This window comes from Sphaeramia orbicularis, chromosome 6, assembly GCF_902148855.1.
Source record: "Sphaeramia orbicularis chromosome 6, fSphaOr1.1, whole genome shotgun sequence".
NCBI classification, from domain to species: Eukaryota; Metazoa; Chordata; class Actinopteri; order Kurtiformes; family Apogonidae; genus Sphaeramia; species Sphaeramia orbicularis.
This window is the reverse complement of record NC_043962.1, coordinates 29,291,025-29,527,925: the sequence shown is the minus strand read 5'-3', so window position 1 is coordinate 29,527,925 and position 236,901 is coordinate 29,291,025. Positions and strand designations below refer to the sequence as shown.

General features: G+C 37.7%; 13 protein-coding genes and 1 non-coding gene across 23 annotated transcripts; 6 read left to right on the top strand and 8 right to left on the bottom strand.

The window, feature by feature from the left end:
• Window positions 1-4,773: 4,773 nt before the first annotated feature.
• tspan3a (tetraspanin 3a) lies at window positions 4,774-10,798 on the bottom strand. The gene is made up of 7 exons (XM_030136817.1): window positions 10,612-10,798; window positions 8,462-8,653; window positions 7,862-7,936; window positions 7,529-7,630; window positions 7,253-7,405; window positions 7,059-7,142; window positions 4,774-5,645 (listed from the first exon to the last, which is right to left on the bottom strand). Exons 1-7 carry the CDS (start codon window positions 10,672-10,674, stop codon window positions 5,553-5,555), a joined length of 762 nt encoding a protein of 253 aa, XP_029992677.1. The 5' UTR covers window positions 10,675-10,798; the 3' UTR covers window positions 4,774-5,552.
• A 2,588-nt stretch (window positions 10,799-13,386) lies between these two features.
• On the bottom strand, window positions 13,387-14,244 carry ch25hl1.2 (cholesterol 25-hydroxylase like 1, tandem duplicate 2). The gene has a single exon (XM_030136694.1). The coding sequence runs from the start codon at window positions 14,242-14,244 to the stop codon at window positions 13,387-13,389; it is 858 nt and encodes a 285-aa protein (XP_029992554.1).
• A 1,197-nt stretch (window positions 14,245-15,441) lies between these two features.
• LOC115421051 (uncharacterized) lies at window positions 15,442-20,954 on the top strand. 3 transcript variants are annotated; one of them, XM_030136713.1, is made up of 12 exons: window positions 15,442-15,590; window positions 16,728-17,315; window positions 17,949-18,008; window positions 18,094-18,146; window positions 18,220-18,364; window positions 18,453-18,832; window positions 19,427-19,655; window positions 19,833-19,947; window positions 20,121-20,238; window positions 20,327-20,438; window positions 20,641-20,753; window positions 20,837-20,954. In XM_030136713.1, the coding sequence occupies exons 2-12, from the start codon at window positions 16,740-16,742 to the stop codon at window positions 20,904-20,906; spliced, it is 1,971 nt and encodes a 656-aa protein (XP_029992573.1). In that variant the 5' UTR covers window positions 15,442-15,590; window positions 16,728-16,739; the 3' UTR covers window positions 20,907-20,954. The 3 variants fall into 3 exon arrangements, with proteins under 3 accessions (XP_029992573.1, XP_029992572.1, XP_029992574.1); XM_030136712.1 differs by lacking the exon at window positions 15,442-15,590 and adding an exon at window positions 15,698-16,012; XM_030136714.1 differs by lacking the exon at window positions 15,442-15,590 and adding an exon at window positions 16,006-16,016.
• A 132-nt stretch (window positions 20,955-21,086) lies between these two features.
• ch25hl1.1 (cholesterol 25-hydroxylase like 1, tandem duplicate 1) lies at window positions 21,087-22,662 on the top strand. Its single transcript, XM_030136715.1, has one exon. It carries the CDS (start codon window positions 21,624-21,626, stop codon window positions 22,458-22,460), a length of 837 nt encoding a protein of 278 aa, XP_029992575.1. The 5' UTR covers window positions 21,087-21,623; the 3' UTR covers window positions 22,461-22,662.
• A 680-nt stretch (window positions 22,663-23,342) lies between these two features.
• Window positions 23,343-27,920, bottom strand: kti12 (KTI12 chromatin associated homolog). The gene is made up of 9 exons (XM_030136716.1): window positions 27,710-27,920; window positions 27,255-27,306; window positions 26,633-26,685; window positions 26,492-26,547; window positions 26,318-26,397; window positions 26,038-26,197; window positions 25,881-25,943; window positions 24,143-24,211; window positions 23,343-23,546 (listed from the first exon to the last, which is right to left on the bottom strand). The coding sequence occupies exons 1-9, from the start codon at window positions 27,858-27,860 to the stop codon at window positions 23,403-23,405; spliced, it is 828 nt and encodes a 275-aa protein (XP_029992576.1). The 5' UTR covers window positions 27,861-27,920; the 3' UTR covers window positions 23,343-23,402.
• Window positions 27,921-29,506: 1,586 nt separating this feature from the next.
• Window positions 29,507-38,301, bottom strand: znf592 (zinc finger protein 592). The gene is made up of 9 exons (XM_030136867.1): window positions 38,162-38,301; window positions 35,425-37,649; window positions 35,157-35,335; window positions 33,376-33,549; window positions 33,131-33,290; window positions 32,746-33,000; window positions 31,973-32,085; window positions 31,698-31,839; window positions 29,507-31,594 (listed from the first exon to the last, which is right to left on the bottom strand). The coding sequence occupies exons 2-9, from the start codon at window positions 37,627-37,629 to the stop codon at window positions 31,181-31,183; spliced, it is 3,642 nt and encodes a 1,213-aa protein (XP_029992727.1). The 5' UTR covers window positions 37,630-37,649; window positions 38,162-38,301; the 3' UTR covers window positions 29,507-31,180.
• Window positions 38,302-41,392: 3,091 nt separating this feature from the next.
• slc28a1 (solute carrier family 28 member 1) lies at window positions 41,393-49,050 on the top strand. Its single transcript, XM_030136868.1, has 18 exons — window positions 41,393-41,451; window positions 41,711-41,790; window positions 41,869-41,945; window positions 42,276-42,367; window positions 42,490-42,679; window positions 42,760-42,901; window positions 43,133-43,246; window positions 44,556-44,630; window positions 44,729-44,809; window positions 44,909-44,989; window positions 45,158-45,283; window positions 46,802-46,932; window positions 47,022-47,190; window positions 47,875-48,072; window positions 48,181-48,262; window positions 48,342-48,440; window positions 48,526-48,631; window positions 48,722-49,050. The coding sequence occupies exons 1-18, from the start codon at window positions 41,448-41,450 to the stop codon at window positions 48,840-48,842; spliced, it is 1,968 nt and encodes a 655-aa protein (XP_029992728.1). The 5' UTR covers window positions 41,393-41,447; the 3' UTR covers window positions 48,843-49,050.
• A 103-nt stretch (window positions 49,051-49,153) lies between these two features.
• On the bottom strand, window positions 49,154-62,093 carry alpk3a (alpha-kinase 3a). Its single transcript, XM_030135566.1, is given in 15 exon segments — window positions 49,154-51,121; window positions 51,206-51,254; window positions 51,356-51,573; window positions 51,665-51,753; window positions 51,911-52,185; window positions 52,287-52,322; window positions 52,420-52,547; window positions 53,085-53,232; window positions 53,607-56,088; window positions 59,063-60,353; window positions 60,458-60,574; window positions 61,034-61,095; window positions 61,097-61,157; window positions 61,531-61,554; window positions 61,954-62,093. Coding segments are annotated over 15 exon segments (5,466 nt in total). The 3' UTR covers window positions 49,154-50,775.
• A 2,647-nt stretch (window positions 62,094-64,740) lies between these two features.
• Window positions 64,741-72,849, top strand: malt3 (MALT paracaspase 3). Its single transcript, XM_030137602.1, is given in 16 exon segments — window positions 64,741-64,759; window positions 65,135-65,197; window positions 65,306-65,430; window positions 65,706-65,844; window positions 66,007-66,182; window positions 66,392-66,488; window positions 66,937-66,972; window positions 67,090-67,293; window positions 68,567-68,744; window positions 68,888-68,895; window positions 68,898-68,961; window positions 69,187-69,314; window positions 70,584-70,733; window positions 71,247-71,401; window positions 71,997-72,113; window positions 72,215-72,849. Coding segments are annotated over 15 exon segments (1,953 nt in total). The 5' UTR covers window positions 64,741-64,759; window positions 65,135-65,160; the 3' UTR covers window positions 72,554-72,849.
• A 2,222-nt stretch (window positions 72,850-75,071) lies between these two features.
• On the top strand, window positions 75,072-75,143 carry trnah-gug (transfer RNA histidin (anticodon GUG)). Its single transcript has one exon. It is a non-coding gene; the product is annotated as a tRNA-His (tRNA).
• A 940-nt stretch (window positions 75,144-76,083) lies between these two features.
• On the top strand, window positions 76,084-147,981 carry frmd5a (FERM domain containing 5a). Of its 4 annotated transcripts, XM_030136831.1 has the most exons (15): window positions 76,084-76,427; window positions 127,944-128,048; window positions 130,838-130,880; window positions 131,490-131,568; window positions 133,320-133,417; window positions 134,202-134,325; window positions 135,153-135,240; window positions 135,392-135,480; window positions 136,133-136,196; window positions 136,315-136,406; window positions 137,829-137,903; window positions 138,738-138,806; window positions 139,009-139,115; window positions 144,528-144,880; window positions 145,060-147,981. In XM_030136831.1, exons 1-15 carry the CDS (start codon window positions 76,326-76,328, stop codon window positions 145,105-145,107), a joined length of 1,536 nt encoding a protein of 511 aa, XP_029992691.1. In that variant the 5' UTR covers window positions 76,084-76,325; the 3' UTR covers window positions 145,108-147,981. The 4 variants fall into 4 exon arrangements, with proteins under 4 accessions (XP_029992691.1, XP_029992689.1, XP_029992687.1 ...); XM_030136829.1 differs by having other exon boundaries at window positions 136,324-136,406; window positions 144,528-147,981; XM_030136827.1 differs by having other exon boundaries at window positions 144,528-147,981.
• Window positions 147,982-150,497: 2,516 nt separating this feature from the next.
• On the bottom strand, window positions 150,498-160,573 carry blm (BLM RecQ like helicase). Of its 5 annotated transcripts, XM_030136997.1 has the most exons (22): window positions 160,238-160,573; window positions 159,327-159,387; window positions 158,636-159,236; window positions 158,400-158,535; window positions 158,009-158,102; window positions 157,748-157,866; window positions 156,985-157,655; window positions 156,148-156,324; window positions 155,928-156,046; window positions 155,726-155,839; window positions 155,540-155,638; window positions 155,303-155,451; window positions 155,085-155,191; window positions 154,546-154,706; window positions 153,665-153,860; window positions 153,327-153,517; window positions 153,092-153,236; window positions 152,791-152,990; window positions 151,919-152,114; window positions 151,236-151,358; window positions 150,964-151,168; window positions 150,498-150,856 (listed from the first exon to the last, which is right to left on the bottom strand). In XM_030136997.1, the coding sequence occupies exons 1-22, from the start codon at window positions 160,330-160,332 to the stop codon at window positions 150,646-150,648; spliced, it is 4,170 nt and encodes a 1,389-aa protein (XP_029992857.1). In that variant the 5' UTR covers window positions 160,333-160,573; the 3' UTR covers window positions 150,498-150,645. The 5 variants fall into 5 exon arrangements, with proteins under 5 accessions (XP_029992857.1, XP_029992855.1, XP_029992854.1 ...); XM_030136995.1 differs by having other exon boundaries at window positions 157,748-157,862; window positions 158,008-158,102; window positions 158,636-159,387; XM_030136994.1 differs by having other exon boundaries at window positions 155,540-155,633; window positions 155,721-155,839; window positions 158,636-159,387.
• Window positions 160,574-167,995: 7,422 nt separating this feature from the next.
• Window positions 167,996-175,359, bottom strand: ctsh (cathepsin H). The gene is made up of 12 exons (XM_030135592.1): window positions 175,156-175,359; window positions 174,951-174,982; window positions 174,640-174,745; window positions 174,479-174,549; window positions 174,296-174,400; window positions 171,580-171,666; window positions 171,393-171,448; window positions 171,208-171,289; window positions 171,036-171,104; window positions 170,819-170,925; window positions 168,392-168,517; window positions 167,996-168,303 (listed from the first exon to the last, which is right to left on the bottom strand). The coding sequence occupies exons 1-12, from the start codon at window positions 175,220-175,222 to the stop codon at window positions 168,234-168,236; spliced, it is 978 nt and encodes a 325-aa protein (XP_029991452.1). The 5' UTR covers window positions 175,223-175,359; the 3' UTR covers window positions 167,996-168,233.
• Window positions 175,360-182,811: 7,452 nt separating this feature from the next.
• rasgrf1 (Ras protein specific guanine nucleotide releasing factor 1) lies at window positions 182,812-207,847 on the bottom strand. The gene is made up of 27 exons (XM_030136853.1): window positions 207,107-207,847; window positions 202,850-202,956; window positions 202,426-202,573; window positions 201,369-201,461; window positions 201,029-201,282; window positions 197,939-198,018; window positions 197,582-197,775; window positions 195,363-195,472; window positions 195,139-195,257; window positions 194,138-194,298; window positions 193,736-193,799; window positions 192,828-192,970; window positions 192,611-192,693; window positions 192,276-192,524; window positions 190,452-190,822; window positions 190,242-190,361; window positions 189,160-189,330; window positions 188,879-188,985; window positions 187,643-187,755; window positions 187,488-187,548; window positions 187,116-187,219; window positions 186,939-187,023; window positions 186,655-186,852; window positions 186,481-186,560; window positions 186,274-186,391; window positions 186,107-186,175; window positions 182,812-184,647 (listed from the first exon to the last, which is right to left on the bottom strand). The coding sequence occupies exons 1-27, from the start codon at window positions 207,380-207,382 to the stop codon at window positions 184,555-184,557; spliced, it is 3,771 nt and encodes a 1,256-aa protein (XP_029992713.1). The 5' UTR covers window positions 207,383-207,847; the 3' UTR covers window positions 182,812-184,554.
• Between the last annotated feature and the right edge of the window lie 29,054 nt (window positions 207,848-236,901).

Below are 236,901 nucleotides of genomic sequence, written 5' to 3'. Positions count from 1 at the left end.
GAAGCTGACAAGCCCCCACAGTTCATATAAATCAGTGGTTCCCAACCTTTTTTGAGTCGTGACCCCATTTTAACATCACAAATTTCAGGCGACCCCAGACATTCAAAACAGAGACTTTTTTTTTTGGCTGAAACTAATTTGCTTTTGATCATGTAATAGTTTGCTATACTATGTTGCAAATAAATGTTAATTTTAGACAACATTTAGACTATGTACTATATTTACCTCCGCCAAGGAGGTTATGTTTTTGCCAGGGTTTGTTTGTTTGTTTGTCTGTTTGTCTGTCCGTTAGTGTGCAACATAACTCAAAAAGTTATGGACAGATTTTGATGAAATTTTCAGGGTTTGTTGGAAATGGGATAAGGAAGAAATGATTAAATTTTGGTGGTGATCGGGGGGGGCAGACCAGAAAATTTCATCAAAATCTGTCCATAACTTTTTGAGTTATGTTGCACACTAACGGACAGACAAACAGACAGACAGACAAACAAACTCTGGCAAAAACATAACCTCCTTGGCGTGGGGGGGCCCACGGGGGGGGGGCCACTGATCAGCCTTGGCGGAGGTCTCTCTCTCCGAGTGCTTGTAGTTTATAAATTATTAGAAATTTCTGTCGACCCCAGACATTCAAAACGGAGACTTTTTTTTTTGGCTAAAATTAATTTGCTTTTGATCATGTAATAGTTTGCTATACTATGTTGCAAATAAATGCTAATTTTAGACAATATTTAGACTATATACTATATTTTATAAATTATTAGAAATTTCTGTCGACCCCAGACATTCAAAACAGAGACATTTTATTTGGCTAAAATTAATTTATTTTTGATCGTGTAATAGTTTGCATACTATGTTGCAAATAAATGTTAATTTTAGACAACATCTAGACTATATAATGTAAATTTTTATTAGTAAGTTGTAATTTTTTATGAATTACTAGAAATTTCAGGTGACCCCATTTAAATTCCAAACGACCCCACATGGGGTCCCGACCCCAAGATTGAAAATCACTGATATAAATTGTCAGGGGAGGAAAGAAGAAGATAAAAAAAATAAATAAAAAATGTAACTGGGCAGAATGATAAGTCAAATCCTCGTACCCAATATCCTTGGTACCAGTTGCTTCCAACACAAAGAGGACATTATGTTCAGATATATATACTTTTCTTCTATAATGTACCATAAGATGTTGGTGTTTCCATGTTCACTATGGTGCCTGTGAACATCCAAATGGCTCATGTCTGATACTGATAAAAAGCCGAGATACTACATTTTACCTGAGTTATTTAAATGTATTGATAGAATTAATGGCTCAAGATTTATCAGCATTTTAGATGAGTAGATGCTTTTTTTTTTTTTTTGCTGGTTTGTTTGTATGTTTCTGGAGGTGGGGCGGTGTGTTGGAGATAGACAATACCTAAGCTACATTCGATAAAGCACAAACATGGCTAAGGTTTGGATTCAGTAGATGTGATATCCTGTATTCTGGCTGAATTTGAGATGACCTCTGTACAATACCTAAGTCCATTCAGATTCATAGTCTACTTCCTGACTTCACAAGTAAACATGGGCTGAACATTCAGCTCAGACTGACCGACAAAGCTGCAAATTTGGGCTCAGCTGCACACCGGAAAACCACTGCTGAACCTAAATGACTGCTGATATACTATCAAAGCATAATTTCTAGACCCATGGAGCAGATTTAAAGGTAGATTCGTGGTTGGATGTATTTGGATTAGTATTACTGATTGAGCTGAAATGCTATGTTGTGGATAATTGTTGCATTACTTAGTCAAAAATGACACGGTATTAGTCAGTGAAGGACATTCATTGTGCATTCAGGGCCTTTTCCCACCACAGGGTCCATCAGAAAATTGACATGGGGAAAAATATAATCACTAGCACACAACAAATAAAGTTCCCAAACACTTGAGGCACAACAAATAACTTACAATATCCTTTTCCCCACTATCGTACAGTGCAATAGGACTAATACGCTGCTAAGGACTTGGACCAGTAACTGTGTAATATTCCCTGTGTGCTCCAGGACACACAACCACCATGACTGATCTGTGTGTCTGTTGGACCCATGTCGGTCTAAGACTTGATCCTAATAGTGTTGGGCTGCATCGCACTAATGCACCTTTTCTATCATAACCCCTTGTGTCAGATCCCCATGGACTTCATTCTCTCTATATATGGTCCCTGCTGTACATAGCTGTTAATGACAATAAAGATGAAGTTTTTTATTTTTTTACATTTATATTCTAAGATTTTTCACAGATATTTATTTCCTTTTAAATTTCTTGAGTTTCAGTGAAACTTCTGTTGAAGTTATACCACAAACTAAATATAAATAACCTCTTGGAAAAACTCACTTAACCTTTATAGTTTGTTTGTTTACACAAATGAGTCCAGTTTTCTGTTTTGTAAAACCATCAGTAATGAAATAGAACTCAGTTATCATACATAACTAATATAACTATGATGTATTCCAACCCATGAGGCTTATATGAATGAAAATTTACAAACAGTGTCATGTAAGGACACAATTTTTGTTAGAAGTTGGAAGAGGTTTTACAACTATTACAGAAGCACGGTAATAACGTAATAATGAATGAATTGAGTTTAGAGACAGGTATCATTATATATCCCATTATTATGTATTTTTGTTGATGATTGTGTATATTTTTTGAGTCACTTGTTAATTTTGTTCATAATTTCTGTACCAGATCAGAGGAGACCACAGGAACAGGACCAGTCCAGATGCAGACCAGCCACAGACCAGGACCTGACGACATGAACCAGGACCCATGACGATCCAGGTCATGTGTTCAGTTGGGTTTCATATTTTTTAGTATTGTCAAAGTTCAAAAGTACAATGTGATTTCATCTATGTGATACAAATGAAGAACTGAATCTGTCGTGTCACCTTTTATCGGTCACATGTAAAGAAATCCTGTATATGTGGATTAATTTGGACTTTGAATTCCCACAGAGAAAGGGTCAAGTTCTTCTTTTGTGTTTATATGATATTATCCATCAAAGCTCAAGTATAAGGGGATTTCATCTACAACTTTCTAGTTCTTTTTCTTTTCAGTGCCTGTGACCTGGACCCAGATAAAGTAGAAGAAGATGGGTGGAGGATGGGGAAATGCAATCATCTCTAAGTATAAGTTAATATGTTGATCTTTGAAGATGCATTTTTCTGCATCTCTGATCAGAACCGTCTACCAGTCGTACATGTGTCTTGTTGTGTGTCAGTGGGTGTCACAGTGGATACACTGGGTCTTATTTTAGCTGTGTTTCAGGGAAGACAACAGTGATGCAGATCCTCTGTGAAAGAGGAGGGCTGTCTGATGGATCCGTTTCATAAATGATAAACTGTCACTAATAACCTGTTTAAAATATCTTATTATTGATAAAGCAGCTGCTAAACAGTCTGTCACTCTCTTGCCTCTATTCCTGTCTTCTGATATGGTGGCATATGTTTCCTTCCGGTATTGATGACATCACTGGTAGCAGTCTATAGTGCCCCAATTTCTTTTATGCATGCTTCCTGTAGAGCACAGGTGTCAAACATGCAGCCCGGGGGCCAAATCCGGCCCGCCAAAGGGTCCAGTCCGGCCCTTGGGATGAATTTGTGAAATGCAAAAATTACACTAAGATATTCACAATCCTTTTAGTTCAGGTTCCACATTCAGAACAATTCAATCTCAAGTGGGCAGGACCAGTAAAATACTATTATTATAACATATAAATAATGACAACTCCAAATTTTTCTTTGTGAATGTAAATATTTTCATGTATTTACACTAAAAGTATAATATCGCAAAAAATGTGAATAACCTGAACAAATATGAATATGAAACCTGAAAGAGAAATACAATTTTTAACAATATTCTGCCTGTTATTAAACATCTTGTATGTTTGTAGATCCACTGTGATCTGTAAGTTATAATGCACACGTGGAAATGATAAACTGAGGCAGAATATTGTTAAAATTACACTTATTTTTTCAGTTTGTTCATGTTATTCACATCTTTTGAAAGGATAGTTTGCGGATGTAAACCTTTACATAATGTTTTTTTTTTACTTTTTTCGCTGTAAAAAATAGAACTTTGGAGTTGACCTTATTTATATATTATATTATTATTTTACTGGTCCGGCCCACTGCAAATCAAATTTAGCTGAATGTGGCCCCTGAACTAAAATGAGTTTAACACCTGTGCTGTAGAGGAAGTTACATGTATTCTATATACATTTGCATGCATTATATTTGTCACATAAGCTTTTACATCTATTCCCTGTCTTTGCCCAGACCACATTAGATTGGATGACTTTCTTTGTTGTTTATGGCACCTGTAAATTCCAAACCTTTTATGACCTTTCTTATCTGTTGTGTTTTAAGTCAAAGGCCAGTGTGACACTTGGGGGGGGGGGATAAAATTGAGATCTCACAGACTCTCAGAGAGCCCTTACTTCTGAGTTCTGGGTCTCTCTGGCTGGGGTATAAGACACAGAAACTCAGTTGATTCTTTGTACTCTCAGACAGCTTCAGCCTCTTTCTGATCTGTACCTCTTTTTTGGAGCTCCAATAAACTTCCTTCCTTGAAGACACTGGACGCTTGAACTGACCCTTCTTTATTGAAGACGAATTAGTAGAGTATTATTTTTTCCATAACATTCCTCAATGATCTTGAGATAGAAACACATGACATTTCACCTTTCTTCTTTGTCTTTATAACACATGAATCAGACAACACACCGATGTAAACGTTCCCTTATACTTTATTTACATTCTTGAGTCTTGTTGCTACATAAAGGAAAATCAAAGTCTAAAACTACCATCAGTAGATTATGGAAACAAAAACAACAAAAAAAACAGCTATGGAGTCTAATTTTCGGTAAAGAATGTTTTACTATGAGGTAAATGCCTCAAGGGGGTCATAGGTTAAATCTCTAAAAGGTCGTAAGATAAACCTGTTAAACCACATATTTAGACGCATAAATGTGCGGCGTCACTGACTTGGGCTTCAGTGTCTATTATTACTTGACAGAATACTGCTGGTGAAGGTGCTGTAATTATGAACAGTAGTAGAAGCAGTAGTAGTAGTAGTAGTAGAAGTAGTAGTAGTAGTAATAGTAGTCATAACAGAGGTACAGTGTAACATTATATAAAGTCTTTCTTTCAAGTACATGACAGATTTAAATATAAAATATCCAAAGCCAAACACATAGTGCAAATTAATATGAGGAAATTTACCCTGTCCACAATTTATTCCATACAATAAAGGACTAAGAAGTGTTGAGTTTGGGAAGAATGGGGTTTGACGTCCGCACGCTGTACACTCTCAAAAGGTAAAACTGAAAAAGCAGCCCTCATTGACCAGAGTATTTGGCCAGTAGCTTTTTGGAAAAACAGATCAGACATGTAACATACTGTGGTTAGTGTGTTAAGGTTAGTGTGTTTAAGGATTATTTTCATGCTCTCAGCAATAACACATGACAATTTCTCAGAGTATGTCTTATGGTGAGAAAGGTGTTCGTCTTTATGCGTAGGTGCCTCCTGTGATGAGAAGCTCATAGGCAGGATCTCTGGCTCTGCGGCACAGCACAACGCATGCACACAGCATCCCCAGCATCTACAGGAAAAGACAAAAAAAATGCATTATTTCAACAAAGGTAAAGGTTATATAGTTTCTCAACACCATGTGGATCATCAAAATGATGTAAGTGGTGTTACTTTACAAGTCATGTAGACCAGTGATTTCAAAACATTTTCAGGCCTCAAGGCCTCAAAGACTGTTTTGGTGTCTCCACTGGATGCTAACTTATAAAAAATACATCATGTACAGACATACATCTAGATCTTACTCACTCTACTGACAAATCAATCCCTCTGAAAGTCTGCTTTTTGTATCTTCTCCATGGTTTTATTCTTTCTCGTTATATCTTCTATGTCATTTTGTGTTGCACATCTCTTACATTGTTTGTCCTTTTACATCTTTAGTACATTTTTTTCTTGTTTCATCTCCTATCTTGCCATGCATTATTAATTTCTTTCAGAATTTTTGTATCATGTCTGTTGTATCATCTTTGTCTTGTTACACCTTTAACATCATTTTCATCGTTATATAAATATGTATCTATATTTTTACAACACAGACCCCTGCTCTGCACTTCAAATGGCTTCATTTAAGTCAGCAACTCTTTCACAGAACACTTCCGTCTTTTAAAACAAATTAATACACAAAGAACAGTGGCACAACCCAAGTCCTGGTCTTCAGATTGGGAAACACATTTAAGTACTACTTCTTGGAGAGCTACCAATAAAATACCACAATCCTAGTTATCATAGTTAACAGGAAAGTTTGTTGCTCAATATCCTGTACAATTATGCAAGATAGATAGATAGATAGATAGATAGATAGATAGATAGATACTTTATTAATGCAGAAATTCAAGTATTCAGCAGCTTTGCAAACAGCACAAGAAGATAAAACAGGCAGGTTAGTAACCAGATTAAAATTAAAGTTAGTATATACTCTTATAAAAAAAACACTTGCTATATAACTAGCTCTGAAAGTAGATTTATGGTTACTTATGTATCAAGATACTCTAAAAAAATCTATTGAATTAAACCAAATGAGTAAATTACTGACATTGTACAGCATGTTATGCAGGTTTTGTTTAGCTGATATAAACTGTAGGATAATGACTGATAAAGTTTTCACTCTTGAAGTTCTACTCTCAGTCAGTCCTGTTATGTACTTTACGCGACAGCCTTATTTTAAGTTAAATCAAAACTAGTAGAGAAACTATCAGAGATGTGTTTCAACAACCTGTTGTTTACAGTTGTACAAACTTCACTGCTTTTCATTTTTACACCAAACTTTCTTTGCTACTGAAAAGAAAAAAGGCTGTGGTTGTTTTATCTTGGAGGCTTTTCATGCTTAAATACAGAAATATGTTACAATAAAAAAAAAAATCAAAATAGAGCTCATGCAGCTTAAAACTTCAATAAGAAATGAGGTAACTTAATGAGGGATGAATACCTGGATTGCAGCAAATGTCAGTGCAGTCCAGATGACATACATCATGATCTCCTTCATCTTCTTCACAACCAGAGCTTCACAACCCTACAAACAGTTGCACACACAAACTAAATGAATAACCTTATATGTAAATCATACTTTAAAAAATAAACTGTCATTGCTGTGAAAGCTTGATATGTTAAAAATGTTTTTACTTCTTGGTAGAGATCTTCAGGGCGAGTGAGGGACCCTGTGCAGCCTACAATATCAGCTCTGCAACAGCTGATGGGTACGCTGTTGTTTTTGGATTCTTCATACCAGTGTGTGTGTTGCCAGTCTGAGTAATTGTGGATGCCACAGCACTGAAGCTGTAAAAAAAGAAAAAAATACAGGTTCCTGATAAGCAGTTGGTCAGTCAGAGCAATACTAACACAGAGGTGAAACTAAACCCCATCCCTTTTGTTTCATTAATAAAGAAACAAGATCCTCACCTGTCTCTGGACGTAGTCGATGGCGCGGCTCTGAGCGTTGCTGTTGGTGCCGTTGTACTCATCATAAACTTTCTTGATCGAATTATTGACTTCATCTTCAACCTGACAAAATTTATCAAGTGTGAGGCTAAACATTTGATAACCAGCTCCAGTAACTAATCTAATCAACATTAAAGTAAACACATGCTGAGTAGATTAGGTTTTCTGCTGTTGACATATTACTCATTGCTCTAGATGTAAGTGTCGTCTCCTTGAGCTACAGGGTTACAGGTTTAAGTATCAAATGAGGCCAAAGCAAACAAATTTGTATGCACTTGTACTTGTGTTTCTCACCTTTGCTCTGTAAACATATCCAAGAACCACCACAGCCACTTCCGTCATGAAAACCAGCAGAAGGACGATGACGAACTGTGGATTAAATTTCAAGAATCAGACCCCTCAGACTAAAGACACTGTACTACATTAAGAACACAACCAATCACCATTTTTAGAAAAGACTTCATGTGTATTGTGCAGTATCAGCTTCTGCATAAATAATGTAGCCAGTTTATCCGTCTACACATGAATTTATACTTTTTGTTATTACAACTAACTCTGGTTGCGTCAATCAAAAAAACATATGTGTTAACCAGGGTTTTCCATGGGTTATGTCAGATGGATTGCAAATTTTTGGAAGGTTTAGGGACATATATGGGGTGTTTGGGGGTCTTATTAAAAGAAAATGTTAAGTTTTTCAGTATAATTTCATACAATTTTGTACCATTATCACCATATATTTGTACAAAATTTGGAGCAGATGACAAATAGCAAAATCCAGAGAGACGATTTTACTTTTATACCCCTAATTTTAGGGGAAAACCCTGTTAACATACATTTGTTCTTCACATCAATAAAAAAGTAGTGAATGCATCAGTGTTAAAGCTCTTTACTGACCGTTACAAGCCCACAGTAACTCTCTCTGACTGTCGCACAGCATCCAATGAGACCAATAATAAACAGCAGACCTCCAACTGCGATGATCGTCACTGCTGGGATGAATGTGTACACATCCTCAAAGAAGTGATCGTAGTCGTCATATGTAATGAAGACATAGGCTCCAACATAGCATAAGATACCAGCAGCAGCCTGTAGGTGACAATTATAGCCATTTATTAAGGTTTATCAACAGTGATGTACACAGTATTGATATAAAGTCGAATATGAAAAGTCATAATTTTACAAGAATAAAGTCGTGATATATTGAGAATACAAGTCATAATATTGAGGGAATAAAGTCGTATCTAAAAAAAAAAAAAAATCTTAATTTAACAAAATTTCAGTTGAAAAAATGTCTGCTTCACTCAATCTCAAAAGTACTCATTTCAACAAAATATGGTCTATATTCATGAACAAATTTACCACTGCATTAGCATGACTCCCATTCCATAACCAACAAACAGATTTACTTCATGCCTGGCTTGAAAGTCTGTATAGTCGTATGATGCGCTAGCCATTGTAAACTGCTCTTTACCAATAGAATAGTGGCAGCGGTGCCACAGCCTCTGGAAATAAGCCACAGGCACTGAAAGTGAGCTACTGGGACCAGCAATAATGAGCCACCACAGGCATCCGGCACCTCTGGCAGCCATGCCACAGCCACCAGAAGTAAGCCACAGGCCACAGTGAGAGCTCGTTCTTACTGACTATACATGTAGAACTAAATCCCCCCCATAACCTTTATTTAATCGACACCAAGTGACAAGGAAACGCATGTACAATAATTTACAATATTTACATTAAGTCATCATAATGTGGGGGAAGGGAGGGGGTTGGGGGTTAGGATATAGGCTACAGCATGTAATGTACAAAAGAAACAAAATGTATGACTGACCAGGTCGTGTAAATCAATGTCCTGTCTTGGTTGTGTAAATGTTTTGTGTGTGGTGAAATGTTTAAGATGTGTATGTGGTGTGAATGTTGTGATATGGGCTTCTCAAAAAAAAAAAAAAAAAAAAAAAAAAAAAAAAAATCAGGGATATGACCAAAGATAATCATTAAGTAACTGAAACTAAGAGAGAAGAAGGGAAAGGAAAAAAAGAGAAAAAAGGAGGAAAACAAGGGGTAATAAAAATAATTAAGTAAATAAATAAATGATAATAACCAAATGAGATTACAAGCACAATTTATCTAAATATGATGCCATCAATGTTAATGCCATTGCCTCCCCTTGCCATCACAGCACTGTTGCCACTGTTTTTTTTAGATTTTTTTTTTTAATTTATTTATACTACTTCCTTTAAAGTAAATAAAAAATAAATAAAAACTTAAAAACTTAATATATGAAAAGTAAGGCAGTGTTTTACCATTAAATACAATGTTTTTGGACCCATATTACTGCAACATTAATATGTATGTAGCATTTTACTTCTGTCCATGTTAAAGGTGAAGCTCATTTGACCTATATTACATATTTGACTGTAAGATGTAGTAGCATAAAGATGCACAAAATGGAAATACTCAAAGTAAAAGTAGTTCAAATTAATACAGGACATGACTAAATGTACTTAATTCCCTTACACTGTTACTACTGATATTTAGCATGTTGCTCAGGTCTACTGAAGATCAATTCAGTGGTAAGAAATATAATTTATGGTATTTTATAATAGTTTTAACCACACGACCTTACTTTGCTGACTTAAGAAATTATTTAAATATGAGTAGATTTGAATTCGTAGATTTAAAACTATTTATAAAACTTGAAAGGACAAGCTAAAACAAGCTAAAGAGGTCATGTGTTTTATGAGTATGTCTTACGCACAGGTCAAAACACTGCCAGTGGGTCATCAAAACAAAGCAACACAGCTATTATGTTGAATCTAAAATGACAGATATTTTTACGCTTTGAACATGAGAAATACATCTAGAAGTGACAATTAAGACGTGCATATTCGTAAAACATATCTATTTAATACAGTGCCTTTTTGTTTATGAACTTAATCCCTCTCTAGTGAAACAAAGGTCGGTTGCTAGCATAGCCGACTGGACGCACAGCTAGCTAACTGCTGTGACGCACGTTGAAGTCTGTAATAAACCTCCAAACTCACCCAAAATATCAGGTTCAGAAAGACCAGCACGGTCTTCGAGGACGTGATGCCGCATTGTCCCATCTTCACCACGGGGTTTTAGTCCTGTACGTTTCCGTAAACTGCACAAGTTGCTACTCAGACATGTCCCAACCAGCTCCGCCACTTGTGCTCCATACTCTGAACTGTGGGTTGAGCTGCGCCGGACGGTGCGCAGCTGCAGCGCAACGGCAAGACAACAACAAACCACCCGAGACAACCTAAAAATCATAAAAAAATATATAATTCACTCAATAGCCTTTATGTTGTTTTTTATGATGCTAATACATGCCCTGTCTTTGTCAAACACCGTGAATTTTAATAGTAAAAAGTAGGCTTTTAATAAAAAAAGTATTATCTACTTTACTTTGGTGACCCCTAGTGGTGGAATATTTTAACCTATTTTTCTCCTGTAAATAAAACATTTTAAAGTATCAGTACCAGGCTAGAATGTCTGGTTACATGATCCTAGAATAAGCAGACAACTAGTGTAAAGAAGATACTCTAGTTAAATTTGTTGAGTGTTTTCTTGAGTATTTATTTTTCTAATGAGTCTTTACTCACTCCTGACATTTTTATCTCAGACACCTGTACTTTCTACCCCTTATACAATAGAGGAATTTTTTTTTCTTTTTCGGACACCCTTAAAATTTTACACAATCTCAAATATTAATATGAAATATTTGCAGAAAAATCAAAAGATGTTACTGCATCTGACAGACACAGACAAACACATTTTTTGTTTATTGATAACAAGAAAAAATAAACTAAATTCTTAACATTTTCAAACATGTCATGTCCTGAATGTGTTTCATTATCTTGCTGAAACATTCAGTTTTGACCTTGACAGATGGTGCACATGCAGAAAGTAGCATGTGGGCTCCAAAAATGGCATAATACAAGAGTGATTCTTAAGGCAATAGATCACAAATGGATGGGGTGTCCATAAACTTTTTCCTACCACTGTACAATGTTGCCCATAAAGTTGGAATAAAAATGTTTAACCTCTTCTCATGGGATGATTGTGACGATGTGATTTATTCTTAATAGATAAAGTATAACTGGAACTCAGTATGTAATCATTGCATATGGTCAAAGGTGATTACTGATGTGTATAAACAGAAATAAAAATATGAAAGTGTCTGAAAACAAATTTATTCCAACTTTATGGGGGGATTTTCAAAACAGGCTTGGAATTCTGTTTATAATGCATTACAGCAGATTATCTTTTTTTTTTTTTAATTTTTAATTTTTTTTATTTATTTATTTTTTTTCTTTAACATCATTGCACATTCTCCCATCATCAAGAATAATTTAAACCTACATGAATGGGACAGTATCACATACAAAAGGCAGTCCCCTAATGTACATGAGTGTGTATCATGCATGTCGAACATTGCAACGTAACAAACAAAACTTGAAGGAGGTTAAAAACTGCTGCATATTTAATGAGAGGTCAGACACCAGGAGACCTCATACCCACGTGGATGATATGAGGTTCTGTATCCGATAGAACAAAGAAATACTTCCTATTTTTCCTCTTTGAGTAAATTTTGATATTTTCCATAATAAGACTTTTATAAGACTTTTATATTTTTGAGCAAAGACCTTAACCCATAAAGACCCAATGCTACTTTGGTGGCAGTTCATAAATTAATCTTTCTCTCTATTTAACCTTTCTTAAGTGATTTATCACCATTTACATAATATTACCCTCTGTATTTTGTGTTGATTTTTTTTCTGTGAAAATCAGGTATTTTCCTACATTTAATTTGCTGATCATGTAGATGAAAGCTCAGATGAAATTTGAGGATTATTGTATCAGAAACAGAGGAAACTGAAGAAAAAGTGACTTTTTCAACAAAGATACTATTAACTGAACATAAACCCAGTGTGTCCATCCACTGTCACTGATCCAACTCCATGAGTTTTACTGGTGAATCAGTGTTGCAGATAATGACGGTGTTTCCATGTTCACTATGGGGTCTCTGAACGTCCAAATGGGTCATATCTGATGATAATTTAAAGCTGAGAAATTGCATTTTACCTCTGTTATTTACATGTATTAAAAGGATTAGTGGATCAACAGTTATTAAACATTTTACATCAGTAGATGCTTTTGGTTGCTGTTGGCTGTTTGGGTCTTTATCGGTTAAATCGGTGCTTCTACTTTTACCGGGGTATTTTTTACCCCAGTATCTGTACTTCCACTTGAATTACAAATGTGTGTACTTTTGCCAAATCTATTAAAATAACAGAGAAATCAGTTACTCCAGAGTCATGAAAGCGTGGAAGTGAATACATTTATTGAGAATTAAAATTCACCACTGACATCACTCTGAAAACCATGTATAATTTCAATAATTTTATCAGTGATTATGACACTAAATCAACTTAAACTGACAATAAAGTTAGAGTAAGTAAAAGTGGAGCATAATTAAGTGAAACAGGACACTGACAACAGAGAGTGTAAAAGTGTATTATTTATAAATGGAAGAGTGTAATGCATTCTGTGTCTGAGGATCAGGGTCACTTTCAACATAAGTAGGCCAGTCACATGGTGAAACAGATACATGTAGACATTATTTATGATGTGCACAGTTACCTCATTGTCATAAAACGTCTTGTATGAACATATTTAAATACCATATATAGTTCTGTAACATTTTCTGAGTATTTACAACTTTACTCCTGCACATTTTAAGACTTATACTGTATGGATACAAAACACATCTAGAGACATTTGAAGACATATCTCTATTCTATAAGCAGTGTAGTAGTTTTCTGTTTCGTGGCAGGAGGAAGGCTTAACTCAGCATGCGTGCCAAATATTATGTCCCAGTGTTTGAAGTGCGGTGCAAAGTTGGTGCTCGGTTTTTGATGGTGCACATCATGATGGTTTGGCCCTCCATAAAAGCCAAAAGGAATGAGACGCGCTGTGGACCAAGGGAAATCATAACCACAATGATCTTCTACAGAAACATAAACATGCAGCACCATGAAGATCCACGTGGTGAGAAGATGACTTCTCAGGATCACAGGGTTCAGAGTGGTCCAGAAGCCAACGGTGACCAGTTCCCATCCCCCAAGACACTGGGTGGCTAAAGCAAAAGGAGATGAGTAATTATGATGAATGGCATGGAAAGTGACATACAGCCAGCGGATCTTGTGATGGAGCAGGTGCCAGATGTAGTACTGGAAGTCAAATAGCAGGAGGTTGCCAATCACTCCAGCTACTATCTCTGGCACTGACGGAGCCCGATCTGGCAGGTCTATAGGGGGCCTCCAAGCCCACTGGGCAACTGATGCTGGAAACACGAGAAACAAATGGTTGTACGTGGTGACACCTGCACAGTGAAGTAGCGTAGTGGCTGTTGGTCGACGGTTGGGCTGGATTTTGTATTGCTGGATCCAGGCCCATTTGTCCCCGATGATGTCACAGACAAGAAAAGGGATGCATACAACAAAATAGGAAGAAACAGTTAGAACAACAGGAAAGAGCGGCGATCTCAAATAGTCTCTATAGTTGAACCTCAGGCTGTCCCACAGAGGCTGCAGCAAAGAATCATTTCTTATGCATCTTATCCAAATATCACTGATCTCTGCAAAATCCATCTTGTAGAAAAACGGAAAGACTTATGAGCAAGGAACGTAGACGTTGTTGGACTGATGGTGTCTGCTTGTGTTCTGTCTGCTCACTGAGAGGCATCAGATGACAGTCAACGGAAACAAATTATTCATACCTTTAGGGGAATAGGTTACCTAAACATCTCCAAAACAAAACATATAGTCTAACCCTGGTGGATATATTATTTCTTAATCTTTTTGTGATCTAATTTGTGTTTTGCACACAAACATAATGTGATGCACATTTCTTGCACAGTTTAGAACGTGATCTAAAGGAAGAAAATATGAATAAAAATGGGAAATAGAGGAGCTGGGTGTGTTAAATAAAATGGGCATACAAAATCCATACAATTTACAAAGTGAAAGTATACAAACAGCAAAAAAACAAAACAAAACGTGCTAAAAATAAATTTTACAAGCCACCATATTCTTAGTCATTGGGGTCTGAAGGGATGGAAACCTAGCCAGAAAAAAATAACATGATATTATATGAAAAATGTAAAGTTTTTGTTTTTTGTTTTTTTTTGGCATAATATATCAATATATTTGCAGTAAAACATATTGACTTCAACTTCAACTTTCAACTTTATTTATCCTTCGGAAAGGAAATTCGCTGTGAGTATCAGGGGTCATAAACACATACACACATACGCAAAAACACATACACAGAAACAGCACCCCCAGATGCCACCCCAATAAAATTACACAATACAGGACAGCACACAATGGAGCCACTCCCCTTCCCAACACAAGTAAAAAAAGGTCCAATAGGGCAGTACACAAGTTAATTGCCATAATGGCCATACGCCTTAAAAAATATATAATCACATAAAAAGATTTTAAAAATTGACTTATGAAGAAAAAGAGAGAAAAAAAAAGTGATTGATTTATACAGCATAAAAACTTAAAACTCTAAATTGCAAAATAAAAATAACTTGTAACAACATATAAATATGTTGTTATAATGTGAAAAATATTAGATGTATGCAAAAGTATATTACATATATAATTTTCAACTTTTTAAATCGTTTGATTAGTTTATCATTATTAGAAGTCATATATAAAACTTTGGAGTCTATGCTGTCACACCAGGACAAACATATTTCACACTCCGAAACAGTAGAGGGCGACAAAACCATTTCTATTCAGTGCACAGCAGAGGGAACATTTGCCTTTATCACATTTTTTCTCAACCTTTTCTCATGGCAGTATCATTTGGTACAGCACTGTTGTAATCGGCACCCCTACCAATTTGAAGTTCTGTGTCGCGTTTAATGACGTAATGTCATGTCATATGTAGCGCATAGTGGTGCTGTCACTATACACGGAAATCGGTAAGGCTACTTTTGATATAAGCTTTTCAATTTTGTTGAGCAAAGTTTTGGCTGTTGTGCTTCGATTTTTATTGTATTTTTTACACAGAATAAACCTTTACGTGAACACCGTTTGTTTTTGATAAAAGTCATTTTCCACCGATAACAATAATAAACTCATCAGAGTGAAATGAAAAACACAAACATTGGTTAACGTTAGCTCGTAGTGTTGCTCTTTTTCTGGTTTAGGGAACGTTTTATCACACAATTCTTATTATTTAGTCCACTGGTAGATTTGGATAAAGTAGGAGTAGATCTCTACTTTTCCTAATCGTAAATCCATGTTAATAAAGTTAATGTTTAACCCAGGCCTCATAGTGTCACATTCAGTGACCTGTGTAAATGTCACTTGTGTCACGTAGCGGACCTGTTAAAAACACGAAGTAAGTAAGGCTTCTTCAAATATTTATGCTTTTCTGTTTTCGAGATAAGAATTTACTGTTGTATTGATTTTTTTTTTTTTTTTTAACAGAGATTAGGTCTTGATAATGCACTCTGTATGTGTTAGACATTAGTCATTCTCCACTAATAAGCTAAAATCCACTCGATGATAATGAAAACACAAATAACACCTTCCTATAGTGGTTTTAACTAACTCTCATTGCTCCACTTTCTTAAGTTGTGCGGAATATTTTTTTTATCGTACATACCTGAAGTGTTTATTTATCCCACTGTTAAAGATTAATAAAGTAAGTAAGTATAAAGCAAGTCTGATAAAGAAGTGCTGTAGATCATTACATCCAGCAGAAATCATTCATTGTCATAAAATCATAAAATTGTTGATGCCAAAGTTCATGATTTCCCTACATCCTGTTCTATCACTAAGCTACTCTATTGGTATATATTTATAAATGTGTGTCGTTATAAACTTATATACAATTCTGGTATGTATTTTATATGTCACATTTAAAAAGTCAGAGGACAACACCAGGACTTAAACATGTCCATTCTTTTACTACAGAAGTAACAGAATAACTCTGCTCAGATGAGTCACAATTGGATATGATATTGAGCTGCCAACAAAAGCTGCTCTTTTAAAGTATAGAGGAATAAGCATGTCTCAGTGAATTGTGTTAATGCATTCATTCATTCATCTAGGGGGCAATAACGATGGAGAACGGTGAAGAAGAAAAGGCGGGAAATTTGGACCTGCCCCCACAGACACAACCTCTGTGCCGCTTCTTCTCCCAGGGACGTCACTGCAATTTTGGGAAGAAATGCAGATTTCTGCATGTCAGAGTTGATGCCCCAGCTCATGAGAAGAAGCACTCTGACACCCAAGTGCATGCAGGGAGCCATGGAGGAAATGTGGGTCAGATGCCTCCCCTCACTGACAACTCCAAGACTGGTCCAGGAGCTAACCGCCGTGTGTGCCGATACTTCATATCAGGCTTCTGTGCGATGGAGGACAGATGTCGCTTCTGGCATCCACCACAGTACCCTTCATTGGAGGATCCACTTGCTCCTCAGAGGCCTGCCCAGAGGATGCAACCAGTACCCCATCCCGGCATGGCCCGGGAGGTCAAACTCTGTGACCTCACGGAGGATGTTGCCAAAAAACTACGAGACACAGAGATCCAGCAGCTGAAGAAGCGTTTCCCAAAGGACCAGCTGATTATTCAGGAACGAAGTGATGGAAAACTTACTTATTACAGAGCTACTGTAGAAGCCACTGATCCAGACTGGGTAAACATTTCATCCCTCTTTAATTATAGTGAAATTCAGTTATATCATGCAACTCCATTTAAATGTGTGATATGTGTCCTCAGGTTTTCATAACATAGGTCCACTGGGACAATGGAACTAAAACAGCATTGACCCATTATTGATTTCATTATTTACACAATCAATACAGATTGCAGTGATGTAATGCAGAGAAGCGGCCTCTCGATAAACTATCAACAACAAATTCCTAGACCTCTACAACAACTCGGTTTTTACTTTAATTTTGGTAATTAGAACAGGATAGCATGGGTAACTGAATAAAATTCAGTTAAGCTGAACCACTAAGATTAAATTAAGCCTATTTGGATGAAGGGAAATGGGGTAAAATAGTGATTAAACTGGCAGATTGTGGCTAAATTGAGATGAAGTGATTTTAGAAAGCTGGTGTTACAGTACTCTCTGGTGACCCTAAACAAGCAACCCTCACTTCAGGATAAATCTAAACAGCTTTTTGACTAAATGCAAGCTTAATTTCAAATCTTCAAAGTATGAGCTTTTATTCTGCTAACACACTGTGATGAAAATGGAAAATAATTATGATTTCTACTTTTTGAAGAAATACAGTATATAAAATATCTACATATCTTCTTGCAGCCTTTTGATCTGAAAGAGGTTGACATCATGGTGAGCTTCCCAGACAGTTATCCTCAAGAGGTAAATACCACTGCTTCAGTCCATATTAATGCTTCTGTAATCTTTTCTTCATGAGGTTACAATCTGAAATCATCCTTTTGCTTAGATTTTTACTTTGGATATACCCCTGGACCAGGATCTGCCACCAGTAATGGCAAGGTAAGTGTTGTACTCTTCGCTTTGTGAGTGGTTTGTGTAGTAGCTATATCTTTGTTCATGTCTGGATATTTAGACATGTGCAGCAAGCATCAGTGGAGTGGCTTCAGGCTAAACACGCAACCAACCAACTTATGGGAAAAGTTGAGCTGCTCTTCCGACCTTTTCTGCGATGGCTAGATCGGAGTTTGGAGAGACTGTTTGTAGAAGGAGCCAGGCAGGTAAGACTCAAATCTGTATAAACAGGACATGATTGTGGATATAACAAATGCACTAACTGATAGTTTGTCTTATTTTACTGTTTTCTAGTTGAAGAAAGACAAAGATTTAGAAAAAGCTGGACTGCAGTTCATATCGTACCAGGAGCTCCAGGCAGCAGTATCTGAAAAATCTGGGAATGAGCCCCCATCTGAGCCTGCTTCTGACACTGCAGGTACAGATGCAGAAACACGTGAAGAAGGAAAGGCAGAAAAGACACAGGATGGGAAGACAGTCATGGAGGGGAAGGAGAGCCAAAGCTGTGGTGAAGGACAGCAGCAGGAGCTGGAGGAAGCCAGTCATCTGGTGGAAAACATCAAGTTAAGTGACCCACGCAGAGGCACGGAGGTGAAGCTGCTGGGACTGAGACTCGGAGAGAACACAGCCACCATAGCAGCCCAACAGATCACCGTTTGCCTTCAGTGTAACCGGTAGGGAAAAAAAGAGTCAAATATACAGCTATGGAAAAAATTCTGAGACAAAGTTTCAGACCTGCCCCCTTGAAATTGAAAATGTGAGCAATCAAACAAAGCTGAGGTACTTGTGATTTGCGTCAGGAGTTACATAAAGCAGCACCAATGTGGAAGACTGGCTGAGAGTTTGCTTAAATGCACACAATACTAACTAAAAATCAACTTTATTTTATCAAATCTAGATTATTATTATTTTTTCAATCTGATATTCATTTAAAATATTTCTATTGTGTATTTAAAAGGGATTCTAAAGTTTTTTTTTGCTGTTTTTAAAGTCTGAAAACACTGCATTTTTCTGAACAGTTGTCATTTTCTACAAATTAAGTACCCCAAATTGCAGTATTTTTTATTGTTTATTTTTTAGGAAGAAATGTTAGTTTCCATAATAATCAAACTCTCCTTTATACACAGACACATACCTATGAAGAGTGAAACCCGGAGTCTCTTACTTTTTTCCAGAGCTGTAATTTCCATGTCCCAAATCAAACTTAGTTTAGTCTAAATGACCTTGTTGTTGTTTACCAGAGTTGACTTTATGTGTTTCATCTGCAGGTGTAAGGTAACTGCAGACCTGACGCTGACTGGGAGGACGCCCTGCTCAGCTCAGTGTGAGAAGTGCAGTGCAAGCATCAATGCTGCATTCAGGCCCTGCTTGTTGCACCATTACAGTGATGTCCTAGGATACCTGGACCTCCACAACGCTACACCAGCTGACCTTGTACTACAGGACTGTGATCTTATTGTGGGCTGCCTCAACTGCTCCCAGGAGTTCCCTGTGCAGGTGATGAAACATGTTAAAGTTTATTCTACCTTGATATCACAAAATACACCTCAAAAGTGAACATTAGCAATAATAATGTCGAAATTAAAAAGAAAAACTCCATTATGAACAAAATATTCTTAATATTTAAAGATATTTATTAATGAGTACAACTCTGTTTTGTCTTTACTTTTCCAGAATATCTCCTATGGTCAAACAAAGGACTTCAATTGTGAAGAATGTCACAGCAAGCTCAGCATCCTGGCAGAGAGTGCAAGATTTCAGTATATTCCACCACGCGCCAACAAAACAGGTCAGAGCTCACCTAGTTTTGCTGACTGAGATTTTGTCACAGTAAGCTGCCACAGCTGGCTTTCTAACCAGCATTGCCTCATATTATTAGTTAAAAAGCCCCACAATGCATGAAAGTCATTCTTACATACTGTGCGCAAACAAATTATTCATGTTTTCTCTTTTTTTGTGAAGGCCCCAGTGATAAAGCTGTTAATTATAAGACAATAAGAGATCCTGCTGTGCAAAAAGGGAAGCCACTGCCAGAAAAGGGAACGTGCAAGCATTACAAACAGAGCCATCGCTGGCTTCGGTATCGTCCACACTTTGTCCTCCTTTATTTCACATGTGCAATAAAAAGCCTGTAAAGGTTGGTGAAAGCTTTGTGTGGCTGCCCTCAGGTTTCCCTGCTGTGGACGGGCTTACCCCTGTGATGTGTGTCATGATGAAGATCAGGACCATCCAATGGAACTCGCCAGCAGGATGATCTGTGGTTACTGCGCCAAAGAACAGGTGAGCAACAACTGCTTTGAGATATATGTCAAGTAAGTGCTATGCATAGAAATGTAATCTGATGAGATGAAAGCAGAGATGAAGTAAGTTATGTGTCATAATTGTCTCATTTTATTCAGATTATTTAATTATGCAACACATAGATGTATAACTCTACTCTGTTTTATTCTAAATCTGTTTTTTTTTTTTTTTTTTTTTTCAGCCTTACTCCAATGGAAAGCCTTGCACCAGCTGTGGAAGCATGATGACAAGAGGGGCACGAACCAGCCACTGGGAGGGAGGACTAGGATGCAGAAATAAAGTCAAAATGAGCAGGTAAACATCCCTAATGACAGGTGAACATTTCACACGGTTAATTTCTATTTCAGTGGTACAACATTCTTTTTCTTTCTCTTCAGAAATGATAAACAAAAATATGCCAACACTAACAAGACGGTTTCACGGAAGGCGGCAAGTGACAAGAAGTAATGATTGAAGAAAGAGATGAATTCAACTGATTAATTCCTGACAGAAAATGTATGATCAAGGTCAAACAATTTCAATGAAGTTTTTTCTATTTTAAAAAAAATCATGTTATGATGATTCGCCTCACTGTGACAGAGTTAGCATTCTAATCTCGCGGGAATTAAAAATGCTAAAATTCAGCATTGGGCTCTTTATTTACTCTACTTACTTTTGCAGTATTAGGGCAGTGAGCACAGAAGAAATCCATACAGTGCATGTTGTTCAGATTTCAGCCTGAAAGGATTTGGCCTTTAATAATCCTGTTGAAAAAAAGAGAATTTACATTGGAACAGAACATGTACAAAGTTATAAATGGGTTGACACAATTTGTTAAATCTGCTTTAATTTCATGCATCAGATCAGATGTTATCCTACTTAAAAAAGTGAAAAAAATCAGTTTTGCTGTCAATGTTCTCTCTACATTCAACTTGCATAAAAAATACACTAACGTCTGCTAAACTTAAGCCCATGAATGTATTATGTCAAATGCATGTTCTCGATTAGCTTGGTTAATCTTCTTGCAAGTCTTTCACATTGAGTTGTTGAGTGAAAAAAAGCTGAGTTGTTATGATTGCGAACAAAGCCCCTTCAGCTGATTGACAGTATATAAACCAAGAACTTAGCCTCAGTCATGAGACTTGCAGCAGCAGCAGTAGCAGCCCTCAGCAGCACCTCAACAACATGCTGAACATCAGTGAGCTGCCTCTGCAGCTCCTGCCCTTCAGGGCCTCAGACCGGCTGCTGCAGCCTCTTTGGGACTACATGCTGCTTCACCACCGGCCTCTCATCTCATCTCCTTTTTTCCCAGTACTACTTGCCTTCTCCAGCTACTTGTTCTTCAGCATACCTTTTGCTGTACTGGATATCTTGGGAGATAGGGTGCCTTTCTTCTATCAGTACAAGATCCAGCCAGACAGAAAGCCAACACTGGGTATGATGGCTAAGAGCTTCCTGACAGCACTGTATAACCACATATTCTTTGTTCTGCCAACTGTCATAATCGGTGTGTTTATACTGCCTTTACCAACACTACCACAGGATGCTCCCACTCTGTATGAGGTATTTGTTGATGGACTGGCTATGCTTCTGCTCTTTGACACTCAGTATTACATTTGGCATTTCATACATCACAAACACTCACAGCTTTACCGATGGATTCATGCAATCCACCATGAATACATGGCACCCTTCTCTTGGTCGACAGAGCAGCTCAGCATCCCTGAACTCATGACTGTGGGACTCTGGAGCAACCAGGACCCTATTATTTTGAAATGCCATCCTTTAACCACATGGTTCACCACCGTTTTCAGTCTCTGGATGTCTGTAGAGGATCACATAGGCTACGACCTGCCCTGGGCTCTCAACCACTTGGTGCCATTCGGTCTGTTTGGTGGTGCTCCGGCCCATGACATGCACCACCAGAAACCGAGCAGCAACTATGCTCCTTTCTTCAGCCACTGGGACCGAATCTTTGGCACTGCTGTCCCTCTGAAGAAGAAAACTTTGAAAAAATTCTAGAACGTGTAAAGTTTCACATTAGTGTAAATAAGTTGTGTTGTAGCACTGTTTACATGTATATACAGTATTTTTGCTGCTTTGCTTCAGTGTCAGTAGAGTTTACTTTGCTAAATCACGGTGAACAACACCAAACTGAAAGATGTATTTTTATGGCTTTTCATTTAATAAAAGATGTTTTAAAATATCAAACTGTTTCATTCAAGTGATGTATAGTATTAACTGTATATAAAAGGTTGGTCTATTAATTACATCAATGTGTTACATGTTCATAATCATACATTTAATTTGTTGCAAGGCAGTAAAACAATCAGTGGTTGTAACTGCAAGCAAAGCGACAAACTAATTACACAATCAATATGTGACTTCCTGTCTTGGGTTCTCCCCCAATCCATTTACATAACACAAAAATCTCAGAGCATTACTCAGCAATTTTTTACTTATAAATTCCACGAAGGAATAATGAGCTTTGGAGCAAGAACACTAAGTACGACTTGTTGGGCTGGCACTAACAGGTCAGGAAAAATAAGGGGAATTAAGAACACTGTACATGAAAAAGAGATCAGCTTTGACTGGACAGATTTCAAGAATTATTAGCAAGAACAACACCTCACATCAAAATGGAAAAAAATACACCCAAGAATGATACTTGACATTAGAAAATCTGTGTTTGTGGCATGTTTTTCCTTCAGTTCCATTCAGATTTTTACGACAAAAAAGTTGAGAAGACCAGCTGTTTTTGCTATATCTTAAATTTCTATTGTATGAATGAAACACTAGCAATGAAAAGTGCAGCAAGTGTAAGTATTCATGCACATATTTGATAAATCATCATGGAACTGAAATGAAACATTCTACAGTCGGTAATAACACACAAGTCACAAAAACTATTTAAACTGATTTATTTTGCCCAGAAAATACAAAAAAGAAACATATAATAAAACCTCAGTGAAGACTCTTATTTAAATATTGCACAAACATGTTGGCAAGTTGTCCTGTGTTCTCCGTTGGGTGCATCTTTGTGTAGCTGATGAATTGACGCCGTAATTTCCGCAGCTCTGCCATGTTGATGCTCCTGGTGAGCTCAATGTTTAGAACCATGTTAAGGATGTAGACTGAACACTATTTAATCAACTAACCAAAAGTATTCGAAGGTTACATCATTATGTCTCAACCTTTAAGGAGGACATAATAAATTAGTTGACAGTTCTGAATGTTTCTGATAATGTCATTTAAAACCAGTGCACAGTGTGATGCACTGTGGGTCAGCGTTACCTGGACCTCCACGTTCAAAGGAACAAATCAAAGTGTTTGCTTCTGAGAAGGTCTGACAGTGCAGGACCCAATAACATCCACCAGTCTCTTTACGGTTCATCTGCTGCTGTGCTTTTCATTTAACTTCTTTGATGGACATGCTTCCATCATGCTTTCATTCCAAGTCTGGCCATTTGATATGGAACTGTCTGCCTCCTCCCACTGTGGGAACATGATTTACTTTGGAAGGTAGATGATGGAAATGAGTCAGCAGTAAATTGTAAAAGTAATGCAAATATTACAGCTACTGGCCAATAGCTGTGAAAGATCACCGTTAACCACATCAAAACAGAACTACCAGCATCTGTTTAACATATTTAAGATGTTTCAAACCTGGGTTTCATCAGATACAGACATTAAAAAAAGGATATCTTCTCTGTTGCTCCAGGAACAGAAACAAGATCCCCAGGAACACTTGTTTTCTGTGCATTGAAAATTGCCTGAAAACAAGGAAAAAAAAAAAATCAGCGGTCTTTATCCAACACTATAATTTATTGTATAATATCGTCTTCTTTGCTCTTGGGGAGTTAATAAGTGGGAGCTGAATTAAGAAGTGGAATGAATAGATGAATCCTAAGTAAGTTGTTTTCTTTAACTTATAGAAAGTTTGTGTAATAATGACGCAAAAAGTGGTGAGAAAAACTAAAGTCAATGTGGCACAAATGATAGAAAGGTACTATAGCAGGGGTCACCAATCCTGGTCCTCGAGGGCTACTGTCCTGGATGTTATAGATGTTTCTCTCTTCCAGAACACCTGACGGTCGTTATCAGACTTCTGCAGAGCTTGATGATAGGCTTATCATTTGAATCAGGTGTGCTGGAAGAGAGAAACATCTATAACATCCAGGACAGTAGCCCTCGAGGACCAGGATTGGTGACCCCTGTACTATAGAAATCTCAGCTTCAATCCACTAACAGGTGGAGTGAATAGCAAATCAAGGACTGTGATTTTCTATTGGCTGAGAGTAATTAGGAACTCAACATATGACCCAGATGTCAACTGACAACTAAATGATTACAGAGCATGGCGACTAAATAAGACACATACGTACAGCAATAATGATGCAACCCTGATTTGACACGTGAGCCAAAATGTTTTAACAAATCGAGACTTAAAAGGCTAAGTGACAAAATGTTGAACATATTGACAGAACATCATTCTTCCTCCCTGCACCTTGTTAGTGTTTAACATTAATGACAAAATAGTACAAGGTGACACATTCAGAGGTATTAGTCGCTGTTGTGTTACTCATTTATAGGCTCACTGAATGTAAATATAATAATGATGTTGTAATAGTTGTTTCTTGCAACAGTGATTGCTTCCCATATATATTAATACAAACTGATAACACTTATAACAAGCAACATTCCTTTGTTACCTGCCCCCCGAAGAGGTGGCAAGGGGTATTGTTTTTGGTTCGGTTTCTTTGCTTGTTTGTTTGTTTGTTGGCACTGTAGCAGTAAAACTATTGGTTGAATTCATCCCAAATTGGGTTTATAGATTGCCAGTGACCCAGAATAGATGTGATTACATTTTGGGAAAAGCAGGTCAAAGTTAAAATTTTTTATGAATTTTTTAAATCTTTTTTGTTTCCCATCTACTTATAATGGGTGAAATTTCTATCTATCTATCTATCTATCTATCTATCTATCTATCTATCTATCTATCTATCTATCTATCTATCTATCTATCTATCTATCTATCTATCTATCTATCTATCTATTCTAATGTCTATAAAAACATCAATTTTGTTTCAATTTACTTCAGACTTGGCACATATATAGAGGCAATTGTTATGCTGACATCACCACATGTATAGACATGATGACATCAGCTGGATCGATGCCAAAATAAGCTACAATACATGCGAGGGGTGGGGTTTGTTGTGCCTGGAACCACTTGTTATTATTACAGTCACATTAGACATGAAATTCTGTGGAACTGATTACACATTTCACAACAAAAGCTGTTTATGGCTCTGTTCATTTTAAGTATTTCAGGAAATCATTGCACAAGAATGTACTATCAGCACAACATTAAAATATCTACTGTAAACGTTGTGGAGCAAAGTAGGCAAGAGGTGAAACAACAATAGCAAAAAGACACACCATTAAAACGTCTTGTGTTATCTTGTCCAACTCGTACAAGAAGTTTGCAGATGACAATGGTTGCTGCAAGAAAAAATATGCATCAGACCATTAGATATTAAAAAATGAAGAATAAATTAGCTTATAAACAACATACTGAATACTATCTTTCACTTACACTCTGAGTCGACTGATTAGGTGGAGGTGCTTTTCTTTTGAAAAGTGCATCAGAGATAGCGTCAAATGGAAGCGTGTCGTCTTGCAGGATGGTGAATAAAGGAGAGTCCCAGCGATTTCTAGAGTCTGGAGCCTCAAATCTTAGCACCAATGCATCAAAACTGCAAAATATTAAGACAAAACACAAAGATAGGAGGCTATGCTCTGTCTGAAGTGTGAAAGGCAAAGTTGGTACAAACTGACATAGGTCTACACTGTACATTCAGAGGTCTATAACTCACATTTCTTGTGTGTACTGCTCTGCAGCATCTCTGTCTGTATTCCATCTTGAACTTACTTGATCTGATGTCAAACAGTACACCTTCAGAAAGAGACAGGGTATGTTTAAAACCTCTGTGACAACCCTTCTCTATGTGCAGACACTGAAAATCCAACAGAACTTCTGAAATACTTACAAGACAGTGTGGTGTCTGTGTATGTTTGATGAGACAGAAGAGTTCATAGCGGTAACCTGTAAAATAATATAATTATTTATTTACAAATTGAAATGTTTTGATTCAGAATTTTTAAAGGATTCAATCAGTTATGGGATTTACCTTTTATGTAATTCAGTGAATCCAAGATTACAATATCATCCTTATTGACTTTCCTAGAGAGAAATAATGTTAAGAGTTGTAACAGTAAAGCACCACTGAAATATTATTCTGAACTAAATAAGCCACTTCTCTTTATGTGTATGTGAACTTGCAAATTTGTATGTGTACATATATGTCTGTGTGTGTGTGTGTATATGTATTTGAAGGGAGTTTATATATTTTTTTATGTACAGGGTGTCCCATAAGTCTCCACACATAGGAAAAATAAACGTTTCTTGACATAAACCATTTTTATTTATATAATATGCTCTATATGACTGCCATTTTGTCGGGAACACATTTCAATGCATGTCCTCCACTGCTGAAGAACTAGAAAGAAGAAATATAAAGAAATACATGTTAGAACCATATGTATTATGTCTCCTATGTATGGAGACTTACGGGACACCCTGTATATTATGTCTGGCTGTATATACACTTAATGAGGGTCCAGTTCTTGGGGTGGGTGGAGATGATAGATGGATATGAACTTGAACACTTTCATGTTTAAGTTGTATGTCAATTGTTATATATTTGAAAATAAAAAGACCTTGATAATAAATAAATAAATAAAATAACCCACCTCTCTACTTCAGCTTTCAGGGCTGCTCTGACATTCTTTTCCTTTTGGGAGTCTGCAATATATCCAACAAAATAAAGATAGTACTGTCATATGTCTGCAAAAATGTGTGAAATAGAGCCACATTTTGTTTTTGTTATGTTTTTTGTGTCACCGTATATTGACAAAGATTATAGACTGATGTCTTACTGTAACATTGAAAACTGTATTATATTACAGCTTATTTTGTATAGAAAAAGGGTAGGTTACAAATCCAGTATATGACAAATATATAGTATATGACAAACAGCATTTTAATTTTCAATAACTCATTCATTATCTAAGTGAGCCTCCAGAGACTAACGCTACAACATACTGCAGTTAAAAATAAAATATTAATTTGCGACATAACCTGCATTTTCAATCCTACTAAAGCCCTTCTGTGTAAGCATAAGTGAATAAGTTTGATGTTCACTTGCCTGCGTAAACAGTGTTTTTCTCAACACCCAGGGCTTCATCTCCCACTACATGAACCTTTCGTTCGGTGTTTTCCTCTAAATAAACCTTCAGCTCCTCTGCTCTTCGTGTTTTACCACTACACGGATAACCACACATTACTATTAGAGGCATAACTACTCAATGTTTTCACATTAACTAGCATAAAACATGTTAGCATGCTGTCACTTTAACCCGGATATGATAACTACATGTGTTTTTAAATCCGCCTACAGGGGGCGCCAGAAACATGGCGGAAATACACTAATTTTTTTTAAATTTATTTTTTATTAGAAAGTTTTATTAACAATTCTTAAACATACAATCTAAACACAAACACAATAAACAGATACATTCACCTGACACATTTATAGATTAGATAAATAATAAATAAATAATAAATGATAAATAAATATATAAATAAATAGTGATAAATAATAAATCAACAACACTCAGGGGTCTGCTATACATTAAATTTAAACTCATGTTATAATTTAATTGATTAATTTATTGTTTTTCTTTTTCAAATTTTCAGTGTTGTTCCAATAAGTTTTGAGATCTGTTATTCTGAATTTGCATTATACACTTGTTTACTGAGGGTGCGCTCTGTGATTTTAGGAAAAATATATTACTAATATTATTAAAAAGTAGATGCATATTTACTTTGCATTTGGTACTTTTATGAAGAAAATAAAAATATTACAAACAACAGAAATGTCAGCTTTAATTGGATGTTTATTAACATACATAAATATCAATTCCAGTTCCAGCAATTTGAAATAACATTGTTAAATCACAAATAAATAAATAAATATGCAGATATCTTATTTTTCATAAGAATGTTTCAAAGTCTCCTCTTCCCCAGCAGCAGGGTATAATATAGTTACACCACTGATGTAACAACAGTCGGTGGAAATGTTCCTCACACAGGATCCCCTTCTTGTCTAAATGAATGAAAAAACATCATCAGTTGTGCAGTTCTTGCATTAAAACAGAATAAAAATACTTAAGTAAACTGCACTAACATGTGAAGCGGCTGTTTCCTTTGTGCATCCTGGGTCATTTTCAGCATCTCAATGAGGAGTGATTGCAGATTTTCCACATTGTTCAGAGGACTGAGAACTCCAACTTCAGTGGGAATGTTTACATCCTCAAAAGCAGATTCCATAAAGGAACTGTCCAGAACACTTTTCTTGCCCATGAAATGCCCTTATCAAACAAAATACACCCTATTAATCTGCACTGTTAAAAAGAAAAAACAACCATGAAATATATTTGCCAGAATATTCATCACTTACCTGTTGCCCACAGTTTTCCTCTTGGATTCACTTTGATCTTAGAAACTTTATTTCTCAGCTCAGTTAAATCAAGAGTCATTGAAGATGTCATTGCAATGTATGAAAAAAGGATGAAGGAACAGAGGAGTCCAGCTCTGCAGATTTTTGTCAACATGTCTTTCATTCTTTAACGTGTTTCGCTCAGCCTGATGCCACTTAAATAAAAATCTCTCTGCTCGTCTATTTCTTGGGGGTCAGGCAGTTATACAGTGACAGGATGGGCTTAATATTATAATGGCTGAAGTCATCCATCCTGTTGGCTCCTTATTGGATGCCTGACGAACATAACTGTGTCTTTATGACTCGCTGTGACGACTGCTGAGTCTGACCTCAAACCCACTCCTCACCATTAAAGAAAACAAACAGAAAGAAGTCTTCCAGGTGTTAAATACTTTAAGCCCTGGTACCAAGTCTGTAATGTAAGAAAAGAATGATCCAGAAATGCAATTAAATGCACCAGTTTATTTTTATGTACCTCAGGTAAACATAACTGCAAGGCACACAGGCCACTGCATGCTGAATAGATGTAATGGCTTACAAAATGCCATGGATTCAGGGTTTGTTGGCTATTTTATGTACACATTACTTTTCATACAAGTCCTTATTATACACTGTATCAAAAGTACAAACATCTTTCAATAAGCATTACAAAAGAACAAGTTGTGAATAAGTAATACATTTCAGTCTGTGCAGGTTAACAGCTGCAGTTTAGTGATTTAAGGACTGATGTTTAAGATTACAGAGAAACTGAGTTCATATAGCATGTACATAGAAAAATTCACTTGCCATTCAGGTCAATATGACCACATGGCCTTAACATTGTTCCCAAATAATTTATAAAATTTTATAATGTGGGATAATACACATTTTTATAAACTTTTTTTTTTTTTTTACATTGCACTGAGATTATCTGCAACTCCTCGAAGCCCTTCAACATTTAACAATCACTGCCATTTCCTATGGAGGTAGGAACTGTCACGTTCAATACAAAACAAGAAGTACTGCTTTACAAATTGAGATCTGAATACAAGTAGTAGCCATAATATGATTAAAATAACACTTATTTCTCTAAAATCTCATTCAAAGATATTAGAAAGGGTTACTATCTTAACATTTATGAACGACTTGATGTTAACAGGTCAAAATCTATAAAACATGAACTCCGATACACTGGTGAGTGTCACTTCCACTCCTACTCAGGATTATCCACAACAATGTACCCTGATTGGACATAACATAGACCATTCATTTGCCTGAATAATACACTTTTGGCAAACTGAGGTATATTCAATACTGTTACACCACACATCCCATACCTCCCCACGTTTTCATTAAAAAAAAAAAAAACGCTTAAAAAAGCAACATTTGCAGCATGCAATCATACACATTTTCAGTAAACAAGGACAAAAGCATTCAGGATTCTTAAGTGGTCAAAAAGCAAATCTTGTTCTTTCTGTAGGAATAGCCAAACGTCTCGGCTTTGGTTAAAACAGAAACTCCACCTACTCTATAATATGAATATGTAAGTGCTGACTTTAAATGAATATTGATATTGAACTAAGCTATGTTTTGTACTAAATGATGGCTTAAGAGTCTACATATTTAAAACCCATTTAGGCAGTAGCATTTAGCTTTAAATAATATAACTACTGTTAATGACATAGATCATCCACCCTTTCACTCTGACTTAAATTAATATCAGACCTTAAACACACACACATTCCTGAGTCTCCTTTCTGGTTGGATGGAACATCTGAAGAAATAAGGTTAATTTGTAATACGAGTATAGTAGCTGTATGTGTAAAAGGCAAGATGAACATATTAAGACATGCAAAGTTAAATAAAAGTAACTGAATATCTGTATTTATGAAAATACTGTTCCGTCATTAAGGTTAAGGATTGGGTTCTTTCCATGATCATTGCAAGCTTCATAAAATAAATGAAAAAATATGCATATAAATTAAAGGCCCAGACATTTTGATGCAGAACCCCCATGCAGACTGAAATTCTGTTACTTTCAACAAAACAGAAAAATATTAAAGCAGCTTTAGAAGAAGGCTGGTCTCATTACTGGAGAGAGACTGCTTGTGTCTGAGTGCTCAGGTTTAGATTACAGTCTCAGGGCTTCTCACAGAGCAGACTCGCTGGCTCTTCTGCCTGTGGGGGCTCAGTTTTCTTTAGCTCCGGTAACAAGTCATTTACCTCCTTATTCTCTACTGATCTAACCGGCTCATTACCCTGCTCCTCCTCCTCTCCCTCAGGATCTCTGACTTTGTGTACAATGAAAAGATGTCTGTTGAGCGACAGTACAGATGTGAAACACAGGCCACAGTGAAGGCACTGATGACTGCTTTCATCTGTTTTATGTTGAGGTATATGCTGTTGAAACTCTGTACTGTTGTTTGTAAGAAAACCACACTTTGAGCAGCAGAACTGTGTTTTCAGACGTTTTGCTGAAGGCGCCTCCAGATGAGCTTCATGCTGCCCCCGTTCCTTCTTTTTGTTAACGGCAGGAGTTTCTGATACAGGCCCCTGCAAATCACAAATACCACACACTTAAATAATGAACTGTAACACTGTTGTATTTGTGTTTGCAGTTACTGTTCTGTAAATTCTATGGTGAATAAACTGATACCTTGCCCACAGCCTTTTTGGATTCCTGAATGAGTATTTTTGGCATTTGCCGCAAATCAGGATTTTTAATCCCATGCATAAGACTAATGTGATTCTTCAACATCACACTTGTTGTGAATGTAGTCTTGATATCTGTGCAATACCTGAAGTGTAAAAAAAAAAAAAAGCAAAAAAAATTGTTAAGCACAAAGCAGACAAAATAATTTGCAAGTTTAGCAAACACTCTGACAACAGGACTTTCTCCTTTAATGTATGGGTGTGAAATAAAAATCTTACCAACAAATGTAAATTTTCTTTTTTCCATCATGAACGTTGCGTACATGTCGTCTCAGACTTGTTGTAAAGTTGAAAGACTGCTCACAATGTCGACATGGATATCGCTTGACTGACTGTAAAACAAAGGAGTAAAGATGTGAGTAATATACCAAGCTATTTGTTTAGTAGATTTGAGTATTTCTGCCTCAGTAAAGACTTCCTTTAATACCACAAATAGAGGGTATGAAGCAGAATATAAACACTTTAGGAGACATTAAGCTCATCATGCCATTTAATCTTTATAATAGTTTGCATTTAACATACATTAGCAACCAAGGAGAAATGGTTCATCTATCTATTTCTCCAAAAATATTTGGGGACTTAACTATGAAACTGAAATCGTACAATAACTAAATCACTTTTTTTAAACATGGCCTGTATGTTTAGAATGTATAGAAAACAGAAACTGTGTGTGATGTGAACCACCACCTCACGTTGTTACATTATACGTACTTCATTAGGCATCACAGAGGAAAACAAAGTCAAATGGGAAATTAAGTATTGTCTTGGTAAATATTTAAATCTGAAATACAATTCACAACATTTACATTTGTACTATTTAAATTGATGGCAATAAATTCACCAGATCAGCCATTTCAGGGCGAGAGTCAATGTTAGTCTGTTGTATAACCTGGTTAAATATACAACAGAAAAAGCAGCTCTACATCTTTACTGGTGCATTGTATGTCAGCAGTAATATCTGTGCAAGTTTAGGTGACATTGTAAGCTCTCACCTTGCTATGGGTGGTCTTCACATGAGAAACGTAAGAGTCCCGTTCAGGGAACCACTGTAGACAGTCCCCACAGGTCCAGCCGGTGGGCTTTGCACGTGGCCTACTGTCCTGTTCCACCTTCTTTCTGGGATTATCTGTGTGTTTAACAAGGCTGGGACCCTTCTGCTTCTTCTCTTGGATGGAATTGGTATCCTGGTCTTGCTCATTCTTTTGTTTCTTGCTCTTCTCTACTGTAGCGTTTCCTACATGTACACCCTAAATAACAAAATAGAATTCCAAAAATCACAAAAAGCCACAAAAATGAGTGAGGTTTTTTTCCCCTACATTGTCAAACAACAAACACAGACTTGAGTGACATTTTTTGTAAATTAATTGCAGTGCTAACCTTGTAGTGCTGCATTAAAAGCTGCTTTTGTGGAAAGACTGAGTTGCATTTTGGACACTTGAACACACACGTAACACGCTTGCTGGCATCCTGATGAAAATGCTGATACAGTAACTGCTTTTTCTTGAATATTGTCTCACATGAACACTTAAAAATTAACCTGTAGACGAAAAAGAAAAATGTTAAAATGAGCCGTAAAAAGAAATGTACAACTTTAACAGTCATGTCATGAGATGCTAACTTACTGAGGGGTCATTTTGCTCGCACTGTGTTTGTTTTTTAAATGAACTTCGCAGCTGTCAGATGTCTTGAAGGCGAGTGGACAGGCGGAGCACTTGAAGAGGATTTCACAGTGTTTCTCTTCAATGTGTGCCTTTTGTCCTTGAAATGACTTGAACACCATGTCACAGTGAAGACATCTGTTGAAAAAAATGAAACGTACTGTAACAGCTGTTTCCAATTTCACTGAATATGAATGTCACACTGGTTAGTGAGATCTGTTTTGTTCATTCTTCCTAGTGATGGAAGGAGAAAGGGACTTTCAGACATGATTTTATTTTTAGTCATATATTTTATACAGCTATTTATGTACTTATTTTTATTGTTCAATATTAGACTCTACAACTTGCTCATATAACTTGCTTTTATTACCTCCGCCAAGGAGGTTATGTTTTTGCCAGGGTTTGTTTGTTTGTTTGTCTGTCCGTTAGTGTGCAACATAACTCAAAAAGTTATGGACAGATTTTGATGAAATTTTCAGGGTTTCTTGGAAATGGGATAAGGAAGAAATGACTAAATTTTGGTGGTGATCGGGGGTGGGGGGGCCCACGGGGGGGGCGCAGACCAGAAAATTTCATCAAAATCTGTCCATAACTTTTTGAGTTATGTTGCACACTAACGGACAGACAAACAGACAGACAGACAGACAGACAAACAAACAAACCCTGGCAAAAACATAACCTCCTTGGCGTGGGGGGGCCCACGGGGGGGGGCCACTGATCAGCCTTGGCGGAGGTCTGCGCTCTCCGAGTGCTTTTCTAGTTTAAAATTTGCTGGCCTTTTAAAAAAAATATTTTAATACATTTTTACAATGCATGCTCTTTTATATTTAAATTACTGTCGTTCATGTTTTAAAGTATTATATGTATCTTTTGTGGCTGTCATAACACCTGCCTAAGGATAGGCAATATAAGAAATTAATTTTATTAATCAAGATTTTGCTTCCATAAAATTGTGAAAAATGCCTACTTGGATACCTGCCTTACTTAACAAAAATCCAACAGGCAAATTTTTCTTTTTGTAATATACTATTTATAAATTTGACTTTCCAATTGTATGAGACGTTGTAGTTTATTCATTATTTAGTTATCCTTGAGTTTCTAGTATGTATGTGGATGTTACAGCCTAATCCAACATTGTCTCTGTAAAGTAGCGGTACATCACAATACTACTGACTCCTCCCACTATCCAACAACATGTACATCAGTAGGTTAACTGATCTAAATCAACCATGGGTGTGAATAGTTGTGAATGGTTGTTCTCTGTATATGTCAGCCCTGCAATGAACTGGCAATATATCCCGGGTGTACACTTCCTTCGCCAATTAGTACCTGGGAGCCTCCCAAAGATTAACCAGATTGGAAAACGAATGAATGCAATTATTCTGTTAGAGTGAATTGAGAAATGCTTTAAAATGACTAGAATTAGTTTAATCACATTTGATTATTTTCTTCATCTGTTTGGAACATCCACACAAACAATTCCTATACAGAATTGGCCTTGTCTGTCATATTCACTCTTCTTTGTATTTGTTTGTGTTACTGTCATGCTAATTTCAACCTGCACTTATGTGGAAGAGTGCAAAGTATTGTCCAAATGATGAAAAATTTTGTAGTAGTGCCTGTGACATAACAACATAAACAATGAAACTTTTTTTTATTGTTTAATGTTTAACAGCCTTCATTTTCCTTGTGACAAAGTATTTTACTACTGTACTTTCTATCCCTCTGTTTACAAGGTTACTTACTTGTACCAAGCTTTGCGTGTGTAGTGCAGGCAGTTTTCCTTTACATGCTTTTGAATGTCTGCAGAGCGACTCAGGGCACCACACTCAGGACAACAGTATGGGGACTTGTGTGCATGAATGCGTTGGTGAGCTCTGAAACTGCACTTGTTGGGTAGCCACATTGAGCACACCTTACACATCTGTGTTCAAAAAATTAGACAAATATTAATTCAACAAATATAATAAATGCCAAATGCACAAAATAGCTATTAATAACTCATCTACTCACTAGTCCGTCTGTATCTTCTGATTGCCTCTGGTAATGACCTGCAAGTGCTTTGAAGTCCGGTAATTGCTTGTTACACTCCAAGCAACAAAGTCGCTGGCGAATGACATTATCAGGGTAAAGGGGCATGACAGGTTGGCTTTTATGTGAGGATGTAGAAGTGTTAGAGTCCACATTCACAGGTTCCGTACTCAAAGGTACAAACATTTGCTCCTCAGCTATAGGTTTCATGTGGAGTTGTGTGCACTGCATCACTGTGCCATTGTTCTTGTGCTCCCGAGCATGTGCCAGCAATGCACATTTGTTGAAAAACACCATCGTCTTTCCACAGTGGGTGCATGCAACTTCAATATGTACACTCCTCCTGCTGTAATGATATGTAAGACTCCTCTCGACCCCAAAGGAGTCCCCGCATTCTAGGCAGCAATATCCACGTGGTGGAAGGCTGATATTGCTCTCAGGTGGGGGGTTCAGGTCGGGCATGTATGTAGGCACAGGGTTGGCGTTGTTCAACAGTCTGTTCAAGGTTCCTGCTGCAGTGTTGGGAATGGAGGCTCGCGGGTAAGGGTTGGCTGTCTTGACCTGATGCACCAGAGGAACAGTACTGTACACCATAGAGGGGAGTGTGGGCTGGCTCTGCTGATGAGAAGTAGACCGAGCTGTTACTGAGGCAGCAACACTGTGAGGAACCAGGTTCAAACTAGCTAAGTGCATTGCTTTGGGAAGGAAGTTGGTGCTAGCTGCATTGCCTGTTGTGGCTGATAGTCTCTTTGGTTTCTGCCCCTTTTGTGAAACAGGTCGTTTGATGGATCCACTGGAGTTATGGAAAACTGGTGTTGACTGCGATACTCCTGTCCTCCTTGAATTTATGTCTAATTTGCTGAGTAAAACTTTTGGTGAAGATGCACTCACTGAGATACCTTTCATCTGGAATCCAGCAATACTATCAACAGCTGTACTTTGGTGAGGGGACATGTTATAAGAATCTTCACTAATCATACTCTGTGAGGGAGAAGATTCATAAGCAGAATGAACTTCATCTGTTTCTGAATCAGGCAACACACTGGTTACTGTACGCTTGATCTGCCCAGATGTGGTTTTGATGGTCTTTATTCTTACCCTGGGTATGGCTGGGGGTGACGCAGACACTACTGCAGGGGAGGCTTTGCCACTACTATCACTGCAGATGCTCACAGGACTGTCTGAGGGTTTCATTAGCCGTTTCACGGCTTCAAGGGGGCTTCTAGGACTTCGTGGGGATATAGGCACCTTGGGGCTGGCTTTCAAACAGTCATTCTGAGACACTGCTGACTCTCTGGGATTTGTCTGCTCACTGGGATCTTTTCTAGCATTCAAAGCAACCAGGGCCTCTAGACAAGAGGATAGTTTTGTCTGAGATTTCATATAAGTGGAGGGAATATCATCTGTGATCCCGGACTTATAGTTGGTCTCAATAAAATTATGGTTATCATTAGGTGGGGGAAGTGCACTGTGTAATCTAGGAGTTTTACCTGTTTCTTTACTAATACAGATGTCAGACGTCTCCTCAATTCTACTACTTTCTGCTCTACTCTGACTGGTGTTCTTGGGAGATTCCTTTGTACATTCATCAAATGCGCTAATGTCTAGTTTTTTTGAAGCATCTGGGGTAGAATGTTCTAGCAAACCTGAAGCTCCCTGGAAACTATGTTTCTCTAGTTTTGAGTGCATTTCTTCTCTACCACACTGAGTATGTTCAGCCTCAGGACTGGATACTGGACTAAGATGAGAAAGTGACTGGGAGAATGTCCCATCAGGTTTATGCTGAATAGGTGACTCTCCATGAAGCTCCCCCGATCTCTCCCCATTCAGTGCAGAGACAAACGACTTGGAAAAGCAAGTGTCATTTGCCTCAGCCATGTCAATTGTGGTCCCTTGTCCACTGAATCCATTTTGCAATGCTGGTCCAGAGTGAAGCCTCTCAGCAAAGTTTTCCAATGACTCCTGGCGACTTGTGTTTTTCACAATTACACTAACAGCAGGAATGTCTGTTGTGACAGCCTGATCACTCAACAAGCTGTCATCTAAACACATCCCTGGGTGTTTCAGCTGACTTTCTGTCGCCTCATGACTGTCCTGGATAGGCTCTTTAGCGTCCAATCCTGTGGCGTCTGGGATGTCAAAGGCTGCCAGGAGGTCATCAAAATCTGGGGTTTTCATGTCACCCATGACTGCACAGTCTCATAAACCTGCAGAAACAGATACCATTATTAACTGAACCATTCCACATACGCAAAAGGCAATACAGTCTTAGTCTAAGAAACTGTCAGCAACATTAACCATTTGCTAGAAACTGATCTTCTCAGTGTTCCGCAGCTGTCTAATGTTACGTACTAAGTGCTTTAGCCAGTTAGCTTAACGTTGAAAACACTTGCTGTCTTCGTTCACGTATCTCATATTTTTTTAAGCAAACATGCGTTTAAACCGACCTCAAAAGCCAAATGATGTTTAATATAGCAGCGATGTTCCCTGTGTTACCAAATTTAAAATCCTTCAGCCCTTTACGTATATTTACCAATATGACGGTTGTTTTGATGTTAGCTTAGCTTACATAGATGCTAGCCATTTGCTAACCTCACCAAGACAAACACAACGAAGCGAAGCCTGCCAGTTTGCAACCTAGCTTAGCAAAGTGCTAACGCATCATTGCGTTAGCCAAGCTCTGTGGACTTGTCTCTTATTAAGGTATCAGTAGGCTTACCATTTGATCCGGATGTGTTAAACAAGAGTAATAAACCAATGTTATGTAGTGAAGAAGGTTAAGGCGCTAAGTAATGTCGAGCTTTAGCTGTTGCAGGGTTTCATACTAAGCTAGGTTACAAGCTACTAGCATTAACTTGGTTTTCCTTTTCCTGTGACAGCGTTGGTTTTTGCCCTCCATTACGTCTTACAGGCAAGAGGCGGTACCTATAGTTAGTTAAACTGAAATTACTTATATCCTAAATATATTTAATGGTAAATTCACTCTTTAGTTCCCGTCTGTTAAACAGATACATAAACTTCTTTTTCATTGCATTTGGTGAGTAGTCTGTGATATGTTATTTATGATGGTAATAGTACAGAGGTTATAAATACACTGGTATTTGTTGACTCCTCATGTTGTAGCCCATGGACCCCTGCCCACCCTGCTGTTGGGACTCTTCAACATGTGATAGGTTTTATCTCCATCACCATACAGTACAGTACACTGGTGTTGATTAAGGTGAAAGGACACATTTTAAACCCAGATTTTGTCAGCAGAACAGTAGCTTTAAAATAATACAGGCTACAAGACATTTCATTAAACCAGAAACAATTAAATGTTGATTAAAAAAAGCAATTTATGTATACTGACATTTTTTTCTTGTGTGACTGTTTATATTATAGGACATTACAAACAAAGAAAGGGTTCTTACAGCTGCTGGTTATTATTATTATTATTATTATTATTATTATTATTATTATTATTATTATTAATAATAATAATAATAATAATAATAATAATAATAGATTGGATTTCATATAGCGTTTTTCTAGACACCCAAAGCGCTTTACATTATTGATCCATTATTCATTTGCTCTCACATTCTCCGTCTGGTGGTGGTAAACTACATATGTAGCCACAGTTGCCCCTGGAGCAGAACAGTCGTGGTTGCCAATTCGCGCCTCCGACCACCACCAAACATTCATACACATTCATACACCAGTGTGAGTGGCACTGGAGGCAAGGAGGGGGAAGTGTCTTGCCCAAGGACACAACGGGCTGACTAGGATACAGCGGGATTCAAACTGCCAACCCTTCGGTTATTGGACGACCTGCTCTACCACCTGAGCCATGGCTGCCATGGGGCTCAGGTGGCTTTCATTAGTATGCATGAAATGGACATTTCCAGGCAAGCATCAATAATAATGATGACAATGGGGGATTTGTCCTGTAAAAATATGCTGCAGTCACATACATCCCTATTAAGTATGGACATATTATCAGTCGAAGTAACTGAATTATTAGGCTACATCTTTACCAGGATTGTACTGACTGGGCTAAGTTTAAAGAAATATCTCCATTTCCCAATACCCATATGTCAGGGTAATTTTTTCCAATCATATGGTCACAAATATCTGTCAGGGGAAAATGGTAATGCAGGGAGTCATGTAATTTCCTGTCTTTTCCAGTTTTTTGGTTAAAGGTCAAGTTTAGATATCCTGCAAGACATGACTGTGGGATATTAGTTACCATGTACAGTATATTTCCCGCTAGTCAGGCGGTGCAGTGACACCAATTCATGTGAAGTTTAATCATTTCCATTTTATCAGTGGAAAACACAGGAGATAATAACTACACTGTACCAATAGCTAAAACCTGTGTTTATTTAAAGAGACTGTACTTTACAGCTGCCTAAGTGAGTAAAATATAGAGTATAACCAGTTTCTGTAATTAAAGAGTTGAAAAAACAAGCTTGTTTGTTAGTTTTAACACTTATTTCATATTCTGCAGGAAATAGACCAGTCTTGCTTCAATGGGACCACTGAAAAAAACAAATATTAGGATATTCCATAAACTTTGAGAAACAGTCAATTGTGTTTTATACCATTATTGAGTTGTTTCTCAATAAGTGTTTTTCTGTCACAGAGTCTGAGTTTATATTGTGTGTAATAATGACAAAAACTCTAGGACTGCTAAACCAAGGTATTAAATGCTGTGCCACATATCTGTTAGTAGGTCATTAACCTCTTCTAATTAATTCCCAGGTAAGTCCTTCTGAAAACCATGAGTAGTTTTTCATTTAAAACAAGAAATTCTGTTTATGATCTTCATCCAGATGCTCCCATTGAGTGTTATGAACCATAAACCAGCCATGTTTTACAATGAGTTTTGTGTCTGGTAAAATGGAATTTGACTAATAGCAAGTGGAAGATTAACTGTCATTAAAACTAATCATGAATCATTACAAAATACTAAAGGCACTGCAGTATATTTAATGGACCAGATAAGAGCTGTTAACTGATTTGGGGTATAACTACTCCTGCAGGATAAAGTTATTCCTTATCACCCCTTTGAAGGCAGAGCAGTGGCAAATGTTCACATACAAGCATATTACTTTTGGGCTTTTTAAAATATGTAGGTTATCCTACAATTTGTGCAACTACAGGAGAAGAGATATTTATTTTCTTAGCAGAGGCCTTTACTTGTAATACTTGACAGCACTTTTTCTCTCAGTCTGTACAGTACTCACAGCTTGTCCATGTTTACTAGACTATGGACACGTACACACAGTTCATGATTAATTCTCTGCTCTTCACTTCCTTTTTTGCACTTTACAGATGAGGTAGATTAAAATTTCACAATGTAGCTAAGGAAAACATTTTTAGTGATATCAGGTAATGCACTTTGTCATTCAACCTAACTTTAACCTGAGCGCAAATCTAATCTGCCAGGGTAATTAAGAACATGTGGATTACTCAGTTATCCAAGGAAGAAACCAGTTTCTCTGTTGTATTTTTTCTTACTACATTGTAAAATACTGAGTATTATAAGCAAAATGAATTGTGATAATCTTAAACAAGTTTAAATCACAATTTCTACAGGAAAATCTTCAGCAAGGTGTAGACTGGCCTGCTTAACAGTGTTAATTTTCTCTTATAAATACAAATTCCTCTAGAGTTTTATGACTTCCTTGCAACATGGGTGGACTATACACTCAGATAAAGTCATTCATGAGTAATGCACTGAGTTTTCTCCTGTATTACCTCATATCAGCTTTTAAGCTCAAAGTCAGCTACGGTAAATTTATATCTGTCAACATATTACGTCTTATCGTCTGTTACTTCACTGATTTGGCGTAACTTGCTTTATAAGGCCTATTAAACCATTTTTGTCACGAACTCAGGGAGATCAGAGCAGCACGTTACGAGTCTGTTAATTAATGATAAGATCCTCGTGGGAAGTGTATATTTTCCTCCAGTGTTTTTAGCACAGCATTTCACAGCCGGATTTAGGAGGACACACAATGAGTAAGCTATTAGCTCTGTTTTTCTTTAAACTGAGCAGCTTTTGCAGTTTTAGACATCTGTTTTTGTGCACCACTCTTCATGAGATAAACCAAAAGGTCTCTGCAGATATTTTAAGTTGTTGTTTGTTTGTTTGTTTGTTTTATCTTGCAAAGGGTGCAGAAACACACAGTTTGTGACTTGTTTGGAATTCCTGTTTGTTAAAGCTGCTTTCCCAATGGCTTATGCAGAAAAGTGACCAGTGATTTATTTACTTTTACAGTGGAAACTAACAGCTACCAGCTCAAAAATGTACCTGATGCCAATGGAAAAGGCATACACAACCAAGCGTTTGAAATAGAGGTATGTATTAATCTTTCATTTTCAAACAAATGGCACTTCATGATACTTGTTTTTAAAAAGGCGTTTTTACTTTTTTAGGAGGATAACATTACTGAAACTAGCAGCGTGAAAAATCAGAATGAAAAGACTAAAAGGAGTGTGGGATCATATTTAAGGTGTGTCAGTTCATTTTTTTCCATTTATTTCTGTAAAACTAAACAAGAAATTATTTCAGTTCAGTAACTACAACAGGTACATTCTTCACCTCTGCGATATTCATTTTCTCTTTGTAGATTTATATGGAAGATTAACAAGCATCCAACAAAATCTGTACAAATGTTTTCTGTGATTTTTCAGCTGATATTTGAATTGTATCAAAAAGCAATTTATATAATTAAAGAAAACTGAGTTCTGGATATATTCATGTGAAAGTGTTGTCTTTTCCAAAAGAAGGATATACATTTATACACGTGGGGAACTCACTGTTAATTTGTTCTGTACTTCAGCAAAGTAACCAAGCCGCTTAATGCTATAGAGGATTATACCAAGACTCACTCGAAAACGTTCAAATACATAGTGCTGGGCATACTTGGAGCAGGTAATATGAACATTCTGCTTTATTTGTGCTGTGCATGTTTTACAGTTATGTTTGCAATGATGTTGTTTGCATATCCCTGAAGATAAAGCTAACTGGCTCAAACACTGTTTTCTGTTGTGCAGGTTATGTGGCATACTTCATTGCAGCCTGTGTACTGGATTTCCAGAGGGCTACTGCGCTTGTTGTCCTCACATGTTTGGCTTTAGTCATTAAAACTTATGAACTTTTGACGGTTTACAAAGGAGAGAGCATCAGCCGGTGTTTCAAGCCTGCAATAAGATGCTTTAAATCTAACTTTAAATGGATAAAATGGTAAGGTTATGTGCAGTATTTGGTATGTGAATGAGCTTTACACTCTAGAAACTGTTAATAAGTTAAGGTTTGTTTCACAGGGTTTTCATCTTGATTGCTGTGGTTCTGCTAGTGGTGTGGCTCGCCTTAGACACAAGCAAACGTCCTGAGCAGCTTGTTTCATTTGGAGGCGTGTGCATGTTCCTTGTGCTCATCTTCATCTTCTCTGCGCACAGAACTGCGGTGAGTTGCATCTGGAGCCAACATGTTGAAGGGTGAATGATTACTGTTTCAAATCATGCCTGGCTCTTATCTGTTACGTTATCTCTGGGCTGATTTGCTGACACTTTGGATGCCATTTGTCCTCGTGTCTCTGTCATCTTAAGGTTTAGCAGAAGTGTTTCCTTGCAATAACTTTAAGACTTCCTGATAAACTGACAGACACACTACTGTGTCCTTTAATGTCTTTCATAGGTGTCATGGAGGCCTGTGTTTTGGGGTCTCGGGATGCAGTTCTGTATCGGCCTGTTTGTCATAAGAACAGAGCCTGGACTTATAGCGTTCGAATGGCTTGGAAACCAAGTGAAGGTATTGTACTCAAATGTGTCCTTATCTAAGAATAAAAAAAAGTAATCTCTCAAAGAGATAAATCATTACTTGATTTGACACATAAGATATTTAATTAATTACCAGAATGACCAGAAGCTGGTGCTGATAATATCTACTTGCTATTATTAGGATTTTCATCTGGAAATACTGACCTGAAGGCGAAATAAATAGCTTAAAAATGTAAAAAAAAAAAAAAAGAAAAAAAAATCTTTCTGCTGTGGTTTTCTTCTTATTTTAATTCCCACATTTGTTAAGTAATGACTTTTGTTTTTGTTCAGTAGGTAGTGAGTTTCAGATAAAGTTCATTTCAGTTGATTTTATGTAAACTGTCATTATTACATTTGTGCCTTTAAAAATGTACTAGCCATCGATCCCTATGAGTAACAATCAAAAATAATTAAAAGATATTAGATTAGATAGAACTGTATTGACCCCTTGAGCAGAGTCCTCAGGAAATTGAAGATGTGGTGTTCTCTATATACAGGAATAGCCCACAGGTTAGTTTAAATATATGCATATCAGTAGACGGAACAATTGCATTTACTTTAGATATACGTGGATATCCCACTAATACATTTTTGTTCATTTTACTTAAATGTGTGATTCTGTGCTGTGTATCACATTGTCATGGCTATGAATGACAGGTCTTTATCTACACAAGCACCATATTTTTCCTGACTCAGTCATCCTTATCTTTAGAGCTACTTTATTAGGCTGTTCACCTTTGTTCTCAGGTCAACTAAGATTAGTGTGCACAGCTAAATGGTCTGATAATCACTTTTTAATTTATAGCTCAAAACTACAGTCGCCATTAAACTGATGCCCTAGTCTCGACTTTTTGACACCAGAGCCTTCAGGATTTGCTTAATAAAATTTACTCTTGACCCATTTCTGGTCCACTAAATATCATTTGGTTTTACAACTATAATAGCTGCTGTGCATGTCCAGTACAAGTCTGTCAAAAAGTACACTGAAAATTACTATCAGGTCATTCATAAATCTCTATCTCTTATCCACTGTACACTGTCAAGAAATTTTTTGACATGTCTTTCAGGTCACACACATATAAATGCTAAATTAAAATTCTGTAGGAAAGAATTATACCGGTCAAACAGTCAGAGTCTTCAATATTTTATTAAAAAACACTTATATACAGTTAAAAACAGCCTTTTTTGTTAAATGAAATATGTTTCTTGCTCTTCTGTTAAATGACCAGTACATGCGATACATACAAAATTATCATTTGAGTTAAAATAACACTTGTTTCTTTCTTTTCTTGCATCTTCAGATATTCCTGGACTATACTAAAAAAGGGTCAGAGTTTGTTTTTGGGGACCTGACCGAGAACATTTTTGCCTTTCAAGTGAGTGGATTTAAAAGTGGTTGCCTCATTAAGTTTTTTTGTACATATGAATGTGTGTCTGAGATGCTTTGTAACTCAAAATGCTTTTTTTTGGTCAGGCTTTGCCCATTGTTGTGTTCTTCAGCAGTGTCATGTCAATCCTTTACTTCATGGGAATAATGCAGTGGATCATTTTAAAGGTAAAGCAATGGTTAACACTACCCATGTATATCTGTGTATACTGTGTACACTTGCAGCGATATCCTATGACCAAGTGCCATGTGTTTTCGTCCACCTAGATCTCATGGGTTATGCAGATAACGATGGGAACCTCCCCCACAGAGACCTTGAGTGTGGCAGGCAATATATTTGTTGGGCAGGTACTGGAATTGTCTTCATAACACTGTCTTAAACATTAACTGAAGCTTTTAAATTTAATTAGCATGGCTGTAACTTTTTACCAGTTTTATGATAACATAAAATATGTGTCTCAAGTATCACAAATGACTGCAGCTTGTAAATGTTTATTCCATGTATTTGTTTATCAGACAGAGGCACCACTGGTGATTCGCCCCTATCTGAAGGACATGACCAAGTCTGAGATCCACGCTGTTATGGTTGGTGGGTTTGCCACGATTGCAGGAAGTGTCATGGGAGCTTTTATTTCATTTGGGGTGAGAAGAACCTGTTTTCATTCCAGCACATAACATGTAATGGTTTTAGGGTCATTTATGAATAGATAACTAAAACCATACAGACACACAAATAAAGGAGGCATTCTGAATATCCCATATGTTATTTTATCTTCCAACTGATCAAGGGATTACATCAAATAACTAGAAGCACTCGGAGAGCGCAGACCTCCGCCAAGGCTGATCAGTGCCCCCCCCCGTGGGCCCCCCCACGCCAAGGAGGTTATGTTTTTGCCAGGGTTTGTTTGTTTTTTTGTCTGTCTGTTTGTCTGTCCGTTTGTGTGCAACATAACTCAAAAAGTTATGGACAGATTTTGATGAAATTTTCAGGGTTTGTTGGAAATGCCCCCCCGTGGGCCCCCCCCACCCCCGATCACCACCAAAATTTAATCATTTCTTCCTTATCCCATTTCCAACAAACCCTGAAAATTTCATCAAAATCTGTCCATAACTTTTTGAGTTATGTTGCACACTAACGGACAGACAAACAGACAAACAAACAAACAAACCCTGGCAAAAACATAACCTCCTTGGCGGAGGTATTGAGCCATGTTTACATGAATTTTATTTTTCCACTTTTATTCCATATATAACAATATTCTGAATTTGGCAGATGTCATATAAACAGCATATTCCATTTGGATAGTCTGAATTAGGACATTTTACAGATGGAGCACTTTCCGACATATGGGATATGCTAGTATAATTCCCTATTCTTTGGACATGTATACAGCCCATTCTGAAAGTAAATCTAATTTGCACATTTTACACTCATCTGGAGTGAAGACAAAGATCCTCTATGGTAATGATGGATACACCAAAGAAAAATAAACATTTCTGATTGCAAAGAAAAACACCTACTGTTAAACATGATGAGTTCCTGACATCAAAGTGTCAAATTTCAAAATGTTTTTCAAACTCCACAATTTTAAATCTGACAAGAATTCCAAAAATTTAAATGATCAATTTCAAATGAATTCTAAATAGTAAAGTTCCAAATTTCAAGTAAATTCCAAACATCACAATTAAACATTTCAAATGACATCTAAACATCAGTTTTAAAGTGAATCAAATGAATTCCAATTTTTTAATTATGTTTACATGGAAAACAAAATTTGCTTGTAAACATTATTGAGAGTTTACCTTCATTTAATGACTTGGAATCAGTTTCAACACACAGACAATAAAACTGAAAAAACCGACAAAGAAACAAACAAAAAAAGATGATGATCACAGAAAATAGTAAAACTGCAACATAAAATAACATTAGATAAATGAATTATATACAACTACATAACTGTTAGATAAATTAAAGTGGTCCAGTAGTGGTGTTTGCTGAGCTGGTCATTACATTGCTGTGACCGAGTGAGACATTTAAGTGAAATAATTAGTGACTTTATGTAGCAGCCTGTTTTACTTTTCTATTATTTCACCTGTAAATCTTCACGACATGGAAACGTATCAGTTGTTAATCATTAGACTTTCCATCATATTTGTCAGATTGATGCGTCGTCCTTGATCTCGGCCTCTGTGATGGCTGCTCCTTGTGTCTTGGCCATGTCTAAGCTGTCCTACCCAGAGACAAAAGAAAGTCCTTTCAAATCTGACAAGAACATTACAGTGGCTTGTGGGTGTGTATACAGTCGCCTTTTTTTTTTTTTCTTCATTTCATCTATTTATTTCCTCATTTAGAAATTAAATACCTTTTTCCACTCCCTAGTGATGAACAGAATATCTTGGAGGCTGCTAGCAGTGGAGCCTCTGCCTCAATAGGTCTTGTTGCGAACATTGCAGCAAACCTGATTGCCTTTCTTGCCATTCTCGACTTCATAAATTCAGCTTTGAGTTGGCTTGGAGGTATGGTTGGATATCCTGGAATCAAATTTGAGGTATGTTTTAACGAAATAATTTTAACCCATAAAGACCCAGTGCTACTTTTGTGTCAGTTTCCAAATGAATTTTCTCTCTATGTAACCTTTCTTATTTGATTTATCACCATTCATTAGCATATTATCCTCTGCATTTTGCATTTTTCATTGTAAATCAGGTATTTTTCCCTATATTTAATTTACTTAGCATGTAGATGTTCATGAAAACTCAAATTAAACTCAACGGTTGTTATTTTACAATAGAGAAAACATGACTTTTTCAGCAAGGATATCAATTAAACATAAAAACAAGCATCAACTACAACTTCTATTATTTGGTAAACTCCATGGGTTTTACTGGTGAATCAATGTTGTGGAAGACGACGGTGTTTCTACGTTCACTACTGAGCCTCTGAACGTTCAAATGGGTCCTATCTGATGACCATGAAAAGATGACAAACTGCATTTTACACAATTATTTACATGTATTGATAGGATTAGTGGATCAACAGGGATTAAACATTTTAGATCAGTAGATGCTTTTGGTCTATTTGGGTCGATATGGGTTAATAAGGATGTTATTGGAAAATACAAAAGAAAAAAGGGTCATATAATATGAATATAAAAGCAAAAATAAGAGATTTCAACTAATAAATTTCAAGACAGTGAATTAATGAGTCTAATAAAGGTTGTTTTTCTGTTTAGATCATTTGCTCTTATGTGTTCATGCCTGTGGCCTTTATGATGGGAGTACCGTATGATGAGTCTTTTATTGTCGCTGAACTAATCGGCACAAAGCTCTTCCTCAATGAATTTGTGGCTTATCAGAAATTATCTTCACTGAAGAACAACAGACTCACTGGAGTTGAAGAAATCATTAATGGACAGAGACAATGGATTTCTGTACGTACATACTCTCATGTCTTGTGAATATTGTATGCCTAATAAACAAGTGTGAAATGACTCTACACAGCGTCAAATCATATTAAATGTTTCTGTTTTCTGTTAAAGATTCGATCGGAAATAATCAGCACTTATGCTCTGTGTGGGTTTGCCAACTTCAGCTCTCTGGGTATTGTTATTGGAGGCCTATGTGAGTATTTATCTGTCAAACATTTCACAATATACTGTCTCAGGTATGATTTCTGACAGAATATTTTCTTTTATTAAAGCCTCTATTTGCCCATCCAGAAGAGGTGATATCTCATCTTTAGTTTTGAGAGCTATGATCACTGGAACATGTGTGTCTCTTGTCAACGCTTGCATAGCAGGTAATAGTTTTGAGTAGCTTTGTTGTGATGCCTCTTGCACTTTTCTTCTTTGTTGTAACTGAACAGCTCTGACTTTGTTTCCCAGGGATCCTCTTTGTACCTCCACCTGACTGTGTGGGGCTGTTTGAGTTTTCTACTTTTGATGCCACAAATAAAACCATACAACTTTGCTGCACTGAGCTTTTTACAAGGTAAGCATGAGATTTTTGTTACAGAATATGCTTTCAGATCGGCAGCACCCAGCAACAGATTAATATCATCACAAATGCATTGTTTTTCAGCACGGTAAATAATGGGACCATCTCATTTGAAGGAATCTGGAGCACAGTAGTAAATGCCACCGTCTATTTGTCAAAATGTTGTGAGTGCTGTGGTCTTTCTCAACCAGACCTTTGTGTGTAGAAGAAAAGCACCAGTGTTTGTTTTTATATTTAATTTTCTTCTCTCTGTTTATATATTTATGTCACTGTCTATGACAAAATGTAAAGCTTGAATGAAACTATCTGTATGTTTATTCTTATATACAATATTCCATGTGCCTGTAATGTATTATAATGTAAATTACTATAGAAATTGTCATATATTTTAAGATTTAAGGACACGCCTTACTAAATACCTCAGGAAATATTTAAACAAATTTGAAGGATGTAAATATTTCAAATAAATGTCATAAATATAAATGAATGAAAAAATGTGACTTGTGCTTGAACACAGATGTTTTACACATTTATTAAAAAAAATATCAGCTGACATGTACCATACAGACATATTGTACCCACACAATCTCTTATTCACTCAGTCATTCACCCACATTTGCTATTTTCTGTTCTTCAGGTATTCAGTCTTTTGACTTTATGTACACAGACACACAGTACAGTTCTTTACTGAAATGACACCAAAACTAAACAGTACAGCATTTCGCTGTCATAGGATGGTCAGCATACATTTACTTCCTTTTCTTTTTGAAATATTTCTTCTTCTATTTCAGCCTGTCTTTCAGGATGCATGCAGTCAAAGTGAATTTATAAGAAAAAGTGGCTATAAATTCTTTAACATGTAGGTTTACTGACTCATTTGAAGAATTGCTTTAATCATCAACCAAGAATCCAATAAATTCCGTAACATTTCCTGACAGTAGTTGATTATTTCAATATGGGACCTGACTCCTGTTGAAATGTAACTACTGACTGTTGTCTAACCTCCTGAGGTAACCAGGCAGCTTTTTTTTTTTTTTTTTTAAATTAAGTCCATGTTGAGTTTGCACTTGCAGCTCTATTGTTACCTGTGACTGACTGACTGACTGAAATTTACATCAACACTTTGCAGATTTTGTTTCACAAGAAGCCTTACTCTGTGTTCAGCTGGTGTTTGAAAACCCTGAGTCTGCTCTTTTTTTTTTTTTTTTTTTTTTACCTAAAGTCCATAGGTCATGTGGGTGCAAACAACTTTGTAAAACCCATTCAGCAGCTTTTCTTTGTTGCAGTGAACATACCGTGCATTTGCATGTCAATGAGCATATGATAGTTAAAGAGTTTATGCATAATCCCCTTACTGCTCATTGCTTTGCTAGTTGCACTCCCTTACAGACATGTTAACCATGCATACACAAACTCCATGGCAAACAGATATAAAATTAAATCAACTAAAAAAATGCAAAAAAAAAAAAAGAAAAGAAAAACCTTCACACAAAACTCTTTGACCTAAAAATGGTGCAGTTACTCCACAGTGGTAGCTCAACTTTGCTGTGTAGTTTCTGAATAAAAAGAAATGCTGCTCAAGCAGTTGTAATACTACAGACAAAAAAATCCAAAATAATCTTTATGCCCTACACACATTCTGTACATCACAGATGAACATGCAGCATTTAAAGGCATATAGTACATTGCATTTTTTCTTATGCTGTTTAAAAAAAAATCACAACAGTAAAATGTTCACAGCAATTTTTGGACTGTAAATTAGTGTTGGTAATTCTTGAAAATTTACAGATATTGCATGAGCTGTTTATCTACTCAGTGAGCTAATAAGACAAGCCATTGAACAGTATATAACTCTTGTGCTACTTAATGTTCAAAAAGTGAGAGAGGATGTTGCTGGTTGTCAGATCAAAAACCTGTGCTCATTAATTCACATAAACTGCATTAACAAGTCAACTGACTAGGATGAACATATGACAGTTAACAAATTCACAGTAATTTTTCATAACTTAACAGGTCAAAAAATATTCTCTTATATTCCTCTTGTTCAAATTCTTGTTGGATTTGCTAACAAGATGAGTCATGGAAGTAAACCATAAAAAGTATACAGTTTTGCTGGGTGGATCAACAGGATTTTTTTCCTACCTCGTCTCAAGTGCAGCAGCAGTTTCTACAGCTTTGACTTGACCTGATTTAACGTCCTCTGTTTCTTGAACCTTTCTAGACACCTTTGGGCTAGAATTGGTCTTTTTGAGCATTTGAGGACTGTGTGATCCTTTCTTCTGCAGCTGTGGGCTGCCAGACCCTGAACTCAACTTACGGTTGAGGAGGGGGCTCCTGGAGCCCTTCATCTTGGTGGGTTGTTGAAGACTATCCATTATCTTCAGAGGGCGCAGTCCCAGAAGTCCACAGTAGTAGTTGCACTGATGGTGTGTAACGAACTGTTCAAATACCTCTGGAGAGCCATTCTCTGTTAGTCCTTGGTATCTGAAATACAGAGAAAAACCTTTTATTTGGCCAGTTTAAATTAATTGTAATGTCAAACATTCATGTGTTGATAGAGATACAAACCCTTGTGACTTGGTCACAACTTTAATATTGGTAAGCTTGGTTTCAACACCTGCAAAAATAAGTGATAGAGAATCTTTAATATTACTTACAAGTTCATACAGTGTAGACAGCCATCATCATTTTCTTGATAACCTTGTACATGTGACTTACCCTCCAGCCGGGTAACCAGTAAATTGCCATGTGTCCACTGATGAAGCCAGTGCTGGAAGGTGCAACATTTCTGCTCTATTTCAGAAACAGTTCTTGAAATCAGCTGACCTTTAGGATCTGTCATACAATACTGTTGGAAGACTCCCTCAAGATCAGCCTCAACTGTGGCGTACGGTACAGAGTTTGCAGGCCGGTACATCAGAAACTGAGGAACTACTCTGAGGAGTGACAAAAAAACAGAGTTAAAAGCAGTGGTATACAATATTAATATGCATCTATTATCAGAAGTCCTACATAATGTATACTTACTCTAGTGAAGAGCCAAAGTTTTCAATGACTCTTGCTTCAGCAGCAAAGATTTTACAGTATTCCCGAATCAGGTTTTGGACTTTGCACTCCTGACAACACAAAAAGTTTTACAGCTGATTAATGTGCTGTACTTATAATCAGAGGGAGAGGGAGTTTTTATCATCATGATGACAAGTTAATATAGGCACTCATCTGCAGGATTATATTTTACAGTTCCTTAATGTTTAGTAATCATCTTCTACTCACTTGTTTGGTAATCTCCAGATTTCTCTCGGCCAGGTTAAGCTCCATTTTGGTCCCATAAGCGATGGGGTTTTGGACTTTGATGATGCAGGTGCTTCCAGACTCAAACACAGGATCCAAGCCATAGATGACCTTCATTTTGCTGGATTTATGAGTGCAGCCCTCCCCAAGGTGCACCTCCGTGGTCATAACACGACCAAAGTACTTGTCACCCCAGCTGCCAGAGTCAGCCAGGCCTCTACTGAACAGCAGCGGGGTCATTTCTATCTCCTCTCCAACTAAAAGGAAACAAAAATGCAGATTTACAATTATTTTGTGTACATTTTTCTAGGTAATTTGCTGTAAAAATCTGATACATTAATTGTGATATAATGCATACCTTCCAGATCATCTTTTAATAATATTTCTGACAGAACTGTAAAACGGAAAATAGAAAAAAAAAAAAGTCATGAAAGTGTGTTTGAAATTCTTAGATCTAGATTCAAACTTCATTTCCCTGGGTGTACACTTACTGTCCACACTAAGCAGGAAGTCAGTGGTATCAGATCCGTATTCATTGTTTATTGTACAGCCATATACTCCACAGTCTTGACTGGTTGCAAGAACAATAGCCAGCGCCACTTGGCTTTCATCTCCACCACTGGGCCACAAAAACAGGAAAAAGGTGAAACATAATGACAAGTTCATGAGTTTGATTTGCCTGTGGCTGTTGCACTGAATTAAGATTCAATGAAGTCAACTAACCACAAGGTGTCACTATAAGACAGCTGGTTGCCCTGTGTGACAGTCTGCTGACTCAGCAACGAATAGCACATATATAGACTTTTAATGCCCCCTGGAGATGGGAAAAATATTGTATTGAGTTACAGCTTCTGTGTCTAGCCAGAGATTCACTTCTCTGTGTCAAGCTCATGGGTTTGCAGTCACATGAGCCGGTCGTCTCTGAAGTGGGAATATGAGAATAACACAAGGCTCTCTGTGACCCAAATTAATCCTGTTCATCCTTGTAGTATTATTATTCCACCTGCCCATTTTAACTAGGTTAACTGTTGAAGTAACAGCAACAGACAATGTAAATACCCTGTGCTAATAACCTGCAAAAAATTAAACATGTTGTAACCTTGATTCTCAGGCTACCACAGCAGTGTTGACATGGTGAAACATGAGGGAGATTTACCTTCTCTTCACCTCCAGTATTTCCTCTTCATCTCTGTACCACTTGATTGTGGAGTCACTCAGTACGTTGAAGAATTGGCACCAAAGCTTCAGGTGTCCGGAGGCATCTGGGAAAGGCTCTCCCCTGATTTTTCGGATGACCTGAGGAGCTGGTTGTGCGTGAGAGAGGGGGTACCCAGCAAGGAACCCAAGGTAAATATATACTATACTAGGAGGATGAGACTTTCTAATGTTTCCACTTCCTCAAGTCCCACTCTACTGATCAGGCTCATATGTCCACATACTTCAAAAACACACATAAATCATTCAACAAATAAGAGGTTGTGAGTCTACATGGCCTGGATATTTATTTATATTCTATATTTTCTGTTATGTTAGTGTGCAATCAAGGTATTGTACTGTGTAAGTCAGTCTAGATGATAGAATGTGCAGAGAAGGAAAAAAACTTGTTTGTAACATGTTACACTCAAGATAAAAGAAATATCAAATATCCAGTTTTGGCACAGAGACATGGCCTGTTTACCTTTCAATGGGTCTGGCTTTTTCTCAGCAGGTTTCTCTTCTTGCTTGGTGGTGACTACCTCTACTGTAGGAATCTGTTCCACAGCTTTTGGCACCTCCAAAGTGGCTTTTCTGCGGTTCAACAGTGGAGAGCGTCTCTCCATTGGTGGAGTGTTCTGTCCAGTAGAAGCCTGTAGGAAAGCAGCTCTGCGAGCCTGGCTGGGTGACATATAGGGGGTCTCCTTCTTGTTTTGATTGTCTAAAACACCTGTAACTGTTGCACCCTCTCCGTCTTCTTTAGGTTTTGGCATGAAGATCTTGCGACGAGCTCCAGAGGCCAGCTCCTCGGGTGTGGCGGAGCGTATAAGTGAGAGACTGTCTCTTCGTTTCAGCCTGGGACTGTTTTCACAAGAAAGGGATGATGTGGGGGTCGATCCTCCACTTAAATCTTCATCTGCCTTGTCGCTCTGACGGTCACCTCCAGCGTCTGAATCTGGAGCTGATTTGGACATAGATTTCCGAAGGCTGGCTGGACTCAGTGATGGATAAATTGGAGGCTTAAAGCTTAGTCTCTCAATAGATACTGAATTCTCTACCTTGGAATCTTTCAGAAGCTTTGTATTAACATCGTTTACAATGTTGTCTTCTCCTGTCTTATTAAATGATGGCACATTGGCACAAACCTTTGCTGTTAGATCATGTTTTACAGGTTTCGTGTTTAAGATTTCATCCACAGTGTTGTTCTCTGTTGTTTTACTTAATGATGGCACATTGTGAGAAACATTTGGTATTAGAGTTTCATCTACCATTGAGGGACTCCTTTCTATTATGCCCTTTTCTTCCATTTCTTCTGTTTTTTGAGATGAATCACTGTCAGTGTTTTGCTTTGTTCCCCTTTGCGTGCCCACTACAGTTTCTGTTTCAGTCCAGTCTCTCTGACTGGGCACTTTAAGTTCAGAATCACTTTCATGACAAGTTACAGAGATTGGTGGAACTACAAACAACGGCATCATCGAGGTTTCAGAAGTCTCTGTTGTACCTGTAACTTGGCCGTGGACAAATTTATCCTCCTCTTTGTCATCAGTACATGAAATATTTATAATTGGAATTGATGAGTAATCTGTTTGAAGGTGCTGTTCACTGCTTGTCATTCCTGCCAGATCCAACTCATATATTTTTGTCTTATCATCTAATTGCGCAACTTCCTTGACTTTTTCTGTAGGTGAGAGGTTAAAGTCATTTTGCAAACCTATCAGTGAGGGCAACATGGCTGAAGTATCTGCCACACTGTGGTCTTGAATTATTACCTCTGGCAGTCCTGTTGCATCACATTTTTGCAGAGAAGCACTGCTTGATTCTGTTTCATTAACTGCTAAAATAGTTAGCGGTAGAGTGCACTCTTTTTGCTCAGGCTTGATTACTTCAATTTTTGGGATTGTAATATGTGCATCGGGATTTATATCTGGCACAACTGGTTTAATTTCTTGGGTGTCTTCAAAGGTGGACGTTTGTATTTGTGGAATCATCTCTGAGTGTTTCTTATTGCCATCTTGTTCTGCAACATTAACTGGTTCCCACAAAATATTATCATTACTGTTTTGTGTTGTTAAAAAGCTCTTTGAATAATCTGACTCTTTCCTTTCCTTTTTAGGCTGAGAGCTTATCTCTGCTTCAGTGTTCTCACATTCTAAAACCACTGGCTCCTGTATTTTCACACCATCACATGAATTCACTTTTAAATCTGTCACCAAAGAAGAAACAGGTGTTTCTTTGAATTCACTTTTCCCCTCACTACTATTTGAACTCAACATTGAGCTAAGACTGAGGCTTTCTGTGCTTTCCTCTTCTACAGAAGGAGCACCGTTTAGCCCTATTTGTAGGTCATACGTGTCTGAACTCTGTGGGGCGGCAGTGGGTGGAAATCCTATGTTCATTTCCTGAATCACTGAGGTACATTCAGTCACTTTTGAATGTTCTTTCTCTGTACTATGTGCTGTTATAGCAGTCAAAGGTAGAAGCACCTGATGTGGTATTTTAGATTCACATGACTCTAGTCTCTCTTCCAGGGAAGAGGAGGCTAATTTAGTAGTCTCAGATCTGTTTATGTGTGAGCACGGCTGTTTGCTTGATTTCACTTCAGCTTTCTCTTCCTCCCATAGCTTATTAGATAGACGGTTCTCTGCTGTGTCTTCTTTACCCATTTTATCAATCATCATCTCCTCTTCTTGCCGTATGTCAGTCATGGATTCACCAGAGCCGTGGTGGTTTGTTGCTGAGATAACACTATTAGGGAGAGTCCAGCGATCCTCCAGACACGTGTGGGCGGATGTGGGGGTGTGCTCTTCTTCACAAGGGGCTTGGGTATGCGGCAACACAGAAATATGCTCTCTGGTTGAAGAATCATCTCTTGTGGTTTGGTGATTAGGCTGTGGTAAAACAGCCACCCTATCTTTCTGATGAAATGGAACCACTTTATTGAGTGTGTGACACGCTGTCTCTTCCACCTGAGGGAAAGTAAACACACACAGTGTATTAGTATTGCACTTATATTACTAAACAACTTATTGCAAAATAATTGTAGTTCATTTCCTCAGACATGTTGAGCAGTAAAATGTGTTTTTAAGAACCTTTTTACAGCTAATGGAGACTTTGCGCTGTGACCTTTGACAGTGAGACTGACATTTTTAGACTTAGACTAGCTTTTCTATCATAAGTTAAGAGAAGGAAGAACAACAACAGATTTGGACAATAAAGGGTTGTAATGCAGTCAGACAAAACAAGTGCTGTAGTCGGTGTGTGGATAAGGTTAATCAATAATTAACAAATAGGTAAACAGTTACTAGTTCAGAAAATATCACAAAATCAACATATACTTTTGTTTTATGACCCGTCAGCTTATTTATAGAACCTCTTCTTCTTGTGCCACGTGCAATGTGACGCAAACTGTTCACAGAGAACCATAAAACCATACATGTTCACATGTTTTAAACTAGGCCTCAACTGAAGAATTCACTTTAATATATTTATATGTCTGTCAATGTAATGATTCAATAGCTTTTCATCCTACCATGAACAAACATGCAGTACCACATAAACTGTCAGTTTAAAAACTAACATAGTTGTATATGAAACAAGGACAGGGGAAATTCCCTCATACTTGAAACATGTGCGCTGTTTACACAAAGAACCTGTTTGGCAGTAAATGAATGGTAGTTCATCTCTAAACAGAACAAGTCACAACACATTCATAATTCACATAAATCTGTGCCCCTTGAGTCAGCCAACAAGCATCCAGTAAATTTTATGGCATGTTGTAAAGTATAATAATAATAATAATAATAATAATGATAGTAATAATAATAATAATAATAATAATAATAATAATAATAATAATAATAATAATAATAATAATAATAATAATAATAATAATACATAGAGAAGCATGCTTCATGACTACTTCATCTAGTAAAGCTTTTGGTAAAGATGAAAGAGTTGTTGGGCTTTCCACCCTCACTGCCCCTGGTTCTGCTGTTTAGGCCTTTAAAGTTCATGCAGATGAGAGCACATGTCATTTCTCAATGATGAGTTTTGCCCGAAGCGACTACTCAGAAAAAAGAAGTTGTTGCTTTCAAAAGAAGGGAACTAGTGTCACGTTTCAACTAAACAAGAAGCTCTGGTCATTATCACACCTCTGTATGTAAATAGATATAGCACATGTGAAAAAGCGATCATATAAACTGTCTGACTTCCTCCAATTAGTCACAACATGAAGCCTGACACTATAAATCGCCACAACAGCAGCAGAGTTTTAGTTCTGCATTACAGACATACATTCTTTCTGCAGGTATATACCGTAGTTGCCATCCAGTTTCTTTCCTTCATGCACCCAACAATAATTTCTATTAATTTATGTCAGTGTATTGTTAGCTGCAGTACAAATATCTGCTGTGTTTGTGCAGCTTCATGTACAAATTCATATACTGGAGAAATGAGATAGCATTACGTGACATATTAGGAACTTTAGTCTGCCTGTAAAACAACTACCATGTAAAATAAAAAAAAGAATTGATCACATATCAGCACCAAAACCACTATAAAATCCTCTGAATTGTTTCCCTGGACAAACTAGCACACTAGAATAGCAACTGAAAAAACGCTGAAATAATATTATAATTGTTTAACTAAGGTAATTTTATTATCAAACTGTGGATAACATTAGTTGTCAGTCTTTAAATAAATAAATAGATGATAAAAATAAGCTTCAGCCAATCATTTTAAAGGAGTTCATACAAAATCATAGTAAGAAGAGTAAAGTAGACAGCGCTAAATAATAATAACAATATGTGAAATTATAGGCTACATATACTGTACTCAGCATATACTGTGAAGTGAATCAATCCTAACCAAGTAATCCTAATTCCACGCGCCCTCAGCTGACTACTGAGATTTCTAAGCATTGCCTTCCTCCCTTTACTCATGAGAAATCTGTTTATTTTAAGATTTTGGGGTGAGGAGGGGAGTGAGGAATGTGTCCAATGTGACGAGGTCTTCCTTTCATGCCGAGACCTGCAGCAGGACTCACTCTACTACCGCTCTCAAAGACCACACGGTCATGCAGGCCTCTGTTTGTAACATGAGATCCCCTTCTGACATTCAGGTTTCATCATGATCTCTGACGCACTGGTGTCTCACACATCACAGCTACCATCTAAGATATTCCCCATCCTATCTTACAGTGTGCCTTGTAGACACACAACATCCCCCACCCCCGCATTTATTTACTGCCACTTGCCCTGCTCCTATAGCTCTGTATTTCTTCCTCATTGTTTGGATTGTCACTCTAAATCCTTATCAGTGCAGTAAAACCACCACTCTGAGGCTGACTCACTCTACCAGGTTCTGCCTGATATTATACTGTATTTGGAATGGAAGATAACTGTGCCACACAGCCCCATGAATAATACACCCATTAGTAACTTGCCATTTGTGATCTTTAAACAGGTCTTGACTCATATCTGTCACATTTATAGAAAAAGAGCACTCAGAGAGCGCAGACCTCTGCCAAAGCCAGTAAGTCCACAATATTATAAAGCCAAAAGTAAACCACGAATTCTGACTTTATTGTTAGATTTCAAAGCTTTAAGTTAGTCTGGGGATCCCAATGCTAAAAAAAAACAAAACATTTTTTAATTTTCTGCCTCTTTTTCAAGGATCTTAAATATTTTCAGTGTTTGGCCCATACTCTACTGGTTCATGAAAATCTCTCTAACAGACAGATAGACATACAAAAAAATATACAAAGGCAATCCCATAGCCTTTTCAGCAAAGGTAGAAACCAAACCCAAACCTCTCATAGTCAACATAGTTTAGACTTTGGCCCTGAAGTAGCTCATCTTGTGCGCTATCTTGTCACACAAATGCAGTCTATATATAACACTCAAGTGGCAAGCAGCTGCCCTGGAAGTCCACAATACATACCTCAGGGAGAACTTGAAGGCTAGACAATGATATTGCTCCAGCTGGAGGGCTACTCTTATTGCTCCTTGCCCCCAGTGACACCTCCATCGGCTCAACAGCATCATCTGCCTCCTTGACACTGTGGCCTGGTGACTGCTCCATGATCTCAGGTGGTGGTTTGTGGGCAGGTGGCAGGTCTTTATATAGAACACTATCTTCCTGCAAAGACTCCTGTGAAACTGGCTGTTGTGATACTTCCACAATGGTTGAAAGTTGCTTTGGTTTTTCAATTTCCATGGACACAGTATCCTCTATGAGTGGCTTGTATGCCTCTGGGTTTTGTGCAGGTTGTAACCGCACTGATGGTGGTGTTTCTGGTTGTCCTGGGTGGTCAAACTCTGGCTCTGAACGATCATTAGAGTCCCTCTTATTCTTACCAAAGAAGAAATCTTTGACAGTATGAAGCATAGAGGAAATAGAAGTCTGGATGTTATGGTGGTCATGATCCTTATGAGCTTTGCTGTGACGCTTGACCTCTGGACTAGGTTTTGTGCGGGGCCCTGTGTGTGAAATCTCTAACTGTCTTTCTTTTTCTGTCTCTCTTTCTATGGCCAAACCGTGTTCTCTCACTTTCTCTCTCTCCTTCTCTTGTGTTTTTTCTTGTTCACTCAGCTCTTTTGTTTTCCTCTCCGTATCCTTACAGTTCTCCCCTCTGACTGAATTCTGTTTCTCTTCAACAGCCTGGGACTGAAGAGTCTCTGCTAGAAACTGTGCCAAACTGATTCCTCCATCATAATGGTTTTCACCTCCATTCCCCATCATATGGCTTCTATTACTGCTACTACTGCTACTATTAACTGCAGCATCTACTCCATTAGAGATCTTCATTTTCTTTTTGGCCAAGGCTTCAGCAGACCTCTCTTTCTCCACATTATTGTCTATAGATGCCACAGGTGGTGTTTCCTTGACTTCAGAGCTAACTCCATTTGTTTCTGCAGTGGCCCCCAGCTGCTCCACAGCCTCAGGCTCCTGCAGTGCTGGTCTCTGCTCTGGTTGCGGGATTGGACGCTTTCTTGGAGGCCGTTCAGGGCTACCCTGTGGTTTCTCTGCCTTAATGTTTTCTTTATCCTCTTTCTTTTGCCCCTCCAAATCTCTTTTCTTTTTCTCTGCTTTTTGCTTAAGTTTGGCAAAGAACCTCTGGTGGATCTTAAACTCATCCATGGTGCCAACCTCCAAAACCCCCGAGCAGGAAACAATACCTTTACTATTGCTGGCTGAGACCTGATAGATAGCTGCATCATCCAATGTGCAGCTGAAAGAAGAAAACACACTCCTTACTCACACTTCACTTTCTTACAGATACTATGACTTGATATAATACTTTAGGTGAATTATTCCTGCAAGGTTTTTACATACTTGTAAATATGGAGGGTGTGGGTTTTTCCATTACGATGGATTTCATATTTTGGAAGGCCACAGTACCGATCCATTTCCATATCATCTTTATACCATTTCAGCTCTGGAGCTGGGTAAACCTACAGACAGAGAAAATGACAGAAAATATGTAAATGGACTATACGCATTAAACCCTATAGTCTGATTAGCATTATACAGCAAATGTAAAGCTTTTATATCTCAGGAGACAGTCTGTGTTTGATATATTTCTTTATGGAATACCATTAAAAATTCCATAGTCAATTACAGTATTGTCTATTGTTTGTCGAATGGTATTGCATTATATTTGTGGTAAAGTGTTCGTCAGAGGAACAGCCTGCAGCTAAAAACTATCTTGAGCAAGCAGCTTTCAAATTTCTGTTCCAGCTTGACTGTCTTTCATGTTCACAAAGTGCTTTAGGTGCCCATAAAGTGAAATCTTTCCTTTGTTTTCAGATTAGTCACATCCTGTCACCTCCAGTCACATGCAAGCTGAAAAGTTTCAGTCACTCCAGAAATCAGGCCAGCAAATAAACACGGTCATTCATAGCAGACCAACCTGATACAACACAGGTGAACTTCACATTGCAGTTTTCTGAGACAGCTTTGGATTTTAAGGTTTGTGTCAAAGGACGGCTGTATGTCCTCGGTAAGCTGAGCCATGACAGTACACAGCGTGCTCCTGGGAGAAAGCAATAAGGCATGAGAGTCTTGTAGTTTTTGCCTCCATAGTTTCCTATCTGAGTATCATTTCAGTGACCTCTTCATCTTTGTGCAGTACATTCCAATGACTTGCTTAATCAGGAGGAAACGTTGTTAATGGAAAATTCAAGTAGTGAAGGGAATAAAGAGTGACAACAAGACTTGTGAGACATCAAGCAAAACAAAATTGTCAAGTCAAACTGAAAATGATTTTCATCACTAAAACTGAACTCAACACTGAACAAACTGGACATTTGCAATACAGTTAAAACGTGTAGGATTCATTCACTGGGTAAACTAGATTTTGTGGTTAAGATGTTAGTTGGGAGGAATGTTTTAAAAGTGTGGATTACCTCGAAGGCCTGTAGTGAGAATACCTTGAATAGCAGAGATGAGGCACATGAAGGGAAGTCATCAGTCACGCAAATGATTAATTGAGATGAACTGATATGTAACCGATCTAAATATTTTAAGCACTGCTCTACCCTTTAACAAAACCAATTTTATTTTGTGTTTTTCTTCTTCCCCCTCTCTTTGTACACTTGAAGACAGAAACACTCACACACCCAGTGTGAAGTGGAGAAAAATTATGCTAAAAAATTATCAATTTGTCTGCATAAACAATTTTTCCATTAGATTTTGGATAGTTTAACATTATCTGTTTGGCACAGACACTTTTTTCTTGGGCAACATGTAATATAAAACTGTCCCATAAAAATTAATATGTAGGCTGACATGCTCTGCGTATACATGCCTTAAAGATGAGGTTGCCTTACCTGTTTTCTGGCCTAACATTAGAGAGGTAAGTATTGCGGCTCTCTGAGCGGCCATTGGAAGAGCTGCCCTCCTCTTCACTGAAGCTGCTTGTCCTCCCATTACCGGAAAAAGTGCGAGTCATTGGCCTTCTGGAGGTCATTGTCCACTGAAGCAAAACTTATTATCCAAGGAAAATTAAAAATGTTCAACACGTTTTCAGTCCAGTGGTTCTGTGTCCAAGTTGGGCTACGCCTATAGTGCCCCTGGAAAAGAAAAAAAAAAGCACTCTTAAGTAATTCAAATGTAACTATAAGAAAAAAGTGAACGAAACATCAACGTAAGCAGTACTTATTTTGCTCACACAAACTCAGAAACAGGTCATAGTCAATCCTTGTCCTTTCTCAACAGGCACAGAACTTGCATTGGAGGACGTTATAAATAGGATCAGCTATCAGGTTGTGGAAGGGCTGTTAGTGGTCAAACACAGACTCACGACATGCTATAAACTTAGAAGAGCTCTGCATAAACCTCAGGTGTCTCTTGGTTAACATCAGACTTAGTGTAATATGTTTTCACTTACCATTAAGGTGTCCTCAGTGTTGCTTTGAGAGCCTGAGCCTGTGAAGAACATCTCTGTAACTGCCTATCATAGACAAGCATGTGTTGCCAGAAGGGGCCTATTTATAGCAGGTCTACAAATAGATGTCAGAGCACATCAGATTTTCCGAAACTAGACATTAGACTTGTAAAGAACATCAAAATTAAATTCATTACCAAGCAGAAATCAACATTTGATCTAAGTCATATTTGTAATAAATAAATAAATATTATATATATATAAAAAAAAACCACATAATCAAAAGTCATGCTCATAACCTCACTTTTTGATCCATCTTACAAAGCCGAAAATATCCCATCTTGGTAACCACACTGTTGTGGGTTTGATGTGAACATGCAAAATGAGCTTGTAGAAAGTGAACTAGCTGATGCTGGCCTATGGTCTACGGTCTGTGATTTGCTAAGAGTTGCTAGAGGACAGCCCCCTCAACTTTGGATTGCAACACATGGTCCAAAACACGGTGACCCACTTGCTGCTCACATTTCATGTCAAATAATCAAAAACAGGCTCAGCTGACAAAATCTGAGCTTTGGCTGAGTGATGTAGCTTCAACAAAATGAAAACATGGTCAAACTGCAACCATAGTTTTTTTTTTTGTTTATATGTAATGTAAAAAAAAAAAAATAATAAAAAGAGGAGAATATTAATACTGTAACAAAAAGTATACTTGTAAGACTTTGATACACATGTGTAATGCTTAATAAATAATGCAGGCTATTAAACAAAACTGTGCTCAGGATCCATAAATACTTCAAGTACATCTATATATGACTAAACTGAATTTGCATACAGCGCTTAACAAATTTATTAGACCGCCTTTTATCACGTGTCTCAGGGACCATCCGGTATCATGATGTACTTTAATGTGGGCTATTTCATTTCCAATGAGCTCTCAACATTTTTACCATTTTGAAACAGGAATGAGGAATTCAGACTGAATTCACCTTTTTATCCCCAAATTTGAGCCGACTCACTGGGCTTCTCTGAGAAGTCAGAAAATGAATCAACATTCAGCTTATAACATTCAACCAGTAAAAATACTTTTTCTGTTCAGGTAAATAAACAAGTCTAACTATAGTAAAGTAAATAGCAATAAATAACTATAATTTGATACCTTAATCAAGAAATAATGTTTTAAATTAAAAAAAAAAAAAGTTTCTAGTATAAAAGTACATTTGAACATAATAATAATAATAATAATAATAATAATATAATAATAATAATAATAATAATAATATTTTAGCATTAAAAATATCACTGTCTACAAGTAAAATGTCCCCAGAATAAAACAAGTGAAACTTTGAAACTTTACCAATTTGAGTCACTAATAATAAAATAAATTAAGTTAAAATGATGGCTGGCTGTAGTTTCCAAGATACAGTCTTGGGTCAAAAAGTGAATTCTGAGAAATAACAAGAAAATGGGTTTTACATAAAATAAATTTTCCTCTCAGAGCCACAGATCTACTTCAAAACATTGTCTGCACAGATTTATAAAGTTATGTATAAATGCACATAAAGCAATATATGTGTGTAATAACACTTAATCATATACATTGAAAACATCATTTGTTTTCCAATTCATCTGATTAAATATGTAAGATTTATCACATTTAACCTGAGGTAGATTATTTCTAAAGATAAATAAATAAATAAATAAATAAATAGCAGACCAGTGTATCATTTTGGTTAAAGAACTTCTGCACACTGGTGTTAACTATTACAGAAACATAAAATGAAATATGATTGTGGTAATCACCATAGCTGTTCTGTTAGGGCAGCTGTGGCATAAACCAGAATGTTTCAGCACCCTGATGGTGTAATAAGAGGCTACGGTGCTCATTACCGTAATGACTGAAAAATTGGTCAAGTTTGACCCTATTTTACATAAATGAAAAAGGCAAAGGTAAATTATTGTTTTATAACTTGGTTTATGTGTTTTGTTTAAATATGTTGCTAAAGTCAAAGTACACCTCCGTTCCTGAAATATTTATTAAATGTCACTGTGGTTCTGATGGACGCGATGCTCCTCTCATACAGACTTTACGGTGATGTGTGTGTGTGCGGGGTGTGTGTTCCGGGAAAGGGAAGTGCTGGGTCCATTAAATTATGAAGATTCAGAGAAGAAAAACATAATCTCACAGCTGCTCGACTAAGACGAAGCTGACGGCTGGTATGCACTAAAACTTGTGTTTGTGGTCATTCTAGGTAACAGTCGAGATTTTACAAGTTACTTAAATAGCGTACTTTTAGAGAACTATCCTGTAAATGTAACAGCTGCCTTCAGGGGAAATCAGAACTTAGTGTTGGCCACAGAGACACATTTTTGTGTCCGTAATAGCGTACTTTTAGAGAACTATCCTGTAAATGTAACAGCTGCCTTGAGGGGAAATCAGAACTTAGTGTTGGCCATAGAAACACATTTTTGTGTCCGTAATGTTTGATGGAAGTTTGAGCTTGATTTCAGATTTACACTGATTTCCTAACGTCATTAATGTCATAATGTTTTCTTTATGCAGGTGTAATAAGCGGGATGAGGTTTTAACTAAATTTGTTTCTGGTCATTGAATGTCTCACTCACAGATCACCAACAACTAGAAGATGTGCTTATGACTGGAACCAAACCTTTTCCAATGATGATCAGAGGTACTGTAATCTAATGAAATCTATTTATTAGCAACCACAAAATGTATTTCCAAATAGACACAATGCATTTTCACAGGTGACTGAGATTTTCATTTGATTGTGTTTCAGACATTGTCATCGTTCGCCATCCTGTGTCTGTGTGTGTACCTGTCAATCATCAGGTGACTCTCAGAGTCCGTGCTGAGGGCACAGGTGTATTAAATTACCAGTGGTTCACTGATGATGAAACAGAGGTATGTGGACTTTCTAATAACAACAAAACGTAAAGTTTGTTTAAAGATACATATATTTATTTGCTTTCACCTGTTCATAAATACTGTAGGGGTGTGCTTACTAGGTGTTGTGATTTGTTTTATTTTTGTGCATAGCTGTTTCTTGACAATATGTGAAATATATGTAAGAAATTAAAGAAAAAATAGGCTTAAAAGTCCAAACTTGTGGTGATGTAGAGCCTTATATTTGATCTTTTGCCTCATATGTATGTTTATGATTGTTTTATTTTTTGAAGGTACCTGGTGGCACCCAAGCAGACCTTACCATCACACCTCAAAGAACTCAGCTCTATGTGTGCAGAGTCAATGACCATTTTTGTAACTGTGTGTTCAGTGACTGGGTGAAAGTGAAGGTGTTGGACATTGATAAATCAGGTATTTGCACCATTGCTGTGTAAATTCATGCTGTTGTTGTGTTGTGATGTCCTGATTTTGTACTGATTTTTACAGCTATGTGTTACTAATGCTTGACTTAATAATTACTGTCACATTTTTGCTGTGTTTTAACACCACCTCTTTCTTTCCAAACACCATCAGGGTTGCCGTTACACTGGCAGGGTGAGCTCCACATTGCTATCAACCCTAAATCCCAAACGGTTCGTCCTGGTGCCAAACTTACTCTCTGCTGTTCTGCCTTTGGAATCCCTGCTCCTCGCTATCAGTGGTACAGAAATGGACAGGCACTGCATGACAAGACTAGTGACACACTGCAGGTGAGGGAAAAAAAATGACTGTTTACTTACCTCTGTGCTGACAGTGATTATTTACATTGTGCTATCAGTCTGTTTGCCATAATTTAAGTGCTTCACAATAACACACCCATCACCATTCATATAATTCAATCATCAATTTTAGTCATAAACATAGAAGTCCGTGACTAAAACAATAGCAGGAATGTGATATAGTGTGTGTTTATCTGCAGATTGACCATGCAGCAGCTGCACATAAAGGATCATACCTGTGCTCAGTTTCTAATGTGCTAGAAGAGAGATGGTCTGAACCGGCCGATGTTGACATTGGTAAGTCATGACTGAAACTCCTTTCATCAGCTCTGTAAAAATACATTTGTAAGTTTCACAAGTTTATTGTTCTTTGAGTTTATCACCTGCATTTCTGACCAAAAGGTAGTGTAGAGAGAAAAAAAAAGTCTAAAAAATTTTTTTTCTTCACACTCCTGTCATCCCACTGATTTAGTACTCAGGCTTTTTTTCCATTATGCTGACTGGAGGTACTTTCCCATTTCTACACACTAAAAGGAAGTTGTTAGGTTCCAAATAGTACTTGGTAGAGCCTTAAACACATAACACGAAAGAGATGTAAAGTGAAACTAGCTTACAGTGTTTCTCCGATTTGCCATTTATGTAACCAGTGTTGTAGTATGTACTGTGATTTAACAAAAAAAAAAAGGTGTTGAGATAGGATGTTTTAACACTGATGCTAACTGTGTACTGTTTTTTTATCTTCTAGTGCAAATTGTTCAACAGCCTCCTACAGCGCCCACAGGTACAGTTTAATGGAAAAAAATGTACTCAACTAGCTATTTTTAGTCAGCTGGAGAGGAAAACTATTAATAGAATTTCCCCACGCTATATTTACTCACCTACTTGGATTTTCTTTTAGCTTCTGATAAAGTTGCCTTACTCATTGGTAACTTGAATTACGCAAACCATCCTGGCTTGATGGCACCCGTTATGGATGTACATGAGCTGTCCAACCTCCTGCAGCAGCTTGGCTTCAGAGTGGTTTCCCTTCTGGATCTCACCAGGGATGAGATGCTGGCTGCTATTGACAAGTTCATTCAACTCCTTGACAGAGGGGTTTATGGTGAGTGTAATTTTCCTCTAGTCTTTGTGTGTTATAGCATTCAGTAATTGGGCATTTATGACATGTGTTATAAATGTCATATGTCATGCTTGTATGTAATATCTGCTTTTGTCCTCTGAGAAATGTTGATACAGACACATCTACAGGGTGGGGAAGCAAAATTTACAATATTTTGAGGCAGGGATTGAAAGACAATGTATGACCAATTAGTTTATTGAAAGTCATGAGAATTTATTTGCCACAAGAAAATGGACATAATAGAAAATGTTTTTATTCTATGTGTCCTCCTTCTTGCTCAATAACTGCCTTCACACGCTTCCTGAAACTTGCGCAAGTGTTCCTCAAATATTGGGGTGACAACTTCTCCCATTCTTCTTTAATAGTATCTTCCAGACTTTCTCGTAATAGTTTTGCTCATAGTCATTCTCTTCTTTACATTATAAACAGTCTTTATGGACACTCCAACTACTTTTGAAATCTCCTTTGGTGTGACGAGTGCATTCAGCAAATCACACACTCTTTGACATTTGCTTTCCTGATTACTCATATGGGCAAAAGTTTCTGAAAAGGTATGAATAGTGTTAGGTATGATTATGACATCAATATATGTTTGGTTTTAAAACAATTGACGTAGTGCCTGCTGAGAAAAAACAACTAAATGTTCATTGTAAATTTTGCTTCCCCACCCTGTATGTTCTGAAATATTACAATATAACTTCCTTTGTCACATTTTGTCACCCTTATCTGTCATTCTCATGGGTCACGAACCCACAGTTCCCTTATACATATCTTGGTTTACACGTAGGTGTTGCTGTGAGGAAAGATAAGTGGTAGAACAAATAGGCCCTCTCAGGTTTGACTATAATGCAATTTAGAGAATAGATTTGCATAAATTTGTACTCAGGCAAACTGTCAATTTACTTTCATTCTAAATTTGCAATACATTACACAGTGTTGTGCAATAATCGTATTGTGTATATGAATACAGTCAATGATTAATAACCAGAGCTATAAACTACTAAGTTAGTGGTATGTTCTGAAGAGGTGATATCATCAAACAATGACGAAACAATGATAACAAATATGTTGTACTGTATTATAAAGATAACATCTGGTTACTGTTCTCTGTTGTGAAATATTGACCTAAAACAGAAAACCGAGAATTCTTATGTGATGTTTTGAAACATTGTAATGCATGCACAAGGAACCAAATCTGTCACAATGTTTAATGGCTTTGCAGTTGATCTAAATGTATTTTCCTCGTCTTCGACAGGCCTTTTCTACTATGCAGGCCATGGGTATGAGCGTGCTGGGAGGAATTACTTGGTAGCTGTTGATGCTCCACAACCATATCGACCTGAAAACTGTGTCTGTGTGCAGAGGATTATGCACAGCATGCAGGAAAGACGAACAGCACTGAGTGTAATCCTCTTGGATACCTGTAGAAAATGGTAAATAGAGTTTGGAATTTTAGTGATATATAGTTACATCGATTTTTACCATTGTATAGGGATCATACATAGCAGAAAGTGTCATATCTGTTGATTTTTTAAATTTGTTTTAATGGTTTCATTCTTTTCAAAACTTACATAAGGTACAACCAGGATGCATACCTTCAGCCATCATGCCCTTGCAACCCAGTGGAAATAATGTTTATGGTTATGCCACGTATGTACATTACATTTTTCACTCACAAATACTTTATTATTCTTGTATATCTAGTACCTAACCTAACTATTGATTTTTGATTCATAATTTTGGCAATTAGCGTTAGATATTAAACTTACTAATATTTTCAAAGAGTAAATATATTATAAAATACTGTGAAATAAATACATACACGTAAAACAAAACAAAATGTATGCAATGTTTCCTTTCAATCTTTTAACACAGATGTGAAGATGCTGAGGCTTTTGAGGTCCAGGATGGTGGAAAAAGTACCGGAATTTTCACTAAGTACCTGAACAAGTACATCCTATTGCCTGAGAAAGTCACACATGTGTTGGAGAAGGTGTCTGAGGGTAAGTATGTCATAAAATGATTTGTTCTTTTAATTTGTTTTTTTGTTTGAGGTTAGACTGATGAATCTAGCATTACATATCAATCAAAAAAGTAATAGCAAAGGATGGTGTAACTTAAAGGATATTTATATATTTTTTTATACTGTACATGATATTTATTGTTGAGACGAAGTATTTATGACTAACAGCATCAGTGTTTGAGTCTTAAATAGAAACTGCCTTCAAATGCACTTAGTAAAAAAAAAACTCTCTAACATCTGTTTGTAATTTATAGTCAAATATTAAAGAGACAGTTCTTGGAGATCCAGGGTAAACAGATCTAAAGAGAACAGGTTGTTCTTTGGTTTGTCCGGGAGGTATGCAGACATGTTTTACTGGCAACTCATTTTAGTAGGTGTCGTTGTTTCTGAGCAGGGGTGGGGACTTATACAGTTGGCCTGTGATGAGAGTGTGTTTTTCTGTTGATGGGTCTCTGGTAGAATAATTTTTCACAGTTGCATTAGAATGTGACCTCATTCTTTGGAAATTCACACTGTTGGCTAGAGAACAGCAAGAAACCTGAGAGCTGCAGAGGGCGAGACAGCTGCTCCGCCGTTTGCACACCCCCTGCTAGTGCTCTCATGGGTTCACTCACAAATCAGCGCTGCCAGGACACGAAACCCTGCTGACAGCACAGTGTGTCTGTAGACATATTTTTAGATAAGAAATTAAGCACTGATTATGGAAATCTTAAAATATACCATGTATCTTTACTTTAAAGAGAACAGAGATACAACATTTGAAATCACCTTTTGTTTGTGTTATCTGGGTGAAATGGCAAAAGGAGATGAACTGCATCTTCCGTATCCCTAATACAATGAAGACAGCTTGTATAAACTCTGTTAAAAGACAAACATTAAAACAACAACAAAAACTACATCAAATTCTTATATTTTCCTGTGCTGTATTTACTGTGAAAATGGGTTTCCCCCAAATAATTCAATTACCATGAATATTATTAAATCATTTGTTAGATTTTCCTAAGTTCCTCAAATTCAATCATGTGAATCTGATTAATTATTGTTTGTATGTCACTCATTCCTAACACACAGCTATTGCAAAAGTCAGGCAGCTCCACAAACATAGACTGTGAGTGCATGAGTTATCGTGGTTGGTGGTTTTTGTAAAGATTTTAGAAATTCATGACCTACTAGCTTTCCTAGAATTTTCCTTCATGGACTTCAAGAGATCATACTCACCTTCACTTCTTGACCTTTGTCTTTGAAACAGATCTAGGCAGAGACCCTCTGGTCACAGGCAAGCAAGCAGTAGAGATCAAACACACCCTGAAGGAACCCCGTTCACTTGCAGATCCAGTCCCAACCGCCGGTCACACAAGGGAACTACACCTGCGAGACGTCTGTTGGAGGCAAGCAAATGGTGAGTTAAAAATACCACAAAAGTTGTGTTTGTGTATAACAGGTCAGTTCCTTTTTCCACACGCCTCCTACTCCTCAGCATGTGACAAACCAGGACAACGCATTGTCTTTTAATATATTTTCACCACCATTCAACACGCAATCATTATTTGCTGTCAATTAAAAAGGGAACTACACTTAATTATGTGTATATTCCTGTTTGATAAAAGGAAATCCTTTTTGACAGCTTCCTCAAATTGACTTTACACTTTTTTAAATGGAACCTTTTCACTGTGGGCTATTTCTCCATCAAGTGCGATTAAAGATAGAAGTCTGCTGCTTAAATTAACAGCGGGCCTGAAAGTCCCTAATGTGGTTTGTCACTTGAACTGTAAAATCAGTAGCTCTGTCTCCTTAACTTAATACTGCGTAATAATGCAATGTAAGAGTCAAAGTTAAACTACCTTGAATCACATTATTTTCGAGTATTTATTTATTTTTATTTTTAAAAAATTTGTGTAATATCTCCTTACAGAGCTACCAAGGCAAAAACGACTGAAGTTTCTTTGTGGAGTAGAAGTGGAAGTCAGCTTCTCAGCTTTATTTTCCAATGTCATGTTGGCTTTTGCATCTGTGAAGAAAACAGGCCCTCGAACCCAGGACTGCACCGTCACTCTGAGTAGCATACCTGTAAATATTTTTTTTTAATTTTTCACATTTTACAACCACACAAAGGTTTTATACTGTGAAATTTTACATCTCTCTCATTTTTGACGCATACACAACACAAAACATAAATAATTGTACTATTCACAGAAAAATAATGTTTACATTCGTGCATAACCCATTCACTCTTTCTGCATGTCTTGCAATCCTCACTAATTTCAGAGTATAAACTTTTAACACTGTTAAACACATCATAAATTCCATGTGGCTCACCACAGCATGCTGTTAGTTTCCATTAGCCAGCAGGAGTTTCTCAATGATGACCATTCACCCCCGTGTTTCATATGTTTGAGGAAGTTCTGCCCTTATATGGGCTTCCAGCCTGCTGCAACCACAGAAAAAAACAAAGCAGGAAGCAGTGATAGTAATCAGTTACATTCTTGTGTAAAGCGCTGATATTATCAATATCAGCCTGACAGACTACACTGACATCTAGTGGCTAATTTACTGAGAAACCTTTAGTGCCAACACATCGTAAATTCATGAGGTAATGGATTTATAATGTTTTGATACAGGAAACTAATTGTGCTAATAAAATTTCCTCTCTCTGAATCCTCAGCCAATGGAGGATATATTTTCAGGACCTGGAAGGTCAGAGGATATGGACAGTCTTCTGTTCAAGGAATCTGAAAACCCAGATTCTACTTTGCAACTCTGTGCTCTTCAGAAACTGAAGGTGTGTTTGTGTGTCTCATCACTGTTTCTGTGTAAAAGCAAGTAAACTAAGAACATGTATAAAAGAAAATATAAAACACATTTGTTTTTTTTTTTAATTAGGAATCACTAGTCATCAAGGTGGATCTACACTATACACATACGGACAATAAGATGCGCCAGACAGAAAGCCAACAGTTGGACATTGGAAAGCCTCTGGTGGCATCCTGTAAACTGTACAAGAGAAATCATGGAGCAGCTGCCAAGAAACAACAAAGCGCTTCTCCCCAAAGCATGGGTAACATCGCACGCAGCAAACCACCGTTACACCAGACCCAGGCTGGTCCAGGTCGGCCATTTACAAGAAAGGCAGAATGTGCTGCAAAAGCTGCAGTTTGGAGGCGCAATGAACCAGAGGAGAATGATGAAAATGAACTGCACAGCTTCACTCTTCAGCATTAGATTTTTCTGGTCCTATTACTGTATTTACCAGTACCTAATCATGCATCGACTTTGTTGCAATGGATGAATGAATGAAGAATGAGTGAATGATATTTGTGCTTTTGTGATTGGTTTGAGAAAGCAACTTAAAATTTTTAGCTCAACACTTATGAAACATTAACACTTACTTTTGCTAACCAGTGATTTTCAGAATAAATGTAATAATGAAAAGATGACACTTTTGTATCTGGCAAGCTGGCTGGCCTAGACAATTACTGTCAATAATTTATCAAATAAAGACTACTACTTTATCATTATTCAGTGTCTTTTTTCTGCAATGTTATCAAATACATTTATACAAATACTTACTAATACTACACTGTTGTCCATAAAATTGGAATAATTTTGTTTCCACATACATTCCTCTTTTAATACACATCAGTAATATACTTTGAACAGATGCAATTATTATATACTGAATCCCAGTTACATTTTATTAAGAATAAATCACAGTTTCACGATCATTTCATGAGGAGAATATCTCATTCTAACTTTATGAATAACAGTGTATTTTACTGTGGAAAATTGTTGCGTCTAATAGAAACATGATCCTACTTACAAACCCCCTCATTACACAAAGATGCCTGCATATATATATATATATATATATATATATATATATATATATATATATATATATATATATATGTATGTGTGTGTGTGTGTATATATATACGTATATATATATGTGTGTGTGTGTGTGTGTACTTTTTAGAGAAAGTAAATATTCAGTGTTTAGGAATGAAATGTTCGACTTGTAATTATTTCTAGTGATGGGACTTTTGGCTCTTTGAAGGGAGCCGTTCAATCAGGAGCCGTTCACTGAAAAGAGCCATTCAAAAGACTGGCTCTTTTATGTTTTTTGCGTTATTTTGAAACACCAGTGTTTTAATGACTAAACAGGCTACATGTGATGATTGACATTACATTTTAAAGGTGTTTAACCGGCGCGGCAGTAAATATTATCTTAACATAAAAAAGAATAGTTAGTCCAAATGTGTGGGCCAAATACATGACATGAGAGGTGACATTAGGCAAATGCTGAAATCGGACCAAAAACATCACAGTACATTATGTGGACTAGTCTGTAGCCTAAAAATGAAGAAGAAAATAAAACATTTTCTTATGAAATAACATTTTATTTATTTTGATTAATCACTAGTGATGTGACATTCACAAACAAATCGAATCTTTTGAACGGCTCTTTGAAATGAACGATGGGAACCGAGTCTTTGTAAAGAGCCATTCATTTTTTTTTTTTTTTTACTTTTTTTTTTTTTCTAAGGAGGGAGTGTCTGATTTCCTGTCAATTTACCAACATAATGTTCTTGTTCTGAGAATTGCACTGTAGTTCAGATATTTAAATAATTGCAGTGATTAATCACTGTTGTGTTTTGTGGATTTTTTTCCGTATGTTTACACACATTTATTGTTCTTGTTTTGAGGAGAATAAAATGTTATTTTATAAGAAAATGTTTTATTTTCTTCTTCATTTTTAGGCTACAGACTAGTCCACATAATGTACCGTGATGTTTTTGGTCCAATTCCAGCATTTGCCTTGTGTCACCTCTCATGTCATGTATTTAGCCCACACATTTTAACTAACTATTCTTTTTTATGGTAAGATAATATTTACTGCCGCGCCAATTAAACACTTTTAAAATGTAATGTCAATCATCACATGTAGCCTGTTTAGTCATTAAAACACTGGTGTTTCAAAATAATGCAAAAAACATGAAAAAGCCAGTCTTTTGAACAGCTCTTTTCAGTGAACGGCTCCTGATTGAACGGCTCCCTTCAAAGAGCCAAAAGTCCCATCACTATTAATCACTGCAATTTCTTAAATACCTGAACTATAGTGCAACTCTCAGAACAAGAACAGTATATCGGTAAATTGACAGGCAATCAGACACTCCCTCCTTAAAAAAAAAAAAAAAAAAAAAAAAAAAAAAAATGAACAGCTCTTTACAAAGACTCGGTTCCCATCGTTCATTTCAAAGAGCCGTTCAAAAGATTCGATTCGTTCATGAACGTCACATCACTAATTGTTTCTAGTTAGCTTCTTATCGTAAATGCGCAGTTAGCTACTTTTATGACAATCCCAACTAGTAACCGGAAAGCAGCGACAAAGGCAATAATTATTCTATTTAATAGCACTATGTTAACGTGGTATTTTCATCTCGAAAGTAAAATATACAATTTGCAAATTCTTGGGATAAGTGTAAAGCAGTAGCTAGCAAACGCAAACTCACGCGCTATACTGCCGTTGTCGACTTGTTATCTTGCTAACTTGCAAACTAGCTTAAAGTTATTCTGGTAGGCTTCTTTTTGGCACCGTCACTACATGCTCATTTCAGTGTAATGCAGACGAGACGATAACAACATTTAACAATATTTACAACAATAATATTGAGATCTACTGCTCAAACCTTTGTATACAGATAATTCAAAGGTGCAGAACCAGTTTCCCCGGTAGCTCGCCGTGATCGTATAGTGGTTAGTACTCTGCGTTGTGGCCGCAGCAACCCCGGTTCGAATCCGGGTCACGGCAAAGACACATGAGGGATAATGTTTTCAGTTTTAGCATATTCTTCTTTACATTTTTGTATCTAAAAACACCTGCATACTATAGGAAGCAAATGTTAAAATAAAATATTACAATGGCTGCTCCTTCTATTTAGTGTCACAATGTAAATGGCCTCCATATTATAGATTAGTGTGTCCTTATGATATAAGATTTAATACTTGCAGTTGAAGAACACTACTGGCGTGTTATTATTATTATTTTTTTAGTTTTAATCAAGTTCTAAATTTGTCCTACATTTGAAGAATAAACGTGTTTTGTATAATTGAATTGCATGGTACTAACGGTGTACTGCCTGCAGGTGGCAGCCGAGTATATTTAATCTGTATCTGACTAATGCATTGAATATTGTCGTCTTTACAGTGTGGTTTTCTTTAAGTTTGGCAAAACTGTTTACACATAAATAAGATTGTTACAGTAGTATGTCAAAGGAGGACACTGATTTTAGTTGAAATTTTGATGGTTTTGCTCATTCTGCTTCAAAAACAGCCACAAATCCTGTAGACAAGTAGCTAATATTATTCATTTTTAGAATCTTAATTAAAAGGGATTTCAGTATTTCATGTGTTTTATTCATGAGTGGGTTTCCACAGCTGCTGGCTGGTTACACTTGGTAAGAGACAGGAGTCCTTATTATCATGGGCATTTGCATCATAAATGTAAGTCTGTGAAGGATATATTAACAAAGTGTTAATATAATATTTTCTGCGTCTGTGTACCAGGTAAATTGCGGCGCAAAAACAACACATAAAGGCAGAGAAAACGCCACAGTCTCCCGTTGGTTGACTTTGACGTCAGTTTTCGTTGGGACCCGCCCGCCGCCTCAAGTGGCAGCGGTGAATGGTGAGAGATAATCCGCGGCTCGGCCAGACACACACACACACACACACACACACACACACATACACACACACAACACGGCTGAGCTGCTCCTGGATCTGGATGCGGGCATCCTTGGATTCTGCTCTCGGCACGGGCCTAACACACGGAAACTTAACGGGACAACAATGGTGCACGCCTCGGCGGCTCAATATGCGGCTGCTGGTCGTTTAGGGGACCGGGGATTGTGGTCAATGTGACATTCACTGACGTGCTGGTGCTGAGTTTATTGTTCTGGTCCTAGACGTGGAGCAGCGATTCTCGAAGAAGATGTTGAGCCGATTTATGAGTGGCAGCATCAGGAATCTTGAGCGGGAATACAGCTGTACCGTCAGACTGCTGGATGATACGGAATACACATGCACCATTCAGGTTAGTCACCTGTCGACCAGTTTATTCACTCTGCAGTTCTGTGGATAGCCTAGCAATTGTGTCTGACCTGGCAGACACAAGCGAGTGTTTCTGCAGAGGGACACCAAGTGCATACATGTCCGGCTGCTGGTGTGCACTAACAGATACTGAAGACCCTCACTACAAATGCATTGAATTTTTTGGCAATTTCTTCTTGCACAGGGCCCACTCCAGGTATCATGTTTGCTTCACTACTGCTAGAAGACATCTGTGAATGTGATGGCAGGCTTTAAGACTCAGGGTGCTCCGTAGGACTGACATGGCATTTCTCCTAACCTCAGGCTGATGGGATGCCAAAACATTGGCAATTTATGACTGAAGAAGCTGATATATCACTTAGACTTTTGGCTTGACATAATTGCTTACTGGTTTATTGCTTGTTGCTGCTGGTAGTCTTCATTTTGTTGTTGCTTGAGCAGTTTTCCTTGAACCCCTGCCATCAATAATGCACATAGTGTATCCCATTGCTATTCTGGAGAGCATGCTTATTAAGTTGTACAGTATAGCTTATGCCAGTTGAAGCTTATTGAAGATATATTCTTTGAGGTTGATTCATAGCTTAAATGTTATCACTGACCCCCTTTAGTGCATGTTTGATATATTAATTTGGGAAACTACTCATGTATTTCAGTAAGAAACTAATAGTTCTGATGAGAAACACAGATTACGTTGAAATAGAAAAAAAAAAAAAAGAAGAATGAGGCCTTGATATTTTCTCTCACTACTACAAGAATTCTTTGATGATTGTGCGGTTTTATCTTCACGCTGATTTAATCAAAGTAGGTGAGAAAGGCTGTCACATGAAATACAAGGCTATTCTTTCATGTTTCTTTTGAGACTATTGCACTGTTGTTGGAAAGGGATGTAAACAATCCCCAAGAGAATTCTGTGACTAGTCAGCAACATGTGGACATATTGAAGTCCTACTGCAATATACCAATACAACATGTGACCTCCAGTGTGGAACATTAAAACATTAATGAGACGTGCATAGGCTCTGTCAGTTTGATATCTGTTATTATCAGCAGGTTGGAGTGCAATCTCTTCTCTGTTCTCTCATGAGAAAACATGAAATAGATACTGCAATTGCTGTAGGATGGGGACTGTGTGCCCAGGTTGTAAACAGGCATGCATTTCTGCTTGGAGAGCGGAGCCAGAGATGGAGCTGAGCCAGATGGACTGTGAAGCCAGCAGGTGTGCTGTTTGCAGCAAAGTCGTGTGGTCTGGGTGGCTGACGTCAGCAGGCTGAAAGGAGGGGAGTAGCGTGAAAGAAAAAGCCAGAGCTGGGCTGTGACCGTCTGGAATCCTGACTATCTTTGTGTCTAACCTGGCCCACGGAGGGAGCAGCCTAAACCACCTGACCAGGCTCACCATTGGAACATGGTTCAGGATTAGGTCGAAGTTTGCCCTTCCCTCCAGATACGGGCTTGCCAAAAACCAAAATCACCCAGGATACCAGGGCACCTAGACTAGGAAATGCAAAGTAAGAGGCAGAACTAGGCCATATATTCTCAGTCTCTCACCATCTCTCTCTTCGTCTCCTTCTTTCTCACCTTCTTATCCTGTCTTCACTGTGCTGGGATTTTATTCCCAGAAGTTGTGTTTCCATTATATTCTAATCTCCTCCCTGAACCACTTTGACTCCAAATTATACTTTGCTCCTGGTTTTTATCCTGTCTTATATCTTTTATAGCAAAATATAACCTACACATTTGCTGTCAAGTACATCAAAAAGTACTCCACCATAGTGAATGTAGTTTCAGTGAATAGAGTATTGCAAAGAAAAGCAGGCAGTAGAGTCCACTCAAATCAGTGACAGCTGTTAATGCATGGCCTTAAGATTTGCTTTGATGAATTATGGATCTTTCTAGCATGTTTATGGTAAGAGAAAGTGAGCGCTCATCATTCACAGCTCTGTAGATTTAGCTCTTAGCCAGCTGCAGGTTGATGGAAGTGCCTGAAATCCTCTTTCACTCACATCCCTCTTCTGCTTTCTGTTTATAATGCAGTGTTGCACCAGCAGAGTCAGACTGAGACTTGAGTAGTGCCTCACATTTTGCCATGTTAATAATGAAACACATGCAAATGTATAGTTGTGAAATTTTAAATCATGCTAAATCAGGACATGACCAGGTGGAATGACTCATAATAAAATGTCTAGATACAGTACATGGCAAAACTCTGCAACTTTGCTTTAAACTAAACACAAATATTATTCTAATTCCATTCTATTAGATGCATTATTGATACATCTAAAATGTCTCAATGCATTATGTTTATCCTGAACTAGTTTTTAAGAGCCCTGCTTTCAGGCTGGTGCATGCAAAGAAGCCATGAATATAACGCTGTTGTACAGTTATTTGACAGAATTCCCCTGGATGCCTGTTCTTAGTAAATCATCTTGGAGTTTTGTGTGGGGAGAGCAGGCTGGATGAAAGAGTAGAGAATTATTCAGCTTTTTTAGCTGCGTTCTAAAACAGAAAGATTAGGGTAGGATTCTATTTAAAGCCTTTTTACCAATTGTATGTAAAAGTGATAAAGTAAGATGAAATATGAAGTGATGTTACTCTTGACAAATGAGAAGCATTCTTAAAACCAATCTGTTTAGTTAGTATTTTAATAATAACAGATTTCTATAATTGCTGTCAGCACAGTGGTCTAGCTCACCCTATTCCAGAAAAAAGGACTTAATTATAGCTTGCACCCTGTGAAACCTGTGATTTCCCCTGATTTCCTAATAGCTGTTTTGTTTGAATAAATCACAACCATCACACAGAGCTAAAAAGTTGTGTATCCTATAGCTAAATATGCTTTTAATTTGAATATCTTGCTGATTGGATGCTGCTATCCAAGTTCTCCTATACGGTCTGCTGATGTCTTAGTGAGGAAGCTGCTGGGGGATGGGAGCCTGTGATTGTGTGTATTGAGGGGTGTTTTACTTTGAAGCACGGTGCCGGGATCTCAGCTGTTGCTACGGTGACTCCACAGTTACTCTAACAAAATGTGAGATCACTCGCTGGTCAGGATTCCCCTTCCAAAGGCCTGACAAAGACTTGGCCGTGGGAGTTCACAGGGAGGTAATTTATGCCACAAACACCATTGGAGGGCACTGGTGGTGAGGTGACTGATGCCATGCCTCCACCGTCCAGGACTGTCCCACTGTTCCCCTGACACACATTCAGCACAAACTGTGATGTCATTATAATCTTCAGTATCCTGGACTGTCTGTTTTCTTGCAGACAATATAGTTGTCCTGTTGATTAAGGATCTAATGAATAACTACAGTAATATTGTAAAGTTGATAATCATTATTCTATACTATTGCAGGCCATATCTCAGTTTCAGTACTGTTACCCCAAACTAATTCCTTCATATCTTATCTTACTAAATATAAAAGTTAAATTATTCATTTAGTTTAGTTCTCAAATGCAATAAGCATGATCACAAGCATGTGTCAAAGAACTTAAATTAATTAATATTTTGACTACTTAGACTTTACTAGATAAGTTTACAGATCTGATTAGACATCCACTTGTGGTTTGGGTTTCTGTTTCTGTTGGGTTTCTGTAAATTGGCTTAGAGTCTGGTTTTGACCAACTCTATATGTAAAGTGTCATGAGATAACTTTTGTTGTGATTTGGCGCTATATAAATAAAATTTGATTGATTGATTGATTGATTTGATTGGTTTTCCCCTGTATGTTGCTTTGGAAAAAAGCATCTGCCAAAGGCATAAATGTAAATGTAATGACACCAATCCAAAGGATAACACGGTAAAGTAAAAGCATTCATTTCTATCGTGCACCTAGGATGTGTGCCAGACATTCAACACGAAACATAAAACAGCCACAATCCTGAAAACCACAATGTAAGTTATAAAAAAAAAAAGTACCTGGAAAACAAGGAGAACTGAAGTAATAATGTTGTAGATTCCATTCATAAGTCTGTTACTCTGTTTAATATAAAGCTTAGTTTTGTTCTCCCTTGTGACATTAAACAACTTGATTTGTTTTCCACTTTACATATATTCAAACTGTCCTTATATTATAGTAATACTGAATGTGAGTACTTTTACTTGGTGCCAGGTATGCTTAAAGATGAAATTCAACTGCCACCAAAAAGTATTTCAGGTTGGTTCTTAGCCTGTAGGGGAAGTGATTTTCTCTGGTTTTGTTGTCAGAGACTTGCTTGTGTTCTCTCATTACTAACTGCATTAGTGTATTTGTGGGTTTTCCTATCGGCAAATAACAATGAGCATGTTTGACAAGGTAATTCCGACTCAGGGTTGTCACCAGTGACTGGAGCAAGCTCGCTACAAAGGTGGTTTATTACTTTGCTACGTTATGACATTTTGAGTCATCTCGCGTTGCTGCTGTGTCCTGTGTGACAGTCAGACTCAGAACTTTCAGAAGTATCCTGCATCAATACTACTAGGCAGCTAATATTGAAAGATCACGTATTAGTGTGTGTCTTTGTGCAGGTGAACGTGTGCAGGGCTGACATACTGTTGCTATCCTCTATATGAATGATTAAAATGTGTGCTAGGTCTGAATGTTTCATGAGGAGTAACCTCAGTAGAACGTCACTTGTGTTTACCAGCATCACTGCACACCAGCATCACGATTGGCTGAACTCACGGCGTGTGGCTGGTAGCGATTAAGGATTACATCACTGCACTACTATCGTCGGAGCAGAGCAGGACCGGACGGCCCCGGAAAACAGCCCTCTCCAATCTGTTTCATGGGGATTTGATATGTGGGAGCAGTTACTTGCCAGTTACACTCTATCAGTCACGTCTTGTTGATAATGGAAGAGCTGATGCATTGTGTCAAGGTTGCATAGGTCCTTTGCTCTGTTGCTGCCTTTGGATGTAGTGCTCAATCTTTCTCTGCATGCGTGATTTGCTGTTTCACATACAGTACACTGAGTATTACAGGGAAATTAAACTCTGTCTGACCTGTACAAGTGTTCATGCTAAAGCTTAACAGAAGATGCTGTGCCAGTTTGATGTATTTGTACACTAATGAAAGTTTAGTTGACGATTAATTGTTGTAAGCATAAGACATTAACCCATAAAACCTAAACAGGCACCTGTGACCAAAAGCATCAGCTGATCTAAACTGTTTAATACCTGTTGATCCACTAATCCTATCAATCCATGTACGTAATTGGTGTAAAATACAGTTATTCATCTTTTCATTGTCATCAGATATGACCCATTTTGATGTTCAGAGGCTCCGTAGTTACCATGGAAACACTGTCCGTCATCTTCTACAACATTGATTCACCATAAAACCCTTGGAGGTGGATTAATGACAGTGGATGGACACTGGATTTATGTTCAGTTAATAAGAGACTGGACTGAAAACATCACTTTTTCTTCAGTTTTTTTTATATAATAACCCTTAACTTTAATCTGAGCTTTTATGAATATCTACATGATCAGTGAATTGAATGTAGGAAAATACCTGATTTTCACTAAAAAACCTCCACAAAATATAGAAGATAATATTACAATAAACGGTGATAAAGAACTTTAGAAAGGTTAAATATAGAGGAAAATCATTTGGGAAGTTCCACTAAAGTAACACTGGGTTTTTATAGATTAAAATGATATAATCCACCTTTACTTGACTTGTCATAAACCTAAAATAGAGTAATTTTTTTTTTTGGTTCCTCATAAAGCTTAACCTCCATACAGGGACACACTATTTAATTTTTATCACAGCCATGTAAACTGGTTTTTCACTAAATATTGGGTCTACTCCTTTCTTTTTATACTAAGTCTTTCTTTATAACTTTGCACTTCTGCATTAATTAGTAATTGCACAGGAAATTAGTTTTTTCTAAACCTGTCTCATACACATTATGAAATAATTATAATTTTTTTTTCCCTAAAACTATTTTTCTCGGCATGTTTTGTATATTTTTGTAAGGTCAATCACATGATGTAACTGTATATTTAACCTCTAACCTGGTAATGCTGTATCAACTCGACGACCAGTGGAGACACATAAACAGATACACACGTCAGATACTTTTTGGCTAAAATTTACTTAGGCGGTCAAATGAGTGGCCATTTTTGTCAAAAAAAAATAGTTGTAAGAAATGCATAGAACTGTGTTGAAATAATGCTAATACATTTGTGCACAGACTACTGATATTGTTTGACAGTGGAAGCTATATTTTCTGAAATATTGGATTTTGAATAGCACGTGTATGTGAAAACTTTTGCTGGTGGATGGACGTGACAGTGAACGGACGTGACATTACCCATGATGATCTGGTCAGTACCAGTACTTTATTAGTAATAAACTTACATAATTACTATTGCTAATTATCCTCTTATTCATAAATGTTTGTATTGTGGATCTAAAACAATAACAGCTGACACAAAAACACAAAATGTGGCAGTGGACGGATGTGACATGGTTGTTATGGATCCCATCATACTGATGCTCGGCAGCCATGTCACCGTTTCCAGAAATGATCCCTGTGCAAAAACTAGTATCATGATTATTTATTGTATAGTTTATCATCATACTAAAGAGTAAATAACAATATAGAATTGTTATTTCTTTATAAAAATGCTTATTATTAGAAAACTGTTGATTTAAAAAGTGCCCTGTGACATTCTTAATGTATGTATTGGCGTAACATAAGCAGGATGGATCAGCACCATACTCCATATTGAACCTGTAAAAATAAAACATGTGATATGTAGTATGTAATCTTGTAAGAAAAACTGGGGAATCTAAAAGAATAGAATATTTGTTTTTCAGGTAAATTCAGTTAAAATATAACTTGGCCATTTGTGACATGAAAATATAGCATTAATTGTGATGAGATTGGACATTTTTGACCTGAAAACATAGTTCATATGACCATCAACATGTTGCAACAGAACTGAAATCCTGTAAATTTGCATAACTTGCATTTACCAACTCAAAGTTCCTTTGGGGATTCACTTATATTGATTTCTTATGCACAAAGACATAAATAAGACCTCTAAGCAAATTTTAGCCGTTTTAAATCCACCATGGTGTCCTGCTAGAAGAGCGATCCAAACCCTGCATTCTTCTTTGGTTTTAGTGTATCCTGCAGCTCTGTTTGTGGTTGTGTACAGCGCCACATATAGGTGTGGCATATGTATTACACTGTTTTAACCCAGTTTTCCTGTTTCCATCTGGACACTGACATATCTTGAAACGATACGTGTATGGATGCGAAATTTTTAGAATCCCCAAAAGAAAAATACTAAGCGTTGTCGTCTGGATGTAGCCTAAGATGCCCTTTCTCTATATGTTTTCTCTAGAAGTCTTAAGCAGAGCCATGCTGCTCAAAATGTACAGCTGGAATAAACCTTTGCATGGGAGCTACACCGGTGTACGTATTTTACTTGTTCTACATTGTTATAAAAATAATTCATTGATTGATTCAGCCTTTTTTGATTCATTTTGTGCCTCTAGTGCAATGTAAGTCTGCCAGCAGTTTATTTACACACATATAGTACACCTAATGAAGAAAAGGAGACGCTTATTGGCAATGAGCACTGGAGCACATGAATAAGAAATATATTTCTGTTTGCCTTGTGGGCTCTGTTGCTGGAGTGTACAAAGAAACTACTGATAATGACAAGTATTAATAGAAACTACATGCAGATTACCAGCAGAAAGAGCTGAATGCTGGAAGATTATTTGGAAATAGAGATGACATTTGACATTCTTGGTAGTTTCATCCATTTGTTTTTATACAAATAACAATAGTAAAAAAAAAAAAAACAAATACAAATCTGCTCAAATTATTGCGATTAGTTGATTATGTTATTGTGACAGGCTTATGTGATCAAGCAGCTCTCTGTATATTTATGCAACTGTTGTATCAGGATGCTGAGGCTACTAAATGTGGTAGCAGTGCGTATTTGGATTTGCCTCACCAAATGGTCCTCTCATATTCCCCTGTGTCTCTTTGTGCATCTCTTTGTGTGTGTGGGTTGGTTAGAAAGCAGGCAGGCAGTCTGTCAGTGTGTCGGTGGCAGTCTGCTGGACCCTCCATTGTGCTGTCTGGGATGTATTGTGTGACAAAGAGAAACAGAGAGGTGTCTGAGGTTATGCTCCACCTGGAGGCATGAATATTAAACCACCAGCCGGAGCCATACATCTGTGTTGTAACTGGTCCGCTAATGAGGGAAGTGAGCGAGACCCTACCAGCATTCATGATCTTATGCCCCAATGAGGCCATCGTTCAGTGTAAAAAGCAATAGCCTACAGCCATTATAGAACAATCAGATTGCATAGCTTGTTGATGTTTATTATATATACCTCATTAGCCTCACAAATGAGTAAAACAAAAGTGCAATGCTAGGCAGAGAGGCCTGTTTAGCTTTACTGTTTTAGACTGAGAAAAAACAGTACAGAGGGAAGCTTTGATCAGTTCCAGATAATGAAGGGTGTTTGTGACCGGCAGTCATGATGCACAGGAGTGATGAACCACCTTAAACCAGACACTTAATCAGATAAAAGCTGTCTTCAAACACTGACCTCAAAAAGTTTGTGACCACAGTTTGGTATTTAACAGAATTTTAATTACAGAGTTATGTCAGAGTCAGCGTTTTACAGTAGTAGGGCAAGATTACAGCCTTGGTTAATATCGGGTTATGTTTTATAATGAGGCACATTTTCTGCACAGCCATTTTTTTTTGTTGTGTAACTGTGCTCATGTTGTTGTTCTGGGACCACAGCATGCTCGACTGCAGCTTTGCAGACGGTGTCTAATGGAAGGCTGAAAGTCAGGGCTAAAACTGTGATTTCATTTTCATTGACGCATGAGTTTACGTAATATCCCATCAAATGAACATTTTTTTCTAAAACATTTTACACATACAGTGTTTAATTGTAAAATGGTCAATAGCGCTGTAAAGTAAAAGTGAAAGTATTTCAGCCAATTAGGCTACTTACTATGTAGTGTTTATTTTCATAATGTCCTGGTTGTTCCTTACAGACAAAGGTCCAAGTGCTCCTACCCAGAGTTAAACTTTACTTTTTGTCCTCTACTTCCTCTTTTTACGTCATCACTGGTTCAGTTTGTCTTTAGGCCTCAGGCTCTCTGCTGTATGAGAGAATCCTGCCTTTGTCTTGCCCTGTTCTTTAAGGCCTTGTGCCTCTGCAGACTAATGAGGAAACACAGGGATGTGCTCGTACTACTGCAGCAACTGTGAAATTCAGGAGAGCTGCACTTTTTACGTAAGATTTTAAAACATTGTAAGGAAATTGTAGTGCTTTGAACAGTATCGATATGAATTTGGGATTCTGATAGTATAATAAGCTATGTGAGTTTTGTTTTTAACCCATAAAGACCCAAACATCCACTGGTGACCAAAACCATCTACTGATCTAGAATGTTTCATACCTGTTGATCCACTAATCCTATCAATACATGTAAATAATTGGTGCAAAATACAATTTGTCATTTTTTCATGGTCATCAGATATGACCCATTTGGACATTCAGAGGCTCCATTGTGAACATGGAAACACCGTCATCTTCTACAACATTGATTCACCAATAAAATCCATGGAGTTGGATCAATGACAGTGGATGGACACACTGGATTTATGTTCAGTTAATAAGAGACCGGACTGAAAATGTCACTTTTTCTTCAGTTTTTTCTGTTTTTTTATATAATAACCCTTAACTTTAATTGAGCTTTTATGAAAATCTACATGATCAGTGAATTAAATGTAGGAAAATACCAGATTTTCACTAAAACCCCTTCCACAAAATATAGAAGATAATATTACAATAAATGGTGATAAAGAACTTAAGGAAGGTTAAATGTAGAGGAAAATCATTTGGGAAGTTCCACTAAAGTAACACTGGGTCCTTATGGGTTAAAATGACATAATCCACCTTTACTAGACTTAGCATAAACCTAAAATAGAGTAATTTTTTTTTTTCGGTCCCTCATAAAACTTAACCTCCATACAGGGACACAGTATTTAATTTTTATCACGGCCATTTTGGTGAAAGTCACTTTTTCTTCAGTTTTCTCTGTTTTAATATAATAACCTTTGAATGTACTCTGAGTTTACATGAACATCTAAATTAAGCAGGCCTATAGGAAATTAAATATAGGAAAATATATGATTTACAGTGAAAAGTGCAAATACAGACAATAATACAATAAATGGTGGTAAATCACTTAAGACTTAATTAATTAAATAGAGATTTAAAAAAAAAAAAAAACTTGGGGAACTGCCACAAAATTAGCACTGGGTCTTTATGGGTTAACATGGAGAATATTTAGTGGCTTTCATTGACACTGAATAATCCATTGTTTGGCTTCACAATAGAGAAGTTGTTTTGTGATGGAGATTAATACTAATATGGGCGTCACTAGCATATAGGCCAGGTGATGTGATCTGACAGCCGTGACACTACTCAGGCGATCCAACCAACAGAGCAGAGCAGAGAACGCCCACAACAACCTGATGGAGAACTAGGAACAGATTATTTCAGTTGTCATCTCAACTCTCACTTCAGTCTTTATTGGGTCACTCAGGTTTAATGTCACACAAGGGTCAATTTTTCAACACTGAAGCATTTTATTTATAAGATACTTCTCCCTCTCTCCCTTTGTCCTCTGTTACTGTATGTCTTTCTTTCATCCTGCCCTCATCTGCTCCACGGGTCACTTCTCTTCTTCAATATCTCTGTCATCAGGCTTGTGGTTCTGCAGGCACAGGAGCCTCACTGCGGGGTTTTTGAGCTAATGATTACTGTTCCTCCCCTGCTTCTTCCATCTCCCTTTTCTTCCATCTATGCCTCTGTGTCTCATCATGTCTTTGTCTCCTCAGCAGATTCACCTACTCAGCGTGCTCTATGTGAGCCTGGCTTTATTTTATGTATTGTGTGGCCACAGATGTTCCTAGAAACAGATGATTTGCTGTTATAATATGTGTGCAGGGGTTTTACAATGCTGTGGTTTATTGTACCCATTAAATCAATTAAATATATTTTACACATACAGAAAAATAAACATTATTTAACTGGTATTGATTTTCCTGAAATAGCATTCTTGCTCTGTTGCCGTGGGGCAAATACCACAGTTTATCACAGCTTTGGGAATGTGTGATAGTGCGAAGGCTGAGGCTTATTCCATTGCCTTAAGTGCTGAAATAGACTGGATTTTTTCAGTGGATTTTCAAGGTTCCTGTCCATGATTTAACTTTTAGAGAGATTAGTCTATTATTGGGACTTGGATCATGACCTTGTGTTCGTAATTTCAAGAATTTTATGCTCAAAGAATGGTGAAAAGATCATGTTCCTTCTGTAAAATTAAAAATTGTTAACTCTAAGTTTGACATTGCATACAAACAGGCTTGAGAAGTTTGTTGCTGAGCCAAACAGGATGCAGCAACTCTGAGACACTTAAAACGAGAAGTGTTCTGATATTTAGTTGACTAAGAGCACTGTGACAGAAGCATTATGTCAGCAAAAGCCCTTCATTGGTGAGTAAGGTTAGAGCTTGCTGCTGTAGTGATTTGCATTAAGGTGTCTCAGAAAGCACACCCTGCTTACTGCAGATGGGGAGGAAACGTTTCTGCACCTGCAGCAAAAAACACTTTTTTGGATTACACATCTCTGAACATTCTGATACATGGACACACTAAGTGGTCACATTGATCCAAACACTCTGAACTGACAAGTAGGATTTTGACTTAAGAAGAGCTGGAATCTGAAATGCATGATTTATTTTTAAACATTAGGCTATTTAGTGCCAATTATCATAATATGAAGACCTGGATACGCATAAACACTCATAACAATAGTAATACCACTGATAATGATTCATAACACTGGTCAACAACAAATTTATTGTTTAAGGTTTTTGAGCTGGTTTAGGATAATTTTGGTGTGCTGAATCCAAAAATCACATAAATTTTACTCAATCAGGTCAACTTTCTGAACTATGCTACATTTTGGCTTTTTAACATTTTTGCTTACATTTATGGGCATTTTCACATCATATGATACAAAATTCTTTCATATTTCTTCCAATAGACGAGTTCTGAAGATTTTACTTTTGCCAATTTATGATTAATGTTTTTTTTTTAATATTACAGGTGAATGAAATGGCTTCGACTAGAAGATCTTGCAAAAATAAGCCTGATGTGTTCTGCTACATCTGCGGTGAATACACCATTGTACCTAACAGGAATCCTGTTAGAAAATGATTTTTTTTCTCTTAAAACCTATTTTGGGTGAGAACTATATAAAAAAAATCAACTGATAAAGTCACAAAAATGTAATCAATTTTGTGAGAAGATCAAATTTTTCAAAATCAAATTAGCAAAAAAACCTGACCTGATTGAGAAAAACAGATGTCATTTTTGGATTTAGCGGTGCAAAATGGTCCTAATTCAGTTGAAAAAACCTAGACAACTTGCAAAAAACATTTTTTTGTAACCCAGTGTAATTATCAATGGGAATGTTATGAAAGATGAATGGATCCATGCCATTCCTCTTCAGTGTATTTTGCTTGATGTTGAGATCTATGCTTGTAAATAAGAAAAGCTGTCAGGTTACCCAGCAAGAAGACAGCTGATCTTGAACATCAAGTGGTCACTAAGGGAAAGCTGTGTGCATCTAACTCTTCAGAAAAACACAAAATACCGCCATCTTCATACAGATGCAGGAACATATGTGGAAGGGTACTTGAGCTACATGTGAGCACAACGTCTGCTTATTTTCAGTCTCTCCTTGTATTATGCTGCTTTTCAAAAGACTGACAGTACACGCTTTCTTTCAGGTGTGCTGTAGCTCACAGATGAACAAATCCGCTTATGAAAATGGAGAAGGGCAGAGAGTGGAGGACGTTAAAGAGAGCCCTGCTGGTATGAAATGACGTTGAGACGAGGCAGGCTGGTTGTTTTTTGTATTTAGAGTTAAAAACTCCTATTTGGTGTGTAATTCATCCAAGTCTAATTAGCCACCCACTCTAGATAATTTTCCTGTAGAGAGGGAATTATGCTTTCTCTAGTTAGATGACAGACAATTGCTTTACGAAAATCATTATGTGTGTGTTGGTAGTGTCTGCTTGTGCTTATATACGTATATTCTATATATGTAGAAACATTGCTTTCTGTATTATCCATCACTGTGTTTTATTCCATCTTATGATCAAATAAAGACCTGGGATGGCTCCCGTTGTCCTGTGTGTGTCTGGGTCTGCAGATTACACTAACAGCTATTCATGCATGCAATCAGTCTCCTTTTCTTTTGTGTGTGTGTCAGCGCTGCAGTCAGAAGAGATGAGTGTCTCTGGAGAGGAGATAGATGAACACACAGAGGAGACAAAGAGGCTGGCCAGTGAAAATACACAAAGCCAGCTGTCTAATGAAGGTTTTGGATAGATTCTGAACATGTTTTCCTTTAAGTAAAAACATTGAGTCGGTAATAACAGTACTGCTGGAATATAACAATTGTGACTTAATATTCTGTTGTTGTTTACCTCGGTTTAATTTAATTTCTGTTTGTGCTTACCTATTGTTGCAAACAACTTTCTTCATTTTTTTTAAAACAATATATTTATTAACACCTTTTTTATATATACACACATACACTTGTAAATATAAACACATGTAGACGTGTACCTCACTAACAAAGGCACTTGCAACATTACAAGTGTTACAAGTAAAAACAAAAAAACAAGAAACAAAGAAAAAGAAAAAAAATTACAACTAAACAATACACATATACATCACAAACTTCTCAGCCATAAACATTTGTGCATAATTTAATGCCCTGTTACAATTACGGGTATTTGAACTCATTAACCCCGTTGTAAGGTTTACACAACTGAATATTTATTCCTCCTCATTGTCATTTGCTAAGTCAACATTTTTAACAAATATCTTAAAAGGTTCCCATATCTTTTCAAACATATCCTGCCTTCCTTTTCGTATGTATGTCAGTCTCTCCAAAGGAAAAGTTGTGAACATTTGCTTCACCCAGTACGTAATACTCGGCCTGCTGGTCTTTTTCCAAAACATTGCAATGGATCTTTTGGCATGTAAAAGACACCTATCTATTAATATTTGTTCACTTTTGTTGTATTTATGACCTATTGGATGAAGTCCTAAAACAAAAAGTGTAGGATCCATTGGAATGATTTTCGAAGTCATTTTCTCTATTGCCATTTTAACCTCCTCCCAAAAAGATTTGATCTTGCTGCATTGCCACACACAATGGAATAATGTTCCCTTCACCTCCATGCATTTTGTACATATATCCAGGATGTTCCAATTATATTTATTTAATTTAACTGGTGTGATATAAGTTCTCATTAGCCATTTATACGGCGATAATCTAAATCGGGTATTGATTGATTGGGTGTGGACCTTAGTACATACTGAATGCCAATCTTCTAATGAGATATCTGTACCTAGATTTTCCTTCCATGCCTCACGCTTATGATCTGCATTTTCAATTGAATTAGATAGTAAATAATTATATAACTCTGATATAGCGCCTTTACTTAAACTATCCTTAGACACTATTTTTTCCAAGTCAGTTATTAATGGTCTGGTTAAAAAAATTATTTTGGCTTGTCCTAATGTAATTTCTAAGCTGGAGGAATTTAAAGAAATATTTTTTATCTATGTTATATTTACGTCTAATTTCTTCAAATGACAATATTAGTTGAATTAGGGAGATATAAATCCTGAATTTTCTCTAATCCATTCAATGCCCACTTTCTAGCATCTGTTCTTCCTGGTATAAAGTGCTGATTTCCCCATATAGGACTGTACTGTGATAAAGGGCACATCTCTGTAGTAAACTTTTGTACTTCAAACCACACTCTTATCATATTTTTAACAATTGGGTTGGTGGTTTGTTTTATCAAGTTTGGCAATTTATCTGAACAGAGATACATGGGTAAAGGCAAGCGCAAATATTCAGATTCCATTTCTTTCCATTGTGGAACGTCCTTTGTTGCAAAATAAAATCTTATTGTCCTTAATTGCACTGCCCAATAATACCAAGTTATATTTGGACTCTTTAAGCCTCCATTACTATGTGGCAGGTGCAACATGGATAGTCAAATTCTAGCTTTGTTATTTTGCCATATGAAAACAGTAAATAACTTTTTAATTTTCTTAAAAAAATCATCAGGGGGAGGCAGTGGTATATTCTGAGATAAATACAGTATCTTAGGAAGCGTGTTCATTTTTAAAATATTGATTCTACCAATCAAAGATAAGGGCAGGGATGTCCATCTATTAATCGACTGTTATTTCCTCTGTCAATGGTTCATAATTAGATTTTACAATTAGAGATAATTTGGACACAATTTCTATTCCCAAATATGTAAATTGATCTACTACTTTAAATCGGGAAACTCCTCTGGGTGGATTTTCCCTCCCTTTCTCCTCAAGCAGTAGAATTGAAGACTTGGTGTTGTTGATTGTGTACCCTGAGATGCCACCAAATGCTTTTATTAACTCCAGCAACACAGGTATAGTTATACTAAGATTTGAGATGAACAGAATAACATCATCCGCATATAACGCTAATTTATGTTCTGTATGATTAATTGTTATTTCAGCTATTTCCACATGCATTCGTACAGCTAACGGTTCAATCGCTAGAGTGAATAATAGCGTTGATAGTGGGCATCCTTGACAGCATCCTCTTTTAATTGTGATTGGTTCTGATATATTTTTGTTTGTTAATATTTCTGCTGTAGGATTTACTTTCTTCATTTTTAGGTAGGTCTACAAAACTTAAAAACATAAAACATCTACATTTAAAATATAAATATATTTTGAGAAGCAGTGATTTTTAGGGTCAGAAGCCACCTGTCTCACTGTCCTGCCCATACCTAAAGGCTTCACAAAGAAAAATATTTGACCATTTATACCTTCATTACATGTCATTACCTCTGTTGAATGTCTGTCTTTGGCATCTATTCAGACTCTGATTAGCAGGTTGACCTGAAAACCACCCAGACTCTAGGTCTCACCAGCCTGGACAGGCGCTGTCTGTCACAACATATTTCCCAGGTGCGCTTGGCTGCAGCAGCTACAAGGAATCAGTTTAAGGAAAAATATCCTCATTATTCCAGCTTCGTTAGGTTGTATGTCTGGATATAAGACAACAAGCTGGGATGGAAGCCTATTATTTTGGTGCTTTCCTCTCCTCTCCTGAGTGCCCTTCACCTCTACTCACCTTCATGCCTCACCGGCTGTAGTTTTCATTTAGGTCTGAAGATTACATCCTGAGCCTTGTAATGTTTGTAATTGTAAGGGGAGTCTATTTCCACATCTAACTCATGAAAATCACATTAGGAAGAGCCTAAGCAAATGAGCTGCAGTACTGTTTTGAGGAAATGGGTTTTCAGGCCAAGTAGTGGCAGGAATTTAGGGTGTAACAGTTGTGCATATGATTGTCAGTGTTCTTGTCTCTCTAGGGGTGTTTGTGTCATCCTGACTGTCTGAATAAAGCATCTGATATCTTCTGAGCCATCAGATGCACTTTGCTGCCCTCTGTTATGTAAAAGCTAAGTTGCATTGCTGTTGTTATTTCTAAACTCTCTGTTACTACAGATTTAACTGAGCAAAAATGGCAACTACTTTCAGATTCTGGTGCTTCAGATGTGAGTATTTGCTGCCCTTTCATGTTTATAATCAATGTTTGGCAAAAATAAAAGATATTTGAAGACATCACTAAAATATCTATGAAAGGATAAACAGACTAACTGTGATAATATAATCAGTTATTAGTGGCAGTCATGAATGAGGCTTTATGTTATAGTTGTGATATTTTCAGCTGTATTTCTGAAAGTGATGAAAAATGTGTAACTGACATATGTACTATGGTAAATCACAACCTTTAACAAGATAAATCAGTGTTTTCCTTTGTTTTTGTATGGTTGCGCAGGCATGGGTTTTGGGGAGGTGCTCTAGTAGTATTAATATTTTACATAGTTTCACATAATTTTGGACCATAAATATTACCAAAAACAAACACACACAATGCACAAACAAACATTCATTCATTCATTCATTTTCTGAACCCGCCTTATCCTCACTAGGGTCACAGGGGTCGCTTGGAGCCTATCCCAGCTACTTACAGCCGAAGGTGGGGTACACCCTGGACATTTCGCCAGTTCATTGCAGGGCTGACATATAGAGACAAACAATCACTCTTACATTCACACCTATGGGCAATTTAGATTAACCAATTAACCTATCAGTGCATGTCTTTAGATGGTGGGAGGAAGCTGCAGTACCTGAAGAGAATTCACACAGACATGGGGAGAACATGCAAACTCCACACAGAAAGGTCCCACCCCCATCGACTGGTGTTGGAATTGAACCTAGGACCTTCTTGCTGTGAGGCACGAGCGCTATCCACTGCACCACCGTATAAACAAACACAAACAACAAAATCTGTCAAAAGTCACTGAGTTAGTTTTGTTGTTCTCTGCATTGACATGATGTATTTTTGGCCTGATTGCTGCTCTTAAACCTCATAATTATAGGGAAAACATTGAATAAACAACAAAAGATGGGAAATGGGGCTGGATTTTGGATATAGAATAAAAATATTTTATGAAGTAACTTACTGACAACTGGAGTGCCACTAATATGAGTTGTAAATGTACAAAATAATTCTGTCCTTTGGTGGCAGGTTTGTGTCTTTGTCTTTTGTTTGCATACACACTGGCAGAGGTGTGCCATATGGCAGCAGAATGGAAGTCTAGGGGGATCATTTCAACAGTGGTGCTTCCCTTTCAATAAATGGTGTTCATGGAGCTCCCTACTGTCCCTAGGGAAGGAGACAGGTGCTGCTAAGGGCGAATAAAGGGCTGTTTGCACAGCTACCCAGCACGTCAGTTTCCCATCTCATTTGGGAGCGAAGAATGATTGTTTGCCCCAGGCCTCTTTGGCTGCATATACAGTGCAAGAGACATTTCAACGGTTCATATAGTAGTATGAAATAGGTAGAAACAGTACAGAATCCTTCAGATATTTTCTATAATATTTTATCTATTGTGACATCATATCTCTTCTAATCTTGTTTTGCTAAGGGTGAGTTGTTGCATAATTTTCGCTGCTGCCCAAAGGTTATGTGGTTGTTAGAAGATGAAGCTGTGCATCTAAATTGCAACTAGACCCTGTGTCCTATATCATCCCAGTATAACAATGTCTGTCTAAATTGTAATGCAATTAAGTGCGGATAAGTCTAATCAATAAAGAGATCAATAGGTATCCTGTGGGCTGTGGGGTTGCTGATGATGCTGACGATGCTTTGGTCCGGTTTGTGGTGAGTGTAGCTATTTTTAGTTGTAGTCATTCCTCAGTGCAGGTACAGAGAATAAACTCTACAAAGGAGTTGGCCTAACCTCCTCCGCCTACATGTTGCCTCAAGCGCAATGCAAAGCTAATGAATCATGAACACACTGTGACTATCGTTATCGGATCTCTCTCTCTCTAGGAACATTCACAATGATATCTCTTGGATTCTTTTTACTGCAGATACTGTGCTATGCTTATGATGTTTTTCAACCCAAAAACAGCTTAGATTTTTGCATAATGTGTCCTCTGAATAAAAGCAAACGATGCTGAAAGTAGATGCTTTATGTGCAATTTTCAGGTAGATCCAAATCGACATTGACAATGATCTTAACATGCGTATTAAACACATTGCAATGGGTTACCCGAAACACAATGATTACCATCACTTTATTTACACATGCCACCAATGGGCTACTCAGATGAGGACTGAGCTGGTCGTTAGCTTACATAAGAGCATTTGTAGTTCACTTGGTGGTGGCTGCAATGTGAGTTTTAATTTATTGAAAAGTCATAGTGTCATCAGAAGGTGTGGTGATGTTATTGCACAGTTCAGATTTCCCTCATTGAGAGGTAGCAACCATTATGAGGTAACAAGCATTTAGGAAGTTGCAACACGACAAACATGCTTAAAAAACATCTATAGAGACAAGTCATTAGTTGGGCTGTTTGGTTAAGCAATAATGTTAATTACTGCAATATAGATTTATATTATGATCATATTTTTCAGATTATCAGCCATAGTACTTATCTTACTAAGTTTTCAGTGCATTTACTTAATTTTACACATCCTCATTTAAATATTGAAAAAAAGGTTTTGTCATTTATTCTGAATGTTCTAAATTCTTGACATCCATTTCCATTTTTTAAAAGTTAAGTTTTGTTAAGATGATAAAAAATATTTTAAAACCACAACATTTCACTTTTATTATAACAATTATGGATAGCAACTGATATGAATTATGCTTTTTTTTAAATTTATTTTTGAAAATCATTTTAACATTTTTGTCCATTGCACCCATTTGCACATTTAAGAAACACATTTCCTGTTTAACATAAAACAATGTTTTTGGTGTTTTGTTGCATTATTTTTCCTAGTTTTACACTGAACAAAAACATAAATGCAACACTTTTGTTTTTGCTCGAATATTTCATAAGCCGAACTCAAAGATCTAAGACTTTTTCTATGTACACAAAAGGCCTGTTTCTCTGAAATATTGTTCACACATCTGTCTAAATCTGTGTTAATGAACTCTTCTCCTTTGCTGAGATAATCCATCTACCTCACAGGTGTGGCATATCAAGATGCTGATTAGACAGCATGGTTACAACACAGGTGTGCCTTAGGCCACTCTAAAATGTGCAGTTTTACTGAGTTGGGGGGTTCTGGGGGGTCAGAAAACCAGTCAGTATCTGGTGTGACCACCATTTGCCTCACACAGTGCAACACATCTCCTTCGCATAGAGTTGAGCAGGTTGTTGATTGTGGCATGTGGAATGTTGGTCCACTCCTCTTCAGTGGCTGTGATAAGTTGCTGAATATTAGCATGAACTGGAACACGGTATTGTATTCGCTGATCCAGAGCATCCCAAACACGCTCAGTGGGTGACATGTCCGCTGAGTATGCTGGCCATACAAGAACTGGGATGTTTTCAGCTTCCAGGAATTGTGTACAGACCCTTGCAACATGGGGCAGTGCATTATCATGCTGCAACATGAGGTGATGGTCATAGATTAATGGCAAAGCATTGGGCCTCAGGATCAATAAATCAATAAAATGCACCTGTGTTCATTGTCCATACCATACGCCTGCCCATACCATAACCTTACTGCCAGAGCATGGGCCAATTGATTCACAATGTTGACATCAGCAAACCGCTCACCCACACGACGCCATACGCACTTGTCTGCCATCTGCCCTGTACAGTGAAAACCAGGATTCATCTGTGAAGAGAACACCTCTCCTCTCCAAAGTGCCAGACGCCATCGAATGTGAGCATTTGCCCACTCAAGTTGGTTACGACGACGAACTGCAGTCAGGTCGAGACCATGATGAGGATGACGAGCATGCAGATGAGCTTCCCTGAGACGGTTTCTGACAGTTTGTACAGAAATTCTTTGGTTATGCAAACCGATTGTTGCAGCAGCTGTCCAGATGGCTGGTCTCAGACGATCTCGGAAGCAAATATGCTGGATGTGGAGGTCTTGGACTGGTTTAGTTACATGTGGTCTGCAGTTGTGAGGTCAGTTGGATGTACTGACAAATTCTCTGAAACACCTTTGGAGATGACTTATGGTAGAAAAATGAAGATTCAGTTCACAGGCAACAGCTCTGGTGGACATTCTTGCAGTCAGCATGCCAATTGCACACTCCCTCAAAACTTGCGACATCTGTGGCATTGTGCTGTCTGATAAAACGTCACGTTTTAGAGTGGCCTTTTATTGTGGCCAGCCTAAGACACACCTGTGCTGTAATCATGCTGTCTAATCAGCATCTTGATATGCCACACCTGTGAGGTGGATGGATTATCTCAGCGAAGGAGAAATGCTCACTAACACAGATTTAGAAGAGATTTGTGAATAATATTTTAAAGAAATAGGCCTTTTGTGTACATAGACAAAGTGAAAATGGGAGCAAAAACAGAAGTCATGCATTTATATTTTTGTCCAGTGTATTTCTGTGCAGCTTTTCCTCTTAAATGCTTAAATGTTTTGGTCGTTTGACTTTTAACACATTACCATGCTGTTTATAGGGACATATACATGATGTTTACCTGGGGAGTTGATGCCTCAGTGTACAATATGAAATTGTGATAAGCACTGTAGAGAGCTCAGATCACATTTCTTTTATCTGTCAAAAAATGCAGCCATTGATTCAGATTTATTTCCAGTGATGAGTTTGAGCATTTTGAGGTGATGAAACTGCTGTGGAAATAGATATGGTTTGTGTGTCTGTTGCAGTACAGTCAGTCTGTCCTGGCCTGCTAAGATGTGTTATTAATGCTTGTTCAAACCAATAAAGTATGGTATTCAGACAGAACAAGTTATTTATCTAAATAAATAGGTGAGTTTTGCTGTAACATCCTTATTGACCGATGGTCTCAGTTTTGCTTCTCTTGGGCTTTCCTGAGATGCTTCTTATACAGTAGGCATTAACAATCTTCTATTATTAATGAGGGTAGCTAACTGTGGAGTGGCAGCAGAGCTTTATAGAAAGCCCCAGGAGTGCCCTTCAGGACATCTCTTTACCCCATTCCTCTGGTGGGGGCACATTCAGACTCCTACTGCTGACTTGGTAATGATGTAGTGAGTGTTGGTATTGGCTGAGCAGTGCCGTGGTCTATAGGAGGAACAGGCTGATCAGGCTGAGATAATCTTCAGTTGCCATGACCACTCTGGTATAATTGCGGTCATTACTGAGAGTTTTTTTTTCTTCTTTAAAAAAAATGGAGGAATTCATCATCTGAGCCACTGGAGAAGTTGTGTCCTTGAATGTTGTATTTTACAGTCTGTGAAGTTGCTAGCTGCTAAACTAATACAAATACAATATGTTAAATAATGGATTATATGTTTAATAGTAATCACTGAGGATGTTTACAATATTTAGATATTAGTATACTTTACAGGGCAATTTTAGTTATTTTTATTAAAGTAAGTATGGGTCTCCTCTCCTTTGGCAAAGGGTTAGTATTGATTTATTCTCATAAATCAGCAGTTTGCTTCCTTCCAAAACTTCACTCAGTTTTGAACTTCCATCACGAACTGGATTGTGGGTAGAATGGGAGTGTCTGAGGCTTTGCCAAGGCTGTGCCCTTCTGCGAATGGTGCAGTAATTACCACCCGGCTGTCAGGCCCTGTTTGCTCAGTGACAGTTGGCCAGACTTTGCAGTCAATACTTCACTGCCCACTTCATTCACCACAAGCATCACCTTGATTTGATTTATCGCTAAGACTCTTGTCTCTAAATTCGACTCCACAAAACCAAGAAGGTGGGTCAGCGAAAAGTTCTGTGATGGTCTATTTGGCCGTTGCAAGCAAAAAAGTAAAAAGGCCTATCATGGTTAACTTTTGACTTGTCAGTCACCAAGCAGCTTAATGCATAAACAATAGCTGCATACTATGCAATTTAATTCCCCTGTTGGTGAGGAATAATGCATGTACATTTTGATTTATCAGTGAGGTTTTGCAGCTTTGTACGGCAGTAGGTACAGTATATGATGTACAGAATAATAAAGAGTGAGCTATTCGACAATAAGAGGTGTCTAAACAGACCAGTATTTTATCCTGTAAAGCTCTGAGACCAGCATAAAGCCTTTGTATTTATCAATATCTCCATCTATACAACAGCTGGATGATCACTCTAAACACATTCACAATTCCAATATCTGCCATGTGCAGTTACATAACCACAGAAGGGTGCAGTTTGATTAAATAAAAATGGGCATGTGTATACAAGACAGCCTTTTATCTAGTTTTTTTTACAGTCTCAACTATGCTACAGAAATGACCAATCGGTCTCTGTTTAGGAAGTGAAGCTTGTGCAGTGGATGGCCACGTGACCATGTGGTGTGTGAGCATGGTCTCTGGTGTACGGTGATATATTGGAGTCAGTGACATTGACCTTAATAATAAAAGTCACAATGCCATCTCGAATAACAATTTTGACCACACAAATCAAAATATGATTTTTTTTTTTACCAAACTGTCCAGCCCTATCACATCGTCAAAGACACTGGTGTTTTAAAAAACAAGAGGTCTTCAGACAGTTTAGTATGTGTTCCAGTGGCTGCTGCTACACCAGCATAAAGCCTTTGTATAGATTGCTCACCACATCCGTACCCATATTATGCATTAGTGTCTCTCCCTGCCTGACTGCCTGCCTTCTTACTCTTAATGGCTTTTAGTTGAGGGACGTAGCTTTTCACATATTATACTGATTCAAGGAGTCACTGATGGTTATATGCCATTTCCAGTCATTTCTAGGTAAATTAATCTTTCTGGGCATAAGACTGTAATTTGAACTATAGTATAGACCCTAAACTAAAATGCCTACACATTCAGTAGTACATTGTCTTTTGAGGCTTCTGTTGCATTAGACATTGTGCAGTGGAGGAAGCTGCTCTCTCTCACTGATAGTTATTAGTCAGTAATGAACACTAGATCCAGTGCATATTTAGCATACATTTTCTGCTAACGTGAAATTTAAGCTAAGCATGCTAAAAAGTATATCCAAGTATTGCTCCTTTTTAATAATATATTTTCAGTAAATAAACTATTTCCAGTTCAGTTCAATGTAAAATATTGGTTTTGGTAGTGTAGCTGATTGTTTCCTTAATAGAAGTGTAAGAAAATATCGGTTCTGCAATATATCGTGATATTTCATTTCACAATACTGTATCGATATTAAAAAGTACTGTATCGATATTTTTAGGTATTTATTCAAATGCAGAAATGGCGGAGGTTCATTTTTGTTTTTTTGCTTTTTTTCATATTTTATTTATTATTATTTAACCCTCTTTTATTAAATAATGTTAGTTTCTTTGTTGGGATTGAACTAAAATAATGTTCTGATGTTAATTGTGAACTAATAGAATATGAACATTTGAATAGGATCTTAAACTGTAATGTCTGTAAAACAGAATTTCAATTTGAACACAGGAACATTTTGTGATATAGCATTAGATCCTGTTGGGATCAAATAAAAATGTGTTTAGTATTTGTGCAGATTTCTGCTGTAATTCAGTTCTTCAAGGAAATAATCATTTAAAGAAAAAAAACAAAACCAATAAAAATTGCCTTTTTAACAGTATCATGACATATCGTGATATATTGTATCGTGATCCTAGTATTGTGATTTGTATTGTACCATCAGATTTTTGCCAATACACAGCCCTACTCCTTAATTCATTTTTCTCTAGACTACACAAGGTGTACAACATAAGCAGGAATCTTTGGCCCAATTCAAACAGGCACAGGCACATTTCTGGCAGTAATATACAAGCTGCACACTGCATTTGTCCCTCAGGACAGTGCTTGGCATATTGCACTGCTCCACTTTTTCTCCTTGCGTACTCATGGCATATATGACTGGTTACTTTGTTTTCCCTCATGACTGACACTAATCCACATACATTAATATGTTGTGCAAGAATGTCTTAGCTTTCCACTCAGAACCCAAATGCAAAATGTTGACATGTTGATCAACAAGGCCGCACAAGGCAGGTGCAGCATGAAATTGCCTAATACTGTATTGAATCAGGCAGTATTACATCTCTGTAGAGCATCAACCCACAGGTTTCATCAGAATCCTCCAGATTTTCAGAAGGTGAATTATGACTGTATAAATGTTTGGAGACCTACATAATTGAGCAGATGACTGATGGAAGGAAACAAAGGCCGATTGTAAAGTGCTTTGTAAATCTTGTCAGCGTTGCTATGCTGAGTGTGGGTGCTGAAGGTCATTTGTCAAGGTTATTTGCTGATGAGTCAGTGTGCGAGGGCAACGAGAAAAAAGGGAGAGGGGGCACGGCAGACCGTCAAACAGACAGTGTAATATTATTTAAGCACAGTCACAAATCCTTCAGTATGTCAACACCAGAGCAAGACAGATGGACGCATCATTCTAAGAGTAAGGGCACAGGAAAGTAGAGGAGATGCAATTTGTGAGATTTAAAAGCTTACATTAAACTGTCAGTTCTCTATACTACTTCACCGTGTCCGAGGTGAAAGTAGATAAGCTTTTGACAAATCAACCCCCGTAGAAGAACAAAATCTGTCTAGAACATAAATAACCATAGAACTCATTCACTTCTGAGACTCCAAAAAATGTAATAATGATATTGATATGAGTCTTGTACTGTATTTTAGCAGAAAAAGCCATGTTTGCAATTCATTTTGACTGTTTATAAAAATTGTGCTCACTTTAGCTCGACACATTCCCTTATATCTCAAGAATATAATTGGAAGGGCATCTCTGTAGCATCACTGACATGGATATTGCTCTTGGCCATATTACGACTTTAATAATATTTCGATTAATTGTTCAGCCCTAGGTGATCTTTGTAGCTGTTCTTTTATGTCTCCAATCGCCTTCTCTGCAGTCTGTTATGTTTAGATCACAACCCACTCTGCAGGTTTATTTCTCTGTGACCCTGTTCTGATATCCCATAGTGGATTATTTCTCTCAATCAAGACGTTTTATGTAACTGTTAGCCTGAGAGGATTATAGAAAAACACTCCGCTTTTAGAATGTAGTCCAATGGAACGTGAAGATGTAGGCCTACTTTATCATGTTTGCAAATAATTGTCCATCTGGCTGTGAAATGTAATGTGTTTGGAAGGTATTAGTGGATCTGAGCATCCGTACTTTAAACACTACGGTGCATGTGAGTTGATCTTCTCTGTGTTCTCATAAGGTCAGCATTCAGAATGATGTATAGCGTCTTGAACATGCACTTGTATCACCATCTATATTCTTGTTGATATTCCTGAGAGGCGACCAAGGAAAAATGACATCTCCCTGTCCTTGGAGTTCTGGGATGCTGTTTCACACCATCGCCATGGCAACTGCTCATTTCGTCACTGTTCCCCAGGTGTGCTGTGTAATGTGTTCCCAAACTCTCTTTGCTCACAGCTATGTCTCACCTCATGTTGCACTTCAGCCAACACTAGTTATACGTCTATCATCACAAAATGACACAATTTTCCTTTGTTTCGGCTTTGTTTTTCTTTTTGTTTTCTCACCATATAACCCAATCTGTGAGTCATCAACAGAGTCGACATGCAAACTGGGTATCAGATCTGTAAAGACTTTAAGATTAGGCTCCCTAAACAAGCTGCTGGACTGAAAATAAGTGCAAGTGGTGGCACCTTACTGTGAGCAATACTGCTTGCAGATGAAAACGTTCATGTTCTGGTACAGTAATTAGTGCCTGAGGGGTGCAGTATTAGCACATACTGCTAATCCAGCGCTGGTGCTCCAGTGGGCTCAGGACTATGAGAGTAGGACTGAATCCCAGTGGAGCAGATGGATGATGTGATCCAACAGAGGCTGAAAGAGGCCCTGATCATTAAAAGGCTGATTACATGGTGGTAATGAGATCAGCATTTTGGGCTCAAGGCTGGTGGTTTTGCAGGAAACTCAGTTCTCACTTGGCTTGCATGTCAGTGTTTAGAGGACTTTTGTTCTGAAGGACTTTTTCTGATACATTTGATTAAAGGTCATTGTTTGTCAAGAGGAAATTTGTTTCTGCTTATTCATTATGAAAGAACATTGGACAACCTCTATGCAATCACCAGCGGAAAATCCATGAGTTATATCTCTCTGTAATACTGTCATTTTTAAAATATTCTGTAATTCAGGGCTTCAAAATATAGAATTTCTACATAAAAAATATCTAAAAACATGAAGAGTTATGTCCTATAATTAGTTGGTTATTCATATGTGCAATATTACATTTCTGAGAAATCCGTATGCACATAGCCCATAAGATGAAAGATCTTATGGGCTATTTGATCGGCTGTAAATAGCTGTGCCTTTAGGGGGAAGCCTGTTAAACACCAGATAAAATGTCAGACGGAGCCTACTGTGACATGTGACCAGCAGTTTAGCACTCAAGCTAAGTTAACATTTAACATTACATTAGCCAACATTACTTGCAGCTGTTTCATTAGAAGACATTAATACATCACTAACTGTAATGTGAATAAATTATGATTCTCTGGGTCTGACTTACATCAAGTTACTAAAGCACTCCCATGATCCTATGGTACTGTATGATGTCATAAAACTACATCTTCTCTTATTGTTTCAACTGATGACGCCTAGAAGTAGAAATTACATACTGAGTGTTTAGAAACACCGCAATAAACTGCACGAACAGTACTGGGAGTAAAAACACCACCCATTTGATTAGTGCTCTGTGTTTTGTCATTGCATTGAAATAACAAATGGATTGTTTTATGCTCCTTTGATCGTCCCAGTACAGGGATTACAATATGATTACAAGTATTTATTAATTAGGGAAAGTCAAAAAGAAGCAAGAGGCTTGTTTGGCAGGATTAAAACAGATTTAGTGGGTATTTCTTAAGGGTGGAAACAACTTGGCTCTTTTAAAACTCTGCATGAGACCACTGTTCTGTGACTGAATGTTTGTGGGCAATTTAAATAATGCCTTGTGCAATGCTTCTTTTACATTGGCTGTAACTGAACTGTGTTAAAATGCGATATGCAAAACACTTTCCATTATTTTTGTACAGGTTGCAAATTTCACAAACATCCATCAAATGTAGTTGCAAAATGGTTTCAAGTCATTCCAGTCTTCATGTTAATGAATGTTTGGTTCTCTGCCGTGAATCCTTTTTTCCGTCATTATATCTGCCATTTTAATGGTGTGCAGTCAAGAACACCAGAGCCATAAATTTTGGTATGCTGACGAATCTATTCGAAATACTTCCTAGTTGCAGTTTCCCTCTGCTGACTTGGGTTTTCTTTCATCTTATGGCCTATAGGTTTGTCTTGCAGCAGCTCATCCATCTAAGGTACAGCAGTGTCAGTACAGTGGGTGAGGAGGGTGATGATGGTGTTGAGACACCTCTTACCCCTGGGACCACCCTGTATACCTTCGTCTGATATGATTTATGTGCCTTTCCAGACCCACCACCAGCAATGTCATTATCGGCCTAGTAGTGCAATTCATTTAAAATTAAAGAGTAGATGTAACCAGTATTGATGTGTAGTCCTAGTGTGAACAGATGGAATGATAAATAACTTTCACATGTTATGACAGTGCCTTTCCCACCAAACCAAGAATAGCATTAGTTCTGAAACAGTTTTATCAGGGGCCACTTCACACATACAGTAAGTCTTAAATGTAGGAATATCTAAGCCACTTTACACAGGCTTCCTTTAGCAAAACTCACCGGGGAGGCAGCTCACTGCCTGCAGAGCAGAATGACATCATTTTCCCAGAGCTGCATGACTGAGTGAAGGGCTGGAAAGACAGGGAAAAGGCCTGCAGCAAAAACTGCAGCCTCCCACACCACCCCATTCCCAGTTACACCAGACCACATGCCACCCTATGCAGCCAAGCCATGCCATTCTAGCTTCCCCCTGGGCAAACAAAGACCCCTTTCAGGCCAGTCCCTACTGTGATCACGCAGAGCAGAAGCAATCTGTTCCCCTTGGCTGCTCTCTGTGAAGTGACCCAGCCTTTTTCTTGCTACAACTTTGCTGGTTTGTGCAGTGCTCAACCAGTCAGGCTGATTCTGATTTTTGATTCGGTCCATCTTGGAAAAGGGCAGTGAGGTTGAAGTGACCTGCCCTCACATCTCTCTGTGGCCATGCATCAGTCTGTTCAGTGTAGATTTTCATTTGAGAGGGTCAGACAAATGGTCTGTGGCCAGTAAAACAAAACCACTGTCATCTTAACATTCCAGCATTTACTGTACACTGTATAGCCTGCCCCTTTTTCCAGATCAGTTCATCCATCACTTTGATCTATAGAAGTCTATTATTCTATATTTTGTTATTTCACTGAAAAGCTCTGAAAAGAGATTTCTAACACACATAAACAAGTGGTCTGTCATACAGGTTGACACCAAGTCCACATTTTAACCATGATAAGCCCTATTTGCACAGTACTTGCAGAACCAGGAGACTTGGGGTGATTACCTCAGCCAGGAGGTATTGTGATCGCTTTGCTTTGTGTGTTTGTGTTTGTTTGTTTGTTTGTTTGCGTGTTTGTTTGTTAGCAGGATAAGTCAAAAAGTTATGGACGGATTTTCATGAAATTTTCAGGAAATGTTGATACTGGCACAAGGAAGAAATGATTAAATTTTGGTGGTGATGGGGGGGGGGGGATCTGTCTTGGAGGAGGTCTGCGCTCACCAAGTGCTTTTCTTTTTTATAATGGATTGCCTTAGAACTTTTACTTAACAGATTACTAATATGGAAATTTTGCATGGGACTAAGATCACAGACAGCCTCTGCAATTATTACAAATGACGTGAAGTCTCCACGTAACAATAGTCTTGTGTGAATAGAACTTGAGTGTGTTTCATTTAAAAATACAACTGAAAATGAGGGTAAGATTAATGTGGCTATTGTCACATTGAAGGGGGTATTATATCATTTTTCTCCTTCAAAAGATTGAAAAAAAAAACAAAAAAAAATTTAGATTATCATTAGAATGTTCAGAATAAAGAGCACTGAAATGACACAAATGTATTGGATTGTACAGATGTGCGCTAAATATATTCATACCAACAATCTGAAAGAAATATGTGACCATAGAGGAAGTAGTGAGTCACTTCGCTGGTCTTCTATGGTGAGGAAAACTAAAGCCACAGGGTCTTTGACCAAAGAAAGTGATGAGATGAGATAAGAACCATCAAAACAACTTTTAGAGTCATCAAAGGTGATACAAGCTAGAAACATGGTTGTTTTCACCACTGGACTCAGCTCTAATTGAAAGGAATGGAGTTAAAGTTATTATGTGATGTTATTATCTTTATTAAGTTCACCATTTGTTGATCCAAGGTTCAGACCAAACAGATCTTTAGTGCAGCTATTGGCAATGCAAACCATATGGAAAATATAGCTGATTTGTGATTTTACTGTGGCAGAGGTAAGCTCATAGAGCTATAATATAAACTATGAACTATGAAAATGATAAGACATACCGTTATTTAATTTCACAAAAAAAAACAAAAACAAATGTTTGTGCACTCCTGTAGCCAGTGTACTTATCCATACTTAGTATATTATCTACAGTAGATGGTAGTGGTCAGCACACCCCAGTTTGGAGAAGCAAAATACACAAGAAAAGCAATATACTTCTACAGACAGAGCCTGCAGCAGAATGTATTTTAACTCGGTGAGGAAAGTCCCACTTAAAAAAAAAATATTTGGTAATAAAGCCATTATATGACTCTTCACAGCCACCAAACTTACATATTAAAACAGCATACAGAAACTAACTGGGACTTACTGGATACTAACTGGATATACGCTATTATGAAAGACATTTTATGCTGTAGCTTTGTTCTCTCTTTCAACCAAGTTTGAGTAAACAAGGAGGTTGTTTTCTAGGCCATCAAGGTTAGCTGAAACATGTGCACATTACAGCCTTGTAGCTGTTTTAATGTAAAAGCTTTCCAGGTGCTTGAAGCATAGGGTTGGATGAGGCACAAATGGAAGGCTTTTACTGTGAACCAGCTGTTGTAAAGCATTACTTGAGAAAGCCTGTGTGATTTTTTTTTCTATGATAATGTCAAGATCTTTACAGGCAGAATGCATTATGTGACACAAAGTATAGGGTGGTATCTTTACCGTGTCCGTACATTATCTACATGTCTGTATCCTCCACCCTGAGATAGTGATGTAAGTGAAAATGTACCTATAGGTATTTTTGTAGTACAAAGTGGCTTACTGCAGCCTACCTTCCTGTGATGCTTTCGGATGCTTCAGGGCCAGAATGCTATTTGTTTGAATGAGGGGGCCTGACCCAGCATGCACCTGCACTCCCATTAGCCCCGTGGGATGACGCTACATCCTCACTGTCAGTCAGTGGTCTCTGATTTCCCTCGATCTGCAGCTTCAATCTATCGGCCTCATTCAGTCACACTCAAGACCTAAATGAAAAAGTCCTTGAGTCATGAAGACATGCTTGAAGGTTTTTGGTTTACAAATTAGGGGAAAAAAAGCATCTATCTTTATCAAAATACAGCAAACAACAGAAAACCTGGCTTATGTAACCCTGTGGTGATTTATTTTGAATAGTGCTGAAGGTTAGTGCATCCATCACACCATTTAAAGGCATATAGAAGGCCTGATCGAGCAATAAATGTATAAAGACTATTTTGCATTTTGCTTGTGAGGAGTTTTATTGCTGAGATAACACTATCACTTATCATCTGTAGATCTGGGAACCTCAAAACACAGGATGAGCACAGCAAAATTTAGCATTTTTTGTTTAAGCAGATTTTGTTCATTCAGCTGTCTGTCTTGGCCTGTGACTACAACATATCGCAGCAGAAGGAAATGAGGACTTTTAAGGGGAATACAAGGAGCGCTCTATTTTTGGTCACACTGGCAGTCAAGTGTTTCCATTGTGGTTTTACAGTACTGTAGGAGAGCATGTATTTTTCCCTATTTTCTTGTGAATTATGAGGAATCTTTTCTTTATAATGTCTCTATGATTCCACCTATTAGCATTTTGAAGTTTTTAAATTTTATTAAGACATGTGGGGTTCGTGCAAAAATGATTCTCTTTCAGTGCACTTCCTCAGTCAGGTTTCTGTCTGTTTACAGTGACGCTGAGTGCAATAGTTTTGCGTCAAACAGATTTTCTTTGATAAAATTTTAATATTTTATTTGCTAACCTATTTAGAGTTGTGTCTTCCTCACTCTGTTTTCCATTTGAAGTCTGGCACACTCAAATCAATACCTTATGTAAGCTGTGTGGGAGACAGCTGAAGATGAATTTGAGCCTCTGTTTCTTAAGAAGACTGGGTGCTATCTTTACAATGTGTATGTTCTGCAAGAACTGAAGTCGCCTACCTTCATTCAAAGGGCATGCATTGAGGAGTAAGGCTTGTAAGAAGTGCTGCTCGTGGATACTTGCTGTTGCTATGAGACTGTTGAATATGTGTTGGAAGCACAGCTCTGTTTTGATAAAAGTTCAAATATTTTTAACACCTAGCGCTTACACTGAAAATTATGCTAAGCCCTGTGCAACGGCATACAGTAGTGTCCCTGTTTTCATTCCAAACAGCAAAAAGAAAAGGAGGCAGGAGCTACAGAGGTACATAAAATGTTGTAGGTTTTCAGTTCAGTTCCCAACCTGTCTGTCTGCTGTCTGATCAGCTTATGGGAGACAGTAGTTCCAGACAGCATGAATAACCGAGAGAGAAAAGGCCGTATTTGTCCCTGCGGGTGTGCATTTGTGTTGGGGTGTTTAGGGTGGAGGAATTCACTCAGATTGTCAGTGATGGCTTTGGAAAAGGCCACACTTCAGAGGTCAGATGACAAATTGCGTTTGATATGGCTGTCTGCTAAAAACTAAATGGCACCAGTAATAACCAGTGTTACAGCGTGTCAGTATTTTTAACATCCTCTTTACTCTTTAACCGCTCAGCATCATTAATTTGTCATACTCAGGAAAACTGCTTGAACGCTAAAACACGCATTGCTGCCTCATTTTACAGCATGATGATACTGGATCCGACAAGTTTGCACGGGAGGTTTTTAACCTTTAGTCCCTGTGGGGCCATAAGACAATCAGCATTATATCTCCCCTGAGGAGAACAAGCTAAGCTGGTCTTGAAATGGGAGCGAAAGTGGAAAAGAGTTCTCACAGCTGCCTTTGAAAGTTCTATTTTTTGCTCCACTTCTGGAGATTCATCCTAAGAGGCTTAATTTATATTAGCCGTACCATCAGATTGCTCTCAAAATACCAGCTTTTAATTAAGCATGCAAACCAATTAAGCTACGCTCGTCTTCATTTTCCTCGCGGTTAACCTCAGACAAGGTTAGTTGCAGAGGCGTTCACTGTCACAAGGTTCTGCTCAGATTTGTAAACCTCTGTTGTGTTGTTTAAAGTGAGCAAGACAAGAGTTGGCTCTTAATATCATACAAACTCACCAGGCGGATAACATGTTTAGGTTTCTGTCAGCCGGTTATCATCTTTTGATCAGGTTAAGGCTTTGATTAGCATTGTAGTACATGACAGGAGATAAGATGATAGTTTCATTCATCAGCCAATTAGTGCAAGTGTACAACTGAAAATAAATACAGTTCATAGTCATAGTTGCAAGAAAATGCATGCAATGACATTAGTTACCAATTAAAATTTTTGTGTTTACAAAGTGATGGAGGAGTTGTAGAAACATCCATGGGAGAGGATGCAGGAGGAGGAGGGGCTTAACTGGCCTGATCACTGTACATTATGCCTTATTACATGTCTAGAAAAAGCAATTTGACATAAAATACTGATATATTTTATTTGAAAATAATTGTAATGCTTCTGCTAAATGAAACAGTCCATTAAATTCTACTGATTGAACTGTCAATACCACAGGTGTCAAACATGTGGCCCATGGGCCAAAACCGGCCCGCCAAAAGGTCCATTACGGCCTGTGGGATGAATTTGTGAAATGCAAAAATGACATGTTAACAATCAAGGATGATCATTATAGTTCAGGTTCCACATTCAGACAATATGAGCTAAAGTGAGTCAGACCAGTAAAATACTGTCATAATAACCTTTAAATAATGACAAGGGAAAATTTATCTCTATATATTTCACAGAGGTAAATCAATGAGTGAGGCCAAGGCCAAGGCCGATTTTTAAAAAAATGTGGTCAGCCCATAGCCGATATCTGCAGCCAATTTTTTGAAGCCAATATTTAAGGCCAGTTTTTTTTTTTTTTTTTTTTTAAAGCACATTGACCATAAAATACAATTGAAATACTCAGATAATCAAGATTTTTATGCAGCAATATGAATGAAATTTTTAATACACGTACACATAATACTCTTTTAACATTTACTGAACTTCAAGTGCTGCCCACACAGGTGCCTGATCAAATATCTTGTAACATTTTTACTACTGATTAAATATCAGCTTTCAAAAAAAAATTAAGGCAGATGGCCGATATTGAAAAAAAAATCTATATATTGGCTTGATATATCGGCCGGCCAATATATTGGTCTACCTCTAATATTTCTCTATCTTTCACAAAAAATACGAATAACCTAAACAAATGTGAACAACTTGACATGTATTAAGAGAAGTAAGTATAATTTGACCAATTTTCTTTCTGTTACTAAATGTTTTGTGTATTTATAGCTCCTCTGTGGTCTGTAATGCATACATGTAAATGATAAACTGAGACAGAATACTTTTAAAATTGCAGTTATTTTTCTTAAGACATTTCAGGTTGTTCATGTTATTCACCTTTTTTTTTAAACTTTATTGAAATTAGAATAATGATGACAATATTAAAAAAGCATATACAGTATCCAATATATGTGATGTCAGAACAAGAGCACTACACCTGCACCCACGTTATTCACATTTTTAAGAAAACTTTGTAGATGTAAACATTTTCATTTTGTAATTTTACTTTTTTCACTGTTATTATTTCACTCGTCTAGCCCAGTGAAATAATCCTGAACTAGAATGAGTTTGACACCCCTGGTCTATAACAACCCATAGCAATGGGTTGTTATTGAAAGCCGTTTAGTAGAATATTTCAGTCTGTTTTTTTTTTTGTTTTTTTTTTCTTTTCATTGTGCAGGAATGCCACCTATTCATATATTTCTGGACAATGTGGGTCAGTAAAGATGTTGATATGTTGGCTCGGATGGTTTCCAAGGAGGTGCTGCTACCTCAAAACAGAATGTGCTCCATTTATTAGGCAAAGCTGGCACAAACTTTAACATTGTTTTTGATTAGTTCTCTTTGCATCTCTTCTCAGTGGCCAGTCAAAGCTATGTGGAAGATATACTGAAGAACTTTGATATTACTCAGTACAGGTTACCACTGTGAGGTTTACACTGTCTGGTTTTAAAGTATGTCTTATGGTGCTTTTCAACTTTATCACCTCATCTGAAATATATATTATGTAGAAAAGTAATTTATAAGTAATCAAATGTCTTTACTTTCTTACATCACTTATTATGTTTCTGACAAAGTAACTAATCTACTCAAGAACAACCTTCCAAATCACTGACAATGTTGACATATTTGATTCGGTCACAGATCATCAGCTATTTTCCTCATTGATGCTTAGATTCCTTATAACCTATTAAGCCCTTTCTACTTATATTCTTTGAAAATGCATTTCAAAGTGTCCTTGCTTAAACGGTAAACCGAAGCGAAGAGAATATTATTACATTTTCTTTTGGATGTCTTTTACAATTAAACGGGAACACACTGTACATGCTTTAGTTCAACGTTAGACCTTCAAACACATCATCAGTCATTCATTTAGATCAGGGGTGTCAAACTCACTTTAGTTCAGGGGCCACATTAAGCCAAATTTGATCTGAAGTGGGCTGGACCAGTGAAATAATAACATAATAATATATAAATAATGTCAACTTCAAACTTTCTTCTATGTTTTAGAGCAGGGGTGTCAAACTCATTTTGGTTCAGGGGCCATATTTAGCCCAATTTGATCTCAAGTGGGCCAGACCAGTAAAACAATGACTTAATAACCTATAAATAATGACAAATCCAAGTTTTTCTTTTTGTTTTGGTACAAAAAAAACCTAATTAAATTATGAAAATATTAAAATTTACAAAAAAGATGTGAATAACCTAAAAAAAGAGAAATTTCATTCAAAAAATTAGTGCAATTTTAACAATATTATGCCTCGACTTATTATTTATACATACACTACACACAATGTTACATAAACATTTGGAAACAGGAAAATATTGTTAAAATTTTGGAGTTTGGAACTAAAATTGGAACAATTTCTTCAATATTCCATCTCTTATTATTAACACAACTACAGATCACAGTGGATCCATAAAGGCACAAAACATTTAGTAACAGGCAGAATATTGTTAAAATTGCACATTTCAGGTTGTTCATCTTTGTTTTTATTTATGTATTTATTTGTTTATTGTGAAAGAATAGTTTTGTAAATGTAAATATTTTCACAGTGTAATGTTATTTTTTTTTTCGCTTCAATTTTTTCCTCATAATTTTTCACAAAGAAAATTTGTCGTTGTCATTATTTATGGGTTATTGTGTTGTTATTTTTATTGTAGATCGCACTGGTCTGTATGTGGAACCTGAACCAAAATGATTTGGACAACCTGGACTGTTCAGGTTCATTTTTGCACTTTCATCCCGCGGGCCGGAATGGAACCTTTGGTGGGCCAGATTTGGCCCCCGGGCCGCATGTTTGACACCTGTGTTTTAGAGCAAAAAAAAAGTAAAATTATGTGATGAAAATGTTTATATCTACCAATTATCCTTTAAAACAATGTGAATAACATGAACAAACTGAAATGTCTTAAGAAAACTAAGTGCAGTTTTAACAATATTATGTCTCAGTTTATCATTTAAACATGTAAATTACAATTTACAGATCACAGTGGATCAACAAATACACAAAACATTTAATAACAGGCAGAATATTGTTAAAATTACACGTCAGACATTTTAAAATGTTTATATTTGTTGAGGTTATTCATGTTTTTGTGAAATGTTAGTTTGTTTTAGTGTAAATACAGTAAAATGACGTGAAAATTTTTATATTTACGGAGAGAAAAATTTGGAGTTGTGAGTATTTATGGGTTTTTATGATAGTATTTGACTGAGCCGACCCACTTGAGATTAAATTGGTCTGTATGTGGAACCTGAACTAAAATGATGAATATCTTCAGTGTAATTTTTGCATTTCACAAATTCATCCCAAGGGCCGGACTGGACCCTTTGGTGGGCCGGATTTGGCCCCCGGGCCGCATGTTTGACATCTGTGATTTAGAGGGTTTTTTGAGAAGAGATAGAACAGGTTTCTCATTGAATCAGTTTGATTCTCATTTTGTTCTTTAGATCACCCCGTTATTTACTTCTGTCCTCGTTAAAAGTTGGATTGGCATAATCTAATGTTTCCATTTTAGGTTCTGCAGTGTCAAGGATGAGGCAACAGGGAGACTCTTCCTTGAAACTTCATAAGTGACACCACAGTAAATCTCTCAAATAAGCTGTCACTCCAAATCTCCAGCCAACGTCTCACTTGCACTTTTAGCTTGTCCTGGCTCACTGTTCGCTTGCCAAGTACAGCACAGTGGACCGCAGACAGCAGCCGCCTTCGCCTTCACACATAAACTCTTCATGCCTATCAAGCTAAATAATCAAGGAAAATAACACAATTAAAAAAAAAAAAAAAAAGATCTTGCAATTGTGTTCAGAAAAAAGTGCCGAGCTGCGGTGCCCTCAACCTCCAAATTTAACAGAGGTTACATATTTATTTTGCCCTTTTAAAGACATCTGCCTACACTGAAATCCACTTGTTTAAGATGCTAAATAGTGGTAAATTATTTAACACATATGCTACCAGTCTTCACAGTGGGAAGGCCTAGTGGTCCTAACATTTAGAGGATAAGGAGTCACCCCTGTGTCCTCTGGCAGTTCTTCAAAGACAGCCCGGTTTTATAGGACGCTGGAGAGCTCAGTAGCATTGAAATGGCCTTTTGTTTCCCAGTAAGTGATCCAATTGTGTGTGACCAATAAGATAATTTTCTAATTTTCCTCTTTATAGTGACGCCTGGCATTAGTTTGCTTTAATTAGAGCATTTAACTTCTGAAGGTTAAGTCATTTCGGTGCAACGCTGTAAATTTTACCATAATTTAGACGTCGTACTGCAAATCATCTGCACTCTAGGACTGTTCATTACTAGTGCACTGTAGTGTTATAAAAATATAATACAGACAATTATTCATCCAAACATTTTTCATACATTTTTTTCATACAAACAAAAGATGAACAAATTAAAAATACATGATAGATATGGACAGCTTTTTTATTTAACCTCCTAAGACCCACCTATGGGTTTTCTGTCCACATTTGTGGACATGAGTTTCACAACTTTATACAAAAAAAAAAAAAGAATAAAAAAAGAAAACTGTCCACCACAAAGGACATTCCATAAAAAGTTTAAAAACTGCATCTGAGAAAACTGTTGCATCATGATGTTTCCAATATAGGCACTTATTTAAAAAAGCTTGTACTTTGCTGACGTTTCCTGGGTCTCAGGAGGTTAATCGTGGTATTTAATTTTATATCACAGTAACTTTGACTACATTTGAATTATTTTTATTTGTTTTTTTATTTTTTGTCACTCATCTTCTTTTTCTTCTTCTCCTTTTTTTTTAGACCTTTTATGCAAACAATTCCTTTTCATTTTTACTGTGTTCAGTGTTATATTCACTCACCACTGTTTATTTCTGCTGCATTTATGTTAATTTCCCACCTGCATCTACATGAATCAAAGCAAAATGCCCAAAATGGCAATAGATTTCCTTTTAAGAGTGTAATTTGTAACACAATTATATTTAGAACCTAATCTGTTGCTCATAAAGCTGGAATAATTTTATTTTCAGACACATTCCTCTTTTTATTCCTATTCATACACATCAATAATCACCTTTGACCTGGTGCAATGATTACACACTGAGTCCCTGTTACACTTTATTAAGAATAAATCACATTGTCACAATCATTTCATGAGAAGACATACAAATATTTTATTCCAACTTTATGGGCATCAGTGTATTTATGCATTGTGTGACAATAGAGATTGCAATGCTACATTAACTGAATTGTCAAAATTTACAGTGTGTTTTAACAGTGTCTTGCAATATAATATCCTGAGTTGTTTCATTCCACATTATATATCCATCACTGAAAAGCACAAGGCTTCAGGAGCAGGATGTGCCATGACCCTCTTATGGCCAGGTTTATTTTTGCTGAATTCTGTGAAAACCTTCTTTCTCTGTATCATTTATTAAGAAGATTGCTTTTCCCTCGGGCCTCCATTAGAGTGTAGACACGCAGAGTCAGTGGAGGGTCTTCACGCCTTTGTGCACAGGCAGCAAGTCTCCAGGGCCAAACAGCTTTCCATATTTTTATGGCTGGATTCACCACTGGAAAGTGATCTTTCCCTGGGCTCAGGAGACAATGGAAAGGGTGAAGTGGCACCATAGACGGCCCCTCAGCTCAGGATAAGATGTTTAACTGTGCCTCAGGGTGCTAACTGTGAGAAAGAGAGCACAGCATCTCTATCAGTCAATCATTCTGTGTGTCTGCTGCTGCCACTCATATACAGCACATACACATATTCAGAGGCCCACATATCAGCTTTGTAGCAGAAGTGGAGAGCTAAACACCCTCCCATTTACAGTACATGGAGTGCCTCTAGCATGCCAAGGTTTCACACAGCTACAGAACATGAGGGATGTCATTATAAGCATTAAAGGCACACAAATTCAGGCATCAGTGGGACCGAGCATTGTAATACAGTTTCCAAAGAAATGCTAATTCATATTTTGTGTGACATTGAAAAGAATAAGCTCCCCTTGACTGAAAAAACACATTTTCACCCTCTTCATCTTGTTTTCTTCTTTGTGCTTCCCCTTCTTCACAATGTACTTTAACTCTCAAGCCTTTGTTGCATTAATTTGCTGAAGGGAAGTGTCTTCATGCTTGCAAATTTTTTAAAGATTTTAAGGTATGTATCAGTGGGCAGGATTTATGATAAATGTTTTGGAGGCAAATGTGACCTAATATGCAAGTTTTACCAGACTGATGCAGAATTAAGTTTCACATTTGATACTATGCAGCATCTTTAACTGCATATTCAGATGTTTTTGTGTGTGTGTTACATGATATTAAATGCTTAATTAGTATGAGGATATTTTTGGTTGACTGAGAGCGACTGCCTCAGTGGGTCCATAGTGCAAAGCTGCACAGAAAAACAAGCCTGTTGAGTAAACATTATCCCATCTGGAAGTGACTTGTTCAGCCAGAAAAATCAAGCTTCCACCCACTCTCTTTAGATGAGCTTGATTTCACTAAAAAGGATCCCGCTGTCTTTGCCTCTTCCTCCTTACTTTGAAGAGTTGCTTTCACTTGAGAGTGGCAGTTTTATCTGTGTTTTACTGCTGGCAAAGGTGCCGTTTATTGACATTGCCCCTTTGTGCTTTGGGTTTGAGGAAACGGGCAATTCACAATGTCACAGTCTCAGAATAACAATACCATTTTTAGGCTACTTTAGCCCTCTGTCAATATGCTTTACAGCGCTACAGTATCAATACCTGCCTGCGTATATTTCCCAAGATGCAAAAGTTAGACGACCTGTCTGTTACATTAGAAAGTCACGCATTAACTGACACAAAAAACAGTTTAAGTTTCACCACATGATCCCTCATGGCCTTTGCTGAGGTGTTAAATTAGTCAGAGGTGTTCAAAGCTCTTAATTATGCAAAAGGGAAAAAGCCTATGACCGTAGTCTGACCACAGACTGCTGTCATTGTATCCGTGAGCTGCTATACATGAGACACCGAGGACAACAAGGAAACAGAATTGTCTGAGGGTCTCCATCAAGCTTTTGGCTGGTTCAGACCATTCCTCTGCAAGCGAATGGTATGAACACTGAATGAGTTTGCATGCACAATAATATTCCATTATTATTTCAAATATGAGGAGATTCCATTTTTGAAAGGGATAAACAGCATATTTCATCTAGATATTCTGATGTAGGCCTTATTTACAAATGATTACAACTAAGAATCATTTTGTTGATCTGTTGAGAATTTTCTTGACTAGAGGAGTAATAAGTAGTAGCTTATTCATACTCCAAACAATCAACAGCCGGGTGAAGTCGTGTACCTGAACACACGCACAATGACAAAAACCACCAATGAACTAATGCTGTGGATCAACAAACGGCAAACTTAGGAAAAATAATAACATAACAGTAACTTTATACCTCCATAACCCTCACAATCAAACTAACCAGTGAAGAAGAAACATTGAGATTTTAGTATCGAATTTTATTCTTTTACTTTAGAGTTTTGTCCACTGGAGAAAATAATAATAATGTTTCTATTTTTATCACTTTCTCACTTTCCTTGACTCTGAAAGTTGTTTGTTACCTGTTCTTATCCTCAACCGGCTGGCAGTGTGACTCAGTACTTCCTCTAGTGGTCACATACATTCACACTTATGTATTGTTCTTTGGCTGTGAATGAATTCAGTATAATTATCTGCCATCCAATATTTTGATATATCAACGTCAGAGGTATTTCAAACACTCTAATGATACTTGTAGGTAATTAATTTATTTATTATAGTATATAATATTTAATAATATAATATATAACATTATTATAATATATTATTTATGAAATTATTGTTTTACAAACACTACTGTACACATAGGTCCTTAGTTGTTTGGTTAAAAAAAGGGAAAAAAGGGAGAAAATTGTTGATCAGTGTTTACATAAAGTCCAATGTGATGTTTGATCCACAACCCAAACATACTCTTTACTTTCATAGGGCGGTAAAGAAGCCAGAAAACATTCACAATTAATGTGCTGAAATCAGAAACTTTTGCCTTATTTCATAGAAAACAGCTTGAATCAATTAATTGATTGTAAAAATTGTTGATAATTAATTTGAAAGTTTTCAGTGAACTAATTACTCAAGTAATCATTGCAGCTCTATTCTAACTGTATAGTATTTTCAGGCTGATAGCTTTGGATTTTAGAAGTATTGTTTAAACATTCATTCAATGTACACAAACCAGCAGGTCAATAGTTTGCAAGACTGGGCAAGAGAAAACCTTACATTTCTGGTCAGAACAAGAAGCACACCTACTTTTAAACATTATGAAAGACTTGAATAATGAGGTTTTTGGAAATGTGCAAAAATCAATCACCAACATTTTTGAGAAGGTGGTTGTAGGATTGAAAAAGATGCTGATTTTGTAGATTTGGAATAGTGTACTTGAAATTTGGGTATGCATGGCTGCTTGTTAACACTGATTTTAGTTTAATGTTCGCTTTCATTAGCCATGTAAACATTTATATTAGGAATAATCTTAATAATAATGGCAAAAACTGAAATATTTTGTATATATTACCAACACCACCAGAGCTCACCTAAGTACTCACCCATACAAACATTTCCACAGGTGCAAGAAGTAAGACATAAACAAGTGCTACCTAAGTCCCATTTCCAAAGCTACTTATTAAACCCTGCAGACTATGTGATGTGGCTGTCATCACCTCTCTGGTCAAGGCTGCTTCTAGGCTCTAGAGATGACTTGTCTGTTTTGGACAAGGTAGCTTCACATTATCCTAACTCAGTATGACAGAAGAGGGGGCAATCTCTGGGATGAAAATCTACATAGATGGAACCCTGGGGGCTTTTTGTTTCCAGCAACCCAACTGATTCTGAAGTGCAAAACTTTTCTTCACAGGTATCTGAAGACAGACCAAATACAAGGTGACTGTTCTATATTTTAAGGCTAAGTGCTAAGAATAATATTGTTTTCCTCTTCTTATGTAGTATTTGACATGTCTTTTGATTCTTATGATGATGCCACATGTACAGGTAGGACTGCAAAAGGGTGATTCCCAAATGATGTTTTCTCTTGCGACTTCATATTCAATCAGTTCACATGACAAAAATAGGACAGGCTCCACTTCAGTATGATCCCTTTTCAGTAATAATAAAAAAGGACCAGAATTCAGAAGGGAAATTACAGTTTGACAGTGAGAAAGATAGCGTTGTCTGAGCAAATCTCATTTTTCACTGAAAGCCTTTTCCTTGTGCCCTCTGTCTTGTGCATTCTTGAAGATCTGACGGCAGCAATTTAGCGGAGAAGACACAATGCTTAAACTGGCTGCTTTGTTTGTGTTAACAGATTTCTTTGAGAAGTACAGAAAAGGACAATCTAGCAAGCGACCTCTTAAACATGACAAACAGGAGGAGAATTGAAAGTGTCAATCGACATGTAGATAAAATGGTCAGACACGAGAGGGTAAAGAAAGTTCATGACTGTTCAGGAGTCAAGAGGGAACGTGGGAGATATAAAAAGGAGAAGTGTTAGCCCTTTTATACTATCATCAGCGTATCACTGATTATCATGCCAAACAGAAGGTGTCGTGGTACTGCAACAGTTTCTCCCCTTGGGTGTCGATGCATATTTTACAAATGATGAACTGACGAGAAAGAGCCACTGCCTTTTACTGGCAGGGTTTTAGCTTAGGCAAAGAGGATGAGCTCAGAGAACTACTCGCTTCATTGTTTAAGGAAAAAAAATCCAGGGCTGCGACACTGTAGAAGTTATAGCCTGAGACCAATTAGTAGACCGTGTTGTGTCGCTTTTAACACTAACTTCTTGCAATGAGCCCACTTGAGAATAGTCTCTGTTAGGGTGTGATGGTCTTAAATGTCAATTATAAAATGGACACTAAGTAACTTTACAAAAACTACTAAAGGCTTTCATGTACTAACAGCTGCCTTTGCCAAGAAATCCATGAGAAGACTGCTTATGGCTATTGCGCTGACAAACTACACATATTAGTGAATGTGTGAATGGGTCTCTGCCAGTATCTCAAATGTTCATGTCTGGTACAATGTCCTGCCTGTGGGCTAAACCTAGATGTAGTTATGATTATATTGAGTTCTGTAAGAGTGCCTGGTTCTTATTCATGTAGAGGTTAACGGAGCATGAGAATAAATGTCAGGTCTGAGGGGCTGATGTAGTCTGAATTAGCGACTCTGAGTCATCGCTTAACAGCCTTTTACTACACGGGGGGAGACTGAACTGGCTTATCACCACCAGAACTGTGCAAATGCCAAAAAAATGAAGCATTGTTTATATGCTAATCCCAAGCATGACACCAATTGTGCTGTTCTTTCTGTGTTGGGGTATTTGTCACACTTTTTAGTAGAAAACCGAACTGTTGTGCAGAAGTAGAATAATACTAGTTTCACAGAAAAAAATATACGTTAACTTGAGGATCATGGCAATAATTAGGTCAACAACGAAAAGCAAACCCCAGTCAGGGACTCCTTTAAATATTGTTCAATAACAGCACTGGTTAGAGTAAAAAAAAAAACTGTTCTGCATGATGATCTGTGGATTTGCCATTGCTGTATCCACAATCCACTGCTGTATATTCCACTGAGAAATTTGACATAGAAGCTGTCAGATCCACACTGGCAATAAAATCCAGCACTGCTGAGCTTAAGGACTAATGACTCAGAAATGAGAAACTAATTCATTCCCTCATTTCTACAGGACGGAATCAAATTGTTTAGATTATTGTTGCATAAATCTCTCTGTCTAACAGAACCAAAAGCCCTTTTCAGGTGCTGTAAGGAAGTTACGCCCTGTTTTTATCTTAAAGGCCTTTTACTCACAGTCTTCTGAAGTAGTTATTTATGAAGGGTAGAACAGTGCACTGAAGAATGGTGACTAATTGTGCAAAAGGGCATTTCTTTCTCATATAATTTGCAAGCCTTTGTTAAGTATATTTAATTGAATATTGAAGTCTTTCCTGTTACTATCTGTCTTTTTAGGGACACTAAAATGCAACATTTCTTTGTTAAAGCTTAAAAAAAAAGGTTTTAAAAGCCATGCATTGTGCCACAATAACCGTGCTTTAGTTCTTCAAACAAAATTCAAGATGCAAATATGGATGTTTCTATTAAACTTGGTTTATTTTGGTACCTGGCACTTTGCCACTTTTTTAGAACCAATAATAAAAGAGAAATTTATACATATTTCCCCCCAGGATATACCTAATGATGAGCTCAGAAAAATGCAAAAAAAAAAAAAAAAAATCGTACTCTTGCTTTGAGCCATCCCAAAATTAATGAATTTTTAATAAAATATTGGGGCTAAAAATAGGACCAAAATTGGGACAGAAAAAGCTACCTAGGTGTCAGTGCATTTTATCTTGAAAACAACGCTTGAAATGATTTTATATACCACTATAAATAAAGACACTGTGTTAAATTTGACAATCCTAGTGGTTTTCTAATCCAGACATGCAGGTTTTTCATGAATCTCAGTCTCATTCTAGGTTTTGTGCGTAACCGATCGTGTCCACTGGCGTTACATGCGGAACCTGCCCATTTAAACACAATTTAATCGCTAGTGATTTTGCAACAACATTTTAGTGAAACACTCTACCTTTGCATATCTGGTTCGATTCCTAAAATGTACCTGTGAGAGAATAGAAAGATATTTGAAAAAATAGTAGCACATAATTTTCATGTCTTTTTCACCATGTTACATGCGAGTTCTTGTATAAAAATAATATAAAAATGTGTTTTATCTGAAAAATAGTTTCTCTTTTATCTCAGTAAATATTTCTTTTTAAAATAGACCCAAAGTGCTTCCAAACTTGCTTCATAACATTAGTCTACATTGTGTTTGAATTTTTAGCCCCCATGTCCTGTATTATAGACCAGTTTCATAGAAGCACCCATATGCTAAAAATGTTTCTTTCCTAATGAACAAGCCGCTAACCTTTATTAAGTCTTATGAAGCAGGGTTGATACTAGATTAATTACCTCCGCCAAGGAGGTTATGTTTTTGCCAGGGTTTGTTTGTTTGTTTGTCTGTCTGTTTGTCTGTCCGTTAGTGTGCAACATAACTCAAAAAGTTATGGACAGATTTTGATGAAATTTTCAGGGTTTGTTAGAAATGGGATAAGGAAGAAATGATTAAATTTTGGTAGTGATCAGGGGTGGGGGGGCCCAGGGGGGGGCCCATTTCCAACAAACCCTGAAAATTTCATCAAAATCTGTCCATAACTTTTTGAGTTATGTTGCACACTAACGGACAGACAAACAGACAGACAAACAAACAAACAAACCCTGGCAAAAACATAACCTCCTTGGCGTGGGGGGGGCCCACAGGGGGGGCCACTAATCAGCCTTGGCGGAGGTCTGCGCTCTCCGAGTGCTTCTAGTTAGTTATAAAACTAACACTTGTTTAATGATGTGTATTTAGTTTTTTTAATCTGTAAATTGTTGTAACTGTTAAAGTTCACCATGCTTTGTAAACATTTCCCCACTGGTTTGACTTGTGAACTAAATGTTTCAATGATGAATACATTTTTAGCGCTGGTGGTCTTTCAATGAAATATTCATCTCATGAATTCCTAGTTTAATCATAAAGACCAGTTCGCATTTCATCCATTCACACTATTTGCTATTCAGAAGTTTCACAAGCAATTATCCACAGTGTTTCCATAGCTCTGCTCCTTTATATATTCTCTCTCTCCCTCACGTTTCTGCAGCAAATGCTCATTCATTTGTGTTTTGATGGCCCACTTTCCGCTAAAGACACTGTTAAGATAACTGTTTCTATATGGACTCATTACAAATGCATCACATTATACTGTACCTATGTATTCTGTTACACTTGAATTCAATCCTTATGTAAATTAAATACTAATACATTAATACAAATACCATATTATTATATACACGTATTCTCTGTACTTGCCTATAATTGTTACTGTTATGAATCCTTCAGCTTGTGCAAATGCCCACTGTCAGTTTAGTTATATGTGCACTGTTTAGTTTTTCTATCTACTATATGTATTATTCATAATGGCATCAGTCCTGACATTGTGACGACTTTATCAGAGTCATTCTGTCCCTCTAATGTCCAGTTTCAATGATTGATGATTTAAAACAATCTAAGTGAAGCATGGTATTGACTTGTGAGATATCCTGTCACTACTCATTGCATCCACTGTCTTTGCTCATCTGCCTGGGGCTGCATATAAGTTAATAGCCCCTTTCCGAGCACTGCCATTGAGCCATTATAATGACAGCAAATGTCTGACCACATGCTGATCAAATTGGTTGCACACCTTGGGGAGATAAGCCACTTTGTTCGGCATATTTTAAGTATATCTACCAGTGGGTACAGTAAAAACCATATCAAAAAACTATAACTCAGATGAATCCTGCATTTTTATTTGCATGCATTTATAGATTCCATTGAGACTTATGCTGTTAATGAAGTTGTTTCCCCTCTGAAACTGTATCGTGATCTCATCTGCTTTTGTCCTCTTCAGCTAATAAGTGTGATAATTACTGAGCGGCAATGGGAGAGGAAGTATGTGGAGTTTTTAATAAGATTTAGACAAGACATTAACATCATTTAATGTACTCAAAGACAGATGTATGGCTGTAGTGCTTAAAAAAGTTAAAGTCATATAAACTTGTTTTGCCTTTCTTTTCTGTGTGCATTAACTTAGTATTTTTATGTAGTACCTTAAAGCATATTAACACTAACAATCTCAGTTTCCTTTTATGGCATAAAAGAAGAAGCACTGATCTTTCAATGCTCCATTAAGAGATCTCCATATTAGCTTTGAGTGGTTGTCGGTTGCCTTTTCGTGCACCCAGTTCCAACCGAAGCGGCGGGGTCATGACTTGAACTCGATGCAGCTCGGTCAGGAGAAAGAATCGGTCTGATGTATTAACCAGTGGAATCGCTCATCCTCCCGGGACACAAGAAAGTAATCTGCTTATGAAACCAAATAAATCACCTCAGATCTTCAGGCACCTCCATCCTGTCACTGCTCACACACAGACATAAACACGCCTGCACAGTCAATGGCATCATGTTTCCACTCCTCTCACTATAAAGTGATACAATCTTTTATTAATGGTCTGTGCTCCTGCGTTGACATGGAGACCGTTTTAATGATTAATCCGAAAGGAAAGTGCCCATTGTACACTTGGGGCTCTTTAGGAAGTAAGGGAAGCACTGTGTTGTTTTCAGATGCGTATTGATTTTTGTAGATTTTGATCAGCTTGTTTAAAATGAAAAAACCTTTGAGAAATACAAGTATATTCTATATCTTGCCATATCTGTTATACCTCATAAAATGCTGCTACACAATTAATTCATGGACGGATCCAGTGTCAGCCACTCTTTATTTTTAGTTATTCTGCAGATTTTATTTGATATTAGGCACTCTGGGTATTGTTTTTGCTTATTTTTTAATAATCAGCTTGTATTTAAAATATATGCAGTGTCAGTGTATAAGCTCCTAAATTGTGCAGATAAATGTTGCATTCTTGATTAATCCTGCACTTTCAGCAGATTTGTAGGCTTAAGCTTTTTTTGGTTTTATTATTGTACACATTTGTTCTCCAAATAACTGAACCTTTTGAAATTTTCCCTGCAGAGACGCTTTGCAGCTGTGTAGTTTAAGATTTATTCCTCCAATACTTTCTGTATAACGGGGAGATTTGGCCACAGGTAATTTTCTTGAAAACAAATCCATCTGTGTTAGAGGATTTTTATTGCATTCTTACACATCATTGCAAACTCTTTTCACTGTTTATTCTAAGGTTTTTTTTCCAAAGGAGGTGACAAAAGGGTCGCGACTATTTATTCGGTGAATACAGCTCTGCAGAATTGGATGTTGCAAATAGGGTCACACCTGGTTATGAGGCTGTTTTCAGACTCTTTCAAGACCAGACCAGAGCAGTGAAAATCTGTTGGGGCTCCTGCAGTGCTTTATTGAGATGCCGATCAAGGCGAGGAAGTGGTTTATTAGTATTAATTAGAAAATTCAGAGCATCTTTTCTCTGATGCAATCACCTCGATTTTGTAATTGGAGAGAGCAGGGGGGGAATAAGGCAGCTGTGCTCACGGTGTGAAGTAGAAATGGGGCGGTAGTGAGGGTGGTTGGGGGGGAGGTGGTGAGAGGGGCACGGGGAAGTAAGAAAGACTTAAAGAGGGGGCGGTTCGTGGGAGTGCCTCAGAATACTAACAAACTTGCTGTTATCTTGCAACAAAAGAGCAGATGTCCTTTCTAACTCAGTGTGTTCCCTTTTATGCATATCTGCTTTTTAATTGTTCTGGGCTTTTCTTGGCTCCTGCTGCCCTCTTATAACCCCAGTGACAAACACAGGAGAAATCACGCAATACAAATGAATGTATAATCATTTAAAAATTTGTAGTCTTCTTTGTATCCTATTGCAAAAAAAAAATTGCTGTAATGTGAGAGTAGATGTTGTTACAAAGATTTACCACCCAAGTCTGCATTGTATCTCTGCATAGCTTTTCTCATCTTTCAGAACTATTATTTTGATTTAGATCCAGTTTTCCTATTACATTTCTGTCCTTTTTGTCCTTGCTGCTCACTAAATTAGAATATGGGAACTAAATCCCACAAGAATCATTGTCTCATTGTTAAATCTAAGTTTTCAACCTCTTCAAGGTGGTTAATAATGTTACGTCAAGGAGACAATGTTGAAGTGACAGTAGTGTAGTGAGCATCCATGAAGCCCCTGTTTTTCTTTACACAAAGGTCATTTACATCCAGTGGAACTCCTATTGGCGTTTGGTCAGAGGGAGGTGGTTAAACGACAAGTTCGACATCGACAGCCCATTGTCCTAATGAAGTGCCTGTTATCTGCAGCCTGAGTAATGACATGGAGTAGAGAGCTGCCAGTGACACTTCCACTGCCATCACAGGCCAAAAGAGCAGTGAGCGCTGGAGGAAGGAGGGGCGCAACGCCAGACTGTGGCTGCTAAACCTTGACCTTAGCTATCTTCCTCAAGAGTCATTACAAGGGTGGAGACCCCGGTGCCAACAGCAAATGTCGACAAAGACTTGAACATGACTGGAGCTGAGATTCAGTTCACACTTGTCTGAGTAATACAAACACTGTTTACCATTGGCCGTGTATGCCAAGCAGGTATGATCCACAGTGGATTTAACAGAGGTTTAGATTAAACCTTCTGCCTGCTGTGTCTGAAATGATGCTAATGACAGTAAAGTGAAATCAGAAAAAAATTAGCTGAAAGACTCGATAAAGTCCTTCAGAGCTAAGACACACTGCACGGTAGGCTGAAAATTATGCAAATGTTTGTGATTGATGCGACTGGTGGAGATGTCTGCTTAATGAACCATTAAAACAGCCCCCCCTAAAAAATTTCAGGGCAAGAAAGATCCAGAATGTGTCATTTGGGAGCATAATGTCTTCTTTTCATTGGAGGACCAGTAGATGCATCTCAATTAAGGGTTGCAACAAAATGTTGACATATCTTATTGCTTATTCTTGCAGTAGTCACTGCACTTGTTTTGTTTCATGTCAGTTATCCTGTTCTGTGAAAATCATACCACAAAGGAGTGAATAAATACGTCATTCCTGCTTTTTGCTGTTTCAGGGGTATGTTTTCTCCTTCAGTTACACAAACATTGTGATGTAACGTCGTCAATTGTCTTGCAGTGTCTTGAATATCACAGGATTGCAGTATCGGGATACCATCATTATTGTGGGCAGTGTATCATGATAGTATCATACTGTGCTTCCCACCCCTATTACTGATCATACCTACCTATTTATATGACCATATTTTCATGAAAGCATGGAATAAAATACTGACCATCAGCTTCTCACGGTGTACAGTATGTATCCTCTCCAAATGCGTATGTCGATATATTCCTTTTACCATTCCGTCCAACAGATAATTCACTAACAGATAAAGTTAAAATATCAGAAAACACTTTTAAAAAATGCATGGGACAGAGCCGATAAATAAGTATAGTAAATAAAAGCAATAAAAACAACAAATACAACAATATATAAATCAGTGAATGAACAATATATATTATGAATACTCTAAAAATCATTTAAAATGGGTAATGTATGTTCAGCTGCATAATAGCAGAAAGAATGAAGGACGTTTAATTAATTTACTCTGATCATTGTTTAGCATATTCCACAGGAGTTGACACTGATTAGCAACGTGTGACACATCTGCAGTGTATGTTTTCTTATTACTCCACCTGACTTGCTACGGCGAGGTGCCAAGTTGTAATCAATCCTTAACAAATTATATCTGCACCCCTCATAAATGTGCAAAGCTCTTCCAGTGGGATAGCAGCAAATTATTTTGAAGAGCAGCATTTAATTTGCTTCTATCCTGTCACCCTCAGTGAGACATTTCCAAACAGTGAACGCTGTGGGACATCTCAAACAGTATTACATGGTCTTGTTGGAGCCGCGCACACCAAAATAATCTGTTCAAGGCTGAGCCAAATTTTCTGGTTTGAACCTGGGTGGGCACTTGGAGGCTGTTCAGTCGTGTTAAGCAGACTACTGTGCTGTAAACAGGTATCAGATTTGTATTGGATGCAGTGTGGGACACCTTTCTGTGCGGTGAAATACAGGGATTCTCTAAGGGTAGGTTCCGTGTGAGTTTCAGAATACAGAGCATTAGCAAAACCCCAGTGAGATCTCAGCATATTTAATCCATTCTCTCTTTAAGCTCTTCTTTTAGCTGTGGACGGGGTTTATTCCAGACACTTCAGATGGCTCTGGCTGTGTATTAATATTGGATGAATCCTAGATATCTCTGGCAGGGTTTAAAAAATCAGAAACACATTCTGCTTGCTGGAATATTATCTCAGAGTGAAGCTCAGGAAAGTTCTTTGTTGAATCTGTTCTTGGCCTGATATTCACATGTTTGGTGTTTGTTGTCCTAGAGCGCTTGCTGAAAAACTGCTTTTCTCCTCCTCTATTACAGCGAGATGCAAAGGGACAGTATCTGTTTGACCTCATCTGCCATCACCTCAACTTGCTGGAGAAAGACTATTTTGGAATCAGATATGTGGATCCAGACAAGCAGCGGGTAAGTGTTTGTAAACATATCAAGGATCCTTATACTTTTACTGTATTTACTGTTTCCGTAATTTTCATGTTAGGTGTTGAAAACAACTTTAGAACTGTGTCTGTATGTGTTAACTTGTCAAACCATTTGGTGCCATTACTGCTTATTTAAAGAAACAGATCATTTGAAGAGATCTGCTTGTTAAGATCCACACTGCTCTCATATGAATTGCATTTGGAATTTGAGTTAATCTAGTTTGGCATAAAGACTGGAAGAATTAATTGCATCACATAAATCCCATTAAAAGCTTGTACATTTTTGCTTGTGTACGAATAAACAAATAAGACACAATGCGCATATAAGTAGGATCATCAGCTAGAGCCCAGCTGACTGATTAAAGATTTTGCAAGTTTTTACATAAAGCTAATCAATTTTTCTCTCCAGCCCAAAGTATCAACCTTCTCATTTGATATTTTTGGTAAAAATGACAGCCAGTAACAGGGTAAACAAGTGTGCTATTCCTGCAAAGACAACCACCTCCCAGATCTTGATTGGTTTCTTCATGTCAAACACTGTTTTTACCCCTCGGCTGACTGGCCAAAGGGGTATTGTAATTGTTTTGTTGCCTATCTGTCCGTCCATCTGTCTGTCTGTCTGTCTGTCTGACCATTCTGGCTGAGGGGTATTATGTATTATGTTTGAATTAGCTCTAAACTTAGTGAATTTCTGTCATTTGTATCTACTGATACCATAAAACACAGATGGGCAGCTACAATAAAAAAAAATAAAAATAAAATAATAATAATAATAATAAATTAATTACTAAATAGAAATGTTACTTTATGAATGCTGAAAAGAGGCTTTTATACTTTCTAGTAGAGTGCCAAAGGGTTTACAAGGTTCCCCAACTGATCAGATATTTTCCTCAAGACCTCCAACAAATGTTGCTGTCTGTCCAAACTATTGGGTGGAGATAAAAAAAAAAAAAAAAAGTAATTCTGAAAACATGGGTATGACATACATGAATTGGATAAAAGTATAGGGGCACGATAAATTCAAGTGTTTAATTGCTAATATCATCACAATAAACATTTCTATTCAGTTTTTGTGATTCATTTTGCTCATATTGTCATCTATCCTTACAAAATACTTGTTTGTATTTACTTAATTCTACTCCATTATTTGTTTTTTTTCTCATCATAGTTGTTTCAAATGTCCTACCTCTAGATTTCTTAAATATTTGTCACATTCTGACTATAAATAATAACTTTAAGTATTCATCAGGTCTATTCAACTCCCACTCAAGTGGAAAAATTATGATTTGACATTTATTGTGATAATTATTAGCAATAAGTGACATGAACATCTAATTCTGGTAATATTTCAAATCAACAGGTATGGGATGATGTGTCCCGATATCTTTTTCCATATAGTGTACAGTCGCAGAAAAAATCATTAGACCACCCTTGTTTTCTTCAATTTCTTGTTCATTTTAGTGCCTGATACAACTAAAGGTACATTTGTGTGGACAAATATAATGATAACAATAAAAATAGCTCATAAGAGTTTAATTTTAGAGCTGATATCTAACCATTTTCCATGTTTTCTTGATAATAACCAAAATCACTTCAGTTCTTACATCAATAGCTATGGCATTGTACTGACAAAAACAGTGGTTTTAGACATTCCATGTTTTTTTCTGTCTGTTTTAGTCACATGATACACACAGGAGTTAGTACTATAACGTTTGATGGTGTAATAATTTTTTTCCACAACTGTATATTTCCTTTTTTGTACATGAAGAAGTATATGTTTCTAGAATAAACAGCAGATCCATTTGTCATACTGTTTTACACTAAAATCTATACACTATAGTGTTGCTTGAAACATGCGTGAACCAGTTAAAGGTCTGGATGGTACCACCTCTGCATTATTTTGAGCAGAAAAACCCTGATTATATTCAGTTAATCCATAATAAAGTGAAACTGGTTCAATTTGAGCTTTGAAAGACTCCCTACACACATGCAGTGCTTGGGTCCATATGAAAATGACTTGCTTGCTTGGCTATACTTTAAAAATAGATTGAATTTCTTTAAATCAAAGTATGAGACTGTGGTCCAGAGTGAAAAGTTGTGTACCTCAAGTTTCCTTATTCATGCCTTTCAAGTTGACGGTTGTTCCATCAGGCATGTAGCCGCGCTGCTTGATTCATGAAGTATTCACATGTTCACACATAGCGTTGTAGATCCAAGCCCTGCTGATGTTGCACTTCCTATGCTGTCACCCTGGACTATTTTGGTGGTTGTTGCTGTGGGTTGGAGAGAAGACAACCTGGTGTAAAGATGGAGAACGAGTATGTTTCCAGAGAGAATGAAGAGTCTGAAGCTGCACGTAGATACAGCACTTTTTGTTACTGTCACCACCAGCAGATGCTCACAATAGTCAGAACCTGTTGTTTAATCAGCTTTACTGCACTAACAGCCTCTCAGGAGACTTCCACAGCTCTCCAGAAATCTTTGATGATTTCACAAAAAAAAAAAACCTTATTCTTTATATTCATTGCAGTTTGACGTATTTGGCTTTTTGAGTACCATAAATCATCGAGGGGAGAACATCAAGAGCTGGTGTTACAATGCAGTGTGTGACAGGAACAGATTTCCCCAGAAAAGCGTCAGTAGTAACAGCTGAACATTATGGCAGCTGACATTGCAAGTGTCAGCTGAATGAATTGATGTGTGGATTACTCAGAGAAGATTTTTTTTTTGTGAGATGTAATTATTTGCATACATCTGTTTTTCTCTCTAATGCAGCACTGGTTGGAGTTCACAAAATCAATCGCTAAACAGATGAAATGTAAGTACTTTACCTTTCTAGGTACGATATTTATGGAAGGTGAACACACTTACCTCGTTTATCTGCATCGTCAAGTCTGTATTGATGCTGATGAAGGATAATGTATCATGGGCTGATTTAGTAAATAAGTTTATTAGTTAAAGTTGCACTGATGATTGATTGGCCACAGCAGTCATTTATCTAATGAAAATGCCAAATACTGGCTGGTTACAACTTGTTTTCTTTTCTCATTATTGGCTCCCAGGTCTTTTGTCATCTATTACAGCTATTTTACTTTACATCTCCTGTAGAAATTTGGAACTGAGTCAAATGTTCAAAGGCAAGGCTCATTTATCTCCAGAAAAAAGTCAGCATACTGTAAAACATCCTTAACAACATGTCTAATAAAAGTAGTAGTGAGTAATAGAATGTGAATCACTACATTTCCAATAATCAATGCCGTGAATGCAACTACAATCTATACTAAATAAGTACAAGAATAAAGAGGGGTGAGAGTATTTATAGTTAGATTTCAGTGTCTCACGCTATGTTGTTTATTGTTTTAGCCCATTCTTGACCTTTATAGGATTCCCGTCTGTTTCTTAAATGTTTTACGTTTGTTGCCTCCAGCTCAACCTCCATTCACCATGTGTCTGAGAGTCAAGTTCTACCCGCCTGAACCTGCTGCTCTCAAAGAGGAAATCACTCGGTACGACCTCCTGTTGTTGCTTTCACCTCTGGTGATTTGTAAAAAGATATTTACAGCTCGCTTGCTCTAACAGGCGAGAAGGGGAGCCACATTTTTTCATGGAGAGACTAGCCATTGTTTGACAAACCTGTGAAGACAAACTGTGCTTTGCCCTTTTTTCAGATATGCTTGTGCTGCAGATTATGCTCTAAAATTTTCAGACAGAGCAAACATGTTTTTTTTCTAAAACATTATTTATGGGCCTTCATAATTAAAAAGCCTGTCTGAAACATTATGATGAATATTACACAGAACACTGTTTGAGAGATAAGTGTAAAAGCCTTCCCTGGTAGCCTCGTCTCTTAATTATAATAGGTTGTACATTTAAAGCAACACAGCACAAGACTTTTGTGCTTATATGCATAAAAATGTCGGTGCAAATTCTCCCTAATTTGGCCCTGTTACATGGTATTTTTCAAGCTATTACAGTGTGTATTTAATACAGTAAAACCATGCAGAGAACAGTTAAGTGATGTTTTCATCAGTGGCTGAAGAAAGGAGTCCACTTTGTCTCTGAAGTGTAATGAGATGAAATGTGCTCCACATGTAGAGTGTACATAATGAACATGGAGCTTAGAGGAGATAGGGGGCAAAGGGTGCTTATTGAGAGGGGAGAGAAGAATGAAAGGCTGGGGAGAGGGGGAAGGAACAGAGCGTGATACATGATGATGAGAGTGGAGAGGGCAGAGTTTTGTGCAGCCCACGGAGGGAGGGAGACAGTAAATAATCAATCACATGCTGGACTCATTCAGTGGGTGGTCCCTCTTGTCATATTTTGCAGGGATTATTTGGACAGCATGTTATTGACAAAAAAGACTTTAGGCATCCAAAATGGCAGCTTCTTCACAAAATATAGACAAATTTGTCATAATCTTGTATCTTTTGTGCTTTCCAGGTGTTGTGAATTACAGGGCTCAATTAGAATATATATGAAAGTGGGCATTCCTCCCTAAAAAGTATAAAAGTAACCATGCATTCAATGTAAAAACATACAATATCCTAGAGAGTTGGGTTTCACATTTCTTATAGACTTTCCTACCACATCAACACTCATCAAAAATGCATGACTGAAATACTTCCTGTTTATTCGTCACACATTCACACAGGTGTGTTAAATTCACGCTAGAGAGAACAAAACAGGATATGTAAGCAGCTTTTTAGCACATTTTCCATACAGGAAACATTATTAGCTTTTGTGGAAATGGCCTAGTTAGAGGGAAGCAGGCCAGGATTTGCAAATATAGTAGTATTTAGTAACCCACCTGAATGTGTTAATGATAAAAACTACAACTAATTACTACCATAGTCATCATCATCTCCATCAGCGTCATTATGATAATGTATCAAAGAGTAAATTTCATACTTCAGGATCTGATTGGTTGCATGGGTCTGAAACTAGGCTGGAGGCTTTAAGAGATGCACAGCGTCAGTAGCAGCTTTTCCCTCAGGGCCCTCCTACCCTCCTTTCCCCAAAACAGAACCCTCATTTCAGCTAAATCAAAAAGAAATATTCAAACCAACCATAGGGAACCTGAACTCGTCATCCTTTGAGGTTTATCAGGTTTGTTGTTCCTACTTTGTCTTTTTCTATTGTCTCATATGATCTGTGTTTTCACTCAGAAACTGTATCAGGAGTGTTTTAAATATCATCAGTATGTGCGTAAGCAGGCCTGTCAGATGTCTGACATGGGTTCCCGTCCTCTCATTTGTAGCTATCTCGTCTTCCTGCAAATCAAGAGGGACCTCTACCACGGTCGGCTCCTGTGTAAAACCTCGGATGCGGCCATGCTGGCTGCTTACATCCTTCAAGGTAATGGAAGGTGACAGATGGAAATGACTCGCACCACTCTGCTTTGTGCTGTGTTTACGACCTCTGTTATACCATGCCTTGTAGCTCACCATGCCGAAAAATACTGCCAGCCACGCAAATAGATTTTTACATGGAAAGGAGCTTAATAAACAGTAGCCAAGTCTCTTGTGTGAATATGCCTGAATACGCCTTTTAATTCACACAAGCACATTTCCCTGGATTACGATGTGTAATGAGCTTTTCATAGCCATCACATGTGCTTCTTCCCCACTGATAAAACTCTCAAACTCAGAGAACAATTTGAAGGTTATCCTGTACTTTTTATGATAATTAGCACAATGGCTCGTGCACGCTTTAATAAACAAGAAGTCACACTCAATTATAATGTCTTTGAAGTGATTATCTGGCATCTTACATCCCCTCAGCACACGCACACGGTCGAATATAGACACAAACAAGCTGCACACATGAAGTATGATGGTACAGCTTACATCACAGAACGCGCAGTGTTTGAGGGGAGGCATGTCCTCTGGAGGAGGGGCTGATGAATTAAAGATGTGCTGCCTGGTCAGCTCCTCCTTGCAGAAAGAAACCAGCATCAGGGTCATCTCAGGGAGTGCAGTGTGGCATGAAGGAGCACAAATAATCCTGGCCATGTTTAGCGTGTCTACGTTGGCAAAAACAGCAGTGTGCTGAAAATCGTAGATATCACTTGAACTTTTATTTGCTCTGCATGCCTGAATATGTTAACATTTAACTTTCTTTTTTCCCTGCCCCCCTCCAGCTGAGATCGGTGATTATGACCCTGGGAAGCACCCTGAAGGTTACAGCTCTAAATTCCAGTTCTTCCCTAAACATTCGGAAAAGCTGGAGCGCCGGATTGCTGATATTCACAAGACAGAACTGATGTAAGCACCAAAATAAAAGACTGCACCTCTATTATTAATCTCTGTTACACACACACACATACACAGTACTGTACTGCACCAGATCCTGCACTGATACAGGCTGAACAAATACTACAGTTCCTTTGACATTTATTTAATTGACTGCAGTAATGAAGTACTATTGGTTCAGATTGCATTGGCCTGACAGATTATTGCAGGTTAGTTGAGTAAATAGCAGAGAAAAGCACTCTCCTGTCCTTTATTCACTCAAATACTGCAGTTGCATTGTCATGATCCTGCAGTTTGCCCTTTATTTGCAGTTATTAATGATCCATGTTCGCCCCAGCCTGAACTGAAAGAGTAGCACAGAGTAATAATGAATATTGTCCAATAGAACAGGTCGCTACAAGAACTGACACACATGCAGGGACACAAACACACCACCTTGACATTTGGGCTGATACTGATTTTGAGTTGAAAAAAGAAAAGGTGGAAAACAATCAGTCACGCTTCTTTAATAATATACAGTGAGACACAATAGAGACAGAATTGCATCAACAAGACTGGTTGGTTCATGCAATTCAGTAAGACTCTGCTGCCCACTAGTGGCTTTTTCTCTCTTCATCACAAAGTAAACAGCAGCATTACAAAAATTTAAAAAAAAATGAACACAGTATTTTTAATAAATTGTCTTCATATTAGTCAGTGTGCTTCATCTGATCTCATTTTATTAGTGCATCTTTTTGGTTGTAACACCACCCTCCATTGGGTTTTTAATTGGAAACAGTTTATGTTCTGTTTTGAATGCTTATGGTGGACTGACAGATGTTTGGTTTGCTCCCTCTCAGTGGACAAACACCTGAAACATCAGAGCGAAATTTCCTGCAGAAAGCCCAGATGCTGGAGACATATGGTGTTGATCCGCATCCGTGCAAGGTTGGTTGGTGTTTTTGAAGCACTGCTGCACTACTTTTAGATTTAAAAAAACAAACCCTTCATACATTCTTAATGTATTTTCATCTAAATGCTAAATTACTGTCGGTTTTACTGATGTTAAGGTGATTTTAAATTGGTCTGTTTCTTTCAGGATGTGTCTGGAAATCCAGCTTTCCTTGCCTTCACACCATTTGGTTTTGTGGTGCTTCAGGGAAACAAGAGGGTCCATTTTCTCAAATGGTGAGCAGCATGTACTACATACTCTGTCAGCGTACAGCACAACACTCTACATGTGTTAGATCATCGTAGAATGAGGATAAACAATAGACACTTTACACAGACCTCGATTTAACCTGATCTCTCATAATGCTCTTTATGCAGGGTAGCATCTGCAGCACCGATTGTACAGTCCCAGTGAAAAAAGCCCATCCATCTGCTTCTACCTGTGACAGGAGCCTGAGGCTAGCATGAACACAGATGGCTAATTACACAAGATATTTTCCATAAAAGATCATAACATTGGCTCGATACCACTTTCAACCTGTAGTAGATGTACACAGATATGAAAACACCACAATACAATGCATTTCTACCAAACATCTCTCTGTTTACAATTAACTCAGAGTGGTATAGTTACAGTAATGAATTTATGATGTATAGGACTTGCACTATTTATAATAGCTTTGTTTGTTTGCCTTCAGCACTGCTCAGGTTTCCCCATTCTCCACTGCCAGCCTGCAGGGAATATTACCTATTATTTGTTTTGTCAACCAAACAGAAAGCTCTGTTGCTGTTAATGTGATCTCAATTGGTTTTCATGAATATTTAAAGATGCTGTGGTTTTCTGTTCTGCTTGCTGTATGAGTAACGGTTGCTGCATTCTCCCGGACAGGAATGAAGTAACAAAGCTGAAGTTTGAGGGCAAGACGTTCCACATATATGCAAATCAGAAGGAGGTGAGAGCATGAATTGTCGGATGTTTAAAAAACATCACCAGTAGTTTTCAATGTGACTGATTTTTTTGCTCTCAGTTTGTTATATTGTCCTGCACGGCCTCCTATTTTTAACGTGCAGGACAAAAAGATCATCCTGACATACTTTGCGCCCACACCGGAGGCATGCAAGCATCTTTGGAAGTGTGGTGTGGAGAACCAAGCTTTCTACAAGTGAGTCTGTGAATGTCTTTTTTCACTCTATCTCAGTGTTTCTTCCTTCCTTATGATCTGAAGGGTTACCGTCACAGTACCTTTGTGTCCTTAAAAGCCCTTACCTCTGGGTTGTTTGTCAGCGGGAAAATGAGGTGTGAGCTGCTGCTGACCTTTAGTGAATGAGTGTTCGCTGGCACGAGACTGGAAGCACTTCAGTGCTCCCTCTGAGATATGACTCCCCTGTCTCAGTCATGAGTTATAGTGCGGGTCCCCTCTGCTCTCGCTAGCAGAAAAAAGGTGATTAAAAAAAACAAGCAGCCTGTGAGCTCAGAGGCCATGAGTGTTGTAGTAATAGGGTGAGCTGATGGTTCAGGTGATTGGGATGTGTGGGGAGGAGTTAGCAGATGGAAAGAGAAAAAGGGAAGGAGCATGAGAAGGGAAAACAAAAGTCATCATATATGTAATTAATATGATATGACCTTTTCATGATCCTCAGGCATCATAATATTTTATGCTCATCTTATTAAGATCTCACTGCCTCGCCTCATTCTGCAGGAGTAAAAGACAAGATATTCCCTATCTTACAGAGATCACATGTATCCCAAGAAAGCAAAAATGAAATATTAAACATTAATGTTTCACTGACTATGGCAATATAAACATATTGAATACTGTATGGAGCTGTGTCGCAGATGCATTTCCTATAGTGCAAGGAGGACATGCATAATTAAATACAAGGCATTTGATCCCAGCTTCTGCTTTGTTCTTGCACTCAACCAGCAGAGATTACATCTAAAATAGGATTCAACTGTGTGATCACATTAGGAGTGTATTAATAAATGAATAAATAAATATTCTGTATGGGAATGCTAATAAAATATACTTGTACTAGTGGTCAACTGATGTGGGTTTTGCTGATGCAGATTATTTTTAGGAGCAAAACAGTCGACAGATGTACAGTGTATACAGCTGATACCATGTTTTGTTTTGTTTTGTTTTGTTTTTTTGCCTGTGATGAAATACATATAATATCAACATATTTCTGAACTTAAGTAAACAGAGACAATGCAGACATGATAGTGTTAAATAGATGTAATATAGATAATTTATAAATGTCATCCCTGATATGAACATGCGAAATGTCCAGGGTGTATGATGCCTTCACCCATTGGTAGCTGGGATAGACTCCAGCATCCCTGAATCCAAGCAGAGGATAAAATGGTTTGGCAACATGAATGAATGCATGTGTCAATGAAATGAATGATCATCACAAATCTAAACATTGCAAGAAAAAATGGTAAATGCTGTAAAAAATGTCGGGCATTCCTTTTGTGTTTGCTAGTCTTGTGAGAAAGTCACTTATCTCTGATCAACCTTCCAGTTTCCTTTCTTGTTTGGATGCACGAGGCCTCATTGTTCTTTTCTTTTTCCCCCCATTAGGCTTGAGAAGTCAAGTCAGGTTCGCACGGTGTCCAGCAGCAATCTGTTCTTCAAGGGCAGCCGTTTCCGCTACAGGTAAAGTACACAGCAAGACAGTATGACTGATGACAGGGAGGGGAGGACACTGCAGAAAACCCCCAGCTGGAAGTGAAAGATGTGTTCCCAGAAGACATGGCCTCTTGGCCTTCTGTGCTGTAACATCAGTGTACTTTTGCCCGGAGGATAGGACTGACACCTTACGAAGGATAAAGGAGACAGAGGGGGAAATAAAGGGGACACATCACATGACTCAATATCACACTATCTGCTGCAAACTTGTCATACACCCAAGGCAATGTCATATATTAAAGGGCAGAACATCAAATATGATTTAAATAGTATTTTTTTACATAACCTTTATAGATATCTAGTGTTGTAGATTAGAGACAGTGTTAATTTTATTAGTCTGTTTTCTTTTATTTTTTTCGTACTTCACCATCTAACCTTCATGTGAAGACTGAAAAGAACTAAATTTAATCATTTTTAACCTTTAAAAAATGAGGAAAATACCTTCCCCTGACTTAAAATTAATTGGGATTAAGTGAGAGCAGTTCACTAAAAAATCTAACAATGTTCATGAATTTCACAAGCATGGTTAGATAAATGTTTAGTTTGCCATTAAATGGCAAATCATGGTCATTCTTTTGATATTTTTACCTCCAGGTCTGTGTGTGCATTTGTCTGACTGGTGGTAATTCAGTTACACAAAGCTGAATTCACCGAGTTAATTCAATCATGATCATGTACTGTACTCATCCACTGCGGTGATAGCTTTCATGGCATTGAGTAACACCAGGGTGCCTGGTTATGTGTCTGCCTGTGTGTGTATGTGGAACTCATCCTGAGCATCGTCTCTGTGCTTTATAACAGTGGACGAGTGGCAAAAGAGGTGATGGAGCAGAGTGCCAAAATCAAACGCGAACCTCCAGAAATACACAGGTAGAGTTGTAAAATTAGGAGAGGTCAGAATGTTCTCATTCAGATTTCTTTAATTTTCCTTTTTTTTTATGAGGCACCAAGCTACTGTAGATGTCTTTATATCAACAGCACCTACTCGCTACAGTTTAAGTTGTTGCCTCTGATTGTAGCTGTTGTTAGTGCGCTGATGTTTGTGCATTTGTGTCTGTGTCTGTCTCTGCAGGGCTGGCCTAGTGCCCAGCAGAAGTTGTCCATCCATCACTCACGGTCCTCGCCTCAGCAGTGTGCCGCGCACACGTCGGAGAGCCGTTCACATATCTATCATGGAGGGTAAGATCTGAGCTTCACCCCACAGTCCACCACACTGCACCAGGGCAATCAGGATTAACCGTCGGGTAATATGTGTGTCCACGTTAAGTTATGGGTACTTTACAGTGTGTTTGTTCCACTGAAACTCCTCATTTGAGGCTATTCATGAAGTAATAACAATGTTGGAGTATACACTGTTGCCCATAAAGTTGGAATAAAAATATTTTTACCTCTTACATGAAATGATTGTGACAATTGTGATTTATTCTTGATAGACAAAGTGTAACTGGGACTCAGTGTAATTAATCAGTCACTTGGTTAAAGGTGATTACTCATGTGTATAAATAGAAATAAAGAGGAATGTGTGTTATTTACAACTTTGTGGGCAACAGTGTGTATAAATATCACCAGAATGTAACTAAGTACATTTACTCAAGGGCTGTGCTTGAATACTTGCACTTGACTTGAGTATTTTAGTCCATTTTAAGCAATTTTATACTTACATACATACTTACTCACATCTCAGTTGAATATTGCACTTTTTACTTAAGTACGTTTTCTAGTTATTGTCACTTTTCAGCTTACATTTTATTTTTCATACCGATACTTCAAAAGCAGTAAGTGATCCATAAACACCAATAAACTATATAAAATCACTCTTGGAATACCAAAAGAATGCATTGTCAGAAAGCTGAACACAGAAGTGTTTTGTTTTTTTCTCTGAGGTTATGAATAATTGACTTTTTAGAGATATGTGGTTCTCACAAGAAAGTGATGCTACAATCTTTGATAATCTCACAGAATATGAGGCATTGCTTAAACGTCTACAGCAGTATAATACATATACATGAATGCCTCAGTGACATTACTCCAAAAACATCATATATAGTAATAAATACTGACCAGACCATTGTACTGCACAGTGACTACTACTACTTTTCATACGTTCATACTACTTTTATATACATTTATATTTTGCTGGTAATGCTTGCATACTGTCACTTGAACAAGGTTTCAAATGCACAGTGGAGTATTTTCACTGTTTCCCTTCAGTAGATGTGTTAATATAAAGGCGAATGCTTTTGCCAGTGTGTATTTACAACAACAAACTACATGGAGCCAAGATTTTATCTGGACTAAGGAGTCATTAGTCCTATTTGTGCAAGCTCCTCCCTCTCTTTAGAATACGCAATTGTACGTTCACGCACATACACACTGACACATGCCGTAACTAGAGCCATTTGGCCCAGTTCATGCTTACAGCGCTGGTGGGGTATGCTGCTACTGCTGCTGCTGCTGCATTTGTGTGCGTCAGTCATCTAGTTCCACTTCAGTGTTTCAGAGCTGTGTGTGTTTGCTGTGCCATCACAGCAGCACCTAAAGCTACTTATTCAGCCCACCTGCAGCCTCCTGGCCCAGAACAGGTGGCTTCACTGCTTCGGTTGAACAAACAGACCTGCAAAAGTCTGACCAGGACAAAGGAGTGACTGACTTTCAAGTGCAGACTATAACACTCTGTACAAATAGAGGTCAGGGTTTTTGGCTGCAGTAGGGGGTGTACTGTGAACACTGAAGGTGTTTTTGCTGTGGGCTCAAGAGGGCTATAAGAGCGTTTCACCCCCAGTGTGTGCTGACTGCATGTCTTACAGTGGTATTAATACCCTCGCTCAAAATAGCCAGGGTCTTCCTCTCCATGTATGTTCTTGGCCTGGGTGTGGTCAAAGCAGGCCAGGCCAATGCTGGCAATTGTAGCACTGTTGCAGAAACCCACCGTTTCACCTCACACACTGTAGGCAGTACCTTTGTGCTGATACACACTGTGAGACCGTGGCCTGGACTCCGGGACAGGGACCATAAGGGTGGGATAAACACGCTGCAGCCATGGTGAAGTGTCTGATCCGCATCACCACCAGGGTGAATGTCCACCTGCGTATGATCAACCACTGCTACCGGGATGTGAAGGTTCGCGTGCTGAGCCTGGGGCCTCGTATGCTGGGCAAGGCCCTGGGCGTCCTGCCCCTGTACCCTGCCCTGACGGGGCAGCAGGAGTTGTCCAGCGTGTCTCCTCTTCCTAGCACTCCGCTGCCCTGCGTTCAACCCAGCAACCCTCCAGGTAAACAGGTCACAGGCCGAGGCAGGAGTGTGCTTTACATGGAGATGTCAGAGTGTTCTCTATTTAAATCACTTGCTACATCATCAGTGTTGGCAGAGAGTGAGCAACTCTGTTCCTCAGGCCTTTTTTTTGTTTTGTTTTATTGGTGCTTTTATTCGGTGCAATGAATATGTTTTACATTGTATTTTTAGTCAGTTGTTTGTTAGTTGTGGAGCAGCACCAGATAAACGTTGATTGTATTCTTGTTAAAACACTGCATGCTACCTCACAGGTCAGTAGTAGATCAACACTGAGTAAAGATGGCCGCTGACAATCATCCAAGCCCTCACATCTTATTCTTTCTGATATGTCAGCAGTGGTTCAAGCACTGGACAAAATCTGTTTTAGACTTTTTCATGAGTTGCTTCCTCATCAAAAGCTGCATTTTAATCCCTGGTCTTTATAGTGAAGGTTTAACATTGCTGCTTTGACATTCTGGGGAATATGATATCGTCAGCAGTGGCTCAACAGCTCACAGCTCATCTTCAGTGACATGTACACTGTACTGAGCGGCTCTCACATACTGTACTGGAACTTATACACTTGGACAGTAACATTACAGAAATACTCTGCTGTTAATTCACATTGGTGTTTGGCCAGCTATGACAGTACTGACTGATTAATACAAACACTAAACTAGTGGTGCCAGGCACAACAAACCAGGCCCCTAACACATATTGTAGCTTATTTTGGCATCAGTCCAGCTGATGTCATTATGTCTATGCATGTGCTGATGTTTGCATTTCAATTCCCTCTGTATATATGTGCCAAGTTTGAAGTAAATTGAAACAAAATTTATGTTTTTATATACATTTGAAATCTCACCCATTGTAAGTAAATGGGAAAAAAAAAAAGATTTAGAAAATTCCTAAAAAACTGAAACTTTGACCTACTTTTCCCAAAGTGTAATGACATCTATTCTTCGTTACTGGCAATCTATAAACCAAATTTGGTGTGAATTCACCCAATAGTTTTGCTGCTCTAGACATTTGAAATTTCACACATTAAAAGTAAGTGGGGAAAAAAAAGATTTTAAAAATTCATTAAAAATTTGCACTTTGACCTACTGTTCCCAAAATGTAATGAGATCTATTCTTGGCCACTGGCAATCTATAAACCAAATTTGGTGTGAATTCAACCAATAGTTTTGCTGCTAGAGTGTTAACAATCAAACAAACAAAGATACAAACAAACATACAAACCGAACCAAAAACAATACCCCTTGCCTCCCCTTCGGGGGGCGGGGTAATAAAACTTAATGCTGTATTTGTAGGGAATAAAGTTCTGTTCATAACATTGTGGAATGTTAAAAAGAGCTCTTATGTAAGGGGAATAAATGCCCACAGTGGAATCAATAATGTACCTTTTGCTAACATCAACTCTTAAGAGACTGAAAGCTCTGAAACTGCTATAAGACAGGGTGTTGTCTGTTTTCTATGGTTGCATCCACTCAGTGCTTGTGCAATTGGATCTATACTTTCAGTGCAATTGGCTGCACAATGATTTTTTCCATTAGAGATGACAATTAGACAGCCATCAACTCCAAATGTTCTATACCATCACAATACTGCCCCTGTCTGCTCGACTCTGGGGAAAGCATGATCAGATTTCTGCTCTTTAGATGGAGACTGTGTGTCTGCTCTCTGAAAGACCTCTGCTGGTCAAACAGCAGAAGAAGTGTTTCATCACTTTTGGTTTTGTTGTGTCTGGAAAACAGTGTTCACTTCATGTGCACAAAGGATTTTTAATCTCAACCTGCTCTTGTGTGTTTATGTTCAAACAGACTTGGACTTTACTTGAGTGTTTCCATTTTATGTAACTTTATCCTGATAGTCTACTACACCTCAGAGGCAAATATTGGGATTTTTATTCCACTATGTTTGTGTCACAGCTCTAGTACAATTTTTTATTCCCTTCATGTCCATTAAAAAAACATATTTTTAAATGTGTTGATTCTGAATGTTTTGAATAAACTGAGGAATTAGGAGTTTATTCATGAGTTGATAAAATTCTCCTCCTTAAGCAAAATAAACTTTTAGATTAGATGTAAAGTGCTTTGTGAAAAAGACAAAAATAGGGCTTGTTTTCAGAACTCATAAAAACTTGACTGACACTATAAACATATCGTCACCTTCCTAAAATAATTGCCTTGTAAAGTCACTTTTTTCAGATTACTCAGGAAACAAAAAATGTAACCAGAAATTGTGTATTTGATGATTTAGGCAAAAAAAAAAGTCAAATTTTTGTCAAAATTGTAGTATGAAGACAGTATGAATATGATGTATTTGTGTAGTTTCAACACTTTATAAAGTTGTTCACGTTTGTTAAACCTTAAACTTTAGCAGCAAAATGCAGCAACAAAATGATTCCAGAACCTTCACAAATAACTACAAAATGCTGATAATGATAATTTTACAGCACAGTGACCATACTTTAAGTACAGTTTGTGGATAATACACAGGTTTTGAAGTTTTACCAGTAGCATTTTCACTGTGGTATCAGTACTTTAACTTAAAGCAGTGGTGTCAAACTCATTTTCTTCCGGGGACCACATTCAGCTAAATTTAATCTGAAGTGGGCCGGACCAGTAAAATAATACCATGATAGCCAGTAAATAATGACGACTCCAAATTATTTTAGTGCAAAAGATAACATTCAATTATGCCAATATTTACATTTGCAAACTATCTAAACAAAAACGATGTGAATAACCTGAAAAATGAAATTTTTAAAGAAATGTAAGTACAATTTTATCAATATTATGCCTTGAATTATCATTTATATTTATATACATGTGCGTTTCAGATCAGATCTACAAAGGCACAAAACATTTAGTAACAGGCAGAATATTGTTAAAATTGCACTTAATTTTCTTTAGACATTTCAGTTTGTTCATATTTGTTCAGGGTATTCACATTTTATTGTTAAAGGATAGTTTGTTAATGTAAATATTTTCATAATTTAATGTTTTTTGCACTAAATCAAAGAGAAAAAAATGGTGTTGTCATTATTTGTAGGTTATTATGATATTATTTTTGAGATTGATGCCCAAACTTGCACTTTGTAAATTCATCCCGCGGGCCGGATTGGAACCTTTGGCGGGTCAGATTTGGCCCCCAGGCCGCATGTTTGACACCTGTGACTTAAAGGGTAAAGGGTTTGAATACTTCTTAACACCATATTAGTCAAATCTCTTCCAAATTCTAAAACTGCAGGTCTGTTCTAATGCTTTCCGTGCTGTCTGTCTTCTTCTCCCTCCATCTCCTTGAACTTCCTTTAAGGTCTGGAGTCATTGCGTGACAGCGCCCACTCCACACCGGTGCGTTCAGTGTCCCACAGTGAATCCTTCATACCACGCTCCCGGAGCCAGGCCACAGACGCCAGCGAGGGGATGGCGGTGATCTCCGACGAGGCCTACAGCCCCTCTGACAGCGTCCTGCCCACCCCGGTGGCCGAGCACAGCATGGAGCTGGCCGTCTCACGCCAGATTAACGGGGCGCCCTGCAGCATTGAGGAGGAGAAGGAGTCGGAGGCGGGCACCCCCTCGCATGGGGAGGGGGGTGATTTTGGTGTGGACGGTAGATCTGCACAGGAGGGTGCAGGGGGGGACTCTGCCCTCAGCGAGGTGGAACAGGTGAATAAGTTTGTCTTAAGTGTCCTCCGTTTGCTCCTTGTGACCATTGGACTCCTCTTTGTCTTGCTCCTCCTCCTCATCATCCTCACCGAGTCAGACCTTGACATTGCATTTTTACGTGATATCCGCCAGACCCCCGAATTTGAGCAGTTCCATTACGAATACTTTTGTCCCCTCAGGCGGTGGTTTGCCTGCAAGCTCCGCTGGGTGGGCAGTTTGCTCATTAACAAGTGAGGGTGAGGTCGTAGAGTTCGTAAGCCCATTCGGGGGTCTGAGGAGACGGTTAGGACTCCGGAGTGATGGAGGGCAGCCTCGTCCCAACCATGAACCCTGCTTCTCTCATCATCCTCCTGCAGGCATACAGCTTGGACCACTCCTGGTAACACTGGGCCAGGATCTCTGCCCCTCCCCCCTTCCACTTTGAGTTACCCCCCCTCCCTCACACCTCCTCGTTTCGGTTCTTTTCTTCTTTTTTTTCTACAACGTCGGACGACATTTTTTTTTTTTTTTTTTTTTTTTTTGCATTTTTTATTTTAAGTCATTTCAGGTATCTTATTTTTTCAAAATAACACAAAGGAAAAAAAATGAAACTGAAATCAAAGAACTGAAGAATTTTAAACAGTTCCGTGGCAGGAACGGGAGATTTTGTTGCAACGGATGAGCGTTGCCTTCATTTATTATTTATTGCTTTTAAACATATATTTGCGTAAGAAAAGAAGAGGCTCGTCGTCTTTGAACGGTGACAGAAGAAGCTGAAGTGTCATCAGAGCGATGATGGTGGTGCGTTACGTTAGAGTCACTAGGCCTACTGCTGTGAAGTTTGTGTGAGGATAATTAGTGTAATAACTTTGGATATGAATTCATCCCCATCAGAGGTCAACTAGCATTAGATACACCTTATCAGAAAGAAAAAACAACCTGAAGGGAATTGATGAAGGTTTGTGAAACAGAACAGACAGGGTGATTACCAAATGCCTTTTTGAGAAGTTAATAATGACTGTTGGCAGTTTTGAACTTTGTGGATTGTTTTAAGACACAATTAAACTTAGTATACTGCAGTGTACAAAGTAACTGGTGAAGATCCAAGTTCTTTTTTTAACATTTTATAAGAATACAGTAAAATAAACCAGTACCAGTAGTGTTATGTGACCCAGTAGTGTCAGTTGCGGTTAGAGAAATATTCATGACAGCAAAGATTCACTGGCACCAATAGATTATAGTCTAGCTAGGTGTGCAATGCTCATACGGTTTTTAATAATTAAGTACTTTTGAATGTGCCCATTTGTTCAGTTGTTCTGTTATTTCTCAAATTAATTTGATTCGCATTTTTCATCAAGTTGAAATTCGATGAATTTCAATGATTTCTTTGTATGACGGGGTTTTATTTCATTTTTGGTTTCATATCCACCTTGCTCTTAGGTTTATGTATCATACTATATTATTATTATTATTATTAGAATAAGAATAATGATGTACTTTTTGTACAAATTAGTTTGTTTCCTAATATATATTGACAGGTTTTCCATGTATATTTTAACAGAACTGAAATGTTATTTTGTTATTGAAGATTAAATTATACCTTTTTTAGCGCTGTTTTAAGTGAGGTCAGAAGCATTTATGGAAATATGGAAGGGGGGTCTAAAAAAAACAGGGTTTTTATCCAGATCCACTCAACCTCTTATTTCTCTACCAGCAGAAAATCAGCCTCCACATCAAGGCAACTGATAAACACGTATTTGTATAGAATGATGTTTTGTTCTACTGCCATAAATACTTTTTAAAATACATTTTAAACTCTCATCTTTCATTGTTCATTTACTTGAAGAGTTTGAAGAGGGGACTACAAGCATGACTGATATGTTTATTTTATTTTATTTTTTGGGATCTGCAACAAAAAGAAAAAAACTTGACCTATGTTTAGCAAAACCAGTAAGAAGGGAAGGAATCTAAAACTTTTCCCCTCTTTCTACTTATTATGTGCAGATTTGATTTGTGGTTCAGGCTTTTCTGCCTCAAAGCTCAAGGGAGCAATAACCGTCAAGGCCTGGTGGATTCTGGGTAAAATCTGTTTTTTGTTTTGTGTGTCCACCTCCTGTACTTAGTGCAGGTGTAAGTGAGTGTGTTAGCGTGTCTGTACGTAGGAATGGAAACAAGACTCGAGTTGAAGGTAGTCTAGACAGAAGAGAGTGAAGTCCATTTTTTCAACTTTTTTTTTTTCTTTTGCAAAAGGCGAGGGACTTGCAGGAAGAAAAGAAAAGTGAGAGGCGTGAAATGAGCGAAAGGGGAAGGAAAGACTGAGGGATATCTTTAGAGAGAGATTCAAGTGATCGGTCTGCTTCTTGGGAAGTTGAGTTTTTAAGAATAAATTGGAAATGAGAGGCACTTGTTGACTCATCGCTCTAATTATGGCTGTGCAGGGTTGCTTGCTTTCAGTCGGCTTTTTTTTTTTAATTTTTTTATTTTTTAACTAAACTCCCCAAAAATCAGCACCTGTGGCTGCTCCAACAAAAGGCCTGACTGGTGCTACACTCTTTGTAGTGTTTGCTCCTGTATAATGTGAGAGCGTCAGCCCTTAGCTAAGCTGTAGTTCTGACCACGGTGTAGCATGCACTTTGGCGTTGTGGCTGGATCCACTCCTGTAGCTCATTATATTTCACAACCTTTAGTTACCTTTGGTGGAGGGAGCAGCACCGACATTTACCAGCACACTGCTAGTTGGAATATTAAATTATTAGTGTTACACAGGCAAGGAAGTTGTCATATATGTCAATAATTTGAACTCTGAAACGTCCAGTAAAGCAGATGCAACATAAAGCACATATTTCCTTGTGAGAACCTGAAGCAGGAGAGACTTTTTTTTGTGTAGATCCACTTCATATTTATTACTTCTTTAGTGACATAAAGGTCAGCGTGTCTGTGCTGAGTTTTTAGCGGGACACCTTTAAAGGTCAGTCTGCGTAAGTTTCTCATACATCTATCAGCATTATGTAGCTTCAGTGGTCTCTATGAACATGCAACAATTACAAAAAGGCAGCATTATTCAAGGAGCAATAATCAGTGAACGCTGTAAGAGCAAAGATTTACAAACTTGTGTATAAAAACCTGACAAGGAATAATATTTGATAAGTGAAATGTGTTCTTCGTTTCAAGAAAACCACTTACTGAAATTGCTGTTTTGCTTAACCATTATGATGATGTGACGCTGAGACGGTTGCATTGAGTAATAATCTTTTCTAAACATCCATCTTCCTTTAGAGACCTCTCGTGCAGATGTTTTTCTTTGCTGTTTCATTGTTAAGTGACAGATATTTCCCTGTGCCTGGACCCTATAACTCTGCAGTTTACCAAAGTGGCAAAGATGAAGGAATGGAGACAGACACAAAGATTCCTGTCAGCTGTACTTCAGACTACACCATGCGTAAACATTACCCAGGCCAAGAGGAAAACCGGTGCCCCCCCCCCCCCCTGTCTGAACACTGTTTGTACTGTTCACCGGGCAGCCCCACATCCATCTTTAATTTGTCTTTACAGGCTCGATTCCTGGGACAAACCTGACTTGACCTTTATATTTCAGTTGCTGTGTCACCTTTATGTATTTTGCAGGTTATTTGACTTTTGTCATCCATTGTTAATAATATTAGAACTGACACGTCCATCCTTAAACAGCAGCATTGAAGATCCACACTGGAAAAAAATCGAAATCTGACCAAGTGTATTTTTCTCATTTCTAGTCAAAATATCTCATCACACTTAAAATAAGACATAATCGCCTAAAGAGTAACTTTACAGTGAGATGGAAGAACTTATTTTTAAACAATAGATCTTGAAAATCTTATTTCAAGAAATCTTACCATGATGATTTTCACTTGTTCCATTGGCAGATTTTTTGAATTTTTTGAATTAAGCAAACAAACAAAAAAAAATCTTGAATTAATTAAAACAAAATCTTGAATTGAGCAAAAAATCTTGATTAAGCAAAACAAAATTTTGAATTAAGCAAAAAAAATCTTGAATTAAGCAAAAAAAAAAATCTTGGAATTAAATGAAAAAATCTTGAATTAAGTGAAAAAATCTTGAAATAAGCAAAAATAAAAAAACTTAAATCAAGCAAAAAAAAAAAAAAAAAATCTTGAATTAAGCAAAACAAAATCTGGAATGAAGCAAAAAAAAATCTTGAATTAAGAATAAATTTTTGAATTGAGCAAAAAAATCTTGACTTAAGCAATTAAGGAAAAAAAAAAAGAATCTGGAATTAAGCAAAAAAAATCTTGAATTAAGAATAAAATCTTGAATTGAGCAAAACAAAATCTTGAATTACGCAAAAAAAAACTTAAATTAAGCAAAAAAGAAACCTTAAATTAAGCACAAAAAAAAAAAGTCTTGAATGAAGCAAAACTAAATCTTGAATTAAGCAAAAAAAAATATTGAATTAAGCAAAAAAAAATTCTTGAATTAAAAAAAAAAAATCTTGAATTGAGCAAAACAAAATCTTAATTCAGCAAAAAAAATCTTGAATCAAGGAAAAAAAAAAAAAAAAAGTGCCAATAAGTGAAAATTATCTTGGTAAGATTTTTTGAAAATAAGGTTTTCAAGATCTGTTGTCTAAAAATAAGTTCTTATATCTCACTGTAAAGTTACTCTTTAGATGATTATGTCTTATTTTAAGTGTGATGAGATATTTTGACTCAAAATGAGAAAAATACACTTTGGTATGATTTTGATTTTTTCCAGTGCAGACAAATTTACAGTCTGGGGAATGGATTCAGTGACAGAAATACCAGTAGTTTAATGTGATCCCATGAGACAAATACTTTAATAATTTTGACATCCTGGTTTTAGTGCAGCAGTGTGCATAAGGTACCAAATTGGTTCAGATTTTTTTTTTTTTTTTTAAATTAACAGCATCTGTTTTAACATGCACCGGTTTTTTAGTCCATCCCCTGTGTTTTGCTGCATATTTTCAACATAGAATCACTTTATCAAATCTAGACTTTGCAAACTAGAGTGTTTCAGATGGCAATTCTTTAAACATTTTGGAAGATTATGATGGAAAACACCACTAAATTGGCTATCAATGTATTTTCCCCATTCACACCCATATTAACATGGATGACACATGTAGATCCAAGAGGATGAAGACATCTTGATTTGCTCTTGGCCCCTCTGCCAGCTCCCAGTAGACAGACCCTCACAGGACCATGCATACACGTCAGTAAGTGTATATGCATAATATCCATGTCTGGTGGCGTGTTATGTAGTCTGCATCGTTCTGTCCTGGGATTGGAGATTGCTGTTTAATTACGTTATATATAAAAGTATATATATATATATATAAATCCATGTGCCAAATCCAGTTCTTGTTCAGTCTAATCCATTCCGAACCCATGTTTGTACTGTAGGTAACCTTCTGTACAAGTCAGTATAAAATGTTGTTTCTCTCCAATAGTCCCTTGTAACTGGTGCCATTAAATAAAACTATTCAAACTTGAAATAAACATTGAATAAAAACATAAGTCTTTGTGTGTTTGTATCAGATCAGTTTCTGTTCCTCTGTGTATGATGTAAACACTTCCAGCAGTATTTGACATTTTTTTTATTAAATATAAAAAATACACACATCACAGATTTACAGTCAAAAATAATTACAATTTTACACTTATAAAATTAGACCTCATAACAACTATGCACAGCATAAAAATATGCAAATATAGCAGAAATTTAAAGTATCTTAGTGTAAACGTCTCCTTATCCCGGTGCTAATGGTCCTAGTTTAAGTGTGAAAAGGTTGGTTTTAAAAAGGGTCGTGGGTTGGTTTGTGGAGTCGGAGCAGCTAAGAAACCTGGCCTCCTGCCTGCTGATGAGTCTCCCGCTGAGGCCCTGGACCCCCGACCCGCAGACCCGGAATAACCTTTAGATCCACCTCTGGAGCTGGACGATGACCTCCACTGATTGCTGCCGCTGTTGCTGTAGCCACGACTGAATCCAACGACGAAGAACAAGGGGGAAAGAGAAAACAAAGTGAGCCACCAGGTGGGTAAATGTGATCCTGAATTGAATGATGAAATGTCAAACACACTACAGACCCTTTAGAGTAAGAGGTATTGGAGTTTCCATAAGCTTTACGTTTCTTGGAATATTTAAAGAACGGGCCTTTCTTGCGCTTTTGTCCCTGTGCGCCTTGTTTACGGAAGTAGGTGGATGATTCAGAGTCTTCCTCCTCATCAAAAAGGTCTCGGCCTCGTGTCGTGTCTATCCACCCGTCATCAGTGTTGTCTGTCTGTTCCTCTGCTGCAGAAACAGACAGATTTAATACATGTGCAAAAGAAGACGACGACAGTTGAACGTAGCGTCTCACCAGGCAGCTTCCATTCAGAGTACTTCTGCAGGACCTGGATGACTTCAGCCCCATATTTCTCCAGTTTGTCCTCTGTAACACCATCAATCTGAAGGAGCACCTCTGGATCGGACGAAAGCTTTTCTGTTTGTTGAAAAAAACAAATAAATAAATAAAATACAGTTACAAAACACATGTATATCACATGACAAACTGCAACATGTCATGCAGGGTCTTGAATCAAGAGATCTTAAAGGTTAAAAATTACCCGCTCAAGTTCTATGCCACCTGGAGGCCATTTATCAGGTATGTAGAAGGTATGGTAGCTACCAACATGTCTGTATAATTCCAATGTGTTCCTTTTAACTTATTTATTTTAAATTTTCTTTCCCCTTATTTATTTATGTGTATGTGAACTTACAAAATGCACGTGTATATGTATTGTATGTATTGTACATAAGTATGTGTCTGTACATATATTTAAATGGAGTTTATATATTTTTGTATATAAGTATATTATCTCCAGCTGTATATAAACTTAACAAAAGTCCAGTATTTGGGGTGGGTGAACTGGGTGGGGTGGGGGGGCAGTTGGACTGGAACTGGATACAACAGTTTCATGTTCAAGTTGTATGTTTCTTGTTGTACATTTGAAAATTGAAAATAAAAAAAGAGCTTGATATTAAAAAAAAAAAAACAATTACCAGCTATCTTTTTCAGGGTGGCAGTTGAGAAAATGTTGTAATAGTGAATGCCGAATGCTTTTCCTAGCTGCTTGCATAGATCCATCAGCTCCGTCAGACACTTCTGAACCATCTCCTCTCTCTGGGAGACATTTTTAGCCACAGAAGCTTTATGTCTCCTGATGCTGGACGCACTCTCCGTCTCATAGAACTCCACCTATATAGACAAGTTAGGAATGATCACAACCCAAAACCTAATGAACATTGCCTCATTCTCCTAAACCCTGATTTCCACTGGATCTGTCTGTCGCATTATAGCAGCGTCTTGGCAGCTGGAGTTGAGTAGCCAGTCTACACAGTACTCATGTTTCCACCAGAAAAGTCTCAGAACCAGTTTGGCTGCCCACTTCACTAAAAATACACAGCGAGTCTGTTTATGACAAACCTACTTTATGGTCATACCAAGCAACACAGGTTAGATGAGGTAGACAGGAAGTCAGATACAAGGATCTGGTCAAATTTCAAAATAAAACACCCCATGCAGACTCCTGATTACATACAAATAACAATCTCAATGTCAATAATGACACTACTTTGAAATACTGATATGAAACAAATTTGTGGATGAATAGATTTTAACAACTTAATCACAGCTACAAGTATTTGATCCATGTCCTTCAGATTTCTGCTGAACTGTATTAACTTTGCAAACTAGAGCAGGACAGTAAAAGAAATTAAAGCAAACTAAAAGAAAAAAAATGTACTCTGTGGCCCATATTTTGCTTATGGTTGAAGCTGAAAAAACACGGCAGATACAACATGCCACTTTTGAGAGGCTTCCTGGTGGAAATCAGGGGTAACTTTCCACAAACTGCTGATGGTGGACACTTTACCTGCATGTTTCCTGTCTGAATGTTCATTGCTTTTGGTCCAGCTGAGACATAAGCGACGGCCTGACCACCGTTGGTGATGTACAGATCCTCTACTAGAACGTTGTCCAGAACCAGTTTTTTGAAGAGACGGTCAGCGTTGTGTCTGGAGTACGCCGCTCCTATCCCAAACATTCCTGTCTGTATCTTGGCAGACTTTGATCCTGAAAGAAGGAAACATCTTAAAGTGACAAATACCACTCAACCTAGACATAGAACCAGCTACTTTCACTGATACGCTCATTTTTTATTTCATGTGCCGTACCTATGAAGATATCCACCAGCATGTTCAGTGTCAGGCGGGTTTGTTGAGCAGTTTTACCAAACCTTGCTCCAACTTTCTCGCAGTTCTCTTGGACAAACCTCACGATCTTCTTCACATCGTCCGTCACATTTCTCATCTTGTATTGCTGCACATACATGAAAATATGGGAACATTGCAACCACAGTGGAAACAAGCAAAAACGTGAGCAAAAAGAATTGAAAAGAATGATTCCTACGTTGGGTTTCATGCAGTTGTCACAGCTGACATCAGGGTGGTCTTTGCAGAAGCTTTTGTTGAACTTCAGCTCTCCAAAATACGCCAGCAGCTGAATTCTGCGGCACTCCATCGAATTCTCACAGAAGTGCACCATGCTGTGGAGGTTGTTGAAATGAGTCGCCTTGGCGTGTCTGTCACCCTCTCTGTCCACTAGAACAACAAACAACATGTCACTAACAGACAGTCTTTTCTCTTTTAACTCACACCATCTCATGATCTGATGACAGAAAAAACCCAAAACAAACAAAACACACTGGAATCCAAATATCAATACAATCTTTAACGGTTTCCACATACTGCTGATGATCCTCTTGATGCGGTGAACGTCAGAGTAAGAGTAGAACAGAATGCAGTGTGAGATGTCTCCGTCTCTGCCGGCTCTCCCAGACTCCTGATAGTAACCCTCCACTGACTTTGGTAGGCTGGCATGGATCACGTAGCGCACATCAGGCTTGTCAATGCCCATACCAAAGGCGATGGTGGCACAGATGACCTGAAAGGACAAAAAAATATATATTTTCACGGCAGTACTTGTAGTATGTGCAAATACCAACAGTTCAATTTATCAATTTTAAGATGAGCTGCAGTGCGGGATACACTATTATCATTTACATGCAATAAAAGAACTTACAGTTAATTAATGTATCCCAGTGAAAATACCAAGTGTTATAATAATTCTGATGATGACAGTTCGTACAGTCTTGAATTGTGTGGCTTCATATTAATTTTATTTACAATACCATATTTGCCTTAATTTAGTTGTTTGGGTTCATTTACTCTTTAGAATTATTGTGTATCCTTCGTTCACTGGCGTCAAACAACATTTACCAAACTTGTCTTTACCAAAAGGACCCATGTTGTGAAAAGTCATGTTACTGTTGTTTTCTATAGGCCATAAACATCAAGGAACACTGAAATAAAGTTGTTTTGACCTATAATTCTAATTTATTTTTCTACTCAGTTTTTGTACATATTCATTTTTGTTGGAGTTTATTTTTCACTGCAAATTTTAGTCTTTTACTTTATCAGTGAATCCAGATTGGTATATTTCATGCTATCACGCTCCTTTATTATTAGAGCTTCCAGCACCAGGTTTACATGTACAGTATTTCCATGTTTTTAGTATTAAGTGCTGCCTGTAATATTTATTCACTATTTCTGATGGGGCGTAACCTCACCTGGCAGCCGTCCTGATTGATCCACTTGCTCTGCACATATTCTCTGTCACCGTCACTCAGGCCTGCGTGATATGACAATGCGAGTATGCCTGCTCTCTGCAGACTCTCAGCCATAGCATCACAGTCGTTACGAGACAGACAGTACACAATGCCTGAATCTCCTGAAACATGAAGAGATGCAGTTAAAGGACAAAATTAGTCAGATCTAAATCCTCATTTTTTTATTATTATATGAAGACAGCTTGGCATAGTAACCAATAATTGTACAGAGTGGTGATTTTAGATCATTTTGATACTAGATTTGGGATGTAATACGCTTCAAATATGATGAAATCTGTAGTTCCCAAACATCAATGTATTTTTGCACAAGTAGTAAGAAATTGATATGGGGCATTTTCCTTCACCACTGAGAAATTTCTCACTGTAAAAACTCAAAACTGAGACTCAGAATGTCTTCACCTACAAATCTGAGCTGAATATTCAACAAAACATTTATGGGGCGGTGCTAAAAATAGAAAAAGTTGTTCTAAATTATTTACTCGGGTAGTGCTTCTTGATCCAACTGGTGCAGTCCTCATCAACCTTTTTGGGTTTTTTGGGGAGCACAGAGTACTTCAGATTTGTTCGGTTGAAGCTCATAGTAAACCTGGAAATATATCAGATGAAGAATGTGCAATTTATTTTGTAGGTTCAAACTAAGTAATATGAAAGTGGCACAGCAGTTAGAGACACAGGACAAAGGCTGAGATGTACGTACACTTGTGGACGAGTCATATTCAGCTGGTTCAGAATGTCCTTCTGGACACGAGGGGTGGCGGTGGCAGTCAGAGCCATCATGGGCACATTGGGGAACTTCTGGCGTAGTTCATGCAACCTCTTGTAGTCAGGACGGAAATCGTGACCCCACTGATAGAATTAAAGTTACAGGCTCATTCAGTGAGTTGTTTGTAAAATATTAACACACTGCAGATCCTGGAAATGCCACTGAACCCACCTGACTGACACAATGGGCTTCATCTATGACAAACCGGGTCAGAAGGCCTCGTTCGTACAGGTTCTGCATGGCCGAGATCAGCTTGTTACTTGCACTAACCTTGAGGAGAAGAAAACATGCATTTGACCTTACTCATCAGAAAGGTTTACAGATATAAAACCAGCTAGAACAGGAAAAAAACCTTACCTTTTCAGGTGTGACATACAGCAGTTTTACTACGGGGTCTTTTCTGGAAAGCTGCATGTAAATCCTTGAGGCTTCACTGTCACTTTTGTCTCCAGACAGATTTGTCGCTGGGATCTGAAAAGGATCAACAACACATTCACTTAATGATGACAGGAACAAGACAAAAAAAATAAAAATCCTTATAGTCCTGATTCATACTCACATCCAGAGTGGTTAATTTCTGGACCTGGTCCACAATCAGTGATTTGAGTGGGGAGACGACCACAGTCACGCCTGGTAACACACAGGCCGGCAGCTGGTAGCAAAGGCTTTTACCTCCTCCTACAAAACACATCAGTACAGGGCAAAAACAGGCATGTTCACACCACCTGACACTCTAAACTGTGCCACTCTTTTCCACTCCATGTGGGTTTGCTACTGACCTGTTGGCATCAAAACAAATGTATCTTCACCCAGAAGTGTTGCATTAATTGCCTCCAGTTGATTGAACCTGAACTGATGGAGACCAAAACGCTTGTGAAAGATTTTCATCATTTCTTGTGAGTGGGGGAAGTTGAACCCTCGGAAACGGTCATGGGCTGGGTTTCTGTAAGTGGGCTCTGCAATGGAAAGTGTAATAAATGACACAATATTAAAAGTAAATACTAGTCGTCTATGAGAAGAAAAAACATTTTCAAAGTTTTTCAATCATTCTTATAGTCCATTTGTTCAACCATTACAGTCTAATTCATTATTCCCTAGTGTGCAGATATATTAAAAAGACAGACTGATCAACACACAGCACTTCTTTATGTACACATTAAATCATGTATTATCTACATATAGAATACTAAATATTGAATTTCCCTTAGGGGATGAACAAAATATAGAATAATTCCAATAAGGGTTTTATCAGCTTTTTCAGAATTTCTGCAGGTTTACTGAGTTCAATTTGAGACTTTTTAGGGCTGTAATAAATGTAAAAAGATCTATGAACATGCTTTTTTCTTTTGCAATGAGGTATTTCTTAATTTATCTTGGAGCTTTTTGTGATGCCAGAAGAAAGAAAGGACTAACTTTGATATCAACAACAAAAAAATTAAAACTATTTTTTTTTTCAAACAACTTTTAAAAACAAGAATGAAGTTAGGGAAATTTCCTGAATGTAATATTACCTTCTCAATCAAATAAAGTTTCACACATTACAGCAAGTTTTGATATTTGAGGGCCTTGGGTGTTAAATTCTTTTTTTTTCTTTTTTTCACATGCTTGTGACTTACCAGGAGAGGAGATCTGTGCAGGCTTTCGTGCAGGAGCAGGTGTGGCTGGTTTCTTCTCCCATAGAGACTTGCTTGCTCCCCCTTTCACTGTTGTAGCCCCAGGGGTTGTGTTTTGTTGTGATACAGATGAGGTTGTGGGTTCATCAAAATAATCAGGAATATCTGAGTCATTAAAGTCATCAATGTCAAAGTCATCAATGTAAAAGTCATCTGGATCAATCGCCTCTGTCGTTGTTGTAGCTGCTGAGGGGTTAGATTTGTTCCCATTCCCACTGCTCTGCACAACTGGCTCTGGCTTTTTGGGTGAAAAGAAGAGAACTGAGTCCTCAAAATCTGTAAGGGTCTTCTTTGAATAATCCTGGTTTATGAGGCTGTTTGTTGATGGCGAATTGAAGTCACTCTCATTTTCTGTGTAGACTGTCTGATAGTTCTTCTTATTCGAGGGCTTGGCATTTGTTACACTATTAGAGGGATCAGAGTCATAGTTCACAGAGATGACCGAAGACCTCCTGATCTGAGGAGGATCCTGGTAGTTGGCTGCTGTAGATCTGCTGGATGACAGGTCACAGCTAACAGGGGACTTCTCTTTAAAGCTGGATTCAGAAAGGACAGTGCTGTCTGGCTGCTGCATCCTCAGAAAAACATCATTACCCGTTGCAAGAATCCTCTTCCTGGGGAAAAAAGGTTGACAAATGTAATAACACTGCGATACTATTTTTTATATTTAAAGGTAACAGACCTATATTAATCTACATGTACATACCTCTGAGCCCTCTTTAATAAAAGCTCACTGCCACATGACAGAGCTATAAGTTCATGTTCAGGGATGGAATCAACCAGAGAACAAATTGATTCCATGACACTGAAAAGTTGATCCCCTGTGAGGTGTTTAAAAAAAACACACACGCACACATAAAAATAATGCACCAAGGTATGACTAATAAACAGGGACAAATGGCACAGCTGAATTTAATGGGCAAGTACATATTACAGGAAAAAAACTGAAAAAGATGCAATGCATACTTGTGTCTTGTGAATGTTTATCAGAGGTTACTGTTTGGGGGGGTCCTTTTGACTGCACAGGGTTGTCACCGTTTTCAGCACCATTTGATTTACACCTGTTGAAAATAACAATATTATGTCACACTGACTTTGTTTACAAGCAGTTTTTTGTTAAAATCACATAAGTCATTAGGAAGTAATGTGATATTAGAGTAATGCAAAAATATAACATGCTCATGAATTACAATAATACATTTAGGGCATATCTCAATGAGTTATCTAAACAATGGCCTGGTTAAATAAATAAAGTTAATGATAAGACTAATAAAATTAAATAGACATTTAAACTATCACATTTATTAAGACACAAAAACTTTGTGACTCCACTTGGACACAAATTCATATTAACTTACTTTGTCTCCATTGTGAAACTGGGACAAGGGGTTTCATCTGGGATTGGAGATGGAGGAATGTAATCCAAGTCATCTTCTGGCTCTGAGTTGTCAATAATTTCGATGGCTTTTGAATGAGTCTCTTTATTCTTAGAGTCTAAAACAAACAAAAAAATAAACAACACTTATTCTGCATTTTGTGCATCACAGTTATTACATACAAGAAACACAAGTGCACCCTGCAGAAGTAACATTACCTCTCATTTCTTTAAAAGGCTCAAGCACAGTGTCACTGTCCTCTCCGCTATCACTCATGACAGTCTGAGCGGGAACACGTCTTCTGGTCACTTTCAAAGGAAAATCCTCCTCATCACTTTCAAATGGATCCAAACTTAAAAAAGGTCTTGGTGATGCTGCATCTTTATTAGCACCAGAATGCACTTTATTTGTGTTTAAATTTGTTTTTTCGCTGTTGGAAAAAACATTCTTAGTTGGACAACCGTTGGTTAAATCCATCTTGACAAGCGAGGGTCCGGTTTTTTCTTCACTAGGGGATTGTACTGTCCTGCTTTTCCTTTCTGACGTTTCTGAACTGAATGAGTCATTTTTTCCTTTGACAGGTGTTTCAAAGTCATCCAAGTCATCCCAGTCTTCCATGGGGAATCCAAGAGATCCATCCAGATTTGTGGAATTGCTGCCATTGCCACCAGATTTAGTTGGAGCTGTAGATGCAGTAACATCAGTCGGCGCGGAGGTAAGCTGGCCTGAACAATCACCTGCTGAGCTGATTGAGTCCGACTTGCATTTTGAATTTACAGGGAAGAAGTTGTTGATTTTGGACTTTTGAGGTATCTCAAGCTTGTTTGAAAGTGTCAGAGGAGATTTAGTTACCAAAGTGTCCTTGAGAACATTGACATTCCTGTTTGCCAAAACATTTGTGCTGATTACCTTTGTTGGGACTTCCACTTTGGTAGTCCCTGATGAGGATTTTTTCTTGAAAGAAAATGTCCTGTAAATATAAAGACATAAAGTTATGCAGAGAAAACAAGTCCATTAGGAGCAGAGGCATCTTTTTGATTGGATATATTTTTGGATTTCAAGCATTGAGGAAAATTTGCTGATACAAAATTGTAGTCAACAAAAAATGCCTCTTGCACAACAAGCTGATATAACTGCTACAACATGCTGTAGTCAGGATTCTCACATTTCAAAAACAAAACCCTTCTTCACAAAACTACTTTTATCTCTACAATATAATACTTAGCCATTACAACATATGATGTTTTTATCATATTAGCAAGACTTTAAAGTTATTAGACTGTACACACTGCATGCATGCATTTACAGAAGAGAAAATATAAAACTCCACAATGTATTTGAACAAAACAATATGATGATGCATTCTGACAGCTTGCTAACTAACCAGGTGTTGCTTAGTTGCTTCATTCTTTGCTTCCCTTCACTCCATGTACTTATTTAATTCTGACAGGCTTGCTTTCGTGTTTATTTATTCATTTTTATGTCATTAGGCAACAAAGTTTTTCCAAGAGGATTTTGCATCCCATGTATTTAACAGGTTTTTCATTACCATGTGAGCTGAATGTTTTATCCTTCGTCTAACAAGCAGCGCTTATGAAAACAGTAACTTTAACAGCTCACGTGTTTTAGACAATGTTTTAGATATATAAAAGAGTAGTTACATTATTATACGGTAACTTTTCTACCAGAGGAATGGCGTTAATTCATCCTCGTTTTGCAGCACATTAATGCTACAAGCTACATAGAGATGTCAGCTGTAAGCTAGCTGTTAGCGCTAGCTCATATGACCTGACAATGTAACCTTTAAAGTTTAAACTTACCCCGGTTTAGGTTTAGCGAGAGACAGCTTGGTCTGAGCAGCATTGCTGTGCCTAGCTAATTGTTCCTTCAAGTTATTCTGAGGAAGACTCGACATTGTTTTGTGTGCAGCCACTGTTAGCTAGCAGTCCTAGCTTACGTTACAAATCAGAGTCCAGTTTGTCGTAGCACTACGGGATAAAACCGATGACAGAAGGCCCGTGCTCCGTTTGTCCTCGTTAAGTTGCAGCCTTTTCATTAAAATTAATCAAATTCAACCAGTCGTAGTATTAATTAAACCGTAAACCCCAGTCCCTACTGGAGTATAACAAACAAGGAACGGATTTTGCGCCCATTCAACAAACGGACTTCTTATTGGTTAAGCTTATGCACCCAAAAGCATTCTGGGAAATGTAGTTATGTCACAAGCAATTCACATACTTGTACCTTTGGACATTATTACTAGACCAGTTTTAATTTTCTTTTTAACAGTACGTAAACATGACATTTTGATATTCTCCTCTGAATATTTATTGGTGTACATTTGATATTCTGTTATGAATAGTAACTGTTTTACATTACATTACATTACATTTTATGATAAGGTATTCTTCAGCATCAGATGGTCTGAATTACTGCATGTATTTGGATGAAGGTGATGTTGTTCTACATTGCATTTGTATATATAAGTGATTCATTACAAAAAATGTTTGCTATAACTGTGTAACAGCACAACAGGAAAGCAAAAAAAATAGGACCAATGGCCCTGTGGTTTACCGGCCAAATTAAAAGCTTTGGGAAATGTATCCAGATGCCATTTATGATCACCCAGTTCTGTGTATTTACTATACTACAGAAATAGCCCATGTTTTGGTCATATTCCAATCAGATCTGTAAAAAATTCAAATTCCAACTTGATATCATTGATACTTACTGATTTATTGGATCAATCCACTTCCTATGTGTTGTAATGGGAAAATTTTTCAAAGTCCCGCCAAATCCAGAATGAGATCCGGATCGAAATAATTTCAATACCTTGTGTTGACATCATCATAAAGAAGCTGTATACCAAGTTTGAAGTCAATCAGAGCTGTAGTTTGGGAGAAAAAGACGATTGAAATTTTTTCTCCATAAGAGCCCATGTTAAATTTTCCATAAGTTCCCGGATCCAGAAGAAGATCCTGATCAGCATGTGGCCATTATGTTTTGGTTATCTCCCCATCAGGACTGGACTGTAGAAATTTACACTGGATATCATTTATATTTACTGAGTTATTGCATCGATCCACATCCTATCTCTTATAATGGGGAAATTTGGGGGAAAGTCGCACCAAATCCAGAATCAGATCCGGATCAAAATAATTTCACTAACTTTTGTTGACATCATCATAAAGAAGCTGTACTGTATCAGAGCCATAAACATAAATAATTAACAAAAAGATGTAAGGAAAAGCAGAGTCAGGTGACTGTTCTGTATGTCACTACTACAAGTGACACCGTTCCCATTACAAGAATTTAGTCAATTATTAATCACAAACAATTACTTAAACAGTAACATTCATTCAGTCATTTTATGGAAAATGACTGACAACATCTGATCATTTTTCATCATTTTCCAGAGCATTTACAAGCTGAAAAAGTACCTGAACCTGAAATCCTTCTTGGTTTGACGACGATATGATTCAGATTTGATAAAATACAACTACATTCCATTACCGCGTTCACTGATTTATTTAGGGCTGCAGCTTAACCCAGGTTTTATCATTTTATTTGGTTGCTGCTCAGTCTACGAAGCGATAAAAACTGCTAAAAGACAGGATGAATAAAAAAGTACTATCACTGAAATGTGCCGTATTAAATTTCCTGTTGATGAGTAATCGATTAAGCAGATTATTTGTGCAGCCTTTATTTATGACATTGATCTGTATAATTAGTGCTAAACCTGGAGCAGAATCAATGTGATCATTTCCAACGTTTATATGGTTGCACGTGATTACAGGTTAATCGATTAGAGTGATTTACCATCTCTAATTTGTCCGATTTTGTGCCTTGAATCTTGTCAAACAAACAAACAAACAAACAAATAAATAAATAAATAAGCGCAAGTGGACTGAAATGACCCAAAAGTGTGTGTGTGTCAGTCAGGGCCAGATTAACACTTCATTATACCCTGGGCAACAACATTCAAGGGCCCCATCATCACAACCCCAGGATCCCTATGTAGCAAGAATAGGATACCAATTTATTGATTAATTGAGTGTTGATTCATTGATTAATTTAATTATAGATTTATAACTAAGCTTAAACCTAAATCAACCCCAAAACAATAATTTGTAAATCTTGCAAAGGTGATAGTTCGTTGACTGCACAGATGAACCCATGTGTGAATAACAGTACACAAAGCACAACTGACACAGCAGAATTTATATACATACAAACAATTTATTAACTAAACTAAGACACACAACTAACATAAAGACAAGAGACAAATACAACAAAAGGAGCAGGAGATTATGGACAGGAGAATATGTAAATTAAGTTGGCAGATAGCTATATTCAAGAGATTATAATGTTAGTGAGGTTACGTTGAGGTAAGCCTACTTAACTTGGAATAACACCAACTCAGATAAATCAGGAGCAAGTTTTCTTACAAGTTGTTGCGGTGCGGATGCAGCAACTGGCACGGCCTTGACGGCGGATGGATGAAGTCTTCTGACGTAGTTCGAAGCAGGAACAGGCTGTGAAGCGACGTGCTTGCGCTGGAGGCCTGAAGGTCTGGAGTTCTGAAGTTCTGAAGCTCTGAAGTTCTGCTGGCTGGAGGAGGTTCACAGCTGGCTCTGGCGGCTGGTTCTGGAAAGCTCGCCAGGAGAAGTGGAGAACAGCGAAGATGGTAAAGCTCTTTGGAGAGCTTAGAAGATGGAACAGCTCTGAGAGCCAAGGAGATGGTCAAGACTCCTTGGAAAAAGCTCTTTGCGTAGGTGAGAGCTCAGAAGAGGTGGAGAAAGCTCTTCTCTTTGCGTAGGTGAGAGCCCTGGAGAGGTGGAAAAGACTCTTTTTGTAGGTGAGGGCCCAGAAGATGGACAGGACTCTGCTGAAAAGTTCTTTGCGTAGGTGAGAGCAGCGAGGGTGGAAAAAGCTCTCTGTATAGGTGAGAGCTCGGAAGAGGTGGAGATAGCTCTGCTCTGTGAGAGCCTGGGAGAGGTGGAAAAGACTCTGGAGAAAAGTTGGTTTCATTCATTTTTATAGTTCTGTCCAAAAACCAACTTGCCACACCTTCCTCGTGAATATAGATGAGTTATCGATGCCTTGGGGCGTTGCCTTCTTTGTCTGTTTTCGGCGGGAAAACGCCTCCTCATGCATAGTCAAAAGTATCATGTCTCTCTTCCCTCTTGGGAAGACAGAGGGGGAGAGGACTGTGGGCAGCCTTGTAAGAAAACTTTGCATCCTTAGATAAGATCCTTAAATAAGATCACTTAAACTTTATACATCACCTGTAACCTCACTTAAGTGTCAGTAAAATAATAGCATGATTATTCAGACATGCTATAAGCAGTGATACTCTTACTTTCACATAATTCACCGTGAACATGATCAGGACACACATATGTGAAACCACAGGTCAGGCAAATGGCTTAAGTATTACGTGCATAAAAGAGTTAACGTGCTGAGTTAATCAACATTAACACATAATGTAATACATTATTAACATGGCACATATAGTGATTTTTGTCATTCAGTCCTTTGTTCGTTTCTGGGTTCATCTTCACCTCGGGATAAGCAACATGATAAAAACAGATGTTGAGAGGACAAAGTCGACTAGTTGTAAACACCAGTTTATGAGTCCTCAATTTACTATGGCTGAGGAAATGGCTCTTGATGAAGAACAGATGACAATAGCTGAGGAAGTATTTTTTTAAGTCCATTAGGCTCATTCCTTAAGATCATCTGTCTTCGTAAATGTCATTTGCAAAGGATGTCCCAGCATTGACCTGTTAAACAACCAATCAGCATGGTTGTTCAGGAATTTGGTTTGACACGGAGAGGAAGATAATATAATTTATAATTCTGTTTTTGAGTCTGTTCACTCACTCCACCGTCATGAGACTACACCTATAATCTGGCAAAATACAGAATAAATTCCAGGAATATATGTAAATATACCCCATACTTCAATACCTAACTATCATCAAATGCATTTTGATGTACAAATGTGTAAATGCTCGTAGAACTACAAGTGCACCACTATAGTCTCTTGTCAAGGTCGCTCACTTGCATATGATGATATGAAAACAAAACACATTAGCATCAGTATAATCTAAAATTGATCCACTACATTAGAAAGAGAGGGAAGTGTCCCCCATTTTTACAAAAAATAAATAAGAAACCATTTCCAAAGTATCCAGTATTTATTTAAAAACAATTTTTGCCAACACAAATGTATTGAATCGTCAGAAAAAGCCCACAGACAAAACACAAACATAGTCTGATAGAATCAGATATGAATTTTAAACAGAAATCCCCTTGTCACCTCAGAATTCAACAAGAGAGTTAAAGTAAGTGCAATGTAAACATCTTGAAATCTGCTTTCTCTCAACAAGAAACATATCTCAACATTTTCATGGAGCCACCACAAGGAAAAAATAAATATAATGTAGTATAATCTGCTAAAATAAACATTTTGGTCCCAGTTTAACTTTTAAACAGAAAACACATCACAATTCAAAGCATGTCAAGGCAAGGGTTAAACATTTTAATACTAAATATTACATATACTAAATTCTATAAACAAATGGAAAACCGACAATTTCAGTAAAGAAATTACCTATTTTAGGTATGTTCTTTAAATTTTCAGCTTTTTTAATGTCCCTCTCCTTTTTTAATTTTCGTTTGGTGCTCCCACGTAGCTGCTTCTCCATGTTTGCAATGTTTTGATTTGCGTACGCTGCATATGTCACGTAGTTCTTAACGTCTCACATCCCGCTCAGTGCACGCACGTTGATTTGCATCACCGCTGATTCGCTTTTTGGACTGACCAATGAGGAGAGGGTCTCAGCTCACGGTCACAGACAGCAGGAGCAGGGTTTCTGTGCAGTGGAATGGCTCCAGCGGACAGTTTCATTTACAAGCAAAAGATAACCAGATATTTTTGTTATGCCCGAGCTACCCAGGGCGCTTCAGAGGTCGCGGGCCCCTGGGCAGTTGCCCAGTTGCCCATATGGTTAATCCGGGCTTGGTGTCAGTTATGGTCTGTGGTCGTCTTCCCATCCACTAATGACATGATCTCGATGCCCTGATAAACCCCCTCTCCTCGGTGCCCCGGTGAGGTCACTCGCCCGTCGCCTGTCATTGACACATTATGAAGCAGTTCATGTTTTTCTCTTCACTGAGTCGTTCAGTCACATTTCCCTCTCGGGCCCACCCTGCCTCGTCAATGATTAAAGTGATTAAGAAGGTGGAAATAATATGAAAGTTGATTAGCTTTGATTATGCAAAAGAATTAAGCAAAAACATTTATCAGGGCACTCGGCTCAGATAGATGTGGCTCTGCATGGAGACGCTGTGATTAGTGCGATGGCAGACTGGTAGGGAGCACTAAACTGTTTTGTCAATCTGAGGAAAACTTTTAGCTGAGGTCAGTAACAAACACTGGGATTTATTTTTTCTGCTGCATGTGTGTATAGAATAGAATACAATAGAATAGAATAGAATAGAATAGAATAGAATAGATCAGTTTAGCAGCTCTGTTCTATTTAGCAGCAAAAACACACAAAATACTAAAAACAAACAAACTTTAGGTATGTGCCAAAAGCTCCAGCATAACATATTAAATACACATATACCCAGCTTAAGTACTATTAGAACTACTGAAATATACAAAAGCTACCGCTATGATGAGAGATATGTACAACAAATAAGGAAATATATACAGTATATATCCTTATTTGTTGTACATATCTCTCATCATACTCACCATGTGGCCAGTAGAGAGAGGAAGTCTGTCTCCATTGTTCGTGAAAATGTAGTGTATATGGCTGAAAACAGGCTGTCCCTATGGACCGTAACTCATCTTGTTTCAGTGATGACAAAAAAATAGAACAGCTTTGTTTGACATACAGTATACCAAGTTTGAAGTCAATCGGAATTGTAGTTTCGGAGAAGAAGACGATTGAAATTTTTGTAACAGACGACGCAGACGGATCCCGCTTGACGACAATAGCTTACGGTCTGTCAGCCGTAAGCTAATAAAGACTAAGGATCAGGCCCTCAGGTTGGGTGACCCTATGCTCTGATTGGCTGGCGTTCTGTGACGCTGCGCTCTGATTGGCTGGCGTTCTGTGACGCTGTGCTCTGATTGGTTGATGTTCTGTGACACTGCGCTCTCATTGGCTGGCGTTCTGTGACGCTGCACTCTGATTGGCTGGCGTTCTGTGACGCTGTGCTCTCATTGGCTGGCGTTCTGTGACGCTGCACTGTCATTGGCTGGCGTTCTGTGACGCTGTGCTCTGATTGGCTGGCGTTCTGTGATGCTGCGCTCTCATTGGGTGGCGTTCTGTGACTCTGCGCTCTGATTGACTGGCGTTCTGTGACGGTGCGCTCTGATTGGCTGGCGTTCTGTGACACTGCGCTCTGTTACGCTGCGCTCTGATTGGCTGGCATTCTGTGACGCTGCGCTCTGATTGGTTGATGTTCTGTGACGCTACGCTCTCATTGGCTGGCGTTCTGTGACGCTGCGCTCTGATTGGCTGGCGTTCTGTGACGCTACGCTCTGATTGGCTGGCGTTCTGTGACGCTGCGCTGTCATTGGATGACGTTCTGTGACACTGTGCTCTGATTGGCTGGCGTTCTTTGACGCTACCCTCTCATTGGCTGGTGTTTTGTGACGTTGCGCTCTCATTGGCTGGTGTTCTGTGACGCTGCACTCTGATTGGTTGATGTTCTGTGATGCTACGCTCTCATTGGCTGGCGTTCTGTGATGCTGCACTCTGATTGGTTGATGTTCTGTGACGCTACGCTCTCATTGGCTGGCGTTCTGTGACGCTGCACTCTAATTGGTTGATGTTCTGTGATGCTACGCTCTCATTGGCTGATGTTCTGCGACGCTACGCTCTCATTGGCTGGCATTCTGTGACGCTGCACTCTGATTGGTTGACGTTCTGCAACACTGCACTCTCATTGGCTGGCGTTCTGTGACGCTGCGCTCTCATTGGCTGCTCAAAACAAATAAATGAATGAATGAAAAAAAGCCTGTTTTGTTTAAAATTAGTGCTTCCTGGTGCTTTTTAAGGCTAAAAATTAAATAGACTGTTCTCGGTAATTTGCAAATGCCCATTTTCCTGTGACTTTAATAAAAGAAGCCTCAAATCATCATATTGCTTTCACTGCAATTTTTAAGAAAAGCTGCTACAAAATCAGGCATTTTAGGCCGCAACAATAAAAAAAAAAAAGTCCCACGAAATCCTGGAGAAACTGATTAATGTGTTACTTAATGACAAAACATAATTTGTTGTCATTATTTTAAACACATTGGTTGCCACATTTTTGCCTTAACCTAAAAAATCCAGTTAATACATCCTTAAACTTGACTATATTTAATTCACCCAAAAATCACCCACTGTTACAGTAATCATTCACTTCTGCTGTAACTCAGTAAAATATAGATCCTTTCCACTCTCTACATATATCACTTTTTTTTTAGCAGTTATAAATACCATCAGGGTTTTGTCATTAAATCTGACAACAAACCCCAAAGTCTTTTATACATTTAAAACCAGCTCAAAATGAAAGTGTTTGAACACAGACTTTATTGTTCCATTTGGCTGTAATGAACAGAATAAGTATATAAGACACAATAATGTTTTGAATGATTGTTATTGTTTATCACTTTAGGTGCACACACTCATCATTCTTTTGCAAAAATGTAGTACATATGGATTCAGAGAAGGAAATGTCACGTAAAAATCACCCAAATCAACAAAATATTTGGATTATGTTCTCTTTTATGCCCTTTGGTGCAGACGATTAAACCACAGGAAAAGAGGAGCAGGCAGCGAGTCCACATATGTTCTTCCCACGTTCAATGAGGAAGTATCTGTGAAAGACACATAATTATTGTCATTGTTCTCCTATTGGTGTGGCTTCACCAACATTTCTTCTGTGTGATTTAACTGAAATCTTACCCGTTGATGCCCCAGCCATCACCCCAGGAGTTTTTAACTATCCAGTAAGGAGTTCCATTCTCCATTCCATAACCCACAGCTAACACTGCATGGTTCACCTTGTCTGTGGTCTTGTGGCATTTAGTGCTGAAAGCAGGAAGAGAAGTGTGATACATCAGGCTTTATACACACATGACTGTTTTGATAAGAAATGACGAACTAAACATTAACAGCTTCACTAACAAAAAAGGCTTGGTTTCATTGCACAATGCAGAAAGTCTGTAAAGCTGTTTATCATGTCAGTCAGAAATGAGCACAGGATCTGTTTTAAACTTTAGCCCATAACAGCTGTCATAACTAACAACAATATAAAAGCAATATAATAAAATGATAGCAGCAGTTTGTGTGGACATTTTTACAATATAATCACTGTTGCTTGTATTAACTTGCACTTAAAACATGAATTACAATTTAACTAGAAGCACTCGGAGAGCGCAGACCTCCGCCAAGGCTGATCAGTGGCGCCCCCCGTGGGCCCCCCCACCCCCGATCACCACCAAAATTTAATCATTTCTTCCTTATCCCATTTCCAACAAACCCTGAAAATTTCATCCAAATCTGTCCATAACTTTTTGAGTTATGTTGCACACTAACGGACAGACAAACAAACAAACAAACAAACCCTGGCAAAAACATAACCTCCTTGGCGGAGGTAACAAACATAACTAGAAGCACTCGGAGAGCGCAGACCTCCGCCAAGGCTGATCAGTGCCCCCCCCCCACCCCCCACCCCCGATCACCACCAAAATTTAATCATTTCTTCCTTATCCCATTTCCAACAAACCCTGAAAATTGCATCCAAATCTGTCCATAACTTTTTGAGTTATGTTGCACACTAACGGACAGACAAACAAACAAACAGACAAACAAACAAACAAACAAACAAACCCTGGCAAAAACATAACCTCCTTGGCGGAGGTAATAATAAGCATAAACAAGGATCTCTGCAGGACATTATCTTCATGCCCAGTTGATAAGTTCCTATTGGTCAGATCCTACTATATAGGAACCTACAGCTTTCCAGGCTCCGGTTTGACTTCCTGATGAAGACTTGAAGCCAAAACGCGTAGAAGTGTTTTTTAGGTCTAGATATGACCGTGTCATGTTAATAAAGGCATTTTAATGTTTAAAGAGAGTGCCTTGGAGTTTTCTTCCAGTTTGATATCTACTTTACGAATCCCTTTTTCCAAGGAGCACCTAGAACAAACTCTCTTTTTTTTTCTTTTGCCAAAATGTTTTTAATCAAATTTTTATAATTTTAACAAACAGTGCATATATCAGATCCATGCAACCTGTTGACTACAATCACAAACATTATGTTTACAAAAAACCCCAAAACAAAACAAAATTATACAAAACACAGAAATCTGAGCATCCACCTTTAGAAGCCACAGTGGTAACTTTTTTTCCAATTGTTTGCATTGTCCTCCAATAAATTTAGATTCTTAGCATACACAATGAAAGAATTCCAAACATGTTCAAATAACTCCTGTTTGCCCTTAAGAATACAGGAAATTTTTTCTAGTGGAAGAAAGTGAGTGGTAGAAAGCATCTACCGTATCCACTGACTAACAGTTGGTCTATGAGTTCTTTTCCAAAATAATGAAATGCATTTTTTAGCAACAAGTAGACTGAAGTCTATAAAAATCTGTTCATTTGTTGTATATTTACGTTTGTCTGGATATATGCCAAACAGAAATAACTTTGGGTCTAACATGACTTGTTTAGAAATAATTTTTTCAATTATTTCCCTGATTTCCCTCCAGAACAATGCAGTTTGTCAACAATACTGCATACAGTGAACCAGTGTTCCTTTGCATTCTGAACATTTGGAGCATACATCAGGTATATTCCTATTATACCAGTTGAGATCTACTGGCGTAATATAAACTCGCATCAACCATTTAAACTGGATTAGTCGAAGGCACATATTAATGGAACTGGAGTGTACAAAAGCACATGCAGACTGCCAATAACTCTCTTTTTTGGTCCGAGAAGCATTCCTTCCCATGAATTTTTGCATTTAAGGATCATGAGAGGTTGAAATATCTTATATGTCTTAGATTTAATGACTTATCCGATTGATGGCAGAGTCAAATAGTTTTTTAAAAACTGCACCTTTAGTCAGTCAGCAACACATATACAGTATAGAACACCTATCTGCAATAACTGAAACCAAATGATGGAAAACAGACAAGACATAATAACACCCATTAAATGCAAGGGGGATAAAAAGACTAGGATTATTCATAATGTGTCATTTCTACAACCCATTTAGTGCTCCGTTTGCCTACCTATATTCCCCTGTGTTTTGTGTGTTTGTGTGTAACAGATCTATAAATGAAACACCTATTTGGGAGAGCATTCATTACTAATTGTGTGTCTTACCTGGTGTACACACCCTTGTCGTAAAACATGAAATCACTGACCACCTCGAAGGCAAAACTGACCGGATTATGTGTAGCAACTGCATCCACCATGCCCATCTCATCATACTGCAATGTAAAATGAGAAGTCCATCATCATCAGAAGTGAATTTAAAAAATCACTCCTGCAAAAAAAAAAAAAAAAAAAAAAAAAAATAGAAGTATTGACATTTTCTTACTGCTGTTATGTTCACCACCTTCTTCACAAAAGCAGCTGCCTGTTCTGGTTTATACTTGCAAATACCATCCTGATTAAACAGAAGTCAAACAGTGAATGAAATGAATGATTAAATAAGTCATGTTAAAGTTATTGTTGTTCATTGGCTGCAGGTTAACAGATGCTTTAATCACCATTGCTGTGTATGGGTAATCCGTCTCTGTCATCAGTCCCTTGTTGTACATGATGTATTCAAATGCTTGACTGGGAAGGCCGCTGCAACAGTAATTAAGATTATGTTGAAATTTGTCTGCAGGAATGCACACAGTAAACAAAGGGAAACTAGCAAAAAAGGGAAGGAAATATAAATGGGTCTGACCCGTTACAGCCGTGGTTGTTGAAGTCCTGAGCGCAGTCCACCAGCTGCTGTTCTGACTAATACGAGTGAAAAAAAACAAAGAGAAACAAAGAGAAATAGCTTTAAAACTTTTTAAAATTTGTCTTTGACTTAAGTGAGCAGTGACAGAAAAAAGACAAAATTTGATAGAGAAGTAAAAGGAAGTCACCAGTGGTACTAGTTTCCCAGTGGAGATAGCAGTGACAGACTCCAAACATCCAGTTGTAGAAAACGTCCAGCAACTACCACAAGGACCCTTACATAAAAACAATTAAACAGACTGGTTACAACGTCCACACACAAAAAAAGCTTTAACTGAACTGGTGTATGCATGAAAATGTGTGTGCAGGAAACATTTATATTTAACCCTTTATCGAGCAAGTGACTATTTTTGGTAATTTCCATACAATTACAAGACAGTAACAGTTGACAGTTATTGTAATGTTCTTAAAGTGATGTTCTAATGTTCTAAAATACATGTGCCTTTCAAAATACATTAATTGTTCTTGTACTTTTTAAAATATACTTCTTAGATTTTTTTTGCCACTTAGGCTACGGGCATGGAACCAAATATGGTAACTTCACTGACCTGGATTTTGTACATGACAATAAAAAATTTTGAAAAATTTCACAAAAGTAATAAAGTCTTGTCATGTCCTCCAGTAACAAATTATGCCTTTTCTCATTCTTTTCTTAACCTGCATTTTTAACCACAATATTTTTCATTTCATCCTTGACACGAATATATAAAAAATAAATATATTATGTTTTTTACAACTAATTTTGTTTTCTGACGCCCTATTAATTGCATCTGAAATGTACAAAGTAAGAATAGTGTAAAAAAAAAAATAATAGAAACTTGTAAGTCTATAATAAATGGTTGAAATCAATTTAGCAGATGTAAGATTTGTCACATTCATCTTGTGTCTTTATCTTGTTTTTTTTTTTTTTTTAAATTCTGTCATTTATGTTTATTGCCAAGTTATTCTATAACTAATAAATGCAAATGAGCATTAAGATGATAATATGTTATCCACCTGCTCCCCTATAGCTGCGTACAAATACACTGTTGCCCATGAAATTGCCATCATTTGTCATGGGGCACTCCTGCATAACCACGGACCCCTCCCTCAGACTGATTATCATCGTCACCTGCTGGCTCCGCACCTGGAGCAGATCTCAATTAGGAGCCTTTATAAGTGGCTCCTGTGTGGTGTGGTGCTGGATCATTGCTACAACTGTCGTCACTGCTGCTGTTGCTGTCAGCACTTCTCCATAGCCTCTTCTGGACTCTAGCTGTTTCCACCCTCAAGTTTTTTTGTTATTCTTGTTTTTTGTTTATTTTATATTAGTAAACCACGTTACTCCCTTCAGTGCCATGTGTTTGAGTCCATCCTTTTACTCCGTCATGACAGAATTTTATTTTCAGAGATATTCCTCTTTTTAATTCCATTTATACACATCAGTAATCACCTTTAACCTGGTGCAATGATTACATACTGAGTCCTAGTTCCACTTAATCTATCAAGAATAAATAAAAAAAATAAAAGGAAAATAAAAGGATAAAACAAAAGGAGGTACAAAGACACCATTTTCAAGAGGTACAGGGATGAGGGAGGTGTTGGGTATCACTGGGTGTTACAAAGAAGCACAAGTATGTGGTATGTGTATATGTATATGCATGTGTGTGTGTGTGTATATATATATATACATATATATTTGTGTATGTATATGTATGCACATCTATATGTGTTATTGAATTGTGTGTTTATCTAAATTATATTATATTTGTTTGTAAAAATAGAAAGCCATAAAAAAAATTATTTAAGTAGAAGCACTCAGAAAGCGCAGACCTCCGCCAAGGCAGATCAGTGCCCCCTCCCCCCCGATCACCACCAAACTGTAATCATTTGTTCCCTGTGCCAGTATCAACATTTCCTGAAATTTTCATCCAAATCCGTCCGTAACTTTTTGAGTTATCTTGCACACAGACAGACAGACAAACAGACAGACAGACAAACAAACAGACAGACAGACAGACAGACAGACAGACAGACAGACAGACAGACAGACAGACAGACAGACAGACAGACAGACAAACCAACACCGGCAAAAACATAACCTCCTTGATGGAGGTAACAATAAGTATCAGCCATTAGAGGACAGATATGTTTAGAGTGGGAATGTTATTATTGTTCTTAATTATTTAAGGAGAAGGGGTGGGAGTTTATAAGTTCTACTACTATCACTCCTTTTTGAATATGTATTCTATGTCTTATGTCTTATGTTAAATGTTTTGTTTGCTTATTTTTCTTCTTTTTGACATTCATATTTGAAATAAATACATAAATCAATCAATCAATCAATCACTTTGTCACAGTAATTTCTTGTCTTCATAATTATATCGAAGTACAAGTGTTTTGTCAGATGATCAACAATTGTTTTGCTTTTATACAACAAGAAAAGAACAAGTCGGCCTCATAGCTGACATTAAGATTCAGTCATCTACTTTTGTTATAATTATTCATGTTATTACTTTCACTTGTGTTTCAACTGGAGTTTCACTTCACTTAATGTTTCCACTGGATTTTACTTCTTAATTACTAGCAAGTAAAGAAAAGTTTATTTATAAAGTGCTTTTCACAGATAAAAATCACAAAGTGCTGTGCATAAAATTACTGAATCCCATAAGAGATATTTGATACTATTTTGTTATTTTCTTTCTTTCTTTTTTTTTATTATATCTTTGTTTTATTACATTTTTTATGCTATTTTATTTGATATATTTTATTTTATTTTGATTTTGTTTTATGATGATGACGATATCTGGTACTTGCTATCAGTATCTTAAAAAAAAAACATGCGCCACAGTATTAAAATGTCACCTGATTTTTCACATCTGTCACATAATTCCCTTTCTTCCTCCAGTCGATGGAGTCTGGATAAGGTCCATTTCTGCTGATGTAGGTCCCTTTGGTAGCGGAGCAGTTCTGTTACAGAAACACAAAAGCATGTCATGCAGGATCTCATATATGTAGATCATTTACTCCCTTTGTGGATGGCATTACCTGTGGCTCAGTCCAGAGGTAAGACTTCTTAAATTCACTGAACGTCATGTCTGAAAACTGGTTCAGAGCCACTGCAGAAGGAGAAAACATCTAGATAACAAGCTCTAAATAATTTACCACAAAGGTGTAATGAACAGGAAAATAACATCAATGGATCCTACTTGTGAAGGAGTGATTTCCTGCATTGTGTTTGTCGACCTTTCTCTTGTTGGCAGTGAAAATCTGCAGTCTTTCATTGTACTCCTGCATGCTGTACACTTTATTGTACTGTGCAAATAGAAGAAATATCAGTTTTATCATATGAATAACACTGTCAGTCATATTCATACAGTTAGGAGCTACAGTATGTGGTTAGTGATCAGGTTCTTGATTATTTCATGCAGGAAATCCACTTCACTGCCACAGTGAAGTGGATTTTTAACTTCCTTATTAGAACACTATTAACAAGTGTTGGTGCCAGAGTTTTACGCACCTGTGCCATCCATGACTTGAAGTGAAATTCATCTGAAAACAATTTATATTATAAGAGACTTTCATATTGTTTTTGAGCAATACCAATTACACAAACACACACACACACAAAAAAAACCCCGCCACGACAGAATCTGAAAGTGAAAGTTTAAAGGAGCTCCATAAGCGTCTGTTTTATCCAGATGACCGCGACAGACCAAACTTACCATGTTGTTGTGTGAGGTGAAAAGCTGAGGCTGCGGACACTAACGCAAACAACACTAAAGCCTTCATGATGTGCGCGTCTTCAGGTTGGATGGTAAATGTTGGACAGTGAAGTGAACAGATGTAGGAGGAGAAGTCACGAGTTGGAGAGCCGCCCCGTCAAATTCCCCGAATGAAAAGAAATAACCATGAATCACACCGTGTCAGGTTACACACTGCATCACAACACTTGAATAATAAAACGCAACGGAAACAACTGATTAACCCTTCAGGTACTGTTGTTGTGCGCCTTTACACGCTTTTTGATTTTGGTATAATTTTGCCTTTGTGTTCATGCATACCACATGAATTTTGGCAAGATTGTGTATTTTTATTTCATTTCCTTATTTCCAGCTCAGCTCCTACAGTAAATCTAAAATACACAAAAGTTACACTCAAATACGTGCCATTGAAACCCATTCAAATCAATGTATTTTGATCCGTACTGTTCATTGTTATGAGCAGGGGTGTCTCCAGGGATTTGGGGCCCCTACAAAAATATCTCTTTGGGCCCCACCACTTTAACTGCCATAAAAGTCATTGATGTTCATTTATGTAATTTTATGTTTGTTTACATGTTTTATTTATATAATTTATTTTTGTGACTTTGTTTAATGGGTAAGAACTTTGTTCACAGTTGGTGTTGCACAGGGACACTTTTAGTTGTCACAGCATTTTGACCCCCATGAAGACCGTGAGACGTTTTTTGCTACGCTTATCAGATGGTACACTGTAAAAAATGACTTAGAATTAACACCAAAAAGTTGTAAAATTGCAACATAAAAAACTGTAAGTGATAATACAATGCAAAGTTGTTTATTTGAAAATATTTTTGTGTTAACGATTAAATCAAATATAGCTGTAGTTTTTACAGGAAGAGTATTTGAACAAAACCAGATCTGTATGTAGAAATTATGTATTTCTGTTGTTTTTCCAAAATAAAACTGTACATTGAAAAGCAATGTGGTACCGTTTAAATTGCAAGACCATAATGCTGAAATAACAGCGTATTTGCTTTATATACACTGAACAAAATATAAATGCACGACTTTTGTTTTTGCTCCCATTTTTCATGAGCTGAACGCAAAGATCAAAAACTTTTTCTATGTACACAAAAGACCTATTTCTCTCAAATATTGTTCATAAATTTGTCTAAATCTGTGTTAGTGAGCACTTCTCCTTTGTCCTTTGCTGAGATAATCCATCCACCTCACAGGTGTGGCATATCAATATGCTGATTAGACAGCATGATTATTGCACAGGTGTGATTTAGGCTGGCCACAATAAAAGGCCACTCTAAAATGTGCACTTTTACTGTATTGGGTGGTCCAGGGGGGTCAGAAAACCAGTCAGTATTTGGTGTGACCACCATTTTCCTCGCACAGTCTTCTTCATGAATTCTCTGAAACACCTTTGGAGATGGCTTATGGCAGAGAAATGAACATTCAATTCACAGGCAAAAGCTCTGGTGGAGATTCCTGAAGTCAGCATGCCAACTGCATATTCCCTCAAAACTTGTGACATCTGTGGTATTGTGCTGTGTGATAAAACTGCACATTTTAGAGTGGCTTTTTACTGTGGGCAGCCTAAGGCACACCTGTGCAAAAATCATGCTGTCTAATCAGCATCTTGATATGCCACACCTGTGAGGTGGATGGATTATCTCAGCAAAGGAGAAGTGTTCACTAACACACATTTAGACAGATTTCTGAGCAATATTTGAGAGAAATAAACCTTGTGTGTACACAGAAAAAGTTTTAGATCTTTCAGTTCAGCTCATGAAAAATGGGAGCAAAAACAAAAGTCGTGCATTTATATTTTTGTTCAGTATATATATATATATATATATATATATATATATATATATGTATATGAGTTATAAAAAAAGTAAACATTTAACAACGTAACATTTTAAATTGGTAAATTAATAGGTTGGTAGAGTTGGTAGAACGGGTTGTCCAATAACTAAAGGGTTGATGGTTTGAATCCTGGCTCCGACTGTCCATATGTCCAAGTGTCCATGGAAGACACTAAACCCTAAATTGCTCCCAGTTGGACCTGGTGGTTTTGGAAAGTGCTTTCGACACCATGAAGGTGTAAAAATGCACTAAATAAGTGCAGTCCATTTACCATTTAAATCTACATGTTTAAAATGTTAAATCTACATGTTACTCTTTAAATATGTTTACAGTTGGATGTGTTTTTTACAGTATTATTCTGGAAACCACAGCTGCCAGTTTTTTTCTGTAAAAACAACAGGATTTTTTTTACAGTGTATGAATGACTTCTGTCAGATAGTATGACTTCAATAAGACAAACAGTTATTTATCTTTCTATACTTCAAAAAGGATTTTGCATCGTTCATTTCCCTGAAGGAGTTTGTGTTTGCCGTTTTCACCCCCTCTTGGTTTTGTGCAGCCAGCGAGGTACATTTATTTATGTTATATTGTGTCGCACATATTGATTTCAGTCAATGTGTATGTGTTTTTTATTGTGTACTTATATGTGTGTTGCTTAGTTCAACAGTGGATTTACCGGTGTTAAGCTCCGATGAATAAACCTATCAGTAATGAAGAACTTTGGCGTGGTGTATTTCTTGGAGGGAGTGACAACCACTACAATGCCACAAACCACATAAACCTTAGAAGTAATAGTTAATAATATATTTTTAACCCATTAAGATCCAAACAGCCACCAACCATCTGATATAAATGTTTTATACCTGTTGATCCATTAATCCTATCAATACATGTAAATAATTGGTGTAAAATGCAGTTTGTCATTTTTTCATGGTCATCATTTGGATGTTCTGAGGCTCCACAGTGAACGTGGAAACACTGTCATCTTCTATAACATTGATTCACCAGTAAAACCCATGGAGTTGGATCAATGGCAGTGGATGGACACGCTGGGTTTATGTTCAATTAATGATATATTTGCAACAAAAGTCACTTTTTCTTCAGTTTTCTCTGTTTCTGATATATTATCCTTCAACTTTAATCTCAGCTTTTATAAACATTTATATGATCAGTGAATTAAATATAGGAAACTACCTGATTTTCACAGAAAAAACACAAAATACAGAAGTTAATATTATAATAAATGGTAATAAATCACTTAAGAAAAGTCAAATATAGAAAAAAAACTATTTTGGAACTGCCACGAAAGTAGCGGTGATAGATTTTTTTTACATTAATATACACATACAAATGGATGAAAATAAATTTAAATAGACCTTGTCTGCCCTTTTCTCTTCTCTCATATGCTGTCCTCATCATCTATATTGCTGAACCAACTGGATTTTATTATTTTTGCCAAAAATAAAACAAAAATAATGTAAGGAACACATATGTTCATTAGTATCTTGTGAAGCAAACATTATTTTATAGTGATGGATTATAATTTTCATAAAAAGACTGAAAATGTTTTATTTTCTCAGGCCTCTATCAGTCATGGGAAATTAAAATCACCATAACTTTTCTTCCCCTTATCGCACCCCTGCTGGTTGTGTAGATGTTCATAAAAGCTCAGAGTAAATTCAAAGGTTATTACATCAAAATAGAGAAAATTGAAGAAAAAGTGACTATTTCAGCAAAATATCTCATTAACTGAATATAAAAGCAGCTGCAGCCACTGTCATTTTTACTGGCGAATGAGCGATGCAGGAAATGATAGTGTTTCTATGTTTAGGGTGGGCCTCTGAACATCCAGATAAGAACCACATGATGCCCCTGGAGAACTGTTCAGCTGATCAGTAGATGCTTTTGGTCATCAGTTGTTGTTTTGGTCTTTGAGGGTTAATTACAGTCACTCGCATTTAATGTGTGAAATCATGGAATGGTTTGATGTGAAACTCAAGCAAAGTACAAACATTAATCAATCCCTCCAGGATTTCACAGGATTTTTTTTTTTTTGATTGTTGCGGCCTAAAATGCCTGATTTTGCGGCAGCTTTTCCAAAAAATCACGGTGAAAGTTCCGATGATTTGAGGCTTTTTTATTAAAGTCACAGGAACATGGGCATTTGCAAATTACCTAGAACAGTCTTTTTTGAGTTTTTAGCCTTAAAAAGCACCAGGAAGCCATGATTTTAAACAAAACAGGCTTTTTTTCATTCATTCATTTATTTGTTTTGAGCATAAGAAAAATTTTGACATTTTTTGTGTACAAGGAACTAATATCAGAGCAAATTCATTAATAAAGATGATCAAGACAAAATAACAGTTGCCATGTACACTAGTAATAACAAAATAAATTCAGTATGTACTGCTCCAAAAGGAGTGGGAAGAAGAAAACTTATTAAATCCCACCCCCATCTCACATTTATACAACACAACACATGACTTTTGCTTCCTCAATGATATAGTAGTATATTTAGGGTTAGGATTAGATGGGTTACATGCACACAGACACACACACACACACACACACACACACACACACACACACACACACACACACACACACAGGGCAGCCAAACTGGGGTTGCTTTCCATCTAACACATAAGAGTAAACATTAATATTAACACCAAGTTTAATGACTACTTTTGTTTGTGAGCTCGTTTTTTAACTCCACACATAGACTTGCGCTCGCACTCCCTCACGCACACACACACATGCACGCACACACACACACACACACACACACACACACAGTCCACAGAAAGGAAAGCATGCCTCCACAGGTTCTTTCTTCTTCTCTTCTATTGCCTTATAGAGTATATCTGTGCTAACCTTGACCCTTTTAGCTCCTGCTGTTGTTCTGGATCCAACAGCCTCTGTCACTGGGACTTGTCTCGTCTTTCCTCTTCCAATTTCAGTCGTTCTCCTTGCATGTTTTGCGGTTGAAAAGGGGCTTGACTAATCCGAATGACAAATGGCATGGAATAACGAATGACCTCTAGGGTTAGGGGTTAGGGGTTAGGGTTAGGTCATTCGTTATTCCATGCCATTTGTCATTCAGATTAGGAAGGCCCTTGAAAAGTGTCTGTGGAGTGGCCACTTTCGTTTGTGTTCCACCACAATATTGCAGGCAGTGCAGAACAGTATACTTCCGCTTTTGTGTAACACATCTGGAAACTGACTTGCATGAACTTTGGCAGTGATATTTGTCGGTAAATATGAGTGTTTTGAACCGCACATGTCTTCATCTTCTCAACCGTCAACAAGGAAGTGAACGTGATGATGTACGTGTCACGTAGACAGGGGTGGGCGAAAGGGGGCTAAGGTGATGAGTCAAATTTGCGGAAAATTCATGGTGATTGGACAGAATTGTTGCACCGCACAGAATTCGCGGTGATTGGTTGAATTTGCGTTAATAGTTGCGATCGCAACATCGCAGATTCCTGGAGGGACTGATTAATCAGCTTAGGAAGATGTACAAAGACGGTACCCAGATAGCAAATATTTTGGCAGTATTATGGCATACATTTGGCCTTCTTGGCTTTCTTTTGGCATTATGAAAACCTTTAGGCTTAACTGTGGTATGATTAAGGTTATGCATAATAGATATGGAGGCACCAGCAATATATGGCTGAGTTATGGCATATGTGTGTCATATCAGTACTTGGACTCTTGTATGTTTTGTCTGTCTTGTGTGTCATTTCCTGTTTTATTTTGTTAATCCTCCTCTTGTGTCATGTCTGGTGTCTTTGCTTCCTCTCCCTGATTGTTTCACCTGTGTTGATTACCTGTCTCCGCCCTGATTTGTTCCACCTGTGTCTCATTGTCTTCCCTCCCTTCTGTGTATATAAGCCCTGTGTTTTCCCCTGTCCTGTGCCAGTTCGTATTCCTTCCTTGTGTTGTGTATACTTACCAGCGATTCTCTGAACCTGTTCGTCTGCCTGTCTGTTCGTTCCTGACCCGGTTTGTTCCTCGTCTTCTGAGCCTGCCTGATCCCTGTCTGTACCTCTGCCTCACTGGTTTTCGACTTTTGCCTGGACTCACGGTTAGTGCTTTGCTTTATCCCCATGTACCGTTGCCTGTTTTCTGGATCCTCTGTGTATGACCTGGTCTGTCCCCTGACTCTCCTCTGTTTCCTCCTAGTCGGGTTACCCTCGTGTGCTCCCGACCCGGGCAGAGAGTTTCCCTTGTTGGTCTCGGACGCCGTGACGAATTCACACAGTCTGACCTGCGAAGACTCCTTAACGAAACCTTTTTGTGAACTGTTAATTTTGTCCGTGTTTAATAAACACTCTTTAACTTTATTCCTGTCTGTTGGTTGTGCATTTGGGTCCAAGTCTTGTGTCACTGGTTCTAACAATGTGCGGTTAACTAAAAGACTGGGCAAAGAGCAGGAGCAAGTATAGGGATGATATGGCATGTTTTGGGTATTTTTTTTGGCTGGATTATGGGGATTTGGGGCTTTTCTGGCACAATTATGGCTATATTTTGGAAGTCCGCAATTAGTTTTGGGTGAATTCTGGCTTCCTTCTGGTTTGATTTTGGCTTGCCTATTTTGGGCCATTTAGGGCCCATACATTCACCCAGAACTTTGCCAAATGGCATGCCAGTTTTGGGCCAGATTTAAGCCATAATGATTTTGCTATCTGGGTATCTTTAAGAGGTATAGTCAAAAGGAAAAACTGGGCTATGATCATGTAGGTATGAATGTGTTTTTATATATTTTTAATTGTTAAAACTGATGAGTTTATGTCTGTGTGAGTGTGTATGTATTTGCATATGTGCTGACTCGTGTATGGATACAAGATAGATCAAATTAATTAGGGAATTATTTTATGTGTGTAATGTATAAATAAATATCTCTAAATAGAATGAAAACATCTGTGATTTATATATTTTTATTAAACATGATAGTGAGAGGAGGCTGGATTGCATAACTACTTTTCAAGCATGGAGGCTGACTTTGAGAGTATATTTTTTGTATTTGTTGCATAGGTTCTCTGGTCTTTTTGTTTCTGTTTTATTTCCTAGATGTGTTCTAATAAGTTTTGTAACAACTGTGACAGAAACTGTGAATTCATCTGTGATTTGTCCCAAGGAAGTCATTAAAAAACTGCCACCAATTACTAAGAACATACAGAAAGTGCAGTTATGACAGTACACTAGTTGCAAACTTACAATTTAATCCATCAAATTCATATTTACATTTGCTGCACATGAGAATAATCTCACAGGTAGTGTGTTAAAGGAATCACTTTCCCCATATTTTATACATGTATTATTCACTAACTCTTTCTCTTTAAGTTATGGGATTTTGGGGGGTAAGTTTATAATCAATTAATATTGAAAACTGGCAATTTTATTAACAAAAATATTCAAATTAGAAAACATTCAATAACAAAATAATGTCTTGACGTTAGTTCCAGGCTCTATACCTAAAATGAACTGAAACGGCCTTTAAATATTCATGCAGTTTTTCTGACTTTCACCCAAAAGTCAGATGTGGTGTGTGTGAAACAAAGAAAGCATGACCAATAATTAGCCTTTTATTATATGATACTAAAAATTATACATAGAGCATCTCAAACCCTTTTTTAACCACTGTCGGATACATTGTTTGCAGAACGTAGAATACTTTGAGAATAAATGTATTTCTTCATAATATCTGAGCATGATGTCGACTCATAGATGATCTACAAAAACACTTGAGACAAAATGCCCCTGAGATAAAATGGATTTATTAGCAAGAGGTAACTGGGAAACATACTTCTGTTTACTTGTTGTTATTGTCATCATCATGTTTTGCATCTTTTCTTTTTTTTTTTTTCTTACAAAACTGGGAATATTTCTTAAGATGTGGAAACATGAGGGTTGAAAGATAATTTTCATACCACTGGGTATTGCTAACAGCAAAATGTTTATTTATTTATATACCTTATAAGAGTATGTGCATGTATAAGTGTATACAGTATAAGTATATAGTATTATTCTGTCTGTGAAGGTGTTGCATGCCTGCCACATGAGCTTCAAAAGTGTACTGTACATACATAGTAAAAATACATACAAATATTCACAGAATAAGCACTACATTACTATATTCCTGCTAAAAGAAATGGTTATAGACAGGATTACAGTATAAATGCAAAACATTTTGAAGTTGTCTCCTACCTCTAACTCATGGTTTCAAGACCGCACTGTTGTAGCGTTTTGTGTTTAAGCTTGAGATACAATTTTTTTTTAAGGATTACACTGTTCCACATTGAGAAATATGCAGGCTCGCATGTACAAAATGTACAGCACGTCTCAGTGAGGTGAATTAACAACAAAGTACAAAATACTTTCCCATGTTCATATAAAGAGCAGATCACTCTCTTATACTACTACAAAAATAGTGTTTGAATGCTGCAGGCAGAGGTCATTCACATACGTTTTTTTCATTTTCTTAAACAGCAATGCATATAACAGAGTGATATACAGTCACGTTCCACAATCACTGGAACAGCAAAAAGGACAGATTGTCTTTAATTACAGAAGAGCAACAACCTTTTACTCTACAGAAGTATCGCCGAACCTGAAGGTACAACACTTACCACCGCATGTGATATTTTGTCATGAGCTGAACCAAAAACCACGGAACATAATATTATAACAAAGGGAAACCGAATTGTATTGTCCCGTTTAACAGTAAACACAGATGAAGCATCCCTCACCTAAAGATGTAAACCTTCATTAAACTGTGTTTTAAATAAACTGAGGTGTTTATGGTGAAGTTTGGCACCTTTGACAAGACACTTAAAAAAAGACAGTTCATTCCAAAAAACAACAAAAAAATAAAGACACTTCAATATTGTCAGTTTAAGGTGGTGTAAGCTGATGTAAATTAGTGAGAAAATGAAAAACACCCTCCTCTTGTTTTGGTTTTGGAAGCACAGAGACAATTATGCTTCAGATGCCTCACTGCCATCGCCGCCATTCGTGGTTCCTCGTCGTATAATACAGTTAAATTTTCTGTGCTCTTTTACCTGATTTGATGCAGTTACATTTTTACAATGCTACATTGGTTGCAGAAAAAGTCAGTCATCATTAAAACTCAAGCAAAGAGAACAACGGCCGGCAGCACAAGTGCTCAGTAAGTGCAAACTCGACACAGTATGAGATAATGCAAAATAATGTCATTGGTCACTAGGAAGACATTGTTGCGTTCAATCTAAGTGACCTCTGTTATTATGCTTGAGATACCTCAAAAAAATAAAAAATAAAATCCCAAAAGCAGGTGGCATTATGGCATCTGTATCCAACAAAAAACATACACTGAAATGTTTTGTGTCGTCAAACAATCTTAAACATCTACTGTACAGAAGAGCAAATATCTTAAACATGTACAACTATACAAAAGTTGATGTGTATGTTATCTGATGTATAATATTAACAGAGAAAATAAGGTGAAGGACCACCTCCCACTCAGTTGGGCACTTTGGGCTCAATTCTGAGTGAGGCTTCGTACATGCTTTCTTCGTCCAGAACAGAGCTGTTATCCAGCAGATACTGGGTTACCTGTGGCAGGAAACAAAAAGAATACAAGCATTAGAAATAAGAACCTTTAATGAATCTTGACTCTACAAACACTGGCAGTAAATATTATTAATTTTACATTTGGTTAGAAGATGGTAACAGGACAGAAGAGTGGGAAAAGATATTTTTACCTCCGCCAAGGAGGTTATGTTTTTGCCGGTGTTGGTTTGTTTGTCTGTTTGCCTGTCTGTCTGTCTGTGTGCAAGATAACTCAAAAAGTTATGGACAAATTTGGATGAAAATTTCAGGAAATGTTGATACTGGCACAAGGAACAAATGATTAAATTTTGGTGTTGATCGGGGGGGCACTGATCTGCCTTGGTGGAGATCTGTGCTCTCCAAGTGCTTTTCTAGTTGCTATACTTTTTTAATCTAACCTTTAAATGTTCAGTTTTCTTTTTGAGTTACTGGATAATCTCACAGACCTTAGTAAACTAGAAGCACTCGGAGAGCACAGACCTCCACCAAGGCAGATCAGTGCCCCCCTGATCACCACCAAAATTTAATTATTTGTTCCTTGTGCCAGTATCAACATTTCCTGAAATTTTCATCCAAATCTGTCCATAACTTTTTGAATGATCTTGCACACAGACAGACAGAGACAGACAGACAGACAAACCAACGCCGGCAAAAACATAACCTCCTTGGCGGAGGTAAATATGTGAGTATAGTAAAAAATAGAGAAAAATGCAACATATACAACCTGTACATGACATAAGTTGTTTCTTCTTTTACTCCTTACGCCCTGATTAAGATATCAAAGGTGGTCTGTGTTTCAAAACATGACACCTTTTCTATTTTATTTCCCTTGCGCTGCCTAAAACTCCACTGCATAATATATATTATGTATACTTTTCAATAAAACCGTACAAAATTCCCACAAATATTTAAGAATGATTCATTTGGAATATCATTTCTCCCATAAAAAAGTATGAATAACTTGTTCTGAACTGAATTAAATCCTTTTTTTTTTTTTTTTTAAGTTCATAGATGTTCATGTTTAATATCTGGATTGATGGATGTGATGGATTTTGGACCAAAAAATTATCCTGTACATCAGGGGTTACCAACCCTGGTCCTTGAGATCCACTATCCTGCATGTTTTAGATGTATCCCTCTTCCAAAACACCTGATTCAAATGCCTATCAAAAGCCTATCATCAAGCTCTGCAGAAGCCTGATAATGACTGCCAGGTGTGTTGGAAGAGGGAAACATCTAAAACATGCAGGAGAGTAGATTTTGAGGACCAGGGTTGGTGACTCATGCTGTACATCATAAATACACTTTTGATTGGAATGGGGTTTGTTAACCCTGATGCACAACCACTGGCTGATTATTGTGTATTTGTTTTCATCATAGGTTGTTTTTTTTTTTTTTTTTTTTTTAAGGAAACAAAATGTTGAGAACTGCTGGTTTATTCAACATCTTGGTATTCATTTACCTTTGGTTGAAGGTCAATCTTGTATGCTGTTTGCTGAAACTGCCTGATTTCTCTGATGATGTGGGAAATCTACAAATGAGAAGCACAGTGTTACAGTGATTTTAACACATCCAAGGTTTTCATACAACAGGACACCTAACATGATGCAGCCACTGAGATCATCTCACCATCCTCATCTTTGAGAAGTTGACCAAATTGTCTTCGGTGTAGTTTGGCGTTCCCTCCTCAATGAAAGCCAGGTCAGTGAGGTACATCCCCAGATAGGGCACACAGGGAGGATCACAGCTGGTGGGAGAAACAAACGTCATCCACTTGTACTGCATGTTTGCTTTAACAATCCGGTGTAAAAAAAAATGCCTTTGAACTGGACTCACTTCTTTAAAGCCTCTCTCAGGTTTTTGAACCTCCCCTCTGAAGAGACCAGCTTCTGTAGCTTGTCAGTCAATCCTTTCGTCTGAAGGAAAAAATTAAGAGAACAGTTAATAACAGGTAATTTAGAAAAAAAGCAAAACAAAACGAGCAATGCACAAATACAAGGAGACAGTCACCTGCTTGGAAACCTTGAGCCAGGTCTTTTTGAGACGGAAAACAGAGCTGCGGTTCAGAGATGAGGTGATTTCGAGAACGGCGTTGTAGTTATGGAGACAGCGGCAGATGTCGGCCACAGCCACCCATTTCTCGATGACCGCCACCCGGGTCACCACATCCTCACAGCGCAGGATCTCTGTAGCTATAAGGTTGCTTATCTTGAAGGGAGCAGAGTGAAAAGTGGGTTTAAACCTAACATTTACACATTCAAGAGAAGATTTAAGAGAATCATAGCAGAACATACATCATTGAAGTGCTTTGTTGTTTTCATTATATACGGTGTCTTCTCATTTTTGTCATTCTTCATCCAGCCTTGTCCGAAGAATTCCCTGTAAAGCAATCAAATGAATGAATGAATGAATGAATTTGAGATGTAGGTCTTTCATAGTAAAATCTGCAGTTTCAGTGTGATGGTACTCACTCGTAGGGGATGACCTTAAATACCAGGTGGTCCAAGAGGGTGAGCTGTTCTGCAATTTCCAGAGCTGAGTGACTCTCAAAGGGCTCAGCCTTCCCTGTTCCCATCTAAGAGACACACAACACTGATTAAAGCTGCGACTCTTACAAAGTAAAAAGAGTATCAAGTACAAGTCAGTCCATTTTTGTGATTTAGCATAGTTTATCAATACACATAAGAAGTTTCTCTAAAATTATACAAATCTTATCAACTGTGTTAATATATTTCTCCACAATTTTCTGTCATATTACTGCTTCTTCTTGTGTCCCGCTTGCATACAGTGATATGATATTATGTGATGTGATGTTTCAGTCCCAGACAAGTAACATCACTCACCAGCTGTGTCACATCTTCAAGGGTGATCTGATTGTCACCGTGGTCTTCCTGAGTTAAAGTCCTGATGTAAAGGAAAAAACAAAGTCATACTAATGGATAAAACTTCAGCCAATGGTTTGGTTTTGCATATAGTATTCAACAGCACACAGTAGTACCTGATGATGTTGGCGGCTGCTTTCCTCTCTTGGGTCAGCAGCTCAGGGTCATGCATCACTTCCTCCAGGAAGGCAATAACCTTTGTCTTCAGCTCATTGTTGGATTCAAAGTCCTTGAGACATAAAATAGGTAGTTTAATAAAAGCCATACTCACACAGGACTAGCATAACATAGGGACCTCGATCAGATTAGGATTAGAATTAGAAATTAAACCCCAAAATCTGTGTTTTGTGGGGTGGATGAGGATATGCAAAGTCTGTTTTATTTTAATCTTGAGACATTATCCCTTGTATCTGATGTTAAGGCTCACTGTTATTAGGTGACCATTTACAGAAAACTGTTGAAACTCTTGAAAAATAGAAAAATGCTCCCTGCTGTTGCTGCTATCCCTGTCATTCATCTCATCATCTTTTAGGATGTTGTTTCTCTGAACAATTTGCCACCCAAAAAGCTACTTAAACTTTCAGTAACATAGAAGTAACAGAAGTAACAAAAATATTGCACATCGTTCTAAATCCCAGAGAAGTTTATTCGCACAGAGCTAATGTTATTACAGGACCTCTGTGTTCACTGATATAGATAGGCAATTTGCAGTAAAATTTTTACTTTACAAATTACTGACACGGCCAATTCACATGGCATTAAGATCATACAAAACCACTAAAATTAATTAAAAGTACCAAGGATCCACATGTGATACTCGTACCATGCCAATAGGGCTAAAGACTGCACAAACAGGTTTTAAAAAAACTCCTTCATTTTACTAAAGATTTCCCAAAGTGACTTTGAACAGGCCTAATTATGCACACCGTTCGAAATTAACAACATTTTACATATAAAAGGACAAATCAGATGAACGCTATGGTTTAATATTTAATGTTTCATTCATTCTGCTGTCGTCAAAAGCAATTTGGAAAATCACCAAAAGTCATTTTTTCCATAATTACAAAATAATGCATGAACATCACAAATAGATGACATCTAATGTGTTCTTGAAAGATTTCAGGTTTACATTAAGGTTTGGAAATCAGGGTTGAAGCTTGAAAGTTAACTGAAGTATTATTGACTTGTGTATGTCTTTGGTATACACACATTAATCTGCAAAAAAACATGTGTATGTGTACATGCATTCACACTGACAGTGTAAGTACCAAAATCCAAATCTGAGTGGTTTTGTTTACAGTGGAAAGATTATATCTCATGAATATGCCTTGGATATTGAAGGGACATTTTACCGGAGAGTGTTTGGACACCCAGTGCCTCAGGACATTGAGAACTCTGTTGGTCGCTGCTCGTCTGATCACAAACTCTTTGTCTCCATTTCTCTGATCTGTTGGAAAACCTGGAGCAAGTAAAAACACATCATGTCAGTTTTGTCCTACAGCTCTCATTGTTATAATATATATATTTATATATATATATATATTTTTTTATTATTATTATTTATTCATGACACATATACTACTTTAGCTCCAAAGAATAAGGTCATTGTGAAACAGAAAACAGGTGTGTGTACCTGTGCTGGCAAGGGACATCCTTCGATATTTTTCCTTGGTTGGAGTGCCCTCGTTGGCTCCAGCTGTGGCAATAGCAAAGGCGGAGGCAGCAGACAGGGCGCTGCGGTTGTTGTCCAGCTCTCGACATGAGGACATCACCATGCCATTGTTGTAGGAAAACAGAGAGAACTCTACAAGGAAGCACAGGAAACAGTTTAGATTGTTTAGATTGACTCAGGTAGGCTAAAATTTAGAGAGAAATACTATCAAGTAACATCACATATTTCCACAAATACATTTGTCTCAAAATGTTCAAAATGGTTGGTTACATATTTATACTACTGAGCCTACAGTCTGTACTGTATACTGCAAAATGGCCTGATTCTTTTTGCTAAAATGTCCACAAGGAGGCAGTACAGGCCTAAACAACAGCTTCCCCCTAGACTTCTACAAGAGGCTTTGATATTCAAGATGGTTGCAGCTAAATATAGCCACCAAATATCAGCATAACAGAGGAATCAACAGATTCTCTGCAGTCTGCTATGTTTAAATCCTGAGAACATAGAGCGATCATAAGAAGCTAAAACTCCTACACCAAGCGAGACACTCGCTGCTTTACAATATCAGTTAATTCACAAATTCCAGGGATGGATTTGCTTTTAAAATCTCTTGTGTGATTTTGTCATAAGATTTAGAAAGCACACATAATCTTGGCGTCGGTGAAACAGCCTCATTACTGGAGGCGGAAGGGAAAACACGCTCTTGATTTAGTTGTTATGACACAAGTTTCCACACCTACTCAAGCCAAGCATTGGCTTTCCCCACATGTTCATAATTTTACATGGTTAATGGCTGATGTAGTATCATGTCTTCTTCATGATGCACTGGTTTTGAGAAACAATATTAAGCTCAACCTATAGAAAAGGGAAACCTTTGTACGAAAGAACTGATGCAGATATACCCCGTTTCAGATTTAAGTAGATTTTCAGAAAAATACAAGGCCTCAGATTTAATTTTTCAATGTATTGCCAATGTCGGTGTGCATTGTGTGAGCTTAAATATGACAGTACCAAGCTGTGATGATGTCAAAGACTCAATGTACCTGAGGAGTTTTTGCCTTTGACGTTTTTTGGTGTGGTGGGTGACTTGGTTGGAGAGGCCTCGGGGTCACCGTCATCACTCTGGTTTTGATCATTGTCACTTTCCTCTCGCACAGACAGATCTGTATCATCACAACATCACAGACAGGTCACACAAAAACATTAGAGAAAACTCCCATTTGGGGCAACCTGTTTAAGATGGGCTGACCTACCTTGTTTGCACACAGAGGCATCCTCCACCTTGTCCTTCTTATCCTCTCCTTCGTCTGGGATTTTGCTCGTGATGGGGCTGGACACGTACAGCTTGTTGATGTCCAAGGTGGTCTTGCTGAATGGAGACATGGAGGAGTACATGCTTGCATAGCCATTTGAGGAGCAGCTGAGGGCAGCCAGGTCAAGAGCTTTGCCCCCAGTGATGATGGGAATGTTGAGAGAGAGCTTGCGTCGTCGGTTGGGGGATGAATTCTTGGCGATAGCGAGCGGAGGAGGGGAGGAGAACTTACGGCTGGCCCTGGGGGAGCTGGGAGGTTCTCCATACAGGAGTTTACTGTTCTGACTGCTGGCGAAGAATAACTCTAGGGACCTGCATCAAGAGGGGATGTATACATTTGAATTTTAGGACATATTAATGTGTTTCTTTGATATTTAGCAGGCATGCTTTGTGTTTTTACCCGCTCATGAGTGACAAGAGCTTAGTTAAATACACAACACCTCCTAAATAATTTATGCAAACCAAGTCAGCCCAGCAAGCACAAGTCTCTTTGCAGTCGTGTCTCGTTGTTTTAGAGCACGATGCAGGCTGCAGTGTTGCAGAAAACCTCTCCCACTCCCTGTCACCCTCCTGGCGACCTCACGGGTTCCCATAAATAGCACAGCAAGTGATAGTGCGCACGGCCACTGCTGACACAAGCAGCCAAGTGTAGGTGTCTCACAGTGACATGACAAGAGCCACAGGAGAACATGCTGCAGGGCGTGGGCATGGGGAGCTCCCCCTGATCCCAACGCTACAGTGGGGCCCTCGCTCTCTGTGTGGAGAGGTGAGTTAGCCCCACTGCAACACTCTGCCAATATTTCACACTATGGATCTTTTGCAGACAAGGAAAGAGAGGAAGAGAGAGAGAGAGAGAGAGAGAGAGAGAGAGAGGAAGAGGGAGGGTGGGGTCCTGCAGCATCGATGTTGGTTGCCATAGAGCGACAGAGCCCAGTTGAGACACTCCCAGCCATGCAGGAGAGACTGGACCCAATTACTGCCTTCAACCACTGAACACACACATAAATACACACATGAGCAGTCATAGCGAGGAGCTTTTCTTCAACTGCCGCTCCATCTGCTGCTTCTCGTTGCTCAATAACCAATATAACATGATGCATTTACCAACGCATCTGGGCGAGGGCAGTATGGACTAATATTTAAATCTCAATAAATTTTCCATGAATGGCAATATATGATGCAAATGTTGATATTCATTCTGAAGTAGGTACATTTTTAAGTTATAAATACAAGCCAGAGGAGTTGTCAAAAAACATTGGCACATAAGGTACACAGTCCCGCTGGTTAAAGTGGACAAACTGAACACTTTTAGTGCTGACAGGCTCTAAAGAATCTCTATAAATAGAATGAAATGTACTGTAGCAACCACATTAATGCCACTACCCATGATGCAAAGCTTTCTGAAAAGAGTCATATTCACTACCATTTAACGTCAAAGCCATAAGAGAGAAAAGTGAAAAGCAAAAAGCCAATGACTTATTATACTTGACACTTGCAACATAGTTATTTACGATATCCCACTTAGATCAAGTCACGATACACTTAGTAGACCCACTGGCCAGCCCACATCTATCTCTATATCTATCTAACTATTGGTGCCTTTCATTGATTTGAGAGTATCAAAGCTTGTCATCGTGACAGATCAATCTCATCTTCATGCAGTATGTAAAGTGTGGAAGGATGCCAAACTTTTCAAATAAGATTTGTTTCTCTATTGTAAATGCTGTCAACAGTTAAACAATGTTCAAGTATTAATCTGACTCACCGAGCGGGGATGGCACTGATGGGCTTTTTGTAAATGGTGATGAGTTTGTCTAGCACCACATCAGCGGTAGTGAACACACGATAGGAGTGCAGAAAGGTGTTGAGGAAGTCAATGGAGAGGAAACGGAGGTCAGTCAGTCTCTCCAGTAGACGCTCTACGCTGGCGTAGCGGATCTGCAGCACCTTACAGGAGTTCATCATCTTACTGAAGCGGATGTCCACATCATCACAGTACAGGCTTGAGTCTGACCTGTTACCAAAACATACCAAACTCAGATCAAAGCATGAAAAGCTGCACATTGTTACATACAGTAGGTATGCAAAAACGTAGCTTACTTGATCATTTGCGGCACTGTGACTTTGGAATTATCTTCAAAGGCGTTCATCATTAGTCCATTACAGCGGATGTTGTCGATACACTGTAGGACAGATGCAGCAGACATGAACAGAGAGGACAGAGGGAATGTTAGCAAGTTTTGATATGTGCAAGCCTTTAACCGACATCGTCAACATTCTGTCTGACTCTTGAAGACTGTGATATGTGTTGACGTGCCTGACTGATGTCACTGGTCCATGCCGACTTCTCCTGCCTGGAGGAGGCCACCAGGATGACTGTGAATGACTGACTGTCCTTTGGCTCTACCACAATCTTGAAGTCCAGGTGCTCCATGTCCTGGCCACTCTTGTCTGATTTGGCTTTGAGGCAAATACAAAGAGATAACAATTAATTTTTTTATTTCCTGCATATGTACAGTAAAGGCATAAAACATTTTTGCACTATACATAATATGTATTATTATTTCTTGTTTTTTTTTTTTTTGGTATTTTATTTTACTGTTTGGTCTTGTATATTCTCTGTTTGAATCATTGTACTTTCAGCATCCTCTTTCAGGACATGACCTACTCCCAATGCAAATTTTTAGAAACACTTCAAATGACTGTGCACTTATTCACTATTAAGTAACTGCTTATCATCAAACATATTAGCACAATTTTAACCTCTTATTTCTCATTATAATGCACTTTTTAATGCCTTATTTTACCTGAACATATGTTACAAGTACTAACTACTGTACAACTGCCTTACGACCAAATAAGGAATTTATGCATGAATTACAGCAGTTTCCTCACTTATTATTAAACATCTACAGGTTATTGGAGGAAAACTGTTAGTGGTTACAGAAAATACCGAATAAGTGCTGACTAATTAAAAGTGAACATGCTACTGACATGCATGTTAATAAGCAACTAGTCATTGGTGAATATGTGTACCCATGCTGCTTGTAGTTAACAAAATCTGGCAATCTGCATATATTTGTTAACACTTATACTACAAAATGTGAAAACGGGCTTGATCAACACACTCTACATATACACTGCATGCATATGTATTTTACACAACATCACATATGGTACATACAATGCATGTTTCAGTAATCTGCTTTATGAATAAATACTCACACTCATCATCTGTCCCCTCAGGGTCCTCCATAAGAGTGCAGTCTATGAGTGAGACTACTCCATTCTGCAGACACACACATGCACACAAACTACATTTAGTCTCTTCACACCACCGAAAAGGACTTGCACAAGAACATCACATAATTTTCTGAACTGTACATGTGAAAACTAATGAATCATCTGCTCTACAACCCAAGGATATGCAAATTGTATAGGCTTGTATAAGCATGTGAAGCTGTTACTGATGGGAGCCATGACCCTGCTAACCCTACAACTTTCCCCTATAGTTGCTTAATCTGGTAACTTTAGCTCAGAGATTGAGGCTTCATAGGTTTTTTCGATTAAGATTGTGATGTCTGAATAAGGAGAAGTTCCACTGCTAGCTCAGCAGCACAGGCCCACCTTGGTGAGGTGAAGTTTTCCCCCAGACCCTCTGGTACAGATGATTAAATGCTTGGAGAAGAGGAAGCACTGTCTCTCCCCCTCCTTCTTCAGAGACAGAGAGCCCAGTCGCCCACGGGTGATCTTGCCCTTCTCGCTCATTGGCACCTGGATAAGAGACCCTGTACGTGGGAATAAAAGAGAGTGTGCAAATAGAGGAGGAAAGAGGATATATATATATATATATATATATATATATATATATATATATATATATATATATATATATATATATATATATATATATATATATGCAAAAAGAGGCAAAGACAGGGAGAAGAGATTAGAAATAAAAGGAGATAAAGGAATGGACACACTAACGCTAAATGCAACAAAGAATCAAAACTGCTTGTCTCAGTTGTGCTGTCTCCTACATATATAAATACATTTACACATGAAATACATTTCTATTTTCCATTTCCACATCCATAAAAGAGACATGTGACATTTAAAGTCCCACATTCCTCATCAGTTTTCCTCGAAGGAATCTAATTTCACTTGTAAATTAACATCTTTTCTCATAAGGATTATGTGCCCAGAGAGGCTGTGGCCGAATTATGCTTAAATGATGCTTTTCTGTTTAACCCTTTATCAAGTAAGTGACTGTTTTTGGTAATTTCCACAAACATTAAATACGGGGCCAAACCCGTGGACTCAGTGAGGTCCAGATGCATGTTGGTTTTTATAACAGTATACACTGAGTCAGACAGATTTTATAGACATTTTGAAGCTGTAAATAGTGAATATGAGTGATTTTTGTCAGTTTATGACAGTTGTTTTATTGCATGTCTTTACTTTTTAGCAAGTGCTGCTCAGATGTTTTATGGCAAGAGGAGGGATAGGATGATTTCCAATAACATAGAAAGGTTGAAATTTTGAATTTCAGAGTATTTCAGTGAGTGCCCTGTAAAGGGTTAAACTGACTCAGAGTGGATCTGAAGTACAGATAAGGCAGAAGTTACCTTGTCTCACAAATGTCTGACTGGTGTCGAGGAGAATCTCGCAGCCCTCTACGATCATGCGCTCAATTGCCAGGTTCTTCCTGATGTTCTCAGTCTCGCTCACTTCGTCATGCATGATTCTGAGATGCAGGAGATTTCATCATTGTTTTATAAAATAAGAGTTTATCACATATATGTTTGCTTGAGTGAAGCATCATGTAGTATGTTTTGACAGTATTAGGTACCTGGAAAGCTCCTCCAGCTTAGATTTGGCATAGTCCAGACTGTTTCTCTCTATATGTTCATGGGGTGTGTGGGCCAAAAGTTCATGGAGCGTAAGGATGTAGCGGGGAATCTAGAGAAACAGAACAGGACACGACAGGGGAGTCACACTCAAATTTAACAGCATGCACAAATGTAACAACAACACAAACATGCACACACAGGAATATACACGTGCGTCAGTCCATGGGCACTAATGAGAGGTAGATCACTGGAGAGCACAATCTATGCTCATCAGCAAAATTTATTATCAACACAGCACAGCCTGCAGTAGGCCCCAGCAGAGTGGGCTGTCGGGAAACTGCATGGCTTGCCAGAAAGGAGCCATTATTAAAGCCTGAGCTCCAAAAACAACTGCTTTTTATAGACATGAAGAACACTACAGGGATATTCTGAGCAAAAGCAGACAATGCCTGCTGTTACTGTTGCTGATCAGTGATGCCACAATATGGGACGTCGCTCAGAGAGACGATGAATGTCCAAGAGGGAGATGGATCTTTGAAGCCAAGTCCTGACTGAGCTGCTCTGGCCGGAGTACAGACCAGAACACATTCATGACATGTATCTTTTGTCCACCTATAAAGTGCAAATTTCTCACCACTGTGGCTATAAATGTAAAAATTAGGATTTTGGACTGCATACTTGTAAAGCTGACTTTTTCCATTTAAAAAAACAAACAAATTATGATAACCTCCAGGGCTGATCTTTAAAAAAGCATTTTAAAGTTAAAAAGGCACTGAGCTGGTCAACAGGTTGTTGTGAACTCTAACAGAGGGAAGTGGATTACCTTTTATCTTCAAGCTAGCCTCCAGTTATAAAAAAAAAAATCAAACTGTGCCAGCTCAAGGCGTTTGCATATTGTGAACTACTAAAGCATTTGTAATTTCATGTATACTTCAGCATTATATTTAAAAACAACTTTAAAAAAAAAAGGATTTTTCACCCTTGCTAAAGCATTTAAGAGAATAAAATTGAATACACACACAAAACCTAAGGGATCTACATTAATTATTTCTACTTAAAATATTAAGATACAACCTAAAAGTATGATCAGGGTTGGAAATAAAGAGTACTGAAGTTATGCCACAGATACCAAAGTATTGGATTGTAGAGAGATCCACTAAATCTACTTATGCCAACCATCTGACAGGTTCTATAAAGTTATTATGTGATGTTATTATCTTTGCTAAGTTCACTGTTTGTTGATCAGCATTTCAGACTAAACTGTGAAAGTTCTGACCTTCTTAGGACATTTCCAAACAGATCTTTAGTGCAGCTATTGGCAACATAAACCTCACAGAAAATGGAGGTGATTTGTGGTTTTACTGTGGCTGTTTTCTGTTTTTTATTAGAGCTATAATGTAAACTATTGGCTGACATAGTAACATGAAGATAACACAATGCAGAATTAGTTTGAATGACCTGCTGTGAATTTTTTATTTGAAGGAGAAAACTTGATAATACCACAGTACTGTAGTGTTAAATGATGAGGTTTATACTTTATCCAGTGAGTGATACTGTCTGTGGATACATTGCATTGATTTGTAGGTGCTTTTAGTAGTTGTAAGTGTGTTTTGGTATGTGACTTTCCTCTGCTGTTGATAGTTTGGAATATAAATACTACATATAAAATAGTCAAAAGATGAAGATTGATGATATATAAGAAGAAAATTGTGATTTTTTGCTCCCCTATAATCAAATTGTTTCCAGACATTTCTGCCACTAGAATAAAGGCAGTTTTGAAATATCTTAAATACAGGAACATCACATGAAGAATATTTATGAATATTCAATAAAATTAATCTGTAGATTAAAAACATCTGTTGGGGAGTCATAGTAGGCTCTAATTCTGTGTTTCAGTGATGGATATTCCCTTTTGTTAACATTTTGATCAAAAGCTGTGCCTTTCAAAAATATCTAACCTTTAATCTTCTACAAAACAGAGCTGATTTACAGACAGCTACAACTGGGTATCACTGGCATAGCAGTAGCCAGTGGGTTGTAAGTTGGTGAATTATACAGCCCTAGGATAACATTTATATATGGAGAGGAGAACTTGGCCCAAAATGGTTGCGAGAGTACAAAATTAACAACAAAATCTGGCTCCAGGCTCCAGTTCTGCAGCAAAACAAATGGTTGTGCTTTTATTTCTGGTGTATATCAGTGAGACAAATGAGCTAACCTGAAACATGGGGTAGGTAAGGAAGGTCTCCAGAGTTCTCTCCTCACAGTCGGGCTTGGCCTCGTACTGCTTCAGGAGCTTGTCGAAGTCTCGGTTCTGCTTGCAGTGAGCCAGGATCTGCAGGCTGTACTGGTGGTTTCTCACAAACTCCTGGTAGATGTTCAGCATGGGCAACAGGATGTCGAAGAGGTCGGCTGAAGACAGATCAATACAGTGACATGAGGAGAGATCAGACTCTGCAGCGAAGCGAATAATGCCGAGAGCTTCCAGTAATTCATCTTTAATCACTGTTTAGACTATCAAAGAGCTTCACTTAGATGTAAAAACAGATATAAAAGAATTAACGATGATTCTTACCCAGCACTAACGTTGGCCAGCTCGCTATTCTGGCTTTAAGACCTTGGTAAAATATCTGATGCAGGAACATGATAGTTTCACTGAAGGAAAAAAAAAAACAAAACAGATATACTGAGTGATTTTTAATGTGACTTCCAATCTTAGACTAATACAGTGTGGATAATTCTGTCACTTCCTGATGAAGCCACAAACCCTGATGTGAGACAGTGAGTACAGGAGCATGGGTGTGCACATTCAGAGCATGAATGTACTTAGATGAGTGTGTGGGTGGATTCTGAACAGGCCAATGAGGTTGCATGCAGATTACTGTCTTTGTCCTTCTGTATCTCTCTAAGGAAATAGGAAACTCAGACTAAAACCTTGCACTTTGTATTAGGGAATGTTAGTTGTTTTACATCATACTATACGTACTAGAGACTTTAAAGAACTCTTGGAATTTCCTGATTCTTAAACTTGCTTTATACGATTTAGGGCAGGGGTGTCAAACTCATTTTGGTTCAGGGGCCATATTTAGCCCAATTTGATCTCAAGCGGGCCAGACCAGTAAAATAATGACTTAATAACCAATAAATAATGACAAATTCAAGTTTTTCTTTTTATTTTAGTACAAAAAACCCTAATTAAATTACTGAAATATTTACATTTTACAAAAAAAAAAAGATGTCAATAACCTGAAAAAACAGAAATTTCATTTAAAAAAATTAGTGCAGTTTTAACAACATTATGCCTCAACTTATTATTTATACATGTACATTACACACAATGTTACATAAACACTTGGTAACAGGCATAATATTGTTAAAATTTTGGAGTTTGGAACTGAAATTTGAACAATTTCTACAATATTCCATCTCTTATTATTAACACAACTCCAGATCACAGTGGATCCATAAATGCACAAACATTTAGTAACAGGCAGAATACTGTTCAAATTGCAAAAGTCAGGTTGTTCATCTTTGTTTTTACTTATGTATTTATTTGCATTTTATTGTGAAAGACTAGTTTTGTAAATGTAAATATTTTCACAGTGTAATGTGATTTTTTTCACTTAAATTTTTTCCAGATAATTTTTCACAAAGAAAATGTGTGGTTGTCATTATTTATAGGTTATTGTGTTGTTATTTTTCTGGAGATCACATTGGTCTGTATGTGGGACCTGAACCAAAAGTATTTTGACAGCCTTGACTGTTCAGGTTAATTTTTTGCACTTTCATCCCGCGGGCCGGAATAGAACCTTTGGCGGGCCAGATTTGGCCCCCGGGCCGCATGTTTGACACCTGCGATTTAGGGGGATATTCATAAGTGCGTAAATGAATTATAATATTGATACCTGACACTTGAAAATGAGAATTGTTGTGTTTGTTACCCTAGAACAGGGGTCTCAAACATGCGGCCTGGGGGCCAACTGCGGCCCGCCAAAGGTTCGAATCTGGCCCGTGGGATGAATTAGCAAAGTGAAAAAATTCCACAGTCAAGGCTGTCAAATTTACTTTAGTTCAGGTTCCACATACAGACCAATATGATCTCCAGTAAAATAATAACATAATAACCTACAGAGTATAATGACTCCACATTTTCTTCTTGGTTTAATGTGAAAAAAAAAAAAAAAAATCTTACATTATGCCTAAAAAATAATGACAACTTCAAATTTTTGTCTTTTAGTGCAAAAAATAACATGAAATTATTAAAATATTTACATTTACAGCCTATCCTGCAACAATAAAACACAAATAACCTGAACAAATATGAACAACCTGAAATGTCTAAAGAAAATTCAGCACAAACTGAACTATTTTCTGCCTGTTACTCAGTGTTTAGTGTCTTTGTAAATCTGATCCATAATGCACATGTAGAAATGATAAGTTGAGGCGGAATATTGTTAAAATTGCATTAATTTTTCTAAAGAAATTTCATTTTTTTCAGGTTATTTGCATCTTTTTTGTTTGGATAGTTTATAAAAGTAAGTATTTTCATAATTTAATGGGGGTTTTTTGCACTAAAACAAAGACAATAATTTGGAGTTGTCATTATTTATAGGTTATTCTGTTATTATTTTACTGGTCTGGCCCAGTGGAGATCAAATCGGGCTGAATGTGGCCCCTGAAAAAAATGGGTTTGGGAGCCCTGCCCTAGAATAAACCATCTATATCTGTAGAGGGAGCAGTACTTCCCAACAGTCTACTTTTTCCTATTATATAGTGGGTGGAATCCAGTGTTAGTGTCCATTACTGAGAAATATGCAGAGTGTGGACTGGATCTTACATATGCTTAACTAGAAAGTCCAAAACAGACAAACCTAACCCTGGCTTTAATGAATTACGAGCATTTTCAGCAGATGAAATTGAGCTAAATATGACACATTGAATTTTTAAAGAGATTTTATTTGCAGAGAACATGTGCTGAATAATAGTATGTGTTATTCTTAAGATTTAGTTTTCTTACTGCATAAAAAAACAATTTTATTCATTATAATGACAGGTCTAAGGATATACACAGTGATTTAACTAAGATTTAACCCATAAAGACCCAATGTTACTTTTGTGGCAGTTCCCAAATGAATTTTTCTCTGTTTAACCTTTCTTGAGTGACTTGTTATCATTTATTATGCTATTATCCTCTATGTTTTATATTTTTCACTGTAAATCATGCATTTTCCTATATTTAATTCCTATATTCAATTTAGATGTTCATGAAAACTCTAAGTTATTTCAAAGGTTATTACATCAAAACAGAGAAAACTGCAGAAAAAGCGACTTTTTCACCAAAATATATCATTAACTGAACATATAAGAAGTGTCTCCATCCACTGTCATTGATGAAACTCCATGGGTTTTACTGGTGAATCAATGCTGTAGAAGATGACGGTGTTTCCATGATCACTACGAAGCCTCTGAACGTCCAAATGGGTCATATGTGATAACCATTAAAAGGTGACAAACAGCATTTTACACCAATTATTTACATGTATTAATAGGATTAGTGGATCAACAATTATTAAACATTTAGATCAGTCGATGGTTTTGGACGTTTGAGTCTTTATGGGTTAATCAAGAATGAATAAGTGATTGAGTGTTGTCGTGATGAGCCGACCTGTTGAGGAATATGCTGCTGACATCATCATGTGTGATGGGTGGCTTCTTGGAACTGGCTGCCATACGAAGCGGCCTCAGAAAGTTGTTGACCAGGATGTGCAGCTGCTGGACGTACTCCGCTTCAGAGTCCAACATGCTGAACACAACCTGGTTCCTCTTCCTCATGCTCTCTGCGTGTGGTGAGCGAATGTAATCCTGGATGATGGTCTTCCACTTCCTCCTGCAGATCCAGCCTCGCAAGAAGCTCTGGACCTGGTATTTGAATAGGTGTGATCAGTTTCCCATCATCTTTATTTATACAAAACTGCTGCAATAAAGCTTTGAACTCTGTGTTTTACTTTTTTGATCTTCTTGATTTCTGAGTCGTCTTCAGTTGGGGCAGCTGCCGGGCTAGCGTGGATCTTCTCATTGTCTTTGAGCAGCCCAGCAATCTGCCAATGATACAATCACAAAAAAAAAGACCAAACACTTCCACACTTGTCTTCTTCTCACTTACTGTACCAGCATGTAAACAAAGTGACTGAGTCAACAGGACAGGACCTGTCAACACTGCCAACACTGAAACATTAGCCTGACTAAACTAGCTCTGTTCACTTGGCTGGCGTATCTGCATCAATAGTGATATACATTGGTCATTTAAATGAAATATGTACCACACTGTCCTGCATGCTGACAAGAGGTAAACAAGCTGCAGAAAAAAAAAAAAAAACAGAAAAGACTGAAGCTACCTTGAACTGTTTGAAGCTAAGTGTCTCCATTTACTTTGTAGATGGTGAGAGAGTTAATTGTCATTGCATTTCATACAAGAGATGTAATATAAAGGCATGATCATGCATATTCAGCACACAATTTAATTTCAAGCATCACATTTGCACATTAAAGTAAAATGACTATTTGATGTGAAGAGCACAGCCAGTCCTACAATCCTACTGGAGGCATTGTTTTCTGAGAAGATATGCAAAGCGGGGAGTGTTTTTTTTTTTTTTTTTTTCTGAGCATGCCTCCCTGTGTCAAGGTTGTGCTCTCCTTTCTGTCTCCTCAGAAAAACCCAGCAAAATCAGCATAATCCATCAATTTCCACTAGTTTTTGTGTTTGTTTATGTGTGAGGTGATAAACTTTGATAAATGTGAGTGCAGTATAAGAGCAGTGATATAGTACTGTTGTGTCAGTTTGTGTCTGTTTTCATCACGTCTGATTGATAATGTATTAAAATGCCTTAAATGTGTCTAAGGGTGAGAAATTCTCTACTCCTCCCCTATTGTGGTTCAGTTGGAAGAGACAAAATCCTGGATATTTTATCAGTATTCACTTTGTTGTTGAGAATCCTTTCATGTTTAGTTCAACCAAAATAGCCCAAACAGATACTGCTGAGGGTAGGAATCAGTAAACATTACCTCTGACTTAAGCCTTTCAATCTCTATTTCCCCATCTTCTATCTGTTGTCGAAGTTGCTTAGCAACTGTTTTCTCCGTCTCCACAATCTGAAGCAAATGAAGATACTTCTGCATGAGAGTCTCATGCTCGGTGGCCAAGTTTCTATAACTGTAACACAACCAAGCACGCACAAACAAACATAGTTTGCAATGTTGCTTGAGTAATACATTTCATATCAGTATATGTTGTTTCATTTCAGAGCAAAGACATTTTTTCTTATGATCATTCATCAAGTCTGTCATTCCTCGTGCTTTAACCCCACTTATGAAACCATGGCAACATCCCCTACAGACTAAGCACATCAATCAAACATTACTGACCTTCTACCAACTAATTCAACATTTAATTGCCATGTCTGCACATTTCACTGAAGAGTGCTTATACCTGGCGTGTGATATTGCAGCCACCCATTCATCGCAGTCCTTTACATCTTCTGTGCGTAACTCGAGCGCCTTTTGGTTTTCATGGGTGAAGCTGACAGTGAAATAGTACTGAAAAACACAAAAAGGAAACCACAGCAGGACAATGATTAATCTAGCTTGTAACATGTTCTACTTAAATTACTCATTATTGGAAGCCATCTGGATAAATCTATTATATCCAGGCTTGGCGTAAGCTTCTCCACTGTCTTAGTCTTTGTGTTTGTTCCACTGGCTCGCTGCAGACATCAAGCGGGTGATTTAAAACCACACAGGGCCTGGGGAAGCCACATCTTCCTCGCCCACCACTGCAATTGATGGAGCACACTGAGGGAAGCCTCCCCCAGCTCGGTTCCTGGGATGTCTCTGGTTCCCAGGAGGAAATTCCATAAGACATGGAGGCTGGAGCCGTGGCCAATTACATAACTGTGTGATACCTGTTTCCTAGCAACTCCACAGAGTGTGAACAGTTAGGCTGCTTTTGCGTTTTCTTGTGTCACTCGGTTTTAGATCAGCGTGCTTCCTTTGACGCTGGACTCCAGCAGCAACCAATTGTGAGAGGTGCAGCGGCGATGAGGAAACCATTCACTTCTGTTTTTAACTTATTGAAACCATCTTAATTTTGTTTATGAGTTAGTAACACAGACTATATTTTTAGATCATTTCTGTATTTATTATTAAGTATTCCAGCAGAGGATAAATAAAGCCAGTCTTTAACTTCTATAAATGCAGAAATGGCAGAAATGCCTGTTGGGAGCAGAACATCATCTTTAGACATGTTGGTTACATGGACTATAAGTGGACATTACTCTGATTTCACACTTGTATTATACTCAACTACATTTCAGAAGCGTTTAAATCATTTAACAAAGCTTAAAAGAATAAAATAAAGCTGTGATAGGGTCAATGTTTAGATGTTTAGAGCTGAAAGATTTTTTTTGCTGGATATACACCTTTGTAAGGATCCATTTTGCACCTTTTATACCAAAATATAGTTAGCTGACAATAACACCTGTTTAAATGTTTATGTCATGTAAAGCCCTTTTACATTGCGCTCTTGGTATTAGTATTTAGAACACCAAGTATGACACAGTTTGATTAACTGTTCCAGTGCAAGTGTCACATTTGCATTTAATAGTGATACCTTGTGGGTGTAGAACTATATTTATTTCCACCTGGCTGCAAGTAACATCAGGACAATAAATAAAGATCCTCTTGTACCAAGCCGAAAAATTTTGTTTGACCATGTTGTATGGTTCTTTGTTATCTGATTCTATGTGCTCATAATAGAACTACACTAACTAACTAAGTATCTAAGGTAAAATGAACAAATTGTGTGAAAAATGAGGCTTCCATTTTAATGCGATCCTTGTCTTTCAGAAGTTATGCAACTAGTGATGTGACATCACAGTTACATAGATATATTTGATAATAATTATATATATTACATCAATATGATTCAAATATAACACACACATAACCTAAAAATGGAGCCATGGAAAAATGATACCACATATAACACAGGTGACGTGTCGTTTTCTCCTATGAACTATTGTAGGTATGTTGAAGTCGTGCAGCCTCTAATCTTTGGCCTGCAGATGTTCAACAGGCGCCTATCAACCTGAAACTGATCATTATTCATGGCTGACTGCTCTTCCATCTTCACATTCATTAGGTATTCATCCTACCGTCAAAGAAAATCTATTTCTGGCAAGGAGGCATGCATGTTGGTGTAGTTTTCCCTCATGATCTCTCTAAGAGCGCGTTGAGTGTCTGGTGTGAAGCAATGTTAAGCACACTGTCTGCTTCCAGCTTTATGTTTATGGCTGAGTCATGCACCTTTAAAAGCCATTACAGGTATCACCAAATCTAAAATATCTGACATAATAAGACACCGATGGCACCTAGACTATAGATTACACTGTTTGCTCTGAGACTAGTGAAATATACTTTTGTTCTGGGGTCAAAACTCAACAAATTTTTTGAGCTGTGTTTTGATTAATTCTTGCTTCTACGTGAATCACTCATGCATTGTATAATAGGTACTGTCTGATAAACATCTGAGTTTTATTGCGACAATACTGTAAAAAGCACTTACTGGAACCACATAATGAGATCTATATGGTAATGTATTCCCTGGAGAAGTGTTACAGTAATAATCACTTTACTCACATCCACTTTAATTTTAATGAGCATCAACTTCAGTGATACCAAAGCTGAAGGATATCATATTTTATACCACTATGTGATCATCATTTTATGCATAACACATTACAAAAGCGCAAATTGCTGTAAAAAAAAAAATAAATTAAAAAATAAAATGTCCATCACTTGCTGCTGTTGTTTCTTGTGGAAACAGTTGAAGTGCTGTTGTTTCCCAGTGTGAGCGAGGCGTGATTTCTATAAATGGACTCTGACCCCTCCAAGGTACTGCAAGGAACAAATTTAGCCCAGATAGCGCTCGCATTAATAGGAGAGATGCGACACACTACTTCTCTGCTCTGTTAGCCCGCCTCTTCTAACTGCATCATTCTTTAGGATGCAAATAAGTGTTGCCATAGAAACCTTGGGCTGAAATGCATTATCATTTTCACACTAACTGCATTTGAGGATAAATATAATGTAGGGATTATGGTAGATTGCAGAAATGTTGTCACAAAACCACAAATCCAGGTGGGCAGAGGCAATCTGGAGATATTTCCACACTGTTTATGTCCTCATTAAGGATGTTTGTTTGTTTACATCAAGAAGAAACTCTTCAGCACCACTTTGGTCATTAAATTTACTTTTGTACCTCACTGCACATTTATGCTCTGGAAACTGGATTAAGCATTGAGCAAATCCAACACATTTTCATCTATGTATTGTGAAATCAGCATATGATCGCAGAGATTTATGGATTTTTTTGTGTTTTTGTGTTGACATTTAAAACAGCCCAATGCAGAGGAAAGAGCACTGCTGACAAAAACACAAACAATCCAATTTCTTGAAGGGAGATTTTTTCTGGTGCCTTAAAAGCAACTGTGAGAACACAACATTAGCGAGTGTGATGCTTTCTGCTTTGTCAGCACAAGGGCAGCTGTTCACAGGAAGAGCCTGGACTCACTTTGGATTGCAGCCCTATCTACAGAGTCAGGCGCAGAGCCTGAGAGAGGAGGTGGCCTGAGCAGCCAAGCATTATGTTCCTGTATTCATAATAACCATTCTAACAGACCTGTTAACCTTCCTCACTTTATGAAGCCTTCAATGAAATGAAAAACACCTATTTTGCTCTCCTAGACGATTTCAAGATGTGGAAAAATCCTGCCTTGTATAAATAAATGAGGCTTTTACAAAAATGTTGAATGGATCCCAAAACATAAAGCCATTTTTAAGAAGCAATGCAGTTATGATGTGTAAAAGAAGTGAAAACTCAGGTTTCAGGTTAAAAACCATTCCATTTAGGCCACCGAAATAAGAGCGGGCTGCTCATCGGCACCCTGCTGTTTCTTCTTCCCAGTAATTTTATAATTTCACCGCAAGATGGAAACCTTGAGGCCAGAACTTTTTTGCATGTTTTATTGGAAGGAGCATTTGGTATATCACTCTCCGCCCAAAAAACGTCAAAAAGATGATGACTGAAAGTCAAAAGCAAAAGATGTGATCAGCATCCAAATCTATCACCCTGAAGCTAGAAATCCATCCATTACATTTCATGCAGCGCTGAAAACTATCCCACCAGTCGAGGAAAAAAAAAAAAAAAAAAAAAAAGACCAGGCTCGGTTTGCTGCAACGTAAAGCAAAACACTGCATAGCCCATTGCCAGGGCTGCTGTAATATCATTAGGTGTTAATATTGTTACCTCATCATTAATGCCATGCATGGATTACATAACGTGCAATACAGCAATCTGGGACCTCGTGCTATTCTGCTGCGCTGGATTTGAGGTCATCATTTGATGGGATATAAGAAGAGTATACATGCATGAGAAAAGCGCTTTGTTTGGGACTGAAATAGTTCAAAGGCAATTGCGTCGCAGGGGGAAATTTTACATTCACTGTTGCACCTCGTCAATATTTCAACATGAAGCCTGAAAAACAATAAAGCACTGTGAGAGGGGGAGCCAGAGTGTGTGTGTGTGTGTGTGTGTGTGTGTGTGTGTGTGTGTGTGTGTGTGTGTGTGTGTGTGTGTGTGTGTATCTGTGTGCATGCGTGCGTGTGCGTGTGCGCGCTCTCTCCATACCTGCTTTTCCAAACACTCCTTCGCTGACAGTGAAGGTTTCGGCGAAGGCGCCCTGTCGCATATGCATCCTTCCAACAGGTATAATCCCGAGGGTCGAGAGCTGGACTCGTTCTCAAAATAAAACAGCATATTTTGTAACAAAGCAAACCACTTTGTGTGCCATTTCGTGTTGTCTGAGCTCTTTTTGCTCAAGCACCCTCGTCTTGTACCATCCTTTTTTGCCAAAAGCCCCAGGTAGGTGACATGACCATCATTAAGTCGTATTGCCTTCTGCATTTTGATGCGGAGACTTCAGCTGCACAAGGTGGATCGGCCGTTACATCCTTCCCAAGTCGCTCCGGAAAAGCATTAAATAAAGAGATACACAAGCAAAGATGTTGACTTTCTGAATGCGGACCTCTAGCAGCAGGCTTGTCCACTCGGTCCGACGCATTCACGGCGCTGGCATTTAGGTAAAAAGAGAGCAACAAAACGAGCAGCACAAGTGCAGCATCCTAAATCTTTTGCCATACTCCGAGCGCATTGACGGTCCACATTATCCGATGGTGAGAAAAAAGCAGGAAGGAAAAGGGCGAGAGAGAGATAAATTTAAAAAAACAAAACAAAACAAAAAAACAGTCTAAACTAGGAAAGATGAGAGGAAAAAGGGTTCGGGTTTTGTCCTTTTCTCACATCAAATCTCCAGAAACCAGTAGGCTTGGTGCTGAGCTAGGCAGTGCTGGGTGAAGTCACATGACGCATGCTTGGGAAAGCAGATTTCAGGACCTTGGACAGGGACGTATCAACAAGATGCCGCATAAGTTGAGTTTCTTCTCAGTCACTTCCATTCAGCCAGTCAACTCTATGTGACACCAGAGGGGCAAAACAGCCACAAATCAAGAGTTGTAGTAGCTCTTCGCTGGAAATGATCATTTTCTCAGACTGTTGAGTCAATGTATTCGTCATGCTCATCGTGGCACAGAAAAAAGCATGCTCATAGATATTCTTATAAAGTGGCCAGGTGCAGCTCTTATGGTTTTTCTATGACCTTGAGCACAAAAAAAGGCGTTTCTGGTGCAGATTAATCTCTGGAGGACCGATTTGGACCATGTTCTTAAACTGAGCGAACCGCACCGTGGCTGCAAAGTGCGTTATGTGTTTTATTTTTTATTCTAAAGCACAAAACATAACATTATCACGTTACAAAAATACAATAACACAAGAAAAGCACAGATTATACCATCTCCTTCTTTTTTGCAGTCTTGACTATATGAGTTTAACCCTTTCATGCATTGTGGTCACTACAGTGGACAGCTATTCTACAGCTGTTCTCTTGTATATTCATGGGTTTAGTTGTTTTAGTTCCATATCAGCCAATACAGTGGACGCTTATGCATCATCTCATAAACTGCAATTCATACCATTACTGTAACTTTGCTGTTCTTGATTGGCTCTAGAGTGGAAATCAATTGTTAATTGTTATTTTTTGCATATTATCTCCATGAAGTGAGTAATAACTAGTATTAGAATATGTTAAAATGTGAGAAAACATAAGATTAGCTGCATTAAACATGGTTTCATTTCACTGTTTTCATATCACTTTATCATATTGGGTTTTAAATACATGTTTCTTTGCTTAAAGAATAAAATTCATGGTGTTGCTGAGTGGACATTTTTGTAAATCTATGAAAAAAAACTCAATCTCATTGTTTTTTTCATGCCTAAGGAGGAATAAAAACACTAAAAAAACAAACAAACAAACAAACTAAAAAATGCATGAAAGGGTTAAAGCACTAACATTGGGATACGTGAGCTTTTATTGTTGTTACAACATTTTAGAGCTAATAAATTCCCTTAACAATAAACAACAACAATAATAATAACAACATGACATCACTGAAAGTTAATTTTCATGTGTTTACATAAATGGAAACTGCAAACTTTGGATAAGTATAAAGTAATTATGAATATGCTTTTAATAACAATCCTCTGTGATATGACTTGCATGTTGTAGATCACAACATAGACAGAACTAAACCTAGAGAGAGTAGATCACAGTGAATCATCATGAAGTCAGTGGTAGAAAGTAGATAGAAGAAGATAAACAGCTGGAACCCTGTGGCTTTTTAGCCCTAGGAAGACTGATGCAGTTAGTGGGATTTCAGTCAGATCCATTTACATCAGACTGGTTACACCACTTCAAATGAGGAAATATACAGCCTTTATAAGAAATCATGGTTGGTGGTGTCACATCATTAATATGACATGATGAGTTCATGGTTTAAATAGTTTCTTTTTCAGAATTTTCACTTATATCGTCTTGTATATGTTTTTATTTTTTTTAATTTTAAGGTACACTACATTATATTTTCATCCCCTTTTATTGCCTTTTTAATAGTCATTTTTCTTTTCCATCTGTTTGACCAAATATATTAATGTTCTTTATTTTTAATCTAATTTCTCTTATATATTTCTACAAATACTGTTGCTTTGAGCACCTGATTCATCTGTTGATGCAGCACTACAGGTTTAGGCGGCGCATTCACACTGGTTACTTAATTAAAAAGGATAATTGCCAAGAAACATACAAAAAGGACTGAACTTGCATCATGAGCTTGTTTTGAGCTGCATGATGTCATGATGAAACGGACAGACTGTGAATGTGTCTCAGTGGTTACAGTCAGTGCTGAACTATAAAACATGCTTGAGCACACAGCCAATATGCCTCTTTGAGCACCCAATTTGTTTAAAAGGCACAGGCTCTAATCTGCTGCTGTCAGTCCTCCGGCTACTTCTTAGTGAGGAGATTTATTTATTACTCCATCTCCATTGTTATCTGTGCTCTCTCTGATCTATTCTGCCATAAATCCCTTTAGGCTGTGCATCATCTTCCTCAACAAGATCGTGTTTTTTCCTTAAATTTCCTACTTACTAGTTAAACATTAAGCAAATGTAAAAAAAAACAAAAACAAAAAAAACAAATGTAATTGATCATTGGAACCGTGGACATGAAAGTAAATATTTGTTAAGGCCGATCCAGGGTTAACTACATGTGCCACATTAACGCTGCCTTGTTTTGAATAGATTTGCATAGACTCACATGTGAGAGGCTGATAACACTGTGGGTATTGTTGGTCCGCTCTCTATGAGCTGAGAAAATACAACAAGGCTGTTGCTTAACGTGAGGATTTTCATCCCACCCTGCAAGAAACTCTGATCACTGAGTCTTAACAGAGGATCGAGGCTGTCATATATAATAATATGACTTAAATCTCATGTGATTCTTTTGTGAAACTGTATTTTTATGTCAAATGATCTCAGCTTGGAGCTTCTGTTTGAGTTCAACTGAGACTGAGCATATTGGCTAAAGAGAAAACAAACATGTCTTTGAGAGGTGAGGGTGTGTGTGTATGTGGTTTATGGGTGTTTATTCTGATAAGGGTGCATTTATGCTTATATGAAAAGAGAAGACATCTGACAGTAACTCAACTTTTAGCAACTTTAATAAAAACATGCAGCGCTTCACATAATTAAATGAAACCAAGACAAAAAAAAAGCAACAAACAACATAAAAGTCAACAGCACTAACAGCTATAATTTTGGAAAAGGCCAATAAAACAACACAGGCAAAAAATAAAAAAAAATAAAAAAAATAAGAAGGAGTGATTATTAAAATGGAAAATCAAATTTAAAGTGACTGAAATCAAATTTGAATGTTAATACTGAAGGTGTGTCATTAACCAAAGTAAAAACCAGATTGAAAAGACATGAACGAAAATGAAAATATAGTTTTAAATTTCTGATGAAATGGTGCAACTAATGAATATTTTACCGTTGAGTTGCCAATTTGTTCTTTCATCAAATTGTTTATTCTTTTTGTGTTTAACTCAATGTTTTAAGGATATAGACCAGACAAACATTTGTGAATCTATTTATTTAGTTTTAGATAAGGCATGTCATATCTGGTTAACTGATTGTTAAAATTATTATTATTATTATTATTATTTAAAGGCAGTTGAATAATTAATTAATTGAATAAATAATTAATAAATAATTAGGGTAAAACTACTGAAAGGTGTGCCATGCAATGACATTAATTTCTGTTCTAGATGATGTAAATAATATTTATTGAACATAGCATATGCGCATATTTGATGTTTCATTACATGCATATTATGGGAAACATGTTTATAAATGGCAAATAGGGATGTCATGTATGTGTAAATAAAATTACACCTAAAATTGTCAGAATGTTACACTGAAGATGTGATACTGAAATCTGAGAGCTTGTATGATTTAACTCCACAGACTGTTTTTCACACGTGACATCCATGACATCTGGGAAAAAAGGCACACCAGTCATACATCACTGTCAGCTGTGTTTGACATTGTGATCTGTGCCTGCATGCATGTGTGTTTGCAGGAATGTGTTTCTGTCTATGTGGAAAAGTGTGGCTGTTTGTGTGTGTGTGTGTGTGTGTGTGTGTGCATGTGTGTGTCAAATAGTGTTTTCTCTAACATCTCATAGTGCTGTCAGTGTTCAGCAGAAGATGCTGCTGTAGTGTCCTCGTCCTTCCCTGAGCCGCCTATAAGGCTTCAGTCCTAATTACATGATCCACCAGGCTTCTAATTCGCCATACACTTCTCAAATGACATTTACTAATTACTCCTTCCTTTTTTAGAAACAGCTTTCTGGATTTTATCCAGGCCCCCTCATGCTCATTGTCATGTAGGAACAAACAAGTTGGCTGTTGTGGCAGTCACAGCCTATTTGATTGAAAGTGAGTAAGCAAACATACAAACAGACATCTTAAATCCCTTTAAAGCATGATGTTGTGTTAAACAATCTGGATTACCACTAGAGGGAAATTTAATAAAAGGGAGAGATGTGGGGGGAAATCTGCAATGCAGTAGTGTTGGGACAAAAAGCAGAGTTGTCAAAGCCCACACAACCTCTTTTAAAAGGGCAACGCAAACATATTTCCCCTCATGGAAGCGTTGTGATGCAATAATCACATTCATGTTGTATGTAAATCATCTAGTAATTGCTAATTGCTGAAATCTAAATGTACACACTTCAGTGAATGATGCAGCACAGGAAAAAAGCATGGTAATTCCAAAATGTGACAGACTGAGATGGTTTGAAATTTTACCCAATGCATTCTGGGAAAACCTCCAGCCAATAACATGGAGACTTTAAAAGTCCTGTGTGTAAGAATGAAAAAATATTTATAATGATGTCCTGATTGTGTTTTTGTTGCTATAAAATGAACTGTTTACATGTACATCTAGAGTGAATTGTCTTCCACATTGTTTCTACAGTAACTCAAAGTGGATTTTTCTTTTTTTTCATAGTGGGTGCATCCACTGTTAATGTCAGTGGCATCAGCTATTGTGTGTTAGTGAAGACCAAAGTTAATATCCCCTCAACTACAGAGCCAAAAATGAACAAAATACAGAAAGCGCTTATGTTTTTCTCATGTTTTTCCACCATCAGGGAGGGTGGGGGGGTCTTCATTTGGTTGGAATTTGCTTCATTGCAAGATTTGAGTAAATATTTCTCCCTGACCCTTTGAGTATCAGGGATGAAAATGAAAAACGTGCATTTCTTTAACAAGCAGAGTTATCGGGGTTCACCTCTCCCTTGAGGTCACATCAAAGTGATACTTGAACTAACCATAAGGACACTTGGGGTGCTTAAGGGCCCCTGGAGTGGCCCTCTGAATGAATAATGAATGCATAAATGTTAATTTAGTTGAATGGCATGAAGCTTGGAAAAGGACACCTGTGGTTGCATCACAAGCAGCGCCTGTGTCATAACGCCACATTAACATTTTATAGAGGCGTATATGTGTTTATGTTTATTGCTATATTTTTTAGACTGAGAAAAGCTAGAGGTTTGCAGTACAGTACAACCTGGTTTTGGGACTTTAACTGGAATGGAGGCTGACATGTCTCGCTGATGGTCTCCAGTGTGGCAGGCAGGCATTGCTCCCACGGCTGCTTGTCTCAACTCAGGCTGATTCTCCTGTGTCAAGACTGGTTAACCGGCATGCCACTCACAGCTCATGAGTGGGGGAGTGGGAGAAACTGGACCCACTGAATAAACTGGCTGCATTAGGGTCTCACAGTGCTGACATACTGGGCCCATTGTATCTAACCTGCAAATCATGGAGAGTTTCATTTTCAGGGCCGTACATTTGTTATCCGTCTCGTTCCATGCGTTGTGTAATGACACTCCCATCGCTTGTGTAATAGCCCAGAAGATGCTCCAGGACCCCCAGGGGCCGCTGAGTCTTGGTCACATGCAGCAAGTCTGGGCTTGTGCACATGCAGATTTCATGTCTGCCTGGGTGAGCCTTCGGCAACTACTTTTATTTACAGTTTACTCTTGAATAGGAACTGGAGGAGATGGAGTGGTAACAGCGCTGTTTACTGAACAGCACATCATATCCCTGAAACTACAAAAACTATAAACCGCCAGACATTTCCAATTTGTTAGTATAATCCTCTTTTATCTGAAAATATGCAGCTTTTTTACTCCACATGCTCTGTTTCTATTTTTGCAGGCACCAATGAAACAGTGCGTACTGTTCGAGTACTCTATTTTAGGACCAGGACATGAATTATAGAGCAAAGTGGCCAACAATGTGTATTGCATTCCCTTTTTCCTGACCTGAGTGCACTGAGAGAGAGACGCATAGAGAGTGTCTGTGATGAGTGACCATGAGCTGCTCTTGGAGTGTTGGTGGGCTGTGTGATGGCAGAATCCCAGCTCTTGGCAGCGGCCCAGGCCATTGTGATTTGTGCTCGCTGCTGCCTACAGGGTCGCCACCTGGCTGCCGCGTTCTCCAATCTCCCTGGGTTACACAGAGTGCATCCACAGCAGGTCTGTAATTGAATTTCACACGTCACAGTCGCCTTAAATGTGCTTTCTGCAAGCCACATGTACCTTGAAAAAAACGTATCTTCATATGCTTGAAAATTATGATGATGAGGGGGAGTACATGTCAGCTCCTGTGTGCAGGATCAACCGCTGCAGCTTCTCCAGATATACTGGATAAACCATCTTGTGCTCTTGAAAATGTGGTGCAAAAGCTCAGAATTTATGGCGGCTGACCTTGACCTGGCAAAAGTTTAATCATTAGCTGGAATCAATCCCCCCATTGTATCTCTCACAGTATTCTTTCTCTCTGACTTTGAGTCGTTACTGTGGGCTTAACTGACATGATAAAAAGCCTTTTGTCCCATTGTGCAAAGGGGATTTTTGACCTTTACTAAGCCTTTCAGGTAGCACCTCCTCCCAGCCCACAAACTGCTCCTAATCAATACAGTAGATACAAGGATGTACAGTGGAGGGGAGAGCTAAGTTTTTTTCCATGCTTCAAGGTTGTGCAAATGATTTAATTTGTACACAGCCTGAGAGGAAGGTTTGTCTTAACTTTACACAGAATGTCCCTTGTGCTTCAATTACCTTTGCACTGCAAAAACAGCTCCAGTAAGATGAAGCCAAATGTTCATAAGCACAACCAAATTGTATTGTATTAAAACTAAAATCTGCCAATGGGGTAAACATATTTGGTTATGGCTAGATTTCGTCAAACTAGAATAAAAGTCTAGCTTCTTGAAGACCACAATGGGTTATGAAACTAGAGCAAAATGCCAAAATTTCAGAAAATTGTGCTTATAAAGAAAAAAAGGGAGGAAACCTATCTATTCTCCAGTGATACTGTGAAAATCATTGTTTTACTCATTAAAGGAGCATCATATTAAAAAAAAACAACCTACATATATTTCCTTAAAACAAGATATTAGACTTTTAATGAAAATAATGCTTGGTGAGATGATTTCAATTTTTTTTACAAAAAATAGACGCTTTTCTCAGAAGCAAGTCTTTTTTACTTTGTAGAAATTCCTTTTTTTTGTGCAAAGTGCAGGATGTCAAGTGATTTTACATTGTCAAGACATTAAACAGAACGGCACTGTACTGTGTTTCATCAAACAAAGAAATCATTATGCAATATCTAATGGAGTGTGGAGCTTCTCCTCAGGTTCAGCACTTGTTCTTCCCTCACATTTTTAATTTATACATGTGTTTTTGCACTTCCACTGAAGTGGCATGTGAAGGCAGCAGTTTTTATCCTCTTGCTTTTACTGTACATTTGCACATACAAAACAAACACTCGCCTCAAAGTAGGCCAATTATCAGTCACTATGAATAAAGACATTAATGCAATGTGGCAGAGCCCAAGAAGAGCAGCGAAGGCAGGGTGTCTTCCATCCGCTAACATGAACTCAGTGGGGATACGTAAACAAGTCCCTTCGTTACATAATCAGTCCGTTCCTCCTTGAAGCATCTACTCTTATTTTACACACCCATTCCTCATCATGTCTTCTGTCTGCTTATTGGTGAGAGCAGAGATGAAGATCTGTGGATGTTGTCGACTTCTATACTTTCCTCTGGCGTTCACAATGTATAGCTGCCTGACTGCTTCTTTGCCCGTCAGTAGCTCATGGCAAGTCAAGCCATGAATGCATCCAAAGATAATGGTGGAAATCCTCCAACACGATAACAGTTTCTTCTAACATCCTGGAGAGGTTATTATTGCTCCGTATTCTTTTGTTTTTAGTGTTTGAATTGTTGCTTAATATAAGAAGCGAACAGTGCAGCCTGTCTTCACAGTCAAATTTAAAGGAGGGCAGGAGGCAATTGTGGCATAATGTGTGGCAGGCACAGATTTCATGAAGATCAGGGGCAGTGAGACGGTCTGTGGGGTTTATTACCAATATGTTCACTGCAGTACTCAATCACTGTTAAATTCAATCTAAGGATGACAGATGCTGCCAATCAGTGATGGGTTAGTGAGGTCAAATTAAGATCCATACACTGACCTTTTCAGGGCTGCCTCCTTTCAGAGTGCCTATCATCAGGGCTATCAATAGGGATTAATGGGCCTTAATGGTCAGATCCTGGCAGAGCGCCATCACTTACACTACACCCCAGTGCTCACCTGTGCCCAGACAAGGTTATACCTCTGTTGACGAGTGCTCTCAATAAAAACAATATTATCTCAGCAGTTGCAGTGCATCAGCCGCTCCTTTGGTATTCAGCAGAAAACCAGGTGGTTCAAGGTAGATGTCAACTAACCACCAGCAGTCTACTGGATAACTACTGCCGAGATGGATATGTTTGAGCTGCAACAAGTTAGTTAACTCTAAGAGATGCACTGAGTATCACGTAGAGTTAAATAACTCTAATCTAATCTAATCTTTCTGGACTGGACTGTGTTTCAATGGAAAAAGTTCACAAGGTCTGATGAGTCCAGACTGACCCTGTTCCAAAGTGATGGGTGCATCAGGGTGAAAAGAGAGGTGGGTGAAGTGATTACCCATCATGCCTAGTGCCTACAGTACAAGCCTGTGGGGACATCTGATCTAGGGTTGATTGAGTTGGTTAAGTCTAGGTTAAGTCTTTAAAGCCTGACGTGTCATCTCTGATACACCCTTTGCATATGCAGTTTGGATGGCTGAAACTTTTCCACTGTTTGTGCAATTGGAAAAATTTCAACGGTTTCTGAAACCTGAGACATTGCGCTTTATAGGCTTTATTGGGTCATTATGGTAATTTCACTTATGCCTGTACTAGAAGCTGGAGAAGAAGCCGTTTTAGCAGTATTATAACATGTGGTAAGTTGGAAAGGACTGCTAGATTTTGAAGGATCTGGAAAAAAAGTGCTCCGGAAAAATGGACAAATGGAATCACTCACAGCATATTTTCTAACCTTTTTATTGTCAAAATGAGAAAAAACATCTATGCAGACTATTTTAGGCTTAGGGTTTAAAGGGTTAATTAATGTTATGTATCTGGCTGAACCTGAATAAACAGATGGACCAGGTTTTTCAGTCTATGAATTTTTTCTTCCCCAATGACACAGGTATACTCCAAGGTGACAACACCAGGATTATCAGGCTCACACTGCGAAAGAGGTCGTTCAGGGAGCATGAGACACCATCACCTCACACATGGATTGACCACCACAGAGTCCAGACCTGAACCTCCTGCAGAATCTTTGGGATGTGATGGAGGAGACTTTAAACACTGGTCCAAAACTCCCTTCATCAGCACAAGATCTTAGTGGATCTTGATACAACTCTGGGAGAAAATCAATGTTGTGACAATTATTGTAACACTGCATAAGTATTGCATGGCATAAATGATTATACTTTGAAATTGTCCCATATCAAAGCTAAAGGCGACCCAGTGAAATATCATATGTGACTTTTTCTTGGCTGGGCAGTGCACTGTAATTATGTCACTGATAATCATGCAAAATTCCTGTGCACACACACTGTAACTGGTAAAAGATGTTAAGGATTCAGTGTGTAATATAGTGTGGCATCTAACAGAGAGCTTTACATCATTGCAGCCAACAGAATTCTCACACTTCCCTCCCCTATAATGATCCCTGGAAAACAAAACAAAAAACAAAACAGAAAGAGTGGGAAAAATAGGGGGAAATAAATCAAAAGGCCCTCTCTATTAGCAGTGTTTGTTTAGTCTATTTTGAGCTATTTGAGTTTTTTTTAAAGAGATTAAGAGGATATTATCTCTAGTACACATTTCAAAATAGATAACTGTATTGTGCCTTAATGCTAGCTGCTAACCACCATTAAATGGAAAAAAGTGAAGTCCATTCTGAGCTCCTGTAGAAACATGAAAGCGCAACACCTGCTCCCTTTTTAGTACTGTAAAGTTAACAGTAACACATTAATTCTGTTTACACACTAATGAAAACAGAATTATGAATACTGTAGTTCATTAAATCTTATGAAATCTTACAAAAAGAACCTTTTACTACATTTGATATCAGTATACTCAGTCAGGCTGACTTTATATTACAGTCCTCTTCTCTGCTTCAGTGGATAAAGTAATGTCCCCCCAAAAAAACCATATCCTACAGAGAATAGAAAAGATGGGGCCCACACATCAAATACAGCTCAAGGGCCCCATAAAGGCTTGGACCAGCCCTGTTGAGCATCTTTGGCATTTTGTTTCTTTTTCTTTTTTCATTTAATTTCTGGTGTTGAGAGGCGTGATCAGAAGTACATGTGTGGGTGGGCATTTGGCTTGTTTTGGGGGGGCAGAAAAAATACCTGCAAAATGGGTGGAAAACCACCACCACAACTACAATTCAGTTCAGTTCAATTGTATTTTTACAGCACTATTTTGCAATACAAGTGTCTCGTGGTGCTACATCTACTACTCCTACTTCTATTACTACTACTACTACTACTACTACTACTACTAATAATAATAATAATAATAATAATAATAATAATGTTCCAGCAATTTTCTTACAATCCAATCAACAGAGTCTGGATGAAGGGATTACCAGTGATTCTTACAACAGCATATATACTGTATATATATAAAGTCAGAAGTCAGTGACTAGACTGGTGATTTAACTCGCTAGCTCTCCTAGCAGCCAATCCAGTAGCCTAGCAGGCAAGCACAGGCACTACTGTAATTGGCCGATTTAGTGAACAATGAATCCGTCCGTTTACATGACAACTTTTATTCCTGGTTTAATCTGATTAAAGGTTAGATCCTATTTAAGATGCCCATGTAAACACCTTATTCTAGCTGAAACAGAAAAGTTCATTTTAAATTTAAACCCGATTAAAGTCACTGGTTTAATCCCCTTTTAATTCCGATCTAAATTATTCCTCAGACATGTAAACCCTTTATTCCATTTAGACTTTATTCCTGCTATTCTGCGCATGCTCGTTGTCTTGTCCTGTCGCGATGACGCACACATTCTGCGCTGGCGGAAGAATATGCAGTGCAGTCTAGTCAACCCAAACCGTTCCAGTGGGCTATTCTGATGGGATCTACCAGCCTCTAAAACCCTGAAGGAATAGTTCACCACTTGTTTTTTTTATTAATTCATTCGTCATACACTAATGAGTTCGATAAATGGGCAGATCAGTTTGCACTGCAGTGCACTGATTGCCTTATTCTCGCAGCCCTTCTGTTAGCTTAGCTTAGCCTAGTTTAGCATAATCGCTTCATTTCTATGGTCAGACGTAGCCAGGCTTTTATAGGTGATTTGTAGTATTTTATGAGTGATTTTGTGAAATTCAATTCTCCCTAATCATTACTTTAGTCCGGTGGGGTCAGTATGATCACAAATTGAGGCTCAAATCATGGCCATGTGACTTACTGCACTAATAAACTCTGGGCAAATAAAAACTAATGCAAAGCTAAAACGGTAAAGCAAAGCTAATTAAGCGCATGCATCCCTTCCAACAAAAAGATTTTCCAACTTCCGTCAACACAACAGTCCCAAGATTGTATGAGTGCAGTAAGTCACGGATCTAAAGAAATAATTAGGGAGAACTGGATTTCAGCAAATCACTTACAAAAGACAACAAATCACCTTTAAAAAACTGGCTACATGTGACCACGGAAATGCAGTGACTATGCTAAGCTAAGCTAACAGAAGGGCTGCGAGAACAAGGCAACGGGAGCACTGCAGCGCACACCCTTTTACTCACTTATCTACCTCATTAATACCTCATGTAAACCTTTATTCGGGTTTAACATTTCCATGTAAACAGAAGAGAAAATACTTTAGTTCTGAATTAATTTCTTCTGGAAAAATAAATCGGATTTAAAAAACATCATGTAACCATACCCAATGTGGCTATAAATAAAGTAAATGCTCAGATGAAACGTGCAAACTCAACTAATACTATGGGACTATTGGGGTTCATATACAAGAAGTGAATATTGAAATGAGAAAACAACAGGAAAGTTATCAGCTGTTTTAATTGCATTAAATAAAGCTCAGGCCGGTTGAAAACAGGTTCAACACACACTGTATGGGCACGAAGTGAGCTGTAAGCACACAGTGCTTGGAGGAAGCACTGACTGACACGCCCCCTATTCAAATGGACCAATTGGAAAACAGTGAAGTTTTGACAATCGTTCTGTAACCTGATGGAGGATATATGGAGCCCCTGAATGTTACAGTGGGGAAAAAAATGAAAGAAAATAAAAATGCATGGCAAGCCAATTTTTTCCCTCCAGTTTTGATTGGATGGACAAGGCATTTCACAGGGGGGCAGAGCTTGTCTAACCGCTCCCCCATGGCCACGCCCCTGCTTGTTACTATTTTTTTTTTTTTTTTTTTTTTTTACTGTGAATCTTATGTGCTGAATCAGTTTTTTATTTTGAGGTCAGTTACTAATGAAGATGGCTGATTTAGGTGATTTTACATAATTTCAGACTTAGCATATTTTACTGTTCTTCTTCACATTTTCATTCCAAACAATTTGTATCTATTCCAAGTGTCAGCTGTACATTTCTATTTATGTACAGGGTACCCTCTGCATGTGTTATGATGTATGTTAATATTTTACTGTACACTTTTTCCACAGTGCTGTGGTGATGATCTTCTTGCATCAAACTGCATTAAATTCAATGTTTTCTGCATCTGTGACAGTCATTGACACCTCTGATTTATACTTGTTTATCAAACTGCTGCCCTTTCCAGTCAGCACCTATTAAAAACAACACTGGATCAAACATGTTAGATCTCAGCATCTGCACTTTTGTACTGTATATTTAGATGATCAGCAGAAGTCTATTTATGCCACAAAGTGAGTGCATTATTTTTTTCCTGATTGTGGCCTTCAGATTGAAGCTGCAGCCCTGGGATTAATAAGCCTCTCTCAGTCTGCCTTGGTTAGACTCAAAGCTGAGCAGCAGCCGCCTGCAGTGCATAACAACAGCTCCAAATCTGATAGAATTGGACAAGTCAATGTGAGGGGGCAATTCTTGTGGAAGAAAATACAGATTTTATTTAATTTTAATGTTTTTGTGCATCCCTGCTGTAAATTTCCCCAAAAGATTGAGACTGTCTTAAATAATTTGTTGTTTCTAGCTGATGGGTGTTGGAACTCCCAGTAATTATGTGCATGTGTGTGTTATTAAAGCACTGAGGACTGTGATCACAGATGGGAACAATGATCATTCAGAAGAAACAGCATGCATTTGGTGAAAAACACCACTGTCACTGGGCTGGTTTCTGTAAACAGAAGAAGATGAATAGGAATACACACCACAGATATCATTGATTTTCTTTCTGAATTTCTTTGATATATATACATCTGAAAAAAACAAACAAAAAAAAAACCAAAAAACAGTGTGACATTGCTTCATAAACAAGCAGACGTTTGTTTCTGGAAAGAGGCATATTACATCTTGCCAGGTCAGATCTTTTGGCTTTTCAGACTGGATTTCTTCCAATAGTGTTGACGCAAAGCAATGCCATCTCGGTTCACTGGAGATCTCCTAGGAGTATTTGGACATGCATCTATTTATTGCAGCCTACACTATGCACATCCTGCCTGAGGGCTAATTACATTTGCACAGTTCAGAGGTCCTCCATTGCTGCCTTTTTAGAGACTTCTGTTTACAGTAACTCAGAAAAAAATATGTTGACACTTGAAGACAATAAAGCATTTAATTGTGATCTTCTGGTGTCTGTAATATTAAGAGCAGAGACCATGCAAAGTTTGAAAAGCGCACAACACAAATGTATTTGTATGTAGCTCAAGGTTAATATCGGAGGCTGTTTATTAGCATGTCCTCAGCAGAGACACTCACATGTGCTCACGCATGCAGTGAGAACCATGTACGATACAGAGGAGCAGAAAGAGACACAGAGAGGGAAGCACAGTTGACTTCCTCTGTCGTTACTCACACCTGCAGTAGGATGCAATCTCCATAGCAACAAGACTTGGCAACACTGTGCAGAGTTGATATTTGAGGTTGTGATCTTTAATACCCCTTTTCTCTCCCTTTTTACTGCAGCATTTTATGGAAACACATTTCTGTGTATTTTTTCCCCTCGTGTTCACTGTCGACATGTTCGTGTCACAGCGATCAAGAAATTAGCCGTTGTGAAGCTGTTTGCGTTCAGTCTGTCGTCTGGAAATGATGAGATGCCAAATCAAGCTTAGACATGGGAACAAATCTAGTTTTTTTTTTTTCATCTTCTCATCATCTTGGAAATAAGATTAGTGTACATGCTGCTGTCATTTGTGTGCAGGTCAAATGATGCTCTTTAGTTTGAGACTTAAATGCTGTCAGTTCAAAGCTGTGTTCAAGTTAATCAACAAATATTTAGCAAAAATTAGATTAGTAGGACAGCCTTGTTTATCTGAACCTTGACTATTGAGTTGAGAGGGCAGAATTAATAGAAAATGGGATTTACTCTGCATAAATGAATTACATTTCTGTTGATTAAAGACCTGAAAGTGCTAATTCTGCTAAGAGGTTAGATTAATTTTCAGACATGTACATACATTATAACCTGAATAAGCTTTTGTTCAGAACATAAAATATGTGAGGTGCTGTAAACTTGCCCTTGTCTTTATTTGCTTTAAAATTTGCTTTGTGTAAGTTATAAATTTGCATAGCTTATACCATTATTCTTCATGCTGATGGTATATATATATATATATATATATATATATATATATATATATATATATATATATATATATATATATATATATATATGTTTTGTTATCCAGCAGGTTTAATATCTGATGTAACACAAAAACCTTTTGGTGACGTAGACTGTAATGACCTGAAAAATCTTGGAGATAATGCACAATAGAGACACGATGAAAGAGGTCATTTCAAAACAACAGTGACATATTGTAACGGAATGAAATGTACTCGGTTATGATGAATAGACCTTATAAGTTGTGTGCAGCTAAAACCCCCTATGACTTATCCTATGATTATGGAGACACTGCTGAGTCGAACGCTTCAGGGCTGGGATTCTGATTTTCACAATGACCTTGGCCGTCCACTTGTGCTGAATTTGTCGCTCCTCAGTTTGTTTCCTTTATCCCTCTTAAATATTCATATAGTACATGCATTTGCTTCTTTCAAAAAGTGCAGCCTCATCATGTGCTAATAATGAGCCTAGTGGCCACACAGCACCGTCCTGCTGATGGTTGACTTAACTATGCCATCTAGTGGTCATGAGGCAGGAGCTGGTCCAGGTAAGTGCAAATAATAGTGACTGACCATACCCTTAGTCTTTGTTAAATAAATAATTATAACACAGTGATGTAGTTTTAACCTTCTGAGACCATGCAGCTATATATCAGGGTGTTACATTTTACATTTCCTGTATCTTATGCTTTATTTTTCTTAAATTACACGTTTTGTCTTTAGTCGTCAGTTTTTTGCATCTTTTAGTGGAAACCAAACATGGAGATAAACCTAATTCAGCTGAGTCTGAGATAAATGTGGACAAAAAAACTAACATTTTTTGCTTGAAACTTGCTTATCAAGACTGATTTGTAGCTTCGTAAGTGTTGCAGGTTTAACAAACATTTCCACAGCCATGCCCTGGTTGAAATACATAGTCTGATTCTCTGTGACACACTATTATTATACAGTAAAATAAACCTTGTGTCCGTACATTAGGGCAGAAACTATGCTCTTAGATGTTTTATTTTTATACTCGTCAGGTCATACTGATCCCAAGTAAAATATGCATACAAATTCAAAGTTCATTTTTCTACGAATCATCCATAAGTGGAAGATAAACAACTAATAATGCCCATCATTTGCCTTTAAAAAGACTAAACAACAATGTGAAAAAATGAAAGTGTATTGTTATATGTCATGTATTGCATAATATGGTTAGAACTATGCTATGATACAGTCATTCATCACAGCAGGAGTTGTTGTGGTAATGTCATAAATATATTATACAGCACTAACCTTTAACAAAAAAGACCTTGTATCATCATTAGCAATGCCATATTATTTTTTTCTAGGAAAGCAAAATAAATTAAGGTACAATTAAGACAAAAGCTTTAAGATTTGACCGATATTGCTTGGAGTTTCAGGTGTCTTTTTTAGAATATTTCTTTCATATCTTCTGTTGTCGACCAGTCACATTCTCCTTGGTGTCCCTTTACAAACAAACAGAAATGCAAACATGGACTGCCACCAGAGATACCCTACCACCCCCCACCTATTTATGTCTGCATTCATAGTACATTTAGGCTTCATTTAAGTTCAACCTGACACTCACTGTCCAGTAATTCTGAAGAATAACCTGAATCTTTCAGAATTTTTTTTTTTGTGTAAACTAAGTCTTTGGCCTCAGTAGCTCATATAAGTGCAAAACAAAGTCACCTGAGGATATTGTTAAGTAATAAAAATGCTGTTATGTGCAGCTTTTTGGACATTACTTTCAGATGCGTCATATATTCCGGGAAACCTTCAGGTATTTCAATAACACCTCCCCTCGTTCTGGCTCCTTAAAACGCATGCCATTTCCTGTAACAGCCATTTTTGTTGTCATGGACACAGATAGAAAAAAAAAAAAAAAAAGCAGAAAAAAGAAAAAGAAAACATCATCTGTGTCCATAGCAACTGAGTCAAGTTTAGTGCTGCCAAAAATGGTTTAGGCAAAAGTCTTCTTAGAGATGTGAGATGTGTGTGTAAGATGCCAGCACCTTGCATTGGTACATACAGCTATGAGATAAGAAACCTCCCACATTTAATTCTACAGTATTACCAAACACAGCAGTCCAGATATTACATCAACAGGCTAAATGTAGAATACTGGAAACATATGATTATAAATAAAGAAAATGATGCAAAGAGTGTGATAGAAATCGTCCCTGAGCGATGATGTTAAAATATGAAATAACTGGGGCTTAAAGCGAAGACTCCTTCTCAGTGCAGAGGAAATAGACCTTTTTCTCCTGAAAACAGAGCAAGGCATCCTCAGGAAGCCTCTAATCCCCTTTAGAAATCTTAGTCAACTACTATAAATAGAAAGCATCCATGGTGCCCTCTGCTGGAGCTTAATTTGAGTCACTGATGTGCACTGTACTGTATTTTTGGAGCATCAAGCAGTGCTTTAGCTGTGTTCACAGACTGGTAGTGTGCTGGATGTCATGTAGACAAGATTGTTTTGCTTCTTTCTTGCACAATCAATATCCAGGCTTGCACCTCTGACTCCAGTGCTGCATTGATCAGCTGATTTTTGTGTGCTGCAATGCTCAAAGGCAGGTTGTTTCACCATGAAGATATTTCCCACATGCCTGCATCATCCTGCAGGCGGCCAATCCCCAAGCTCACTTACTCTCTCTCAGGACGTCATTAGTGGGAATTACCTGGTCTCCCCAGGAAAAGCCTCATCAAGCCTCTACTAAATTGAGTTTGCAGACAAGTTGCATGGAGGAAATCCCCCTCTGTCGTTGGCTAATCATCTATTGTTATTTAACATGATGACCTGGGAAGACACCGTGGGGGGTCCATGGTCACTCCAGGCGCCGTCTATTGAGATGTGACCTCTGGAGACAAATAGAGAAGATAAATAGCTGTAGGTGGTAATGGTAAGACATGGACATCAAAAAGAAAATACAGGAAAGATTATTTATTTTACCACTTAACAAGGAATTAAAATAAGGAGATATTTTTTTGAAAAATTTCATGACAAATCTGGAAAGACAGCACCAAAAAATACAACATCAGATATGTAGGGTTTAAAAATAAGCAAAACCATATTACTAATATAAAATTAACACAAGGATAAAGTCATACTTTGCAAGTATTAACAGAAGAGACAACAACTAGTTTTAGTGAATGTTGAGGTGAATTAAGTGTATTTAAATCCTTCATTTAAATCGTTTGTTTACGTTTTCTGCACACAATTTTTCTCCTTTTTCTTCTTCTCTCCTTCTTCTTCTTTCTTTAAAATCTTATTCCTTTTCTATTGTACTTTTAGAATGTAAGACCCTTTTTATGTACTTGACTGTAACCATTCAGCCTGAGCAAACTTTCCCATATCTGTTTCCTTCCTGTATATTAGTACTTCGTAATCTATGTGATGTTTAATTGTCTTGATAGTTTGTCCAGGACAACAGACAGAAATGGGCTTTTCTGCTTAATCTGGTGCATGCATCTTGTTCTTTGCAACATAATGCCAATACACACTGTCCTGTAAGTAAATAAATAAATACAGATAAAAAATAAATACAAATAACCTGATTTTATATCATTTTGTATCATTAAAATTGGGAAATTATGTGTTTTACTTGAAGAAAAATCTGTGCCATTTAATACCACCACTACTACTACTACTACTACTACTACTACTACTACTACCACTACTACTACTGCTAATAATAATAATACAGTGAAATTTTGATCAGATTTTGTTGAATAATTATAAATTACAGTTTGATGATGTGAAGGTTTGTAAAAACAATTGTCTAGCCCACGATTTCCATCTATTGAATTAGTTTATTATGACTTACAAACCAATGAATTGATTTAACACTCACTCTGGAGGCTTTCCACTTCCAACATTATACAAAAAAACAGACACATACTGAATACCCACAAGGCATTTCACCAACAGACATTTATCTTTATCACAGAATCATCAGGACCATTACACATTTCACTTGCTTAAAAAACACTTTTAATATAGACAGTTATGTTCCTCTGTTAAATGAAAGCAGCGACTGTAGTGTGTGTGTTTCTGATGCATCTCCAGAGACGGAAGCTTTTGCAAATGCTGATGTGTGTGCTGACCTCTTGTTCATACTGTCTGATCCACAGCCCTGAGGGTGGGTGACAGGAGGGGAGAGGGTCTCTGTCCTGCCGGTGTAGAGGTCGCAGCAAAACCACAACCTTTATAAAAATACAGAATGGACATTGCTATGGACTGTTTCTGTGTATGTGTATGTGTGTGTGTGTGTGTGTGTGTGTGTGTGTGTGTGAGATAAAGCTTGACAGTTATAGACACAGAAAACAGAAAGGTGTGAAACTATAAGAGACAGAAACATAGAGAGAATAAAGAGTTTATGTGTGGTGTGTGTTTGTATAGACAACCAGCCCCTCCCTACGCTGCTGCTGTGTGTATCTGTGTATCTGTGTATGTGTGTGTGTGTGTGTGTGTGTGTATGTGTGTGTGTGAAGGCCTCTGTGCTGCTGACGGTGGGAATGCAGCGCTGCTAATCCCAGAGGAGAGCAGAGCACTGCAGAGGAGATGCTTGGCAGATCTCCCCTCATCCGTGTGACCGCTGTTGGCGGCTGGTGTGGAGAAGAAATCCGGAACTGGATCAGAAAGCGAGCCAGCCGTGTTTAATTTGCGCGGGACTTTTTTACACTGAGGGGAGGAACCAGGCAGAGATAACCAGCAACAAAGCATACAGAGACGTCTGCTGTCCTTCCTCTGCCAACGGCGTGGCCTGGGGTGACCACAGATAATAGTCAGCAGGGGTCAGAGAGTGTCACTTATATGTTTGTTTGTTCATCCCATGATTCAAAAGACTGAAAAGAGAAAAAAAATCAATAAAAAAAAATATGCCATCATGCCTAAATTAAGAATCTGAGTATTTTTTTCCCCACTCATTTATGCTTCATTTTTAATTTAAGGCTTATACATAATCCCAAGCACTGATAGAACTTTTCACTTTTTCACTTTTGTTGCAGGTCCATTGTACAGAAGTGGTGAGACATGTCTGACAAAGCACAGACCACAGAGTGAAAAGATAATCTCAGTATTCATCATCAACCAGTGAGAGACAGGAGAGCATCAGGAATGAGGTGGGGCCAGAGTGGGAGTCACTTAAAACTGCTCATGGGACGTGTCCTCCAAGTTACTTTGCCTGTTGGATGCTGCAGAATGGGTTTTGGATGCTGCGTTTCACCGACACGAGCGGACACACAGAGGCAGAGGCTGGACAGCAGGACGCTTTGGGAGACGTGATCAGCTTCTTTTGAGGACAGATGTGTGAACCGACTGTAAATTATGGACAAAAAAAAAAAAAGCATTAATAATCATATGGACAACTGTTTGAAGATCAAGTGAGACTTTTAATAGGCTTTTGTGTTTCTGTGACCTTTCCTGAGGTCAGGTAACATAAAGAGAGCCTCTTTTTTCTGTTATTTTCTAAGATATAACAAGTCTACTATTATTTTGTTCTTACCAAATGCTGTTCTGGTTATAATGTTGTCAAGCACATCTCCTTATCACTTTTCCAGCCCAGCTATGTATCACATGTTTGTTGGACGGAGAACTGATAAGGGTATGTGTCTGACACTTTCCATCATGTTAGCTGGACACAATATGCTACCACCTGGAAAAGAAATGCTTCATTATATGAGCCGGTGACTCGGCCATTAGGAGACCCAACTGGGTTTTCCAAAAAATATGTTTTAATGACTGATGGTGATCTATCTTTATTTCTATATCTTTGGTTTAGTAGCATTGATAATAAATCAAACATTTGGGAGAAGTGTTGTTTTAATTTCTGGTGAAATATTTCAGGCTCCTCTATGACAATTCAACAATCTTAACATGTAATAAAACCCAAAAAAGTGTGGAATTTGGCCTGTTTATGGATTTTGTTTTGTACAATATGAGTGTATAACGTGTGTAAAACCTTTTGTTAATATAAGAATCTTTTTTTTCTTGAGTAACTGGTGTTTTTCCTTACATTTTGACTGCACTGTTTAATTTCAAGTGAACATTTTCTAATTGTACTACTTAGTTGTCATACACAGTACAGATTGTGTTAATTTTTCAGTTTGTGGTGGCATATTGTCAAACCACTCTGTTTATCAGGCCTGATGCGATCACTAGGTTTATTTTTAATGGATGTTTGCTGAGATTTGATTTGCATTCACGATAAAAATCTGATACCAAATCCATATATTTACTTAGTTGTAGCTGATAAAATGTTCTCAAATAACTTTGGCTGATTGACTAGTAACCAGGACTAAAAATGAGTTGACAAAGGGCCAAGTTATAACACATTGTGCATTGTTTTTTCCACCGAAAAAATAAAGAAAAATCAGAAACCATTGCAGTTAAAAGGCACACTACCTTTAAATCAATCAATAAACCTTGTGCTACTTAAAATGAATCCTAATTTATTCCACACAGTTTATATTTTACGCACTAAATTTATTAAAAAAAAAAAAAAAAAGAAGAATGTGACTGCAAAAAACTTTTTCACTTTTTCAATAGCGTAAAGTCCACGGAAGTTTTCATTGTCATGACTTTTATCAAAACATTATAAATAATAATATTGGTGGCAATATACAGTATATTGGCTCATTTGTTTTTATTATGTAATCACTAAGAATAAAAAAGCTAAATATTTACAGTCTGTTATGATTGTTGTGCTTATAGAAGCTTCCCTGCAACACTGAGTTAAGTTATTCTCATTTCTTTTTAAAAATGAATAAAACATTTCTATCATTTGTATGTTTTTCCACTTGTGCCTCATTTGTATTATTATAAGGAACTACAGAAATATGTCAAGAATTAACCGTTAAAAACATCATTTCAAGTGCAGCTGCATCCGTCGACACAAGAGGGTATTGTTCCTCTACTTTTGCAGAGCAGCTGTCAGACACAGGTGGAGTGGATGTACACACAGGACAAATCAATGATACACCTAAAGCTCATTTAATGACATCCCTAAGAAGAGGGAATGCAATCAGTTCAGATTAGGCAAATCTAACTCACTGAATTAACAACCATCAACCGTGCCGTTTGAGCAAGGTCGGCCAATGTCACCTGAAGTTGATCTGCAAAACAGGGTCGACTTGAGCTGCAGGGATTATCAACCTGGGCTTCAAGTATCCTCACCTGTCAAGTAAAGGACCCTCCAGTTTTGTTCTGCCTGATTTGTTTTCCAAATCTTTGGCACACTTTGTTACACCTTGATGGGTGAGCTATAGCTTGTTGAATTTCCTAAGAATATCTCTTATAATCATATTTAAGGCAAGCCCTTGTTAAATTAAAAAAAAAAAAAAATCACTACAAGGGAATAACAGGTATACTCTGCAAAGATAACCCACTGTAGAGTAAAAGATTAAAGTGTAATACCCTGTCTAACATGACAAACTAAGACTGTCCACTGTGCCTACAGATAATGCAGTGACAAAAAAAACAACAATGAACCTGCTGCTTTGAAGTTTTTTTTCTGATGGGCTGCTATTATGCTGCCATTATTTACTGTCATTTGGATGCAATCATAAGTGTGTTTAAACTGCAAACGAGTAATGGGCACTTATCTTCTACCTTTTACCAGAAGCTGTCTTCCACTGCGGCACCATGGACTGTTCAGGTACACCAAATCATCACCAAGTTTGTACATTGATGCCTTGAAAGTTGGAATTATTTTGTTTTCAGACACATCTTGTTTCTAGTCTTTTTATTCCTATTTATACACATCAGTAATTACCTCTGACCAGGCGCAATGATTACACACTGAGTCCCAGTTACACTTTATCTATTAAGAATAAACCACATTGTCAACGTCATTTCATGAGAAGAGGTAAAAATATCTTATTTGAATAGTATATTTTACTAAACAGATCACCACACAGTAGAATAGGATATTAAAATCTCATTAAGGACTGAGCTCAACTTTAAAAATGCAACCCTCTCCCTACTTTTCACTGTCATGATAAATAGTCTTGTTGTGTTGTTACATAATGTTGCTTCTAATAGGAGCTACAAAAAAGATGACGTGAAAAACCATGCTGAAACAGGAAAGCTTTGGCTCATCTTTTCCTATTCTCTTGGTAACTATGGAAACTATGTGTTTTAATTAAGGACTTGATTTTTGATGCTGACATGCTACCGGGATAAAAATTGAAATTTTCACACTTCCAGAGAAGTGTATTTCTAAAAACAAACTTGTTTACCGACATCGGTGTCTGTCAGGAAAGGTCACGCAGAGTTTATTTGTGAAGGAGTTCAACGCAGATTGAGAAGAACAGAAGAAATGTTTGCTTTCAAAGTGTGAGTAAATCAGCGATAATAACAGCTTAACTAAATGACAGTGTCACAAACATGTCTTTTTCTCATGCTGTTTATTTCCATATGTGCTCTGTATGTTTACTTGTGGCTTCGCATGCCGTCTAATTAAAGATTGACGTTTGATGACGACACGGAGGAAGGTATCGGAGAAGAGGTGTTCTGTGATCTGAGATAGTCAATGCATCTAAAGCTCTCTCTTTAATTAGACACAAAGAAGAAAACCCATCACCATGACGACACAATAAAAAGATAGAGGCGAAGCAAGATAGGTTGGTGATCACATCTCGAAGCAGAAAGGGCACTGCATATCACCATACATTTGACTATAATTCTGTGATGTAATCTCTATCTCTGTCTGTTTTTAAAAATATCTGTTGCTAATATATTTTCACGCACACTTCAAATCAGCCGTGACCACATCATGACACACGACTTCCTTCTGAATAAATGACAGCACCACTGGTCAGAATATGGCCTCGGTTAATGAGATATGATTATGTTCAGGATATTTAGAGATGAAAAATGGCTCCGCTCATAATTTTTTAAAGGGGAGGGAGGGGAGACATGAAGCACACCTTAAACTGAGCGGGTAACACATCCCCATCATCTCTAGCTAACAGCAGACCACCCACTGATGCTTGGAGCTCCCCACCACCATCTGTTGCCATGTGCTAAGTGTTTACCCAGACATCCACTGCCTTTTCAGACCCTCATCATCCTCACACCAGCCAACCACAGGGGACAGGCTGAGTGACAGATTCCACAGAAACAATCCCGGGGTAGGTTCAGGACTCCTGGAGAAGGAACCCGGCAATTAATTTTTGGAAAAACTGAACCATGCCTGTTGGGACTGGTTTGTATCCATGTGCTTAGTATGAAGCTCCACAGTTACTATGGCTTGACACGCAGCAAAGCGACCGCTGACAGTAATTGCTGCGAGCTCAGACGTCAGTGTTACGCACAATCTATGACACCAACGATAAGGCTGCCAGGTTAGGGCTAAACAGCAAAAATGCAAAATCAGGGTCAACTAAGCGTGCCTTTTGTTTGTGTATAAACCATGGAAATAATGAAAAGAACACACACGAGACCGAAATAACACATATTCATGTTACTTTCTGCTCATTTCTGCACATTATTAACCCTTTCATGCATGAATTATGATAACCTTAGTCGAGATTTTTTTCCTGAGTGTTTTTATTCTTGTTTAGGCTTAAAAAAAACAATGCAATTGAGTTTTTTTTTTTTTTTATGAACCTGTTTTTCATGGAGTTACAAACATTTATTTATTTATTATTTATTCATTTATTTCAAGCATTTACAGAATACATGCAAATTCAAAATTCCAAAATCCTTCATCTACACTGGAAAAGGAGTTGGAAGAAGAAAAACTATGAAACAAAAACATTTTTCATGCAGCTAATCTGATGTTTTCTCACATTTTAACACAGTCTAATACTAGTTATTATTAACTTTATGCAGATAATATGCAAAAAACCCAACTTTTTGATTAAGAAAACTCTTAATTACGGACTATTAACAATTAGCAACTGATTTAAAGCATGTTACTGCAGATCAGGTTTATCAAGAAAAGCAAAATTACAGTAACAGTATGAACTGCAGTGGATGGGATGATGCACAAGTGTCCACTGTGTTGTCTGATATGGAACTAAAACAACAAAACCCATTAATATACAAGAGAACAGCTGTAGAATAACTGTCCACTGGAGTGACCAGTATGCATGAAAGGGTTAAAGTTATTTTCCACTTTTGGAGAGTACACAGCTAAATTTTCCTTCTTTTCATGTCAAACGATCATGACATGGCCTGTGAAGGTGTCTCATCTGCCCCTAATATTTTCACGTCTCTATGTTTCAGACTTGACAAGAAGTGTGACAACACGCTAATAAGAAATGGGCTGCCATATACCAGTGTATTTTTGCCAAATATTCTTATTTCATGTGGCTCTTTTCCATCAATGGGTAAACTGTAACAAGGCATCCAGGGATAAAAACAAACTCACACATATCACACAGACACACAAACATATCAGTCAGAAACAACTATTACTGCTTTTCCTCCAACTGAATGAGGAAAAACAGACGGGTAAAGACCAGAGCGCCTCCCCTCTTGGATGCACAGACATTGCCATTTCACCTTATTGACCTTTTGCAAACCAAAAACATGAATCACCTGACCTTTTCAACGGCATGTGCAGGCACAAGGCAGGTGAGCAAATTGCATGGGCAGTAAAAGAAAAAAAACAAAACATGGTGGTGCATTTTAATTAATCCTCAAATAGCTAAACAGACCAAAAGCATCTACTGAAATACAGCTCTGGAAAAAATTAAGAGACCACTGAAATTTCCTCTGAAATCAGCATGTGCGCATGTATGACAGCCATTCCATTCCTGTGTCTGTTGAGTTCCAACACAAGCACACCTTATTCTACTGAATAAACACCTGATCCATGTCTTATTTAAGAAGAAGTATAAACACCATTACTGGGGCCATCACTATCTTCTAAAATAGGCAAAAACAGTACTATTAGTACCAAAAAAGTAATTGGAATCCAAAAACACTTGTTGAAAACAACTGGACTTCTGCTCTGACAATGTTCCCAAACTCTGAGGACTGGTTCTTCTATCAGGACAATGCTCCTGGCCTCAGCTAGGTCCATAAAGGTATGGATGACGGACCACCAGATGAAGACCCTGTCATGGCCAGAACAATCTCCAGACCTGAAACCACTTTGAAAACTTCTGGAGGAAGATGGATGGTCACAAGCCATGGAACATTCCTGAGCTTTTTAATTTCTCTGCCAGGAGCTGCATAAAGTCATCCAACAGTAATGGTGGAGAGACAAGACACATGAAAGCTGTCACTGAAAATTACAATTATTCAACCAAATATTGATGTCTGAACTTTTCCCAAGTTACACCATTGGTATTGTGTTTAGAAATGAATATGAACTGGTTTTCCTTGCATTATTTGAGGTCTGAAAACACCGCATCTGTTTGTTATTTTGACAATGTGTTGTGTTCTGCAAATACATGCTCCAAATAATAATATTTTTATTTGGAATTTGGGAGAAATGTTATTGGTGGTTTAGAGAATAAAACAAAAATGTCCATTTTACTCAAACACATACCTATAAATGGTAAAATCAGAGAAAGTGATAATTTTGTGGTGGTCTCTTATTTTTTTCAAGAGCTGTATAATGTTTAATAAGTTTGGAACCATTAATGCTATCAACACATTTCAATATTTAGGTAAAATACAGTTTCTCAGCTTTTCAGTGACAAATTTATGACCTGATTGGGCCTTTAGAGGCTCCATAGTGAACGAGGAAATACGGATATCTTTTGCAACTTTGATTCATTAGGAAAACCCATGTAGTCTGATAAATTTATATGTTCAGTTTTGGCTGTTATGACATAATAACCTTTGGATTAACTCTGAGCTTTTATGGACATGTACATGGTCAGTGAATAGCTTTTCACAGACAAATGTATAATGCAGAGGATGTTACTATATCATTTAGGAAAGTGTACATTTTAAGTGCTAGGAGTTCTGTTAGGAGTTGAAGGATTTATCATGAACGCACATTCTCCAGTCAGAGCTACTTTGTAGATATTTTTCCATAAATGTGGACCTTAATGATGATCCACTTAGACAATAAAAATTAAATCATTATACCAAAAAATACAAAGAGCTGTAAACCTAAGCTTTGACAGTTTTCCCTTCTGTATTTAGGTCAGTGTGAGAGAAAGAGGGAATATGCAACAAAGGACTCAGGCCAGGAGTCAAGTCTGGGTTTTGGAACCAGGTGTACCATCAGAGCACCTTCACAAGAGGCTTTTAACATGTTCAGTCTGATGAAAACATATCTGTGTTGTTTTTAATCCAAAGCAAGCACATCAAAAAAAATGCCAGCTGTAGCTCCAACATAAGTCTCATCATTTGATGTCAAATTTAGGTGTGAAGTAGCTCTGTGGGAAGAGTGTCAACACAAGACTGCACCCCCTCCCTCACTTTTCGTCATTAAATAGCCTATAAATATAAACAGTGCAGAACCCAGCATTTTCCTGGCTTAGAAAAGACACAACTTTTACGAGATGGGGTATAACTTATAAACAAAGTTTTACTGAATTTACCATAAGTGTCCATTTTGGTTCAATAATATCCTATGCATGTTCAGTTTCATACTTGCCCCCATTCAAAATGTACAAAATGTGAGAGTTTAGTGTAAATCTATGTAAAATTCATTTGAAAAAATATGGAGGGACTAAAAGTGGCTACTCAGGTCCTCAAAACTCCTGGTTCTTTGTATCTAATATCTGCAGCAGCATGCAGTTTTTGTGTCTCTCATCAGCTCAAAAAAAAAAAAAAGCATGTGCAGTAGAAGGCTGCTGGAAAAATGCCTGGTGTTTGGAAGAAACTGTACAGCAAAGCACTGAACACATGCAGATGCACATTTGCTTCTGTGACTATAACCGGGGTCATAATGCATATTGCATTGTGGGGAAACATTCATTACTTTTATGGCAGATGTGTCATGATGTGATGAGGAAAGAACCTGTGAAGCTCAAAACCATGCATCTACACATTTGGATTCACACCAGTTTGTTTTACTTAATCCAACAAAGATGAAAAACTGAGGCATTCATCGACTAAAGTGGTGATGATTAACACTTTATCAGGAAGGTGACTATTTTTGGTCATTTCAGCATACATTACAAGACAGTGACATCAGCAGTTCCAGTGAGGACAGTGAGTCCTGAATCTCAGGTCCAATGTGGTCTACAGGGTCTGTAAGGTCCACCTCTGCATGAACAGTGTGTGTACCTGCTTTGTTAGGTACCATGAAGTAATGGTACTAATGTAAGGAATGATGTTCAGAGGGAGAATGTGGATGTGGACAGGGGTCTGGATCAGCACTTATGTTGGTCTAATGATAGAAAAGTCATGTTGTAATGTTCTCAAATACACGTTACTGTCCCCTTACATGGGTTTCATTGGATTTTTTAATATTTACTCCTTGGATTTTTTTTTTTTTTTTTTGCGAATTATGGGTGAGGGACCAAACATGGTAACTGCATTGACCTTGATTTTCTACAAAACATGAACTTTTTTTTTTTTTTTTTTTACAAATTTCACAAAAGTAATAAAGTCTTATGTCCTCCAATAACACACTAAGGTTGAAATGTTGAATTTCAGAGTAATTTAATGAGCGCCCTTGAAACGGTTAATGATATGTTTCATTTTCTATTTAGAAAACAATAATGTCTGACCTTTGAAACACAGCAATCTTTGGTGATTTAGCAGCTGTCATGTTTAAAAAGTTAAAGAATATCCTCATATAAAAGCTTTCTAAATGACTATTTGTGCAAGAGGTGTAATGACAGCTTTGGCAAACTAACACATCATTATCCAACAAAAGACGCTTGATAAAATGAACGATTTTTTTTCTATTTTGAGATTATTGCCATGACAATTGACTGTAACACATAAGTGTTTTCTATTTTTGAGCGTGTACATGCTGCAGAGCTACTGGCTGCAGAAGACGTTGTATTGTGAGTCTGCTCGCTCTGTGTTTCTTGGCGGTCCTGGCTGGATGTGTGGTGCAGCGTGGTGGTCATCTCCCCTCAGAGACATGATCAGAGCGCTGCTTCTCTCTAATGATGCTGCTCTGGGCTGACTCACCTCCCAGCTGACAGACAGTGCTTTATTAGTTTCTTCAGGATAAACGTCTGCCTTTCCACCCCTCCAAAGCCACATCTCAAGGGTCACTGACGGCACCGTTCTTTATTTGGTTTATTTATAAACCTTGTCCCTGTGCCTCGCTGAGCTTCTCTACACACCTGGCTGTGCATGGATCATCACATTGATCAAACCAAACCCTTACTGACAATG

Excerpts from the sequence above, each read along its gene's own strand:
- LOC115421051 (XM_030136713.1), top strand. The coding sequence starts at position 16,740 with ATGGAGAACGGTGAAGAAGAAAAGGCGGGAAATTTGGACCTGCCCCCA. Across the intron at positions 18,365-18,452 it reads TTGTAGAAGGAGCCAGGCAG|TTGAAGAAAGACAAAGATTT; the intron begins GTAAGACTCAAA and ends ACTGTTTTCTAG. Across the intron at positions 20,439-20,640 it reads GTTACTGCGCCAAAGAACAG|CCTTACTCCAATGGAAAGCC; the intron begins GTGAGCAACAAC and ends TTTTTTTTTCAG.
- ch25hl1.1 (XM_030136715.1), top strand. The coding sequence starts at position 21,624 with ATGCTGAACATCAGTGAGCTGCCTCTGCAGCTCCTGCCCTTCAGGGCC.
- rasgrf1 (XM_030136853.1), bottom strand. The coding sequence starts at position 207,382 with ATGCAGAAGGCAATACGACTTAATGATGGTCATGTCACCTACCTGGGG. Across the intron at positions 193,800-194,137 it reads GAAAACTTCACCTCACCAAG|AATGGAGTAGTCTCACTCAT; the intron begins GTGGGCCTGTGC and ends GTGTGTCTGCAG. Across the intron at positions 187,024-187,115 it reads TTTAAGGTCATCCCCTACGA|GGAATTCTTCGGACAAGGCT; the intron begins GTGAGTACCATC and ends ATTGCTTTACAG.
- ch25hl1.2 (XM_030136694.1), bottom strand. The coding sequence starts at position 14,244 with ATGGATTTTGCAGAGATCAGTGATATTTGGATAAGATGCATAAGAAAT.
- frmd5a (XM_030136827.1), top strand. The coding sequence starts at position 76,326 with ATGTTGAGCCGATTTATGAGTGGCAGCATCAGGAATCTTGAGCGGGAA. Across the intron at positions 76,428-127,943 it reads AATACACATGCACCATTCAG|CGAGATGCAAAGGGACAGTA; the intron begins GTTAGTCACCTG and ends CCTCTATTACAG. Across the intron at positions 135,481-136,132 it reads AGGGTCCATTTTCTCAAATG|GAATGAAGTAACAAAGCTGA; the intron begins GTGAGCAGCATG and ends TCTCCCGGACAG.
- kti12 (XM_030136716.1), bottom strand. The coding sequence starts at position 27,860 with ATGCCTCTAATAGTAATGTGTGGTTATCCGTGTAGTGGTAAAACACGA. Across the intron at positions 27,307-27,709 it reads GAAAAACACTGTTTACGCAG|ACTCCCAAAAGGAAAAGAAT; the intron begins GCAAGTGAACAT and ends GATATATTGCAG. Across the intron at positions 26,198-26,317 it reads GAGCAGTACACACAAGAAAT|TTTTGATGCATTGGTGCTAA; the intron begins GTGAGTTATAGA and ends AATATTTTGCAG.
- tspan3a (XM_030136817.1), bottom strand. The coding sequence starts at position 10,674 with ATGGGACAATGCGGCATCACGTCCTCGAAGACCGTGCTGGTCTTTCTG. Across the intron at positions 8,654-10,611 it reads TTCTGAACCTGATATTTTGG|GCTGCTGCTGGTATCTTATG; the intron begins GTGAGTTTGGAG and ends TGTCACCTACAG. Across the intron at positions 7,406-7,528 it reads TCGACTACGTCCAGAGACAG|CTTCAGTGCTGTGGCATCCA; the intron begins GTGAGGATCTTG and ends CTTTTTTTACAG.
- znf592 (XM_030136867.1), bottom strand. The coding sequence starts at position 37,629 with ATGGGTGACATGAAAACCCCAGATTTTGATGACCTCCTGGCAGCCTTT. Across the intron at positions 33,550-35,156 it reads ACACGCAAAGCTTGGTACAA|ATGTCTTCACTGTGACATGG; the intron begins GTAAGTAACCTT and ends TTTTTTCAACAG. Across the intron at positions 33,291-33,375 it reads GCGAGCAAAATGACCCCTCA|GTTAATTTTTAAGTGTTCAT; the intron begins GTAAGTTAGCAT and ends TTTCGTCTACAG.
- ctsh (XM_030135592.1), bottom strand. The coding sequence starts at position 175,222 with ATGAAGGCTTTAGTGTTGTTTGCGTTAGTGTCCGCAGCCTCAGCTTTT. Across the intron at positions 174,746-174,950 it reads TCAAGTCATGGATGGCACAG|TACAATAAAGTGTACAGCAT; the intron begins GTGCGTAAAACT and ends CTATTTGCACAG. Across the intron at positions 170,926-171,035 it reads AGGTGGTGAACATAACAGCA|TATGATGAGATGGGCATGGT; the intron begins GTAAGAAAATGT and ends TTTACATTGCAG.
- slc28a1 (XM_030136868.1), top strand. Across the intron at positions 42,368-42,489 it reads GCTGGGCATACTTGGAGCAG|GTTATGTGGCATACTTCATT; the intron begins GTAATATGAACA and ends TCTGTTGTGCAG. Across the intron at positions 42,902-43,132 it reads TCTCTGCGCACAGAACTGCG|GTGTCATGGAGGCCTGTGTT; the intron begins GTGAGTTGCATC and ends TGTCTTTCATAG.
- blm (XM_030136994.1), bottom strand. The coding sequence starts at position 160,332 with ATGTCGAGTCTTCCTCAGAATAACTTGAAGGAACAATTAGCTAGGCAC. Across the intron at positions 155,452-155,539 it reads AAGCCCATTGTGTCAGTCAG|TGGGGTCACGATTTCCGTCC; the intron begins GTGGGTTCAGTG and ends TAATTCTATCAG. Across the intron at positions 154,707-155,084 it reads GATCAAGAAGCACTACCCGA|GAGATTCAGGCATTGTGTAC; the intron begins GTAAATAATTTA and ends TTCATGTTTCAG.